This window comes from Leucopleurus acutus (assembly GCF_964270905.1).
Source record: "Leucopleurus acutus genome assembly, chromosome: 5".
Taxonomy (NCBI): Eukaryota; Metazoa; Chordata; class Mammalia; order Artiodactyla; family Delphinidae; genus Leucopleurus; species Leucopleurus acutus.
In genome coordinates, this window is record NC_139147.1 from 59,685,833 (window position 1) to 59,933,425 (window position 247,593).

Here is a 247,593-nt window from a genome sequence, read left to right on the forward strand (position 1 = left end):
CCCACAGATTAGCCTCACAAAGAGGAAATTCAAATTGGAGCTTCAAGAAAATGAAAGACGGGCATTTCATGGATCCTAAAGTTTGGGCAGAATTGTCAAAACTGCAAGTTCTTAACCTGTGAATGTCAGGTGTCGGCTGTGATGAGTCCTTCGTGTGGTTTTCTGAACTCCAATAGGCCAGACATCGGGCTGGGAGCTTGGCAGCCACCGCGAAGTTTGCCAAGGTAGTTATCGCCATGATCTTGTGTTGCACAGGGCTGCTGTGGGCAAACTCCATCTGTGCGGAGAGCCCGGGCTCCACCTCTTTGCCCATTTGGAGCTCCACCCAGGAATCCTTGATACTGGGTTTCACGGGCTGGAGATACACCTGATTGATTCTGGGCTTGGGAAAAGGGATTGAAGCAGTACCCCTTCTGCAGCAGGAAGAATAAAAGCCATGGGAACTGGGTTGTGGGAAACAGCAGGAGGAGGCGAGGAATTGAGTCTGAAGGGAAGAAATGGAGATTCCTGTCAGATTTGAGGCCCAGAGAGCTCTGACAAGCAAAGGACACATGCTGTTTATAATCTTACATGGAGTAGGCTTGATTACACCTTGAAAGCTTTGTGGCCTCTCTCCCAGGCACCTGGGTCCAATTATCCAGGGCCCCATCTACCTAGAAGAAAAACTGCATCTGACTCTCCCAGGCTGACTTCACTCTCACCAGACTCTCATCCTCTTTCTGACATGAATCGAAAGGAATGCAGGTGGTGGAGAGGACCATGGCTGTTGACATACACCCTCCAGAATCTCGTCACTGTTTCATGTGTTACAACTACCTTAAGTCTGATCATCAGCAACTTAATTCCTCTGCACAGGTTGTCTTGGTAACAGTGTCTCCACACTGAAATGCTTTTTTTCCCCAACTTTATTGAGGTGCAATTGACGTATAACAATGTTTAAGGTGTACCATGTGATGGTTTGCTATTCGTATATATGTGAAATGATTACCACAATCAGGTTAGTTAACACACTCATCACCTCACATAGGTACACTTTTTGTGTGTGGCAAGGTCTTTTAAGATCTACTTCCTTAGCAACTTTCAAATATACTACAATACAGTATTGTTAACTATAGTCACCATGCTATGTATATTAGATCCCCAGAACTTACTCCGCTTATAACTGGAAGTTTCTACCCTTTGACCATTGTTACAGTGCTCCCCACCCCACCCAGCAACCACCAAACTATTCTGTTTCTATGAATTTAGTTTTTTAGATTCTACATATAAGCGAGATCATACAGTATTTGTCTTTCTCTGACTTACTTCATTTTAGCATAATGCTTCAAGTTTCATTCAAATGGCAGGATTTCCTTCTTTTTTATGGCTGAATAATATTTTGTCATATATATAAAACAGAATATGATATATGTATATATATGTATCACATTTTCTTTATTCATTCTTCTGTCAGTGGACATGGGTTATTTCCATGTCTTGGCTATTGTAAATAATGCTGCTATGAACATGGGGGTGCAGATATATCTTTGAGATAGTAATTTCATTTCCTTTGGTTATATACCCAGGAGTGGGATTGCTGGATCATATGGTAATTCTATTTTTAATTTTTTGAGGAACCTCCATACTGTTCTCCATAGTGGCTGCACCAATTTACATTCCCACCAACAGTGCAAGAGGGTTCCCTTCGCTCCACACCCTCCCCAGCATTTAACTCTTGTCTTTTTGATGATAGCCATTCTGACAGGTGAGGTGATAGCTCATCGTAGTTTTGATTTGCATTTTCCTGATGATTAGTGATGTTGAGGACCTTTTCATGTATCTGTTGGCCGTTTGTATACCTTTTTTTGGAAAAATGTCTGTTCAGGTCCTTTGCCCATTTTTAAATAAGATTATTTGGGGTTTTTTTGCTATTGTGTTGTATGAGTACCTTATATATTTTGGATCTTAACCCTTCATCAGACATATCATTTGCAAATATTTCCTCCCATTCTGTAGGTTGCCTTTTCATTTTGTTGATAGTTTTCTTTCCTGTGCGGAAGCATTTTAGTTTGATGTAGTCCCACTTGTTTATTTTTGCTTTTGTTGCTTCTGCTTTTGGTGTCATATCCAAAAAATAATTGCTGAGATTGATGTCAAGGAACTTTTCCATATGTTTTCTTACAGGAGTTTTATGGTTTCAGGTCTTACATTTAATTCTTTTATCCATTTGTTGGTAATTTTTGTGAGTGGTGTAAAATAAGGGACCAGTTTGATGCTTTTGCATATCGATTATTTAAAGGATGTATCAGGTGACTTAAAATTATTAGGAAATGGAAAAATGGGTTGGGCAATATTCAGTGTATATTGAATTCATTCAGATCACAGGAATGGGTGCTTTGGAAAGAAAATAGAAAAAAATATGGTCTCAGATGTCTAGGAGCAACCCTTCAAAATGGGTAGGCAGAATTCATCCATGTGGAATGGATAATTAGATACTTAAACATGGAGACTAATGACAGAGGGGAGCTAGATCTCCTTTTAATAGGGTAGTTAGGGAAAGCTTCTCTGAAATGATACGTTTAAGCAAAGACCTAAAGAATGAAAAAAAAACAGGCTTATGAAGAACAGGTGGAAAAATTTTCCAGGGGGAAGAATCAGAATATGCAAAGTCCCTGAGGCTGGAAAGAGTTTGTTCAAGGAAATGAACAGAGGCCACTATGACTAAAGCTAATTTTTAAAAAACATAATGAGATACTATTAAATATAAAATTTTACATACTGTGTTTTCATGTAATATAAAAATGCATTTCCTATGTTATTACTTTTTTTCAAAAATATGGTTCTAATGACTTACAACATTCTATGCAATAAATGTAATATAATTTGCATAACCATACCTTTCAAAAAATACTGTTTCCAACTTTTTGCTTTTACAATAGTGGGAGCACGGCTTTATACATAAATATACATATATACATAAATATTTGTCTGAATTTATTTTTCATCAGGAAAAATTGCCAGGAGTGGAACAACTTAGGTAAGTAAACATTTTCAAACCAAGTTGCTCTCCAGAAAGTTGGTCTATATTACTCTTTCACCAGCAGTATATGGAGTCCATTCTAGAGTTAGTAATAATTTGAGCAGGATTTTAAATGTAAACTATTAAATAGAAATCCTTAATGTGGGAAACAATTAACTTTAAATTATTGAGAAATGTTAGTATAGAAGTTGCTTTGTAATATGTAAACCCAAAATACACAGAAGCATCAGTATAAGAGGAAAGTATTATCTCAAATCAATATGTGGCTTTGGGGAAATTGTTTATTTGGAAAAACATTAAATTATCTCCTTATCTCATACCATATACACTCCTGATGGATTAAGGAGGTAAACATTAAGAAACAGGTAAACCATAAAATAACTTTAAGAAAATGTAGGTATATATTTGTCATATAATAGGGGAGGAGAAACAAAAAGAAAGTAAAAGATTGATAGATCTAACTGCATATGGATTCAAAACTTCTATTTCAAAAGTTCTGTCAAAAAAGAAAAAAAAAAAAGTCCTGTCAACATAAATCCATCCTCTGAGAATAAAATAGGTACACTTAATAGGTTTCTTAATAGTGATAGCTAACATGCACTGAGTACTTGCCAGGCACTTGCTAAGTACTTTTTTTTTTTAAACATCTTTATTGGAGTATAATTGCTTTATAATGGTGTGTTAGTTTCTGCTTTATAACAAAGTGAATCAGCTCTACTTATACACATATCCCCATATCTCCTCCCTCTTGCATCTCCCTCCCCCCTCCCTATCCCACCCCTCTAGGTGGTCACAAAGCACCAAGCTAATACTTAATCTGCTTTTTATTACTTACTCCTTGTGAGGTGGATACTATTACGTACCATGAACCCCTGGCTACGAGGCGCTGGAGTCACCAGCAGTCAATAGTAAGCTGAGCTGAACAGGGGTGGTCTTGGTCAAGCACCTGTCAACTTGCCCAGGACACTTACTGGCCCTGAGACTCTGCTCATCTGCCCCTCACCCTCCCTTGGTAGTTGTCGCCTGCCCGTCAATGGCAGCAGAATAGCACGCTGTGATTTCATTCATTTCGAGGCCAAAGGCTGCTGTTTTGTGGACACTGGTCACCTCTGACTTTCTCCTCTACTGTCTAAGCCAACCCAGAAGAAGTCACCATAGAAATAGAAAATATTATTAGAGCTTGTATCACAGATCCAGGGATCGTCTCCACTGAGCTGAGACAGAAAATTAATATGTTTATCAAGAAAGATTACACTTGTCGGCAAAGAGTCTTTTTCAGGCTCTAAGGATAAACAGACAGAGTCGCCAGCTGCCCTCAGGGCTGGTCCCTGGGCAGGGTGTCTGCACAGGGCTGGTAGTATGTGCTCTGTCCATCTCAGCAGAAAACAGGCTGCGGACTTTATCCAACCTCCAGTCCCGCCCCAGACAGGCCCCAGCTCTCAGCCACATCTTCCTCTGTGTATTTTTATTATAAGAAGGTATTCAAGGATGATTAAGGGAGTAGAAAGAAATGATTTGTCAGAAAAGATTTAAGAGGCTAAATATGTATGATATAGCTAAACAATGACTAACACTGGCCCCCTCAGCTCTTTGGGAACTCTGTTGGCCAAGGCCTTATTTAGGCTGGCTTATGTGCCAAGGATCAGAAGATGGCTCACCCTCAGGTGCCCTTCATCCATCAGTTACCTCTTCCCCTTTTACTTATGGAAAGAGCACAGACCCAGACCTGCGTTCAAATCCTATGCTGTGTGGTCTTCAGCAAAATCCTTAACCTAAGAGTTAATCCTAAATCTCAGTGTCATTATCTGTAAAACGAGGACCTAAACTAACACAGTGGTGCCAGGACTGGTCTAAGGATAGGGGCAATAAATAGGGTTCTGAGGCTGACTCCTTCAATAACCAGTGGGCCAAGAGGACACCATCGTAAGTGATGTGTGTGGCACAGATGGTCACACAGTAGCGGTCCTATCCCTGAAGGTTTCACAGGAAATAAAAATGTCTCCATGGAGGGTGATGCCACGGCAGGTGCAGTGAGTCAAGAATTTGAAAAACCACATGGGAAACAGTGTCTACAAAGAGAGCGGAGCCTCTGGTTACCGATAAGATGTATTGACTCCCTGCAGAGGGCTAATGAGAAACAGGGCCATCAGTAAGCAGCTAAGAGCTAAATGTACAAGCCAGAAGGCTTCTTTGGAAGCTGACAAAGATGCAGCTAAGAGTAGAATGTTCAAAAAACAAATCTCATAGTTAAAGTTGAAGAGCTCCAGAGATACTTGAGTGCTCGGCAAGGCAGGGCTGCTATGCTAAAACCAGGGGCCTCGTTGGAAAATACTAGGACCCTGAATCAGCATGGGATCGATAGGACAGATGCCCCTGAAGATTTTGATTTTACAAGCACCACTTCCTTCAACTTTCAGAGTTTGCAGAGTTGGCTCCCTCCTTGTTAGTCAGAGGTAACATTTCCCCTGTGCTGGAAGATGCTGCAGAGGTCCCTTCCCCAGAGGCCACACCCCCTCAAGAGCTGCTCCCAACTCCTCTTCTGGATGACAGGCTAATAACTAGGGTTAAATCCTAGTATAAGTTGGCTGGGGAGGTGCTGAGCTTGATAAAGTACGAACGAGACAAAGCAGTTGGGCAGCCAACAAGGATGCTGCTCAGCATCTACAAAAAAAGGTCAAGAATGGAGGAGCAGGAGGCTGAGGGCAGTCGCCCTAATAAAAAGTCACGGTCTCTGACTCAGTTCCCAGACCTGAGCCTATTTTCGTATCTGGAACCCACTGAGTCATGAGATGTGACATCATAGCAAGGTTATACTATGATCATTCCCCTCATCTTTCCCCAAAGGGATCTATTTACCCCAGTGACTAGACATTGCAATGTGGGGGATAATCAAGTATTTTGAGGACTATTGGACACAGGGTCTCAGTAGACATTGATACCTAGAGACCCAAGCATCATCATGCCCCCCACCCTGTTAGAATAGGGGACTATGGGAACCAAGTAATAATGGAGTCCTGACTAAAGTCTGGCTCACAGTGGACCCATTGAGTCTGTGATACACCAAGGGGTCATTTCCCCAGTGTCCAAGTATATAATTGGAAATGATAGGCTTGCAGTTGGAGTAACCACCTCATGGGTCCTTAGCCTGCTGAGTAGAGTTGCTATAGTGGAGAAAGCCCAAATGGAAACCTCTTAAACCTCCCCTAACATCCTCCAATGCTGGGCCAAGATAGGAAATCAAAACCAATATCATATCCTGGAGAGGGAGTGTGCCAACTTTAAAGACCAAAGGACACAGAAGTGGTAGCCCCCATCATATCTTCATTTAATTTACCAGTCTGACCCCTGAAGAAACTGGATGGATCCTGAAGAATGACTGTAGACGACTGCAAGGACAACCAACTAGTAGCACTGACTGCAACTGCTGTGACAGACCTGGTATCAGTTTTAGAACAGATTAACGTGGCTGCAAGTACATGGCATGTGGCCGTTAATCTGGTGAATGCATTCTTTTCAATCCCAATGAGAAAAGAGAACCAGAAACAGTCTGCATTCATGTGAAATGAACAGCAATATTTCTTTACAATTTGCCTTAAAGCTATGTTAACTCCCCTGCATTTGTCATAATATAACCCAAAGAGATCTAGACTACCAGGCCATCCCAAAGAATATCACATCTTCCATGGACGACCACACTGATTAGGCAGGAAGAACAACAGGTGATTAGTTCACTGGAGGTCTTGTTAAAATGCATATGCTCCAGAAGATGGAAGATGAATCCTATGAAGATTCAAGGACCTACCACTTCTGGGAAGTTTTTAGGGATCCCAAAGTAAAAGACAATTTATTTTATTTTATTTTTTTACTAAGCACCCCCAGCGCAAAGGAGGAGGCTGGCCGCCTGATAGGCCTCTCTGGATTCTAGAGGCAACACATTCCACTGTTTCAGTCTATATACTGGGGGACACAAAAAGGCTGCCTGCTGTGAGTGAGACACAGCAGAAAAGGGCTCCGTAGCAGGTCCAGGCTACAGTGTAAGCAGCCCTGCCTCTTGTGCCATGTGACCCAGAAGACTCTATAGCATTGGTGGTGGGAAACCTTGCTATTATGACAGATGAGAAATTAGTTCACTATGTAACCCAACACTTCTTCTATTTTCAGTTTTTCTGTTTATTTCCATTACAGATTTAAATTATACTTTTATGCATAGTTCTGTCACCTGCAGGCTATATTTCTTGACTTCCCACTTTGAAAATAAGGATATTAGCATCCTTTTTCCATTTTTCCATATCCCAACTTCCATCCTTTTGTAACTTTTACGTTGTCAAGGTTGATAACATTTATATTCTGTTCTTCAATCATAATTAAGTTTCCATTTTTCATCTGTAGATTGACCCTAAAAGTTCAAAATCAATAAACTATGTTAACGTCATTATGGCTCTGTAATACTTATCGCAATGCCAAGTGCCTCACAATGATTATATTTCCTTACTTTCTTAGTGTTTGATTCTTCCTGGAGTTTCTATTGGCTTTTGTGAGGTACTTCCCCCTCTTTCTTATTTGCCTTTGTTACAGCTGCATTTAACAAAACCCCTTCTTTTGATACCACCCAATTGTTTTTCTGGAAGATATTTCTTCTAGACCCTTCTGCCCTCCTGCTCTGCTTTTTAATCTGCTGCACAGCTGTTGTACTGGAACTACTGGAACTGCACTGATCTAGCTTGGATCCGTTTTTTTCTGGATATATTTCTCCTCTGGCTTCCTCCCCTCCCTCCCTCACTCCCTTTTCCTCCCTTCTTCTCTCCCACTTTTCTCTCTTTCTGTATATCCTCAGATAAGATGGTTGGACAGGGTATAGAATAAGTTTAAGTAAGTTTTCTCCTAAAATGAAGACACTGTTCTCTACATTCAGTTATTTCTGTTGAGAGATCTGATGTTGGTCCTAGTCTCATTCTCTGTTTTTTTGTGTTCAGTTTTTGTTTCTTGGAAGTTTTTGGATCTTCTGTTTCACCCTGATGTTCTAAAATTTTACAACTAGGTGTCTAGGTGAGCATTTTTTTATTCACCATGCTGGGTACTCAGTGGGACCTTTAAATATGACAACTCATGTCCTTCAGTTCTGTGAAATTCTCTTATTTATTTTATAATTTTATTTCCTTCATTTCCTCTGTTTCTTATTTTGATATTTCTATTAATCAGATATAAGAACAATTGGGGTAATATTTTCTGTCTCTTTTATCTTTATACATTTTTGTCTTTTAAATTTTATTTTCTAGGAAATTTCCTTTATATTTTACTTTCCAACTGAGAAGAGAAATTTACTATTGTTTTATTTTTCAGGTAGCCATAGTTTTAAGTGCTTTTAAATAGCATCCTGTTCTTGTTTTGCTTAAGCTATTACAAATTATTGTATTCTCGGAGAGATTTGAGAAATCATTCATAAAACAAGACTTGTAGGTCCTTTTTACAGTTCTGTTTTGATTCTCTGAATTTTCTCCTACTTCCAGTCTTTTCATATGAGTTTCTCTTCATGTCTTTCCTTCATGTTATAAGATCTTTGGTTCCTCATTCATATTTAAATATAAAGCAACAGGCAGATACAGTTTGAGCTTTGTGTACACAAGTGAAGCAGATCAAAAGGGAGTATTTACTCCAGGGGTGATGGGGCAGTTGACGGTCCATTTGCTTTGAGACACCTAAAGGCCAGAGGTGCCAGCTTCCACAATAGTTCCCTTGGCTTTCTCCAAAGAGTTTGTTCTGTTTCTTTAGAGTAGACCCCCTCCTTTCTCCCATTTGGAGTTACATACCTGACTACCTGGCACTTACGCAGGCAGTTGGTGGGGTTGTGTTGAAAGTTGACTGTTAAATCTATCGAGTCTTGCCTTTTCTCCCTATATGTAGACAGCTTCCTCCCTGGCTGCAGCCGTCTCTGCATGTACATTGTCAGCCCTGTCTCCCCTGCACTGCTCCATCAGTCACTGCTCTTTCTTCTACTTTTAGTCTTCCACCAATATGTTGAAGCCTCTTGTGCCCTTTTCCATCCTGGTTAAAGAGAATTGATAACTTTTTTATTATTCCTTTAGTATTATTGGAAATATTTTGGGGAGTGAAACCATAAAGGTGTATGCTTAATCAACCACCTTGAACCCGAGATTTCTATCTTAATATTATTATTTTCTAAAGCCTCAGTTATGATTTTACTACTACCTATAACACACATCAATATAAATTAATCTCTCTCATGTTCACCTATTCTTTTATTTAACCATTTTTTTAATTGAAGTATAGTTAATTTACAATGTTGTGTTAGTTTCAGGTGTACAGCAAAGTGATTCAGTTATACGTGTGTGTATATATATATATATATATATATATTCTTCTTCAGATTCTTTTCCATTATAGGTTATTACAAGATACTGAATACAGTTCCCTGTGCTACACAGTAGGTCCTTGTTGTTGATCTATTTTATATATAGTAGTGTGTATCTGTTAGTCCCAACCTCCTAATTTATCTCTCTCCCACCCACGGCTATCTCCTGGGTAACCATAAGTTTGTTTACTATCTCTGTGAGTCTATTTCTGTTTTGTAAATAAGTTCATTTATATCATTTTTTTAGATTCTATATATGTGATATCATGTGATACTTGTCTTTCTCTGACTTACTTCACCTAGGATGATAATCTCTAGGTCCATCTATGTTGCTACAAATGACATTACTTTATTCTTGTTTATAGCTGAGTAATATTCCATTGTGTGTATATTTTATATATATATATATATATATATATATATATATATATACACATACACACCACATCGTCTTCATCCATTCATCTGTTGATGGACACTTAGGTTGCTTCCATGTCCTGGCTATTGTAAATAGTGCTGCTATGAACATTGGGGTGCATGTATCATTTCAAATTAGAGATTTCTCCAGATATGTGCCCAGGAGTGGGATTCCAGGATCATATGGTAGCTCTATTTTTAGTTTTTTAAGGAACTTCCACAGTTCCACATGGAACTGTTTTCCATAGTGGCATTCCCACCAGCATTCTAGGAGGGTTCCTTTTTCTCCACACCTCTCCAGTGTTTATTATTTGTAGACTTTTTAATGATGGCCATTCTGACTAGTGTGAGGTGATACCTCATTGTATTGATAGTTTTCATTTGCATCAGTGTTGAGCATCTTTTCATGTGCCTGTTGGCCATCTCACCTGTTCTTTCAATTCCCACTCCCACTATCCAGTTCTGACTCTCACTACATCTCACCTAGGTTATTACAATTAACTGACTAGTCCTCTAGCTTGAATCTCTACCTTCTTCCATAAACCATAGCTCAAATCATGTCAGTTTCCTGCTCAAAAACCTGTAATACTCCCTACTGACTGTAAAAGAAAACCTAACTTTGCCTAGCGTTGAAAGTTCTCAATAATCTGTCCTCTGAGCAATTTTTTTTTAATTTTTTTAACATCTTTATTGGAGTATAATTGCTTTACAATGGTATGTTAGTTTCAGCTTCACAACAAAATGAATCAGTTATATATATACATATATTCCCATATCTCTTCCCGCTTGCGTCTCCCTCCCTCCCACCCTCCCTATCCCACCCCTCCAGGCGGTCACAAAGCACCGAGCTGATCTCCCTATGCTACGCGGCTGCTTCCCACTAGCTATCTACCTTACGTTTGGTAGTGTATATATGTCCATGCCTCTTTATCGCTTTGTCACCGTTTACCCTTCCCCCTCCCCGTAGCCTCAAGTCCATTCTCTAGTAAGTCTGTGTCTTTATTCCTGTTTCACCCCTAGGTTTTTCATGACATTTTTTTTTTAATTCCATATATATGTGTTAGCATACGGTATTTGTCTTTCTCTTTCTGACTTACCTCACACTGTATGACAGACTCTAGGTCTATCCACCTCATTACAAATGAGCAATTTTATCTCTGTCATTTATCAGATTACTTCTACCTCCTAGAATGTCCCTACTTCCCATCTCTACAGCTTGAAGTCTTCTTCCCCTCCCCCCTTTATTCACACCACAGCTAATGTGCTACCTCCTTCTGGAAGACGTCATTGATTTGTTTACTCTCTCTCCATGCCTCTCCCTCAGTCCTCCAACTCTGAGGTCTCCCAGCCCACTGGCTGAGCCACTCTCAGACCATCTGTCACCAAAGGCCTGTATGGGCTTCCGAGGGCAGAGACCTGTGTCATTCATGTCTCTACAACCAAGCAGAATGGCTGGCACATAATAAGAATTCAGGGATTATTTGTTCAAGCAAAATGACTGAATTTGCTTTTCTCTTTTTTTAAGAAGTAGCCACCTTCCACGATTGCCATGCAGACCTCTTCCCACTGCATTTAGAGCTTGGCAGACAATAGTATTTGAATATTATTTGAATGATTGGATGTTATTACTACCTTGTTTTTCCTTAGGGAAACTTTAAAGCCCTGCAATTTATCACCTTAGTATCAACCAGGTAAATCTAACTTATGCTAAAATAATAATGGAAAAGGGCTAAAATTCAGACTCTCGGGACATGGTGAGCATTTGAACTGAGGTTGTTTAGAAACCCAGCCTTTATTATCTCAGAAGACCCCAACAGTCAGCCATTAGCCTGGCTGGGCCCCTGCCTACCTGGATAATGGAGCTGGAGAGACCAATAGTCAAGGGGAGAGAGGGAGAGCCAGAGACAGACAGTACCAGTGGGACAATGTTTAAATAACCAGGCTGCAGCCCTATGAAACAAGGAAGCTGATCACTGTACAGACAGCTGGTAGTGACTAATGTGGAGGTGTTTAGGAAGGCAATGGGTCTAGGGAATTGAGTAAGTCCAAGGGGACAAAACAAAAGTGGAAACATGAATAAATACTGGGAATTATTTCAATCTTTCTATTTCATCTACATGGAGTGTATCAATCATTTTTTTTTGTTAATTAGGTCAACCTGGGTAAAAGTTTGTGCTGTTTAGTAGACCAAATTCACTAGGTAATAAATCAAGTGCTGTTTCTTGTCCTACATACCCACAAACTCTCTGAGCTGGGAAAATCCTTTTTAATTGGATGTACTTGGAGGGGAAATAGAAGCAGAATGCCCTAGTATGTTTGTATGTTCATGCATACATGCATGTGCATATATGCACACCCCCTAGATACTGGATCAGACATGCTTTAAAGGTATCCTTTTTCCTATCATTCATCCTTCTCCTTATAAGCCAGAAGCAGGTTACCCAAGCTTCTTTCCTAAGATGCCTTATGGCATTCCTTCAACAATCCAGGGCTATTTGAAAGTTTGTGGCCACTCACAATTTTAACCCAGGGGGTTTTTCAGGTAAAGAGCCAGAGAATTGGGCTGTTGGGGAAAAGTCTCTTGTGTAGGGTGCCAGGATGGGAAGGAGACTTTCTAGTTCCTCTACTTTTCTCCCTTGGGTTTTCTAGGTATGATCCTGTTGTGGGCCCTGGGGACCTGGAGCCATGAAAGGGGTTAGCAAAGGTTCCCCATCAGTGTTTCTCAGGGATTCCTGACAGAGCCCATCAGAGCTGCCTTTTATCACTGCTGCACGCTTTAGTGAGTCTGTCACGGCTCTCAGACATCGTGTTCCCTGCTGGATTAATCCTGACTGCATTCAGACTCAGGATGTGGGCCACAGGGAGGGAAGGGGCAGGGGGGGAGAGAGGGAGGGGGAAGTAGGATGGGGAGAGGAGGGAAATAAGGTGGGAGAAGGAAAGGAAACTTTGAAAGTACCAAGTAAAAAACCTAGGAAGAAAAAGAAATTAATTTGCAAAATTAAGGGAAAAATATAGTTTGGACAAATTAAAGCTAAAAATCTGAAAAGAGAACAAGGGACCAAAAAAAAGGGGGTAGGCCCAAAGTCTCAGAATGTGAGGGACATTCAGTATGGGAGCAGAGAGACTCAAGCTCCAGGCTAGTTCTGTCAGAGGTGGTTTATTATTTTATTTATTTATTTATTTATTATAAATTTATTTATTTATTTAATTTTGGCTGCGTTGGGTCTTTGTTGCTGTGCGGGGGCTACTCTTCATTGTGGTGCACGGGCTTCTCATTAAAGTGGCTTCTCTTGTTGCGGAGCACAGGCTGTAGGTGCGCAGGCTTCGGTAGTTGTGGCACGTGGGCTCAGTATTTGTGGCTCGCGGGCTCTAGAGCGCAGGCTCAGTAGTTGTGGTGCACGGGCTTAGTTGACCGCGGCATGTGGGACCTTCCCGGACTGGGGCTCGAACCCGTGTCCCCTGCACTGGCAGGCGGATTCTTAACCACTGTGCCACCAGGGAAGCCTGTTTTATTTTTTTAGAAGATTATAAAGCAGACCGATCGTTCACTGATTCACTCTCTTACTTGGAGCACATCAAGTAAGGGCCGATGACGTGTGGGCTCCATGCCAGCACACACTTGGAGAAGTTCTCATATACTCAGTTCTGCCATAGCTTACTTGAAGAACTACAGAAGGAAATTCAGTACACCAGAGCCTCAGTTTTACCCTCTGTAAAATATATACGCAAATCAAACCTACTAGAAGAGCACTTAGGCATTCCCTCAGTGAAAGCAGTTTTCAAAAGAAGAGGACTGCTGGCTTGACACGTGATGAACTCCAGGTGTAAAAGTGCCTGTGCATCTTGCTGCTAGAAAGCCCCTCCTCATCTGCGCTGGCTGACACTCCAGTCTCTTCCAGTGCTATGGTTATGGTCTCTCAACTGAGAGACGAGGACAGACGTATGAGATCTCTGTCACTCTGAGTGAGCATCTTGAGGGCAGAAACTGAGCCTAATTTATTTCTATTTCCTCTCTGCACGTGAAACCTGATACTTAGTAAGTGCTCGGTTCCTTTTGTTCATTGTTGGAGAGGGATCAGGAAAGGCATCAGAGAATCCATGACTGTGAGCCAGGCCTTGTAGCATTAATGTATAGGCTGCATTTGGCATACAGAAGGTACTCAATAAAGGAAGCTTTCCTTAGTAAATCTGTGGAGAGGAAAAGAAGAGTAAGGCAGAGGGACTGAGAAATAAAACGCATGCCGAGTTCAAGGAACAGAGTTAGCACAAGTGTGGCTAGATAGGTGTCCCCCAACCTTTTGTGTTTGTAAGAAGGGCTAGAGGAGCTAGTTTTGATCTGCAGAGTCCTGAGGTCTCTACACTCAGAAATTCGGATTCAGTAGCCCTGAGGGCCAGCGAGGATATCTGCATTTTAAGCAAACGCTACCAGTTTATTTTCTTACAGGTAGTCTGCCAACCACACTTGGAGAGCACAGGCCTGGGGATGTGGGAAATGGGGGCGGTGCGAGTGTCTTGAGTGCGTGGAAAGATGAAGCTGGGGTTGGTTGAGAAGAGTCTGGACTCTGTCCAGGAGGGGAGCCCTCCAGGGCTTCTAAGCAGGGGAGTGACAGGGCCTGATCTGTGATGGAAATCAACTGTTCTTACTCAAGCTCAGGGCATTTTCTCTTTGCTTCTGCTCCATTAGGTATCATTGCTTCAAGGGCCCTGAACAAATAACGTTCCATTAAAGCTTCCAGGTTTTGTAGGACCCAGAGTTCCAGTTACCAGTGGAATGTGAAGTTCACAGGCCGTGTTCAGGCTTGCAAGGAGAGGATTAATTAGGTAAAAAGGCAGTTGCACACATAAGTGGGTGCCCACACCCCAGTCTGGCCTGGTGTTTTGGTGCACTCATTCAGGCATACAATACTCTTTTCAGTTCTAAGCACCACCTCTTGAAACAAGTTAAAAAGCGAGTTCCAAGTGAGATGCCCAAGTGCTGTGTTTTACACAGACTAATGATCAACAGCCTTCTGTTTTTATGGTCCTGGCAACCACATTGGGCTCGCACTGCTAAGGATACCATAGAGAAGAATCCCGCGTTTCACATCTGACTACATAGCTAAGTGCAGAAAATTATGTTTTAAGTTAAAAACAAAAGTGATGGGTTTACTGAAATTATTGGTTTCTAAAAATTTGTGCCTATGAGTTTTTTTTTAACATTTAAAAAATGCCATATGTTTCACTGTGTTGGGACAGTGAAATTAAAATTAACATTAGTAAAGTACCTTTTGAAAAGTACTTTCACATGTTATATCTCTATTGATTCTTAAAATAGTCTTGTGAGATAGGTATTATCATTATCGCCATTTTACAGATGAGAAAATGAAGTGTAAGTCTTACTGATTTGTTTAAATCCATACAGCTGGAAATTGTGGCTCCAGAACCCATCTCAGGTCTTCTGATTCCAAGATCCATGATTTCACAGTTGCTGCAGGAACGCTGGCAATCAGTGGGAATGCAGATATGTCAGTTATCCCCCTCACACCTCAACAGTCTCCTGTAGTTCAGCTTCACAGCTAGTTGCCTCAACATTTTGTTCATTTCAAAAATCTTTGACAGAGAGGTGAGTGAGGTCATGAAAACTATGTCTATGTTGATGGTCAACTAGATTGGAAACAAGATTGCTTTTGAGAATGAAACTATAAAGTTAACTCTGGTAGACAAGCGATATCCCAAATCACCTTATAGGTATTAATAGAATGGCTCCCAACCCTGTAAGATGTTGTGACACATCTAAGAAATTATATGGCAAGCAGAAAGGGGAGTTGGTCTTCATCCCAGAGACAAATGTGGCAAGACCCACTTGAGCTCAGCTTAGAGGAAGATGTGGCCCAGTGACTTGACCCATACAGGCCCAGTGGCATGGACCCCTTTGCTATGATAATAGATGCTTCTTAAAATTTGGACCAAAACCCCTAACACCCTTGTGTTGTTTCCATGCTCACTGAAGTAACTCTGAGATTTGACTTCCCTACTTAAGTGTCTGCGGGGTCTGAGAGATACAAGTCCCCAGGCTCTCCAGGTGAGCCCCAACCTGGGTCCTGGCCAAGCACTCACTTGCCCTTTTGAAGCATCCAGAGCAAGTCCTGGAGGTGCCGTCCATAACTCCAGAATAGGCCTTAACATTTGTGAAGGCCAGCACTTGTCCATGGCTGCTTGAATGGGCCTCCAGTTTTTAAATCAGCGACTTAAAGTGAGAAACTGATTTTTCCATTATGCTTCAAAACAAAAATTTCCCACCTCCCATCTCTGTTGAGCCATTCTGAACTTGCTGCCATTCCTACAGTGCATTTTGTTCACTCTTAGAGAACTTCAGACATGCCTTTCTCCCTTTTCTCTCTTGTCTCCATCTTGCTTTTTGCCTGCATGATCCCCACTCATTTTTTCAACTTTGTATTTAAATAACTTTACAGAAAAGTTGCAAAGACAGTACAGTGAGTTCCCTTAGATCCTTCACCCAATTTCTCTATTATTACCATCCTTAACAACCAACTTCAATAATCAAAACTAAGCAACTAACATCATTACAATACTATTAACTAAACTATGGACTGTATAGATTTCATCAGTGTTTCCACTAATGTCCTTTTTCTGCACCAGGAGTCAATCCAGGATCCCACATTGCATTCAGTTGTCATGGATCCTTGGTCTTCTTAATCTGCAACAGTTCCTTAGTCTTTTCTTGACCTTAACACTTTTGAGGAGTATTGGTCAGTTATTTTATAGACTGTCCCTCAATTTTTATTTGTCTGATGTTTTCCATTTGGGGACAAGAATACCACAGAAGTGATATGTCCTTCTCAGTGTATCATACTGGGGATGCATAACATCAAAATATCTTACCACTAGTGATGTTAACATTAATCACTTGGTGGTATCTCCTGGGTTTCTTCACAGTAAAGGCAGGTTTTTTTCATCTTTGTGACTAATAAATATATTGGGGGTGATACTTTGAGACAGTGCAAACACCTTGTTTCTCTTCAAACTTTTGCCCACTAATTTTAGCATCCATCACTCGCTCTTGGCCTGAAAAATTATTGCTGTGGTGTTCTAATAAAGATTTTCTATTTCCCTAACTGCTTCTACATTTATTATTTGGAGTTCTTCTGTAAGGAAGAGCTGCCCCTTCTACCTCATTCATTCAATTATTGATTTATATCAGTATGGATTCATGGCTATTTATTTTGATCTATGAGTTATAATCCAATACAATGACTGTTTGTTTTGTTGCTGAAATTTTTCCAGCTTTGGCTGCAGGTTGGCCACTTTGCCATTTCAACACTACCCAGCCTTTTTCGGGTACTTCCTTGCTTCTCTAGCAGCATGAGAGGCTCCTGTCTCAACTTGTATTTATCCCACCCCAGCCCTGGAATCAAACACTTTTCTAAGAATCCCTAATTCTTTAGATTGGATAATGGGATGTAAAAACCAAAACTTAGGTGGTGGGTGTGCTCACTGCTACTGGGATGTCACTGCTTCTAGGCCCTCTCAGCAGATAGAGCTAGGAAATCTATGGATGAATACTAGGAACATACTAGGTATGTATTCACATCTATATTTATTTCTGTATCTCTCTCTCTCTCTCTCTCACTATATATATATATATATAGTGAGAGAGAGAGAGAGAGATATACGTATGTGTGTGTATATACGTATATTATAGTACATATATATATATTTTTTAAACCATGAGTTCATACTGATACCTCTGACTCTCATCCAAAACCATAGATTTCATTCTAGCCTTCCCTCTTTCCTTATTTGTAACTTATTACTCTGACAGTGAAAAGCCTGACTTTCATTATCTACAGTGTATTAAAGTATTTGTTCAACCCTAGTATATACACAAAGTAGTTTCAGAATTGCTAATCTGTATCCCCATGAAAATTAAGTTTACTAACTAGAATGCAGTATTTGTGTATAGTTCTTTTTGCCATTAGTTTTACAGTATCCAGCCAAAATACTGATTTCCAAAGTAACTTAGTTTTTTTCTTCCCCACTCCATTATGGTTCTGTTATTCATTTGCAATATGGTTAGGTTCGGTTGTTATAGTTTGTATTCCATTTGGGGCTCTTCCTTCATCCTGGTTCATTTTTTTTAAATTTATATATAGTAAAATTTTCTTTGTGAAGTATAGTTCTATGAGTTTTGACAACTGCATGTTATGCATTTTAAGTTGTTTTCTATGTTCATAAAACTGACATTTTTTTTCTAGCTGTATATATCTAGGCATTTCCATTTATTTTTCAAACTGTTTTAGAACTTTATGGATTGGTCATTCCTGAGGGAGAAAAGTTTCAGCGTCTCTGTGTGTCACATCAGAAGGGCCCAAGTTGAGGAGCCAACTTGTGTCTGTAATGCAGCCACTGCTTCAAATTTGGTCAAATCATGACTTTCCATCACCTAAGGAACCCAGGTCTGCACAATCAGATTGGCTGTGCTGTCAATCTATATTGTCTCTTAAGACATCAAACAGCTGATGGGGGGAGGGTTTTTGGGACCAGGGTTGAGAGAGAAAGAAATATTACAGGCTGGCAGCTGCAGTGCTTCCTTTCTCCTCTTTTTCTTTTCCTTCCTTTCTTCAGATAACAACTACCCACTACCTACCATATTCCAGAAGTTGTGCAATGATGTTTAAGGCCCAGGACCCGGCTTCAAGAGTTTCACATCAAGTAAGGAAAATTGAAAATACACCACAGTGTGAATGGCATCCCCTGTGCTTGAGAAACATGATGGCCTGAAACAATTATTAAAATGGTGAGTAGGTGCTATGATAAGGGTAAACACCAAGTGATATGGGTCCTTGGTTAACAGGCACCTCTCACATGCTGGGGAGGTGAGGTGGGCAAGGAGGGCCAGAGGAGTTAACACTTGAGCTTAGCTTTGCAGGACAAATAGGAGTTTGGTGCAAGAGTCAGTAAAGGTACTCCAAGCAAGGGCACCACATACACAAAGACCTAGAGAAGTGAATGATCTGGAATGATCTAAGGAAGCTCTATATGGTGAGGGAGGGAATAGGGTCAGGAGTGGGAAATGGTAGGATCATATTGAGGAGATACTTGCTAGGGACCGTGTGAAAGGTTTTGTGTGCTTTGCTAAGGAGTTTGATTTCATCCTGAAAGTGGTGAGGTCACTGAACAATTTCAGGAGGAGAGACAGATGTGGCATGATCAAATTTGCCATTTCTAAATGTGTCTCCATCAGGAATGTGGAAAATGGACCAGTGATGGAGCCAGATGGGAAGTAGGGAGATTAATCAAGAGGCTTTTGCAATATGAGAAATGATGCATGTCTGGATTAGGGCACTTGCAGAAGGGACTGAATGCTGGTAATGAATTCTGGGGAGACTTTAGATGTGGCACTGCAGGAGTTAGTGACCACTGAATGAAAATAGTGAAGAAAAAGGAGGCACCAGAGATGATTCCCAAGTTCTTCTGACAGCTAGATAGATCATGGTGTTACTCACTAAGGCAGTTTGATTTCAGACTAACTTTTTTTTTTTGATTTACATCAGACAGATATAAAAAAGAGAGAGAAAGAAGCAGATTTTTTTCTGCTATATAAGTGGGGTTTTGCTAATATTACTCATATTCATTGAGGAGGAATCAAATAAGAAAGTTTCACTGCTCCATGCCATCATTCTTAGAGCCCACTGTAGAATAAAGGAGATGATTCCGTCCCAAGGGAGAGTAGAAAGTTACAGTTTCAGGAAAGTTTGAGTTTGGTGTGTTCAGGCAACTTCATGGGAAAGTGGTCAGTGTGCTTACACAGAGCCTTGTACTCAGAAGGGCCTCTTGCTTGGTTTTAATCTCTGTGGCCGCCATCTTGAAAGTCTGTCTTTGAATCTGTGTTTTGTAAATGAAGTTAGACTGGACGATGAAGCATACACTGGAGGCTTGGAGTCTCAGCTCACATGTGGTCCTGCCTCCCTCTTCCTGCCTGGGATAAGTTCTCAGCTGTGCATTCCTTTGAACCCTCGTGCCCTAGTTTCCCCCAACCTTCCCTTCCCCATACCTGCTCCTCAGTTGCCTTCTGCCCCAGGTTGGGGCCTGAGCATAAATATGGGGTGGGTTGGGGTACAGCATGTACCCACCCTGCATCTCAGAGAAGGGCAAAGCAGTGGCTGTCCCCACCCTAGGCTGGCAGGTCCACAGAATTTCAGCAGAAACCTGGACATGGGCCTCTAGCCCATCCCCTAGTGTGTCTTGTTGTAGAGATTACAACTCCTTGGGGGTCACCTTTCTGCTGTGGGTATAAAAAGGGGAGATTGACTCCCTGACTCCTGACTGGGACCCTCCCTGCATTTTCACTTTGCACTGAACTCTGCAAATAATAGAGCCTACCCCTGGGTGTGTTGACCAATGGCAGAAAATGGTGGGTGGAATTGTTCCAACTCATCATGCATCCTCCAGAAACTAGGAACTTTCTTGACCTGTCAGAGGAAGAACAAGACATTCAAGGAAGGGTCAAAGAGGGTGCAAAGCAGAGACCAGGTCAGGAATGAACCCATTGCCACAGACTTTTGGAAAAGACTCAAGCCCCTTCTTTTCGGGACCAGAAGGGCATGGTCCTGACTCTTACTGGCGGTGGCCAGACTTTTAGGGGCTGGACTGCACACACACAATAACCTACAAATCATTTTTAAAACATACAACTACTCACAAATGAGTATGCAAGTAAAAATGACAGAATCTGAATAAAGGCAATGATTGATATATCAAAGTCAGTTATTAAGATATTATTAAGATATCTTCAAGATATTGTGCTACAGTTAGGCTAGATATTGTGTTCCAGTTGGGGGAAACCTCTGTATTATTTCTTACAACCCATGTGAATCTATAATTAACTCAAAATAAAAAGTAAAAAAAATATATGCCAATTATGTGCTATCATTTCAAACGTACCATGAGCATCTAAACACAAAATACTAAATAATAGCCATCCAACTTTATATTTCAGACAAATCAGTCTTTACATGCTTTAGGCAAGAGCCTGGGTTTTGATAACTATGATTCCGCCTCAGGGGCAGTACCAGTTACTGGTATCCTTCCAACATTCCAGACTGTATAGACCCATTAGGCTTCAACTGCTATGACAGAGATACTTGATTTTATTAATTCTTCGTTCAAGTATTTATATATGGGGCACTCATTTTGGGCCAGGTATCAGGCTAAGCACTAGGGGTACAAAGATGAAGCAGGGATCGCCTTGGTGCTTGTAGATATTCCAGTCAAGAGGAGAAGTCAGATGGACCCACAGTTAACCACCACAATGCTCATGATAGATGCTGTAATAAAGGGAAGAAGAGGAGTCCTTGGAGGACAAGTGGAATTGGGGAGGGGAGGTTCAGGCAAGTTTTCCTAGAGGAGGTAATGTTAGAGGAAAATCTTAAAGAGTAAGTAGGAGTTAGGTGAACACAAAAGAGAAGAAAAGGTTTAGTCAGGGAAGACAGGAATTGGGCAGGCTGGGAAGCATGAGAAAGTGTGGTGCTTTGAGGAAGGGCAAGGGAATGCTGGAGCGCAAGATACAGGTAGGTGGGCCCTGGGCGAGCCAGGCTGGAGAGGTGGGCTGGACCAGAGCATGGAGCACTTGTCCCCTTAGACCAAGGGAGCTGGGAGCCACTCATAAACTTTAAGTAAGGCAGTGACATGACTGATCCTGTCTTCACCTCTCCTGGATAAACAAGGACAAGGCCTATGGATTTTTTTTTTTTTTTTAAGGAATAAAAGAATCAGTGGGCTGTATGATTCATTTTCTTAGTCCTTCCTTATCCCAGGCAGAGGTTCATAGGTAAGGTGCTTCTCAAATTGCTCCCATCAAGCCTCAAATGATTCCACTTCCTAGTTGATGAATCCAACCAATAGAAGGCAAAGAAGATGAATCTGGGTTCTAATCTGAGTTGGAGAGGTCGTGGGGAGGCTCATACAACATCACCAGCCCAGTATCTCTGTCTTCCTCTCAACTCCCCTTTCTTCCTCATGGCCTGTGCCCTGAGGGCTACTCCCCGAAACCCAAAGAAGTGGGGTGGGGGAGGTTAAGGTGGGGCACAGCTGGTTTTCTGTTGCTGTGACCAAAAGTCCTACTAAATCCCTGGTAACTCATGAAAGAGAAAGAAAATAATATATTGAGAGCAAAACAAGCCAGCACACTACCTGTCTCTAAGCTTGCCATGGCAGCTTTGGCATTTGACTCTGCTCTGCTCAGCCCCCAGAACATTGATTCCCCTCCGTGGAAGCATCTCATCGCTAAATACCCTTCCAGGATGTGTGAGACACTCCTTCCCTCTTAAATGGCTGACTGAACAAATTTAACGGAGGCTGTTACCCACTGAGTTCGGTATCAAAGCACTAAGGTCAAGTTCTCCTTGAGTTTTTGCTTTTATCTGGAGTCTCTCGCCTCCTGCCCTCCACTGCCATCAGCTTCACAATATCAGACAGACAGAGTCTGGGCAGCTCCAGGATCCACGTTTCTCAGCCTCACACACGAGGAGGGTAGGGGGAGAAAGAATGGAGGGAGTTGACGAATGTAGGGGTTTCATTTGGGACTAAATGGGGCCTGTGCTTGCATCAGAGGATCTTATATCATGGAAAAATGGAGTCTCTTAGAACTCAGTGTCAATAGACAGATTCCATTTGTCTGAGAATTAAGGAGTGTGCAAAATCAAGCATGCAGGGCTTCCCTGGTGGTGCAGTGGTTGAGAGTCCACCTGCCGATGCAGGGGACGCGGGTTCGTGTCCCGGTCCGGGAAGATCCCACATGCCGCGGAGCGGCTGGGCCCGTGAGCCATGGCCGCTGAGCCTGCGCATCCGGAGCCTGTGCTCCGCAACGGGAGAGGCCACAGCAGTGACAGGCCTGCGTACTGGAAAAAAAAAAAAAAAAAAATCAAGCATGCAGCATGGGTAATGGAAATGGCCTTGGATTACTCTGTTTTCCATTTCTCTGTCCTAGCTGTACCTCTGACCCAAACTTTTACTAATATAACTACCACTTATAGAGTACCCACCAAGGTACTCTATAAATACATATGTAAAATAATGGTCAAGGCATTGGAACTGACCAATCAGAATAAGTGCTAACTGTAAACAACTGGTATAGTTGCACCAGATGACCCACTAAGAATCATATACTGAGAGAGATACTTCATATATATTATTTTGAATTTTCACAGATAAAGAAAGTGGGATTCGGAGTATCCAAGCTCATACAGCTTAAGACTGGATCCAAATCCAGCTTGATCCCACAATCTTGCTTTTTTATGTCATCCTCCCCCTAGGGTACATTTGTCTGTAGGCAGCCTCAAGGGAATCTGGAGAATGACTCCTTAAAGTCAAAGAACACATGGCCAGTAGGAACACCTGAGCTGGCAGCGCTGGACGACAGAAGTCAGTCCCAGCCAGCTCAACTTGAATGCGGAGTAGATGGCATTGTACCAGGCTCACCTGTGATCCTGCCTCAACCTGCAACTTAGGGTTTAATTACACACTGTCTTGCATTGTTTACTAATTGTTGCAGGTCAATCTTATACTTTTATTCATCATTCTTCATTCAGTCATCAAATATTTTGGAGCAACTGGGCACATTCCTTCTCTGGCAGCCCTTGTGATACCAGCATGGAGAGGTAGGCCAACTCAGATAGCTAGTTAATGGCCCACTAAAGAGCAAATGAGGGCTAATTTGCCTTTTTATTTTTTTTTCTTTTTGGCTGTGCCATGCACCTCGTGGGATCTTAGTTCCCCAATCAGGGATCGAACCCATGCCTCCTGCAGTGGAAGTGCAGAGTCCTAACCGCTAGACCACCAGGGACTTCCCTAATTTTCCTAATAATAAATTAATGAATTAAGTTTTGCATTTAGTTTGAAAATGTTTTCAGATATTTCTTTAATAAATAAAAACTATATATTCAACAGCTAGAATTTGAAAGTAGGAAGTTGGATGCACAAATATTTTATTTCTAGCACCTCTGATCAAGATAAAAAGTCTTTATCCAAACATTAGCTTTGGGAATAAGAATGTATACAAAAGCCAGTTTTCTTATTATTGTTAGTACTGTGAATTTTAATATCTAGTCTTTAATCTAGATATCTTAACTCATACATCAGAACAGCATTCTTTTAAGGTATACAATCCTTGGACTCTTCTATTAATTACAGTTAGTAAGTCACCTTAGCTCTTTGAATGTATTTGGATGTCCTATTTAAAAAAACAGTCATCTGGAAGCCCACAAAAGATTCTTTAATGGCTTGACAAAATTCAAGCATCTTCTTAATATGCCTTTCTTACTCCACTAAGAAGCCTGTAACTCGTGAAACAGCTGCAGGGAAACCATAGGTTGCACTTGAAAAACCCCAGGTTTCAGAATTAGTACCACCGCTTAGTTGCTAGGGATCTTTGGCAAGTTACTTGAGTTTCCATATCTGTAAAATGGAGATAATGAAACCTACGGGAAAGGGTTGCTGTGGGGATTCGAGATCACACATACACACAGAATCCAGCACAGAGGCTGTGAGCAGTAAGTGCTCAATAAATGTTAGTTTATTTCTCAGGGGGTTGTTGGGAAGGTTAAATAAGTTCATAAATATAACTGAGCTCACATAGTAAGAAATTACTGTTCCACCCTTCCCACTTGAGCATTGTCTCCACTGTAGTGAATATTGGCAGTTGTTTTCTTTATCTGTGTAGTCATCCAAAGTGGACAATTCAATCAAGTCTCCACTTGGAGCCTTGTATCTGATGATCTCATTGTTGTGGAGATCTGAGAGATGAAAATATATATTGGAGCCACGACAGGACAGTTTTGCAACAGCAGCCAAAAGCCCTTGAAACGTTCTGTCCGTTGATCCAAAACTCCTACTCATAGGAATTCACCTTTAGGAAATAATCAGAATTATAAATAAAGATTTATGACTAGATGTTTAGTCAACTGTGATGCATGATCATAATAAAAATAGAAATAATCTAAATACATGACAATAGGAGAATGGTTGAATAAATAACAACCTCTCTGAATAGCACACAGCTGTTTAAGTTGAACTTTGGAGAAGATTTAATGACATGGGGAAAATAATCACATTTCAATGTTAAATTTAAGAAGTAGGATCAAAACCTGTGTTTACAGTGAACACAATTTTACAAAATGTGAAAGTACCAGATGAATCAGTGAAGAAACTGACCCCTAAGTTACCAAATGCATAAGAAAAAAATAAAAAATATTGAATAAAAGTATCCATTTATGCTGCCCTTTTAAACATCTTCCAGTTCTGATCAATTAAAATCATATACTCAGTGAAGATGAACTATGGATTTGTATGATGAGAAACAAAAACGAGAAGAATGACTAGAGAAAACACTCTGTTAACATTGTTACCCGTAGGTAGTGGGATTAAGGTAATTTCCTCCTTCTTTGCGCTTTTCCATATTTTCTAAATTTTCTTCAATGAACATATTTTATAATGAGGGAAACAGATTTATATTAAAACAGAGGGGAGATTATCAAGTCCCTATTTCTCTTTGCCTACGTGCTAGTAATTTTCTCAGCACAATTCTTTCCAGATATCCTTCACCACCAAGGGGCCCCCTGTCCATATGATACAAATGGAGTGTCTATAACACACTAAGGAGGGAGCATCCTCTCTTCATGTCACTCACTGCGATTCCTTCCAGTTCACTCTGCACAGTTTCGTGATATGCAACTTATATGGATCTACAATCCCTGCCCACCCACCCCCAACATAATAAACGTGACATAACAAATGTGACTTCCATACTAAATGCTGCTTTCTTGATAGAGGCCCAGATAGCCCCCAAGGAAGCAAAACACCAGAGGGACTCACCATGAACAAAGTGGAGAGTAGCAGAGAGCACCTGATCACAAGTCCACACTCTGTTTTGAGATGGCTGGGCGGTTAGAGTGGGGTAGGGATGGTAGTGATAGGGAAACTAATAAAGAGGGGAAGGGAGAATTAGGCAAGGAACTTGCTCCAGGCAAAGGGAGAGAGTTCAGAGATACAATGTCCTTACAGGGGTAATAATAAACACAATTATGTTAATACAAAGAACCATAAAAACAATAAACACACGTGAGTTGCCAACAGTGTGCTTGGCACTGCGGCAGAATCAAGCCCTCTCGGTTAGGCTGGGATCTGCATTCTGTCTGAACTCTGTGGGAAAGATGAGCAGCGCCACGAGCAGTCTGGGATGGAGGGAAGTACAGGCCATGGGGTCTTTCTCCTGGCTAAATAACGTTGGTAAGGACTTCAACCTTCTTTGTTTTCTGTTGCGCCCTGACTGGTTGACTCAGGGTATAGGGGACACCCAAAGGCCAGAATGGAGGGAATCAAGAGTCCTAGGAGAAAGTCTTTGGAAGAAGACAATGGGACGGGGTAAGAGACATCTTTGAGATGTTGATCCATGAATAGTATATAAAAGAATATAGAAGAATCAATATGAGCGTTTCATGCATAGGTTCCTCATTGGTATCCCACATTATCAGTGAGAGTGGGACTTGGAGTCATCTTTGAAAAACAGACAGCTCAATACTCTGCTGGGGGCTCTGGGGAGAGGGAGTGTTTTCACTGCAGTGGAAGGCTGGCTGGCCCATTCCCTTGGGAAATTGAGAGGTCTGTACCCAGGATGGGCCCCAGACCTGTACTCGTGAGTTGTGCCCTAGAGGAGGACGGTAAGAAGGTAGAAGCTGATATGGGCATTGAGTGGAGAGAAAAATAGGCCTTGGAGAATGTTAGGGGGAGAATGTTGGAGAGTAAGAGAAGGAAAGTGGGGAGGGAGGGAACTGGAGAAGAAAGGAGTGGAAAGAATACAAGTGCATAGTTCAAGGAAGGAGTATATAGTCTTTTTCACCTTGTTGAAAATGGATCGTCCCCTTTCTCCACTTTCCCCTGGGGACAGACCCAAGAATCCAGGCACGTGGAGCTGAACGTTCCAGATACATCAATAAAGAAACTGGCTCATGCCTGGATTTCCAAAAGCATGAGAAAAAAATAGTACAACATATTGATTAAAGGATGTTTGTGTTGCCCTTTTAAACATCTTTGGATTCAGGTTCAATTAAAATCATATACTTGGTGTAAAGTATGCATTTTTACTGATGAGAAACTGAAGAAAATAAAGTTGAGGCCCAAAAAGGTTAGGTGACTTTCTCAGAGCCACATGGTAGCTTGCTGCCTCCCAGTGCGGCTCTCCTGCCATAAAGGAGGCGGCACCTTCCTTCTCCCCACTCCCTGCCTGCCTGTCCGCTTTCAGAACGGTTCCTTCCCACTTTGGCACAAACTCCAGCGAACGCCTGCCTTAACCCTTCTGGGTCTCGGTCTCCTCAGCCTCGGTATAAGGGTGTGGACTGGATGACCCTTCACTATGTTTCATCACTTACAGATTAAGAAGGGGACCCATTTGCCACCAACTCAGTACGTGCTTGACTTCTCAATACCGTGGAAAAGTAGTTTTTAAAACGTGGCCCTGGACACACAGCATCAGCACCACCTGAGAACTTACTAAAAATGCAAATTCTCCGCCCTACCTCAGACCCTACCGAAGCCGAAACTCTGGGCGTGGAGCTCAGCAGCCTGTGTTTTAATAAGCCTGCAGGGGGTTCTGATGCAGCTCAAGTTTGAGAACCGCTACTCTAAATGCTTTTCTGCCCAACACTAAAGGGAGGGCTTAACACGCACACGCGCACAAGGACGTAACTAACTTTTCTCTGTGGCCGCTACCCCTCCCTCGCCTCCCCACCCCCCATCCTTTTCCTCGCTCTTCCATCCTGGGATGATGAATGGAGGTCAGGGCAGGGCGCTGTCAACGGAGGAGGACGCGGCGAACCCTCCCTTCCCCGACCCACCGGGTGGGTCGGTCGCGGGGAGGTAGCATTGGGGCTGTGGTTTCCTTATAAATTTCTCGACAGCCGCTGCCCCATTTTGGGGGCATTTAGGGGCGCGTTTAACAACAGAGTTTACTTTTAATGATTTATCCAATCATTTGTTTGCAGAATGAAGGAGACCATTAAGAAGGGGGGGTGTCAGAAAAAGACTTGGGGAGAAGAGACTGGGCGAAAGGAGGGAAGGATAGCGTAGCAGAGCAAGGGTCTGAGGTGAAGCTAAAGAGAAATGGGGGCTCCGGGGAGCCCGTGGGTGTGGGAGAAAGGCGGAGGACTTTGCTTTTGGTACCGGAAAGAAAGTGAAGTTTGGGGAGAGCACGGGACTAAAGCGCAACAGAAAGAAAAATGGGTATTAGGAGAAAAATTGAGTTTGGGGGTACTGTTTTTTTTTTTTTCCCCAGCTTCCTTTCCAAGACTTTCTTTGCTCCACTTTGCTCCTCCCCCTCTTCCCCGCCTCCTCTTCCCCCCTCCCCCTCCTCCTCCTCGCGCGGTAATGGGAGGCTCCTAGGCAGGAGCAAAAGAAGGAATTGTTTGCGAGTTCAGTCATCCAAAAAAGCTTCTTCCATATGGAGTGACCGGGTGCGCAGGGCGCGGCGTCCCCTGCCTTGTCCTCCCGCTGCTGCCGCCGCGGCCCCCGCTTCCTGCCGCAGGGACCCTGAGCCCCGGCCCGCCGGTGTCAGTCGCCGCGAGCGCACACGCACACTCACACTTACACACACAGGCGCACACACACTCACACTCACGCCCGCCGCAGCCGAACGCACCCGCACGCGCCCTCCCTCCCCGGCCCGCAGCTTCTCGGTCCGGGGCTCCTTTGTTGCTCCCGCGGCCGCCGCTCTCCCGTTTTGTGTGTCCCTGGGTGTCACTGTGCGGGTTGTGTGTCCGTGCGGCACCGGGCTGTGTGGCTCTCTCTGCGCCCACCGCGCCCCCGGGCCCCGGCTCACCCTTCCCAGGAGCCGGCTGCACCAGAGGTGAGTCACGTCGCTGAAGTTTGTTTTCTTTTCATAAAAAGTTGTGTTTATTTGTTGGTTTGGGGAGGGGAGGGGGCGGGAGGCGGCCGCAGGCCGGGCGATACCGAGGAAGCGCCGGCGGGTGGCTGGTGAGGACGCGCCGGCGGCGGGAGCGGGTCCCAGCGCTCGGCCCGCGGGCTCCGGCGGGGGGCTGCGGCCGAGGCGGGCGGCGGGGTGCCGGGTGGCCGCCTCCAGGCCCGGGGCCGCCGCATCTCGTTCCGTGCGGGTGCGGTCTGGACGGTCGTTCCCGGAAGCTTCCCGGTGGAGGAAGGGCCCGGACAGCCTCCCAAACTTCCCCGGAGGTTGACACCGGTCTCCGGCTCCCAGCGCGGGGCTCTGGGGAGAAACCCACAAGGGGTCGGCAAATACACAGCACCACCGCACACCCATTTGGCCTTTTAGGGGGTGAGGGTTTACCGTCTCGGAGTTTAAAAATAATAATAATAAATAAATTTTAAAAATTAAAAAAAAAAAACTAAACCCAAATGAGGGACCGAACGGACCGGGTGCAAAACAGTCCCAGAAAAGCATCCCCCGCTAGAGGGGTGGAAGGGCCGAGGCTGAAGTGAGAGTGTCCAGAGGTCCTCCTGGGGTTGTTCTCTTGGGGGTTTTTGTTGGTGTAACTGTGAGAGGTTGGGAAATGATCCTTTGGAACAGGTGGGAAGGGACTGTGGAGAAGGGCAAGGAACCCAGGAGGAATTTTCTGCTGGATTTTTGAAGGCTCTGCTTAACTTTCAGGGTGCCCAGTGTTAGTTTGCTCTTCCAGATGGTAGGAGGATTTTGAGGGCTGGGGGTGCAGGCAGACCTGGTGGAGTTTAAGGAGCCCTAGGGATTTGTTTGCTTAGTTTTGTTTTGGGTATGGGATTGCAGTGGCAGTGTTACTTGAAAGGTGGTTGTGTGCCTCCAGAGATGTGGCAGTAGAGCTAAGAATACCCAAACCACACACCAGCGATCCTAAACAGGCACTTTCTGGGCGTGGTGGGGTGTTCTGCCTCTCCCCCATCCCTTCTCAGCAAGTTCAAATGGGTTTGCATAAGTTTTTGACCCAGAGTTACCTCTTTGAATGGACTGAGTGAAAAGTATGTTGTGGTTCCAGGCCCTTGTGCCACCTCCAAGTGCCTTGTACCCAGCTCACATTGGTCACCTAGATCTTTATTACCCAGAACCTTGCAGACACTGGTCATTGAATGAATGAAATTTTCAAAATTCTTGAATGCACAAACATTTCCGATTTATTCCACAATTGGGCCCTAAGCAGGCAGCCTAGCCCTGTGATGGTTTCTCATCTCTTTGGTTACAGTCAATAAATCAATCTCCATTTTCTCAAGGGCAGCGTGACAGTATTTAAACAGTCTCCTTGGACTAAGGTGGGGACGGATGCCCCCATACATCTGTCCAACCTGTTTTCTGAACTTAAAGTGAATCTGAGGCAAGAGTTTGGCCATTTTGAGGTATGTAACAGGTTTCCCAGGAACGTTTCTGAGGTCTTATAATTGGTACTTTTTTATGGTTTCATAATTGAAATCTAGAAGGTTCCCATGGTAATCTTGAAGCACCTTGGGGTCAGTGGGACAGAGGCAGGGTGAAAACAGAAGTGGAGTTATGATTTTCCTGCAGGATGAGTTTTTGGAGCGAGTGTATGGAAAATGAAAGAAGTAAGAGTTGCCGCTTTGCTGACGTTGCCTGCCCCCAACTATTGCTTCAAGTTTGGCCCTTCAGGAGGCCGGAGGCTGTCTACACCTATGAGATCTGAGGATTGAGATGTCAGACACTGTCTCGTTCATCCTCTGTCAAGAGATCTCAGAAGAGGAACACTGCAAGAAACAGCTTCTCAGGAGAAACTGCCCAAGCCACAGCATTGGCTTTACTGAGGAGAGGAAGTTGATAGAGTCCAGGATAGTTGGTTCCTTGACCACAGTTGGGATGGGGTTGCGGTGGGATAGAGGGAACCCTGCTTAGCTGTTGATCGGTTGGCCAACTTGAATAAGAGGGTGATTTTTGTTCCTTTACATTCTTCAAATGGGTCCAGAGATTTTCCTTTCTTTGAAATGCTCTTTCAAATGTTTGGGCTCCTAGCTCTCTTCAGCAACTTATCTGTGGTTTCCATACCCTAAGAAGGAGTAGGAGATTTTACTCATGAGATAATTCAGTTGACTTCCCCAGGGATCCCCAGGGTATAAGCAAGGATGGTGAGAAGTGAACCTGGTGGTCACAATATTCCATGGGACCCTAGGGTTCTGAGTTCAGATTTCCACAAAGTCACCAGTATGGTTAACGAATAAGGGTTTTCCTTTCTGTGTCTTTTAAACAAGCGGATAGAAGCTGAAGAGGACCCAAGTGCACCAGATAATTGCTTCCAGTACTTTCTGTCCTCTGAGTAAGAAAGTATTAACCTGGCACCAGAAGATATTGTACATTGGGAGTTTGCTTTCTTTCCTCCAAACTCCAAGCCTTCTTGCTATCTGTGAAAATAAGGAGGAGGGTGGATGGAAATTGGGGAGGGAGAGAAAAGAAAGTGATTTGTTACATTTTTTAAAGTGTATTTACTTTAACATATGGAACTTATTGTCATCTCCATACTTCAATTCAGTAAAAGTTTATAGCACATCAGACCCCAGACTGGGAGCTTTTTTGTCCCAAGAAAATAAGCTTTCTTAGTCAAAGGATGGTTCTCCAAATGACCCTCCCCTCCCAATTTTTATTTTTTGCACAAGCATGTACTACTAATAAAAAAAAATGTGTTTTAAAGTTACCCACATTGCCATACTGTAACTGTTTTTGTTCATCCATGTGCATACATACTTTTCACATAGCTCCAATAAAAGTAAAGACTCTTGTAGTCAGACAGCCCTGAAGCAGCTCTACACTTTTGACCAAAGACTCGTAGGGAGCAGGTATATCCAACCACTTTGCTATTGCTGGGAACAGCCTAAATCCTGAGAATGCTCCCACGTGGAGCCTTTACATGTAATATTTTCATCATTTATGAGGCTGGATCAAATATTTGGGGCTGGAGGGTGGGATGGAAGAGGGTGTTTGTTTTTCATCTAGAAATCCATGTTTACAAAAAGCCTTCCTAAATAGGGCTCTTGCCTCCTTGGAGCCCTCAGGGTTGGAAATGGGTAGAGAAGGGGAGGTGGAATCGGGAAGTAAGACTTAAAGGATCCATCTCAAGTGGCACTGCCCTGAGGATTAGGAAACTTGGCTTGGACCCCTGGCTCTGCCTGTGGACTCCATTCACACTGACTCAATCCACTGAGCCAATTGCTCACTAAATCTCCATTACCACTGAGTTAGCTCCTTCCCCAAGCTTGCCCAGTCTCTCCTGCCTTTCCTTTTATTATTCCGCCATCCTACCATCTTTTCCATTTCTGCCACCACCATGCTTCTTCATGCCTTTGACAATTGCTGACACATGGCTGGACTCCCCACTGTCTACCCATCATCCCCCTACCCTCACGCCCCGCCAACGCCCATCGTCCATCAGTCCCATAAACTCATCCCCCAGTCTAAGCTTACAATCTAAATTTCTTAGCCCTCTCACATGTGGCTCTGTCTCATCTCATAATAATATTACCTTGATAGAACCCTTCTGCTCCAGCTGGACCCATCTATTAGCCGACCCTTGATTTTGGAAGGGATTCACTCCTTCTGCTGCCTTACCAGCCCCAGCCCCTTCCCTGTTAACCCACCTTACTTCGTATGAGGGCTGCTGATAATGTGTTCTTAACAGATATTTGGTGAATATTGGTGAAAATGGACCACTGGATGCAAAGGTAATGGTTTTGTAAGAGCAACAGACTGTTTTCAATGTAATCATTGTCCTTCATCTGTTCGGTTCATTTCTAGCAAGGGGCCAGGTAACTGGAGATTTAAGGAAGCCTGTGGTTTAGAAAAACTGCTTTTTCTCTGTTTTCTTATTTGTAAAATGGACTAATAAGGAATTACTCTGGTTTATAGCAATGTACCTTATAAAAAGCAAATACTTTCAAAGTGTTTATTTACTTTGTTTGAGACACTTTCTTTTTCCTCAGGCCCAGAACAAGCTTCCTGGAACCCGTGACCCATGACGTCTTGTCAACATTCACACCGTCTGAGGGTATCAGCAATGAAGTAGAAGAAGCAGGTGAGGTTTTCTGCCCGTAGTCTAATATCTCTAGCCTATTGGGTCAGTCATATTTTGATGTTTTATGTTTCTGCTTGAAGATAAGAGTGTTTCCCATCCTTCAGTATTGAAAGGGTCCAGTTTTGAATGGAATCTGAACTAAACAAGTTGGTTCTAGTTCAGCTCGGATACTCTTACAGTCAGAGCCTGTGGTGGCCTCTTTCCCCTGGCGTGACCACGTCACCCCCCTTTCCCTGTGGCAAATTCTGTTCAACATGTTGGTTATAAACCATTTACTGTGGATTTGGAGCCCAAGACTGCTGTGGAGAAGTCCTGCTTAGGTTTGGATGAGGAAAGCCCTGTGTTTATGTGTCTACCAATGGTATTACAGCAAATGCCTTCTCATCTGATGTACTGGGCTGTGTTTATCTCACAAAACCCAGAGGGATTCCGTGTCATACCATCTTCTGAAATAAAGTTAGGAAATAGTTTCTCTTTTCCTAATGGTGAATTTGGCCTTATCTTCAAAGAAGGCCTTTGATGTTTGGGACAGGGTTATTGGGCAGTAAGAGGAAATGGTAGGAGAAAGATCAGAGTCAATGATACACAGTCAACTTAACTTGGTTGCCAGAGAAAACGTTGAGGAAAGCCTCAACTAGTTCTCCTAGTTAGTAACGGGAAAGTACATTTATGGGTTGAATAAAAAATCATCCAAAAGGAGCTGAGCAGCAGAAAATATGGAAAAGAAATGTTTATTCTTCTCCAAAATGAGTTTGGACAGCATTGGACAAGATGAGGGTGATGACTCATTTGTAGGTTGGAGCCTACATCCTTTCAACAAGCTTTTATTCAGCGCTCACTGTGTGCTCAATATCAATACCAGAGCCCACGCCTTCCAGAATTCCATGACTGAGGGGAGGGGACATGCAGGGCACAGCAATGCAAACTCCAGTGTGAAAGTGCTTGGACTGGGTCATGAAGAAAGGCTCCTGGAAGGAGGAGAGCCTGGGAGCCTCTCAGGCTAAGTCCTAGAGGCAGCGATGGGGCTGGCAGGACTGAAACGTTCTTCTACCTCTGCCCGTATGTTGTTCATTATTTTCTCCCTGCAAACTTACTTTTCCTAAGCAGATAATAGACTGAAGTATTAAGTATTAAGACAGGAGATTTCAAGTTCAGAGTGATTTTTTTTTAATTTTAGTAAAGTTAAAAACTGGAGGGGCTTCCCTTGTGGCGCAGTGGTTGAGAGTCCACCTGCAGATGCAGGGGACACGGTTCGTGCCCCGGTCCGGGAAGATTGCACATGCCGCGGAGCGGCTGGGCCCCTGAGCCATGGCCGCTGAGCCTGCGCGTCAGGAGCCTGTGCTCCGCAACGGGAGAGGCCCGTGTACCGCAAAAAAAAAACCAAACAAACTGGAATCTCTGCATTAAATACAGAACCTCAGAAATGCGAGTCTTCGACAAGTTTCTAAAAGCAGTTACTGAATAGCTTTCAGGGGAAAAAGGAGAAATTTGTGATCTTTTCTTTCTCAGCCATGTCAGATTTTAGCTGAGAATGCTAGAAACACATGCCTGAATTCAGCTTTTCACTTTTAAATTCCATTTGCCCTTTGTTCTGCTGTCTGGGGTAGGTTTGCTTGGCTCTGAAATTATTCCCAGAGTAACAAGTGAGAAGACGTTTATTTTAGGGGCAAATAAAAGTTGCTGGGCTCTCCAGTTGCCCAGGAACCTCCTTGGCTGCTACGAGGTGGCTGTCGCACAGGATGGGAGCTACAGGTAAGGGGAGAAGGGTGTATAGAACTGGTTGGCCTTGGAGGCTGGGCTGGAATTGGACTCTCGAAGAGAGCACTCCTGCAGGTCTCCCGGCCTGCCAATATTTTTCCAGAATAGTCCCAGCCAAGTGCCTTGACTAGTCTGAACTTACCTAACATTGCAATCCCAGCAGGTCTATTAGGTATGGGTCACAGTTAATTGGAGAGGAAAATTGGGGGGTTCTGGGTTTCTTACTTTTCTGTGGAATCAGAGGCTGCTCTTAATTGCTTCACAGAGCATCTCCCCCGCCACCCCCCGACTTGGCTCTCTGCTTTTCTGCCTGATGACTGTCGTTCCACAGAGGTGTCACGGTACCTTGTCCTTTTTTACGTACTTGCGCCCGCATGAGGGATTTCATCACGCAGTCAGTCAGCACAGTACCCACTTTTGCAAGTGAGACCACGTAGAGTGACGGAAATTCACGGCTGTGTACTTGTGTCGTGATGAACGGATGTCTTGTAGTGAACAAGTTACATAAAAATCTGCTGTGTTATAGCCAAGGGTTAGAATCTAATGTCTCTTGCAATGCACAGGCCTTCCAAGCAATCACCTGCAGCCCTTTCTGGACAGCGCTGGTGGTCTGGCCATCGTGAAGGCCGCGTCGGCTCCAGGTGAAAGCCCCGCAGTCAGGTGCCTGTCGTTCTGTAGCCTTCTGTTGCAGAGATGGAGGCTGGGTCGTCAGGCCCGGCTCTCGCCTGCCTGGACAGTGGCAGCTTGCCAGCGCGTTTCACTGGGTGGTCTTCAACAATGGGAGGGGTGGGGAGCTCAGCTCTCCTCACCAAAGGGGAACAAGAAGGTTGGCAGCCAACCCCGTCACTGAAACACCACAAAGGTCCCGAGTGTGCCTGAAAAGGACAGAACAGGTTGCTGAAAGCAGTATTGTGATGGAGTTCATTTTTGTTCCCCTGATTTTACAAACCAAGCCTTACAATGTATGTGGTGATTCTCCCTCAAGAGGGTGAGCACACATGAGCAGCAGGTGCCCTCCGTCACGGACGTTCCCGTGCCCTTCCTTCCCTTACCCTCTCAGGGAATCAGCTGTGGACCTGAAGGGCGGGCCGAGAAGGCCGAGACCGGCAGATCCCAGTGCCAAAGAGGCAGCTGCACCTGCCTCCATCGTCCTTCTGATGACGGGGAGAACGAGAGCTGCCATTTAGCGAGAACTACTGTGTGCCAGGCCCTGCGCTGACCCCTGTGAGCACTGTCCCTGCAACCCCCCAGCAGTCCTGTGAAGATGGGCAGCATGATCCTATTCGGCAGATAAGAGAGCTGAAGCCTAAATAATTGCAGGGACTTGTTCTGGTCTCACAGCTGGTAAGTGGCAGCTTACCAAGATTTCATGGCAGGGCTGCTGACTCCAAAACTCGGGCTTTGAGAAAAAAAAGGTATCCAGACGATCTCCCCTCTCAGTCTCTCTAAGTAGAGCCCCCTTAGCTTGGGAGAACTGTTTCTTTTGCAACTAACAGAGTGCAAGGGGCAGGTGGCGGCCTTTATGAGACTTGCCTTAAGAGACATGAATTGAAAACTGGGGCCACAGCCGGAAGGTTTTGAGTGGTTCCACAGCAGCAGCCTGAGGGAGGCTGGGTCCTGAGGCCCAGATGATGTCTGACTTCGTAGGCAGTGCTGAAAGCTGCCTCTATCTTGGGTCTTCTCTTGGAACGTGTCTCCCGGCTTTTGCTCGCCCTGGGACATCATCTGAACTGGCTGTCTGAGTCCCTGCTCCCACTACAGGTGCCAGCTGAATCCACGTGCTCCTTGGGCCTCTGCAAGTCTGCTCAGGGTCCTCTGAGCCTCGGCAGGGGGAGGGGGGAGAAGGCGTTCTGCCCAGCAGGCGCTTTTCCTGGTCAGGAGAAGTGGTAGCTTGTGCAGAAAAATACCCTGGGGAAGGAAGTAGCAACTTCGACAGACAGGTAACTGACAGGAGATGGTACCTTCCAGGCAAATACAGGGCAGCCAGCAGAAAGAATGCTACGGGCCGTCACCTGCAGAGCAAAACCGAGCCTCCCAGCTGGCTTCAGAGAGTGGGCAGATTTGGCTGCCATGAGCATGGTGTTGCCCTCAGTTCCTTGTTTTTCTTTAACAAATGTGGAAAGCCTGAAGCCAGGATGTTCTGGCTTTGCGTGTGTGTATGGCAGGGTGGGTATAGGATACCTGGGTTTAAGATATAATTATGTGACCAACTAGTTGGGTAACCCAGAGGAAATCATGGAAACTCTCTGAGCCTCTCTTTCCCCATCCTCGCAAGCTGCCTTTTCAGGGCACTATGTGGATGCAGAGACATGGCACAAGGGAACACTTTTGATGCAGAAGGTTCCTGCCCACCTCAAAAGCCTCTGGCATCTGTGCTCACCCAAGATGAGTTGGGAGATAAGACATTTGAGGGAACTGGCCAGAGGTCAGAGTCTAGGCACAAGGGCTGCATCTGCTTCTGTGGTTGTGTTTGTTTTCTAAGAGCAGAGGCCTCAACTGAAGGCAGTTACATCCTATTGCCAGATAAGCTGCTTTTCCCTCTCTTGTGGGAAGAGACAGTGAAGGCCTCAGGGTCTGGCAGGACTTGAGAGAAGAAAAGCTCTCGTGGCAAGAGGATCCTGGTTCGCACTGTTCCTGAGAGAGGTCTGAGGAGAGTTGGGGTGACCCCATCTGAGAGAGCAGAGGTTTGGAGTGAATCTTATTAGAAAAAGGGGGAAGTGCTGGAGAAAGACGGTTGTTGCAGGAGGGAGCCATGTCTCTGGGGCCACTTCCAGGTTGGAGATGGTGTGGCATCCTGGTTAAGGGCGGGCTTTGGAACCAGACAGGCCTGGATTTGAACGTAACTTTGCCAGGTGGTAGGCGTATGACCCTGGGCTAGTCACCTCCACTCTGAAACCCTAGTTTCTTAAAGTTGTTGCAAAGAGAAAGCAAGATACTGCATATAAAGCGCACAAAATGCATTGTGAACATTCAGGAGAAGGTGGCCGTTAATAGGAAAAGAAAGGAAAGAAAAACAGACTGGAAGGAGAGTTATCGGCGGATTGGACAGCTGGAAAGAGGCGTAGGTGGAAGGCTGCACTGATGGAACCCCCCACTGGCTCAGGGAATGAGAAGATGGGGAAAGAGAGGAGTCCACAGAGGGGCAAGATTGTGCCCCAGGTGCCCCCGTAGGTACCAGTCTTTAGGCCCGGTCACTGGGAAGACAGCTCCCACCCAGCTTTCTCTTCTGCTTCTTCCCTGCTTCAGCATCTTCCATTCTGCTGGTTAGGCCCCAAACCTGAGAGTCACCTTGGACTCTGTTCTTTCTCTCATGCTCCACTTTAAGCTGGCAAATGATGTTGGCTTTATTTTTAAGATGTATTCAGAATCCTGCAACTTCCCACCATCCTTGTCTTCCAGCAGCATTTCTTACCTGGTCTATTGCAGTAGCTTCCTCAGTGTTCTCCCTGCCTCCACCCAGCCCTGACCTCCCTGCCCACAGTCTGTTCTCCATGGAGAAGTCAGCGTCAGCTTCCAGAAGAGGAGCCAGGCGAGGTCAGTTCTCTGCTCAACACTGTGCATGGTTTGCTTTCATGCAGAGAAAATGCCACACACTGTCAGTGCCCTCACCTCCCCTGTCCACTCCACAGCCTCAGTGGCCTCCTTGCTGCTCCTCTGCCTAAGCAGGACAGCCTCCCTTCCGGGGCTTCGCCCACTGCCTGGAAGGTACTTCCCCGATAGCTGCACAGCCCCTCCCTCACTTCATTCAGGTGTCTGCTTCGTGGCCACCCTCACTGGACTGTCCTTTACTAAATCACACTCCCACCGTCATTCTCTCTTCCTTCAACCTAATCTGTTCTTTCTCAATGTTACACCTCCTGACGTGTCTCTACTTGTTCATCTCATCTCATCTCATCTCATCTACTTGTTATTGCCTGCTTATCCTCTAGAAGGAGAGATCCACGGGGTCAGGGACTTCATTTTGCACCTCACCACCTCCCCAGTGCCTGGAGTAGACTCTGGGATGTAATTGGTACTCAATTTTTCTTTTTACTAGTCTACAGGTCTTTCCTGAATCTCAAAATGAGTATAATAAGAGTTTCAAACAGAATGAAATCATCACCTAAGGATTTATATAAGAAAAATGCATTCTGGGTATATGTATACGGGGGGAATGTGGGAGAGAGGGGCAGGGAATTCTAATACTATGAGGGTGTCTGTTTTAGAAAAGCCGGAAAGCAGTGTGCTAGGCCGCAGCAGAAGTAGCTCAGCTCCTCTGTCTTCCTCAAGGTGACTGACTTCAGGAATGTCCGTGGATGCGCCGTTGTGCCACTGTTCCATCTGTAAGGGGAGGGTGAGAATGGATGCCTCTCTGGCCCTCCTGCATCACTCAAGAGGAGTTTACTGAGCATAGACTTTGTGTCCAGCACTGTGCTAGGCCAGGCTGGGAGCTGCAGAGAAGCCCAGAGCATCCTCACTCCATCAAAAGTTTATAGTCTAGTTGTTCATCTGGAATTTCCTAAGTGTGCCTGGCCATCCACTGCTCCCTTCTCTTTGCACAGTTGAATGAGAGTTCTGTTGCATCTGGGACGTGAGGAACACAGGAGGAATTTGAGACTAGTTCAGTTCCCTACATATGGGGACCTGGTGGAGTCAGGCCCCGTGGTAGGCACACAGGTGACAGAAATTTTCTCTGTAATTGGAGAGTTGACAGCCTGAAATACAAGGAATAGGAGGTTTGGATGTCTGCCCAGAGAGGGATAGATCTGACTTCAAATTGCATCTCAGTCATTTCTAGCTTGGTTCTAGATTTAGAAGCTAAGGAAGAGTAAAAATAGGGGCAAATATCCCAAGAGGTCTCCTGCTGACAACAAACGTGCCTGAGAAATTACACTACCAAGATCCCCAGACCCAACACCTACAGCATCTCAGGGAGCTGGGGAATAGTCCACACCTTCTCCTCCAGGTTTTTTTTAACTTAGAAAGAAATTAATAGGCTTTTTTAAAAAGCAGTTTTAGGATTATAGAAAAAAATTAAGTGAAAATTACAGGGAGTTAACTCATACCCCTCCACCCCTACCTATTTCCCGAATTACCAACATCTTACGTTGGTGTAATGCGTTTGTTAGAATTGATGAGTCCATGTTGACACATCGTTATTAATTAAAGTCCATAGTTTACATTAAGACTTACTTTTTGCATTATACAGCCTGTGGTTTTGACAAATGCGTAATGATACACATCCACCATTACTATAGTATCAGACAGAATAATAGTTTCGCTGCCTAAAAATCCCCTGTGTTCCACCTGTTTGGCCCTCCTTCCTTCCCTCTCCCAATCCCCGGCAACCACTGCTCTTTTTACAGTGTTTGTAATTTTGTCTTTTCCAGAAGGTCATGTAGTTGGAATCATACAGTATATATAGTCTTTCCAGGTTGGCTCCTTTCACTTAGCAATCTCCTCCAGTTTTTGTTTTTGTGGGTTTTTTTTTTTTTGCGGTACGCGGGCCTCTCACTGTAGTGGCCTGTCCTGTTGCGGAGCACAGGCTCCAGACGCGCAGGCTCAGCGGCCATGGCTCACGGGCCCAGCCGCTCCGTGGCATTTGGGATCTTCCTGGACCAGGGCACGAACCCGCGTCCCCTGCATTCTCCTCTAGCTTTAAACATGGCCTTCTCCACGCCATGCCCCCTCACACCATACATCCAGCTGGGGTGCAAGGCGCTGACAACGGAGGAGCCCACAGCCAGGGCTGAGACCCACCTGCCCAGAGCCCACGGGTCTGCAGTGCTGCTCCTCTGTCGTCATCCACTGGACACGCCTGGCGCTGGTGCTACTGGAGTTCAGCCCAGGCTGGTAAACTGTCGGTTGCTGCCTGTGTTTTGGTTCCACATCTGGAAGTATCGGCTGTGCAGACCTTGTGTCACGCTCTTAAGCAGACAGACAGGAGCACCGGGCCGTTTGCCTCCCTCCTCGCTAGTTTGGTTTACTTGCTCTGGAGCTTTGGACAAGCGGCGGGGATGTGAGCCTCCCAGGCAGGCAGGGCAGGCAGCACTCCTTCACGCCGCATCCGGCGGCTGCCACAGCTCCCTCAGCCGCCGGAGTTGCTGTCTCAGCTCCAGTGGTGTCTGTGCTGAGCCCTGGGAGGCACTGAGCTTCAGGGCTTGTTTTGTGGTCATTAAGCAGGAAGACTGATCAGGCACAAAGAGAGTGAGAATGTTTTCCCTGCTAAGAAGTGCTTCTTTCTTCAGTCAGCCTCACAAACGAGGATTCCTTGGTGTGTGTGTGTGTGTGTGTGTGTGTGTGTGTGTGTGTGTGGCAGGAACCCCAGTATTCAGTGCCGTCACCAGTCATTAAACAGTGAGGCTCTCGGGGGATGAGGGATAACGATGGATTTTATAACTAGAGCAGAAGGAGGACCTCCTCCAGCCGGGCTCCAACTCTGGACCCCAGTTAGAGGAAAGGGAAGTGCGTGTGGATGGGGGTCACGTGGGCCATCTGGTTGAAGCAGGCTGAAACGTTCCAGGGCTGAGAGGAAAGGGGTGTACTAGGTGAAGAGGGTTCCGACCCTGGGGAGCAGGGACTGAGACCCCAGCTTCTGTTGCTTCTATGTGGAGTAAACGAAGAGCTGAGGCCAGCTGGCACCTCCTCACTTCCAAGGACACCAGACAGGTGCCTCAGAGTTCAGTAAAAAGGAGAAAGAAGACATGGCCTCCTTGGAAAGTCAGCTCTCAGACGGTAGAAACTCCATGCCAGTCATCTAGTCCTTACCACCTCGTCCTCTGGTTTGCTCTTTGCCTAGCCCACCCTCCCATCTGTATCCTGTTCAGGGACTTGCTGAGAGCTCTTGGGCTGCCATTCAGTGGTTCTTCTGACTTGTACCCTGTCTAAGTGGAGACTAATTGTACTTGTCCCAGGTGTGTCACCAAGACTGTGAGCACTAATGCAGTGGAGTATTGAATGCTCCTTAAACTCTTCAGAGAAGTACCGTCTACAGGCAAGCCGTCCTTGCTTTTGTTGTTAATTGTGGAATCAGGGTGGTGTGCCCTGCACCCTCTTGTCTTCCTGGGTCTCGCTCCAGCATCTGGAAGGCTGTGTCTGATGACTGACTGTCAACACATGGAAGGCCTTGGCCCTTGTCACAGTTTGCCTGCAGAGGCTAAGGATAGAGAACTGCTGAACATGGGAGGGTGAGACCCACGTTCCCTGCCAGATCCAGCCTTCACTCCTGAGTCACCTCCTCACATGCTGTCCCCCAGGAGGTCCTGTGGGAGAATCCCGGACCGGCTTCTGTAGGTGCAGCCAGGCAGTGTGTGTCGAGGAGCACGGACCACGTTTGCTAAACCAAAAGACAAATACATGATCTGACAAAGCATTTGCATGGGACTTTTTTCCCCTGATTTTGGGGGAAAAAATCTCAGAAATGCTGAGTTTATAAATACCTTGTGATGTATTAAAAAATAACCCTTTAGGGCTTCCCTGGTGGCGCAGTGGTTGAGAGTCCGCCTGCCAATGCAGGGGACATGGGTTCGTGCCCCAGTCCGGGAAGATCCCACATGCCGCGGAGTGGCTGGGCCCGTGAGCCATGGCCGCTGAGCCTGCGCGTCCGGAGCCTGTGCTCCGCAGCGGGAGAGGCCACGGCAGTGAGAGGCCCGCGTACCACACAAAAAAAATAAAAAAAAATAAAAAATAACCCTTTAGTACGAGGAATGGCATCCTTTCCAGTTGGGGGGCCATGCCAGGACCTCCCAGCGGCGTGGTCGCCTGTTAGGGCAGGTTGTGCAGGGAAACGCGGCGTGGCCTCGCCACACGTGTGAAGCTCCAGCGAGTGTTGGTGGAAGGAAGTCCCCAGGGCAGTCTGGGTTTTCTCTAGCACTTTCTCTACAGAACAATCTGTGGGAAACCAGAGCAGGGTCCCAGTTTTACCCACCACTGTCCGACTCCCCTCTTTAGAAAAAGCCTCCATGGCCGTGGAACAGGGAGGCTCCTGAACAGCTAAGTTGTACAGCTTTCAAAGTCAGGAGGTGAAGAGGACCAGCCTGCCCCGCTGTGATGGAGTGTTAGGCGGCAGAACTCATTTTCCCTGCACAAGGACACTAACCAAAGTGCTAGCGCTAACGCCCGTGGTCTAGATGGGGGAAAGGCAGTGAGGCCTTGTTTCTCTGAACCTCGGCCAAAATGAGGTGTGTTACCCTTCCCCGGGCAGGGGGTTCTGACCTGTCTCCCACCCTCTGAAAGTCACGATGCCCGCTGCAGCCAGCCTCCCTTCAGTCACTGAGCTTCCACACTGAGCTGTTTCTGGTTATCCAAAGACCCAGCCATAAACCTTGCCCAGAGCAGTGCTGTTCGTGCCTCTTCAGGCATTTTCCACGTGGCCCCAAAGACATGTTTGTAACCCTTAAAGAGTGGCCTTTCAGTTGATCAGCCAACAGATTATCGAGCACCATGCGTGCTGCCCTCAAGACACTCATAACTTAGATTCTGAATATTTCCCAGATCCAAGCAAGAGGTCATTTCACGTTGAACTGCGTTATCTACCTTCTCTCATTGGAAGAGCCCTTGGCTCACAGGAGGTGCTAGATGTCACCATTATTATCATCGTGATTATTATTACTTTGGCTTTTGAGATAAGCTGCTGATTTATAATTCCTTCCCAAGAGCCCATATTCTTGGAGAACTTGGCTATTTAAAGAGCTGTGTCACTTACGGTATGTTTGCGAATTTTATAGGTAGAGAAATGGAGGTCCAGAGAAAAGTGATGGTCTTTCACTCGGACCCTGAAGCCTGTGCACTTGGGTGGTTCTGCCATCAGGGAAAAGCCCACCAACACTGGGGACCTGTCATTGGTGAGATATGCTCAGGGTTCTGGGGAAGGCCCATCCAGGACAGGGAACCCAGAAAGGAAGCAGAGGGCATGGGGGGCAGCCAACAGGGTCCAGGTTCCCAAGCCAGAGCACCAAGGATATAGGCTTCTCAGGGCCTCCTCTGGCTGCGGCCAGCAGTACCCTTTCGGGGGTGGGGCTGCCTCTTTGTCCCAACACTAGGGAGCCTTTAAAGGTTGAAGAGAGGTGTACTGCCCTCCGTTACCAGAACCTGGGCGCTCGTGGAAACCTGCCGGACAGTGCTATTTGGCTTAACTGAGGTGACGTGGGGAGCAATGGGCGGGGGTTGGGGGGGGCGGGCGTCCTGGAAGTTGGTGCAGGACTGAGAAGGTTTGGGATGATCTTGTTCTAGTCATCCTATTGAAAAAGCAAGTTTCATTATTATTTAAAAACTCAAATACACAAAAGCAGAAAGAAGAGTATCATGAACCCCATGTACCCATCACCCAGATTCAACAATTATCAAGACAAAAGAGTTTTTTAAAATACTACTTTGGGGCTTCCCTGGTGGCGCAGTGGTTGAGAGTCCGCCTGCCGATGCAGGGGACACGGGTTCGTCCCCCGGTCTGGGAAGATCCCACATGCCGCGGAGCGGCTGGGCCCGTGAGCCATGGCCGCTGAGCCTGCGCGTCCGGAGCCTGTGCTCCGCAACGGGAGAGGCCACAGCAGTGAGAGGCCCACGTACCGCAAAAAAAAAAAAAAAAAAAACTACTTTGTTTTCATTACTCTGCTCTGTGTGCGGATAGGACAAGGATGAACGCCACAAGGGTACTTTTTCCAAAAGAAGTGTGTGATCCAGTCTTCCCATGCCCTCCTAACAGGAGCATGGAAAAGAAAGAACCCCAGCCCAGGGCCCTCGGGTTTGATTCTCAGTTGCTCCACGCTGCTCTGAGGTGTTTCTATGTGTCTCATTTACCAGATGCTGAGCATTTAGAGAAAGCTTGAACTTTATCTTCGGATCCACAGAGCTTCATATTGAATGAGTGTTCAATAGGTGTTTATTGACTTGGAAGGCAAAGGATTGTATGAGTCAGAATGAACAGGTGTAAGTGATGTGAGTACCTAGTTCACCATTTGGGGAGGAAAAGGGGCAGCTGATGGGGTTTAGAGTTGAGTAAAGGGCCATTATCTGAACTCTGGGGGATCCTGAATGGGTGAAAGTTTCGGCGTGATCGTTCTGCAATGCAGGGGCTCCTGGTTTGGCCAAGAAGGAAGAAGTCAGCAGCAAGAGATGACAGGAGAGAGCCGGGTCAGAGCTGCTCTCTGCCTGGTGCCCAGATTCAGGTGTCTGCAGACCCGGGTATGGGGGGACAGGGGTCTAAGAACAGAGGCTCCAGCTCCAGACCCATTTTTCTGGGTGGCCAGAAGCAGTCCGCAAGCCGCCTATACCACCAGGACCCGCGTGTCATTCCAAGCACTGTTTTTATTTTCATTTTGGAGTTGGCAAGGAACGGGCTCCTCCAAGTGTGAGGACCAGAGTCTGCTTCCAGCCTGTGGAGTGCTGGGCAGCTCGGCTGCTCTGTGGCCCCCTGGGCAGCGTTTGGGGTGGTATGAAATGGGTGTTGGAGGGACAGGAGGGGAGATGCTGCAAACACAGGCTCAGGTCTGACCCTGGGTGTAGCCAGCAGGGGCCTCAGGCAGGGTGTGCCAGGGCCCACACAGACCCCAGGGAAGTCTCCAGGCCCCGACTTTGATCAGCGACCTGCCCCTCCCTTCCCTGCCTGGTCTTTTTCAGTTTAAACTTCGAGCTCTGTCCTCGCGTACACGCGTGATGTGTGTGTGAGCGTTTTAATTTTTATCCTTGGCAGAAGTTAAGACACAAAATGGATTTGGAAGGAGATGAAACCAGTTTTGGTATACACTGGGTAGCGGCAGCTTCATTCCTGGAGTGGGAGGGCCGCAGGTGGGGAGGGGCTGGGCGGGACCCAAGTCTCTAAGGTTGGGGTGAGGCGCTGCTTCCACCCCGGCAGGGACCAAACTGAAAATCCACTTCTTGGGGAAGGGAAGGCCGGAAGCTAGAGGCTGAGCTGTTAACCCTTTGGGATGTCAAAAAGCCAGTTCCAGGGGAGCCAAAGCCCACTGGCACAATCTGGTGTTAAGTGGATGTGGGACCCCTGGACAGCCAACACCTGTTCTACTTCCTGGTGGTCTGTGAGGCCCTGAGACTGTTCTCAACTTGTTAAGGGAATCACTGACGGCAAGTCAGGTTTTCATGTGCAAACGCTAAAATGTGCATATGCTTGGAAAACTTCCGGTCTCCTGCTAAGCTCTCTGCCCCCAGAAGTGGTGGTGGCCCCAGCAGGGGTGACTGTGGCCCAGGGACCTGTTTACGTGTCACCTTTGCTACTCTGGAAGCCGTCTCGGCCCCCAAAGTAGGTGCTATTTGTGATGGTGGTCTCTCTTCCTTGGGTTTTTATTTCCGTGTGAAGAGGAGAAAACTAGGAATCTGAAAGTCCAGAAAATATCTGGGGATATCTGAGAGAAACGTTGAGAAAATGTTTTATTCGTTAAAGTGTATTAAGATATTCAATTTGTGGAATAAAAGAAAATAGCTTTAAAAATGGCAAGAATTTCACTAAAAATAATAGAGCAGGGAACGTCTTTATACAAAACTCGCAATTCCAACCGTGGCATCCAGCGCAACCAAGGCATCTCTGGCAGACCTTCTCTGTCAGAATGACCCACAGATCCATGGCGGAGACTCCAGGGGTTCTCAACGCTGGCTGCACATTACAGTTTCCAGGAAAGGGTTTTGGAAATGCTGATACCTGGGCCCCACTTCCACAGGCTCTAAGTGAATTTGCCTGAGGTGCTGCCCAGGCGTTGATGTGTCTTAGTGTCCCCGGATGATTGTTCCATGCAGCCAGCGTTGGGAACCTCCAGTCTTATGCTTACGTAAGAACAGAAGGAAGATGAGAGAGGTCAGATTAAGAAATGGAAGAATTTTATTGTCTCTCACTACATGCTGGTGCATATTACATGGATCCGGACTCAGAGGGCCGCGGCCGACTTGTGGATGGGATTGAGGTGCTCACTCAGGGCTGACTCCCGCTGGGGTGGGGGACTGAGCATCCTCACGAGTTGGCTACAGAGTGCATTGTGGGACCTGACGAACCAGTCCCTCCCGAAACATGGCGGCTAATGCATGACTCCAACCCAGGCTGATTTTGGTTTTTTCAGCCTTCCTCAGTTTCCTTTTTCAGTTTGTCTGCTTAAATCTACCAAGGACGCCAAGACCAGCAGGCAGGGGAAGCAGGTAGCCCTGGCTTTGAATCCTTTACTTGAGTAAGATGTTTAACCTCTCTAAGCCTCACCTGCTGCATCTGTAAACTGGAGATGACAATACTCCCTCCTTCACAGAGTTACTTAGAGGTTAGACAAGATAATACGTGCACCTCATCTCACACACAGTAACTCAGCAAATGCTCGCATACTCTATTTTATGCTAAGATGGAATATTTCTTCCAATTCTAAATATTTGCCTTAATCTCATATTACAACAAAACCTGGTGTGTTACATTCACTAAATCGGAGTGACTTTTAATTACATTTACTAATCAGTTAAGTTAGGAAATTAGTGATTTAGCAGGAAAAAAAGGCAGTCCTTAAATGTTAATATGCCCAACATGGTAATTGCAGCAAACGAAGTGCTTGGTGGTTATTTTATACAATTTACTAAACAAAGTAATTTCAGATTAGTAAAGGTTGCTAAAAGAATATTAAATGTGTTTTCATTTTTTCCAAAATACTTGTCCACATTGTGTGGACGCAACAGAATCCTGGAATTAGGGGAGGGGGTTCTTTGTAAGCTGAAGGAGTTGACTGTTGGATATAGACACAGGAAACACTTTAGATGTGATCATGGAGCAAAGAGCAACATTTTATAGCCCAAGGAGTTGTTAGGAAATGAGGCCCTGGGCCTATGGGAAGATAAAATTTCAGTGATGACATGATAATATTTGGGGATAGTTTTTTTTTTTTAATTTACCTTTTTAATTACAAAAATAACTACACACTCACTTGGAATATTTCTGAAGTGTTTAGTATAAAAAGTGCAAATTTCCTGCTCTTCACCATAACTGATGTTAACATTTAAGTGTCTCCTGACCTTATCCTATGACAATCCAAATAACTGTACACCACATATTCACATGTAATTTTTTAAAATTACAAACATGGGTTGCTGTTTTACAAGTTGTTTTTGGGATATTCTCCAGGAACCTCTTAGGCCAACATTTCCCAAAGTGTATTTGATGAAATTCTCCTCACTAATGGTACTCTGAGAAAAAAGAGTAGTGTGGTCAAGTCAGTCCAGGCCTGTGGTCAAATAAGTCCAGGCCTGTGGTTGAGTGAGTTCAGCCTTCAGTGCATACTCTACCCACCTTTTGGTGATTCACAATAATAACAGCCCATTAAAGGCTCTGAAAAGGCCTGCACTAAAGAAACCTAATTTGCTTTTCTTAACAGAGCATTTCCCTACATTCTTTTGGCCAGCACATTTTAACAACTGATAGATTTTTAGAAGGCTGTTTTAGGCATTCCTCACTCACCTCCCCTCCACCCACTCCAGCTCCTCCATCTGCAGCCTTGTGGGGTAGGCAGGAAGAAAAAAAGCTCATCTATTCATTTAATTAACAAATACTTAACTGTGCTTCTAGAGATAGATGCTGGGGCTACAGTAACGAGCAAGATAACAGGCCCTCTACCCTGGGAGGCTCCAGCACAGTGAAGGTATTAGTCACACAGGATGGGTTGCACCTGGGCCGGCAGAACATCAGCAGGGATCCTCTGCAGCTGTGGAGCCTGGGCTGAGCGGCTGGAATTATCCCTACCCCCTCTGCCCCACACCCTTCATCACGCCTCCAATTCCCCACACTTCGCTATAAATAGTGGTGCCTGACCCAGCTGGCAGGATTCCATGTGTTTGTTTTCTCTGCGTGTGCCAGCCCTGCACGGAGGCCACTGGGCTTCCCAAGTTGGGGAGGGCTGACAGGAGTTGGGGTCGGAGGCTTCCAGCAGAAGGTGGGGACAGACGGACAGACTGGCGCATGCTTCAGGTTTCCAAATTGGTATTTATTTTAAGTTTTAGATGGTTTAAAAGAGCTTTCTAAGTGAGGAAGATTGGGGGTGGGTCGGGGACTGAATGTGTATATTTGGGGGTCAGAGAGATGGAGGAAGTCGGTTTGCATGAGGTCAGATAGGAAAAAAGTAAACTGTCATGATTCTCAAGCATGCTTCCCAGCTGGAGCTGGGGAGCTGGAGCTGTTTGCTGTGTGAGCACATGTGCACACGCATGCCTGTGTGTGTGTGTGTGTGTGTGTGTGTGTGTTGTTTGTCTGTCTTAGAGGTAGTGCGTGTACATGCCCAGAGCAGGATGCCTGGAGAGCCTGGGTGGAGGCGTCTGACCCCTGAGATATTTACCTATTCTTAAACCTCTTTTGTTGAAATATTAGGGATAAATCTGTAACAGGGATCAGACTAATGAAGGTACTTCTACAAGTAACCCTAAAGGAAGTGACTCAAATTGAATAAGTTGCTGTCATTTATTGAACAACTGCTTTGAACCATTCATTGTTCAGATAATTTGCTGATGTGATCTGTTTCTCCTTCAACATGCTTGTGTGAGAGATGTTACTGTCCTGCGTCAAAGTGGCTCCTCCTAAATGTCCGGGTAAGGGTTTCGTGCTTGAAGGAAAGTCTAGGAGAGACACTGTCTGTGTCACAGTGCAGTCAGGTCAGATGCCAGCTAAAGAGAGGCAGCTTCTGACCCCGCCTTGGCCCCGACTTAGCAGTTCAGCCATTTTGCCCCATGGCTTGGCTTTTCATTTAAGTGCTTCAGATTTCCTGCCAGCGTGCAAGAGCCTGTTAAGGGTTGGGTGTGTGTGTGTGTCTGTGTGTGTCTGTGTGTTAGGGGTTGAGGTGTGAGTGTGCCCGCGAGTTGGAGTTGGGGCTGGTTTAGCCCAGCATTTGCTTGAATCGGCCCCAGGAGTGGACAGGTCAGGAAGTGGCAGCCTGACCCTCATTCACTCTGGGTCACGGAACCGGAGACCGGTTTTGAGTCCTGGGGAGGGTATGGGTATGGGCCTGGTGCCATTGGTTGCTTAGTCATCATGAGGAAGGGGCACAGAAAATGGCTGCAGGTGACAGCTTAATTGGAATTGGTGGTAATTATGTTACCTAACAGAGTAAATCAGTCTTTTCAACCTGCAAACTTCCTAAAGGCCCAGCTTCCCCTCCTAAGAAAAAGCTCCCTCTTCACTATGTGACTACAGTTCTCTCTCCTCTCTGCCATGACCTTTCACTTTTGTGTTTTGGGTTGTAATTCGTTCACTCAACGGGTGTTTGCTGAATACCTCGAACCGTGTTACACACTCAAGATGCCCCTGTAATAAGATCACCACCATTCCTGATCCCTGAGCGTTTGGTCCCGCGGTCAGGCAGACCATAAGTAATTAGCGTGACGGCGCTTCCACGGGGGAAGTGCAGGACTCCAGGGGACAAGAGCTGGTGGCCCAACTGCTGCCTGACGTAGAGTGGGTGCTGGGAGCTTGCCTAGCGAAGGGAAGCGAGTTTCCCTGGGTGCCTGCTTCTCCCCACACTCTCCCCCGTCTCCTCCTTGGCAAGCCTGCCCTCACCCACGTCATGCTCCGGCGCTGTGAAGGGAAGCCCTGTGTCCTGCTTGTCTTCTCCCCTGAATAAGAACCCCATTGGGCTCCCCAGAGGCAGGGCGATAGGGACGGAGATCTCAGACACCCATGCATCACCTTCCCCTGCTCAAGCTCTGCTTTGCATCAGAAGCAGCCCTGGGGGTTCACTGGATCCAAACTCCAAGGACCAAATAGAGTCAGGCCTGGAAGAGATCTTGGAGGTAGGTCTTTACAGCTTAGCAAACATTCACTGAGTGTCTATTATGTGTCCAGGAGAGACTTGTATATAAATAAGGTACAACACAGTGTGAGACGTGACAGTGGCAAAGCAGAGGCTTCAGCAGTCCTCATAGGCTTCCATTAGCTCTAAGCCTCTTACCTACCTTAAGTGATGTACTTTGATGACTCTCCCGGGACTCTAGTAGGAATGAATGTGGATGATGGAAAGGAGGCTTCTTTTAGAACTTGTGAAGAGGACTGAGTTAGAGGACTGACCTTCTGTGCTGAGCAGGGCCCGAGTGTACAAGTGTGAGTGTGTGTGCGTGCGCTCAAATGTATGCCACATTTCTTTTGTCCTGCCTCTGATGCCTTTGCTAGTGGTTCTGGTTCTTCGCCTGTACTTTGTAAAATCCAATCTATCTTTGATCTTTTCTTGAGGCCATGCTGCATTGGGTATAATAGAAAGATGGTGTCAAAGCGAAGGTTGACTAGGTCCCAGGTTCTTTAAGGATGGGACACTGCCTACTTTTCTCTATGTCCCCTCCACCCTCCATTCAGTGTGTGGCACCTAGTTGGTGCTAAGTGTGGTTTTGCTGGACTGACCTGAATTCTGCCCTGAGCCCACCCAGGGGCTTGTACCGCTCGTCAGGGGTTGCCAGCTGTTTCGTCTGCTCCGCTCACCGTGATCGCTAAGCAGAGCACCCTTGTCTGTCCTACTCTTCTGGCAAGGTTTGTGTTCACTCATGGCTCACTGTCCAAAATCCTTTGTCCTAAGAGATAGGACTTAAGCTGTTAAGGTCTGCCTTAAGTGCTGTTCAGGTCCTGGGACTGGTTTGCCTATGTACTGTGTTCGTGCTGTCTACCCACACTCGGATTAATTCCTTTCACACTGGACCTCTCGTCAGCTGTGTGCACCAGAAGCCTTGGAATTGAATGCTCCTGTTTCCTCTCCAGTCACTGTTAACCATTTTACTTTGTTGTTTACCTGTGTGGCTATAGCCCTGGCCATAGGCTGTAATTAGAAACAGGTAGGTGTAAAAAGAGCAGGTGGTCTGTTGTGGCTTTGTGAGCTCACCGATGTGGTCGGAGGTGAGCTCCGTACTGGGGCGGGGGGGTGGGGGGGGGTGGGTCAGAGAGGGATTGGGGGTGTGTTTTCCTTTCTATAAACACTTCTCCATAACTTCTTGTCCAGATGACCTACTGTCTGACAGGGATCTTTCCCCTTTCTCTCAAAACAAGTAGAGACACTACGGAGAAATTATCATTATCATCATCAAGAGAGTGCAGAGAGAGGGCGTAAACAGGGTGGGATGGTGGGAGAGGTTATTAGCTTAAGTGATATAAATGTTGACTCGTGTTGGGTGGAGATTGAGAGACTGGCAATTGTCTTGCCACAAACTTGGGAACACTGTAGTACCACCCAGGGATCTCCTGTCCCACTGGGCTGTTGTGAGGTTCTGTAAAACACTGTATACAATGTAGGTGTTACTGCTTTTTTTCGACAAAGAATCTTTCTTGAACTTCTGATGCATGTGTCGTAGGGCAGCAAAATCAGGCCATTGCTTAGTTGGGTACAGCTTATGAGGAGAAATGAGCAGAGAGGATAGCCCATCTGTGTGGAGTTGTTCCAATGCAACAAGTCCTTAAGTCTTAAAGGCCATTAATCTCAAAGCCCACCAGTGCCACAGTATGAAATTAGACCTGCAGTGAACGGCTTTCAGTAGAAAAGTTCCACGACACCTGTCCCCCCTCACTGCTAGGTGCCAGGCTGCCTTCACACGTAATCTCCTTAACTCTTATTAGCAGCTCAGCAAAGGGGGTATTATCATTCGCATTTTCACAGAGAGTAAACTGAGGGTCAAAGACTAAGTAATTTACCCAAAGTCACCTTCTACCAAAGGTAGAAGTGGCAGAGCTCTTATCCAAGCCCAAGGCTCATGGTATTTCAGTACCTGATCCTGCAGAGTTTCAGTGTTGTCACTTAGTAGAGAAGCTATGTCTATAATACAAATTTGAGATGAGCCCTAAAATCCTTACGTGGTAAAGCATCACGAAGTGTTTTAATAACCTCTTTCCCCATCTGTAAAGGGGACGATAACACTCCCTGGGCTGTGATGATGAAAAGTGGACCATGTGTGTCCACCCCCAGCCCTGGGCTCGGCACAGAGTAGGTGCTTTCGGCATATTTAGTGCTCTTGTCCCTACTCCCCTCCCCACGCTCTCTCTTCAGGCCTGAACTTGTCCTCTTTCTCACGTACAGCTTTCTTCCTTCTCCTCCCATCCCTCTCTGCCTGCCTTCTTCCACCCTGGCCTCAAGCTCAGGGCCATGCTGTCGCTGGCTAGATGATAGCCAATCACGGTATCATCCTAGATGAGGTTCCCTGCAGTTCAGTGGCTGCAGGAAGCCCGAAGTCTCAAGCTTATTTGGGTGTTTGTTTTGGGAGAAGAGACAAGAAGGAAAACAAAGAAGGTTCTTGAATGAAACCTCAAGCCATAGGAGAGAGGCACTGACTTCTGTCAGGCAGCTTGGCCTTCCCCAAGGGCTGCCAACTCATCTAAGGGCCATTTGGGTTTGAAAAATAAAGGCCACAGTTAGTCATTTCCCCCTAGAAAAACCCTTTGGTTCCACCACTGATAAGTGTGTCTGCATGCGTTCCTCTTATAGGCCCACGGGTCAGAGTAACATTCCTTCCCAATCCCAAATTTCTAATCCAAATAGACCCTTTAGTTCAGCAGACATTGACTTTTCTAGGTGCTAGGGTTACTGAGATGAAGTGGACGCCTCCTTGCCTTCAGGGAGTTTAGAGTCTGGGAAAAGAGGCATATTATGGACAGGCATAAATCATCGTGGAAATGTTGCAGTTGGTGTGCACAGCGCTGTGGAAAGTGGGATGAGGAATAATCACTGGAGGCATTATACAGCGACGCTGGAGGTAAGTTTCGAAGGATAAGAAAGGGAGAAGCAGAAGATGGTTCTGGGAGAAGGAAGGTGGGAAAAAGCAGCTTGCCTGGGACTTAGGGCTCGTGGGAGGAAGACAAGGGGAAGGTTGGCTGCAGCCCAGTTAATACAGAGCCTGGAAGGTTGTGTGAAGAAGTTTGAACCTTATTTGATCATACTTGTTTGGGGAGCTATCAAATGTGAGTCTATTAGCTCTTTTGCTTGTTTGTTTTTAACTGACCTCAAAAGGGGGAAAAAATCACTCCTAATTCCTTCACATTATCAAATCAGCTGCTTTTATTTGTTTCCTATTTCCTTCCAGGCCTTACCCAACTGTTTACATGCTTTTTACAAAATGCGATCTGCTTTTTTCCTTAATATCCTTTAAACGTTTTTCATGTTGCTGCTTGCTCTTTCTAATTATTACTTTTAATGGCTGTATAATAGTCCACTGATTTTTCTGCCGTAACTTAAAGCAGTGTGGTAGAGTGAAAAGAGCCACGGTTTTTTTTTTTGTTTTTTTTGTTTTTGCGGTACGCGGGCCTCTCACTGTTGTGGCCTCTCCCGTTGCGGAGCACAGGCTCCGGACGCGCAGGCTCAGCGGCCATGGCTCACGGGCCCAGCCGCTCCGCGGCATGTGGGATCTTCCCGGACCAGGGCACGAACCCGTGTCCCCTGCATCGGCAGGCGGACTCTCAACCACTGCGCCACCAGGGAAGCCCGAGCCAGGGTTTTTAGTGTCAGCCAGACCTCGTTCAAATCCTGACTCTGTGGTTTACCATCTGTGTGATCTTGGACAAAATATTGAATCACTCTGAGCTTTAATTTCCTCATTTATAAAATGGGTTGGTCGTACACCTACCTTACAGGGCCATTGTGAGAATTATATCAAATTAGGCAAATGATGGACGCTGGCCTATAGGAGGCATTGCTCAGTGAATGGTAGCTGCTCATTTGTCATCTTTACTGTCCGGTTGAGCTTGATATTCTAGAAAGAAGGTAGGTGACCTTGTGGAGGCTTATTAGTTGGGGAGAGGAGAATCAGGGAGCCAGTTTGAAGGCCCTCGACATGCACCGTCTGCTACAGTAGCCACTAACACATGTGGCTACTGAGCGCCTGAAATGTGGCTAGTCTGTGCTGGGATGTGTAGTAAATAGAAAATACACACTAGATTTAGTAGACCTAGTATAAAACAAAATATAAAACTTTATTAATGATTTTTATATCGAGTATATGTTGAAATGATAGTATTTTTTGATATATTGTGTTAAAAAAGATATTATTAAAATGATCTCCACTTGATTTTTCAGTGCGACTACTAGAAAATTTTAAATACTCTATGTGGCTTGCATTGTGTTTCTCTGGTTGCTCCTGCCAGAGTTAAAGTCCACACGACCAATCTGATACTGGGGTGGAGAATCAGAGGGAGCCAGGAGACAAGGATGAGTCCCGGGTTGGGCAGCTGAGCAGATGGTGAATCTTTACATAGTTTTAGGGAAGACCGGGCAAGAGTAGATGGGTTTGTCTGTGTTTGTAGAAGCAGGTCATTAGCGGGTGTCCTCTGAGCAGTGAAATGAAAAGCAGGTATTTGGTCTGGACCAGACAAGCTGTCCCCGCTTTCCTTCAGAGCTGCCATTCTGGCTGTCGCCACATCACACACATCCGTGGTGAGATTACCGACCAAAGTGCCCACTGCCGGGAGGGCTGGGAAGAGCTTGGCTGCCCTGCTGAGCTCCCAGAGTGCTCCAGCACTGGTTTGTACCGGAGCCCCAGGTGTTCCCACTTGCTCCTTCGTGGTCTCCCCGCAGGTCACTCCACACACTTCTCGGTAACACACGCAATATGTGGTATTACAAACACAGAAGTTGGAGGGGAAGGCTGCTCTGCAGGGATCGTAAGTGTCCAGAGTCCTTTTAGGCCCTGGTCAGCTGTGTGTCTTCACCTACTCTGGTTTGGGGTCTTCAGGCCTTTGTGGTTCCCTAATAGATGTAAATGGATATGACGCTGAGATAGACTTCTGGGTAGCATTTCAGGTACCCAAATGCTATTTTGGTTTTAGAACTAGGAATTGAAATTGTACCTGGCTCTCGAAGTATCCACTGTAGCCTTTCCTGAAGGGGTGCTGGGATATAGGGCCTTAAAATCAGGATAAAAGCAAAGAGAAATTATGAGCACTTTTATATACTCTCCTACAGTCTTGCCCTCCCCCACCCCTCCTCTCCCCTCCCCTCCCGCCCTGGGGGTTGAGCTTAGGAAACCACAGTTTCAAGATGCATTTCAGTCGGGGAAGAGCAAGGAAAGTAGAATAGAGCAAGCTTGGAGGACGAAAAGCAAACCACAGCAAGCACCAGAATCTGCCTCGGTTTGAGCAGTTTTATCTGACCTAGCCTGTCTGACACCGGCAGTGGGCGAAGCAAAAGGCCCGTGTAATAGGCGCTAGCACCACTCTGCCGGGGGCCAGAACACTGATTGTAGTTGTCAGGTGGGTAAAGAGTTTCAAGTTCTTGGTCAGCAATAGTACAACTGTAGGAGTGTGTACATGGTTCACTCCTTCAGCAACCATTTACTGAGCTCTTCCTGTGTACCAGACCGTGGGATTAAAGTTTCAACTGTAGGAGAGTATGTGAACGCTTTTATAGTTTTTCTTCGTTTTTATCTTCTGTCTTGATTTTAAACTTGTGATTTTTTTTTTTTTACAGTCACAGAACAAAAAACTATGTTTCACAACTTACAAAACTGATTATTCTTTAGGAATTCTATCATAGCTTGGTTACCAATTTTATTTTTTCTGAGAAGTTGGGAGAAATGTACTCTGTTCCCTCCCCACATCTCTCTCCTCCTTCCCTTTTTGTCCCTGGGGAAAGATCACCTGTGACCTCAGGGAGCCCTAAGTCTCCCTTCCATCATATATATGCATGACAAGGCTTCATCTGCTAGACAACCCACTCCATCAACTCAGAGAAGCCCCATATGCCCTTAGTTTGTCTGTGACAGAGCAGCCCGAGGAGAAAGAGGGCCCCAGCTTGGCAGGCCGGTGGGTCCTCTGCCCCTACAGGGATGTATTTCTAAAGTAGTTTCATCTCATTGCAAAACCTGTGACTTTTTCCATGCAACTGTGGAGAGCTAGGAATTGACCACAGGCCCGACACCTACGGGAGGTAGGTGTTGCTGGCTTGAATGCCCTTCAGTTGACTGGGGTGGGTGTTGGGGGTAGGTAGGTAGGGGTTGGGATATCTAGGCATAGCGGGCTGAATAGCTCTGAAGGCTTGTGTGCGCCAAGGCCCCGATGGACCTGCCCACCTGCCACACCGTCTCCACACGTGCACGGGCCGCGCACACCTGCGGCTCCACGTGCCCCGGCCCCTGCGTAGGTGCTGTGCTGCTCTCCCCACTCTGCTGCCCAAGAAGTTCCCACTCGTCACCTCTCCCCGCCAACTCCAAGCGCCCATCTCAGCATCACCTCACCTTCCTCACTCCTTACCCCACAGTCCTGCCTTTCTGCCAGCCCAGACTTCTCCAGATTAGAGCTCTCTAGGGACCTGGTCCTTTTAAAAATAAGAAGTAAAGAAAAGAGAGGAAAAACAGAAAGAAAGAAGCAAACAGAAGAATGAAACTGGACCGAAGAGGCAGTGGTGCCTCGAGCTATCTCACTGCATTACAATGAATATGGACTCTATTAAGCTCCGTTCTGCCTGTTAGTGTTTCCCTGGGCAACACAGCCCCCATATGGCAGGCATGCAGCAGATTAGGGGAGGCCCCTGGGCCTCATTGAAGGCCGGGGGCGTGATTGGCAGTTGAGCCTCCTCCCTACCTCCCCCTACTCCTCACACTTGACACTGCCTGTGTTTATCTAAAGCGAGGAGGGGGGGCCATTTGGAAGGTTTTTGTGCTGCTCTGAGAGAAGGGAGAGGAGAGGGGAGGGGGTTGCGGAGGAAGGCGGTAGAGGCGGGGTGGGAAGGGGCAGGGACGGGGGGAAGGCCTCATAAATATTCAAGAGGAGCGGTGAATGGGGAGAGAGAAATAAAGCAGATGGAATTCGTGTTAAAGAACAGCACAATCACCCTGTTTTGAGCCCTCCGAAGACAAAAAAAAAGAAAAGGGACTGGCCTTCTAGGAGTGTGGAAGCTGCGCTTATCCAATTAGCAGGGTTGTCAAGTTGAATTTATATGGAATGGGGTGGGGGGATTGAGAAGCGAGTGCGGAAGAAAGGAAGTGGTTTTTCTTTTCTCGCTTTTTGCCAGTTTAGCAACAAGGTTTGTGGGTTTTTTTCTCACCTTTCTCTCATTAAAGGTAGATCTAAAAAAAAAAAATCTCTTTAAGGAGATGAGGCCATTTTCAGGAAGAGGTATATATGACGAAGAAATAAGACTCCCTAGTAACTTTTTCCTCAAGTGGTGGAGGCGGGGGAGAGGATTAGATTTGTCTAGTGGGCAAATCAAGAGACCAGACCTTCTCTTTACTCGAAGGCAGAGGGGGCTTCTCTCTGGGGGGGATTCCTCCCCAGAGCTAAGATGCTGTGTCCAGACTCTTCCTTTCCCCTTGCCTGGATGGTAAAGGGGTCTACCTACCTGAGAAGAAATAAACTCTGTCCGTGTTGTTAAGCAGCTTGTTATAAATGTGGAGTTCAGTGTGAGTTAGCCCAGGTTTAGCTAATCTCCCCAGAATGCCTCTTTGCTTATATATTCCCTTCTCAAACCACCAATAGTTCCCCTCTGTCTATGGTGTTAATTTCAGACTCTTTTTCCTAGTCTTCCACGGCATGACCCAATCTCAGTTTCCTCCCTTGTCTCTTTTCATCCCTCTAGAATGGTCTCTAAGCTGGGGGCTCCAAAGGGGAAATATAAGATATTCCATTGGGGCACTGGAAGAAAATATTAGAGATTCTCTTATGGTTTATTTCTACCTACAAAAGGAATAGGAAAGAAATTCAGCTTTCCTAATATTTAATACTGGGATTGACAGTCTTTAGTCTGTATGTCGGGCAATGACGTGTTGCAACAGAGAGATCTGTGTTTCTCGGAGGGCTTGACGGTGGGGACCTCACTCGCTTGATCATTCACTCCCCAGTTTTCTTGTTCTCTGTTAAGTGGATTTATAGATTATGTTATTTAGTTTTAACTAAATTAACTCTCACAAAAGGACAAGTAGCTTAAAAAGATTGCTGCAAAGAAATTGGGTTGAAGAGTGTGCTGAGAATCCGGCACATGCAAACAGGATGAAAACAGCAGAGCTGACCCTTTTCAAGTCACATTAGGAGGTAGAAACAATAATAATGGAGTCACATCTGATGAGAAGTGAACAAATTAATTAGCATTCAAGCAGACCATTTGAAAGAGATTACATCCATATCATTAGTGATGAATCTCATCCTAGATAGACTTTCTGCCTTAAGGTATTAGCTTCATGATATTAGAAAACAATCGTGATTAACAAGTCATTAAAAAATGTGGTTTCACTTCTACCTACTCTTAAATTTTAGTTTGGCAGTATTGTGCATTTAATTTATAAATAAATATGCATGTATTAGGATATTCTGGGAGATTTGCCCAGAGTATTTTTTTCTCAGGAGAGAGCAAAATCAGAGAGGTTAGGAGACCACTTTCCAGATAAGCATCTGCTTGATGGACCACCCTCCAAACAGAACTTTCCCACCAGGTCAGTGGCACCCTCTGTAGTGCCCTCCGGCTCTTACACGTGCACATATTCTAGGAGGCCCAGTTTCAAACCCACTTATCCAGAAAAACCTTTCCTGAAGGCCTGAAATTGAAAATGCTCTCCCCCCTCTGCTCATTTTCCACTTCCCATTTGCGACTAAACGGATATCCATTAAGGTTCTAGAGTAAAGAATGCGAAAGTTGTTAGATGAGAGTAATTTCAAAACCTCAGTGGTTTTATGCAACAAAGGTTTATTTCTTCTCCTGTCATAGATTGTGCTGTCTTCCATCTCGTAGCTATGCCTTGTGAAACATGGGATGTGGCCCACTGGCAGTGGGAGGAGGGAGAAGCAGCCCCCCAATTCTCTTAACTCTCTTGGTCTGGAAGTGACCCAGAACATGTTCACTTACATGTCATTGGCCAGTACTTGTCACCTGGCCCTAAGCCAACTGCAGAGCAGGCTGGGAAGTGGGGAGCTTATGGATATTTGCCGAGCACTGGCTGACTTACGTTCCAAGCTTTTTTTTAAGCTTCTCAGGACAGGATCCATCTTCTAGTACAGTGCTTGCGTACTGTCTTCTATATGGCAGATCACAGTGATATTTTTTTCTTCCCAATAATAATAATGATAATAAAATCACAATACACACAGTCTTTTGTTTTTGGGGGGTTTTTTTCATTTTATTTTTGGCTGCGTTGGGTCTTCATTGCTGCGCGCGGGCTTTCTCTAGTTGCTGCGAGTGGGGGCTACTCTTCGTTGCAGCACACGTGCTTCCCATTGCAGTGCATGCACGGGCTCTAGGCGCGCGGGCTTCAGTAGTTGTGGCACGTGGGCTCAGTAGTTGTGGCTCATGGGCTGTAGACCACAGGCTCAGTAGTTGTGGCGTGCAGGCTTAGTTGCTCTGAGGCATATGGGATCTTCCTGGGCCAGGAATCGAACCTGTGTCCCCTGCGTTGGCAGGCGGATTCTTAACCACTGAGCCCCACCAGGGAGGTCCCCTACACATAGTTTTTTAATAGAAAACATACACAAACTTTGGATAAGGAATAGGCTAGAAATATATTTAGAGGCTGGCTAGAGCATGGCTCATACTTAAGACTATCAAACCATTGTTGTTCTCCCCTGTGTGATGTCAGAGTGTTCCAGAGATTAATCTTGAACTGTATTGCCTAATGTGGTAACCACTAGCCCTGTTGGCTAACTTAAAATTAAAAATTCCATTCCTTAGTTATATTAGCCACGCTGAAGTATTTAATTGCCACAAGTGCTAGTGGCTACCTAGCATCTTGGACAGTGCAAATATAGAACATTTTCATCATTGCAGAAAATTTTATCGAAGACATTCATGTAAAGAACAGTAAGAGATTCTTCCAGATTAGAATTCTAAATGGTAAAAGAATGAAAATGACCACACAGAAAGTTACTGTTATAGATAATGATCCAGGTGACATTTTTATGCCTAAGGAAGTAAATTCAAGAACGTTCTAAATTTAGTTCTAAAAGCAGTTTTAAGCAGTTGGTTAATATGACCCAGAAACAATCTTCTGGGAGACAGTGTCAGGGGAGTGGAAAGAGCACCGGCTAAGAGTCAGGAGACCTGACTTGTCGCCCTGGATCCCTCTTAACTGGGAGACCTGCAAATCGCTCAGCCTCTCTGCACCTTGCTTTCCTCATTTATAATACTTGTTAGGTGTTATCCAAAGCTATTAATTTTTCTGAGGTCCCTCCTGATTTAAAATGTTTCCCTTTAATTACGTCTGGGGGTAAAAACTTTTTACATTAGAAAAAAAATGCCCTTTCTTAAATCCTTCTCCTAGATCTGTCTAAACCCACATACTCAGCTGAGAATTAAATTCACTTGTTTGCCCAAGATTTCCCCCAATGTCAGTCCTCTGTGCAGAAGTACCACCCTCTTTCTTGAGGCCAGAGGGCTGCCAGCCCTCACCCTCCAGCCACTTGGCATCACCTTCGCAGGGCAAAACTTCTCTCTGCCTTGGAAAAGGCCAGTCTTACTGCACAGAATTGGGAACATGTGAAAAACATGTAACTTGGGGTCAGAAATATTCCTTTTTTCATCTAGCCAGCCCCTCTCAACCAATGGAACAAGAATTTTGTCAGATCTCATTCTTGCCACTGGAAGAATGTTTTGTTTTTTTTTTTTGCGGTACGCGGGCCTCTCACTGTTATGGCCTCTCCCGTTACGGAGCACAGGCTCCGGACACGCAGGCTCAGCGGCCATGGCTCACGGGCCCAGCCGCTCCGTGGCATGTGGGATCTTCCCAGACCGGGGCACGAACCCATGTCCCCTGCATTGGCAGGCGGACTCTCAACCACTGCGCCACCAGGGAAGCCCCTGGAAGAATGTTTTTAAGAAGGACTCTCTGTGTTACCTGCTAGATCACGTGCTCTTCTGTGTAGCTCATCTTGTTAGTGGTCATAGGACACCCACAGGGTGTGTTTGGCATTTTAGACCGTGGAGGCTTCTGTCCCAGAGAGCTGTAGTGGCCTGGGTGATCAGGGGATGAGATGTGGCCTCGGGTGCCCTTGCCTCCCTCTCGTTCCTGCCAGCCCGCCAGCCCTCTTGGGAGAAGGTGGAGCTGGCCTACTTCTGCTGATGATCAACTCTCAGTTGTTTGTAATTTTCTCTCGCAAAATAAATACTCTAAGGCTGTAATTTCTAGTGCTTGATCTCAACCTTAGACGTGTATTCTGCTGCTGTTGTTTTTGGAAAGTTTTAAAAACGTCTGCTTGGAGATTATTTCAGTGGGAACATGTATGTCAGCAGTTCAACTTCTCAGATGCATTTTCTTTTATTTTTTGTGTCCAAGTAACCCTTAAAAATAGAAAGTACCTAGGCCTCAATGAGGAATTTATGTCAAGAATTCGTTTTCCCTTCTCTCTGCTTTTTTTTTTTTTTTTTTTTTTTTTTTCCGGTACGCGGGCCTCTCACTGCTGTGGCCTCTCCCGTTGCGGAGCACAGGCTCCGGACGCGCAGGCTTAGTGGCCATGGCTTACGGGCCCAGCCACTCCGCGGCATGTGGGATCTTCCCAGACCGGGGCACGAACCCGCGTCCTCTGCATCGGCAGGCGGACTCTCAACCACTGTGCCACCAGGGAAGCCCCCTTGTCTCTGCTTTTGATTTTTTTTTCTTGATCTCTTTTTCTGAGAAAATGCAGAAAAAATAAGAAGGATCTAGACCTACCTTGCATCGCCAAGAAAATTAACAGGCCTTACTGTTGCCTTCACCCACTTTTGAAATTGTACCTTGTTCATTTCACAGTGGGACAAAGTTACACTGCAGTTAGGTACTCCAATTAAGTCCTACTTGCCTTTTTTTTATTATTAAAAAAATGTTCTCAGAAACCTGCATTTTTGGAACTATTTTTCTAGACCAAGCTCACTAGGTAACTTCCTCCAGGAAGCAGCTCAGTTTCCCCAGCTGCTAAATAAGATGCATCATAGCTACGGTGATCCCCCCGCCTCTGTATTTTTGTCACGGTTCTGCTTTGCCGTGACGGAGACCCCATGTGTCCTGCTTTGCGCTCACTGAGTGGTATCTGCTTACAACTCTGTTGTGGGAGTTCATGAGTTAACTCCTTTCTCCCTCTTTGGACACCTGCTTCCTCACTCCCTCTCCCTCCTCAGCTACATTTTTTTCTCCTTTAAAAGCGGGATGGTGGCTGGCAGCAGTAGTGGGGTCTGTTTCCATTTTGAACCTTATAAATTACCCAGGGTGCAGAAGTAACAGGAATTGTTTGGCTGGCCCTCGTTAAGCAGGAGGGGGTCTGGGCTGAATTTCCTCAGTAAAACCTTTGTCGACTTTACAACCCAAACACCTCGGTGGCCGCTCTGTGCTGGGATAAGAAACAGCCCTTCTGTCCCTTTGTCTGCTTGTCTTCTCTCTGCCTTTTACTACTTTGTATTCATTCTGTCTCCCTGCTGCCTGCTTCCTTTCCTTCCTTCTTCCTTTCTTGGGGCAGGGGTAGAGCAGGTGTGGGCAGTCTCCTCAAGGAGTTGGGGAAGAGGACCACGGCATGAGCAAGCGAGTTCCCTAAAATCCTGTAACTGGTCATTCACGCAGTGTTCCAGATAAGTACGTTATTTCATTGGGGGAAAGTAGAGAGTTAAAGGTAGTATCTGGATGATGGAGGGGACACCAAAGGCTTGCTTTTTGGTGTTTGTCTGTAACTATATTAATGAACTTAATGAACAGTGATTAAGAAACCACTGTTAAAATTCCTCATTGTTCTACCTCACCCTATTCCAACTCTGTTCGTCAAGCACCCACTTGGTGCAGAGGGCTGGTAGAAAAAAAACATGAAAAGCCTACTATTGTGGTTAAAAGCACAGAACTTTGGAATGAGCCCAACCTGGGTTTCATTCCAGGCCTACAGTTCTATGACCTCGGGCTAGTTACTTACCTTGTGGAACTCAGTTTCCTCACCTGTAAAGTGGGGATAATAGTCCCCACCATGTAGAGTTGTTCTGAAGATTAAGAGAATACCTTGTGCAAAGAGCTTAGCAAGATACCTATTGTGGTAACAGGCGTGTCCTCCCTCCCACCACGGCTACCCTCCCCTGCCATACTCACATCCTTTGCAGCTTCCCTTAACTTCACTTTGTTAATAACACGACCCTCTGATTTCCTGGATTGTCTGGAAAAGAGCAAAAGCTCTCTCTACCCCAAGAGGGAAAAACTTGTCAGGAAAAGCTTAAAATTTTTCTTTCAAACCTCTTTTAGAAAATGTCCCCTTGTTCTTCCCCAAAAGAGTGGAAGTCTTCTGATGTTGAAGACACGAGACAAAGGGAAGGATTAAAAATCAAGGGGAGGGCTTCCCTGGTGGCACAGTGGTTGAGAGTCCGCCTGCCGATGCAGGGCACGCGGGTTCATGCCCCGGTCCGGGAGGAACCCACATGCCGCGGAGCGGCTGGGCCCATGAGCCATGGCCGCTGAGCCTGCGCATCTGGAGCCTGTGCTCCGCAACGGGAGAGACCACAACAGTGAGAGGCCCGCATACCGGAAAAAAAAAAATCAAGGGGAAAGGACTCTGCCCTAGAAACCGTTCCGAACATCAGTGTGGGGCCAGGCCCTAGATCTGGTTTGGAGGGGTGCTTATTTGGCAAAGCAGTGTAGCCCTCTTAACTCTCTAAGTAGCTAGGTGAAAAGCCAGAGGAGCTTGGAGAACGGAGAGGTTTAGGGAAATCTCAAGCACTCCCTAGCACAGAGCAAGAGCCTCGAAGCCCAGCCTCAGTCCTCTGTGAAAGGAGCCATGGGTGTTGAGAGGCCCAAGACCGGCTCTTACAGCAGACCGTACAAGTAGCCAGAACTCCAGAGACTGGAGAGCGTAACACAGCTGTCAGCTGGGCAGCTTAACTACCTCCTATGACTTTTCAGTGGTGACTGTAAGTTTTTGAAAGAGTCGCTGGTTTAGATAAACTGGTCCAAAAGTGTTCGCATTTTGAGTATATGTCACCCTCCTGGAAATATACTGTTACTATTGCCGCATGTGCACGATTCAGGAATATGCATCCTCTGTCTAGATCATTGTGGTGCTGCCTTCAGTTACCTGAATCTCACTCTACTGTCTCCCTGCCTAGCAGGATGTTGGCACACCTTCCTCATTGGTCTCATGTCCTATAGGTACAGCAGTGAAAACACAGAGGCAAGATCTTGGTTTCGGCTGTGACAAAAGTGTGTGTACATTTGCCTCTTTGTGATTTCGATGAATCTTTTAAACACCGTAGCTTAAACGAGGCATAAAGAAATAACACTGTAGAAGGGGTGGAATTAAAGTTCTAGGCAGGCAATAAGAGGATGGCTGATGATAGCCGAGATATGTCATCAAGCGGCTAGAGGAGCAGTACAGTCTAGACCCCCAAGGAAATGTTCTCGGTGGAGATGCAACACAGCAAGCCGTCAAGAGTGCAGATTTTGTATTTTCTAATTTCCTTTGTGATTTCTTCTTTGATACATAAGTTATTTAGAAATGTGTTAACTCCCAACATTTGGGGCTTTCCTAGATATCTTGTTTTGTTGGTTTCTAATTTAATTCCATTGTGTTCAAGTAACATACCCTGTAAGATTTCAGTCTTTTGAAATTTTATGGCCCAATATTTGGTCTGCATTTGTGAACATCGCATATGCACTTGAAGAGAATACTGTTGTTGGCTCTAATGATTAATGAATGTCAATTAGATCAGGAAGGTTGACATTGTTATTCAGATCTTCTATATCCCTACAATTTTTCATCTAACTGTTCTATCAGTTATTACCAGGGGAGTGTAACAATTGCCACTATGATTATAAAACTGCCTAATTTCCACTTTAATTCTGTCATTTTTTTAAAATGTATTAGGCATATGCACATTTATGATTATACACTCAAGATGTGTGTGTTTCACTATGTGAAAATTTTATGTCACTAAAATTTAAAATAATCTGATTAGGACTCAGGGCCAAAAAGAATGTGTATAAAGGAGATCCTCTGAAAAAAAAAAAATGACCTGGCAGAAGACCAAGATAAAAATGAAATTGTCTATTAAAAAAAAATGTACAGATTTTGTAGAGATGGAAAATACCAGAATTTCAGCACTAGGGGATGGAGAGAAGAAGAGGGGCCTTGGCTGAGTGACTTTTGTCTGTGTTTGTGTCTGGAGTTGCAGAGGTCAGACAAGCTGAGGAGGGTTGGTAGCTTTCAGGAAATCAAAGAATGTTGACAAGGATGTAGGTGAAGAGCTGGGGTGACTCAAAACAGGAGATCTTTCATGAGCCTCTGAGACTTTAGAATTCATTCATTAGTAGCATCCCCTACCTGAGGGATGCAGCATGCATTCAGTATACTGTGACAGCACTGTGCACAGTAGTCCAAACTAGCAGCATGGTATGCCACATAGCCCTGGGCACCTAGCCTCCTGCAAGCAAATGGTAAAGATAACTGCATCCTTTCCAGCCTCTGTGCTGGCTACTCACTGCCCTGAGCCTGGGACATGGCTGCCGGTCTCCGCCTCTCCGTGTCCTGGGCTCTCCTGTCCTCGTTGCTATGGGTGCACTGGGCAAGACTCTGGCCTTCTTACCATGACATCACCTTCTAGCTCAAAGGGGCAACTTAGAAGCAGCTTATGTTAGATGAGAAATGGCATGAGAGTGTTCTTTAGTCTTCCAACAGCTGGCCAGGTCAAGACTTTGAATGTTACCACCTGTGTGATGGAAGCAGGGGCATGGGGACAAAGCCAGGCCCCATGGCTACCACAGGGGTGCCCCAGGCATTCTTACCACAGCCGTTTCTCTCTCTTTTTCGCAACAGAGTGTAGCAGGGGATTGCGGTACCTCTTTGAGTGACTCCTTTGGCTTATGGGACGTTGACACACCATGTCGCGTGGGATGATGATAACGCAGAGAGGAAAGAGGTCCGAGGTCACACTTGCTTGCCTCCTCTTGGCCATGGCTGGCTGCTTCGCAGACCTGAGTGAGTGTTTTCCTTGCCTTCTCGGTGGCCCTTCTGGGAAGAACACTTTGCCCCTAGTGTCAGAGGGAATCATCAGGCATTCTACAAGGACCCTCTAAAAAGGCCTCCTTCCTCCTGGATTTCAAAGAGCATTTCCTTCCCACCGACCTTCAGGGACACGCTCAATAATACAAGATGAGAAATGATCTCAGTAACATCATATTGGTTGTATTTTAATCATTTGAAACTTATACTAGGGAGGAGTAACGATAATGACTGAACTACCTTTTATTGAGCACTCAACTATATGGCATTACAGCAGGCAGTTTACATGCATTGTTTGTCAGCTTCCCAGCGATGCTGTGAGACAAATATTATTAGTCCCATTTTACAGATAAGAAACTGAGACCCCAAAAGGCTAAAGTTCCCTGGCTCAGAAGCAGTGGCACTGGGATTCAGACACAGCTCCTGTTCAGGTCCAAAGCCTGAGCTCTTGCCTTCACACCACACTGCCACTCCAGTCTACTTTCTGGGGAAAAGGCCAGGTTGGGGAAATGGACCCGAGGTCAGCAGAGCTCTTCAGAGAAAGGTCAACTCCTCTCTGGGTTGCTCAACTCTGAAAGGCTGCCTGGGTGCGGTGCTTCTGAGCAGGTCATGCTGTTGGTTTCTTGGGGGTGTCAGTTCATCGCTACATGCCTGTTCTTCCTCCAGACGAGGTCCCTCAGGTCACTGTCCAGCCTTCTTCCACCGTCCAGAAGCTCGGAGGAACCGTGATCTTGGGCTGCGTGGTGGAGCCCCCCTGGATGAACACCACCTGGCGCCTGAACGGGAAGGAGCTGAATGGCTCGGATGATGCCCTGGGCGTCCTCATCACCCGCGGGACCCTCGTCATCACTGCCCTCAGCAACCACACTGTGGGACGGTACCAGTGTGTGGCCCGGATGCCTGCAGGGGCTGTGGCCAGCGTGCCAGCCACCGTGACACTAGCTAGTGAGTACTGCTCCTCTGCCCCCCACCCCAATCAAACCCCCTGTCATCAGTCCCACCATAAAAGGGGCCTTGCCCGCTGACGTTTCCAATCAGAGAGTGGTGGCTGCCCAGTAATCTCCAGTGGCTGGGGACCTTTGTGCTCTCTGAGTAGAGGCAGGGTCTGGAGTGAGCGTCTAGAAAGAAGGAAACTTGACATGGTTGAACTGTTTCTGTGGGCCCCAGAGCTGGGCCACGCCGTGCCTTTCTACTTGGTCGCCCTGTGGTCTTTGATGTCATTGTGCCCCCTGCCCCCCATCCTCGCAGCAGTTGCAGTCAGAGCATGTACAGGGCCACGTGTGGTCCGAACAGAGCCCGCCCATTCCCCCTTGGCCTCCTGCCTCTCTGCGGGGCAGGCATAGTCTAAATTCCTGAAACGGAAGTCGTGGAACACAATGAAAAGGCAACTGTGGGACAGAGGGTAGAGAGGAAGAAATGAGATGACACTTTGGTTCAAGGAGGTTGCCGGGAGAAGACTTCATGCTACTCTTATATATAATTACCACTTGGGTACACTATTGTGCCCAAGCTCAGTACACACATTACCTGATTTTCTACCCATGGTACGTATGGGAAATGAGACTTGACTGGTTAAATAAACTTCCAAAGGCTTATTTTGGAAGCGCAGCCGCAACACCTGCTCTTATATGTGGAGTCTATAGCCAGGACGTTCACTTGGCCCTTGAACAATTCAGGATGAGGGTCGCCGACCCTCTGGGCACTCGAGAATTGGCATATAACTCATAAGGGGTCCTCTGCATCCGCAGGTCCAACCAACCTCGGATCATGCAGTGCCGTAGTATTTACTGTGCGGGAGAAGATCCCCAGCCACGTGGCCCCACGCAGTTCAAACCCATGTTGTTCAAGATCAACAGTATTAAGAATTACCTCCCCTTCCTGGTGGCTGAAGCCTAGGAAACGGGATCTTGTTGAGAGTTCCATGGTGTTTGGGCTTAACCTTTTAGAAGGTCTCCTGAGCTTGTTCCCTCACGACTTAGCTGTGCCTCTTTATCCCGGACAGCCCTGCTTCCATGTAACCATCGTTATCACCCTCCTGGACCACGTGGTTCCAGGAGGTTGGTGGTCCTTATGTTACGGGTCACACCTAAGGCAGCCAGCTTCTAAGATGCTCCTTAAGCGTCAGCTGCGGTCCCTGAGGTGTGAGGCGTGAGTCCTGGGGAGAAAGTGGTGAGAGAAGGGGGAGTAGAAAAGCAGGCGAGAAAAGACCCCGCCCTGCCCTCTGGTTTCCAGATCCCTAGAGGGACTTCACTCCCGTGGTAGAATAGAGACTAGAACGAGGCTGGCAACAGTATTCCTGTTTCCTGGGGAACCAGTTTAGCAGCCCTGCCCTCTTCTCAGAGGAGGCCGGAAGACAGGGTGGGTCCCTAGCTACCTCCCTAGTGGGGGAGGGCAAGCTGGGCTGCATCTTGTAGCCACTTTGCCTCTGTGGCTGCAGCAGCATTCACTGAATCTGAGTGCCAGGCCTCTGGGGAGCAGGCTTAGGGTTCGGGTTCAGTGAGGAAGGCAGGCCCTGGGCCACCTGCTGGGCCCTCCCCCCAGGTGTGCTGGTGGGCTGGGGCAGGGTGCTGGGAGAGCTGGGTCCCGAGGAGGGTGACAGGGGTCAACTCGTCATAACAAGAAGGGCTGAGGCCAGAGCTACACTTCTTACCATCATACTTCTCTCGTAGATTTTTAAATTATAATTCAATTGACTCTCTAGAAAGTTTAGAATATATGGAACATAATGTCTCCCCACCGTCCTTGTACAACCACCATCATCATTTTGGAGTATACCCTTCTGGTCTTCATCCCTACCTGTATTTTTACACTACTGAATATACAGTTTCTGTCCTTATTCGCTCCCCTTTGACATCGTATGACAAGCATTTTCCATTGGCCATATGACCGGATTTACTTTTTCTTTTTTATTGAGTATAAAATGCATCCAGTAAAGTACACAAAACACACGAATGTTAAGTGAATAGCCCAATGTGTTTTTCGCGTGTACGTACCGTGTACCCACCGCTCTGGCACGCTCCTAGTTAATCTGTCCCCCATCCCCCTCCAGAGCGGGAGCACAGTTGCTCATGGCCCTAGAACATCCCAGAGCGGCTCTACCATAGTGTCCTGAACGCTCTTCCTAGGGCTGGGCCATCAGGTCCTTGCCAGTTGTTCATTATTACAAATGAGAGGTGCCTTTTAGCAGCCTTTGTGCCTTTAGCAACGCCGCTCCTCCAGGAGGTTTGCTCACCTGCAAATGGTCAGCCCTCGTCTGTGAAGACTTGGGAGACTCCCTAACTTGGCCTGATCACAAGCCAGCCTGAACCTCTCATTGTTTGGAGAACGGGAGAGCTGGAGAGTATAAGATTTATTTTGGAGCCCTCCTTCTACTTCAAGGTGAATCTGTGTGAGGAGAGACAATTTATAGCCTTTATTTAAAAAAAAAAATCCTGGCCCCTTCTTTCTCTGGTGCTCAAAGGGATCTGCAGTTGGCAGTGAGGACAAAGGGAATGGTTTGGTTGCAACCCAAGAAGGCGCAGTGAGAGAAGAGGGGGCTTGTGCAGAAGCTGAGGCGAGTCTTGTTTGAAAACCAAGAGCTATTGGCTCGTCATTTAGGCATGAATCAGAAGAGAAATGTTGGGGCCTGACCAGAAGATGGATGGAGAAGTGCTGGAAATGGGGAGAGCGGGCTTGGAGGGTCTGTGTCCTGGGGAGAGGGAGTTGGTGGACTGGAACTACAGCCTCCCAAACTTGGAGGAGGCAGTGACGGGGTGGCGGGAAGGCGGGAGAGAGGGGTGCTGTGCTTGGGTTAATGCCATGGGGGATTTGGCCCAGACTCAGCAGCTAGATTAAGTTTCCCAGAGCACATTCCTGAGCAGAATGGGGGCTGTGTTTTGCTGGGTGGCTGGTGTGCGAGGGAGGCCGAGCGGCAGAAGGGATTATGGAAGGCACGTTCTGCATTCAGAGGCGAGGCCGCAGCGGTGTGCCGGCGCTCGCACGCACGCACGCACGCACGCACACCCACACTTGGTGTTTCAGGCTTTCTTCTCCTCTGGCCTCTCCCCAGTGCATTCAGATGTTCATCCTCAGGCAGGGTACTTGCTGTTTGGCCTCCGTGGCAGGGCGCTGCCTCCTGCATCTCGGTGAACCCCTAGAGATCACTGGGGCTTTCAGTGATGGGGCGTTCAGTGATGGGGACTTTCAGTGATGGGGGCGTTCAGTGATGGGGGCGTTCAGTGATGGGGCGTTCAGTGATGGGGTGTTCAGTGATGGGGGCGTTCAGTGATGGTGGCATTCAGTGATGGGGGCGTTCACTGATGGGGGCGTTCAGTGATGGGGGCTAAGACCTGGCTTGAGGATTCAGGGATGTGGAGGAGGCTGCTGGCAGAACTTCCCTGGTCCAGACCACTTTTACTCTGATGCCAGGGGCTGCACTTGAACTTTACCCCTGCCTGGTGACATCAGCCTGTGTTCTTCAGGTAAAATGGGACCACCTGAAGTCTCACCTGTGCACTCCCACCCTCTCCTCCAGGTGGTCCTGGCTGTGTGGAGAACTGCTTTTCTTACTCTCTGTGGAGGTGCCCTTCCCACTCTCTTCTGTGGAGATTTTTTTTCCCTTTTCACTTAAGCTTTCTTTGTGGTGAATCTCTCTTGCTGCTAATGCCTCTCTTCAGACCATGTCGTCTAATTCTTTTTGAAGTGCTTTGACTTTGCTCTCCTTTCTTACCTCTCTTCCCCTTACCTCTCTTTTCACAAGCTTCACACCCGGGCGCCACCACTTTGTGAGCCTGAACCAACAGCGGATGTTGCCCGTGGACACCGCATTCCTTGTTGCTGGACCCCGAGGCACCCTTAGCGTTGTTCTCCACACAGCACAGCACGTAATCACAGCCAGTTCAGAGCTGGCATGCAGCGTGAAAGCTGTTTCCGACCCCTTACCACTCGTCATCTACCATTCAGATAAACTCCTAATAATTCTTCATTTTTACCTTCTTTCTGTCTTTTCAGTTAATTCTCTCAGTTATCCTATAATCCCTAGGTCCTAGTCATAGTTGGAAATAAAATAAGCGGTAACTGGGTAGTAATTCTATATCTGGGGATTTTAGTCCTCAGGCTAATGTGAAGTCTTATGCTGGTGCTGGTTTAATTGACAGCCGATATGTAACCCCTCCGTAAGGTCTTTAAGCCCTAGGACCAGTCACGTACTCCTGAATTATCCTTCTCTGGCATCAGAGATCAGAGGCAAGACAGCTGACAGGAAAGGAAGGAGTTCCCCTTAGGCAGCTGTGTCCATGACTCTGTGCCTTTGAGGAAAGGTCAGAAGGGGACAGGGGCCCTTTGTTACCATAATTTAACCCATGAGTGAAATGAAGAGCCCAACTGGTATGATGGAAAAAACAAGAAACTTAAACCGAGGATCTTTTTTTTTTTTTTTTAAGTTTTAACTCTGCCACTTAAGAGTTAATGTGGCTTTGGGCAAGTCACTTGATTTCTCAGATTGCCACAACTGTGAAATGAGCACAGTAATGATTACATCATCCATCTTATGGTTTTGTTTTGTTTTGGTTTTTAGAGAATCAAATGAGAGAGTATATGATAGTAATATTTTGAGGCATTTTATGAATTCCAGGCTTTATTCACTCACCCATTTGGTCAGCACATATCCATGGAGTATCCTCTTGCAGAAGGCTCTGAGGCCGGTGCCCAAACCTATGCTGCCCAACTGCATTCTGGGAGCAGCCCTAGGATGACAGAGCCCAGGAGGGGCAAAGCTTCCGTCACAGCCAGAGCCAAAAGAGAGGACTGGCTTATCAGGAAGAGAGAGCAAACCCATTTCCTGTGAAGTTCTTAGCCTCCCCTACTCACATGTTCTCCAACCTGGGTTCCCACCTCCCTGCCACCTTTGAGAGCAGCCTGTAGTGTCACTGCATATATGTTGTCAGTGTAGCCCACAGAGCTGCCCATTTATGCTCGTGTTGGCTCACTGCTGCTTATTGTTCCAAGGAGACAGTGCTGGTTTGCTCTGGCAGGATGGGCCGAACCTGGCCCTTGGCCTTGTGAGTTCCACAAACAGAGGCCATGACTTCTTACTCAGCTCCCCAGCTCTGATTCCCATCAGACACTTCCTTAAGGTCTTCTGTGCTGTGACCCTGAATTAGAATAGGCCATTAAGGATTGCTGTCGACATTAAAAAAAAATATTTCTAGCTTCCTTTATCCTTGTTTTTATTTATTTTTTAATTAATTAATTTTTTTTTTGCGGTACGCGGGCCTCTCACTGTTGTTGCCCTCCCATTGCGGAGCACAGGCTCCAGATGTGCAGGCTCAGCGGCCATGGCTCACGGGCCCAGCCGCTCTGCGGCATGTGGGATCTTCCCGGACCGGGGCACGAACCAGTGTCCCCTGCATCGGCAGGCGGGCTCTCAACTACTGCGCCACCAGGGAAACCCTATCCTTGTTTTTAGTCAGGGTTCTCCAGAGAAGAAGAGCCACTCTCTCCCCCCACCACATATATATATAAAATGCATGTATGTATATATACACACACACATATATACACACATACATAATTATATAAACACATATAATTTTATGGAGAACATACATATGAATATATATACACACTTATATAATTATATATACACACGTAATTTTATGGAGAACATATATATAATTATACACACACACACATATGGGGAGAGAGAGAGAGAAAGATGAGTAGAGAAAGGAAAAAAGAAAGGGAGAGAAAGATTTATTTTAAAGAATTGGCTCACATGATTGTGGAGGCTGGTAAGTCCAAAATCCATAGGGCTAGCCGGCAGGCTGGAGAGTCATGAGTCCCACTAGGGAACCAGCACACCAGCCATTCTCCTGAGTTCAATATCTGGGTGTTTTGGAGATTCGTGTCCTGCGAATTGGGGAGTGTTTAGAATTTCCAACAGCACAGTAAGACCTAGTCCCTCCTGTTGAGGATCTCTTAGTCTGATGGAGAAGGTGGACTGCATTTACATGTTAGCCATAAAGCAAGTCAGTCAGACCCATGAGTTGCCTAATAGAGATATAAACAGATTTTAATGGGAGCTCAAGCGAACAGTGATTCATTTCAGTTTCAGGGGATTGAGGAAGACTCAGGGTTGAGCCTTGAAGAATGTGTGAGGGACAACCTTTCTCTCTAATTTTTTGAGTCCTCACATCCCTTTCTCAGACCTTCAACAACGAAGTTCAGCTCTCTACATCGTGTACTTAGACCTAAGCCCAGTGCAGTTTCTTGGACGGTACAGATAATTCCATAGTGAGTTCCGTCAGATCCTGAAATTAGGATGAGGTAGCAAGAGAGAGACAGTCACCCAGTGGCTGTATTTCCCTAGGAGGGGAAAGGAGTCTGCAGCTGAAAGCTGGGTCTGAAGATGCCCTGCAGGCAGAGTGTGAAGCTGCCTTTGCTGGGAGAGGCAGAGAGACAGCTCCACACGGTGGTATAGTTGGAAAAGGAGAACTAACCTGAGCTTGAAATCCAACTGCTTTATGCCGTAAGCGTTGTGTATTTTACTTTGCCAGTTGGACAAGAAAATTATTGAAAGACAGTTTAAACCTAAAAGGTACTAAGCAACTTGAGTACCTAAATAGGAGATGACTAAGGAATACCTTACAGCTTTAGGCCAAAGTCACATTAACCCTTTCTGTTTTCTAGTGGATACAGGCAGAAATTCACACCTCACAAGAATTTCCCCTGGTATTCTGGTGAAATCTTCAAATGGCTTTGGCAATGCTAATCCCAGTAGGCCTGGCACAGGTGCCCAGACAAATGTGTGGAGTTAGCTCAGGGCATCATGGCAGCAACTGCCCCAAACAGCCAGGGTTCCAGTTCTCTATTTAGCAACCGTCAATATTTACCAAAAGAGGGCTCAGTTCCAAGGTGCACCTTCTCCCAAGGACAGGCTTAGAACTCTTAACCTACCCCACTCCTCTCCTCAGTCTGTTCTTTGCACACACACCCATATGCTTAAATAAAATCCTAGGTTCATTTTCTAAGCTAAGAGAAAAGGGAAGGACCACACAGTGTGTTAAGCAGGTACAACTATAGATTCAGTGAGCCAGAACAGACTTTAAGAAGCCTTTTGCGCAGGAAGACAAGGGGAGGGATTGATTAGCTTGCTTGAAATCACTGGAACCTCTAAAGAACATGATGCAAGATGGTTCTTTTAAAATGAAAAAGAATCAGGAGAGCAAATGAGTTCCTTGGCTCTCCTTTTTTTGTGTGTGTAGAAGAGTTTACGGATTTCTACCCTGATCTTATTTTTTAGACTTGCAACCATTTTTGGAATCTGGTAATAGTCCCAGGAACTACAGAATAGTGAGTCTGTCCTGCAAATGGGACAAAATGTTCAAATCTAAATAAAGGACTATCACTTAATACTGAGGGAAAAAAAGGTAAGCAAAAGGAAAAAAAGAAACTTGCTAAGGCAGAAACAGCATGTTTTTTTCTTTAGGGAAAATTGTGCTTCATTTTTGGTGAGTGCGTTCCTTTTCTACTTAAAAACATTGAAAAGGCATCACAGAGTAAGACCCAGGCTACAGCGTGACACTTAAGCCTCCCTCTCAGCCCTACCTCCCACTCCAGAGCCAGCAACCCTGCCATTTCCTCAGCTAGTCTTGCACTGGTTTTTGGAATGGCGCTCCATCCACCTGTAACAACCTCCTTTCCGTTCTCCTCCCCAGAGAGTTCCCACCTCCCTTTGGTTAATAAATTCCTTCTCAGTTTTCAAGATTCAAGTATCTTCTCCTCTAAGAATCTTTTCTTGACCCCCTCGATCCCCCAAGTCTGGAGTGGGGTCCCCTCTTCGCGGATCCCTACCATCCCGAGTTTACTTCTCTAGGCCTCTCTTGCCACCGTCTCTTTGCCCTTCACCTCTGTGACCACCACACTGCTGCACAGCAGTGGGCCTGGCACAGGCTAGGCCTTCGGTGAATGTCTAGGGAGAGGCAGACTCCCAGATAAGATGCGTTTGAAGTCTAGAAGATCAGAAAGGGCATGCAGGAGGTGAACAAAGATTTCTTCACCAGACTATGACATAGTAAAAATTTTGAGGAAGTAAACAAGAAAGGATGAAGCAACATCTTGGGATATAAACAGGCTGAAAATACAAATAGATTCAGGAAGGGTTTAGAAAAATTGATGGACGTCAGAAGCGTGAAGCATTTTTAGAGGAAACTCTGGAACGTTTGAAGGGAGACGCCAGTGGAAGTGGCTCCACGTCCTACCAGATGCCTCACGGGACACTGTCAGAGAGGGTGGGCAGACGACATGGGTAGTCATTACTGCTTTTAGGACTACGTAGTTCCCAGGTGTGTGGAGGGGAAAGCGGGAACCACTGTGGGTCCCACGGCCTTCAGACTGTGCCCCCGCCTCTCCCACCTAGAATTCTGTTTGTAAAGGCCACGCTGAAGGGTTCACGTCCATTGTTCCTCTGAACGCCTCCGTCTTCTCTCCTCTCTCTCTTCCTGTACAGGCCGCCAGCCTGCCAAAGGCCATGCCAGGAAGCAGCTCTGGCTCTGATGAGTCTAGACCACCGGGATTCACATTAATTTTCCCATTGCTAAGTTTCTAGTTTATATTTGGTTGATCAGAGAAATATGTGTGATGTGGGTTGCTGGCAAGTCAATCTTCTTTTTCCTTCTTCTCTCTTTCCCCAGTGTATGTTTTCAAACCATTTTATTCCTTCGTCTAGTCCAAAAGAAACTCCCCAGTTCTGCTAGCCAGCCCTACTTCACAGCAGCACTGGAGTCTAATAAATCGGATGGTCTACAGACATCTTCTCTGTTCATCTGGCTGCCAGACTCAGTGGAGAAATGGCTCCCATCCTTGGTTTGTTTTCAACGATTAATAACATTTCTCATTCTCATATGTCTTTTAAAAAATATATATTTTTAATTGGTTCAAGCCAAGAAATTCCTGAAGCATTAGGCCAGTTTACTGCAAATCATTTAATGACATTGCAAACTAGGTTCTTTTTCTTTTCTCCTCCTTCTTCTCGCACCCCTCCTTTTATGCCCTCTCTCCTGTCCTCCCCACCTCCAGTCTTGACTCTGATCTTCTGCTCTCCTCCCTCTGGGCCTTTCATCTCTTCCCCAACCTCAGCTTTCTCCCACTGCTCCAATCTAGGTGCACACCCCACCTTAACTCAGAAGAAAAGGAAGAAACACAAGATTTAACAACTAATATGTTTGGCATCTGCCAGGGTTTTTCTCTCCCCCATAGAAACTGTTTTTATTTAAATAGCATGTCTTGCTTTCATCAGAAAGTGTGTGTGAGAAATTTCATGTCACGTTTCCATGGCTGTCAGGAGACAGCTTTGGAGCCAAAATTATGCAATTGAACAGGCAGAAAAAAATCCTGAAGAGAGCAAATGTATTTGTCCACTCTTCCAGCCTGCAAAGGGAGGGTTACTCCCTCCACCAACGCCCTTTCTAAGTTGCTCTGGAGATCGAGGTAACCTAACTTAGGTTGGAATGCTGGTGAAGGGACTACGCCTGGGGACACCACTCGTGCGAATTGTTGTACCCTGCCTTGTGTGTTGTATTAACTGTCTTTTCTATTAGAGTAAAGCTCGTGTGGATAGGAACTACGTCTTTATCTTCTCGGTATCTTTGCAGCTTCTGGCTGGCTGAGTGAATGAATCAGTGGTGCCTGGAGGAATGGTATCGTGCCAGGTGCCCACTGCAGAATATGCAGATTTTGCCCAGCCGTGTGGGCTGCAGTTGGGTTTGACTTCAGTGGTCTGTGTGCCGGGGCTATGGACTAGTCATAGGCTTAGTCACTACCCAGAATGCGTGGCGTCTGAGAGGCCCGCCCATCCCAACAGTAAACCCCGTCCACTCACCAGGATCACAGGCAGTCCCACCTCTAACAGGAACACCGTCAGGACCCAGCCTCCACTCCGCTTCTGCAGTCCGTCACCATGGTTTTCCACTTGTCGCGCACTTCCTTTCAGAGGCTTGACCATGGGGTCGTGCCAGGCCATGGCTCCTCAGGTGACTTGGAGATCAAGTCGTGCTGTGATTCTCTGCCCGTCCGTGAAGCAGTTCAGGGCACTGGAGAGCCCCTGCATCGCAAGAGCCCACACAGGGAGGCAAGGCCTAGGACCCTTCACCTGCTCAGACAGCGCCTCCAAGTCCATCGGTAGAGCGGTGAGCCCCGGGCGCTTGGTTCTACTTCCTCTGCACCTTTGCTGCCTTTCAGAACACGCAGGGATGGGCCGCAGGGTCAGCATGTCACTGGGGTACTCCATTAGGCAAGCTCTTTCTACGTTTTGTAACACTGGCCGTAGACGCAGCAAGCCAGCATAGGGGCAAAGTTGAGGCCTGGCGGCCAGGAGAGTTGGGGGGTAGAATGATCGGTCAGCCTAGAAACTTGCCGACGGCCACGAGGCTGCTGAGCCGCCCGGCAGCGTTGCCAAGTGAGCCCAACTCAGTCGCCTCACGATCTGGTGGATCCCATCCAGCCTCGGCAGATGCGTGCAGGCTCGTCCTGTGCTCCCTGAGAACAGGCGGGAGGGTAGGACGGGACTGACTAGGTACGAGACATGCCTGGAGGCGTTGAAAGCTGGAAGTGCTCAGGGAGATGGGGATGTTGGTAAATCCAGGCAGCCTCCACCTGAAGGCACCGTCTTACCTGACTTCTTTCTTAAACGGAAGCGAACTTTAATTTTCAGCCTAAAGGAGGAACTCGGGGAGAAGACGATCAAATAAGGAAACTCCCTGAAAGTAGAAGTTAGGTTTATTGATCACACTGGGGGCATTTTGCTGAGGCAACAGTGTACCACGTGACGGGACAGGTAGAGTCTATAAAAACTGGAGGATGAGCCTACCATCAAGATTTGACAGTTTTGTGTTATGAGAATGAACAAACATACACCGAATATTGTCATTGAATTCATAGATCTACTGAGCCTTTCATTCATAAAGGAAGGATCAGGCTAGAAGGTGGAGAGAAAGAAATTCAGAAGGGGCTCGAGGTGAAATTTGTCAGTTTGTAGTTTCGCCTATGATCCTGGTGATGGCAGCCACACCCGACACGCCTCTGAAAGTTTTCATTTTCCTCCTTTTATCCCCACAGCTAAGAAGGTAGGAGCCTGATGTACCCTGTAAATGTGGAGGAAACTCAGAGCATATTGCATGATTTGTGTCGGAACAGATCCCTGTCATCTGTGTATCCAAGGCTCCTACGGAAGTGATACATGAGAAGATATATGTTCCATTAAGAAATTGAGTGCTTAGAAGTCAAGGAACCGGGCGGGGTTCCATATGGAGCCTGAGATGTTATGGGCTTTCTCAGAAAGCACGAAGCTCTGTGACAAATAAAGAAGGTCCATAAACCCAGAGATGGCCTCAAAGACCAGGGGCTTCTGACCTGTTGAGAGCTGAGAAACAGGAGTGAGCCCCTTGGCATTTGATGAGCGCCGACACGTTAATAAAATAGTTGGAAGAATACACAAAGAGGGGATGCAGAAGAAGGGTCTGAGGGAAGGTAAGAGGATTAAAGCTGCAAAAACATTCCTCTGATGGATTTCTCAAACACACCAGCCAACAGGCAAGGGCAGGTGTCCTGTCAAACCATTTCCCCCAGGAAACCTGATGCATCGTTGTGCAGCGAGGCCTGAGGCCTGCTAACCCCATCTGTAACTGAAGGGCCTGCCCCTTATTCCCAGCGAGGCGCTCTGAGCAGCCCAGGGACCTGCCAGGAAACTGGCTTTGCAGACAAGGGGGCCTGAGAACAGGCTGCTTTCCTTCCTATGCAGCCAACGAGATCTCCCCGCATCTGCCTCTCATCTGGTGGCCGATTAGAGTGTTATTGATCACAAAGCCTCTGCCCCTGCCTGGCCTCCTTCCTGCCCAGAACTGCTAGAAAAGGGGGTGCTCCGATTTTCAGATCGTCCATCACTTCATTACTCTGCCTTTGATCCCTTTTTAGTGAAACTCAACTTTTGCTCCAGCAGCCAAATTGGGAGCATTTGTCTAGTGAAGCAACAGCTAAAGCTTAAGCTTTGGGGGGACAGGGCCAAGGACCCAACTGCTGCTTATTTGTTTTGAAGCCAGGAGGCTCGCCTGCCAGTCGGCCCTTGTGGGGCGCTGGAAGCCCAGCTGGGGTGTCCTGGGTCCTGCCCGCATGGGCTGTCGTGCACATGTAGGCATCAGAACAGAGGGGCCATGGCTGACCAGTGCCCCCGCTACTGCACACACAGCCTGCTGTCTCCAAGGCAGCAGTGGATTGTCCGAGCGTGCAGAAGGCACCAAGAGGGGCTTAAGGGGGAGTGCATAGTGTTATCCAGTGTTGGGGCAGTGAGGTGGTACATGGAGGACAGCGTGCTCCGTGCACGGATAAGACCTCAGTTACAATGGGGCAGAAGCCAAGGGCTAAGCTGGAGATGGCGTTCTGATCCCAGACTCCTTTCCGTTGCTCACATCTTTCTTGCAAAATGATCTGTTAGGCTTAAGTACATTCCTGCTTGAGGCAGATTTTCTTAGAACGAGGTAAAGAAGAAGGGTGAAGCAAAAACTCAAACTCTTGGTGGAGTCGTTTTTAGATTTATTAGAGCGTGCATGGGAGTGCTTCTCAGTGACTGACGAATTTTCCAGGTGCCCCTGAGCTCACGATCGCTCACGGCTCACTTTGTGGGGAGCGTCCTGACTCGGCAGGTAGGGCACACCCTGTGCTGAGGAGGGTTAAGACCTTTGCATTGCTGAAGTGCCTTGCTTGGGAAAGCAGATAGCAACATCCAGCTAGAACACGCTGAGCCCAGGCAGTCCACCCTCCCTTCTCTCTGGGAGAAAACACATCCGCTCTCCTGGCTGAGAGGCTCAGCCGAGACTGGGCTCCATATTCTGTGGGGCTCAGTACAAAGGGAAAGTCTTCCAAGCGCAGGGCCCGGCACAGCTGCACAGCGTGCACGCCCACCAAGCTGGCCTTGGGCACAGCCTTCCCAACTAGTCACTCAACAAGGACTAAGTGAGCATGGTGCATCCTGAAGACGGTGCAGTGAGGCTTGGGGCGGGGGCATGGAGTGCAAAATTAATAGGTTGCCCGCTAGGAATTTGCAACTTAGTTTGTGTTGGTTATCACCAACACAAAATTAAATAACGATGAGATAATTCTTTAAAAGCCCAGAAGGCCCTGCACCCACCCAAAGGAAGGAATCCATGAGAGAGCTCACCTTGACCCCCAGGACCCACTGGTTCAGCCTGGAAAGCAAACTGTGGCCGTAGAGATGAATCAGGCATTCTGTCATTGTTTTTGCCACACTACTTGGTCAACAGCATGTATTTCTTCTAGTGTATTTTTCATTTCAGTTATTCTTCAACTGATTGGTTGTTCTTTATATTTTCTAATTCTTAGTTAAAAACGTCTTGTAACTTCTTGCTCTATGCATCCATTCTTTTCCCGAGTTCTTGGATCATCTTTACGATCATTACTCAGAACTTTTTCTCTGGTAGATTGCCTATCTCCACGTCACTCAGTTGTTCTTCTGGGGTTTTACCTTGTTCCTTTATCTGGAACATATTCCTCTGTCGTGTCATTTTGTCTAAACTTCTATTTGTATTTTTATGTATGTGGAAGGTTAGTTGTGTTTCTCAGCCATGGAGAAGTGACCCTCAGTAGGGGATGTCCTGTGTATCCCAGCAGTACACTCCCCTCTCGTCACCTGGTGGCCAGGGACCAGCTGGTCCCAGGGTGGGTCCAGACCTGTGTTTTTGGACTCAGTTCCGCAGGCTATGTGACTGTTTTTCTTGCTTCTGGTGTCTGCCCCCCCGGTGGGTGAGGCTGGTCTAGAGGCTTGTGCAGGCTTCCTGGTGGGAGGTGCCAGTGCCTGCCCACTGGTGGGTAGAATTGGGTCTTGGCCATCTGGTGGGCAGGGCTGTGTCAAGGAGCGTGTTTAGAGGTGGCTGTGTGCTCAGGAAGTCTTTAAGCAGCCTGTCTGTTGATGGGTGGGACTGTGTTCCTGCCCCGTTGGTTGTTTGGCAGAGGTGTGCCGGCACTGGAGCCTGCAGGCTGTTGGCCGGGGTCAGGTCTTGGTGCTAATGGCCCAAGCAAGATGTCAGCCTTCAGATGAGTAATCCCGATACGTTCGCCGCCAGCTTTTATGTCCCAAGAAAGAGCCACAGCCACCCCCTGCATCCCCAGGAGACCCTCCAAGACCAGCAGGTAGGTCTGGCCAAGGCTCCTATGAAGTCACTGCTTTTGCCCTGGGTCCCAGTGCACACAAGGCCTTGTGTGTGTCCTCTAAGAGTGGATCTCTGTTTCCCCCAGTCCTGTGGAGCTCCTGCGATCAAGCCCCACTGACCTTCAAAGCCAAATGTTCTGGGGTCTCCTCCTCTCGATGCCAGACCCCCAAGCTGGGGAGCCTGACATGGGGCTCAGAACTCTCTCTTGTTCCCGTGGGAGAACTTCTGTGATATAATTATTCTCCAGTTTGTGGGTTGCCCACCTGGGGGTATGGAATTTGATTATATCTCGAGTGTGCCCCTACTACCATCTTGTTGTGGTTCCTTCTTTGTCTCTGGATGTAGAATATGTCTTTTTGGTAGGTTCCAGTCTTTTCTACTGATGGCTCTTCAGCAGTTAGTTGTGATTTTGGTGTGCTCGTGGGAGGAGGTGAGCTCAAGGTCTTCTACTCTGCCACCTTGTCCCGACCAACAGCATGTATTTCTTATTCCACATTTATTACACCTATTTTTCCTGTGACCCTGGAAGTGATCACTCAAGAAACATGCTATTTTCAAAATATCCAAACTTAGATAAAGGTTGGCCACACTTGGATAAGAGGTTCATGGAAAATTTGTTGTGCTAAGCCCTTGAGCTCGTACTGTAGACCCAACTCAACTATGAAATTTGAGTTCACAGGCAACATGCGTGGGCATCTTGTACCTGACTTGAGTGGCCCAGCTCCAAGATAGTCACTCATCGGCCATTCAGCATTCACTGAGCATCTCCTTGCGCCAGGCGCTGGTTAGGTTCAGAGGACACATACATGAAGAAGACTTGGTCCCTGCCCCTAAAAAGTTCACAGTCGAATATTGGAATCAAGGGGACAGTGATCCTTTCACAGAAATCAAAGGGCCTTCCTCCCCTGCTCTGGCTTGGCTTGACTAAGAACTTCTGGAAAGTTCCATCAAATGGGAAACCTCTTGACCTCCCTGAGTGCCTTGATCACCGAGCTCTCCTCTGGTGACAGCAGTTTGTTTTTGGTAATTAGCTCACGTCTTCTGTGAGAAACCTGATTCCCACCGCTCCTTTTGCCTTGTCTGGGAACCAACCGCACAGGCAGGTGGAGTCTTGCTGTGAACTGCAGTTACGCTGGGAATCAGAATGTGGTGTGGTCGGCACTGAGATGGTGCCTCCAGGGCTTTCTGAGTACCTTTATGGAGAGAGTGTCTGGGTAAATATTTTCATCCCTCTTATCGTATTCTCTATTAGTTTTATTTCCTCTCTTAAATTAAATGCAGCCACAATCCTGAACACCAACTTTGGAATGCGGTTTTGTTGCACAAATGGCCCGATTTGTTCAGCCACGGCAGTGATTTGGCTCAGAGAGTTTTGTTGTTTGGACCTTTGGATTGTTTAGGAAACATCCTGCTTTGGTTCCAGATGGATCTCCATCCTCTCCAGTTTAAATCCCAGTCTTCCTGCCACTGAGCTAAGTCAGGAGAGACTGCAGCCTGGCGTCAGGACCCTCGGCTCGCCCGCATTCCACTGCCATTAAGCCACCCTGGGGACATCCCTCTTTGCCTTAGAAAATCCTTCGGGCATCCACAGATCCCCATCCTTAGCCCTGAGGAAGAATTAGCCATGACACGACATGTAGTCGGCTCTCTGAATCTGCAGGTGGAAAATCCGAGGATACGGCAGGCCGACGGCAACTGTTGTCCAGCACAATTTTGTATAAGGGACTTGAGCATCCGCCGATTTTAGTGGGGCACCTGGAGCCAGTCCCCGAGGATACTGGGGAGGACTGCGTAGCTCCTGGGTAGCAGGAATCGGCCTTCTGGTTGTAACCACGGTTAGCAATTGAGCAGAATCTCGGGCCTTTCACTTTTCCCTGTGGATGTCTGAGGAGAAGGCGATTCTTGATTGAACTGGAAAACAGACAGAAGCATTCCCTATTGTTGTTCCTTTCAGTCTCCATGAGCTGTGCCGGGACATCTGTGCCTTGACTGTGACCCATTTCCAGCCAGGCTCGGTGGGGCCGATGGGCCTAGCCAACTTGCCCCCATGTCAGTGTAACAAAAGAGGCTGGTCTGCGTCACCCGCACCACTTCATGGAATTCTCTACACCCCGCCCCCTCAGCTTATGTACACCCAGCTGAGCTCCCCATGCAGTGACGCGGGCCACACGTTCCCTCCTGTAAACTCCTCTAGACACCAGAAGGTGGGAGGAAGGACTCAGAGCGCCCCCAGAGCACCCCCAGTGTGTGAGCTTCTTGCAGCTGTTGATTGTGACCAAAGACACTGAGGCACCACCCTGAAGCCCACCCTGAAATGTCGCACTGTCTGCCTCTCTCCTCCATCGAGGCCCAACCGGCCCCTTCCCTTCTCTCCCCAGATCTCCAGGACTTCAAGTTAGACGTGCAGCACGTCATTGAAGTGGATGAGGGGAACACGGCGGTCATCGCCTGTCACCTTCCTGAGAGCCACCCCAAAGCCCAAGTCCGATACAGCGTCAAACACGAGTGGCTGGAGGCCTCCAGAGGTGAGCCCAGCGGCCGGGGCCAGGAGGGAAGCTGGCCGTCTCTGCAGCGCTTCCCAAACCCCGGTCGCCACGCCGGCAGCCCCTCCCCGTGCTCGTCAGCTGTCTTCTGCCCTGACATTTAGCCCTGCGGGATCCTGAAGGGATTGGCCTCCGTTGTGGAGGTCCCGTGAACCTGTCGCGAGGAGTCTCTTCATCCTTTGAGGCCCTGGCAGATGCTGCTGAGCTGCTGCCATCAGATGAGGGCTGAGACTCTCCCTGTGCAAGCTCCCCGCCACCAGGCACACACAGGAGGGCTGCCTGACATACCAGACATTCCTGGAGCTGTGGGGTTCCCTGTTGGGAGACGGGGCTCTTCCCCCGCACAGCAGAGCTGGTAACGCAACCTCTCAACAGTCACAGCTTCCTGCTAAGTGGACATGACAGCTGGTCCAGCGGCGACCAAGCTTTCGTCCACAGAGTGCCAGCAGGGAGAGAAGCTCTCTCTCAAGGCCAAGTCAGCTTCTTTCCACAACTGACCTGCACCCAAGGCCAAGTAGACCCTATGGCTGGACCCGACACTTCAAAATGTGTCCCTTTTTAAATGTCCTAGAGATTTTAAAATATCTTTGTTAACTTTCTGGTTATGAAAGGGGAGTATATGTTTACTATAGAAAATACAAAAAACTTTTTTTTTAAGGGCAAAAAGCCTAATCCTGCCACTCAGAAATAACCGAAGACTGAGGAGAGTATGAATGTCTATTGTCCCTAGCAGAAGCCTGGCAGTAGCCCCTAGAGAAGGCCTGCCCATCCCACAAGAGTCAAGGGCTTTTTTCCTTTCCATCTGGCATTTGCCTTAAGCAGCTCACACCTGGGGCGGCCCAGTGACAGGCAGGTACCAGACTCAATGAGCCTAGACTGCAGGGACATCCAGATTGCCAAGGGCAGGCCACCAGGAAGCTCAAAGCTGATGACCAGCGCTTTGCCTGCCAGGAAGCTAAACACCAACCCGGTCACCAAGTGTACTGTGAGTCGCTGTGAATCTGTCTCCTGTGGAAAGAAGCTGAACTCAGCCCTGGGACCCCACCCCCATGGCACCCCTGGTCCAGAAGCAGACAGAGCCTAGCAGGCCAGCGATGCAGGGGGAAGGGCTTCAGTGGTATTCATGGAGAGGGTGGGGCTTGGGGCTTAGAATATCCCTCCCTGGCTGCAGAAATTCAACAGTGAGATGGCTCAGAGCTGTGACCATGACAGAGACTGATGGGAAATTCTAAAGTCAATTCCCTCCTTCCTGGTGGCTTGCAGGAATGATCAGCTCATCTCCCATTGTGCAGCACGGGCCTCTCAGTCCTTACAAATGGCTCTGAGGCAGCACACGTCATGCTGTTTTACAAATGAGGAAACAGGATCTGAGAGGTTAATGGACTTGCCCAGGATCACACAGTTAGTATGCGGCAGATCCAGAGCTGGCGTCCAGGTCTGGCAGATCCCAAATCCTGCCTCCTTGCCATGGCACCCAGGCCCCCTTAAAAGTTATAAAATGCTCTTCCACAGACCCATGTATGAACTTGGGATGGTGGTGGGGTGTCAGCCAGCCAGTGTGTTAGCTGGTTGGTTAGTGTCACTCCCGACACTTCCGCCCCACTAGGTGTGAGGTTTTATGGGGAGAATAGCATTTTCAGTTTGGGCGTGTTGGAGTTCAGGTATACGACTTCTGACGTGGGCCCTACCTGCCCCGATCCTTGGCGGGAGCTGCTGAGTGCAGTGTTCTGGGCCCACATTCATCCCTGTCCTCTCTTCAGATAACTACCTGATCATGCCGTCGGGGAACCTGCAGATCGTGAACGCCAGCCAGGAGGACGAGGGGATGTACAAGTGCGCTGCCTACAACCCAGTGACCCAGGAAGTGAAAACCTCGGGCACCAGTGACAGGCTGCGCGTGCGCCGTAAGGGGAGGGTCTCATTGACGGAGGGGGGCTGGGGCCGGAGGGGCATGCGGCATGTGTTGTGTTGATGCTACTGCTGCACTGCTGTCTCACTTCTTCCTCGTGATAGCTCTCTGCAGGAGGACCTTGGGGAGCCCAAGGGAATTAGTATCTTGCCCCACTTGGCATAGGTCATAAGCCCCTGAAGAGCTGTTTGATTCCAAATCCACAGTCTCCAGGCTACCGCCTGGGGCTGGGCCACCTGAGGCAGGGCGGAGGGGATCCTCTGCGCCCAGTCCTGGTCCTACACGCTGTCCTTCCTCTCCTTGCCCCTCCAGGCTCCACTGCTGAGGCTGCCCGCATCATCTACCCGCCAGAGGCCCAGACCATCGTCGTCACCAAAGGCCAGAGTCTCATCCTGGAGTGTGTGGCCGGTGGGATCCCACCCCCGAGGGTCACGTGGGCCAAGGATGGGTCCAGTGTTGCCAGCTACAACAAGACACGTTTCCTGCTGAGCAACCTCCTCATCGACACCACCAGTGACGAGGACTCCGGGACCTACCGCTGCATGGCTGACAACGGGGTTGGGGATCCCGGGGCCGCGGTCATCCTCTACAACGTCCAGGTGTTCGGTGAGTGTCTTCTGTAGTCCTTCTTCTCCTGGGCCTTCTCTTATCTGCACGGCCTCTCTAGAAGCTCAGAAGCTGAGGCTCAGACAGGGTCACGTGCCTTGTGAGAGGTCACGTGCCAAGTGAGTGATGGAGGAGAACTGAGAGAGTAGGAGGCCTTGGATCCCAGGGGCCAGGGTGTAGGGGCCCGGTAGCCCTTCCCTGTCAAGACTCTGATGGAGGAGACATGGGACCTTTTCTCTCCTCTACCAACGTCATGGGGAAGGAGGGAGCCTTGCCCAACAGCAGTCCCCTCCCCAGCCTGTCTGGGCCTGGACGGAAGGGCTCAGCCTTTCTTACCTCTGCTCTGGTTTCCTGGCAGAACCCCCCGAGGTCACCATGGAGCTGTCCCAGCTGGTCATCCCTTGGGGCCAGAGCGCCAAGCTCACCTGTGAGGTGCGAGGGAACCCCCCGCCCTCCGTGCTGTGGCTAAGGAACGCCGTGCCCCTCACCTCCAGCCAGCGCCTCCGACTGTCCCGTAGGGCCCTGCGGGTGGTCAGTGTAGGGCCCGAGGATGAAGGCGTCTACCAGTGCATGGCCGAGAATGAAGTCGGGAGCGCCCACGCTGTGGTCCAGCTGAGGACCGCCAGGCCGGGTGAGTGCAGCCCAAGGGTCTGAGATTCCAGCTGAACGTTTATAGAACCCTTTTCTCAAATGGAATCCAGCTTAAAACCCCAGTATATAAAATAAGTAAAAGTGGCTTTTAGTTGTAAGTTTAAATTTACATTGACTTCCTAATAAGTCAGAAGTGCAGATTTTCAGTAGTGCAGATGACCCATTTAAATACCGTATTTAAAAAAAAAAAAAACTTTTAAATTAGTTTGCAGAACCTGTGGTTTCCGAGAGTTCCGTGGAACCCAGCTGGACAGCCACTGGTCTAGTACAAAGGAAAGCACCTCTGTCTTTCTTAGTTTGATTCCTTTCAGTTGACATCTACATGGATTGAGCAGTTGCTATTTGCTCAGCACTGGGCTAGGCAATGAGGGGGATGCAGAGACCCTACCTTTCCTAGGGAGGAAATAAAACTTACCGAAGAATCAACTGGAGAAAAATACAGCCAGGAGTAATGCTGACTCATCTGTATCAGGAGCCGACCTCCTGCGCAGGAGGTCGGGCAGCAGAAACTAGTGTTGGCGGAGTCTGTGGATGCTTCCTGAAGGAGGAGCGACCCCTCCTGCCTCTGAGAGTCTCAGACGTATTTACATTCACAGTTCACACCTCCAGGTCCCCGCAGTGGAGCAGGGAGAGGCCCACACTGTCCCATGGTGTGGATCCCCCAGTGAAGGGGACACGTCCCCACACCCACACAGAATGTGAGAAAAAGGACGCAGGCTCCTGCACCTCAGGAGCAAATTGAGATGGTTCGCTCAGACGCACCTGGTGCAGACACAGGAAAACAAGCCGGCGGCGAGAAGCCCGGGCAGGGGCGTCCGGCTGCCTTTCCCTCCTGGCCAGGCTGGGGCACAGCCCTCTACCCCCACGGAGCCCGGCTGTGTGTCCAGTGGGCTGATGGTCACTTCACGTCCTGAGCCAGGGGCTCTTCCTGCCCTGGCAGCCCTTCCCTCTGACTTCTCCCTGTTTTCTCCATGGAGACAACAGCTCAGCAGGTGGCCAGGGGACTAGGGGCTCTTCCTTACCTTCTCCTTCCGGCTCTGTCCTCCAGGCACCACCCTGAGGCCATGGCGGGATGCTAAGCCGGCCACTGCCACACCTCCTGTGCCCCCGCCCGGACCCGGAAGCCCTGCCCAGATGCCGAAGGGCCACCCAGGGGCCCTGAGGCCGCTGGCGTCGGCGCAGCCAGCGCCCTGGCCGTGCCTGGGAGAGCAGGGGCAGGCGGCCCCCGCCGAGGCTCCTGTCATCCTCAGCTCGCCCCGCACCTCCAAGACTGACTCGTACGAGCTGGTGTGGCGGCCTCGGCACGAGGGCAGCGGCTGGGCACCGATCCTCTACTATGTGGTGAAACACCGCAAGGTATGGTGTCTGGCGTTACGCCTGCCTCTCGCTGAGGCTGGGCAGGGGCCTCCGCCCGCTGGCCATCTCCCCTTGAGCTCCTGAAGCCTGGATGAGTCGTAGCTGCTGCTGATCGTGACCTTCTGATCCCTCCGGCGTGCTTTCCCACCACCTCCCAGGAAGCTGGTTGTGAGATGGGCATCTGGGGCCCTAAGAGGCCCGGGAAGAAGCCGTGGGTGTGCTTCCAGGTCTGAGCCTCGCACACCAGCCTCTAGTCCCGAGGAGAGTTCGTAGGCTCCCTAATGACCACCCCAGTCCTCCCCTCTGCCGTTTGTTGTTGATGTTTTGTTTTGTTTTGAATCTAAGCTCTGCTGGTGCCTACCTGCAGGAACCCGGGCGTGGCAAGCTAGCTTCAGAGCCAGGAAAACAAATATCTGTGAGCAGGTGTTTTCTCTGAGGGCTACCAAATACCGCCTCAGTTCTCAGGATTCCTCCTGGCTCAGCTCTGACAAGCAGGCCTTTGAACTAAAAGTACATCGTGTTGTTCAGACCTCAGCTGTTTCTCCTTGGCAGGAGGAGGTCTGTCCAGGTGGATGTGTTGGGAGCTCTCAGGGAGGGATCCGGGGACAGAGCTGGGCCGGCCCACCTTCTTAGACACTCTGCCCTCCGAGACAGGACGCAGCCCCTGGGCTGCCACCCACCCCGACCCCCCGCAACCCCCGTTCAAGGCTGCACTCTCACCTGCTGTGACCCCTCAGGGGAGAAGGACATGAAATTCCCCTTAAGAAAATATCCTTGAAAACATTTCTGTTTATCCCAGGTGCATGCTGTTCTTTTCCTAAGGCCATTAGACAGTAGAAAGTTATTCTTAATGGATTTTTAAAATCTTATTTGATAAGTAATAGTGTATCATAAATGCCAGGTTTTATTATGCATCTCTTTAGTTGTTGCTAACAAAAGTACCATGTGCACTTGGTAGAAAATACGGAAAATATAGGAATGCGGAACGAAAAGCATTTATCAACTTGCCTCCGTCTCCAAAAAGAAACAAAACCAGCGAAACTCAGTGAAAGGTGCCGCCTGTGCAGAAGCTGTGCCCCTGCTCCGGACCCCGACAGCCCCGTTGTTCTGGTCTTCCCCTTAACACGCTCTCCGAGGAGACCTCCGTCCAGGACAGGTCCACAGAGGCACCTAAGGCAAAGCCGCCTCCTAGGTGGGGGTCGAGAGGGGGCAGTTTCTAATTAACCCTCGGCCTGCTGGCCTCTTCATAGGCAGCCAGCAAAGGGGGTGGATGAGTTTTTAACAAAAAGCCGTGTTGTTCAACCCAGGTTATGGGCAGGGCTGGTCCTAATCCTCACTTCCCCGTGTAACTGGACACCTCCATCTGCAGAGTTGGAGACAAAGATCAGGGCGGGCCAAATGCTCGTGGTCCCCAGGAGGCAGGAACCAACATGAGAGCAAGAATAATATTTTTCGGGCCAATAGGTGGCCATGAAACGGCCTCACCAAGAGGCAGGCTGGCAAAGGCCACACGAGGTGATCCGGAAACGCCAGGCTGAGGCCGCATTCACCCTCTCAGTATGCGTGACAGTGACTAATTACCGTTCCATTTCTTATTTTCATTTCTGAGCCCAGTGGAAGTGAGGCCAGCGCTAGGAGGCAGAGGGAGAAAAGGGGCACAGGGGAAGTGAGACGATGGTGCCCCGCTGGGTCTGGCTTCTGTTCGCCTCTGGCCCGTGGGGCACTTGGAGCTGTTAGGTGGACGTTGCCAAGGCACAATTATGTCTTGAAAGCAGTTTCATTCTTGAGGGACTAACGTGTCTTCGAGATCATCACACAAGAAAGGATTTTGAAAGCAAAATTCAGCATTTGGGTTGTGTTTTTTCAGCCCCTCCCCTCTTGCTGGAGACTGGGAGTCAATTCAACTCATTTTCACTCTTTCACATGCATGAAGCCAGCTTTCATTTCCTGGTGCATCTGCAGACCCTGGGCTACTGTGTTTGGGTTTCCAGCACCACTGGGGATTCTCAGTTTGTAAAAAGTTCTCCCTTTGGAACAAGTCCTGGAAGCCTGACATGAATGAGCCCAGACCATCCCTGTCCCTTGAATAGTAGGTTTTGTTCTATTTTGAAATATTCTGCTTGGGGATAAGAGCTTTTCCTACCAGCTGTTTAATTCCTTCAGCAAACCACAGCTTCAGGCCCCAGCAGGCTCGCGGAGATGTGCACAGTTAGCAGTGAAGTCTGTGTCCTGAAAGGTGGGTGGGTGAGATGAAGCAACCTCTCAGCAACGCCTGTCCGGAAGCCTGGAACTCCTTTTTTTTTTTTTTTTCTTTAAAGAGCCAGGAATTTGAAGCCATTAAAGATTAATCTCTAATGGTTACAGTTCATCCACGGCTTTTAAGTTCTAAGCAAGGCCTGAGGGCAGGAGCAGAAAAAGGAGGATGAAATCCTCACCGAGCGGAGGAAGAGGGGGCGCGGCATGTCCTTGTTGGGAACCTACTGTGTGCCAGCTTCAGCATTCGACACGTCACGTGAATCGTCGGATTTAAACTTCAGAGTAACCTGAGAGGTTTTATTTGCTTCATTTTAGAAAAGAAAAGCTTAGGGATCAGAAAGATTAGGGAACTTGCTCAGGGTTACACAGCTGGTAACCTGTGTGTGGTAAGAGACACAACCCAGATTTGAACCCAGGATTTTCTGGCTCCCAGACTTCCTTTCTAGGGTAGGTTACGATGATGAGTTTGATCTCCGGAGTCAAGTCAGGGTTTCTGTGCTCACTGGCAATGTGGTCTTAGACAAATTACTCATCTCTCTAAACCTCAGTCTCCGTGTTTGTGAGGTGGGAACAGTATTAACACCCATCTCTTGGGCTGTTGTCGTGGAGGCGTGTTCTGGTGCATACAACGTGCTTAGTCAGCACTTAGTAAGCGCTCAAAAAACATGGCCATTTCTATGATGCTGCTGCTTTTATCATCCTCATCATCAGCTCATTAGAATATAAACTAAAGGTACTGTGTTTGTTTGGTTTAATTAGATCGAGGAGAAAGAAAGTTAAATAGGAGGTTTTTACACTTGATCTTAGCCAAAAGGCCGGGAAGCGATAGGGAGGTTTTTAGAAAGAGAGAGAAGGTCTTTGGAGAAACTCTCAGCAATGTCGGCTGGGCATTTTGACCCTCCCTACAGAGTTTTGATGAGATCATTAGATGAGGGGTCAGGGAGTCCCAGCAAGGATGGATGTCCCAGAGCCAGCAGGAACGGTCTGCCTTCTGTAGGGCCACCTTTCCCCCAACCTGGCCCATTTTCCCTACCTTTCTTCTGTCCTCTTGGGCTCAGTTCTGCTTTCCTTGCAACCTACAGCCCACCTGTAGCTCCAGGCCAAGATGCCGGTCCTTATACCAGCCACCTTCTCCAGCAGGTCACAAACTCCTCTGACGACTGGACCATCTCTGGCATTCCAGCCAGCCAGCACCGCCTGACCCTCACCAGACTCGACCCTGGGAGCTTGTATGAAGTAGAGATGGCAGCCTACAACTGTGCAGGCGAAGGCCAGACGGCCATGGTCACCTTCCGAACTGGTAAGGGTCCAACGTTGCCCCCAGCTTGGGGCTTCCATGGGCCTGAGCGGTCCTACCAGGCCAGGTGGGCGTCCTGCTCACCTTGCCCCAGCTTTTCACCTTGAACTTCATCTTCCTTTCAGCTCCTGCCTCCCTCTGGTCTGCATGCCTAGGCTGAGGTCCCACCTCGTATCAGGACAGGCACCAGCTGGCCTCTGGCCTCCCTTTGCCCCTTTCACACTCGGGGGCCACGTGCAATCTCACGACTGTCGGGCAGAGCTGGAACTCAGACCACACTTCCAATGTCCTCTATTATTTCCATGGTCTTGTCAGACCCCCTGGCAGAGCTTCAGGCGGAAAGGACTGTGTGGAAAGAGAGACCTAATGCACACTCCCTCTCGTGCTGATCTCAACCCATTTCTACCCAGGACGGCGACCCAAACCTGAAATCGTGGCCAGCAAAGAGCAGCAGATCCAGAGAGATGACCCTGGAGCCAGCCCCCAGAGCAGCAGCCAGCCGGACCACGGCCGCCTGTCCCGTAAGCCCCCGGCAGCCCCGAGGGCGGGAGTGACGAGCAGTCAGAACTGGAACCAGGTCCACCGCCTCAGAAGGCTCACTGCTGCAGGTTGAATGCGGTCTTGAGTCCCGGAGTCCTTGTGACATTTTCCTGGCCTCTCCCCAGTTAACCACAGCGAGGCGATATGGATTGGAGCTTTTCAAGGGCTCCTCCCAGGACGAGAGTGACCTAGAGAGCCCTAGGGAGATCTGACGCGGCCACCAGGGCGTGAGGGCTGTGGGGTGAAGCTGGCCCCCATCAGGAACAGGCCAGGTCTAGTCACATTGCAACCATCTTCTCATCACGTCCTTTCCTCCCACTTCCTTCCTCCCTTGGGTATGGTCTCCTGCAGCCCCAGAAGCTCCAGACAGGCCCACTATCTCCATGGCCTCTGAGACCTCAGTGTATGTGACCTGGATTCCGCGTGGGAACGGCGGCTTCCCCATCCAGTCCTTCCGAGTGGAGTACAAGAAGCTGAAGAAAGTGGGGGACTGGATTCTGGCCACCAGTGCCATCCCTCCCTCCCGGCTCTCGGTGGAGATCACAGGCCTAGAGAAAGGTAGGGCCCTGGCCACTGCCCTCCCTGGTCCCCTGGAGGAGAAGGGAAGCTTTGGGGGGGTCTTCTCTCTGCTTGTCGTCCACCCACCACCAGGCTCCTGTGGCCACTCTTGGTTGTGTTACCTCAGTCCCACAAGGCCTTCCTTCTCCCTCCCTCTCTCCATAATTGGTCCCAAGCCACCTCCTGTGTGGTGCGTTCTTTTTTTTTTAAACTTTTTATTTTATATTGGAGTAGAGTTGATTAACAATGGTTTGTTAGTTTCAGGTGTACAGCACAGTTATATCCTTTTTCAGATTCTGTTCCCGTTCAGGTTACATAATATTTTTTTTAAAACTTTTTATTTTATATTGGAGTATAGCCAATTAACAATGTAGTGATAGTTTCAGGTGCACAGCAAAGTGACTCAGCCATACATATACATCTTTCCATTCTCCCTCAGACTCCCCTCCCATCCAGGCTGCCACATACCATTGAGCCGAGTTCCCTGTGCTATACAGTAGGTCCTTGTTGGTTATCCATTTTAAATACAGCAGTGTGTACACGTCAATCCCAAACTCCCTAACTATCCCTCCCCCGCCCCACCCTTCCCCCCCTTGTCAGTCTGTTTCTGTTTTGTAAGTAAGTTCATTTGTATCTTTTTTTTTTTTTTTCTTTAGATTCCACATATAAGGGATACCATATGATATTTGTCTTTCTCTGACTTAACTTCACTCAGTATGGCAATCTCTAGGTCCATCCATGTTGGGGCAAATGGCATTATTTCATTCTTTTTTATGGCTGAGTAATATTCCATTGTATATAAATAGCACATCTTCTTTATCCATTCCTCTGTCAATGGACATTTAGATTGCTTCCACATCTTGGCTATTGTAACCAGTGTTGCAGTGAACATTGGGGTGCATGTATCCTTTCGGACCATGGTTTTCTCTGGATATATGCCCAGGAGTGGGATTGCAGGATCATATGGTATAGCTCTATTTTTAGTTTTTTAAGGAACCTCCATACTGTTCTCCGTAGCAGTTATACCAATTTATATTCCCACCAACAGTGCAAGAGGGTTCCCTTTTCTCTGTGTGGCTCCTTTCTAATGAGGGTAGGAGTGCTTAAGTCCTTTGGGGCTTGCTTTTGGGGAAGGGCTGCCCAAAAGATCCCTCCAGGTCCTGAGCCTGGATGGGCTGAAGGGGAGGGAGATGGTGTCTCCCAGCCCCCAGGTTCAGTGAGTGTCTCTCCCCAGGCACCTCCTACAAGTTCCGAGTCCGGGCTCTGAACATGCTGGGGGAGAGCGAGCCCAGCGCCCCCTCCCGGCCCTATGCTGTGTCAGGCTACAGCGGCCGTGTGTACGAGAGGCCCGTGGCAGGCCCTTACATCACCTTCACCGATGCCGTCAACGAGACTACCATCATGCTCAAGTGGATGGTAAGTGGCCTGGTGCAGCCAGCAGCGGAAGACGGCGCTGAGCTCCATGTTAGGTGGGAGCTGGACGCTGCAGCCCGGGCAGGAAGGAATCACCTTTCTCCCTTGGCTCATCCTAGGCTGCTACCCCTTTAAGTGTTCCTCCACCTTCGTACCTGGGAATTGGGCCAGAGGGACTCAACCTCACAATACCCGGGAAACTTCAGACGGGACTTAAGTCTTTGAAGAAATGACCATTTGTTTCTTGTCTCCAAAAGTTAGGGACTCCTAGGCTAAATAAAATAATGAATGATCGCTACAGCACTGTCCAGAGAGCCTTGGTGAGATCATCAGAAATGTTTGTCAGGGTATCCAGTGAATTTTTTACTAATTTTTATTGGAGTATGGTTGCTTTACAACGTTGTGTTAGCCTCCACTGCACAACAAAACGAATCAGCCATACACACAAAGATATCCCCTCCCTTTTGGACTTCCCTCCCATTTAGGTTACCACACTGCATTAGGGTAGAGTTCCCTATGCTATACAATATGTTCCCATCAGTTGTCTATTTTATACATAGTATCAATAATGTATATGTGTCAGTCCCAATCTCCCAATTCCTCCCTCCCACCCCTTTCCCCCGTGGTATCCATACATTTGTTCTCTACATCTATGTCTCTATTTCTATTGAGAATCAGCCATTCTGACCAGTGTAAGGTGATACCTCATTGTAGTTTTGATTTGCATTTCCCTAATAATTAGTGATGTTGAGCATCTTTTCATGTGTTTGTTGGCCATCTGTATGTCTCCTTTGGAGAAATGTCTATTTAGGTCTTCTGCCCATTTTTGGATGGGTTGTTTGTTTTTTTGATATTGAGCTGTATGAGCTGCTTGTATATTTTGGAGATTAATCCTTTGTCAGTTGCTTCGTTTGCAAATATTTTCTCCCATTTTGAGGGTTGTCTTTTGGTCTTGTTTATGGTTTCCTTTGCTGTTCAAAAGCTTTGAAGTTTCATTAGGTCCCATTTGTTTATTTTTGTTTTTATTTCCATTTCTCTAGGAGGTGGGTCAAAAAGGATCTTGCTGTGATTTATGTCATAGAGTGTTCTGCCTATATTTTCCTCTAAGAGTTTTATAGTGTCTGGTCTTACATTTAGGTTTTTAATCCATTTTGAGTTTATTTTTGTGTATGGTGTTAGGGAATGTTCTAATTTCATTCTCTTACATGTAGCTGTCCAGTTTTCCCAGCACCGCTTATTGAAGAGGCTGTCTTTTCTCCATTGTATATTCTTACCTCCTTTGTCATAGATTAGGTGAGCATAGGTGCATGGGTTTATCTCTGGGCTTTCTGTCCCGTTCCATTGATCTATATTTCTGTTTTTGTGCCAGTACTTGAATACCGTAGCTTTGTAGTATAGTCTGAAGTCAGGGAGCCTGATTCCTCCAGCTTCACTGTTCTTAAGATTGCTTTGGCTATTCGGGGTATTTTGTGTTTCCTAACAAATTGTAACATTTTTTGTTCTAGTTCTATAAAAAATGCCACTGGTAATTTGATAGGGATTGCGCTGAATCTCTAGATTGCTTTGGGTAGTATAGTCATTTTCACAATATTCTTCCAATCCAAGAACATGGTATATCTCTCCATCTGTTTATGTCATCTTTGATTTCTTGCATCAGTGTTTTATAGTTCTCTGAGTACAGGTCTTTTGCATCCTTAGGTAGGTTTCTTCCTAGGTATTTTATTCTTTTTGTTGCAGTGGTAAATGGGATTGTTTCCTTAATTTCTCTTTCTGCCTTTGCATTATTAGTGTATAGGAATGCAAGAGATTTCTGTGTATTAATTTTGTATCCTGCAACTTTACCAAATTCATTGATTAGCTCTAGTAGTTCTCTGGTGGCATCTTTAGGATTTTCTATGTATAGTATCATGTCATCTGCAAACAGTGACCGTTTTACTTCTTCTTTTCCAATTTGGATTCTTTTATTTCTTTTTCTTCTCTGATTGCCTTGGCTAGGACTTCCAAAACTATGTTGAATAATAGTGGCGAGAGTGGACACCCTTGTCTTGTTCCTGATCTTAGAGGAAATGCTTTCAACTTTTCACCATTGAGAATAATGTTTACTGTGGGATTGTCATATATGGCCTTTATTATGTTGAGGTAGGTTCCCTCTATACCCACTTTCTGGAGAGTTTTTTTAATCATAAATCAGTACTCAATTTTGTTGAAAGCCTTTTCTGCATCTATTGAGATGATCATATGGTTTTTATTCTTTAATTATGTGGTGTAGCACACTGATTGATTTGCATATATTGGAGAATCCTTGCATCCCTGGGATAAACCCCATTTGATCATGGTGTATGATCCTTTTAATGTGCTGTCAGATTCTGTTCACTAGTATTTTGTTGAGGATTTTTGCGTCTGTGTTCATGAGTGATACTGGCCTGTAGTTTTCTTGTTTTGTGATATCTTTGTCTGATTTGGTATCAGGATGGATGATGGTAGTCTCATAGAATGAGTTTGGGAGTGTTCCATCCTCTGCAATTTTCTGGAAGAGTTTGAGAAGGATAGTTGTTAACTCTTCCTTTAAATGTCTTACGGAATTCACCTGTGAAGCTATCTGGTCCTGAACTTTTGCTTGTTGGAAGGTTTTTAATCACAGTTTCAATTTTATTACTCGTGATTGGTCTGTTCATATTTTCTGTTTCTTCTTGGTTCAGTCTTGGAAGGTTATACCTTTCTAAGAATTTGTCCATTTCATCCAGGTTGTCCATTTTATTGGCATATAGTTGCTTGTAGTACTCTCTTATGATTCTTTGTATTTCTAAGGTGTCAGTTGTAACTTCTCCTTTTCATTTCTAATTTTACTGATTTGAGTCCTCTCCCTTTTTTTCTTGATGAGTCTGGCTAAAGGTTTATCAATTTTGTTTATCTTCTCAAAGAACCAGCTTCTAGTTTTATCGATCTTTGCTATTGTTTCCTTCACTTCTTTTTCATTTATTTCTGCTCTGATCTTTATGATTTCTTTCCTTCTACTAACTTTGGGTTTTGTTTGTTCTTCTTTCTCTAGTTGCTTTTAAGTGTAAGGTTAGGTTGTTTATTTGAGATGTTTCTTGTTTCTTGAGGTAAGACTGTATTGCTATAAACTTCCCTCTTAGAACAGCTTTTGCTGCATCCCATAGATTTTGGGTCATCGCCTTTTCATTGTCATTTGTTTCTAGGTAGTTTTTGATTTCCTCTTTGATTTCTTCAGTGATCTCTTGGTTATTTAGTAGCGTATTGTTTAGCCTCCATGTGTTTGTATTTTTTACAGTTTTTTTTCTTGTAATTGATTTCTAATCTCAGAGCATTGTGGTTGGAAAAAAGATGCTGACTATGATTTCAGTTTTCTTAAATTTACTGAGGCTTGATTGGTGACCCAAGATGTGATCTATCCTGGAGAATGTTCCATGAGCACTTGAGAAGAAAGTGTATTCTGCCACTTTCGGGTGGAATGTCCTATAAATATCAGTTAAGCCCATCTTGTCTAATGTGTCATTTAAAGCTTGTGTTTCCTTATTTATTTTCATTTTGTATGATCTGTCCATTGGTGTAAGTGGAGGGTTAAAGTCCCCCACTATTATTGTGTTACTGTCGATTTCTCCTTTTATGGCTGTTAGCATTTGCCTCATGTATTCAGGTGCTCCTATGTTGGGAGCATAGGTATTTACAATTGTTATATCTTCTTCTTGGATTGATCCTTTGATCATTATGTAGTGTCCTTCCTTATCTCTTGTAGTAGTCTTTATTTTAAAGTCTATCTTGTTTGACATGAGTATTACTACTCCAGCTTTTTTGATTCCCATTTGCATGGAATATCCTTTTCCATCCCCTCACTTTCAGTCTGTATGTGTCACTAGGTCTGAAGTGGGTCTCTTGCAGACAGCATATATATAGATCTTGTTTTTGTATCCATTCGGCCAGTCTGTCTTTTGGTTGGGGCATTTAATCCATTTACATTTCAGGTAATTATAGATATGTATGTTCCTATTACCATTTTCTTAATTGTTTTGGGTTTATTCTTGTAGGTCTTTTTCTTGTGTTTCCTTCCCAGAGAAGTTCCTTTAGCATTTGTTGTAGAGCTGGTTTGGTGGTGCTGAATTCTCTTAGCTTTTGCTTGTCTGTAAAGCTTTTGATTTCTCCATCGAATCTGAATGAGATCCTTGCTGGGTAGAGTAATCTTGGTTGTAGGTTTTTCCCTTTCATCACTTTAAATATGTCCTGCCATTCCCTTCTGGCCTGCAAATTTTCTGCTGAAAAATCAGCTCATAACTTTATGGGGATTCCCTTGTAGGTTATTTGTTGCTTTTCCCTCGCTGCTTTTAATATTTTTTCTTTGTATTTAATTTTTGTTAGTTTGATTAACATGTGTCTCGGTGTGTTTCTCCTTGGGTTTATCCTGTATGGAACTCTGTGCTTCCTAGACTTGGTTGACTATTTCTTCTCCCATGTTAGGGAAGTTTTCAAATATAATCTCTTCGAATATTTTCTCGGCCCTTTCCCTTCCTCGTCTTCTTCTGGGACCCCTATAATTCGAATGTTGGTGTGTTGGATGTTGTCCCAGAGCTCTCTTAGAGTGTCCTCAATTCTTCTCATTCTTTTTTCTTTCTTCTGTTCCTTGGCAGTTATCTCCACCATTGTATCTTCCAGCTCACTTATTCGTTCTTCTGCCTTGGTTATTCTGCTGTTGATTGCTTCATATGTATTTTTCATTTCAGTTATTGTGTGGTTCATCACTGTTTCTTCTTTAGTTCTTGCAGGTCCTTGTTAAATGTTTCTTGTATTTTCCCCATTCTGTTTCCTAGATCTTGGATCATCTTTATTATCATTGCTCTGAATTCTTTTTCAGACAGCTTGCCTATTTCCTCTTCATTTATTTGGTCTTGTGGGAGTTTACCTTGCTCCTTTGTCTGCAGAGTATTTCTCTGTCGTTTCATTTTGTCTAACCTACTTTGTTTATGGTCTTCTTTCTGCAGGCTGCAGGGTCGTAGTTCTTGTTTCTGTTGACTGCCCCCTGCTGGGTGAGGTTGGTCCAGGGGCTTGTGCAGGGTTCCTGGTGGGAGTACCTGGTGCCTGTGCTCTGTTGGGTGGAGTTGAGTCTTTTCCCTCTTGATGGGCAGGGCTGCATCAGATGGTACGTTTTGGGGTGTCTATGAACTTAGTACAACTTTAGGCAGCCTGTCTACTGATGGGTGGGCCTGTGTTCCTGTCTTGCTGGTTGTTTGGTGTGAGGTGTTTGGCACTGGAGCCTGCAGGCAGTTGTGTGGGGTCGTGTCTTGGTGTTGATATGGATACCTTCAGGAACGTGCACGCCAATTAATATTCCCTGGGCCCGGGAATTCTCTGGTGTTCCAGCGTCCTGGACTTTATGTCCCCACCCTGCAGGCCCAGGCCCAACCCCTGGTCGGGGTCTCCAGTGAGTTTTAAACTCTAGGCCAGGGTAAAGTTTCCATCCCCCAGTGGTTTTGATCACACGATGATTTCTCTGCTCCATTGTCAACTTGTTTCTTCTTTCTTCCCTGTAGTATATTCCAGCAAGTAACAACAACACCCCAATCCATGGCTTTTATATCTATTACCGACCCACGGACAGTGACAATGATAGTGACTACAAGAAGGATATGGTGGAAGGTGAGAAACACGTGTGTGAGATGGTTTCCTCTGTTGGCAAGGGGCTCTAGGAGCTGGTGAAAGTGGAAAACGTGGGCTGGCCTGCCCCACATCGTTGGCTCTTTCTGGACAAACTTGGGGTCATGGAGTTCATAAACCCACACGCTTCGTTCCATGGTGATGGGACAACAGGAACATGGTGGGCACCTAGAACATTGCCTCCAGTGGGGGCCAAGCAAGCCACATGCATAATCATCACGCTGACTCTCTCTCTGTCTTTCCCAGGGGATAGATACTGGCACTCCATCAGCCACCTGCAGCCGGAGACCTCCTATGACATTAAGATGCAGTGCTTCAACGAAGGAGGGGAGAGTGAGTTCAGCAACGTGATGATCTGTGAAACCAAAGGTGATCTCTTTGGGTTCTCTGATCTCCTCTTGCTCTCCTCCCAGCAGACTAGGGCAACGTCACTGCTCTGTGTGCCATGCTGGGTATCTCTTCTCCAGAATGACTCCTTATTTTCCAAGTATCCCCAAACTTTGTCATCTTAACCCTTCTCTTCTTTTGCCTGTGCTCCATATTAAGTACGAGTGGGCTGCCATCATGACGGTTTCATGGAGCTTGGGAATTAACTCACACGTGAACTCGTGCGTTAGAACCCACTCTTAAGTTGGGAGCTTTCTATAAACGCTTTATTCCTACAGTAACATTTGGTACTCACATTGGTTAGTTTACTTAATTTAACTACAACCCCATGGGAAAAGAAAGAAACTGAGCATGAGGACATGTTATACCTTGACCAAGGTCACACAGCTGGTTAGCGGTGGAGCACACTTTGGGCCAAGTTTGTCCAACTACAAGCCCAGACTCTTTCCCTGCACTAAAACACGTTAAATATATTCATATAATAACTTGATATTTGCACATCGGTCAAGTGGATAGATATCGTTTCCATTTTGCAAATACTGAAAGGTGTATTGCAAAAAAATGTAATCAGGAGAAGATCCCAGAGGAACAGGGATAGAGCCAAGAAAACGATCCATTTTCCTGTCACGGCAACATTGTGTCTCCCGTGTGCCCTTCCTGCCCTCTTCTGTCACGTACAGTGAAGGGGCAGATGCACACACAGCCAGCATTCCCATGTCAGGGGACACGCACAGTGCCCGGGGCAAAGAACAGAGACTTCACACAGCCTTCACATTGGTCTTCTGGAAGGACTGAACCTTCAGCAGGGTGGAGGCAGTGGCCTGGGGCATAGGACAAGCCTTCACGTAGCTCCACATGGCGGGAGGATGTGGCACTGGAAGGACGAGAGAGGGCAGTGCTCAGGGAAGAGGCCACGGGCACCAGGGACCCTGTGGGCTGTGAGGTGGAGAAGGGTCGTCGTTGGATTTGTTTGTCAGGAAGGGTCACTGGTGACTATGCAGGAATGGGCTGAGGGGAGAGAACCGGGGCCGCGAAGGAAAGGTGAAGAGAAGGGGTGGGTTTGAGCCTCTTTTGTGAGGGAGCGTAGGGAGGACCAGGGACTGATAGTGTGTTGAGGCTGGGAGAGAGTGAAAGGAGTTCAGCGTAAACCTTGAGGTTTTGAACTTGAAGAACCACACAGGTGGTCGTGCCATCTATCGAAAAGGGGAAAAGCCAGCAGGGAACTCGCTTCCACAAGAAAGGAACAACGTGAGCCACTTGGAGGCGTACCTGAGTCTGATTCTTCTGAGACGTTGAAATGCAAGTGTCCCGTGAGGGAAACAGGTCTCCTGCCCAGGGAGGACCCTGGGTAAGGGTATTTGGCAGTCACTGGGATGTAGGCTGAAATCATGGGAATAGAGGGAAGAAGAAGACAGAGTGTAGTCTGAGAGGGACTAGAAGATTTCTCAGTGTCTGAGGCAAAGACAGGAAGAAAAGGGCAAGAAGAGAGAAATGTAAGCAGCAGCGGCAGAGAGGTTACGGGAAACCCAGAAGACTGTAGTATCAGAAAGTCATGGGGGAGGACGGCTGCGAAAAGGAGTTAACGATGTCAGATACATCCTGATAACAGCAAAAGCCAGATGCCGAGGTTGCCACCTCGTAAACTTTTGGACTGGCATTTCTCTAGCACTGTCAGTCCTAGTGAGCCCCGAACCCCGTCTCCCTGCTCTGCACCCCAGCTCAGACCTACGACTTCACATCTCTCAATGCACCCAGGAATAGCAAATTCACGGGGAAGTTCTTCCATTCCCAGTTCTTTCTGCTTTCAGGTACTTATTATATTTTCTTCCAGAGTTCCCCAGCTATGCTTCTAGAAAACCCCTATACCACTTCTGCCCCCAAAGACCCAGTCTGCCCCTAGTGCTTGGTCCACAAATATCTCAGGGTGTTTTTTGAAGTATAAGGCTCAGGTGTCTTCAGCGACGCCCAGTTTCACCTTAGATGTCAGTTTCACGCTGAGCTTGGACACCACACTCATCCGAAGGCCCTGTCTTACAAGTTTGACCCCGTTTCTCACACCCATGGAATCAGGATATTGTTTTCCTATTTTTCATGAAAGAAATAGAGGCTGATGTGAGTTTTGTCCCAATTAACAGCCCGGAAGTCTTCTGGTCGACTCCCACCCCCAACTCTGGCCCCGCCACAGCTACCACCCCATGAAACCATAGAGCGGCCGGTGGGCACAGGGGCCATGGTGGCCCGCTCCAGCGACCTGCCCTACCTGATCGTCGGGGTCGTCCTGGGCTCCATCGTCCTCATCATCGTTGCCTTCATCCCCTTCTGCTTGTGGAGGGCCTGGTCTAAGCAAAGTGAGTGAATGACCGTCCTCAACCCCAAGGGGAAGGAGCCTGGGGTGGGGGTGAGGGGAGGAGGGGTCTCCCAGTCCCTAAGGAGGCCTCTGCCCAGGGCAGGATCCCAGGCGCCCTGCTTCACACTCATGGGAGCTCAAGTTCCTGGTGGGTCCCCCAGAGGGCTTGGAGAGAGTCAGAGATCGCTCACAGATGGGGCCTTCCCTTCGTCTCATAGACGTTGGCAGCTAGAGAGGATGAAGTGGGAGTCGGTCTGTGTTCTCTGCATCCCTGGAGCTCAGTACTTAGCTGGCTCTGTTTTCTTGTACTGTCTCAAGCTCTGACCACGTACTCATACTTTCAGTTGACCCTGCCTCTTCCCGCCTCTCTAGGTCTGTGGCTCCCTCGAGCTTTCCCCCTAATCCTAGGTTAATCTGATTTATCCACTGATTTCTGCTTCAGACGGTAACACATCTGGTCAACTTGCTTCATTTAAATATTGTCCCTTGTGTTAACTTGCCACTTCATTCTCCCAAATCCTGGTCCTGTGTCTCCTCTCCCTACTGCAAAAAAAAAAAAAAAAAAAAAAAAAACGTCTAGATGTTAGGAAGAAGTGGGAGACAGGAAGAATTTTCCGAGAGAAAGAATATTCTCTACCCTGGCGCGATGTCAACTCCCCGCCTACCTCATTTGACCTTAAGTCCTCAGGAGTTTTCTGAGATTCACATGGGACTTTTTCAAGCTGCCCCAGGCCTCCTTGACCTAAGCGTAGCTCTATCCTTCTGTTCTTCCAGAACATACAACAGACCTGGGTTTTCCTCGAAGTGCCCTTCTGCCCTCCTCCTGCCAATACACTATGGTACCACTGGGAGGGCTCCCAGGCCACCGAGCCAATGGGCAGCCCTACCTCAGTGGCACCAGCGGACGGGCCTGTACCAATGGGGTACATGTGAACACGGCCTGCCCTGCAGCTGCCATGGGCTACCCAGGCGTGAAGCCTCAGCAGCGCCGCCCAGGGGAGCTTCAGCAGGTAACGTAGTTCTGGGAGTGTGGGCACGCAGGGACGGTTCACCATGGAGGGCGTGGCCGGGCCACCTCCTGAGGCTCCCTCCCTTCTAGCCTCTAATCCCGGGCTGCTGGGCCTGCTGAACAACGAATGGGGAAGTTACCTGGACTCTCTGACGTGACCTTCTCGTTCCTCGTTTGAGCAGCAGGATGACACTGACAGCACGCTGAGGCAGACCGTTCTTGGCAGTGGACGTGACCCCCCCAGTCACCAGATTCCCAGGTACCCAGGCCCCTCCCTGCCTTCCACCCCTGAGCCCCAGCACTCGCTCTCTCACTAGTTCCTCAAACCCAGCATGGATCACTGAGAGGTAAGCACAAGTGCTTCACTCACGATCCCCTCATCTGACAAACTGCTCCCCTGGACTCTTTTTTTTTCCCTCGGTACGCGGGCCTCTCACTGCTGTGGCCTCTCCCGTTGCGGAGCACAGGCTCAGCGGCCATGGCTCACGGGCCCAGTCGCTCCGTGGCATGTGGGATCTTCCCGGACCGGGGCACGAACCCGCGTCCCCTGCATCGGCAGGCGGACTCTCAACCATTGCGCCACCAGGGAAGCCCTCCCCTGGACTCTTAGCCTAAGGGGGTTAGTTGTTGTGTTTGCAGTTATGATGCCTTTTCTGCTCAGCAATTCCTCCCTCGCTTCTCAGGCCAGAGCAGCCCCACCCAGCTGGCTCTGCCCATAGGCCCCACGTCCTCTCATGTACTTAGGACACGCATGGAGTCACATGGAAGGAGACTAGAATTGCCTGTGGAAGCGATGGTGTGGCACCTCTTGATGTCCAAAGGGGAGCAGCCCCTGCCCCGCCTGAGCCCTGCCCAGCTCTGCTGCCCCCGACGGGAGTATCCAGGGCAGTGGGATCCAGGCCCACGCTGCCCCTGCCTCACCCCTCCGCCTGGTTTTGTGCATGCAGGGCTCCCAAGTCTAACCCGGACGAGGGCTCGCTCTTATACACGCTGCCCGATGACTCAGCTTGCCAGCTGCTCCAGCCTCAGCAGGACTGCCACCACCTCCAGGGGCAGCCAGCAGCCACGGGCCAGCCCGGCATGAGGCGTGTACCCCAGGGTCCTGGGCTGGAAGCCACGTGGGACCCTCTTTCTCACCCAGGTCAGTGCTGAGGGCAGGGCGGGCGGTTGAACAGGCTGGGGATGAGGTGAGGTATAGGCGTCCACGACCCGGGAGTGACGTGCAGGCGGGGCGAGAACAGTCCCTGAAGGCGGTGTCTGGTAAAGACCGTCCACAGCTTGAATATCCGAGATGGGGGTGCAAAGGGGAGCTGGCCACCTCCTTCCCTGCTGAAGGCCCAGCACATCTGCAGGGAGTGTCAGGTGGGTCCAACATGGCAAGCTCTGTCCTCAAAGGCTGAGAGACCGGGCACTTCTCCATTTCAGGGAGAGAAGCCCTTTTGGTCTCAGCATCTCAAGGCCACTCACCAATTCCCGCCGCCTCTCATCACACTAAGAGGCACTCTCTAATCACTCCGAAGTACCTTGCTGTGTTGGGTCTTGTCTCTTAATTAAGGAATGAGGTTGCATCCATCATTAAGCCAGGTTCTCACATTATCAGAACTCTGTGCTTCCAGAGAACTTTCCCTCCAAGGGACTCGATGCACAGCGTGCCCAGCCCACTGTCCTCCTTTGTGCCCATCTTTTTGATACCTGGTTGGGCACAGGCTGGTTCAGAGAATTAGCTGCTGTTTCTTATAGCCTCCATGGTGTGGCTTCCAGGTCACATGCAGCTCCCAGACCCTGGGAGATGAAATTCTAAGACAGGTACCTCCTAGAGCCAGACCCCAGTAGCATCTACACAGGACTCCCTCCATCGGGGGGCATGAGTTGCGAGTGAGATGCTCATGGCCAGAAAGCACAGGAGAAGGGTGTACTAGCAGCCCACACCTGGAGAGAGCAGAACTTTCTTGCACGGTTCCTGGGCTCAGCTGACGTCATCTGCCCCTGGTTATAGGGTAGATGCATGAGGGTCTCCACGCTTCCACCACTGAAATGTGCAGGTGGGACGTGGGTAAGAAGTGGCCCATACTTAGAGGGAGTATAATTGTCCTTTTTGTGGTTGTAGGTCTCTGTCCTTCCTCTAAAGCCAGTAACCAGCTCCCAGAGAGAGCCCAGAGAGAGGGTGACCCAGTACTGCTGAGCACTAGTTCCTGGTCAGTCTGGATTCTAACGTTTCCCACTTTTCTCTCCCCTCAGGGTCCCGGTGCTGCTTGGGCCTCGTACCGGTTGAAGAGGTGGCCAGTCCCGACTCCTGCCCTGCGGGGAGAGGAGACTGGTGTCCCCAGCACCCCGTGGGGGCCTACGTAGGGCAGGAACTTGGGATGCGGCTCTCCCCCAGCCCACCGGTTCACATGTCTTTTGAAATACCACCTCCTACAATTTAGGCAGAAGCTGATATCCCAGAAAGACACTATATATTGTTGTTTCTTTAAAAAAGAGAGAAAATTGGTATTTATTTTTCTATAATAGCCATATTTATATATTTATGCACTTGTAAATAAATGTATATGTTTTTATAATTCTGGAGAGACATAGGGAATCCTCCCCACTGAGGTCTGAGGTGGGAAGCAAAGAAGCCGCAACGGAACAGGAGTCAACCGGGAAAGAGCAGCACAGACTGAGGAGGCAGCCCGTCCCTTAGACCCTCCGCCGCTGCCTGGGCCCCTGCAGAAGGCCCACAGAGAAGCCCGTGGAAGGAGGACTCCTAGGCACACTGTCCACAGTGACTGCAAGAGAAGGGCCAGGGCCGTGCGATCAGAGGCTGCAGCCACCCGTGACGGTGGCTGGATCTGGTGCTAAAGGAAACGTTTTCCCAAGATGCCCGTGAGACTAGACTAAGATGTGTATAGTACTGTAAGCATTAACAAACCTTCCAGAATCAATAATCTGTGGCAACATATCTCTGTAAAAATAAACACTGTAATGTCTAAATAAATGTTTAGTCTTCCCTGTAACCTACAGCTTAGTCATGTATGAGTCAGCATTCTCTTTAGATGTTAGGATTCAGTCTGAGTATTTGAAGAAACATCCACTTGTGATGTTTTCAGATCCATCGAGGAGAAGTCTGGAAAAGGTAGCAAATGTTTCTAATTTTGTCTTTTTAAATATTGACTCTCAGTTGTGTTTTCATTAATGCAGATGCGTGGTAACTGTTTAGTCCAAGAGGGACACAGTGTACAGTGGGCGAGGAGAAGCAGATTCACCGTTCTCTGACTGGACTTGAGGTAAAGCTATGGTCAGATCGGAAGGAATGAGGCTCATCTTTTCTATACAGGTGTGTGTTGAAGACTAAGTATTTTCTCCAAAATGCCATTTAGTGAAGTGCTGTGCTACAGGTGAACATATGGTGCCTCGTAAAATTCACTTCCCTTCTTTCCAAAGAAACAGCAACGTGGCCAGGGGAGTTGACTCACTAGTTGTTTAAAATCAACATTTACTCACTGCCGTCCAACCACAGGATCAACCTTTGTCCGGGCAAGTGGAAGTAGATGGAGGCTGAAGCTTTTTGCTGAGACCCTACCACACTTTAACTGTTTTCAGGAGGGAAAGGTACCTTTTAGATTTCAGTTGAGTTGAGTTACAGATGAAATCCACTTGAAACAGTTAATCCTCTTCCGGGTCATCAATGGCAGACCCTAGCTTCACACTCCAGTCACAAATTGAATAGTCCTAAGAAAGCCCCAGGAGGTGACTGATGGTCTAGGGCAAGTGCGCCCTCTGCTGGCCAGAAGAGATTCCTGCATCCTTTCTCTGTCCAGCAGCTAAATTGGAACATGGTTTTCAGAAAAGCAGTATTTTAAAAATATTTCAAGAAATGAAATGAAGGACTGTAGGAATACGGAAATGATAGGAAAGGAGACGTAGAGCAGGGAAGAGAAGAGATAAGATATTGTGACTTCAGACACAATCTAGCATCAAGGGCCTAGAGGTCACTTCCAGGAGGGACAGATCTTACCTCTCAGATCTGGGCTATAACTCAACTTCTAGCCCATTGGCTTTTGAAAACAAGAAAACTCCCCTGTTTTCTTAATGCTTGATGATCCCAGTGGTTGTCAAGGTGAGTTTTGGTGAAGCTTATGGAAGTGGTATGGTTCCAGTGCTGTGCAGAAAGCAGTTTTATGTGACAGCAGTGCTTTTAGCTCTCAAAAAAAAAAAAAAAAAAAAAAAGCCTGGGAATGAAAAAGCACTTCTAAGGCAGGTTAAATGAGATAAATGTGCATATTTACTTTAGCCAATTGCAGGAGAGGAGGAAAAGGTTAGGCATCAGGCCTTTAAATTTTAGCCTAGAAAAGGAAACAGCTTAGATACTCAGTTTCATCGCATCTTGCATTTCTTTAGATTCAGGTTAATTATTATAGTGCCTTTTAAAAATCTGATTCAGTCAGCAGAGGCTATATAAATTAATCAAAAGGAAGAGTAAGACCTAGTTGGGCAGGAGCTGGTGGTGGTGTGGAGTTCAGCTCATGGCTCAGGACAGCCACACAGGACAGGCTGAGTCGGCAGGAATGAGAAACTCCTTTTCCTGTGAAGTTCTGACAGAGGGGCTGGACTCTACAGTTTTTCTTTCAATGTTGAGATTTGATGATACTATGGACGAGGGTTCAGAATAGCCAAGGGACATTAACAGTTGATCCACAAGTAAGGCAGATTTTTGGCCTCTTTCAAAGGCGAGGCTGCCTTCTCTAAGGGCACAGCAGGAGGCAGAGCACAGTTAGATCAGGAGACTAGGACAGCTTTCCATCCACCCCCAGCCAGGGCTGCACCCTGGTGCTCTCCTGCTTGCTATTAAACCTCCCGGAGACTCAGTTGCTATAGATTCAAGACTAAGCCTGGGATCAATGAAATGAAACGAAAGCTAATTCAAAATAAAAATGAATTAACTGTATTGTCAAATCCCAAACGTGCTGTATGAATACCTAATATTGTAAACTTTAGTGATTTTGTCTAGTTCAGTTTGGGAAAAAGTAATAATCCTGACTGGTTTTACTCGTCCATAGACTAAATTCATTCTTGCTGCAATTAGAATCTCAGGATTCAAAATGCGAAGAAGCCTCAGAGCTTATCCAGATCTCTCATTTGTCTGACAATGAGGCCCAGGAAAATAATGTAATTTTTACCCTAGCTCTCACCACAACAAGGGGATAGTGTCTCCTCCGGGACCACCCACTGTATCGAGGCGGCCGCTCAAGGGCGTAGCCAGCCAGTTACGTAAGTTTGGTGGTAGCCCTTCCTGCTGCAGCCAAGCTTCAGATGGACGCGGCCCCAGCTCACAGCTTGACTACAACCTCGTAAGAGACCCGAGCTGGAAACACCCAGCTAAGTAGCTCCCAGCTTCCTGACCCTCAGAAACTGGGTGAGATAATGTTGTTTTAAGCTATGTTTGGGGGTGATTTTTTATGCAGGAATAACTAAGTAGGTAAAACACTCAGAACTGTGACTAGCACATTTTTTTTGAAATGCTTGAAGGGCACACATAGTTAAGGGTGTACACACATAGTTTAGTGTGTACAGCAGAGAATGTGGTAAAGGGTGCTCTCCAGTAGAAAAGCTGCTGCATCAGAGCTCTGTGGTGATGGGCACAAACAGTGAGCTATTTGGACCTCTCAAATAGGAGTATGAAAGGATCTTAGAGACACAAGAGGCCAAGTGGCCCCCTGTAATATATATATATATTCCAACATACAAAAAACCCCAAGTCCTGTCTATAATTTTGGGGGGCAGATCAGCAGGCTAGACAGGTTACGAAAACTTGACCTTGCTGAGGTCACTTTCTACATTGGTGCAACATTGCCGCCTTTCCCTTTCCTTTTCGGTAACCAATTCATATTCTGGGATGGCCTCAAGGGAGTAGCTCATTAAAATGCACCCACAGAGCACGGAATTTAAAGTGCTATGTTCTGTTACTAACAGAAATCCAAATATCAGTGAAATCATTCTGAGATGAATTCCACTGACTACTTACCCCCAAACCAAAAGAATACTCCCAAATTACTTTAAATGTTGTATACAATCAAAAGTGATTATGAGAGTTGATCTCTCAGTGATGGGATCTATTTCATTACTTCCTGATCTATATCAAAACCAGCAAATGACTCGAGTAGAAACAAAGAAAATGGCACAGGACATGAGAAACTATAGGAAGTGCTTAGAATACTGGTAGAGTTGCAGACACCTTCAGAGAAGAGCCTCCTTCTCAACCATTTTGCAAAACACACTTCTGTGCTCCACCCAGAGCTAAGGAGGTTGCTAAAACTATGGGTGATTCAGGAAGCTGTTTATTTTTTTTGCTTTATGCCAGTCTAAAGCAAACCGCTCTGCTCTTTCTGTCTGCATTGCCTGAATCCCGACCCCTCAAATAACTGCTTTATGACGTTAACAATGTCAAAATTCTAAATTGCATTTTTCTCAGATATTGTTGGCAAAATAGTTTTTGTTCTCTTGTGTCCTCTCAGAGAATACCTGATAACATCAAAGTTTATTTTCCAAGGATCCAACGACCAAGAAAAGGAAGTTTTCTCATGGTTTGCTGAATGATCGATTTTCTTGCTAATAGCTAAGAATTCAGATAACCAAAAAACAAATTTCCTAAAACAGGATATATTACCGATGGTTTCTGGCGATTTAAGGTAACAGCCTCCTAAGACTTCATATTTGACCCAGTTGGTTGCAAACACATCTGCATTGGTTCAGTTCAATAATAAGTAGCTGTTGGGTGCTGTAGTCAGTTTTAAGATAAGCAGTTGGGGGGAAATTATTAAAACTACATGACTGGATGTGGTTGTAGACTTTCAGATAAGTTCACTTTAAAACAGTAGGATTGTTGCAGGCGACAAGGAAACAGAACATCTGTTGAATGAAGTGTCAGAAATCTTGGCTGGATTTGAGAAAAAAGCAAACTTAAGGCCCACGGGCTTCATTCATTCTCTTGTGGAGAGTGAATGGGGGGGAGAACAAGGCCACCTTTCTTACGCAAAAGAGCAACCTCTTCCTTTAAGGCCATAATCCTTTCGGCCTGGACTTGGATCAATTCAGTGACCTTCTCTCTTGCCACAATATCTGCTTTCCGGGGGCCCTGGAAGGCATTGCCCTGTTGAGAGAAAACACCTCCCTGCTTTAAGCACCATTTGGACTATGGAAACACCCCTGTCTTAATTCGTCTTTTAGGTGTGCCTGACTTAAAAGAGCCACCGCTCCTGATTTTAAGAAGCCTTCAAGTCCTCCACTGAAATCCTACCATTGGAAAGGTGTCCCTTTGAGCTAATAAGGCAACTCTTAAAATGCAAATCCCCTTTAGAAGGTAACTCATGAAGCTAGCTATCAGTCACTCATACCCTACAGGGCTCATCGCTGCAATTCTAAAAGGCCAGATACCTCCTTTTCCTATACAGCCCATATCTTGTTTTCCAAAAAAAGAAATCTTTATTCCCTCATCCGATTTCTTCCCCTGCCCAGCCAATTCCTGCTCATGTTTCAGACATCAGTTTTAGGGAGGATTTCTTCACCCCATGGGCTGGGTTAGGGTTCCTGTTCTACGTTCTGTCAAATCATCCATCACTCATCATTGTAGTTATTAGACTGAACCATTTGAAATTTGTGACACGTGACCATTTTTTAGCCTAAAAAGTAGCAGTTTCCTATGGTTTGACCTAAGTGCTTGTTTGATATCTTTCTTGCTAGATCCTGTGCCTTAGAAATAGAGCCCAATATGCCTGGATCTCACCACTCTACCCAGCATCCGCCCTAGAACTTGTTACATAAGTAGACGCTCAATAAATCTGAATGTGCATTAAAGGAAGGGACATAACACCTAGTTATCTTCTCCGTGCCAGGTGCTTTATGTCTGCGACCTCACGTGATCCTCACAACTCAGAACCAGGTGGTGTTATTCCAATTTTAAAGATACAGAAACTGACAGGTTTATGAACTGGCCCAAGTCACTATAATATTAAGGACTGGAAGCAGGATGAGAACCAGGTTACCTGAAGCCAAAAGCCCATGATTTGTCTGTTACCCCACTTACTATGGCAGCCCTGCCTCATAAGTAGGGGTTGTCATTACCCAGTACCTTCTTTTTTTTTTTTTTTTTGCGGTACGCGGGCCTCTCACCGTGTGGCCTCTCCCGTTGCGGAGCACAGGCTCCGGACGCGCAGGCTCAGCGGCCATGGCTCACGGGCCCAGCCGCTCCGCGGCATGTGGGATTCTTCCCGGACCGGGGCACGAACCCGTGTCCCCTGCATCGGCGGGCGGACTCTCAACCACTGCGCCACCAGGGAAGCCCCCAGTACCTTCTTGCCTCTTCTCCCTTGCCCACCTTCACTTCAGGGGCTGTGAAAACTAAACACTAACCTTAGCCACTTTCTTTTCCAGCTGGGAGTGGCTAAGTAGATGTAGCAGAAAACATTTGCTTTCTTAATGAAAGGGACACAAGAGTCTGGCATTTGGGCAGCAACCACAGAGCTGGGGCAGCTGTCTGTGACTCTGAAGGAAACTTCAGCCACTGAGAGAGTCACAGAGATACTGGCCCTGACATCACAGCCCCACTAAACTAAAACCCCTCAGTCATCTCCTGCAGACTTCTTGTTAAGTGAGGAAAAGCACCCCTATTTGTTTAAGCTACTCTTCAAAAGTGGGGCTTTTGGTTACTTGTAGCTAAATGCACGGCCCCTCATGCGCAGTCAGTCCAGACGGTCACTCTGAAGTCACCTTAGCTTTTCCCTCATTCTCTTTACCATATCCAAACAAATTTTGGCTCTTCTTACTTTGAAATGTCTTTGACTGTTGGTTTTTTGTCCTTGCCATCTTCATCCCAATCCATGCCTAGATTGTTGTAAGAGTAATAGCTATGGAGTCAGACAGCCCCCAGTTTAAAAACAAACTTCCCGTTCACTGCAGCTCTATTTACAATAGCAGGGACGTGGAAGCAACCTAAGTGTCCATCAGCAGATGAATGGATAAAGATGATGTGGCACATTTATACAATGGCATATTACTCAGCCATAAAAAGGAACGAAACAGTTATTTGTAGTGAGGTCAGTGGACCTAGAGTCTGTCATACAGAGTGAAGTAAGTCAGAAAGAGAAAAACAAATACCATATGCTAACACATATATATGGAATCTAAAAGAAAAAATGGTTCTGAAGAACCTAGGGGCAGGACAGGAATAAAGACGCAGACGTAGAAAATGGACTTGAGGACACGGGGAGGGGGAAGGGTAAGCTGGGACGAAGTGAGAGAGTGGCATGGACATATATACACTACCAAATGTAAAATAGATAGCTAGTGGGAAGCAGCCGCATAGCACAGGGAGATCAGCTCGGTGCTTTGTGACCACCTAGAGGGGTGGGAGGGAGATGCAAGAGGGAGGGGATATGGGGATATATGTATACGTATAGCTGATTCACTTTGTTATACACAGAAACTAACACACCATTGTAAAGCAATTATACTCCAATAAAGATGTTAAAAAAAAGAAACTTCCCCACGTATTAGCTCTGAGAGCATGAGCACGTTACTTCACCACTCTGAGCTTTGGAAAGTGGTATTTTGAACATTCAATGAGACAGCCAATGGAAAGAGACCATACATGTAAAGCTATATATATATAAAGATATACTATGTAAAGAGACCTACACAATTAATTCCCTTTCCCAGTCAACTGATCTGCCTCCAAACTCTTTCCTCTCCAAGGTATCTGGACGTTCAAAGCACATCAAGTCAACAGATGTTTACTCCCTGACGACTCTGTGAAGAGTCTGTCTAGGCATCACCGCTCTTGAATACTGCTGTGACCCTTCATTCAATAATTCTTTAGTGGCTAAAGGGCCTTTGATAGTCAGATTCTAGGCTTCCTCTCTATTTTAGTTGTAAACCTCCCAGAGCCTCTTATTCATTCTTTCTTTTGGACTTCTGCTTAGACCAGTGACTCTTCAGCTCTAGCATGCAGCTGAATCACCCGGAAGGCTTGTTCTAGATTGCTGGACCCCTCCCCCCACAGCCTCTGATTCTGTAGATCTGGGGGAACCGCACTTTGAGAACCCCTGGCTTAGAACATTTCCTGGGCGCGTAAAGAAAACCAAGAGAAAAAAAAAAAAAACAGCATTTTTGCAGGTACTATTAAAAGATTATAGCACATAGTTCAGAATATGCCATATGTGTTATGTCCCTAGAAGGCAAGGCTTAAATAGGGTGAAACTTTATAAATAAGTATTATCCACCACATGCTGTATTAAGTACTACTAGGTTAGCCTCAATAAATATTATATAAAAGCAAGTTGAAAGCCCTAAAAAGTAACAAGTGTTTTAATAAGTAACATGTGGCCTCCCATAATTCAGGAGGCCCCCTTTAGGTCAAAGGAAGTAAACCTGTATTGGAAATGGATGTTTGACACCAAATTCAGGGAGCATGTTGATGTCATTATTTATACCTAAGTAACCTTACCTCTCCAAGGGCCAAGGCAAATCCCTTAATTAGTACTTGTATGAATTCATACAGTAAAGCTAGTCCCTCAGGCTCATTTTAATATAGACGGTATCAACTCTGTCCTCAGGGACCCAAGTGGGCCAGAAACGTCCAAGATCAAGGTTTGTTTAAAAGCCAGCACTTGATAGTCCCTTTATAGAACATCCCCAATTCTGACAAAAGGTCTGAAGAAAAGGAACATACCTGTTGGTTCTGTAGAATATTCAACTGAGAATCAAGTTTCTTCTTTTCAGTACATAAATCATTCATCTGATGAAGTTTTTTGGTGTGTTCTTTTGTCTTCATCATCAATTCCCGTCGCATTTGAGCAATCTTTTCCTACCGGGGCAGAAAGATGCAAAATGGATTAAGTGAATGAGGAAGCAGAGAAAAATGAATGATTTGATCAAAACCACCAGGCAAATGGAGTGATGTGCACATAGAAAAATACAATAAGCCACTAATATCAGAAGCAAGTGCACCGGGTCTGGTTTGATTAAAGAAGAATGTAAGCAGGATGAAAGTAGGTAAAAATAAGATAGGCATCACTCCATTGTTGAGCAATGACATTAGGGTGCCTACTGAGTGATGGTATTCATTCATTAAAAGGGAGAATGATCCTTTAAGCAGGAAATGTTCCTGTATTGCTTTTTCCCCAGTCTTGGCCCAGGATCCTCAAGGTGTCCCGCTTGAATGGCCATACATGTGCCAGTGGCTTTCCTTTGTTCTCCTACTACTCCAACAAATTATTTTAGATAGCACATATTATCTCCAGCACTACCCTGATAGGGACCATCCCACTGACACGAACACTGAAGTAATTTGTTTCTTCACGGTACAGTGGAAAATCTTCGATGAGACAAGATAGCACTAGGAGGGACTTCCCTGGTGGTCCAGTGGTAAAGAATCCGCCTTCCAGTGCAGGGGACACAGGTTCAATCCCACATGCCATGGGGCAACTAAGCCCACGCACCACAACAATTGAGTTTGCGCGCATCAACTAGAGCCCACGCACAGCAAACTACAGAGCCCACGTGCCCTGGAGCCCGGCGTGCCACAACTAGAGAGAGAGAAAACCCTCACGCCACAACTAGAGAGAAACCCGAGCAGACCTTGCGCCGTCACAAAAAAATCCCGCATGCCTCAACAAAGACCCCGTGTGCTGCAACTAAGACCTGAGGCAGCCAAAAAACAAATAAGGAAAATAAATAAATATTAAAAAAAAAAAAGATTAGCGCTAGGAACCTCTCCTCCTTCCCTATCTACTGTGAAGACAGAAAACTGGAGAAGCCATAATTATTTTTGGGCTTATAAAATCTCTGTAAAAGTTCCTGTCTCTGAATCAGGCTGTCACTGGGGTACTGCCTCATCTGATGGCTCCGGGAACAGTGTAGGCATTTAATACCTTCTAAGACCCTACCAGCTAAATAGTAGATACTTTGTTATAAAATGTATTACTCAGAGATGTTTTTCTAATTTCCAGAATGGAAATAGCATCAAAAGCTATTTAGAATAATACAATTAGGTCCTCAGAGTATAGCAGTTCATGTCTAACACTATTAGAACGTTTATACATTAATGCAGACCTCAGAGTAGAATCTCTCTGTAATCTTTCATGCCATTTTGCCATCATATTTACATGAATCCTGGATCCCAGACCCAATGCTAGTGCTTTCATCCCAAGATAGACCAGTGGCTCAACGAAGTGAATGGTAAGAAAGCCGAGACAGGCTTAAGATCATGAAGGAACCAAGTGGGGCTCACACACGTGCCTCCAGGTGTACAGATGCTTCGTAGGAACCACTGAAAGCTCACCAGGAGTTCTTGCCTCCACCCAGTGGATCACCTGCCCTCTCATCCTAACCTCCCACATCTTCATTTCCTTTGCGTTTGATAGCTCCTTTCGAAGTTTCTTGATCTTCAGTTCTTCAAGTGTTGTATTCACAGAAAGTGTCTGAAGGGCTTCTAGGTTGACCACACGGCCAAACTTGCTGACCATTAGTTGATTGACTGTTTCTTCCATTTCTAAAAGAAGACAGTCACTGTCAGGTTGTTCACCAGATCCCACTGTTATTAAATGAATAATACCAATACCACTACCATTCTGAGGAACAGCTTTTGCAGGAAGATGATAAGAGATTTTACGTTACCAGTTGGGTTTTCCTCTGTGACTTTTCACCTACTACTTTCCTCACTTAGAATGCCCATTGCTCTCTTGTCTTTTCATCTACTTCAAATTCCTGTGTCAAAGGGACTCATCTTTCCCAACTGGCTACACCTTCTGATCTGCCCCTCCTCAGATTATTCATGGGCCCAAATGGGATTATGAAGCCTTCAGTCTTTAATTTTTTATTACTGATCTCTATAACATCTGGTGTTGAGAATAGAACAGTCACTGAACAGAAGTTTCCATCTTATTCCAAGTAAAAATATTAAAATCCTTGCAGTGGTTCACAAGGTCCTACCTGTCCTGCCCTGCCCCTATTATCTCTCCCACCTCCTTTCCCACACCTCTCTCCTCATTCACTCCAGACATCTTTTTCTCAACCTTCTCAAACATTCCAGGCTCACGTGGATATTCTCGTATGGAATTGTCTGGAATTCTCTTCCCGAATAGCCACATGACTCACTCCACACAGCCCATTTTCTGAAAACAAGTTGTGAGACTGGTGAAAGACTCATTTCCAAAACACCCATTTCTGAAGGTGTAACCAAATGTAATTTGTCCCCTAACCAGGGAGAACCACATCTTAGTAAGTATATCACCTTTCCAGGGAGCTCTTCCCTGGCTTCCTAGGGACCTCAGCACTCTTTCCCAGTCCCTTTCTAATTTTTTCTTCTTAACAATCCTCTCCATCTAACATGCAATATGTTTTACTTTTGTTTACTGTGTTTCCTCAACATGTGAACACTGGAAAACCTGGAGAAAATTCCATTTGTGGAGTCTGAGCTCCCCAAGAAAGTGTAATCTTGTAACAAGATTTTCTCAGTCACCAGAGTCCCCTAAGTGAAGTCTGAAGGCCCTAAGGTGTAACAAGATGATGCAATTCTGTTACAGTACAGGAATTTGTATTCAGGTATAATCGTTATGGCTGAATGATAATGGTATAATCAGCATGGCTGCCATTTTGCACAATCCAGGGAGGGTTATTCATTTCTATTCTACGTGAGTGGCGCCCCATGGACTTGTGTCATGCAGTGGCCATGATAATCAGTGATGCAAATGAAATGACTGGATTATTGGCACATGTGTGGCTAGCCTGTGGCTGCCTGCTTGGCCTCCCTCAGTAAGAACCTTGACTTGCCCCAGCTAGCCCCATATAACAGGGTCCCCTCTCCCAAGGCAGCCTCATGTACTAGGACATGGACTCTGGTCCTCGCCACTGTGGAACCAGCCTAACAACACCCTTCTCCTGACTCAGGCCAGCTAGTGTTCCCTGGGCACATAAAGGCTTCTGGAACACTCCCCATCCTCTGTCCCCATGGCTGCAAGCTGTGCTCTCCTTGAAAAGGAGAGAACTTACCTCCCCAGCCCATGTTCTAGACTCTCCTCTTCTTCCCCATTGGGTCTAGGGATGGAGGCAGGCAACAGTGAGTGACTGTGGTGTTTCTCATCACTGGTAAGCATTTGTTCTTTGAGATACAGTAAAGGAACCACTCCTAGCTTCACCTTCTGAATTAGGAGATCAGTCTTTAACCAGACTCACAACTTGCTTTCAGAAAATGGACTGGGGGTAGGAGAAGAACTCAAAGTCACTGAATAAAACTTGAACCACATGGGACTTTTTTTTTTTTAATTTCAACTAACATTCCAGAAATGTGAATACTTCATTTTATCTTCACACATTTTTCCAAACTGTGAGGTTACTCAGAAGGAAATAAGCTTCTTTCCTCATTTTCATACTAGTTTGTTCCTTGGTTTGACAAATAGTATTTCCAAATATAAACAACATTCACAGGCTACAGAAGCCAAAGGAATGTGAAGTACGTGAGAAACATTGGGGCCTCAAGGTTTATACCTGAGAAAACTCTATGTCTCAAATAAGTGTTATTCAAACATAGAGTCCTAACATGTATTTTAAAATTTTATAATCCAGCCACCCATGAGGGTAGAACCATCATCACTCATTGGAAACTGACCTCTACAAATCCAAGCCACTTGGATTGACTGACGGCTATATTCTTCCCATTATTTTTCTTTTTCAAATTTTCTTTTAAAAACTATTATTCAATTGTGGTAAAATACACATAACAAAATGTACCATTTTAATCTTTAAAGTGTACAGGTCTGTGGCATTAAGGTAGATGCTATTATAGTATTGGTAATATTATTATTAAAGTTGGAATACTTCATCACTTACACATATGTTCCATATATCAAATATTCAAAAGGTATTTTAAGAGAATTGTCTTTACTCCATACATCTTATACTGTACACCTCAATTCCATCTGAATTAAGAATGTAAATGTGAGGAACACTAATAGAAGAAACGATAGAAAAATATCTTTGTGACCTCAAAATAGGAAAGGATTTCTTAAGACACACACACACACACACACAGTGAACAAACTATAAATAGATTGATAAAATTAATTATATTGAGATTTTTAAATGTCTGTATCCCAAAAAGATACACTAAATAAAGTAAAAAGGCGAGACACATATTAGAAAAGATTCGAAGTGAATGTGATGGACAAAGAAAGACATAAAATATAGGAAAAAACTCCCTACAATCAATAAAATAAAAAAAAACAAGTAAAAAACTGGGCAAAGTGTATGACAGGCAAGAAAAGGAAACACAAATAAACAGCAAATAAGCTATGTGAAGACATTCAACCTCAAGGACTTCAGGAAACAGTGAAATACAATTTTAACATCTACGAGGTTGGCAGAAATATGAAAGTCTAGCAGTATTAAGTGTTGATTAGACTATGGAGCCCAGGAAATTCTCACACTGCCAAGGGCGAGAAAAGGGTACAGCCACTTTGGAGGGCAACTTGACAATACCCAGGAGAGCGGAAAATGCACACACCCCCCTCTCACCCAGAGCCCCCAGTCCTGGGGACTCGCCTCCTTCCACACATGCACAGGGAGACATGTACAAGAAGGTTCACTGTAACACTGCCTGTAATCATGAAAAATTACAAGTACCCTAAATATCCATCCACAGGAGACTGAAGAAAAACTCTTATAGTCCTACAATGGAATATTGTAGTACCAGTTAAAATGAGTAATTATCTGTAGCAATACGGATTACTCTCAAAAACTGGTTTAATAAAGTGAACTGCAAAATGATAGGAATAATATTATATTACAGTTAAAAACATACAAAGGCACTTTGTATACTGTGTGTGGATACATCCATATGTATACAGACATGCCTGGTGGTTGATTCTGGGGAAGAAGAGAGCAGAACAGTATTATAAGGAGAAGGGCCTTCAGTTGTATCTTCAATGCTTATTTCTTAAGCTTGCTAGTGGGTACAGGGGCTATTGCTGTATTATTCTATAATTTATTATACATAAAACCTTTAAAAATTGCAAGAAACTGTTTCTGTGACAAAATATTTATCCTTTTAAACCAGGAGAATGACCTTTTGATAGAATCAGGAGAGAGAGTAAGTGGGAAGACGGGAAGGTGTTATTTCCTCTCAGTGGTTCCGATCTGTGATGACCTACTGTTTTCAAAGTTGGAGATGGTCACTTGACAGTTCCCTCTCTAATCAATAAATATTACTAAATAAGCCACGGGCTTAATACTCACTCTGTATAGTTTTGGCCATCTCTCTCTTTTCTCGGATGAGCTGTTTACGCCGTTCCCGGCAATCTTTGTTAAGTTTTTGCTGCTGGGAATTTTCCTCGTGGAGCTGGACAATTCGTTCTTGCAGTCGTCCCAAGGAGTGGTTCGAAAAGACCAAAGTTCCAGAAAGATCACTAGGTATTTCTCCGAATACCACATACTCTATCTACAAAAGCAAAACAAAACAAATCAAAATAGACAAAGACCAAGGTAAACTGAAGGTCATGGAAAGCATAAGGGAAACACTTCTTTCTCTGTCCCTTGTCACCACTGAGTAAGGTAAAAGCAGGAAGCCACTTTCAAATAGAAGTCACATTATGTCCCTCTGGGACAGCACTTCTTTCCAAAAAGACCATGCTTGATATCTACTGCATAAGGATGGAACGGACATTTCAGGGTTGGCATATTAGGCAAATTGCTACAGATCGCTAATCCTGTTTGGGTCAGGTTAAACAAGATGTATGTAAGGCTGATCTTAGGTTTTTCTTCTAACATACAGCTTTCTCTATTTACGTGACAAAACATGTACTTCGCTGATATGATCTCTGCATTTTAATGTAAGTTGCAGTTTGAGCAGGATATAGAGATGAACAAAGAGGGAAAAAAGAGAAAGAATATTTTCCTTTTATCTTAACCTCCCTCATTAACAAGTAGAGATTAAGTGAAGCTACTTCTTGCATCATTAGTTCATGTCTACTTAAAGATGGTGTGAAAAGTGACATGTGCCCAAGAGCCAATATTTCAACCTCCAAGCCATTCCCTTAAGTCCTAGGCTTCTCATTTCTTCAGACTTGAAATGATTCAACTTTCAAAGTGATAATGGACCACAGGGAAATATACATGTTTTCATATTATGCTTTTATAACAATCTCAGAAGGGGTAAGAAAAGTTGGGGTGTCATTCTACAGGTAGATTTCTCACAAGGACTGCACTTCTGCCCCCTAGTGGCCCATGAATTTTTCTCTGGAAAAGCCTGAGTGTCATACGGCTTTCCTGCTCAGACAGGGTGGGGCAACCTCTCAGACCCGTCACCTGGTGGAGCTTGAGAGGAATCACAACCAGCAGCTCATTCAACCGCTGCTGCTTCTCACGCTGATAAGCCTCCAGGGCCTCCTCGGCCATATTCAGATTAGTTGCCACAATCTTGACCTGTGGAAAGCCCCATGTGTGAGATGTTGAAAAGATTCACTGAATATATACCCGAGGTGGTAAGTGAAGCCTTTCTGGGAGGAAGCAAAAGCATGAGCTGGATCTGCTTTGTTGGACTGTGATTAAATGGACGATCCCAGTCTGCAGCCCAGCAATATATATTATTCTCTTCCTGCTAAGTCATGATCCACACCACTTTTTCAATTGTTCTAATGACCCCAGAGTTGTATAGGTTTTGTTAATGAAAACTCAGAAGACTTGTCCCCATCTCCCTTTTGTTTTCTGCAGTAAAAGCATCCCTCAGGGCTTCCCTGGTGCAGTGCCCGGGTCCGGGAAGATCCCACATGCCGCAGAGTGGCTGGGCCCGTGAGCCATGGCTGCTAAGCCTGCGCTCCGCAACGGGAGAGGCCACAACAGTGAGAGGCCCGCGTACCGCAAAAAAAAAAAAAAAAAGCATCTCTCAGCCTGGAATGTCTTTGTCTGGATGGTTCAAATCTCATTTGGTCATAATGACATCAATAAACTAGAGAAAAAAGCCCTTTAAAGTAATGAAACTACTAACTACAGTATTTCTAAAGCACATAGCTTCATCTCCTAAAATACTAGAAAGTTTTCCAAATCATTTCCTTGTTCAAGAGGAGAAGCAATCTATCAAAAATATTTCTGAATATGAGTCAAGTGATGCTGCTCTAGGAAAGAGTACTTAAGAGGGAAACTGAGCAGATACAGCAGAAAAATCACTATAATTGTACCAGAAGTTTAGCTTAGTGGCCTCCCACATGGAATGCATACACCCCAGACTTTCAAAGTCATCTACTGGGGTCCGGAAAGAAGTTTCAATTTCTATTTACTTTTATCTTATTCTTGTTAATTTCTGTTTTTGCAAATGTTTCCTAATACATAAAATATATTAGTATAATAGTTCATGTATATAATTTATAAATAAATATACATTTATTGTGGGAATATGTGCTCCACAATTTTTTTACTTATAGAAGTATGTAATCAAAAAAGTTTGGAGGCCAATGATTTAGATAAAGAAAGTCCCAGTCATTAAAAGAGCAATGGCCCCTCAACCACAACTGTAAATGGATATAACATGGGAAATGTCTGTTCTCTTACAAGAAGTCCTAACTCATGCCATTGCTATAAAATAGCAATATTATAGCTGCAAGGAGATGTAGCTTGTTGGGAGAGGATGAACAGACCTGAGAAGGGCAGACCAACATACTTTTTTGGACAATGTATCATATTCCTTTCTGAGGTTATCGATCACTTTCTTTTCTTCAACTAAGGCCTCTTCAATGTCCAGCCTTTTCTCTCGAAGTTGAAGGGCCAGTTCAAAGAGACCCTTATCACAATCTGAAAAGACAGTCAAAACAGCAAAGCAGCCCCATTTGTTAGGGAATGTAGTAATACAATAAGTGTGGACTTTGGAGCTTCAGAATTATTAATGTCCATCTACTCCAGCAAGGTTCCATCATACTTAGGGCTCCAGGTAGAAATTATTCTGGGTAGAAATTCTTAATGGTATTAATAATCATGATAGTGGTTATGATACTAGTATTGATGTTCTGAGCAGTGCTCTGAGCCAGGCTCGGTGCTGGGTCCTTTATGTACCTTATCTCATTCAAGGCTCACAGGCTCACAGGCTCTACCTGCAAGGTAGAGACTGTTGTTCCCATTTTATAGGTTGCGACCACCCGACCACCGTAAGCCTCAGAGAGGTCACACAGCTGATATGTGACAGAATGGGATTCAAGTACAGTACCTCTGTATTAATTTCCACTATATCACACTGACAGCCACATTTATCCACTGAGTAATTGATAAAGAATGTGAAAATATAATGGATCACTACAATGGAATTTAGGAACCATAGCTCCATCCCAAGTTCTACCACTAAACTAACTGTGAGCCTTTGTTCAAGCCGTTTAATCCTGCTATAAGATAACAAGTTGCACTACAAGATTTTCTAGCTTTCTTCCACTCACAAATATGATTTTAAGGAGATTCTTATTTTCAAAATCAAAACAAGATTTAAACTTTATTTGACTTTAAAATTTGATTTATAATTGATAGGAAATACCTAGGAAAATAATTTCAGATCAAGAAGAAACAGTTTTCCTACTGAGCCATTCATGTATTGAGCCTGTAAGAATATTGGTCTGGACTATAAGAATATTGGACTGTAAGAATATTTCAGACTGGTTTCACCAAGCATCTCCAGGAAATGGAAAAATTGCCCTTACAAAACGGGTTTGAAATATGAAAACTGAATGGTTTGGCAAAAAGGAAAAGCTTTATAAAAATATAGTTAAATATATATTTTTATATATAAATCTTCTGTTTCTCTATAAAATGAAACTTTCTGCATAATTTATGACTCTGAATCAACTAGAGATTGTCTGCAGATTATTTAATTGGGTACTTATAAATAGCTGCCTCAAGAAACAGAAAAGTAATTGTCCAGAGAGCCCCAAAGAGTATCCATTAGACTATACTTCATACATATTAAGCCATCCTTTCCTTAAATATCATTAGGAGACAATCGAGAAACCAATAAAAGGGAATTTTTGGTATTATCAATCCATAGTCACACGGAACAGAGAATGCATGGTTTTATCCCACTTACTTGTTGGGCAGATAGAATCATCAAAAACCTCATCTTCAGATCCAGACTCATCCTCATCACTCTCCAAGCTGGATTCTTCTTCACTTGATTCATCACTTTCTTCATCTTCATCTAAGGAGAGAGGGAAACATTGTTAATAAGCAGAGAAGTTCCTGTGTTAAGACTTTAAAAATAAATCATTTTTCAATGAGTTAGTTACTAGGGAAACAACAGGTAAATAAGGAAATTATTCAGTATTTTTAGAAGAATTTTAAATGGTTACGGATACAGAGACCACAAACTCAAATGCCTGCAGAAGGTTGTGCAATTAATTTCAATGCATTGAGTCAGAGAGGCTGCCAAGCTGCTTATGCTGTGACCCACCTAACACACACTTGGTTATACAGTCCACAATTCCTAAACCACAGTGCTCTGAAAACAGAGAAGGTTTTTCATAACTTCTCTGAACCGAAGTAATACCATTTATAATCTTCACTTAACCTACTTAGTGTGAATATTCATGTCTTGCTGCAGAAGTATTATGACGTTTGATTTAGAGATTCTGCACCAAACCCTGCTGGGGGTGTTAGTTGACAAAGACTCTCGCCTTTAACCAAACTTGAGTCAGACTCCTCTGAGTCCTCTGACTAGTGCTTGACTTTGAACTAAATGGGCTCTGTCCTGGGCCCATTTGGTTCAGTTTTAGCAAGAGTCCTGCTGAGTAATTCCCCACCCTTGATAGCTGGTCGAATTCCTTATTCCCTACCCTCAATATCTTATCACTCTGGCCTGCCTTCAACAGAAACCCTGTTAGGTCAGTTTAGCAAAGAATTACCCTACCTCTTAGTAATTTTCTATCAACTAACCCTGACCATGCTCCTTGGCTATAAATCTCCACTTGCCTTGTTGTATTCAGAGTTGAGCTGATCTCTCCCCTACTACAAAATTCCATTATAGTGATCCCCCTGAATAAAGTCTGCCTTATTCTTAACAAGTGTCATGAATGATTTTTTCCTTTAACAATGTCATATTTAATATATTTTATAAAATTTTTTGAATACTAAAGTACATCTGCTCCCAAGAGTTTTGGATAAGGAATTGTAGACCTCCCCCACTCAACTCTAACCCCATTTTCTTTTAAAACACCTTGAGCCCATGTGGCAATTTCTATTATATGGAACATCAAAAAACAGAGATAAGAAGTGGACCTTATACTCACTAGAATATTTGTTAAATTAAAATGTCTCAGAACTTTCCTGGTGGCACAGTGGTTAAGAATCCGCCTGCCAATACATGGGACATGTGTTCGAGCCCTGGTCCAGGATGGTCCCACGTGCCGCGGAGCAACTAAGCCTGTGCGCCACAATTACTGAGACTGCACTGTAGAGCCCACGAGCCACAACTACTGAAGCCCGCATGCCTAGAGCCCGTGCTCCGCAACAAGAGAAGCCACCGCAATTAGAAACCCACACACCGCAACAAAGAGTAGCCCTCACTCACCACAACTAGAGAAAACCTGCACCCAGCAACAAAGACCCAACGCAGCCAAAAATAAATAAATAAATTAATTCATTTAATTTAATTAAAATGTCTCTTAAAATGACTACAAGTGATCTGTACCACCTTATGGAATAAATCAGCAAAGTTTAAAATTAGGCTTTAAAATTCTTACATAGATTTCTGTTTTCAAGAAAATGAAGCAGATCTATTTCCCCTATTCCTCCCACTAAATACAGCCCAAACCCCTGGACATTATATGTAAAACAAACACAAGAAGACTCTGAGAAGTGGGGAGAAGGCAGCAGACCTACTAATGCACTTTGAACCCTGAGGAACAACACTGTGGTGAGTTCCTTGGGCCTTTTTTTTTTGCCCTGTATCTCAGAGGTGGAGAAGACTAAGAAACCTGAAACACCAACAGGTGCAGATAAAGAAAGGCCCAACCAGAACCTGCTCTCTCTAGCCAAATGACCTCACCATGCTGTCAGTAGAGATTCTGTGGGGAGCTGGGACTCCCATCTGCACACAACAATAGTAAGGAGATCTCCCTTCCCTTGGGTTAAAAAAAAGGCTGAGTACCTCCACCTGGCAGTAAGGAGGATGCACCCACTCCTTCCTCTGGCAGTGTTAGAGAAAGCCAAGTAAACCAGAAGATTTAAATAAGATACAGAATCTCATACATAATATGAACGTCTCCAGCTCTCAACTGAAAGTCAGGCATCATACCAAGAACCAAGAATATCTCCAACTGAATGAGAAAAGACAACCAATAAATGTTAACACTAAGATGACAGAAATGTTAGAATTATCTGACAAAGTACTTTAAACAGGCAAGATAAAAATGCTTCAATGAGCAAATATGAACACACTTGAAGCAAATGAAAAAATGCAATGCCTCAAAGAAATAGTCTCAGCCTATTTATTTATATAAAGAAGAACTAAATGGAAATTTTAGAACTGAAAAATACAATAATTAGAATAGAAACTAATGGATGGGTTCAACAGCAGAATGGAGGGGACAGAGAAATGAATCAGTGAACTTGAAGAAAGAACAGTAGAAAGTAGCCAGTTTGAACAACAGAGAGAAAACAAACTGGAAAAACAAACAGAATCCAAACCCCAGAGCCTCAGGGGCCTATGGGACCATAATGAAAGGTCTAACATTCATGCCATCAGAGTCACATGAAGGAGTGAGGAAAAGAGGGAGTCTTCAAAAGGACTTGAAGAAATAATGGCTGAAAACTTCTCAAATTTGGCAAAGGACATAAACCTACGGATAAGTTGAATGAATTCCAAAGAGGATAAATCCAAAGAAAAAATCTACACTAAGACTCATCACAGTCAAACTTCTGAAAACTAAAGAGAAAAAAATCTTGAAGGCAAACAGAGAAAAGGGGATAAGCAATTTGAATATCAGAGGGTTTCTCATCAGAAACTATGGAGACCAGAAGGAATTGGCACAATATTTTTCAAATGCTGAAAGAAAAGAAATGCCAACCTACAATCCTATACCCAGTGAAAATGTCTTTCAGAAAAAGAGGAGAAATCAAGACATACTCAGATTATAGGAAAATTTAAGAAATTGCCACTAGTATACCTGCCCTAAAAGAATGGATAAAAGAAATTCTTTACACAGAAGGAAAATTATTTTTTAAAACAGGAAACTTGGAGCAGAAACATGGATAAATACAATAGGCTTTCCTCCTCCAAGTGTTTAAATTATGTTTGATAATTGAAGCAAAAATTATAACATTATCTGATATGGTTCTAGATGTATGTAGAGGAAATATTTAAGACAAGCATATTATAAATAGGGAAGATAAAGAGATGTAAAGGTAGACGAGGATTCTATACTTGACTTAAACTGGTAAAATGATGACACTGGTGGACTGGGACAAATTATGTATATATATCAATAATATATAGAGCAACCACTAAAAAAAGTATACAAAGAGATACATTGAAAAGTGCTAGAGAAAATTAAAATGGAATTCTAAAAAAAATGTTCAAGTAACCCACAGGAAGGTAGGAAAAAGAACAAACACAGAAAACAGAGAATAAGAACAAATAAAAAATAAAATGGCAGACTTAAGCCCTAATATATCAAATGTAAGTGGTTCAATATACCAATTAGAAGACAGAGTGGATGAAAAACATTATTTGACCATATGCTGTCTATCAGAAATTCATTTCTAATATAATTATATAGTCAAGTTGAAATTAAAAGGAGGGGAAAGGCATATTATGCAACTATTAATCAAAGCAAAGCAAGACTGGCTATACTAATATAAGATAAATAGACTTCAGAGCAAAGAAAATTACCCAAGACAGAAAAAGACCTTATATAATGATAAAAGTGTCAATCCATCAAGAAGACATAGCAATATTAAATGTGTATTCATAAAACAACAGAGCTGCAAAATATGTGAAGCAAAAACTGACAAAAATGAAAGGAGAAATAGACAAATCCATGATTATATTTGGAGACTTCAACACCCCCTCCCTCAACATTTGATGCAAAAACTATACAGAAAATCAGCAAGGATACAGAAGACCTGAACAGTATCATCAATCAGTAGAATCTAACTAACAGTAATAAAACACTTCACACAAAACAGCACAATATACATTCTTTGCAAGTGCCCACAGAACATACACCAAGATTGACCGTATGTCAGACCATAAAACAAATCTCAGCAAATATAAAAGAACTGAAATCATACAAAGTGTGTTCTCTGACCACAATGGAATCAAACTAGAACTCAATAACAGAAAGATAACAGGAAAATCTCAAAACACTTGGACCTACACAACACACTTGTATATAATCGATGGGACCCAGAAGTCACAATGTAAATTTTAAAACTACATTGACCTGAATGGAAATGAAAATGCACTTGAAAATTTGTGGAATACAGCTAAAGCAGTGCTGAGAGAGAAATTATAGTACTAAACAAAAAAGAGGAAAAATTCTCAAGTCAATGATTTAAGCTCCCACCTCAAAACCTAAAAACAGGAGTACAAAGTAAACCCAAAGCAAGCTGAAGGAAGCTAATAGTAAAGATAATAACAGAAATCAATAAAATTGAAAGCAGAAAAATAATAGAGAAAATCACTTATACAAAGAGCTGATTTGTTCTCAAAAAGATCAACTGAATTGACAAACCTCTAGCAAGACTGAAAAAAAACCAGGAAGATAAGAAACAACTTACCAATATCGAGAATGCAACAGGTGATATTACTACAGTCGCTGCAGATATTAAAAGGATAACAAGGAAATACAATGAACATCTCTATGTACATAAATTTGCTAACTTAGGTGAAATAGACCAATTCCACAAAAAATACAAATTACTACAACTCACCCAATATAAAATAGATAATTTGAATAGTTCTGTAACTATTAAGAACATTGAAATTCTAATTTTAAAACTACCTTGAAGATATCCATTGGCCCAAATAGTTTCACTGGAGAACTTTACCAAACATTTATAAAGAATTGCCATAAATTCTTTACAATATCTTCCAGAAAAATCAAAAAGGAGAGAAGACTTCCCAATTCACATTCTGAAGCTATTATTCTCCTGATACTAAAACCAGATATAGTACAAAAACAGTACAATGATCCTCATGAATATAGACATAAAATTTCTTAACAAAATATTAGCAAGTAGAATTCAGCAATATATAAAAAGAATTTTACATCACACCAAGGGAGATTTATTTCAGAAATGCTAGTCTGATCTGGTAATCAGTAATCAGCCAATATAATCCACCATCTTAACGGGCTAAAGAAAAAAAAATCACATAATTGTCAATACAGTAAAGCATCTGATAAAAATTCAACACCCATTCGTGATAAAAATTCATGAAAAATAGGGAGAGAGGAGAACTTCCTGAACTTGATAAAGACTATGAAACACAGGTGTTTCTTAATGGTACAGGTAGCAGACTTAATGGTGAAAGATTGAATGCTTTCCCCCTAAAATTGGACTAAGGCAAGGATATCAGCTCTGAGCACTCTATTTCAAGACAGTACTGGATGTTCTAACCAGTGCAATAAGGCAATAAAAGGTAATTGGCATACCGACCAGAAATAAATAAAACTGGCCCTTTTTACAGATAGAAATTCCCAAGGAATCAATCAAAAACCCCTAAAACTAATAAGCAAGGTTATAAGATATAAGATAAACATCTAAAAAGCAATTATATTTCTATATACTAGTATGAATATGTGGACACCAAGATTAAAAGCAATATACCTTTTAAAATTACTCAAAAAAAAGGGAAATACTTTGGTGTAAATCTAACAAAACATGAACTTGAATTGTATGTTGAAAACACAATGCTGATGACAAATCAAAGCTTTACATAAATACATACTATGTTCATGCATTGGAAGACTCAACACAGTAAAGATGCAAATTCTCCCCAGATTGATATAGAAGTTTAACACAATTGCTATCAAAATTCCAACAAGATTTTTTGTAGGTTGAGAAAAAAAAATTCTAAAATATGGAAATATATTAAGAGCTGGAATAGCTAAAACAATTTTGAAAAAGAATAATAAACTGGGAGAAATTAGTCTACCCGATTTCAGAACTCAATAGCTACTACAATCAAGACTATAGTATTGGTGGAGAGATAGCCACATAAATCAATAGAAGAGAATAGAAAACCCAGATATAGAACCACACAAATAGGCCCAAATGATTTTTGACAAAGATCAAAAGCAATTCAATGGAAGAGAGACAGCCTTTTCAACAAATGGTGCTAGAACAATTGGAGATTCCTAGGAGAAAAGAAAACATTGACCAAAGTCTCACATCTTATACAAAAATTAACTCCAAATGGATCACGGACTTAAATGTAAAATGATAAAACTTTTAGAAAAAAATAGGAGAAAATCTTTAGGACCTAGGGCTAGGCAAAGAGTTCTAGACTTGACACCATAACAAGATCCAAAAAGGGAAAAACTCAAGATATACAAACAGCTCATACAACTCAACAACAAAAAATAACCCAATCAAAAATTGGGCAGAAGACCTAAATAGACATTTCTCCAAAGAAGAAATACAATAGGCACATGAAAAGATGCTCAACATCACTAATTATTAGAGAAATGCAAATCAAAACTACAATGAGGTATCACCTCATACCAGTCAGAATGGCCATCATTAAAACTATATAAATAACAAATGCTGGAGAGGGTGTGGAGAAAAAGGAACTCTCCTACACTCTTGGTGAGAATGTAAGTTGGTACAGCCACTATGGGAATAGTATGGAGGTTCCTCAGAAAACTAAAAATAGAATTACCATATGATCCGGCAATCCCACTCCTGGGCATATATTCAGACAAAACTCTAATCCAGAAAGATACATGCACCCCTATGTTCATAGCAGCACTATTCACAATAGCCAAGACATGGAAACAACCTAAATGTCCATCAACAGATGAATGGAATAAGGAGATGTGGTACATATATACAATGGAATACTACTCAGCCATAAAAAAGAACAAAATAATGCCATCTGCAGCAACATGGATGCAACTAGAGATGATCATACTAAGTGAACTCAGAAAGAGAAAGACAAATACCATATGCTATCACTTACATGTGGAATATAAAATATGACACAAATGAACATACCTACAAAACAGAAACAGACTCACAGACATAGAGAACAGCCTTGTAGTTGCCAAGAGGGAGGGGGATGGGGGCAAGATGGAGTGGGAGGTTGGGGTTAGCAGATGTAAGCTATTTTATATGGAACGGATAAACAACAAGGTCCTACTGTATAGCACAGGGAATGATATTCAGTATCCTATGATAAACCATAATGGAAAAGAATATTAAAAAAGTGTATATATGTGTATAACTGAGTCACTTAGCTGTACAGCAGAAATTAACACAACATTGTAAATCAATTATACTTCAATTTAAAAGAAGAAAAAAAATTTTAAGGGAAAAACTGACAAATTGGACACTGACAAAATTCAAAACTGTTGCTCTGCAAACTCTGTTAAGGGAATGAAAAGACAAGCTATAGACCAGGAGAAAATATTTGCAAACCACATATCTGACAAAGGACTAGTAGGTGTAATATGTAAAGAACTCTCAAAACTCAACAGTACCAAAGCAAACAATCCTATTCAAACATGGGCAAAAGACATGAAGAGACATTTTACCAAAGATACACAGGTGGCAAATAAACATATGAAAAGATGTGCTTGTTAAATTAAACTATCCTATGATATCTTATACCAGATACACACACACACACACACACACACACACACACACAATCCAGATGGTTAGAGACCTAAAGGTTTATATGCTCTCATCTGTAACCCCATAGTGCCTCTACATTGTCTATGTTGTAGTGAAATAAAAGGGTGTACTATTTCCCTTAGTTATTTCTCTATTTCATGCTAATGAGAAAAAAATAGGATCATACGTAAAAAGAAATACAAACCAGCATCTCCTTCAACCTTCTTTTTCTTCACCCGCTTAATCCTCTTCTTTAGTACCTTCATGAGAAAGTTAGCAAATTTATTGTTTTCTCCAAGGGCTGCTTGGAAACCAGCATAGAGTGCCTTTTCTTGGTCCTGGATCTTGGCGACTTCATTCTTTTTCTCTTCCATCTCTTTAAGAGTTTCATTTATTTTCCACTAAACAAACAAAAAATAAGAACAAATGATCAATATTTCTGATAAACCAGGTTCAGAGAACAATGTACATTACAATGTAAGGTTACAGCCTACAAACATTTTTTAAGCTTCTTAATAGAAGTTTACATTTCTGATGTTTCTGAATGCAGAGTCATTCATTTATTTGATTAAAATTTTATAATTCTTTTGTAAAAATCAGTTAAGTTCAGAATCAGATAAGATCGATTCTTTGACGTTTAACTTCCTCAAGAAATTAAATTAGGTAAATTGAAATTTTTACTGATATGTGGATATCAGCTAGTATTCTTCCATGTCTGGTCTCAGAAAAGTTTTTTCATATCAATACAAGATAACAAACAAAAAGGCACATCTGCTCTTAGTGAAACTGATATACCTAAAAACTGACATCACTATTGAGTATGTATTATCTAATACAATCCTTCTTCTTTTAAGACAAAGATAGATGGTCTAATTAATCTCTTTAAATTTAACATGTATGTAACAAATAAACTTAATTTCATGTGCTATTCAATTATTTATTACTCTAAAACTGGCTATAATATTTAAGAAATTTACCAGCTTCTTTCCCAAGTATGTTCATTCATAAGGATAATATATAATCAAAACTCAACTTCACATGATAGCTACTGACAACAAAAACAGACTTTTAATTAGGTAAACTAAACATAAGGGTCACTTTTGAAAAATTTATTCTCCTACCTTACAAAATATCAGATCAAATTCATTAAAAAGTATGATTCACTTCTCCCTGAGCATGGCTACCAAAAACAGAGCAAACAGGAATAACGGGGAAAAGGAGGAGGAAGAGAAGACAAGAAAGAGATGTGGACTAGAACAAGTGGGGAAATTAAGTTGAGAAGAAGAAAGAAAAGAAGAATCAAGTCCCCTCCATAACTAAGGCTGTAGCCAGCTAGCACCCACTCATACTTGCATGTCCTGTTCCTCTTTGTCTAATGAATTAACACGCTCTTGAAGTATGTTCTCCTGTTTCTCAAAATTCTTCAGGAGAAGCATTTCTTGAAATAATGTGACATGGTGCAGGTCAGATAATTTCATCTGAGTATCTAGTTTCAGTTTCCGATGTCTCAGGAGACGGAGTTCTGCATCAAAAGTGACAATCAGTTCTTTGATCTGAGGTGGAAGAAGATTTGAGGGTATGTTAGAAGTTTAAAACAGGTACATGCATTTTTAAAACTATCCAACAATACTGATTTGTTTGGGTAAAAGTATTTTCTTATTATGCCCTTACTATGGATGGAAAATTACAAGGGTGGGTGGGTGGGGCACATGGGTGTGTATACAGTCTCATAATTTAATTTATGTACATTTAATACCATTGATGAACTGGTTTATTAAGTGGTAGGTATTCTGTAACTGCAGTCCTTCGAGCTGTTTCTTCACCATTGATTAAGCCATTGATTAGGAATGTCCTTGGGGCTTCCCTGGTGGCGCACTGGTTGGGAGTCCGCCTGCCGATGCAGGGGACACGGGTTCGTGCCCCGGTCCGGGAAGATCCAACATGCCGCGGAGCAGCTGGGCCCATGAGCTATGGCCATTGAGCCTGCGCGTCCGGAGCCTATGCTCCGCAAAGGGAGAGGCCACAACAGTGAGAGGCCCGTGTACCACCAAAAAAAAAAAAAAAAAAAAAGAATGTCCTTCTTGCTGGTTTAAATCAGAGACTGTGAGCTCTTTGTGGGTAGTATTGTGTCTGTCTCCACTCTATCCCCATGGTATCTCTACACTGCCCTTCACACAGTAAGTACTAAAATAATATTTTCCTCACCTTCTTATTTTGAAAAGTTTCAAATCTACAGAACAGTAAATATTTTTAAACAGATAAATATAATTGTGGAGCCACAAGAAACCTGTACAATCTTCTTGGTTTATTTACAGATGAAGAAATTGAGACTAAAAGTGACTTCCCTGAGATCAAATTTGTTACAGAGCTTGGATAAGAACCCAAATATCGGGCTTCCTTGGTGGCGCAGTGGTTGAGAATCTGCCTGCCAATGCAGGGGACATGGGTTCGAGCCCTGGTCTGGGAAGATCCCACATGCCGCGGAGCAACTAGGCCCGTGAGCCACAACTACTGAGCCTGCGCTTCTGGAGCCTGTGCTCTGCAACAAGAGAGGCCGCGATAGTGAGTGGCCCCCACTTGCCGCAACTAGAGAAAGCCCTCGCACAGAAATGAAGACCCAACATAGACAAAAGTTAAAATAAAAAAAAAATAAAAAAATAAAAAAAGAACCCAAACATCTCATGTCCTGGTCTAGACTTTATTCCACTGCAATTTCAAATGATTTTAAATCCTCAGTTTTACTTTGATTTTGACACAGCGTCTCCCTTGCCCCATCCAAAAGGAGATGAAGAGATCAACAGAGAGCACAAAGAGCTGATTCTCCCAATGAAACTAGTATACCAGGAAAAAGACAAACCATTCCATGTTTTTCATTAGGCTGTACTTGAATGGGGAGCCTCGACTATCAAATGCCTATAATGAGTGAGGGCTCAGCCTGGGGCTGAGAAGGAGGAAGATATCTGTGGGTTTGGGTCTGTGAAACTGCTGGAGAATTTCAGAGAGCTAAAAAGCAAAAACAAAAAACACAACAAACCAAGGAGAAGAAAAATTAAACTTTTAATGTATGACTGTAGACTAAGTGGGTTCCACTTTAATGCTTGTTCAACAAATTTGAATTATTTTTAAATTTCTTTGGAGGAAGCACTATGTTTTCTTCAGTGCAACACCATTCTGCAACTATACCACATAGGTGTCCAAGGTTGTAAGGGTTATGCCTGTTTTATTCTCACTACCCCTCATAGCCTGTAAGCTGTATAGGATAGAGAATGTGTATGACTTGACAATTGTTTCATCCCTACTACCTAGCTAGCACTGTTTCTGCACATAGAATGTCCAATAAATATTTGTTAAATTAATAGTTAAAATTAAATCAATTAAAACTTTTTACTGAATATCTACTATATGTCTGGCATTGTCCTAGACACTTCAGGGGAATCCTAGAGTTGTATCTAATGAAACAGAGACTAAAAAAAAAATAGAAAAAAATCAATGAAACTAAAGCTGGTTCTTTGAAAAGACAAACAAAATTGATAAACCTTTATCCAAACTCACAAAGAAAAAAGGCAGAGGACCCAAATGAATAAAATCAGAAATGAAAAAGGGAAGTTAAAACTGACACCACAGAAATACAAAATGTCATAGGAGACTACTACTAACAGCTATATAACAACAAAATGGACAACCCAGAAGAAATGGACAAATTCTTAGAAATGTACAATCTCCCAAAACGAAACCAGGAAGAAATAGAAAATTGAACAGACCAATTACCAGTACTGAAATTGAATCAGTGATTTTAAAAACTCCCAACAAACAAAAGTCCAGGACCAGAGAGCTTCACAGATGAATTCTACCAAACATTTAGAGAAGTGTTAACAGCTATCCTTCTAAAACTATTCCCAAAAAATTGCAGAGGAAGGAACACTTCCAAACTCATCTATGAGTCCAGTATCACCCTGATACCAAAACCAGGCAAAGATATCACACAAAAAAAAAAGAACATCACAGGCCAATGTCACTGATGAACATACATGCAAAAGTCCTTAACAAAATATTAGCAAACTGATTCCAGCAATACATTAAATAATCATACAGTATGATCAAGTGCGATTTATTCCAAGGATGCAAGGATAATTCAATATCCACAAATCAATGTGATACACCACATTAACAACTTGAAAAATAAAAAACATATGATTATCTCAATAGATGCAGAAAAACTTTTGACAGAATTCAACATCCATTTACAATAAAAACTCTCCAGAAAGTGAGCATAGAGGGAACATACCTCAACATAATAAAGGCCATATATGTCAAACCCATAGCTAACACATTATTGACTGGGGGATCTTTGCAGAAACTAATGCCTGTGGCCATAATATGCCTCTGGTCAAAAATGTGTTAAAGGTGAAAAGCTAAAAGCATTTCCTCTAAGATCAGGAAGAGGACAAGGATGCCCACTCTTGCCACTTTTATTTAACATAGTATTGGAAGTCCTACCCACAGCAATCAGACAAGAAAAAGAAATAAAAGGAATCCAAATTGGAAAAGAAGAAGCAAAACTGTCCTTGTTTGCAGATGACATGATACTATGCATAGAAAATCCTAAAGACACCACCAGAAAACTACTAGAGCTCATCAATGAATTTAGTAAAGTTGCAGGTTACAAAATTAATATACAGAAATCTGTTTCATTTCTATACACTAACAAGGAACTAGCAGAAAGAGAAATTAAGGAAACAATCCCATTTACCATCACATCAAAAAGAATAAAATACCTAGAAATAAATCTACCTAGGGAGGTAAAAGACCTATACTCGGAAAACTATAAGAAACTGATAAAAGAAATTGAAGATCACACAAACAGATGGGAAGACATACTGTGTTCTTGGATTGGAAGAATCAATATTGTTAAAATTACCATACTACCTAAGGCAATCTATAGATTCAATGCAATCCCTATCAAAATACCAATAGCATTTTTCACAGAACTAGAACAAAAAAATTTTTGTCTGAAAACACAAAAGACCTCAAATAGCCAAAATAATCTCAAGTAAGAAAAGTGGAGCTGGAGGAATTATGATCCTTGACTTCAAGACCATACTACAAAGCTACAATGATCAAAACAGTATGATACTGGCACAAAAACAGACACATCAATCAGTGAAACAGAATAGAGAGCCCAGAAATAAACTCATGCACCTATGGTCAATTAATCTATGACAAAGGAGGCAAAAATACACAATGGAGAAAAGACAGCCCCTTTAATAAGTGGTTCTGGGAAAACAGGACAGCTACATGTAAAAGAATAAACTTAGAACATCCTCTAACACCATATACAAAAATAAACTCAAAATGGATTAAAGACCTAAATTTAAGGCTGGGAAACCATAAAATTCCTGGAGGAAAACATAAGCAGAACATTCTTTGACATAAATCATAGCAATTTTTTTTTGGATCTGTCTCCTAAAGCAAACAAAAGCAAAAATAAACAAATGGGACCTAATTAAACTTAAAAGTTTTCAGACAGCAAAGGGAACCATCAACAAAATGAAAAGACAATCTACTAAATGGAAGAAAATATTGGCAAGTGATATGACGGACAAGGGGTTAATATCCAACATATATAAACAGCTCATACAATTCAACATCAACAAACAAACAAACAATCTGATTAAAAAATGGGCAGAAGACCTGAATAGACATTTTTCCAAAGAAGAAACGCAGGTGGCCAAAAGGAACATGAAAAGATGCTCAACATAGCCAATCATTAGGGAAATGCAAATCAAAACCACAATGAGATAATCACCTCACACCTGTCAGAATGGCTATCATTAAAACACACACACACAAATAAAAAATTTTGGCAAGAATGTGGAGAAAAGGGAACACTCACACACTGTTGTTGGGAATGTAAATTGGTGTAGCTCTGTGGAAAACAGTAGGGAGGCTTCTCAAAAAACTGAAAATAGAACTACCTTATGACCCAGCAATTCCACTCCTGGGTATATATCCAAAAAAACCAAAAACACTAATTCAAAAAGATATGTGCACCCCAATGTTCATAGCAGCATTATTTACAAGATATTGTGAAGATATGGAAGCAACCTAGGTGTCCATCAACAGATGAATGGAAAAATATGTGGTATATATATACAATGGAATATTACTCAGCCATAAAAAAGAATGAAAATTTGCCATTTGCAACAACATGGATGGACCTGGGGGATATTTTGGGTAGTGAAGTAAGTCATCCAGGTTAAGACAAATATTATATGTTAGCAGTTATATGTGGAATCTAAAAAAAAATAAAACTAGTGAATATAACGAAAAGCAAGAGACTCACAGATATAGAGAACAAACTAGTGGTTACCAGTGGGAAGAGGGAAGGAGGGAGGAACAATATAAGGGTAGGGGATTAACAGGTACAAACTATTATGTATAAAATAAGCTGCAATGAACTAACACACCACTGTAAAGCAATTATACTCCAATAAAGATGTTAAAAAAAATAAGCTACAATGATATATTGTACAACACAGCATATTTTATAATAACTACAAATGGAGTATAACCTTTAAAAATTGTAGATCACTATATTATACACGTGTAACTTGTAATATTGTACATCAACTATACTTCAATTAAAAATTGTATAATTTGTAAGACAAAACTAACACATATAAAACAGCAAGAAAAATAAGTACAAAACCTAAGATGCTGATTATAAGTGCAAATGGAGTTTAGAAGAAAGGAGAGTATGTAGTGTGGGCAGAAGATTCTGGAGAGGGTTTGGAAGTGAGCTGAGTTTTGAATGACGACAACTTTGGAAGAAGTCATTGTAGGTAGAAGGAAATAGCAAAGAAAAAAGCACAGATATGAAACTCAGAAGTGGGGTGGTAAGTATGGAGAAACAGAAAGAGTGAGAAAACAGCGCTGGAAGAAGTAGAGATAATGGGTGAAGAATAAGTTTGGGGAGTAATAGGTGCTGCTTTCAGACACACTGAGGAAGGGGACTCTATACGGCTGGCAGGAGGGAACTTCCATCCAGGAAAGGACCTTTTCCTTCCATATTCAGAGCACCTCCTGCACACAACTGGCCCCAGCCTGGTCCTGATTTTCTTACAAATAAAAATATTTGCCATTCCAGCTCCAGAACAATTCTGAAGCTAGTCATTACCGTGAACACTCTCACTAAAGGGGCAAATCACACATTAGAGAAAGAGCAGGGGGTGAAAAGCAGAGGGTGCCCCATTTTCACCGGAAGGTTTTTAGTTATGCTCCATCCATCATCTGAAGGCTGCTTTATCACTTCTCCTTTACCATGACTTCAGTTAGATACCAATTAACATGGATTTGCCCTTAATTCTTAGCTTTCCAAAAAGAAAAAAGTTGAAAAGCTCCAAAGTTCTGAGCAGAACACAATGATTTTCAGAAGACCAGGGATGGGGAGAAAGCCAAGCCATCAGTGAGTTGTGGGCTGGTCAGGGTTTGGGGAAGATTAAGGTAGAGAAATTAAAAATAATTTTAATTATTTTTAATTAAATTATAATTCAATTTTAATTATCCTGCTCTTCTCTCCTTCAGCTTTAAATAAGCAGTCTCATTTCTTACCCTGTTGATCAAATACTGTTGCATGTACAAGTGTTTAATCTCATCCCTCTTCATAATCTCCAGCTCCACTTCAGTTGGATCTGTTCTTTCAAATTCCATGAACTTTGGAATATCTAGATTGAATACTGTTGCTTTTGATGATCTAGACAATGAATCACTTGTTGTCAAATCCCCATCCTTTCCAGAAGAGAGTCTGAGGAAGCTTCCAGCTGAGCCTGCAGACGCTGCCTTTTCCACTCGAGGGGCCGTTTCAGCCTGATTTTTCATCTGCTGCCGCTTAAAAGCTAGGAGGGTTTCCTCATCATACTGAAATCTCTTTTCTGGAACTTCTTCTGGGTATATCTGAGGGATTTGGGGAATGGGGATGTGCTTGGATACGTGAAGAGTCGACTGAATGTTCTTCAGTTCTTGCACCAGGCACTGTATTTCCTCGATGACAGCCACTTTAAGGTCTCGAAGAGAGACAATGCACTTGTTCATGTGCATTTTCTTTGCATAGGCCTGATAAAAAGAACAGGAAGAAAGCAAAAAATGACAACCTGCTCACAAAGGGCAGCTTGAAATACAATTTGCTTTTGTCCCTTGACTGGAATGCCTAGCAAAAATTCAAGATAAAAATGTATCTGATCATTCCTGTTCGCTACTAAGTTATTTTCTCTAGTTTTTAGGCTTTTCCCCATTTCACCTCTCCATAAGGGGAAGACGGTCTGGATGTGACCTCTGGTGTCCCCCAGCTGGCTTCTAGGGCTGAGTTCCCCCATCCTCCTTCCACCACTCAATGGAAGTCCTTCCTGAGCCCTGTACTCAGCCAGATCCCAGGGAAAGGAAGGCCATTCTTTGGTCAGGAGCACACAGTAACCGTCCTTCCCTGATGAAAACTCAAATCCTATTGGCTTAGACTCACTTAGGGTTGCCCACCTCGGGCCACTTTAGCCTGTTGTCATTCTGTATTTTGGCCACATTCTTTCTGTTACTCCTTGTGCAGGCAAGGTCACGATCCTGAATTCCAGTACCACGTCACACTGAGAGGTTCCTGGACTCTTCCTTGGTTCCTTCTCCACTCATCCGAGCCCAGCTATGCCCCTGCCTCCAGTCACAGGTGCCAAACAGGCCCACTGCTCCCTCACTGCCAGCTCTCTCCCCAGGCTGTGTTTCCTAAATGCCCTGACCAGAGCCTCCAGTCACATGCAACCCTGCTCCTGGTATGCAGTTAGGCAACTAGATGGCCCAAAGGCTGTTAAGAGTAACTTTGCATAAATATACAGGTTAAGAAAAATAAAAGATCGAAAGGCTTTTCTTCAAGTCGTCTTACAAAACTTACCTGTATATTTACTATCTACTGTAACAAAATAGAGGAGATGTTTTACATACTTAAGAACAAATCTTTGAAGCATTAGGGTTTAAACTCAAAATCCAGCCCTTGGGTGAGTGAGGGACGACTTCTGAAGTACCTGGAGGACCGAGAATTAAGTGGAGAACAAACCCAAACCAGCCTGGTGGCTGTAAGGCCTACCTCTTTTAGGAGCCCAATTTACATACCAAGCCTCTCTTTCTAATTTTCCAAATACCACACACCTAAACATTAGCCATGGATGGGGGAGGTGGGGGAGGAGGCGGTGGTGGTGGGGAAATGTATAATACACAACTTCTAAAATGCTTGATACTTTTCAGTGACTTTGAACTTAACCATGATAAGAATGACTGTTTATTGACTTTGACCATTACTTTAACCCTATGAAGAAGACTAGACATGTCTTGTATTACTGTTGTTCATTGGTAGTAATACCTTTTTTTTTTTTAAACAGACAATACAACTGAGGCTTAGGGAGAATTACATGACTAGCCAAGTTCATATAACTATTAAGTGGCAGAGATTGGAACGGAACTCTGATCTTCTGACCGGTAGAATTGTGTGCTCTGCATTATTTAATGCTGTCATTTTAATAAAATAGATTTCAGTGCAATGCAGTTCCATTCAAGACATCACACCTGTCCATCACCTCTACCTGGACTATGAAATTTCAGGTGGGATGACTGGCAAATTGTGATCAAAAGAACATTTGTCTATGACAATGGATGAAACATGATAGTTGAAACAAGAATTGCCTTAGACAAACAGATAGAAAAACAATCCAAACGGTCACTAATAAAATGTTCAAAATGTCCATTTGATCAGAAAGTTATAGGTATGAGCTATGAAAATTGACGTGTGGCTATGAATCGCCATACCAGGATCTCTGGAGTGCTGGCATGTACAGCATCTTTAGTGAAACAGAAAAAGACACTCCTTCCTCAAGACACTTTACACTTCCATTTGTCAGAAAATTATAAAATATTCAAACATGCTCTATCTGTGGTATGATTGGCACTCTTTTCAATGTGATGCCTTGAAATGGGCAACCTGCACAGCCATACTAGGTGGCCATATACAAAATTCTCCTCAAAATGGTAACTCAGATGCCTTCTGAGCCTCTAAGTGTGAAAAGTCACTTGTCAATTCAAAGCAAGGAATTACTATGACAGGGAGAGGAAACTTTAGGATGAAAACAGGTATGAGAAATCAGGATGATTAGAAGCAGTTTGGGGAAATGCAGAGAGAATCAAAAAGGAATATATTAACTGCTCAGTATTGTGTCACCTACAAAAGTTTGGAAGTCCTTCAAACAAAGGCTAAATACAGTGGTCTATTTTCCTAAGTCTTGGTGGTCCACAGCAGCCAAAAACAATAGCCAACAAGGATGTGTTTGAATTTCAGAGATTCAAAGTTCATAAAATATAATGCTTTCACTCATGAAACTGGTATTGAACCAAGTAATTAATTTGAAGGCTGGTACTGCCATGTTAACTAAATAGTCATGAATAAATCTCTTATCTTTGGGACTCAATTTCCTCATTTGTAAAAAGGGGCATTATTCTAGATAATCATGAAGCCCTTTTCCAATTCTAAATTTCTATGACTATATATCTTTATGGACCAGCTAACAAAATGGGTGGTTTCAGCAGAATTCAATTAAAAAATCCAGGGTGTGTGTGCCTCATTGTCATGAAAGCTACGGGTAAGTACCATAGAGTCGAGGTGTCCCAGTTCCTCTTCCTTCTTGGCAGCATTTACTCTCATGTGTTCAGGTATCTTATAGTCTGGGGCTGTCTTCAAATTGAAGTCTCCCATATACAACTGGGCCTCTTTGATGGCTTGAACATCTTTGGGATCTTCATAGTCATCACCAGGTTTACTGTTGTACCTATCAGAAAAACAGAAAACTCAGCCATAAACGTGACAATAAACTCTAATTCGTCTACTTTAGGCATATAATCAAATTTAATCATGAAGCAAAAGCATAATTCTGAGTCTGTGGTGCTGCCTTTTCCTATAGAGCCCAAGATTTTTTTTTATGTTAATGGCTATTTTTAAAGCACCTCAAGCAAAATAATAAGTAATAAATAAAAACTAATCAACTAGATGGTGCTGAAATAATCTGAATCATTCTTAGGCTTTGGTTAACTTCAAAGTAATTTAGACCAACACTGTTATTTATTCCCTCAACAGAAATTACGCTTTGGATACAGGTTTGTTGTTTTTTGTTTAATCACTAAAATGTTAAAGTTTTTAAAAAACATAAATGACTGTCATAAAGTTTGTCATAACATTTTCAAAAAAAGGCATGTGATTCAAAATGATAGCACGAGTATATATGTATTTACCTCCCTCTCTTTTCCCACATTCCATGGAAATGGCACTGTGGGGTGTCAAAGGAAGTAAATCACTAGGAAAGCTGAGAATGGGATAGAAAACCATGAGCAAACTAGTGATAGAGATACATTTCTAGAAGACAGAAAGAAGATGAAGTTGTATTAATGGATAAACCAGACCAATGAAAACTCTAGTCCCAGATACCCGCAGGAAAATGCTATAAAAAGAATTGGATTGGGTCTTCTTGATAGAGTTCCTAGGAGGTTCCAAGCAAAGATGGAGCAGGTATGGAGCAGGGAATGGAATGCTAGACATTATTTGGTAAAATTAATTAGAGGATTGAAAAGGAATGCCTGAACCAGTTGCGCCCTCCCAGCTTTCCCACCTACACACATGCAAGGCAGTAGCAACCTTATACATAAACTAAAACTGAAGTACTAATCTCTATAGAAACTGACCTCTCTGCTTGGGAAATACTAAGGTAGCTATGTTATGGGTTGGCCCCCCCCGGAGGGGATCTTCATTGGGAGACCCTAACCTACCTAATTCTTTAAAGTGAAGCCTGTCTGTCAATATGAGCATATAGCTTCAGTCAGCCCTTTAGGGGAAAGCAAACATGCGTATAGCAAAGGAAACACACGCCATCTAATGTATTAACTGACAATTGTTCATTTGTGTATAACAGCACTAAAAGGAAAGATTAATATTTTTAATGAAAGGAAAGGAAAGAAAGGAAAGGAAGGAAAGGAAGAAACAAAATATTTCTGCTCTTGCCATGTGAGAGAAACACAGCCCATAATTATTCTCATGCTACAAATAACTAGAATTGAACAAAAATATATAAAACAACTATATTCAGACATTGAATGATAAGCAGCACAGGACTGTAATTCCTGAGAAAAGTGAAACAAAATAAGTAATCCTTACTGTCTCCTAGTTTCTGCATGGAGGAAATTACCATACTATGGAGTAGGGTTGGAATCCCAGAAATCAGATTCCACAGAGGCCAGAATGGCTAGAATTTTGTGGTAAAGACTATCAGAGCTACACAAAGAAATCTATAGAGGGCTCTCTTGAGTTTTTGGCTGAGTATTAATTTGTACACTTGTAATGTGAAACACCATGAAGGTGAACAAATTCAGTAGACATTCAGAAGACATTCAGTAGAAACCCCAAAAGAGTCATGCCTTCAAAGTAGGAGAAACAGAAGATTTAGACAATATTATCAATCACCTTGTCCTCATTGACACATATGGAACAGTACACCCAAGAATACAAGAATACACACTCTTTTTCAAGCACACATTGAACTTTAACTAAGAGACTATATGCAGGCCTATACAATTTCCAATAAATTTAAAAGAATTTAAATCACACAGACTATTTTCTATGACCACAAAAAATTAAATTAGAAATCAAACAGAAAGATATTTTTTAAACCTCAAAATATTTGGAAACTAAACAGCTATTTTAAAATAAATCACAAGTCAAGGAAGAAATCACAAGGGATACTAGAAAATATTTTGGACTGAAGAATAATGAAAATATATCAAAACTAGTGGAATGCAGCACAGGGCTTAGAGGGAAAATTTTACTTTAAATACTTACATTAGAAGAAAAGTATAAAATCAAAGTTTACACCTTAAACTTAAACCTCAACAAGAAAGAAAAGAGTTAATTAAACCCAATAAAACTAGAATGAAGGAAATGATATAGAACAGAAATCAATGACATAGAAATCAGAATCAGACAAACAATATATTTTTTTTAATCTATAACCAAAAGCTAGTTGCTTAAAAAAATTAATAAAATTGATAAACCTCTTGCTGGAATGATCAAGAAAGAGAGAAGATACAAATTAACTATGTCAAAAATAGAAGAGGACAACACAACAGATACTACAGAAATTAAAATAATAATAAGGGAATAGTATTGTATGAACTATATTATGCCAATAAATCTGATGAAATGCACAAATTCCTTGAAAGACACAAATTACCAAAACTGATCCAAGAAGAAATGGAAGATCTGAATAGCACTGTAATAATTTAAAGTTTGAGTTTATAATTTATAATCTTCCTTCAAAGAATACTCCAGGTCCAGATGGCTTTACTGATAAATATTATCAAATATTTAAGGAAGAAATAATACCAAGCCTAAACAAAGTCTTTTAGAAAATAGAAAAGAAAAACTTCAACTCTTTTTATGAAACCACTGTTATCCTGATAACAACCCAGAGAAGACATTGCATAAAAATAAAACTAGAGAACAATATTCTTCATTAATAAAATATAAAAGTCCTTAACAAATTACTAGCAAATGAAATACAGCAAAATATTTTTTGAAAATATCAAAAGTCTATTTTATTTTTCTGTTTCATTGAGATATAATTGACATACAATATTGTATTAGTTTAAGGTATACAACATAATGATTTGATATGTGTATATACTGCAAAACATTTACCACAATAAATTTAGTTAACATCTATCACCACACACTGTTACAATTTTTTCCTTATGCTGAGAATTATTAAGATTGACTGTCTCAGCTCAAATACACAAAACAGTATTGTTAACAGTCGCCATGCGGTAAGTTACATTCCCAGAACTAATTTCTTATAACTGCAAGTTTGTATTTTTGACCACTTTTACCCATTTCTCCCATCCCCACCTAACACCTCTTGCCTCTAGCAACCACCAATCTGTTCTGTTTCAATAAGGTCAGATTTTTTTAGATTCCACATACAAGTGAGATCATATAGTATTTATCTTTCTCTGTCAAACTTGTTTCACTTAGTATAATGCCCTCAAGGTCCATTTGTGTTGTCACAAATGGACTGCTTTCTTTTTTTATAGCTGAATGATATTCTGTTGTACAGTATACATGTGCCACAACTTTTTAAAATCCATTCATCCATCAGTGGAGATTTAGGTTGTTTTCCTGTCTTGGCTATTACAAATACAATGAATATGGGGGTACAGATATCTCTGAGATAATGATTTTATCTCCCTTGTATGTATAACCAGGAGTGGAATTGCTGGATTATATGGTAGTTCTATTTTTAATTTTTTGAGGAATCCCCACACTGTTTTCCATAGTGGCTACACCAACTTATGTTCCCACCAACAGTGCACAAGGATTCTCTTTTCTCCACATCCTCACCAACACTTGTTATCTCTTGTCCTTTGGATGACAGACATTCTAACAGGTGTGAAATGGTATTTCATTGTGGGTTTGATTCGCATTTCCCTGATGATTAGTGATGCTGAACACTTTCACATACCTGTTGGCCATCTGTATGCCTTCTTTGGAAAAATGTCTATTCAGTTCCTCTGTCCATTTTTTTTTATTTTATTTGCTATTGAGTTGTATGAGTTCTTTATACATTTTGGATATTAACTCCTTATCAGATATATGATTGCAAATATTTTCTCCCATTCCATGAGTTGCCTTTTCATTTTGTTGATGGTTCCCTTTGATGTACAGAAGCTTTTTAGTTTAATGTAGTACGGTTATTTACTTTTTGTTTTTATCGCCTTTGTTTTTGATGTTAAATCCAAAAAAAATCATTGCAAGGCTGATGTCATGGAGCTTACCACCTATTTTTTTCTAGAGTTTTATGGTTTCAGGTCTTACATTCAAGTCTTTAATCCATTTTAAGTTTATTTTTTTGTATGGTGTGAGATAGTGGTCCAGTTTTCCCAACCCCATTTATTGAAGAGACTCTCTTTCCTCATTGCATATTCTTGGCTCCTTTGTCATAAACTGACCATATATGCAAGGGTTTATTTCTGAGCTATCTATTCTATTTTATTAGCCTATATATCTCTTCTTATGCCAGCACCATACTATTTTGATTGCTACAGCTTTGTAATATAGTTTTGAAATCAGGGAGTGTGATACTTCCAGCTTTGATCTTCTTTCTCAAGATTGCTTTGGTTTTTCGGGGTCTTTGGTTGTTCTGTACAATATTTAGTATTTTTTTCCATTTCTGTGGAAAATGCTATTGGCATTTTGATAGGGGTTGCACTGAATCTGTAGATTGCTTTACATACTATGGATATTTTAACAATACTATGTCTTCTAGTCCATAAGCACAGAATGTCTTTCCATTTATTTGTGTCTTCTTTAATTTCTGTCTCACTGTTCTTATACTCTTTGGTGTACAGATATTTTACCCTCCTTGGTTAAATTTATTCCTTAGTATTTTATTCTTTTTGATGCAGTTGTAAATTTGATTTCTTTCTTAATTTCTCTTTCTGATAGTTCATAATTGGTGTATAGGAATGCAACTGATTTTTGTGTATTGATTTTGTATCCTGCAACTTTATTGAATTTGTTTATTAGTTCTAATGGTATTTTGGTGGAATCTTTAAGATTTTCTTTATATAATATGACATCTGCAAACAGAAATGGCTTTACTTCTTCCTTTGGATGCCTTTTATTTCTTTTCTTGCCTAACTACTCTGGCTAGAATTTTCATTCTTATGTTGAATAGAAATAACAATAGTGAGTATCCTTGTCTTGTTCCTGACCTTAGAGGGAAAGCTTTCAGCTCTTCACCACTGAGTATAATGTTAGCTGTGGGCTTGTCATATATGGCCTTTATTATGTTGAGTTATGTTCCTGCTATATCCAGTGTGCTGTGAGTTTTTATTATGAATGGACGTTGAACTTGGTCAATGCTTTTTCTGCAGCTATTGAAATATGATTTTTATCTTTTGTTAATGTGATATGTCACACTGATTTGTGGATGTTCAATCATCCTTGCATCCTTAGAATAAATCCCACTTGATCATGGTATATTATCCCTTTAATATGTTGTTGAATACAGTTTACTAAATTTGTTGAGGATTTTTGCATCTATGTTCATCAGGGATACTGATGCAAAGAAGGGTATGTGTGTGTGACAGAGAGAAAGGGAGACGGAAGCAAAGCGAGCAAGACAGAGTGAGCCAGACAGTAAAAAGAGCTAGTAAGCTTTTGAATCTCCACAGATTAAATTTCCACTGATGCCTGAGCTTGGTGGAGCAGCTCACAGATGACTGAGTAACTACTGTCTAAAGTAAAGCTCATAGAAGAAGCAGAATTCAGTAGCTTCTCCTAAGGCAACACCAGGTTTAGGATTCTGGTCCAAGGTGGTGACATATGAGGTTCCTGAACTCACCATCTCCTACAGACACACCAAATCTACAGCTATTCATGGTATAATTACCTCTGAAAGAAGTTCAGAAACTAGCTGAATGATTCCCACACGTTGGTGAATGAAAAAATACACATATTGCAATGGATCTTGGCACACTCTCAGCCATTGGGGGTCATTAAGAACAAAGATGCCTTGGATAATCACAAAGGTCTAAGAGACAATGAAGATCTCAGGCCAGGCTGAAAGATAAGGCTCATCTCCCATGAGACCAGATGACTGTACTACTGTAAACTACTGTAAAGAATCTGAAAAAAAGTTACTACACCAAGTAGGCTTAGCAACATCATCAGATTAAAGATAAATATGAGAAAAATCAATTGAGAGGAGTTCCACTTCCAGGAAATGGAATAGACCCACATTTTTCTATTTTTTCCAGCAAGCAGAAAATAAAAACCCTGGACATTATATATAAAACAAACATAAGAAGATTCTGAAAGGTGAAAAGGAGGTAGGCCACATAAAACCTTGGGACCCAAGGAAGTATATGATGGCAAGTTCTCTGGGTTTTATTTTTGCCTTGTATATCTCAGACTTGGAGCTAAAGAAAACAGTAACTCATGTCATATGATCTGTCAATCCCACTCCTGGACATATATTTGGACAAAATATAATTCAAAAAGGTACATGCACCTCTCTGTTCATAGCAGCACTATTCACAATAGCCAAGACATGGAAACAACCTAAATGTCCATTGACAGATTAATAGATAAAAGACGATGTGGTACACATACGCAATGGAATACTACCCAGCCATAAAAAGAATGAAATAATGCCATTTGCAGCAACATGGGTGGACTTAGAGATTATCATACTAAGTGAAGTTAAGTCAGAAAGAGAAAGACAAATACCATAAGGTATCCCTTAGAAGTGGAATCTAGAATATGACACAAATGAATCTATCTATGAAACAGAAACATACTCACAGACAAAGAGAACAGACTTGTGGTTGTCAAAAGGGAAGGGGCATTGGGGAGGGATGAATAGGGAGTTTGGGGTTAGCAGATGCAAACTATTATATATAGAATGGATAAACAACAAGGTCCTACTTGATAGCACAGGGAACTATATTCAGTATCTGATGGTGATAAACCATAATGTCTCACAATATAAAAAAGAATGTATATATATGTATAACTGAATCACTTTGCTATACAGCAGAAATCAACACAACATTGTAAGTCAACTATGCTTCAATTAAAAAAAGAAAAAAAACAGTAACTCAGAAACACCAGTGTGTTTAGACAACAAAAGCCCAACAAAATCCTGCTCTCTCTAGCTAAAGCATCAAGAAAAGAACAGAATGGCGAGAGAAAAAACTTGTAAACACTAAACTCTCTACTCCAGCCAATACCACAGAAAAAAAAATGTGGTGCTACTTCCACCCATGCCAGCAAAGGCCAAGTGGGGAATCTAAATGTCCTCCATCACCAGGCTTTAACAAGGCAACACAACCCCAACAGAGTGGTGTTAGAGAAAGTGAGTCCTGGGAACCGGGACTTTCATCACCAGTGTGTGGAACAAACCTCCCTACCACAGTGTCAGTGGAGACCCCAAAGAGAATCTGGACTTCCACTCCTGCCTAGCAGTAACAAGGTGATCTACCCCTCCCCCTCCCTGCTGCAGTTGTGTGTGAGGAGCCCTAGTGGAGAGTAATGATTTTCACCATGCTCCACAGTAACAGTGGAAGTCAACTGGAGAGCAAAGTGGTATTAGTGGGAGCCTAGTGGAATCTGGAGCACCAACTTTTGACCAGCGAGTAGCCTCTTCCTTCCTAAGGTGTCAACTGGAGAAGAATGGGTAACCTGGACTTCTATACTCATAATAAGATGGCACTCCTTATCCTGCTGAAATCAGAGAAAGCCAGCTAAAACAGAATGTATAAATAACATCCAGAGTCTCATAATACCCCAAATGTCCAGATTTCAATAAAAAATAATCTGACATACCAAGAATCAGGATGACCTCAACTTGAATGAGAAAAGACAATTACCAGATACCAAACCCAAGATGACAGAGATGTTAGAATAATCTGACAAGTTTTCAAAGCAGCCATCATAAAGTTCTTCAAAAAATCATTAGGAATATGCTTGAAACAAGTGAAAAAATAGAAAGTCTCATAAATAAATGTAGGATAACAAAGAACCAAACAGAATCTTTAAAAGAACTGAAAAACATAATAACCAAAAAAAACCCAAAAACTTAATAGATGGGCTCAAAATCAAAATGGAGGAGACAGAGGAAAGAATCAATTAACTTGAAGATACAATAGAAATTACCCAATCTGAATAGCAGAAAGAAAAGATACTAGAAACAAACAAACAACAACAGAAAGCAGAGTCTCAGGGATCTAATATTGGTCTCATTGGAGTCCCAGAAGGAAAGGAAAAAAAAGGACAGGTCTTCAAAATAACTATAAGAAATAATGGCTGAAAACCCTCCCAAATTTGGCGAGAGACACAGTATACAGATTCAAGAAGTTTAATAAATACCAAAAAAAAAAAAATCAAAGACATACCAAGATACATCAAACTTCTGAAAACTAAAAGAAAATATATTGAGAGCAGCAAGAGAAAAATAACACCTTATATTTATGGGGAAAACAATTTGAATGTCAGCAGATTGATCATAAGAAACCATGGAGGCCAGCAGGAATTTTTCATGTTCTGAAAAAAAGAACGATAAACACAGAATTCTATGTACAGTAAGAATATCCTTCAGAAATAAAGGGGAAATCAATCCATTCTTAGATCAAATAAAACTAAGAGAATTTGTTACCAGCCTACCTACTCTAAAAGAATGGCTAGAGGAAGCTCTCTGAACAGAAATAAAATGATAGAAGGAATCTTGGAACCTCAAGAAGGAAGAAATTATGATGTTAATAGTAAAAATATGGGCAAATACACTTTTCTTCTACTATTGTCTAATTTATATTTGATGACTGAAGAAAAAACTAACTGTCTGATGTGGTTCTAAAATGTACATAGAAGAAATATTTATACAATTATACTACAAACAAGGGAAATGAGGAAGGGTAGGTAAAGGGACATAAAGGCAGGTAAGGTTTCTATACTTCAGTCAAGCTGATAAAATGTCAACACTAGCAGACTGTGATTAGTCATGTATTCATAATGTAATACCTAGAGCAAACACTAAAAAGCTACACAAAATGATGCACTCAAAAACATTACAGATTAATCGTATTGGAACCCAAAAATATTCAAGTAACCACAGGAAAGCAAGAAAAAGAAGAAAAATGAAAAATAGAGAATAGAAAGCAAAATATAAAATAGCAGATATAAGCCCTAAACATCGATAATTACATTTAGTGTAAATGGTCTAAATACACCCAGTGAAGAACTGAGATTGACAGAGTGGATTTAAAAACATAAGCCAACTATATGCTGTCAAAAACACACTAAAGTCAAATGTAGCTATATAAGAAGATTGAAATAAAAGAATGAAAAGTTACACCATCAGTACTGAATGCTTCTCCCCTAAGATCAGGAACAAGTTGTGGACACCAGCTCTCCTTATGCTATTTTGACATGTTACTGGCAGTCTTAGCCAGTGCAGTAGGAAAGGAAAAGAAAAGAAGAGGCAAACAGATTGGATAAGAAGAATTAAAACTGTCTCTACTCACAGATTACATGACTGTCTACACAGAAAATCCCAAGGAACCTACAAAAATATTCTCAAAACTAATGACAGTTCAGCAAGGTTACAGAATACCAGATAAACCTACAAAATACAATTTTATTTCTATACCATGAACACATAGGTATCAAAATTAAAAACAATACCATTTACAATTGACCCCAAAAGTGAAATATCTGTGTGTAAATCTGACAAGATATATATAGGACTTTTATATTAAAAACAACAAAACACTGATGAAATCAAAGGAGATCTAAGTAAATGTAGAGTCATACCGTGTCCACGGCTTAGAAGACAACATAATAAATACATCAATTCTCCCCAAACTGATATACAGGATTAAAATAATTCCTAAAGAATTTCAGCAAGATTTTTGGGGGGTAAATATATGATTTATATTGAAAGGTAAAATAACTAAAATGGCTAAAATAATTTTGAAAAGAAGAATAAGATGAAAGGAATCAGTTTACCCAATTTCAAGACTTACTACATAGCTACAGTAATCTACAGACACTACGATATTGGCAAAGGGATAGACATATAGATTAATGGAACAGAAAGCAAACCCAGAAATAGACCCACACAAATATGCCTAAATAATTTTTGACAAAGGTGCAAAAGCAATTCAATGTAGGAAAGAGAGCCTTTTCAACAAGTAGTGTTAGAGCAATTAGTCATCCACAGGCAAAAAAAAAGAGATGAAATTACATCTAAATCCCACATTTTACACATCTTACACAAAAATGAACACCAAAATGGATCACAGACTTAAATGTAAATGTAAAACTATAAAACCTTTAGAAGAAAAATAGGAGAAAATCTTTGGGACCTATGGCTAGGCAGAGTTCTTAGACCTGATACCAGAAACAGGATTCATAGGAAAAAAAGATTAATAAATTATCTTCAACCTAATTAAAAACTTATGCTCTGAAAAAGATCCTGTTAAGGGAATAAACAGACAAGCCACAGACTAGGAGAAAATATTTGCAAATAAAATATCCAACACAGTACTCATGTCTAGAATATACAAAGAACTCTCAAAAGTTAACAGTACAAGATAAACACTGTTATCTGAACATGAGCAAAAGACATGAAGAAATATTTAACCAAAGATATAAAGGTGGAAAACAAATAAATGAAAAGATGTGCTTGTTAAAGAAAAGTACCTTTAGAGACCTATAGATGAAGACCCAAACTATAGGATGTTAGAAGAACGTACAGGAGTAATAACTTCTGAATGTTGGGATAGAAAAGAATTTCTTAATTCTTAAAAATCACTGAATATATTAGCAAAATGAAATTCGTAGACCTGAAACTCAAGGGTCACTGAAGGTCCACCACACTATCACCACCCTGAAAGATCCACCTAACCTGACTTTAATATCTCTATCGGTTTCTACTTATTTTAGTTCTTTATTTAAATACCAGCTTCAATAAATGTAAAGATTTTAAAAGATATTTTGAGACTCATTAAAACAAAAGATTTCAGGTAAAAAAAACTTACATTTCCTCCCATTCTTTTTTTCGCTGCTGAATTTTCAGTTGGGCCCTTTCAGCCTTTAATATAAGTTTCCTTGTTTTCTCAATTTGACTTTCCACCATAATTTCACTTAGGGTTTTAGGCCGAAATTTCTTCCCTTTTTCTATGATTGATTCTTCTGGCACACTAATACTCCCACCTGTAAAGAGAGTCAACATTTTTTTTCAATCTTTTTGAAACATAAAAATAAAACTTTCAAATATTGTTTTTAACCTGCCACATTTTAAAAATCCAAGAATATAATGAATCTGTAGTATATATTATAATCTGCAGTATATATTAAGCAACTACCATGATTTAAATCCCATAAGTTATTTTAGAATACCAAAATGAAGAGATCTAAATCACAATTTTTGCTCCTCCGAACCTTATTAAAAAGTTGGTGAGATAACAATTAGAGAACAAAATAATGAATAACAGACCACTGACAGATATTGAGAAGCAGGGAAAGAGTGTCTGTAACATGATGATGGGGAAAGGGAAAAGCAAGTGAGTCCTACTTGACATGTATAATTTGAGGTGACATATACCAACTGCAGTGGTCTGTAACCAATCAAAAAACTGGTCAGAAACACACAAATCTAGAATTTAAAAATTATGGGCTTTATCACAGACACATGAAAAAATGCTCAACATCACTAGTCATCAGGGAAATGCAAATCAAAACCACAATGAGATATCACCTCACACCTGTCAGAATTGCTGTTATCAAAAAGACGACAAATAACAAGTGTTGGTGAGGAGATAGAGAAAAGGAAACCTTTGGGCACTGCTGGTAGGAATGTAAATTAGTGCAGCCACTATAGAAAACAGTATGGGGGTTCCTCAAAAATTAAAAATAGAACTACCATATGACCCAGGAATTCCACTTCCGGATATTTTTCCAAAGGGAAAAAACCCCACTACTTCAAAAAATGTATGTGCCCCTATGTTCACTGCAGCATTATTTACAATAGCCAAGATACGGAAGCAACCTAAGTGTCCATCGATAGCTGAACAGATAAAGAAGATGTGGTATACATATATATATATATTATACACACACACAATGGAATATTACTCAGCCATAAAAAAAATAAAATCTTGCCATTTGTGACAACATGGATGACCTAGAGGGCATTAGACTGCAATAAGTCAGACAAAGAAAAATACTGCATGATTTCTCTTATATGTGGAATCTAAAAAAACAAAACAAATGAACAAACATAATAAAACAGAAACAGACTCATAGATACAGAAAACTAACAGCTGGTTGCCAGAGGGGAGGGGGTGGGGGGATGAAATAGGTGAGGGAGATTAAGAGGTACAAACTTCCAGTTACAAAATAAATGAGTCGGGGGATGAAATGTACAGCATAGGAAACACAGTCAGTAACGTAGTAATAATTTTGTATGGTAACAGATGATAACTAGACTTATCATGGTGATCATTCTGTAATGTATAGAAATATGGAATCACTATGTTGCATACCTAGAACTAACAGTTTTGTAGGTCAATTAAACTTCTATAACAATTAATTAATTAAAATAATTGATTTTATCAGTTATAAGTATCTACTGGGGGAATTACTCTATGTTCAAGTTGCATAGAGATATACTTTGGATATACACAAAAAAAGTTAAATAATATGGATGGTCATATAGTTATAAGCTACCACTTCATTTCATATTTCAAATATATGGCACCATGGTAAAATAATAGTTTAATGTGGCCTGAGTGGCCACAGAAAGGCTTTATAGTAAAAGTGTAATTTGTATATATAAAATAGATAACCAACAAGGTCCTACTGTAGAGCACAGGGAACTATACTCAATATTTTGTAATAACCAATAAGGGAAAAGAATCTGATAAGGAATATAACAATCACTGTGCTGTACACCTGAAACTAACACAACATTGTAAATCAACTATACTTCAATTAAAAAATTAAAAGTATAATTTGATCTGGATCCCCAAGGACTGGGGAGAATTCAGAGAGGAGAGGAGTGAATTGGTCACTCCATCAGGAACCTGGATGTGGAAGTTTCAGACATAATTAGGAAGCAACAAGCAGGACAATAAGCTAAACATGCCAATCACGCAGTATGAGAATGCGCTATTGGAAATAAATTAGGGATATTGTGGAAGGATTAAATATGGGGATAATGGTTTCAAATTTTATCCTAGAGGCAGAAAGAAGCCATTAAAGGTTTCTCAGTGAAGAGAGTGAACCAGTATTAAGGTCAGTACTGTATCCTGGGCACTAGTCTAGATCTGGCCAGGCTACAGTGACCTTTATCCTTGACTGGGCTCTGCAAGCCATTCCCAGAATTCCTGTCTTCCTCCTACTCACCTGCAGTCATCCTGCAGGCAGTCACAAGAGGCAGGGCGCAGGGATTAGAGGCACTATTTTCACATCTGTGTTCTCAGCTCATCACTGTTTAAAGCATATGCTCTTGGAAAAGTGTGAAATGCTGTGTTCTAGCCCTACCCTCTGGGATGGGGCCCAGGAATCTGGGAACAAACACTGCCTAGGAAAACTAGCATCTGGGGAAATCCTAGATTTAAGAACAGCTGGACATGGGAAGTAAGAAATCCGCAGCACCAGGTGCTCTCATCCACTCTCAGTCCCATGACTGGGAGTCAAATGTTCTCCTCACAAAAAGATAATTCAACTTTGAAGTTTTAATAAATAGGGACTTAAGAGCCTTCTTGTCATTTAGGTTACCTGTATCTCTCTGACTGTCCTTTCTTCCAGTTCCTTCTTTTTCAAACCTCTCAAATTTGCTCGCTCTTCTCTCTGATTGACTTGGCCGTTTGGATTTGGAGTATTTAGAGGACTTCACAAGCCTATAGGAGGATATCTTGTGTTCACTTTGTATGGCATGAACCACAATAGTATCGCTTTCCAACGAATCACGAAATCTGAAGGGAAAAAAAATTATTTGCAATCATCACCAGTTTAATCATGCTGCATGATTATTACATAATAAAATAAGATCACAATGTACTATGCTGATAAATGATACCACTATATCACACTGGATCCAAAATTCAACCATGCTTATACCAACCCAACAAGGATGTAGTGGAATTTGAATAGGACTTGATTAAAGAGCAAGTCGAATTTTCTTCTTAATGAAAATACTAAACATCTCATTATAAACAGTATAATACCATTGTTTTGATAGTATGAAGAGTCAAAAATTTTCAGACAGACTACAGTTTAAAGGTAAATGGATTATATCAAACTGAGGAAATGTAATTCATCTTCCTATCTATTATCTCATTTATTATATATAATATTTCATATATTACATACATGATAGATAACAGGTGGTGATACATGTATGTACATATTACCCTATTTGTCTCTATAAAAAACATTAAGCTCAGGAGTCTGTACTACTCTCCAGTTCAGCTTTCTCTTATAGCTCACAGACATCTATCTTTTAAAAGTTCTTCGTCAATTTAATTGTTGTTATTTTTGGCTGGTTCACAATTATTTCCTCATCTTTTTATGTCTAAGTTGATTTATAGATTCAATGTAATTCCAATCAAAATCCTAGGTTTTGTCATGAAAGTTGACAAACTTATTCTGTGCAAAGGACCTAAGCAATATTGAAGGTGAAGAACAATCCAGAGGGTTCATAATATCAGATGTCAAGAATAATTAAGGTCTTGTGACACTAGCGCAAAAACAGACAGACCAATGGAATAAAATGAAGAGTTTAGAAACAGACCCACATATATGTGGTTACCGGATTTTTGACAAAACCATCACTACAATCTAGTAAGGAAAGGATGGTCTTTTCAGCGAATGACAGTGGGACAATTGGATATCCATATAGAAACAAAAGACACTTGATCTCTATCTTACACCACCCACAAAAATTACCCAAGATAGATAATGGCAAAACAGTAGAGCTTCTAGAAGAAAACGGAGAATTATTCATGAATTGGGAATAGGCAAAGATTCCTTAACTACAACACAAAAGCACTAACCATAAAAAGTTAGTGAAAATATTGATAAATTGCAAAGGAAAACACTGATAAACTAAACTTTATTAAAATGAAAAATTTCTGTTCAAAAAGACACTATAATGAGGATGAAAAGACAAGCCTCAGAGTAGGGCAAGATATTTTACATGCATGCATACACACACAGAGATATGTCATATATACATGTGTCATGTGTATGACGAGACTCATCCAGAATATATAACTCCCACAACCCAATTTTTAAATGAACAAAAGACTTGAGCAAACCCCTAACAAAAGAGAATATAAAAATAACCAGTAAGTATAGGAAAAGTGACTGAAAATCGTCACTCATCTGGAAAATGCCAATTTAAATCACACTGAGACACTACTACAGAATAGCTGAAATTTAAAGAGCTGACAATGCCCAGTGATGGCAAGCATGAGTGTTATGGGTTGAATTGTGTCTCCCCAAAAGAATATGAAGTCCTAACCCCCCAGGTACCTCAAAATATGACCTTATCTGGAAATAAGGTCTTAACAGAGGTAATCAAGTTAAAATGAGATCATTAGGGTGGATCCTAATCCAACATGACTGATGTCCTCATAAAAGGAGAAAAGTTGGACAAGCACAGAGGCAATATTATACGAAGAAACACAGAGAGAACACCATGTGAAGACAGAAAATTTAGAGTGATGCATCTACAAGCTAAGAAACACCAAAGATTGCTGGCCAAGCCACCAGAAGCTCAGAAAAAGGCATGGAACAGATTCTCCCTCCCAGCTCTCAAAAGAAACCAATTTAGTCAACACTTCGATTTTGGACTTCCGGTCTCCAGAATTATCAGATAATAAACGTCTGTTATTGTAAGCCAGCCTGTCTGTGGTACTTTGTTATGGAAGCCCTAGAAAATGAATACAATGGGAATCAATTGGAATTCTCATACATTGATGATCAGAGTATAAATAAATTGAGCCATTTTGGAGAACTGTTTGTCAGTGTCTAATAAAGCTAAACATGCTTAGAACCTATGGTCTAGCAGTTCCACTCCTGATTATATAGAAAACAGAAATAAGTGCTTATGTCCACCAAAAGACATGCACAAGAATGTCAGCATTATTCATCGAAGCCAAAAAATAGGAACAACTCAAATATCAGCAGTTAAATGGATTAATAAATTGTGGTATAACCATTTAATAGAATATTACAAAGCAATGAAAATGAATGAAGTACTGCTACCTGCATCAACATGGGTAATCTTAGGCATGATACTGAATAAAGAAGCCAGATACAAAAGCGTTCATACTGCAGCTTTCCATGTATATGAAGTTCACAGACACAACTAATCTATGGTGATAAACATTCATCTTTGGAGAGTAAATATTTATCAGGAGGAGGCCACGAGGGAAATTTCTGGAGTGTTATAAAAGTTCTTTTATTTTTTTAACTTTTTTGAATTTTATTTCTTTTTTTGGCTGTGTTGGGTCTTCGTTGCTGTGCTTGGGCTTTCTCTAGTTGTGGCGAGCGGGGGCTACTCTTCATTGCCGTGCACAGTCTTCTCATTGTGGGCTGCAGCTCGTGAGCTCTAGAGTGTAGGCTCAGTAGTTGTGGCATGCAGGCTCAGTAGTTGTGGCGCACAGGCTTAGTTGCTCCATGGCATGTGTGATTTTCCTGGACCAGGGCTTGAATCCGTGTCCCCTGCATTGGCAGGTGGATTCTTAACCACTGTGCCACCAGGGAAGCCCCCTTGGCTCTATTTTAATTTTCTAATATATACATGCTCACATGTTAATTAGTTATAAAATGAATAGTTTGTTAAAAACCGAAAGTAAATATGTATGACATAATTTGGTTTGCAAAAAATTTTGCAGACTTAAACTAGGAAGGAGTGAGCTCAGGAAGTCAGTAGCACTGACAAGAGGATTCCTTGAGATTTTAGGAGTTAGTAGGTACTTCAGGAGACCTCTTAATCTGACCACTTCAATAAAGCCACTGGAAACTACTTTCTTCAAATATATGCTCTCAAACATCTTAACTTGCAAGAAATATGCATCCTACCTATTCTGTAGCTTCCTTAGGCCAAGTTGGTGTTTCTCTTTTTCCCAAGCTAATTCCTTTTCCACTCGTTGAATTTTATTAGCTGTTTTCCTGTCAATCTCAGCACGAATTTTGGAATCTAGATCAAAATCCTGCAGATAAGTAGATTTGTTCATCAAAATGAGTACCTTTATCGATAGACTTTATCAATCCTATTTCATACATAAGTACAGATTTTTAAGGTTTGTCCTCAATTTTATGCTACATCATAACTGTCTTCTAAGTATCATAAACTCTCTCATTCTAGAAAAAAACAACATACTTTTGATTTTACTGTCACAAAATATGGAGAAAAGTTCCCAGAAATAATTAACAATGATGAAAATACAGTTACATATTAAAAGATTTTTCCCACAATATAAACAATGAATGCTAACAGAATATTTGGAGAGTTTAAACAGTTTTTTTAAAAAAAAAAAAAAAGGAACTCTCTCCACCCCAGAATAACTACTATTACATAACCAGCTGGGCATGGGGTAAAAGTTCATGGCACTTGATCATTAGCTGATCCTTCCTTCCCATGTGACTCCCCACCTAGGAAAGACAGTAATGTCTTTGGTGTCTTCCGGATATAACCAAGTTCTGGTTGAATATCCCTCACCAAAGGGGCCATTTTCCCCATAAGGATACTTAGGGGCCTCGTGTTTCTTTCCTTCACTCCTGGAAAAATATCAGGGCCTTCATTCACACTGAATTGAAAGTAATTATTCTTTCCAGGTGTGTTGGTGCTTTAAATAATGGTGTATGTAAAATGCTTAGCCACAAAACTTACCTCAGTTGTTCTTTATTTTGAATTATGTAACCATATTCTGCAAGTGTCAACACTTTTCTTAGTAAAATAACAAACATCTTTTAACCATTATAAGTTGGTCTTTTAACCAATATAATGAATTAATCATTATGATTTCACCACAGTTTTTTTTTTAATATGAAATTGGCTAAGTGCTTCTGGAATTACAGGACTGGGTAACCCATGGGTATAGTCAGGATAATAAATTCTGAGTTTTTATTTGATTAGGCTCTTGACAGTAATTCCATTTAAGATAATGTAAAAAAAATTAGGAAAAAAAGTTATCACTAGGAGGTAAATGGGGCTTTGCAACAAGTCACAGAAGAAAAAAATTTAATACAATATTGGCTTAAACAATTTGGTGATTGTCCCCATAGCTACAACTATACTAAGTCATCTTTTAGAAACTTTGTGGATGAACCAGGTACTATCTTTTCAATAGAGTTGATGAATTATGGAACAGGAACCACAGAGAATCAAATTATATAGTATGTACCTATCCAACGGTTAAATATCTTGGCTAGGTATGGTGATAACCAGATTCAAACTTATATCTTATTACCAAAAAAATGTGAAGTAGCTAAATCCAGAAATAAACTTTGTGTAAAGAGGCTCATCTACATCCATACCAAGTTGCATGACAAGTTCCACAGTAGTTTAGTTGCTGCCAACACACTGACAAACCAGACAAGGGAAATTTAAAGATGGTTTTAAGTGTTCCTACTTGTTGGCAAAATAGCAGCCTCAATTCAGAAATAGCATATGTTAAAATTAAAATCAAATTTATTTTAGGCTTACTGTCCGTTTAAACTGCATATGTTTTGGTAATTCTTCATTCATCTGTAGTAGTTTCTGTAATTGATTCCTTAAAGCTTTGATTCGTTCTCTCTTCTCAGCCTTGACTTCTTCCCCTTCTTTCATTAACTTGTCATGTTCTCTTTTTCTTCTGGCATTCTCAATACTGAAAACAGAAATTTTAAAAGGTAACAGGTTAAAGATAGAGAAACAGCAGAGAAAATTGGTATTTAATAATTTGGAAATTCATTTAACTTGGTCAGCTTTGGTAAAATGTTGGTGTGTTTTGCAAAAGCCCAGTCCTATTAGGTATTGATCGAAAATTCCCATACCTGTAGGCTTTAGGATCTTCAATATCTTCTGGAATTGGCTCTGTTTCTATTCCAACCTGTAGGAAAAGGAGTAAAAGCTTAGCTCCTTTAAATTGCATATTTACCTTAAAATATCTAATAAGTAGTAAATTGAAGGGTTTTCTCTGCTAATTTCTAACAACTGTAGGCCTGGAAAGTATTGTCACAAAAAATAAACTAGGGAAAAAAACTTATTTGTTTCTACTTCATTTAAAGAGGTATGTAGAAAAAGAAAATCACATGTATGCAAAATGTTAATATCACCATATTCCCCTCCAAAATACGAATTAGTAATATTCATGTGTTACTAACAAAAAATACACCAAAAAAATGCTCTAGATCATTTATTTTAAAGTACTGTTTTTTTAGCATATTCCTTTCATACATGCTTTGATTCCCACCACAATACCTCATGTGTATACAAGGAAAAAGTTACATTTTTTAAATTTTAAGTGTTTCACTTGATCTTATCACAGATATTCAGTGAGAAATACACAGAATATAATCCCTCTCCTTGAGAAAGATATGAAATCAGAAATATGACTCTCCCTTTAGAAAGGAAATCAGTTTAAATTAAGTACTATGAAGTAAATCACTTAGAAGTACTTTGTTTATTCAGGTGCTGTGCTGAAAAATGTCTTAGGCTGTTAAAGAAGAGGATTTATAACCCAGTGAATGAAACAAAAAGTCCTAGTTTGCTAGCTAACCAGTTCTTAAGTAAAACTGAACTTATTTTCTATTCTCTTCATAGCACATAGGTCTCTGTTTCGCTATCATTTGTTGTAAAGAAATAAAGATTCTCTTTTGATCAAGTTGTTTTATTACAGTACTAGTCTTTATACACATAAAATATAAATCTACATTTATATAAGACAAGGTTTATGATTTTCATAAAGTGAAGTCATAAAACATGACCAATGTAAGAGACAAGTGATGGCTAATATATTTCAGTTACTATTAATCACTTAGGATACAACTTGACTGAACTCTGTTCTTTTATTGCTCAGAGTTAAGCCCCTTGCTTCTCCAATATCAGTTATGATTTCCAGGATTTGATACTGATATCAGCCAACTCGCTCCTGACCTCAGCTGTTTACAATAAATTTGAGTTAAACAACGGTGCTTCCAAAGAGTTCCAAAACACCTGCCAATTGTTCTCAATCGTGACTGCACTCTAGAACCACGGGGGCTGGGGGGAGGGGTGACTTTTATAAAATACAGACGGTCCCTTACTTACAATGGTCAACTTGACGACTTTGCATTTGGTAGAAAGCATACTTCAAGTTTGGAATTTTGACCTTTTCCTGGCTAGGGACATGTGGTAGATCCTCTCTCGTGATGCTGGGCAGCTGCTGCAGCCACAGCTCCCAGGCAGCCACATGATCATGAGGGTCAACAACCGGTACCCACATAACCATTCTGTTTCTCACTTTGAATACAGTATTCAACAAATTATGAGATAGTCAATACTTTATTATAAAATAGGCTTTGTGGTAGATGATTTTGCCCAACTGTAGGCTAATGCAAGTGTTCTGAGCACGTTTAAGGTAGGCTAGGCTAAGCTGTGGTGTTTGGTAGGTTAGGTGTATTAAATGCATTTTCAACTTATGGTATTTTCAACTTCTGATGGGTTTATCAGGGCACAATCCCATCGTATCTCATGTTGAAGAATGTCTGTACTGATGCCTGGGCCTCACTTTCCGAGATTCTGATTTAACTGCTCAGGCATGTATAGTTTTAAGAGCTCCCCTGTGATTCTAAAATATGGTAAGAACCTCAGACCTATGCAGAGCTTAGTTTTTAATTTTGTTTATTCAATTCTTTCTGATTTTGCCTTCTAAAACGCAGAGGCTGCTTCAGTGACTTCAGACATATTTATTGCAGTCATAAATAAAAGGAGACCATTATACAAATGTGGAATGGATTTTTTCTATCCCATATGGGTTGCCATAGAGAGTTGGCACTAAGTAGAAAGATATTTTCTTCTTGTTCATACACTTTCCCTTCTGGAAAATTCCTCTCCCTTAGCTTGACCTCATTAGACAGCAGTTCATTCTCCAAATTTTGCTGCTATTAATAGAAATGAAAATTTACCTGTTCAAATCTTCCCTACATTCTTTGCATATTCTTTTGAAGCAGGCTACGTGTTAAATAGGAAGCCAATGTGTTCACAGGAATTTTAACTTTGGTCTAATACAATCCCTTATTCTTTAGAAGCAATTCTAACAGTCATTAATCATTTTATCCAAAGGAACCATTTTTTTATTGAAGTATAATTGTTTTACAATGTTGTGTTAGTTTCTGCTGTACAACAAAGTAAATCAGCTATATGTATACATATATTCCCTCCCTCTTGGACCTCCCTCCGACCCTTCCCCCCATCCCACCCATCTAGGTCATTACGGAGCACGGAGCTGAGCTCCCTGTGCTATACAGCAGGTTCCCACTAGCTATCTATTTTACACATGGTAGCGTATATATGTCAATCCTAATCTCCCATTTCATCCCACCCTCCCCTTCCCCCTCTGTGTGCACATGTCTGTTCTCTACATCCTTGTCTCTATTCCTGCCCTGGAAATAGGTTCATCTGCACCATTTTTCTAGATTCCACATATATGTGTTAATATATGATATTTTTCTTTTTCTGGCTTACTTCACTCTGTATGACAGACTCTAGGTCCATCCACATCTCTACAAATGACCCAATTTCATTCCTTTTTATGGCTGAGTAATACTCCATTGTATATATGTACCACATCTTCTTTATCCATTTATCTGTTGTTGGACATTTAGGTTATTTCCATGTCCTGGATATTGTAAATAGTGTTGCAATGAACATTGGGGTACATGTGTTCTTTTGAATTATGTTTTTCTCAGGGTATATGTCCAGTAGTGGGATTTCTGGGTCATATGGTAGTTCTATTTTTAGTTTTTTAAGGAACATCCATACTGTTCTCCATAGTGACTGTATCAATTTACATTCCCACCAACAGTGCACGAGGGTTCCCTTTTCTCCACACCCTCTCCAGCATTTATTGTTTGTAGATTTTTGACAATAGCCATTCTGACTGGTGTGAGGTAATACCTCATTGTAGTTTTGATTTGCATTTCTCTAATAATTAGTGATGTTGAGCAGCTTTTCATGTGTTTCTTGGCCACCTCTATGTCTTCTTTGGAGAAATGTCTATTTAAGTCTTCTGCCCGTTTTTTGATTTTTTTTTTTTTTTTGATATTGAGCTCCATGAGTTGTTTGTATATTTTGGAGATTAATCCTTTGTCCGTTGCTTTATTTGCAAATATTTCCTCCCATTCTGAGAGCTTTCTTTTCATCTTGTTTATGGTTTCCTTTGCTGTGCAAAAGCTTTTAAGTTTCATTAGGTCCCATTTATTTTTGTTTTTATTTTCATTACTCTAGGAGTTGGGTCAAAAAAGATCTTGCTATGGTTTATGTCAGAGTGTTTTTTTCTGTTTTCCTCTAAGAGTTTTATAGTGTCCAGTCTTAAATTTAGGTCTTTAATCCATTTTGAGTTTATTTTCATGTATGATGTTAGGGAGTGTTCTCATTTCATTCTTTTACATGTAGCTGTCTAGTTTTCCCAGCACCACTTATTGAAGAGGCTCTCTTTTCTCCATTGTATATTCTTGCCTCCTTTGTCATAGATTAGGTGACCATAGGGGTGTGGGTTTATCTCTGGGCTTTCTATCCTGGACCATTGATCTATATTTCTGTTTTTGTGCCAGTACCATACTGTCTTGATTACTGTAGCTTTATAGTATAGTCTGAAGTCAGGGAGTCTGATTCCTCCAGCTCTAATTTACTTTCTCAAGATTGCTTTGGCTATTTGGGGTCTTGTGTTTCCACACAAACTGTAAAATTTTTTGTTCTAATTCTATGAAGAATGCCATTGGTAATTTGATAGGGATTGCACTGAACCTGTAGATTGCTTTGGGTAGTATAGTCATTTTCACAATGTTGATTCTTCCAATCCAAAAACATGGTATATTTCTCCATCTGTTTGTGTCATCTTTGATTTCTTTCATTAGTGTTTTATAGTTCTCTGAGTACAAGTCTTTTGCTTCCTTAGGTAGGTTTATTCCTAGGTATTTTATTCTTTCTGTTGCGATAGTAAATGGGATTGCTTCCTTAATTTCTCTTTCTGATCTTTCACTGTTAGTGTATAGGAATGCAAGAGACTTCTGTGAATTTTGTATCCTGCACCTTTACCAAATTCACTGATTAGCTCTAGTAGTTTTCTGGTGCTGTCTTTAGGATTTTCTATGTATAGTATCATGCCATCTACAAACAGCAACAGTTTTAATTCTTTTCCAATTTGTATTACTTTTATTTCTTTTTCTTCTCTGACTGGCCTTGGCTAGGATTTCCAAAACTATGTTGAATAAGAGTGGTGAGAATGGACATCCTTGTCTTATTCCTGATCTTAGAGGAAATGCTTTCAGTTTTTCACCATTGAGAATGATGTTTGCAATGGGTTTATTCATATATGGCCTTTTTATGTTGAGGTAGGTTCCCTCTATGCCCACTTTCTGGAGGGTTTTTATCATAAATAGGTGTTGAATTTTGTCAAAAGCTTTTTCTGCATCTATTGAGATGATCATATGGTTTTTATTCTTTAATTTGTTAACATGAATATTAACATTGATTGATTTGCATATATTGAAGAATCCTTGCATTCCTGGGATAAATCCCCCGTGATCATGGTGTTGATACTTTAATGTGTTGTTGGATTCTGTTTGCTAGTATTTTGTTGAGGATTTTTGCATCTATGTTCATCAGTGATACTGGTCTGTAATTTTCTTTTTTTTGATACCTTGTCTGGTTTTGGTATCAGGATGATGGTGGCCTTGTAGAACGAGTTTGGGAGTGTTCCTCCCTCTGCAATTTTTTGGAAGAGTTTGAGAAGGATAGGTGTTAGCACTTCTCTCCAAAGGAACCATTTTTATAATAGAAAATTTAGGTCTTGTGATAGGGCAAAGGGATATAATTTGGGGATTCAAACCCTCAATCTTCATTACAAAGCCAATAATTTACCTGAATCTTTGATAAAACTCTCACATTCTAATACTAAAGATAATAATATTTTTACAACCCCTTTCAAAGGTACAAATTATGGTATATATCCCACATATGCCTCCTCAATAAGCAAATGAATAAATAGAACGCAAAATATATCAGAAAAAAGTTGGGCATCTTGAAAACAAAAATACTTTGTGAAAGTGATGGAGACAGAAAAATTGGCAGTCTTTTTAATAGAGGGACTTCTACACCTTTAGTAATAAGGTGAATTCAACATCTTTCATATTTGATAACAGAGGCACCAGAAAGGCAAAATTATAATACTGGTAGGAAGATTAGACTGCAAGGTATTTGCATCTAAATAGTTTCATTTTTAAAGAATATGAGCATTTTAACATCACAATATTAAAATAAAGTTATTATTATTAGTCAGTTACATACCCTGGGAGATGGCACCTTGGCTTTCATGACCTTCTTTAACTCAAATTCAGAAAAAATGTTGAAAACAAAGATATTACTGTCTGCTCCAGCAGTCACCAAGAAACGGTCATCAAAGCTAGTGGAGATGGCATTAATGCATCCATAATTATTGTCATGCATGCTGAAATGCCAGTAGTCCTCCATATTGGTCAATGAAGGATCATTCTTATTTAGGATATAGACTCGAACTGCTCCATTTTGCATTCCACAAAACATCATTTCTTGGTTAATGCTATGAAACAAAAGGAAAGTAAATCGTTCTTCATATTAATCTGAAAATGTTTAATTTTAAGTTAATTGAAAAATGACTAAAGTTTTAAAAACAAAGATGTTATGGAGTAAGTTGTGTCCCCACGAAATTCATATGCTGAAGCCCTAACAAACTATGGCAGCTCTAGCAAGCTAATACAAAAGAATAGAAGGAGAAAAAGACAATTTGAAATTTGGAGCTATTATATTTGGTCTTCAAAAGAATGACCAGGATATATGCTTAATTCTTAATTATTAAAGGACTAATGATTCAATTAGTGATCTTTCCAGAATCACTGTAACCCAGAACTTCCGTTATCTGACTGTGCAGTAGCATCCTCCTAAGTAACAGAAAGAAAATCCATACAACTGAACTGTGTGACAAATTCTGACAGAATATTTGATAGAAGGAATTTAAGTAGTTTCAGGAGTAGCTTAGATTCTACTTTAGTCATTTGATTTATTTAACTAAACATTGTTTGAGTACTCCTCCATTTGGACAGATCTTTAAAATTGACAATATTAATGATGGACAAAAACAGACAGTAATGGGATATAGTTTTTTTTAAAGCTTTCTGAAATTCTGGTCACCTGAAAGTGATAGCTGTGATGGGATTATCCTCTGTATCCTCAAGAAGACGGAAATCAAAAGGTTCATCTTTCTTTTCTGTGATATCACTGCTTTTGTCATATGGGGGAAACTCACAGTGATATAGAAAACCAGAATCATAGCCACCCTGGAAAAGAGATAGATAACATACAAGGTAGTACCTGAATATAAGAAACCTATGACCACATGAGGAGTTTTTGATTATTTCAAATTTTAACACATAAAATAGGTGTCTTAAAACATATACTTTTGTATGATTTCTATAGTTACAGATGGAGATGCTTTATAAAACCTATTATTCATTTATATGCAACTACATAATTATAAAAATAAAACACCTTACAATGATTTGTTCCTACTTAAAAGACAATACAAGAGGGACTTCCCTGGTGGTCCAGTGGTTAAGAATCCACCTCCCAATGCAGGGGACGTGGGTTCAATCCCTTGTTGGGGAACTAGGATCCACATGCCACGGGGCAACTAAGCACGTGCACCTCAACTAGAGAGCCCATGCACCCACAACTACAGAGCCCATGCACTCTGGAGCCCACGCACTGCAACTACTGAGCTCGTGTGCCTCAAGGAAGAGCCCATGCACTGCAATGAAAGATCCCACGTGCTGCAACAAAGATCCAACACAGCCAAAATAAATAAGTAAAAATAAATATTAAAAAAAAAGACAATACATGAGAGATATCATTTCTTTTTTTTTTTTTTTTTTTTGCGGTACGTGGGCCTCTCACTGTTGTGGCCTCTCCCATTGCGGAGCACAGACTCCGGACGTGCAGACTAAGCGGCCATGGCTCACGGGCCCAGCCGCTCCGCAGCATGTGGGATCTTTCCGGACCAGGGCACGAACCCGTGTCCCCTGCATCGGCAGGCGGACTCTCAAACACTGCGCCACCAGGGAAGCCCAAGAGATATCATTTCTATCTACATACTGAATTCCATTTTATTTTAAGGATTATTCGGCATAAGCAGTATTTAACAATAGAGTTTTGTAGATCATGGTTTTCAGAGATTTCCAGTCCAGGAGATTTTTTTTCTCCCTAAGGCAACTGCCAGTTCTGAAAGTGGCAGCTGAGAGGTTAAGAAATTGAGCGGAGCAATCTGTAGTGTCATGGGCTTAGGGAAAGGCAAAGAATTCCCAGGGTCCTCCAAGAAGAAGGAGCCATTGTAAACACACCTTCCACTGGGCTTTCCATTGCAACCCTGGAGCACTATATCCCACACATATGGATAAACCAGAAATAGACTGGACCTCGTAGGAAGTAAAACCTAATTTCAAGTCATCTCAATCACTGACTGGATGAAACTGATCTAGGATTTTTAGTTGCTTTCCAGAACTAAAAATAAATTTCAGGAGACAACAGCAATATACAGAAACTCAAGCTGATGCTACAGTTTTTGACAGACAAGATCCAGCGTTCAATTATAAAAAAAAAAAAAAACTAGGTATACTAACAAAGAAAAGTCTTGATTGAAAATCAAAAGAAAAAACAGACCAAAGAAACAAAAGTACAAGAAATAGTGATAGAGGTGTTTTCAAAATGGACTTCAAAATAACTCTGATTAATATATTTAAGGCCTTTGAAGGCAATATAGAAAGAAGTCAACTAGGGTCTATAAAAAAGTAGATAATGGAAAAAATAAAAATTCTAGAACTGAAAAATAAAATGACAAAAATTAGAATTCAATAGATTGGTTTAAAAGCAACTAGACACAGCTAAAACTAGAGTTATGAAGCTGGAACAGAATCAGAAAAAATAGAGTAAGGCAGGAGAGAGAAAATATAGATGTAAAATTTTTTAAAAAGGAGTGTAAGATCTCCATGGGACATAATGATAATGATTAATATACACAAAATTAGAATCCCACAAGAAGAGACTAAAAAGATGGACCAGAAGCAGTACTGTGGTTGATAAATGTCTGAGAATTTTCTAAAAACTGAATACAAATGTATTGAAGTACAAGAAATGCAATGACCCACAAGGAAGATATATGAAGAATTTACACCTTTTAACATTACACCATAAAACTCCCAGAAGAGAGCATAAGCAAAACATTCTCTGACATAAATCATACCAATGTTTTCTTAGGTCAGTCTCCCAAGGTGACAGAAATAAAAACAAAAATAAACAAATGGGACCTAATCAAACTTACAAGCTTTTGCACAGCAAAGGAAACCATAAAAAAAAAAAAGACAACCTATGGAATGGGAGAAAATATTTGCAAATGATGTGACAGACAAGGGCTTAATCTCCAAAATATACAAACAGCTCATACAACTCAACAACAAAAAAACAAACAACCCAATCAAAAAATGGGCAGAAGACCTAAATAGACATTTCTCCAAAGAAGACATACAGATGGCTAGCAGGCACATAAAAAGATGCTCAACATCACTAATTACTAGAGAAATGCAAATCAAAACTACAATGAGGTATCACCTCACACCTGTCAGAATGGCCATCATTAAAAGTCTACGAATAACAAATGCTAGAGAGGGTGTGGAGAAAAGGGAACCCTCCTACACTGTTGGTGGAAATGTAAGTTGGGGCAGCCACTATGGAAAACAGTATGGAGGTTGCTCAGAAAACTAAAAATATAATTACCATACGATCCAGCAATCCCACTCCTGGGCATACACACAGACAATACTATAATTCAAAAGATACATGCACCCCTATGTTCATAGCAGCACTATTCACAATAGCCCAAACATGGAAACAACCTAAATGTCCACTGACAGATGAATGGATAAAGAAGATGTGGTACATATATACAGTGGAATACTACTCGGCCATAAAAAAGAATGAAATAATGCCATTTACAGCAACATGGATGAAACTAGAGATTATCATACTAACTGAAGTCAAAAAAAAGAAAGACAAATACCATAGGATATCACTTATATGTGGAATCTAAAATATGGCACAAATGAACCTAGCTACAAAACAGAAACAGACTCAGACACAGAGTTCAGACTTGTAGTTGCCAAGGGGGAGGAGGGTGGGAGAGGGAAGAACTGGGAGTGTGGGATTAGCAGATGTAAACTATTATATACAGGATGGATAAACAACAAGGTCCTACTGTATAGCACAGGGAACTATATTCAATATCCTGTGATAAACCATAATGGAAAAGAATATGAAAAAAAAAGTCTGCATGTATATAACTGAGTCACGTTGCTGTACAACAGAGACTGGCACAACACTGTAAATCAACTGTACTTCAATAAAAAAAAAAGAAGTTACACCTTTTAACACAAAATCTTCAAAGCAACAAGAGAAAAAAAGATGCATAGGTAACAAAAAATAACAATAAAAAGATGTACATAGGGCTTCCCTGGTAGCGCAGTGGTTAAGAATCCACCTGCCAATGCAGGGGACACAGGTTTGATCCCTGGTCCGGGAAGATCCCACATGCCGTGGAGCAACAGAGCAACTAAGCTCGTGCACCACAACTACTGAGCCTGTGCTCTAGAGCCCGCAAGCCACAACTACTGAGCCTGCATGCCACAACTACTGAAGCCCGCACACCTAGAGGATATGCTCTGCAACAGAGAAGCTACCACAATGAGAAGCCTGCGCACTGCAACGAAGAGTAGCCCCCGCACAGCTACAAAAACCCAATGTAGCCAAAAATAAATTAAAAAAAAAAGATATAGATGGCAGAATGGAAGACAAAAGATGATAAGATATCAAAGTTTTAAAAAGAAAATATACAGAAGAACTAAAAGTTTTAAAGGCAAAATAGGCGCAAGGCAAAAAAAAAAAACCCAAACTTATATATACATATATATGTGTGTGTGTGTGTGTATGTGTGTATATATATATATATATATATATATATATATATATATATATATATATATAATGTGACAATGAGGTGAGGGGGAGGATACACAACACTAAAGTGCCCTAAGATCTTTTTTCTCTAGAGCTAGTAAAAGAATAAATTTGTATCAAATTATATTAAATTAAGGATATATACTATGACCTTTAGCATCACCACTAAAAACAAAATAGTAAAAAAAAAAAAAGTATAACTAATAACCTAATAGAGGAGGAAAATTGGGGGGGGAAACTACTACTAGAATTGGTGTGATAAACAGAAATAATAAGATGGTAGATTTAATCTAAAATATATTAGCCATTACATTAAATATAAAAGGACACAGTGTTCTATTAAAATAAAGATTTTACTACAGGATTAAAAAGAAAAGCCTAGCCATGTGCTGCTTACAAAAGACATACTTTGAAATAAGAATATCAAAGGTAAAGGCAAGAAAAGAATCATTAACAACTCTCAGAGTTTTGGCTTAGTAACTGGATGGATGGTTGTCCCATTTACTGAGATGGAGATGGAGCAGGTTTGCACAGGGCAAGTGTGATTTAAAAGTTATATTTTGGGGATTTCCCTGGTGGTACAGTGGGTAAGACTCTGTGCTCCCAATTCAGGGGGCCCAGGTTCGATCCCTGGTTGGGGAACTAGATCCTGCATGCATGCCACAACTAAGAAGTCCACATACTGCAACTAAGAAGTCCGCACACCACAACTAAGAAGTCCACATGCCGCAACTACAGATCCCACGTGATGCAACTAAAGATCCCACATGCCGCAACTAAAGATTCCACGTGCCGTGACTAAAACCCAGAGCAGCCAAAATAAAAATAAATATTAAAAAAAAAAGTTATATTTTGGACATGTCCATTTTGAGGTGCCAAGTAGTGATGTCAAGTTGGACATACAAGTCCGAATATGAGAGGACAGGTCAAGACTAGAGATAAAAATGAAATTTATTGGCATATATTTGATATTTAAAATCTTGGGACCAGATAAAATCATCTAGCAAGAAAGAGGGCACCCAAGACCACATCCTAGAGTACTTCAAAGTTCAAAGCTAGTTCAACATATAAGAAGCCAGCAAAAGAGTCTAAAAAGGAGTGGCCAGCAGATGGTGGTGTCATGGAAGCCAAAAAAGAAAATGCTTTAAGAAGAATGGAGGGTTAACTTTATCAAATGTTTCTGAGAGGTCAAATGGACAGAGAAGTGACCACTGAGCTTGGCAGTAGGAAAATCTTTGATGACTTGAAGTGGTGGAGCTAGAAACCTGACTGGAATGTGTTAAAAACCAAATAGGATGTGAAGAAATGAAGCCAGTGACTACAGACAATTCTTTCAAGTTTTCCTATAAAGGAGAAGTGGATGAGAAGAAAAGAGATGTGAAAGAAAAAAATCAAGTACTAGGAGCATGTTTATGTGCTGACGATAAGAAATGAGTAAACAGAGAGAGGTTGAAGATACAGGAGACCAGCCAGTTTATTTCAGGAGTAAAATCTTTGAGAAAGTGAGAGGGGATGGGATCAAGAGGCCATTTGGAATAGTGTCCTTGGAAAGTTGCAGGGGACCATTCACTGATTGTTAACAGTAGCAGACAAACTTGTATGGATCTCCATAGGACATTAGATCTCATTAAGACAAGATAAGGAAATTCCATCTGATTGTTTTTATTTCATTTTCTCAGTGAAATGTGAGATGGGAATTCCTTGGCAGTCCAGTGGTTAGGACTCTGTGCTTTCACTGCCGGGGCCTGGGTTCAATCCCTGGTCAGGGAACTAAGATCCTGTAAGCCACTCAGTGGGGAAAAGAAAAAAAAGAAAAAAAGGAAAAGGAAAAAGAAAAGAAATGTGAGATAAAGTTATCATTAGAAGTTGAGGGAAGGTACAAAATGATTGATGGGAGAAGAATTAAAGCGATAGTTTGGAAAGTGGGAAAGTGAACATGGCTGGGCAGTAGAACCAGCCTGCACTGTGAGTACTGATTTGAGAACTGTGGTCGTGCCTTCAAAATGAGACTGGTTTTCTGCAGCATCTGCTTGGATGCAGGCACAGAGTTGGCAAATAGTTGAGTCAAGCAGGGTTAGTGTCACTTCTTCTGAACTATGCCTTGACCTTGTATGCTGGTGTAGTTTAATGGTTAAGAGTGTGGACTCTAGACCCAGACTGCCTGAGTCCAGATCCTGGTTCCACCCCTCATTAATTATACAACCTCAGATAAGTTACCTAACCTCTCCACTCCTTGGTTTCTTCTTATGTAAAATGCAAATTATGAAGAGTGCTTATTTTATAGGGTGGTCACTTAGAATGGTGACTGGTATATAATAAGCAGGTTTCCAGATTTAGCAAATAAAAATACAGAATGAATGTTAACTAAACTTATTGTGGTAATCATTTCATGATACATGCAAGTCAAATCATTATGCTATATACCTTAAATTATACAAAGCTGCCTGTCAATTATATCTCAGTAAAACCAGGAAAAAAGTTTTTAAATGCAGGATGCACAGTTAATTTGAATTTCAGATAAACAACAAATATGTTTTTAGTATAAGTATGTCCCATGTAATACTTATCTGGCACCCCTAAAGGTAAGCATTAAATATGTTTGTCAGGGCTTCCCTGGTGGCGCAGTGGTTGAGAGTCCGCCTGCCGATGCAGGGGACACGGGTTCATGCCCCGGTCCAGGAAGATCCCACATGCCACGGAGTGGCTGGGGCCGTAAGCCATGGCCACAAGCCATAGCCGCTGAGCATGCACGTCTGGAGCCTGTGCTCCGCAACGGGAGAGGCCACAACAGTGAGAGGCCCGCGTACCGCAAAAAAAGAAAAAAAAAAGTTTGTCAAATAATTAATAATTCTTGCATATGTTTCAAGGACACTAGAACTCTATCATATTACTGTACAGTTGTTTCTGTGCTTCTCTCCCTCATGATATGAGGGAACTTTCAGAAGGCAGGATCATGTCTTAATTATTCCTTTACCCCATGAACCCCACACAACAGTAGCCATCGATAATTGTTTCATGAAGCACAGAAGATAAAAGGTCAAGGCACTAATACATGGAATCCTAAGGTGCCTCCATCACTACTTCCTATCCTTCTTGCTGCTTGTCTCCTTAGAAGTTGCCATCAAAGGTATATTTCTAAGAAATGTTGAAGAGGAATGGAGTTAACTCTCATCACTCCTTATAGCAACAGTACTCAGCTAGGCAGTCTTCTGGCCTGGCCAAAGATCTGATACCAATTATGAATTAGAGATAATAATTGACATAAAAGTATATGTGAAAAAAAAAAGTATATGTGAAAGAGTATTTTTTTGGTGAATGGAATTGAAATTTGTGACAAATTCATAATGAAGGAAATCTTGTTTGCAATAGATAAATAAAATATTTTATAAGGGTAGAAAATATATAGGGGATGTAACTGTCACATTATTGTAACATTTGCAGGTACTTGTCTCGCATTTTTCTCTTCTTCCTTATTAGCCAAGTCCCAATTTCACTCAGGGTGGCAATGTGACCATCTAAAAACAGTCAGCTTCCCAGACTTCCATGCAGCCACACAGCATAGTTGTAGATAATGAAAGGTAAGCAAAAGTCTAGTGGACTGTGCTGCCATCATATTCAAAATTTTAAAATGATAAACACAGCTGGAAAACCCCTTAGCCCTTTGCCCTTCTACCTTTAATTCTCCTCCCCTTTGACCTTCTGAAATGTGTGATTGTCATAGATAACAGATACAATAAGTAGACTTATAAAACATATTAAGATGATATAAAAACAAACACATTCATTCATCAAAATTCACACCTTCGGTAGTAGTTAATAGCTGAAGTCTTACCATAGAGTAAGGAAGTAAGAAAGTGATGGAAAATAATACCTATAATTAGATTAGGGTTGAGATAAAAATTTATTACATTATTACTTACCAAAGAAACCCAGAACTTCCCTGGCCCAGAGTAAAATCCACAGAGGATGTGACAGGGGGTTAAAGGAATAAAGATTTCGGGTAATGGTTCCTCCTCCTCCTCCTCCTCTTCCTCCTGGAGTTCCTTTTCTCCATCTTCTCCCATCTCTGCTTCTAGGCTTTTCCTCCTTTCTTCCTTTTCCTTCTCCTTCAACTCCTTTTGTTTCTTTCTCTTTGCGATTTCTATTAATCTCTTGTGCAAAAGAGATATTGAGATAAAAAAACTGTAATTCATTCATTCATTCACACTATTATTAAAGAAAGTAGGAGGAAGACAGAGTCCTAGAAAAATTTACAGCTCTAATGTAACAAATAATGTCATTTAAAGATTATTATCAAGTTGGGAATATATTTTTATTGTTAAAATTTTCAAATCTTTGGAATGACTTTCTTCATAACTCCTATTGATCCTGGTTTTACAGAAATTATTTTGCCTTTTTTTTCCTAATAGAGAAGTTAAATATAGCTTCTCTCAGAGCCTATCACTGTCAATCCATGAATTTGGTGGATTGACATAGTCCACGGGGGAAGCTGGCTCTATCTTTAGCGGTACAGTGATTTAGGCCCTCAGCCTCTATCAACTGGCTATTGCAAAAGCCCCCTAGCACTGGCATCCCTACCTCCCATCTTTTACCTCTTTATTCCATTTACCTCTTAGAATTAAGTTCCAAATTTATATGATCTCATCACATCAATCGTCTCCTCAAAAATTCAAAATGGATTCCAATGGCCCCAAAATTAAATTAAAACATCTTGGCTAACATTTAAGGGGTTCCATGTGGTGGTCACAGACTCCTGTCACACCCCTCCACAAATTGCATCCCTCTGCTTCATGGTCCATTCTTCATTTCTCGAAAACTCCAAAACTCTTGCAACTCTGCCTTCCCTCAGGATGTTCTCCCAGCTTTTATTGCCTTCCTCCTCATTTTCAACCTGTCAAAATCCTTCCCATTCTTTAAATACTAAATATCACCTCCATGAAGTCATCCTTGACCTCCTCTCACCCCTCTATCAGAATCATATATTCTTTCCTCTGCGTGCCCCTAAAATTCTTTTCTTTGCACTGTGATTTTAATATCTACTCATTACCACCTTCTAATACAATAAGCTGCTTTCTACCAAATAAGCTCCTTAAAGTAAAAGTCTATGTCTTATTCTTCTTCTTCGTATTTTCCCAGCACTTAACACAGGATATTTTATATTCTAAGAAAGAAAAAAAATTAGAAGACAATGCTTCAAGGGTATTTCATACCAGAATCTTAGATTTGATACTTGAGAAATGGAAACATTTTATACACATGTCTTTGATTTCATAGGAAACTACATCATGGTCCTCCTCCTCCTCCTTTATAGTTGGAAATGGAGCTTCAAGAACATAGTCATTCTCACAAATAATCAGTAAAGTACTTTCAGGCTAAAAACAAAATTAAAACATATCATTTACATTTAGGCAAATTTTTAGAAGCACAGTTCATAAAGATTTTAAACCAGGGAAACTATAATTGCTATGTATATTAGCCATTTTTAAAAGATACTTATTACCAGTAATAACCACAGTGAGGAACTTAGTCAATCTTATTAATCACCATACACAATTATTAGTACAATTATATCATTAATTAATGAGTTAAGTGTTAAAATTAGATTTAGATTCATTTCCCTTATAGATGCCATATTTTCTGAGCCAAAATTTGGTTGTGAAATGTTATCCCAAACAGCAGAATATTAAAATTAGGACTGCCAAGGAAAATCTGCAGTATGTGAATGGCATATACAACCTCAGCCTCCTTTGACTGATCATCCTCTCTCTGCCTGAGTTCATTTAATGTGGATGTCCCCAAGATTTTTGTTCACTTCCCTCTTCTTTCTCTCCATAAACATGCCCTGGGAAATCTTATAGCCAATCAAGGCTTCATTACCACTCACAAGCAATTAGACTGCAGATTAATCTCTCTAGTCCAGTCCAAAATCATGTATTTAACCATGTGTGGGAAATCCCCATCTTGATAGTCTACAGAAACATTATTCAAAATGTTTATTTGAAATGTTTATTCATTCAGTTATTCTATTCTATACTTATTATATACCTATTATGTGTTCAGAATTTTGTAGAGGGCTAGAGGCAAAATTATAACAAGAAAAATAGGGATTGTCTCTGCCATCATGAAGCTTACCTCCAATGGGAGAGCCTGTCATTTAACAAATCATATAAATAAATGTAAATTATAACTGCAATAAGTGTTGCAGAGATACCACAAGAGTAAGGAGATTGTACAAGGCTTCCTGAGAAGGTGGTACCTAAGTCTCAAGGTGAAGGATGAGTAGAAGATATTTTTATAATGACTTAGGGGAGGGTTTGAGGGAGCATGCTATGTAAAGGACACACCATGTGCAAATATCATGTGGCACATTTGGGCTTTTAAGAAAGTTGTGGCCTTGGTGGTATCACCTAGGTGAAGAGAACAGAGTGAGAAGAGAGACTGGGACACAGCCTCGGGGAAACAACACTCAATGGCTGAGTAAGGGAGACTGAGAAGGAGTGACAAGATGTAAGAGAAGGAACAAGGAGAGCATAATGTCCCCCAAATCAAACAAAGATGGTATTTCAAAGAGGAAGTGAGGCTCAACAAGGTCAATTGAGGCTAAGAGGGCAAGAAGATAAGAACTAAAACTGTTAAATGGATACCACCGGTATCTTTAGAGGAGCTGATTTGGTGGAATTATGAGACACAAGAAACTCGTAAGAATGTGTAAAGGACGGAGTAGGTGTAAGGAAATGCAGTTCGTGGGAATAAACAATCCCCTTAAGAAAATTGGGAGGAGAAACATGGAGCAGTGACTGGAGGAGAACATGAAGTCAAGGAATTTATTTTTTATACATGAGAGTTTTGAATATATTTAAATACTGATGGAAATAATCCATTTAACAAGTAAGGTTAAATTTATATGACAGAAAAGAGAAAATAAATGTGTGAAATGTTGAAAAAAGTGGGAGTAGAATCCAAAGGTCACAAGGGAGAATTGGCCTCAAGTAGGAAGGCACACAGCACCTCTATTGTAAAAAAAAAAAAAAAAAAAAAAAGGGAAGAGGAGCAGGTACATGAAGAGGTAACAGGATTTTACGTTTGGTAGGGGGAAGTTAAAGGAGTTCCTGGCAGAGGGCTCCTACTCTATGAAATAAGTGATGCTGAGAATGAGAGTAAGCGAACTAGTGGGAGGCTTGAAGCTTTGAGGAGAGGAGAAGTTTTTAAGTGTTCATTGTGGGTGAAAGAGAATTGATAAGAACAATGTCATAGGATTGCTAAGCCATACCATGAATTGTGTTGAGGCCATTTGAGTCACTAAATTATGGAGAAGCTAATCTTCTCTGATGTATGACTACCTCCAGCTGCCCTTGGTAATCACTGTAGGCAAATACAAATCAGTTGGGGGCATTCAGGGATGGATTTTTGCCAGAAGTGTATGAAAAAAAGAGAAGGGAGCTCAAGGCATTGGAAGAGTGCTATTAAACCCTACTGAAAAGAATCATTACGTTTAAGCCGGATATAGGGGAACTTAAGACAAGAGTGGACTAATGAGTGAGGAAAAGCAAATGGTGAATGAACAAGGGGTGCCTGTGACTTCAGAGAACAAGTAGAGCAGAAGTAGCTAAGTTAACAGGCTGGATAGAAGAGAGGTTGAGGTTAGAATGTGAGATATCGGAATAGTAGACTTTTAAAGTTGAGTTCTTACAAGACGTTGTAGTCTGAATCATGTCCCTCCAAATTCTTATGCAGAAGTCCTAACCCCCAGTACCTCAGAATGTGACTGTATTTGGAGATGGGGCCTTTAAGCAGGTAATTATGTTACAATACAGTTGTTAGGGTGGGTCCTAATCCAATAGGACTGGTGTCCTTATAAGAAGGGGAGATTAGGACACAGAGGGAAAATCATGTGAGGACACAGTGAGAAGGTGGCCATCTGCAAGGCAAGGAGAGAGGTCTCAGAAGAAATCAAACCTGTCAGCACCTTGATCTTAAACTTCTAGCCTAAAGAACTGTGAGAAAATAAATCCCTGTTCTTTAAGCCACCCAGACTGTGGTATTTTGTTATGGAGGTCCTAGTAAACTAATAAACTGTGGTAATAGTGCCCAGTGGGTGGCTGTGAACGTGTATGGATAAACTGTAAAGGTCATGGGAAATGAAGAGGTCAAGAAGCTCAGAGGCTGATGTGATTTGATTGACTAGGCACATGGTGTTAATATCATTCAGTATAATTATTTACACTTCGGATAAAGAGAAAGATAACCATATTCTCAAAATTTTAATAAAGGGGCAGGCTTGACCAGGTGGTCAGATGATAACGGCAATATAAAAAGATAGAAGGTGATATAGCCAAGTTACAAGAGCCTCAGAGGAGCTGTGTTTGTATTTTATGAGTCAAGTCATAAAAGTAATAAATATTGTCACAAATGAAATAAAAGTTAACTATTACACTTCTCTCCCTGACCCCAAACATATATAATGAATGCTAAAAAGTTGGTGTATCCTTTCACACTTTTCTCCTCAGAATAGAATTTTTTTGGGTACAGAAAAGGGTATTCATTTATTCATTCAGTGAAGATATGGTCAATCCATATCCATGAAGATAAAATAACCAGACACATTAGAAATAAGACATCAAAAGTGAGAGTCAACAAAACAAATACCAAAAAAATCCATAAAGACTTCAGATGTTGAAATTAACAGACTCAGTCCAAAAAACAATTATGCTTACTATATGTAAAGGAATATAGAAGTATCCACAGGAAGCAAAAAATACATAAAACTAACAACACAAATATGACAAACAACCAAATAAAACTTCAAGAACTAAAAATTACAGAAGTTGAAAATAAGATCACAAAGGATGGCTTTAACACCAGATAACTGAAGAGATTACTAGTCAGTAGAAAATACGAGAAGAAATCTGTAAAATACAGCCTGGAGAGATTTTTTTAAGCTAGAAAATACAGAAGATCTGTCATTTATACGACAGAAAAAACCAGTGTGAAATTTTGGAAAAAGTAGGAGTAGAGACAGAGAAAGTTAAACAAAATGAGAGGACAGAGGAATTTGTTACAAACAAAAGAACAAGGGAAAAAACCCTTAAAAAAAAAACGATTAATGAAACAGAAACAATTTACCAGATAAAGAGCTCAAAGCATTAGTAATACATATGCTAACTGAATTTGAAAAAAGAATAGATGAACACGTGAGAATTTTAACAAAAACTAGAAAAATATTAAAAATAATCAGAGCTGAAGAATACAGTAACAAATGAAAAACACACTAGAAGGAATTAGAGCAAACTAAGTGATACAGAAGAAAGCATAAGTGATCTTGAAGGTAGAATAATGGAAATCACCCAATCAGAATAGCAAAAAGAAAAAAAAAATTTTAAATGAGGATAGTTTAAGGGACCTCTGGGACACCATCAAGCATACTAACATTCCCATTATAGAGATCCAAGAAGGAGAAGAGAGAGAGAGAAAGGGGTTGATAATCTATTTGATGAAATTATGGCTGAAAACTTCCCAAACCTGCAGAAGGAAATAGATATCCAGGTACAGGAAGCACAGAGATTCCCAAACAGGATAAACCACAAGTGAAGAAACTAAAAGAACACAGAAGAACTACAAAAACAGCCAGAAAACAAGTAACAAAATAGCAATAAGTACATGCCTATAAATAACTACTTTAAATGTCAATGGACCAAATACTTCAACAAAGAATTATGGGTGGCTCATTGGGTCTTTTAAAAAAAGACCCATCCATATGCTGCTTACAAAAGACTGACTTCAAAGCTAAAGACACACAGAGACTGAAAATGAGGGGACGGAAAAATATATTTCATGCAAATGGAAATGACAAGAAAGCTGGGGTAGCAATACTCATATAGGACAAAGCAGACCTTAAAACAAATTTTACACAAAAGACAAAGAAGGGCACTATGCAGTGATTAAGGGATCAATACAGGAAGAGAATATAACATTCATTAACATATATGCATCTGGGACTTCCCTGGTGGTCCAGCAGCTTAGGCTCTGCACTCCCAATGTAGGAGACCCAGGTTCAATCCCTGGTCAGAGAACCAGATCCCACATGCCACAGTGAAGTTCCTGCAGGCCACAACTAAAGATCCTGCATGCTGCAACTAAGACCCAGCACAGCCAAATAAATAAATAAATATTTTTTAAATGTTTCTAAAAAACATATGCACCTAATATAGGAGCACCTAAACATATAAGGCAAATATTAACAGACATGAAGGAAAAAATTGACAATAATACAATAATAGTAGGGGAACTTTAACACCCCACTAATGTCACTGGACAGATCATCCAGACAGAAAATCAATAAGGAAGTGGTGGTTTTTAATGACACATTAGACCAGTTGGACTTAATAGATAAATATAGAACATTCCATCCCCAAACCACAGAATACATATTATTGTCAAGTGCACATGGCACTTTCTCTAGGACAGAACACATGCTAGGCCACAAAACAAGTCTCAACAAATTTAATAGAACAGAAATGATATCAAGCACTTTTTCCAACAACATGGTATGAAATTAGAAATCAATTACACGAAGAAAATTGGCAAAAACACAAATATGTGGGGTCTAAACAACATGCTACTGAAAAACCAAAGGGCCAATGAATAAATCAAAGAGGAAATCAGCAAATATCATGAGACAAATGGAAATAAAAACACAACTTTCCAAAAGCTATGGACACAGCAAAAGCAGTTCTAAGATGAAGTTTATAGTGATGCACGCCTATTTCAAGAAACAAGAAAAATATCAAATAACCTAACCGACCACCTAAAGGAATTACAAAAAGAAAACAAAGCCAAAAGAAATCAGCAGAAGAAAGGAAATAAAGATCAGAGAGGAAATAGAGACCCAAAAAAACAGAAAACAGCAATGAAATCAAGAGCTGTTTTTTTTTTTAACAAAACATGAACAAAATTGATTATCTTTTAGCCAGGATCATTTAGAAGAAAAGAGAGAGGACCCAAGTAAACAAAATAATAAATGAGAGAGGAGAAATCAGAACTGACATCACAGAGAAACAAAAAAATCACAACAGAATACTGTGAAAGGTTATATGCTAACAAATTGGATGACCTAGAAGAAATGGATAAATTTCTAGAAACATACAATCTACATAGACTGAATCAGAAAGAAATATACAATTTGAACAGACCAATCATTAGTAGTGAAATTGAATTAGTAATCAAAAAACTCCCAGCAAACAAGTCTATGACTTCACAAGGGAATTCTACCAAATATATAAAAAGATCTAATACCTATCCTTCTCAAACTGTTCCAAAAAATTGAACACTTCCAAATTCATTCTATGAGGCCACCATTACCCTGATACCAAAACCAAATACACTACAAAAAAAAGAAAATTACAGGTCAATAGCAAAAATCCTCAACAAAATATTAGAAAACAAAATTCAGCAATATGTAGAAAAGATCATATATAAAAACGATCATACAGCATGATCAAGTGGGATTTATTCCAGAGATGCAAGGATGGTTCAATATCCACAAAACTCAATATGATACAGCACGTTAAAAAAATGAATGGTAAAAATCACGTTATCTCCACCAGGAAGCCTGCACAACCCACTGAACCAACTTTAGCCACTGGGGACAGACACCAAAAACAACGGGTACTATGAATCTGCAGCCTGCAAAAAGGAGACCCCAAACACAGTAAGATAAGCAAAATGAGAAGACAGAAAAACACACTGCAGATGAAGGAGCAAGATAAAAACCCACCAGACCTAACAAATGAAGAGGAAATAGGCAGTCTACCTGAAAAAGAATTCAGAATGATAGTAAAGATGATCCAAAATCTTGGAAATAGAATAGACAAAATGCAAGAAACATTTAACAAGGACCTAGAAGAGCTAAAGATGAAACAAGCAATGATGAACAACACAATAAATGAAATTAAAAATACCCTAGATGGGATCAATAGCAGAATAACTGAGGCAGAAGAATGGATAAGTGACCTGGAAGATAAAATAGTGGAAATAACTACTGCAGAGCAGAATAAAGAAAAAAGAATGAAAAGAACTGAGGACAGTCTCAGAGACCCCTGGGACAACATTAAACGCACCAACATTCGAATTATAGGGGATCCAGAAGAAGAAGAGAAAAAGAAAGGGACTGAGAAAATATTTGAAGAGATTATAGTTGAAAAATTCCCTAATATGGGAAAGGAAATAGTTAATCAAGTCCAGGAAGCACAGAGAGTCCCATACAGGATAAATCCAAGGAGAAATATGCCAAGACACATATTAATCAAACTGTCAAAAATTAAATACAAAGAAAGCATATTAATAGCAGCAAGGGAAAAACAACAAATAACACACAAGGGAATCCCCATAAGGTTAACAGCTGATCTTTCAGCAGAAACTCTGCAAGCCAGAAGGGACTGGCAGGACATATTTAAAGTGATGAAAGAGAAAAACTTGCAACCAAGATTACTCTACCCAGCAAGGATCTCATTCAGATTTGACGGAGAAATTAAAACCTTTACAGACAAGCAAAAGCTGAGAGAGTTCAGCACCACCAAACCAGCTTCACAACAAATGCTAAAGGAACTTCTCTAGGCAAGAAACACAAGAGAAGGAAAAGACCTACAATAACGAACCCAAAACAATTTAGAAAATGGGAATAGGAACATACATATCGATAATTACCTTAAATGTAAATGGACTAACTGCTCCCACCAAAATACACAGATTGGCTGAATGGATACAAAAACAAGACCCATATATATGCTGTCTACAAGAGACCCATTTCAGACCTAGAGACACATACAGACTGAAAGTAAGGGGACGGAAAAAGATATTCCATGCAAATGGAAACCAAAAGAAAGCTGGAGTAGCAATTCTCATATCAGACAAAATAGACTTTAAAATAAACACTATTAGAAGAGAACAAAGAAGGACACTACATAATGATCAAGGGATCAATCCAAGAAGAAGATATAACAATTGTAAATATTTATGCACCCAACATAGGAGCATCTCAATATACAAGGCAAATACTAACAGCCATAAAAGGGGAAAGCGACAGTAACACATTCATAGTAGGGGACTTTAACACCCCACTTTCACCAATGGACAGATCATCCAAAATGAAAATAAATAAGGAAACACAAGCTTTAAATGATACATTAAACAAGATGGACTTAATTGATATTTACAGGACATTCCATCCAAAAACAACAGAATACACATTTTTCTCAAGTGCTCATGGAACATTCTCCAGGATAGATCATATCTTGAGTCACAAATCAAGCCCTGGTAAATTTAAGAAAACTGAAATTGTACCAAGTATCTTTTCTGACCACAACGCTATGAGACTAGATATCAATTACAGGAAAAGATCTGTAAAAAATACAAACACATGGAGGCTAAACAATACACTACTTAATAACGAAGTGATCACTAAGAAATCAAAGAGGAAATCAAAAAATACCTAGAAACAAATGACAATGGAGACACGACGACCCAAAACCTATGGGATGCAGCAAAAGCAGTTCTAAGAGGGAAGTTTATAGCAATACAATCCCACCTTAAGAAACAACCTAACCTTGCACCTAAAGCAATTAGAAAAAGAAGAACAAAAAAACCCCAAAGTTAGCAGAAGGAAAGAACTCATAAAGATCAGATCAGAATAAAATGAAAAAGAAATGAAAGAAATGATAGCAAAGATCAACAAAACTAAAAGCTGGTTCTTTGAGAAGATAAACAAAATTGATAAACCATTAGCCAGACTCAACAAGAAAAAAAGGGAGAAGACTCAAATCAATAGAATTAGAAATGAAAAAGGGAAGTAACAAGTGACACTGCAGAAATAACAAAAGATCATGAGAGATTACTACAAGCAACTCTATGCCAATAAAATGGACAACCTGGAAGAAATGGACAAATTCTTAGAAATTCATAACCTGCCGAGACTGAATCAGGAAGAAATAGAAAATATGAACAGACCAATCACAAGCACTGAAATCGAAACTGTGATTAAAAATCTTCCAACAAACAAAAGCCCAGGACCAGATGGCTTCACAGGCTAATTCTATCAAACATTTACAGAAGAGCTAACACCTATCCTTCTCAAACTCTTCCAAAATATCGCAGAGGGAGGAACACTCCCAAACTCATTCTACGAGGCCAGCATCACCCTGATACCAAAACCAGGCAAGGATGTCACAAAGAAAGAAAACTACAGGCCAATATCACTGATGAACATAGATGCAAAAACCCTCAACAAAATACTAGCAAACAGAATCCAACAGCACATTAAAAGGATCATACACCATGATCAAGTAGGGTATATTCCAGGAATGCAAGGATTCTTCAATATACGCAAATCTATCAATGTGATAAACCATATTAACAAATTGAAGGAGAAAAACCATATGATCATCTCAATAGATGCAGAGAAAGCTTTTGACAAAATTCAACACCCATTTATGATAAAAATCCTACAGAAAGTAGGCATAGAGGGAATTTTTCTCAACATAATAAAGGCCATATGTGACCAACCCACAGCCAACATCATCCTCAATGGTGAAAATCTGAAACCATTTCCACTAAGATCAGGAACAAGACAAGGTTGCCCACTCTCACCACTCTTATTCAACATAGTTTTGGAAGTTTTAGCCACAGCAATCAGAGAAGAAAAGGAAATAAAAGGAATCCAAATCGGTAAAGAAGAAGTAAAGCTGTCACTGTTTGCAGATGACATGATACTATACATAGAGATTCCTAAAGATGCTACCAGAAAACTACTAGAGCTAATCAATGAATTTGGTAAAGTAGCAGGATACAAAATTAATGCACAGAGGTCTCTGGCATTCCTATACACTAATGAGGAAAAATCTGAAAGTGAAAACAAGAAAACACTCGCATTTACTACTGCAACAAAAAGAATAAAATATCTAGGAATAAACCTACCTAAGGATACAAAAGACCTGTATGCAGAAAATTATAAGACACTGATGAAAGAAATTAAAGATGATACAAATAGATGGAGAGATATACCATGTTCTTGGATAGGAAGAATTAACATTGTGAAAAAGACTCTACTACCCAAAGTAATCTACAGATTCAATGCAATCCCTATCAAACTACCACTGGCATTTTTCACAGAACTAGAACAAAAAGTTTCACAATTTGTATGGAAACACAAAAGACCCCGAAAAGCTAAAGCAATCTTGAGAACGAAGAACGGAGCTGGAGGAATCAGGCTATACTACAAAGCTACAGTAATCAAGACAGTATGGTACTGGCACAAAAACAGAAAGATAGATCAATGGAACAAGATAGAAAGCCCAGAGATAAACCCACACACATATGGTCACCTTATCTTTGATAAAGGAGGCAGGAATGTACAGTGGAGAAAGGACAGCCTCTTCAATAAGTGGTGCTGGGAAAACTGGACAGGTACATGTAAAAGTATGAGATTAGATCACTCCCTAACACCATACACAAAAATAAGCTCAAAATGGATTAAAGACCTAAATGTAAGGCCAGAAACTATCAAACTCTTAGAGGAAAACATAGGCAGAACACTCTATGACATAAATCACAGATTCTTTTTGACCCATCTCTTAGAGAAATGGAAATAAAAACATAAATAAGCAAATGGGACCTAATGAAACTTCAAAGCTTTTACACAGCAAAGGAAACCATAAACAAGACCAAAAGACAACCCTCAGAATGGGAGAAAATATTTGCAAATGAAGCAACTGACAAAGGATTAATCTCCAAAATTTATAAGCAGCTCATGCAGCTCAATAACAAAAAAACAAACAACCCAATCCAAAAATGGGCAGAAGACCTAAATAGACATTTCTCCAAAGAAGATATACAGACTTCCAACAAACACATGAAAGAATGCTCAACACCATTAATCATTAGAGAAATGCAAATCAAAACTACAATGAGATATCATCTCACACCAGTGAGAATGGCCATCATCAAAAAATCTAGAAACAATAAATGCTGGAGAGGGTGTGGAGAAAAGGGAACATTCAGGCTTCCCTGGTGGCGCAGTGGTTGAGAGTCCTCCTGCCGATGCAGGGGACACAGGTTCGTGCCCCAGTCCGGGAAGATCCCACATGCCGCGGACTGGTTGGGCCCATGAGCCATGGCCGCTGAGCCCGCACGTCCGGAGCCTGTGCTCCACAACGCGAGAGGCCACAACAATGAGAGGCACGCGTACCGCAAAAAAAAAAAAAAAAAAAAGGGGAGCACTCTTGCACTGCTGCTGGGAATGTGAATTAGTACAGCCACTATGGAGAACAGTATGGAGGTTCCTTAAAAAACTACAAATAGAACTACCATATGACCCAGCAATCCCACTACTCCGCATATACCCTGAGAAAACCATAATTCAAAAAGAGTCATGGATGAAAATGTTCATTGCATCTCTATTTACAATAGCTCGGAGATGGAATCAACCTAAGTGTCCATCATCGGATGAATGGATAAAGAAGATGTGGCACATATATACAATGGAATATTACTCAGCCATAAAAAGAAATGAAATTGAGCTATTTGTAATGAAGTGGGTGGACCTAGAGTCTGTTATACAGAGTGAAGTAAGTCAGAAAGAGAAAGACAAATACCGTATGCTAACACATATATATGGAATTTAAGGGAAAAAAATGTCATGAAGAACCTAGGGGTAAGACGGGAATAAAGACACAGACCTACTAGAGAACGGACTTGAGGATATGGGCAGGGGGAAGGGTAAGCTGTGACAAAGCGAGAGAGTGGCATGGACATATATACACTACCAAACATAAAATAGATAGCTAGTGGGAAGCAGCCGCATAGCACAGGGAGATCAGCTCAGTGCTTTGTGACCACCTAGAGGGGTGGGATAGGGAGGCTCGGAGGGAGGGAGATGCAAGAGGGAAGAGATATGGGGACATATGTATATGTATGACTGATTCACTTTGTTATAAAGCAGAAACATACTATTGTAAAGCAATTATACTCCAATAAAGATGTTAAAAAAATCACATTATCATCTCAATAGATGCAGAAAAAGCATTTCACGAATTTCAACATTCATGATAAAAAAAAACAACTTATCAATGTTGGCCTTGAGGGAACATACCTCAACAGAAAAAGGGCCGTTTATGACAAACGCAGAGCTATCATCATACTCAATAGTGAAGAACTGAAAGCTTTTCCTATAAAATCGGGAAAAAGACAAGGATGCCCACTCTCACCAATTCTATTAATATTTTTAACATAGTATTGGAAGGCCTGGCAACAGCAATCAAATAAGAAAAATAAGACAAACTGGAAGGGTAGAAGTAAAACTCACTTTTTACAGATGACATGATACTATATATAGAAAAATCTTAAAGTCTGTATTAGAATAAAGTTGCAAAATACAAGATTAATATACAGTCATACACTGTACACATGGTATCAACTACCATCATGCATGATAAACCCACTGGAGAGTTGCTGTTTTACATCCCTTAACCAGGACACCCATGATAAAGGTCAGGACCCAAGGGTCAACATAGTTGGAGATACTTCTGGTAGTCATCTTAGCACTAGATGCCCTGGCCAACAACTAGTTCATCAATATTTTTATAAAATCTTGAGCCATTAGCAATTGTCTGTCTTCTTGATACAGCCAATGGTAGCAACAACATTCCTTATCCAAGGAATATCTTCACTCATAGATACCCAAAAATATAAATCAAGGTCACGTGGCTCTACATGGCTTCATCAGCTTATTCCCTTCAAGCATCCAGACATTGGAAATAATGTTAGAGAAACAATTTATTGGAATTTTCAATCAACCTTTCTTTACTTGATGTTAGAATATTTTTCCCCTGTAGAGGAGGAAAGAGTTTCTTTCTCCTGAGGTCTTCTGGGGTTTCTATTAGTCTAGAACCACATTATTCCAATTTTCATATTTGAAGATTTCCAAATCACTTGGGTGATCCAACACAGGGCCATAAGTGTGCATTTTAGAGCTATTTAACTTATGGTTCATCTTTATCTTAGTACATAGTTTTGGGGGATATAAGCTTTAGTTAGTGGTTGCCAAGGAGGAGAGGGAGATGGATGGAGGGAGAGTTAGAAAAAAATAGTGAATTAGAATGGATCCTTTAGCTGGTTCCTTGTTTAAACCTTAAAAGAAAAAAAAAAAAAGCTTAAGTTAGTGAAGGTTTGTCATAATTTCTTCCTTTGCTATGCCCTCATCTTGAACATGAGTCTCCATAGACTAAGGAGGACATCAAAAAGATAGCCAATTTTTGGGCTTCCCTGGTGGTGCAGTGGTTGAGAGAGTCCGTCTGCCGATGCAGGGGACACGGGTTCGTGCCCCGGTCCGCAAGGGTCCCACATGCCGCGGAGCCGCTGAGCCTGCGCGCCCGGAGCCTGTGCTCTGCAACGGGAGAGGCTACAACAATGAGAGGCCCACGTACCGCAAAAAAAAAAAAAAAAAAGATAGCCAATTTTTGAGGCTCTGTTTTTTTTCTTTCTTTCCTTTTTTTCCTTTTGATCAGAATATGCCTGCCCTCTTAGCAGAATCAGTTTTCGGTACTTGAAGTTTTCCCAGTGTTTGTGCTACATCTCACACCACCAATAAGATGCCTTGGTTATTCTGTCAAACCTTTTATTTATCCTCATGAAAAGGTTGAATTGAGCCACCTAGTACTCCATGAGCTAATGCAGACCCTTACCCAATTGTATGTTCTATGCACACATTCTTAAGTAATCTTATTCAAGTGGAAGATGTTGGGTTATTTTTTGTGATAAAATGACAAAATCATCGTTGTAATTGTAATAACTCAACCAGATATTTTTCATCCATCATGTGTATCACAGTAAGTCACTCTCATCACATTGTTAATTCTAAAATACCTGAAAATTCAATTTCATTATATTTCTCTATCCTTCATGAAGGTCTGTATCCTTGATGACTGAATGTAGTTTATGTTTTAGAGATGAAAGATGTAAGAGAGGCACTGTTTTGCAGTTTCTATTCTTCCTGTCTTCAATCTGTCTTACAAAATTCCTTCATGAAAAGCTGTATGTCAACAACCAGTAAATTTATTTAAATTTTGAAGACTGATATTTATGTACAGTATGCATATATGTATACAGAAACATGACATATATATTATGTATATACACATATATGCATATATACATATATATGCATGCCATGCCATTTTTGCTAGGTAACTAGAAAACTTCAGAATCATCTAAAGAGAAAATGCTGTGGTTTTCTTACATATACATTTATTTATAGACTTCATCCCCAAAATGAATCAAAGCAGCAGAATATATGCCCTATAGGAATAAGGGGCTTTAATACTTCTCTACCACATTTTATAGATTTCCTTTTCTAATCAAGTGAAATTCTATAAAAGGAAACTCATTTTCTTTTGTATTACACCTTGATTAATCTTTTTATTTACAACGTGACTAGATAAATCAAGAGGATATTTTATGAAGGTCATCTAAATTCCACTAAACAAATTAATTGACAAGGGTTGGCTAGGTATTTGTGAAGTACTACGAAGAACTCCACTGTTATTGTTAAGACCTAGACATTTACTCCTTATTAAATTAACAGATTCAATTGACAAATCATAGTTAATGTAATAGTCACCCACTGGTTATACTCTGTAATCACTCTATATGACAAAGTTACTAACATTGGAAAAACTACCAATAAGAACTAGCTAAATCAAAGCCCCTTCATTGTGGAGAGCATTTTTTTCAAATTTTCAAGTACTGCACTCAAAAATACATTTATTAAGCTTTTATCACTTGAGTAATATTGCATTTTGGGGATGAACTGAAGTGTATCATTTCAATTTTCCAATTTGATAATTAGTAAACATACTCTCCCCATGATGAAAAATACTGAATATTTTAATTCTCATAACTTTAAGAATATAGCAACTATTAATCTTGTCATTCTTTTTGATTCATTAATCTCTCTCAAAACTTGAAAAAATCAGTCTATCCTTGTCTTATTCAAGAAATGATACAAGTTGGATGCTAATATTGAAAGGTTAGATAATGTATCCCAAATATTTTAGATACTAACAACATATCCTAAATGATCTTCAGTAAAATACACTTCCTGGGCTTCCCTGGTGGCGCAGTGGTTGAGAGTCCGCCTGCCGATGCAGGGGACATGGGTTCGTGCCCCGGTCCGGGAAGATCCCACGTGCCGCGGAGCAGCTGGGCCCGTGAGCCATGGCCGCTGAGCCTGCGCGTCCGGAGCCTGTGCTCCGCAAAGGGAGAGACCACAACAGTGAGAGGCCCGCATATCGCAAAAAAAAAAAAAAAATACACTTCCTGAAATCAAATATTTTTAGGGAATAACTGCTTGCCACTTACTATGGACTAAATATTTGGGTTCCTCCAAAATCCATATGTTGAAACCCTATGTGGGGGTGGGGGCTTTGGGAGGTAATTAGATTTAGATGAAGTTCTTAGGGTGGAGCCCCCATTATGGGGCTAGTACTTTTGTAAGATGAAGAGACCAGAGCTCGCTCTCTCTCCATGTGAGGAATCAGCAAGAAGGCAGTGATCTGGAAAGCAGGTAGAAGGCCCTCACTATGAATCTGACCATGCTGGCATCTGAGCATGCTGACCATGAGGCTGATCTCAGACTTCCAGCCTCCAGAACAGTGAGAAATAAATGTTTGTTGTTTAAGGCACCTAGTATATGGTATTCTGTTATAGCAGAATGCCAGACTGATAAAATATTCATTTATAAACATCTTATTCAAGGTTAATTTGCAAACTTTTGCTCCTGATCGTCTGATGCTTTAGTTCTTGATTACCTAGAATCTATTTCACATGTATGAACATATCAATCACCCCAAAGTATGCTTAAGCGGAGTGAATGTTTGCAAATATCAAATGACATTTTCTAAGAATTTAGGCATATACTAGGATATGACAACAAATTTGATAAAAAGTTTGTTTCTGTGGTTGTCCTTGCAAATGTTGAAATTGAAGCAATTGTAAAAATAAATAAACTTTACAATAAACAGAAATAAAAAAGGCAAAAAAAAGATTAATATACAGAAATTTGTTGCTTTTCTATATACTAATAATGAACTACCAAAAAGAAAAAGTAAGAAAACAGTCCTTTTTAAAACCACATGAAAAAGAATAAAATACCTAGGAAAAAACTTAACCAAGGAGGTAGGAGATCTATACTTTGAAAACTATAAGATACTATGAAGTTGAAGATACAAAGAAATGGAAAAATACCCCATGTTCATGAATTGGAAGAATTAATATTGTTAAAATGACCATACTACCTAAGGCAATCTACAGATTTAATGCAATGCCCATTAAAATACTGATGGCATTTTTCACAGAAATAAAACAAATAATCCTAAAATTTATATGGAACTATAAAAGACACTGAATAGCCAAAGCAATCTTGAAAAAAAAGAACAAAGCTAGAGATATCACATGCCATGATTTCGGACTATACTACAAAGCTACAGTAATCAAAACAGTATGGTACTGGCATAAAAACAGACAAATAGATCAATGGAACAGAATAGAGAGTCAAGAAATAAACCACACACTTATGGGAAAAATTAATCTACAACAAGAGGCAAGAATATACAATAGGGAAAGTAGTCCCTTCAATAAATGATGCTGGGAAAACTGGACAGCTATATGTTAGAGAATGAAACTAGAACATTTTCTCACACCATATACAAAAAATAAACACAAAACGGATTATAGAGCTAAATGTAAGACCAGAAACCATTACACTCCTAGAAGAACACATAGGCAGAACACTCTTTGACCAAAACCATACAATATTTTTTTGGATCTGTTCCCTAAAACAAAGGAAACAAAAGCAAAAATAAACAAATGGGACCTAATTAAACTTAATCTTTTGCACAGCAAAATAAACTTAATCTTTTGCACAGCAAAATAAACCACTGACAAAAAGACAACCTACTAAACAAGAGAAAATATTGGCAAATGACATGACCCATAAGGGGTTAATATCCAAAATATATAAACAGCTCATACAACTCGATATCCAAACAAACAATTTTAAAAATGGTCAGAAGACCTGAATAGACATTTTTTTAAAAGAAGACATACAGATGGTCAACAGGCATATGAAAACATGCTCAACATCACTAACCATCAGGGAATTGCAAATCAAAGCCCACAATGAGATATCATCCCACAACTGCCAGAATGGCTATCAACCCAAAGACCATAATTAATAAGTGTTGGGGAGGATGTGGAGAAAAGGGAACCCTGGTACACTGTCAGTGGGAATGTAAATTGATGAAGCTACTGTAAAAAACAGTATGGAGGTTACTAAAAAAGCTAAAAATATTACTACCATATGATCTGGCAATTCTACTTCTGGGTATATATCCCCAACAAAACAAAACCCAAAAACACTAATTTGAAAAGATACATGCACCCCAATGTTCATAGCAGCATTATTTACAACAGCTAAGACATGGAAACAATCTAACTGTCCATCAGCAAATGAATGGATAAAGAATATGTGGTTACTCAGCCATAAAAAAGAATGAAATTTTGCATTTGCAACAACATGGATGGACCTGAACGGTATCATGCTTAGTGAAATAAGTCAGACAAAGACAAATACTGTATGTTATCACTTATATGTGGAATCTAAAAAATGAAACAAACTAGTGAATATAACAAAACAGAAACAGACTCACAGATATAGAGAACAAACTAGTGGTTACCAGTGGAGATGGAGGACAAGGTACAGGTAGGGGATTAAGAGGTACAAACTACTATGTATAAAATAAACAAGCCACATGAATATTTTGTACAGCATAGGGAATATAGCCAATATTTTATAATCAATTCAAGTGGAGTATAATCTATAAAAATACTGAATCACTATATTGTACACCTGAAACTAATATTGTAAATCAACTATACTTCAATAAAAATAAAGATTAAATAATAAAAATAAAGGATTTCCCTGTGGTGCAGTGGTCAAGAATTTCCCTGCCAATGTAGGGGACACAGGTTCAATCCCTGGTCCAGGAAGATCCCACATGTCGCAGAGAACTAAGCCTGTGTGCCACAACTACTGAGCCTGCGCTCTAGAGCCCATGAGCCACAACTACTAAAGCCTGTGCACCCTACAGCCCACACGCTGCAACTACTAAGCCCATGCACCACAACTACTGAAACCCATGAACTCTAGGGTCCATGTGCTGCAACTACTGAGCCCGCGTGCCTAGAGCCCATGCTCCACAACAAGAGAAGCCACTGCAATGAGAAGCCTGTGCACCACAACAAAGAGTAGCCCCCACTCACCGCAACTAGAGAAACCCTGTGCACAGCAACGAAGACCCAATACAGCCCAAAAAAAAAAAAAAAAGATTAAAAATAAATAAACAATAAAATATCAATACTTTTTAATAGTCCCTAGGTCAAGGAAATCAAAATGAAACTGAGAAAATATTTTCAACTGGATGATAATAAAAATACTACATTATCAAAACTTGTGGGATACATTAAAGCCTACAGCTTTATAAGGTACACATAAAGATACATATAAAGAAGAATAATAAAATATAAATATCCGTTTCATGAAATTAGAAAACAAGAAAATAAACCTTAAGACAGTAAATGTAGGATTGTAATAAAAGAATATAACTTAATAAAATAAAAAACAAAATAAAATCAATAAAGTGAAAATTCCTTGAAAACACTAATTGACAAACATCTAGGAAGATTAAGCAAGAGGAAGGGAAAAAAATGACCAGTATAAAAAACTGAAAAGGAAACATCATTACAGATCCTGTGACATTAAGAATATTATGAAAATTACAGACAAAAAATTTGAAAATTCAAAGGAAATAAACAAGTTCCCTAGGGGGGAAAAATGTACTTACCAAAATTAAATCAAGAAGAATACATCTGATTGGAACCACAAGAGACCCTGAATAGCCAAAGCAATCTTGAGAAAGAAGTCAAAGCTGGAGGCATCATACTACCTGATTTCAAACTATACTGCAAAGCTATAGTAATTAAAACAATATGGTATTGGCATAAAAACAGTCACAGAGATCAATGGAACAGAATAGAGAACCCAAAAATAAATCCACGTATATATGGTAAATTAACTTATGACAAAGGAGCCAAGACTACACAAGGGGGTTAAGACAGTCTCTTCAATAAATTGTGCTGGGAAAGCTGGACAGCCACAGGCAAAAGGATGAAACTGGACTACTATCTTATACCATGCACAAAAATTAACTCAAAACAAATTAAAGACTTGAACGTAAGACCTGAAACCATAAAACTCCTTACAGAAAACATAGGCAGTAAGTTCCTTGACCTTGTCATTGGTCTTTGTGGTGAGTTTTTGGATCTGACACCAAAAGCAAAGGCAACAAAAGCAAAAACAAAAATAAAACAAAGTGAGACTACACCAAACTAAAAAAGCTTTTGCACAGCAAAGAACTCAACAAAATGAAAGGCAACCTTATGAATAAGCAAAAATATTTGCAAATAATCTATCTGAAAAGGGATTAATATCCAAAATACATAAAGAACTCATACAACTCATTAGCAAAAAAAAAGCACAAAGAATCCAATTATAAAGGGGGCAGAAGATCTGAACAGACATTTTTCCAAAGAAGACATAGAGACAGACAACAAGTACATGAAGATATGCTCAACATCACTAATCATCAGGGAACTGCAAATCAAAACCACAATGAGATATCACCTCACACCTGTTAGAATAGCTATTATCAAAAAGACAAGAAATGTTGGCTAAGATGTAGAGAAAAGGGAACCCTTGTGCACTGTTGGTGAGAACATAAATCAGTACAGCCACTATGGAAAACATTGTGGAGATTCTTCAAAAACTTAAAAATAGAACTAGCACATGATCCAGCAATCCCACTTCAGGGTATTTATCTGAGATGAAAACATTAACTGGAAAAGATACATGCACCCTCAAGTTTATCACAATATTCTTTACAATAGCCAAGATATGGAAACTATGTGTTCATTGAAGGGTGAATGGATAAAGAAAATATTCCATTGTGATTATATGTACACAATGGAATATTATTCAGCCATAAAAAAGAATGAAATCTTATCATTTGCAACAATATGGATGGACCTTGAGGACATTATGCTAAGTGAAATAAGTCAGGAAAAGAAAGACAAATATTGCACGATATCAATTGTATGTGGAATCTTTAAAAAAGAAAAAAACATTAGGCACAGAAAACAGACTGGTGGTTGCCAGAGGCAGGGGTTGGGTAATGATAAAGTGGAGGGGTTCAAAATGTACAAATTTCCAGTGATAAAATAAGTCATGGGAATGTAATGTACAGCATGATGACTATAGTTAATAATACTGTACTGCATATTTGAATGTTCCTCAGAGTAGATCTCAAAAGTTCTCATGTATGGTAACAGATGTTAACTAGACTTATTGTGGTGATCAGTTCTCAATGTATACAACTATCAAATCATGTCGCATATCTGAGACTTATTTATGTCAATTATACTTTAAAATTTAAAAAAAAGAATTATAATCATTAAAGGCATTGAATTAATTTTTTTTAAATCACCTCAAAAAAAAAAAAAAACCCTATGCTCTGATGGCTCTACTACCAAGTCTGCCAAAAACTCAAAATTCTAATACATTACAAATTCTTCAAGAGAGAGAGAATAGTTTACAACTCATCTTAGGAGATGAAAAAAACCTTAATAACAAACTTGATGATGAACTATGAAGACAGAAAATATTATCCAAATCTTTTTTATAAACATAGATGAAAAACACTAATGTTAGCAAACTGAATTCAATGACACATGAAAACTTTGCTAAACCGGCTAGTTCAAGACAACACAGAGAAACCAGTACAGCCACAGCTCTAAGAGCCAAGATAGCAGGAGAAGGGAAGCTAGGCGAGGTGAGCTGGGCATTCTCTGCACCTCTTTCTCCTAAGGGCATTGGTCAACTTACTGCATGAGACCTAGAAGCCAAACAGAATGCAGTGTTCTAGAGCTTTAGGCATTCTCTCAGAGATGAATAGACACAAGCTGAAGTTCAAAGTGACAAGAAAGTTAGGACCTGATGGCACATGATACCAGAGAAAAGGGAAATGCAGAAAAGGGAGCCTGACATTCTGCTGGGCCTTTGCCTTTAAAACATTTGCACAACCCTAAGCTGCATGAGAACAGGAGTTGCTCATTTCATCCAAAAAGTCACATTATTGTTTACTTACTTTCATTTTTGAAAGATACCACCACTGGGTATAAAATTGTGGGTTGGAAGTTATAGAACTATAAACTGCTAAAAGAAGACATCTACTGAAGAAATTCAATTCATTATTAAAAATCCTCCTACAAACAACAAATCAGGTCCAGAGAATAGAAAAGACCTTTTTTTTAAAAAAAAAAAAAAAAAAGAGGACAGAAATACCTTGATTCCAAACCTGGCAAGGACATTACAAAAGGGGGAAATTATCACTGTTATGAATGTAGATGCAAAAATCCTTAATAAAATATTAGTAAACTGTGTGTGTGTTAAAATATAGTGAGTTGATGTGTGCTAGGATGACAAGAAGGAGGTCATTTTAGGCAGAGAAGATCAAGTTCAAAGCTTAATGCATGAAACAAAGAGGAACAAGACAACATAGAGGAAGAGACAGATTTAACAGGTGTTTAGGGTGCATAACCAATGGGGGGGCTTGGTGAACCACCAAAGCAGGGTGGTTAGAGGTAGGGAAGAGATGGCTCTAAAGATTTTCTGGTTTAGGTAACGGGGAGAATGGTGTTCTCAGAAAAATGCAGGAGGAAAAACAACATGTCTTAGAAAAACTCTAATGAATTTCATTTAGACACATCAAAATCACCCCCAGAAATTCGGAAGATCACCAAGTTCAGTCAATTCTACCTATCTCTTATCCACACAGTCTTTCACACTTTGGTCACATCTTCTCTGGAACACAGCTGTCCAATAGATCTACCTGCCTCTCATTTGGCTCCCTTGTAACTTCTCCACACTGCTGCCTAAGTGATCATGGTAGTGACCACTGCAGATGGAATGGTTCTGTGTGTGATGCAGCTTTATTGGAAACCAAAATAATGAGCAGAAGCTTAATGCATTCAGGAAGGTAGGAGGTCTGACCAGTGAGCTGGTAGGGGCTAACAGCTATTGCTATTTGGACAACTGAAGTGTGCAGTATCAGTTATACATGTTAATTTACTTTTTTCCCTCAGCTTCATTGTAATATAACTGACATAACATTGTGTAAGTTTAAGGTGCATAACGTGATGATTTGGCGCATGTATATATTGTGAGATGAGAGTAACTTACTTTAGTAATTCCCAAATAATACTAGAAATATAAGTGTTAATTGGCACCACTGACTGAAATGACTTTTGAATTGTTTTTTTGTTTTGGGGGGGTGTCTTTTCTGCCTTAATTTTTGTTTTAGTTTCTTATTTTGAAGTAACTATTAATTCATAGGAAGCTGCAAAGATAGTACAAAGAGGTTTATACCTTTTGCCCAGTTTCTCCCACTGGTTACTTCTGCAACAATATCAAAACTAGGAAATCAACATTAATATAGAATGTGTGTATAGTTCTGTGTCATTTTATCACATGTGCAGATTCATGCAACCACCCACAATCAAAACATAAACTATCCCACCACTACAAAGATCTCCCTCAAGCTGCCCCTTATAGTCACACCCACCCCCTTCCCACCCATCATTCCCAACCCCTGAAAAATGCTGGGTTTTTTAAAACTTTGTTATATAGGGAAATGATTGAAGGATGCACAAAATATTATATGTTGTGATACAATAGCTCATGCTTTAACACAGAGCATCCTTTGCAGCTCTCTTTCCTTCGCCTACACAACTTGCACTCTCCTCCTCTCAACTAACTCACATCACGTGTTAACTTCTCCCTTTCTTGATATTCCCTTTCTTGATATACATGCTCTATATTCACAGCACGTATTGTCTATACCACTGATATCACTGATAATTTAGTCACCCATTCCCTTGTGAAATCTTAAATAATTCTATCACAGATCAATATAACTTCTTAAACATGTGTATTTATTTTTCTCCTTCAGAAGATACTGTTATATACTGCTTATTGAATCCATTGCCAGGGCCTAGCAAAGATGAAAACAATGAGTATTTGTTAATTAAAAAATATTTTTTTCTAGGTACTACTATATTTTTATAGCCATTTTCTTTAGAAGAGCTTAAAATAGATTAAAGATGTTACCCCCCACCTCCAAAATCCTGACAGTACCTCTACGCAGTTCATCAGCATTATTATTATGCTGGAACCCTAGTACAAATACCTGGTTTAGACATTCAATCAATATTCAGGTGACTGAAGTATCCTATGCTCAAAATTAGGGAAATTAGGGGCATTAAATAAGATTAGTAATCAATACTGAATCCCCAATTGTTATTAGAAAAGAGGCAATGGAAGATTAGAAGAGAAAATGGAGCTGGAATGGGAGCAGAAGGGAAGTAAAGAGATTAAACATGAGGACAAGTACACTCAACACATTCTGACATGTTGTGTTTTGGGCTGAAGTCTCCATTGTTGAAGCAAAGTCTGATACAATAATTAGATTATGGAAGAAGGAAGAGGTAATGGGAAGGGCTTGAAGCTCCTGAGTAACGCTCCACTAGTAAAGCTGAGCAGCTTCCCTGGCCCCTCACAGCAGGACCCAGGAGTGGAGCTAATAATTCCACCCACTATTGTCTATCTACCAGATCACTTCACTACGTAGTAACTGAGATTTAAACACGAAGACAAATAACTACTTACATGAGAGGCTGTAGACCAGGTTAACTGGCAAACAGGTCCAGGAGTAGTAATATAACCGATTGGCTTATAACCCCTTTCCACTTCAAAGAAGAAGACAGTTTGATCTTTACTCTAAGAAAAAGAGAGATACCGAAATATATATTATTATGAAACATATTGCATACAGTACAAAGAAGCATTTAACAGCTATATTACACCCACTGTATACGTATACCTACAATGATCATATTTCCCCAGGTTATTCTGGGAACATTCTTGTTTCAAATATTTGCTTCATTTTCCCCATGAGAACACTTGACAAACCATGTTTTCTTGTATGTGTTTCTGAAAAGATGCTCACCATACCTGTATATAAGATTCACAAAAAATTCCACAATGCATACGCTCACCTATTTATGCATAAAGCATTTACATGTTTATTCTCTTCATTTAGGCCAATTCCACATAAGAACATACCTAGGTTATAAAACGTTCATTATACATAAAACATGTTGCATGATTCCCAGTTGAACATTTCTGTTCATTTAAAATAAGCAGTACAACTCAATTTGTAAGAATATTTTTAAATGTCATGCACAGACTATACTGAAAGAATCTGAATACAAAGAAAACAAATTAGGGATATATTCTCAGAAAGGAATATAAGCAAATAAGGCATCATTAAGTAGGAAGACTAACAAGGCAGGGTTAACCAGGAAAATTCAATAGGAAACACAAGGAAATCTACTACTTACCCCTGTGGCTAGAACTTCTCCATCACGATCATAAGCTAAAGCAGTGACAGGAGAAGTATGAGGTTTGAAAACCTGTTTCAAACAAATATCTGCATCTGAAACTCTCTTCCGTCCCACAAAACTTGTGAGCCCTTCTGGATCATAAAGTTCAAGAATTCGAACAACGCCATCTTCAAATCCTGCAATAATCTGTGCTCCACTGTTGCTTACCTTGGACAAAAAAGAAACGCAAGGTTTCTGAAATTAGTTGATTAAGAAAGCTGTACTACATAACAGATTTCTGTATTTTATTTAGACTTAAATTATTTAACTAAATAATTACCTAAAATAAATGCTAATCAATAATTCCTTATACTACTTTCTGGTAACCTCCATCTCTTCTATGACAGTTCCTTACCACTGCAGACCATGAGACAGGTAAACAGTGACAATCCAAGCATTCAATGAGCAAAAGCTGGTGGAGCGTCTGTCTACTATGTGCCAGGCACCCATCACCAGCAACCCAAGTGTGAGCATAAACAGTCTCAACCCCTGTTTTTACAAATGTATGGTCGAGTGGGAGGACAGACATTAATCAACCACACAAATGAATATGGAATTATGAACTGAAATAGGTAAAAGGAAATAAACATTCTGAGAGCACACAGCAAAGAAAGCTGACCTAGTCTGAAGCTTAGAGGAGAAGTCTGGGCCAGAGAGATAAATCGAGCAATGTCTTAATGTACTAAATCTGCTATCTCAGAAGGCATTCAGGAGAAGGGCAAGAGCCTTGGTATTCTTTAGAGCAGACTGATCATCCCTGAAGCCAGGCAATTATGAAAACCTTGGGAATAAGAAAACTATATTCCATTCAATTCCAACTGAATGTTTATGCAAACATTTACTAAGTGTCTAAATGTACCAGTAACTGTAGAGGCACTGGAAGTACAAAGATGAATAAGATATGGTGTCGCCATGAAGAACAAACAGTCTGGTGGGAAAGACAGTCCATAAAGCAAGTCATCTTAGTACACTGTGATAAGGGCTATAAAAGAGGTATATACACAGTCCTTAAACAAAAACCGCAAAGGAAGAAGTACGCAGCTCTACTTGAAGGTGGGGTCCTGTAGGGCTATGCAGAGGAGATGATATCTGACCTGGGCTAAATTGTAAACAATGATGTGCAGTTTTCCAGAAAGGCAAGAGGGTATGAAGAAGGGGCAATTCAAGCATAATGTCCATATGATCATTACTTGGATATAAGGCTAAAAAAGAAAACATTCTATGGACATTGCCCAAGCATCTGAAAAAATGATTCAATTACATAGGCTGTATTTTAAAGAATTTAGGTAAGAGTGTAAATAGATTAGGATTAAGAGTGATCCGTGTTTGGTAATCTAAATACTCTGTCATTTCTACTTAATCCAGCCTCATCATTGTTCTGCTTCTATTCCCTGGCCTGAGTTCTCCTTCTGGTCTTGATCCCATCATGAAATTCCCCTCCATTCCAGCCACCTCCACATCTACTTTGGGCCTGGAACATTTTCTCTTTGACTTCAACCCAAAACAATAAGGATAAAATGTTCCCCAAATATTCCCATGACACTTTAAAAACTTGGCTGCCAATTTTTTGCCATGCCTCTCATGGAGAGCTGGGGTTTAAGTCCCTCCCTCCTTGAATCTGGGAGGGGGGGGCTTGTGACTGCTTCACCCAACTGAGTATGGTACAAGTGACATTATGTGACTTCCGAGGCCAGGTCATAAAAGGACAGCACCTTCTGCCTTATTTGCTGGAACACTGTATCTTGGAGCCCTGAGCTGCCATAAAGAAGTGTGTGACTGCCCTGAGGCCACCATGCTGTGATAATGACCTCTCCATGTGGCATGGGCTTCAGGAAAGCACTGCTGTTGACATCCCAGCTTAGCTTAACCTTCAACCCAGGTGCCAGACCTGTAACAAAGAAGCCTTCAGATGACTCTAGGCCCCAACCATTCAAATCTCCCCTACTGAGGCCCCAGATACTGTGAAGCAGAGATAATCCATCCTTGTTGTCACCTGTCCGAATTCCCAAACCAGAGACTGAGCAAAATAAGATGATTGCCGTTTTATGCCACTACATTTGGGGTAGTTTATTACACAGCAATAGACAACTAGAACAATGATCTCTAAGTTTTTCCATAGCTCTTATCATTATCTAACATATCACATAAATTTATTTATTTTGTTTTTTGTCTGTCTCTGCCTCCTGTCTCCCACTCTAGTGGGAGATTCATGAGGGCAAATATTTTTTTTCTTTTTGTTCATTGCTATATTCCCAGAATCAGGACTGGCACGTTGCAGACATGCTGGAAATATAAAGAATGAATGAATCAGAGTCAGGCAAAGGACAGATACACAAAGTTCTGTCAGGTAATTACTTTTTTTTTTTTTTTGCGATACGCGGGTCTCTCACTGTTCTGGCCTCTCCCGTTGCGGAGCACAGGCTCCGGACGCACAAGCTCAGCGGCCATGGCTCATGGGCCCAGCCGCTCCGCGGCATGTGGGATCTTCCCGGACCGGGACACGAACCCGTGTCCCCTGCATCGGCAGGTGGACTCCCAACCACTGCGCCACCAGGGAAGCCCATCAGGTAATTACTTTTTAACATGGAACTATTTCTAAACTTTAGGTGGCATAACAATAGATTTTCATTAAAACAGAACCAAAACCACAATAGCAAAGTCATGATATGATTTCTATCACGTTCTGAGTGAACTAAAATTTTTGTTCTTCTCTAAAATCCAGAGTCATAAAATATCTGTGTTTCTAAGAAATAGCACTAATATACCATAGTTACAAATAGATTCTAGTAGAAATTCATTATAACAATAAGCTTACCCGTCGTGGTACCCAAGCAAGGGCAGTACCTCCTTGTTTGAATTTCATCTGAACCAAAGGAGTTTTGCTAGCAAAATCATAGAGTCTAACAGAGCCTACAGAAAGACAGTTTTAAAAGAAACATTTATATATATATATAAATATCTTTAATAACTTTAGCTCACTTCACATTTAAGCACTAAACAAGAAACATCATAAAAATTAAATCAACTGATAATCTAATGGCCTTTCTTTAGTTAAAACTTTACATGTATACCCTCAATCAGGTAATTTATAAACATGAATAATGTTTATATGCCATTATATATATATATATATATATATATATATATATATATGCTATGCCATTTTATATAAGGGACTTGAGCATCTGTGGATTTTGGTATGAGTGGAGTCCTGGAACAAATCCCTACACAGATACCAAGTGACGACTGTAGTAAAGAAACAACTGATGACTGACTGGTGGATCAATTTCACCTTGCACAGTCCACATAGATTCACTGTAAGTCAAGAAGGAAGAAAAGAGATGGAAAGAAAAGGAAAAGCATGAATGTGGATAACACCAAGATGAATGGTATTTTCACGAGTAACTTATTGATGTGTCTTTATTTTAATCTCTCGCAATAACCATGGTTGCCGTATTTTGGGCCCTTTCCCCTCTCCTGAAACTCACCTCACTTGCATCAAGAAGCTTCCCTTTTGGAAAAATTCTCAAATACTTTAATCAAACACATTAAAAAATGAATTGAAAACAAAACACAAAGGTCCAGATATGAGTTCCTACTTACAGTCCAAGGCAGTAGTGGCCATGAGATAAGTTAGAGGAGACACGGCCAAGGCTTCAATGGCCCCAGAATGGAAGGAGAAAAGGCATTCTGGATCTTGGGTCTGATAACAAAAAAAAGATCCTATTAGAGCTCAAAGATAGGCAAAAAGATCCTATTAGAGCTCAAAGATAGGTTAACACAGAACTAAGGCCAAGTTTAAAGAAATGCAATTAGAACCCTGTATCATGTGTGACTTTATCTGAACAGAAATAAGAAAAGGCATAGTAAGATAGAAAGGGAGCTGAAGTTTGGAATTAGGAGAGACAGATGATGCAGTTGATGGCTGTGTGATTTGGTACAAGTCACTTCAAATGCCGGTTTCCATTTCTTCATCAGTAAAATGAGATGATGGCAACTGCCTGTCTACAAAACAGAGTAGTTGTGAGGATTATATGAGATAATATACATTAAAATGCCATATGTTTATGAAAACTGTAAAGCACTGTATAATGTTAGACACTGTCATTGCCACTTTTCTTGTAAATTCTGTTATGAGATAGATCCTTTTTTATGTAAAGTCATAACGAGAGAAAGAGACAGAGACAGTATGAATTCTTTGGATATGTTGAGCAAGTTTTTGATGACAACAATGATCAAATATGGAAAAAGTATCTTTTAAAGAATAACAACAAAGGTCTTTACTATGAGAATTAGAAAAAAAGAAAAACAGGCAACTTACAATATTTGAAAAGCTAAGGTCAAGCTTCCATATGGCTCCATTGGAATCCTAAAAAATTAAATACCTAATAATATTTTGTTCATCGTTTTGGACTTTTATCAAATTAAAGGAATTTTTTTTATGATTTAGTTAAAGGACAAAACATACCAAAAACTTACATATATTTTAAAGTGTGATTGAAATTAAACAATAGCAACTTTCATGCATCTTAGAACACAATGACACAATAAATGAAGCAATCTCATAAAACTTATAGTCAATTTAACATAATAAAAATGCTAATTTGTTTTCTGTGTATAAAATACAAGTCAATTAAATATCAAAATTTATGGAACTCTTCATTGTAGTATCAACAGTAGTCTTAATAGTACAATGGATTTACAGTGACCATAAATTATACTACTATTTTAATTTTATGTCCAAATAATTTTTTTTTTTTTTTTTTGCGGTATGCGGGCCTCTCACTGTTGCGGCCTCTCCCATTGCGGAGCACAGGCTCCGGACGTGCAGGCCCAGCGGCCATGGCTCACGGGTCCAGCCGCTCCGCAGCACATGGGATCCTCCCGGACCGGGGCACGAACCCGTGTCCCCTGCATCGGCAGGCAGACTCTCAACCACTGCGCCACCAGGGAAGCCCCAGATAACTTTTTTTAATGTATTTTTTTAAAGTCTTTATTGAATTTGTTACAGTATTGCTTCTGTTTTATGTTTTGGTTTTTTGGCCATGAGGTATGTGGTATCTTAGCTCCCCGACCAGGGATCAAACCTGCACCCCCTGCATTGGAAGGCAAAGTCTTAACCACTGGACCGCCAGGGAAGTCCCAATGTCCAGATAACTTTACAGAGCAAAGAGAGAAGAGTGCATCTTACCTGAGACAACCAAAAGTTATTTCCAATTTCATTCATTTTTATCATAGAGAAGAGTCTGACATTCTTGTCTACTTGAAGTTCATTAATGGGCTCTATCTCTAACAATCCAGTCTCGTCTATAGTATCAGCAGTGTCTATTGTCTCAAAATCCCATATCTTAAAAAATAAGAAAATACTTTAATCAATCAGCAGTTTCTGAATGTATATTTTATAAGCCAGAAAAGGCCCCATTTTTTTTCAAAAGTCATTTCTTCTTCTTTCAGGAAAATAATGAGTAGCTATAAATTAAAACACCCGACAAAATCTAACCCTGGGATTTTGCTCTGAAATGGGAATAATGAATTATTATAATTTCCTTTGTATTTATGGAGATTAGTGAGAAAATACAGACCTGAATAAGAATTCTAATTTGCCCAAAGTAAACTTTATTTCAAGGTTTCTGTCAGGCCTTACTGCATATATAGCGGCCGCAAGGAATAAATCGTTCAGTCATACACTGAGACATCATGACGAGCTTCGTCTTACATTAGATTCGTGAGCTCCTGGAGAGGGGACACAGACCTTCTTGCTTAATGATTCAAGCACTATCTTCATTATAAGCAGAGAAAAATGGATGTAGGTAATGTCTTCATGAGATAATGTTTCTCTTCCTTATCATAGATTTAGACTGTACTATTCAGATAAAGATTGTTGTTCTTGCAATAGGAGACCAGAATAGTACTAGGGAAGGATGAGGGAGCACAGTTTCACTTTATGTGGTGAAGAGACTCGGAAGGACTTCCTCTGTGAAGTGCCAAAGCCCAGCCTGGATGGTTCTGTAGCCACATCCTGCTACGTCATCCTAGACTCAACAACTCAGACTCTGGGAGGATTGGTGGTGTCCCACAGAGTAGCATTGTGGAGGAGAGTCCCAGATCCTAGGGTCAGACTAACTCCTGGGAGTTGGAGTAGGTTTTTCCTAGAGGGTGAGAAGTAGAGATTTACAACATAGAGGACTGAAGAGATAAGGGCAGACTTTGAAAGGGGAAGCAAATTAGTGATGTCCATGAAGGGATCTTCTGTGAAGTATTTAACTTCTCTTCTCTTGAGGTTCTCCTCCACTTGGTATTTTGACGTATTTGGGGGTGACATATGCCTTGGAAGGATACTGAATATGTTGTATGACATAATAAAGGACAAAAGATTCTCAGAGCAATGAGTAAAATAGAACAAAATTAAATTTAACATGACTCAAAAAGCCAATGGTAAGAGGAAAAACTGTGGAAGACATGTCTCTAATATATTGTGTGAGCCATACATAAGCTCAGTAAGTATCAGAGTAACCATACTAGTAAAAAAAAAAATAATACAGTCTTACTTCTGATAATACTACTTCCTAAAGAATGTCCAGAGAATACTCCCTTTTATGAATATTTTCTTATGAGAGGCCCCAGTAGAAATACATACTGTGGGGACCACAAGGCAAATCAGAAGACTGCAGGTTTGCCAGCAACAGCAGGGTACCTACACATGGGTAGGTGGGAGAAGAGGTGTGACAACAGCCAGAAGGATGGAGATGCAGAAGCAATGTCCCAGCTTAGCCCACACTACGGGCAGGACAGTGTCCACAGGGGAGGACAAGCGAGTTCACTAGTGCACAGAGCACCAGGAAGGGAGCATCCACAGGCAAACCCTATCAGCTCACCTTTGTATTTCTAATTGGTAAACTCAATAAAAAAATATCTAACAAATGTTTGGCCTCGTTGTCCCTAGAAAATGACCCATTCATACCAGGCATTTTGGAAGGACATCTGAGTCCACTGTTAATACTGTGCTAACATGGGACGAGGGGAAGATGGCGTAAGAATAAGACACGGAGATCACCTTCCTCCCCACAGATACACCAGAAATACATCTACACGTGGAACAACTCCTACAGAACACCTACTGAACGCTGGCAGAAGACCTCAGACCTCCCAAAAGGCAAGAAACTCCCCACGTACCTGGGTAGGGCAAAAGAAAAAAAGAATAAACGGAGACAAAAGAATAGGGACAGGACCTGCACCAGTGGGAGGCAGCTGTGAATGAGGAAAAGTTTCCACACACTAGGAAGCCCCTTCGCGGGCAGAGACTGCGGGCGGCGGAGGTGGGGAGCTTCGGAGCCACGGAGGAGAGCACAGCAACAGGGGTGCGGAGGGCAAAGCGGGGAGATTCCCGCACAGAGGATCGGTGCCGACCGGCACTGACCAGCCCGAGAGGCTTGTCTGCTCACCCGCCGGGGCGGGCGGAGCTGCGCGCTGAGGCTCAGGCTTTGGTCGGAGCGCAGGGAGAGGACTGGGGTTGGCAGCGTGAACACAGCCTGAAGAGGTTAGTGCACCACGGCTAGCCGGGAGAGAGTCCGGGAAAGGTCTGGAGCTGCTGAAGAGGCAAGAGACTTTTTCTTCCCTCATTGTTTCCTGGTGCGTGAGGAGAGGGGATTAAGAGCGCTGCTTAAAGGAGCTCCAGAGACGGGCGCGAGCCGCGGCTAAAAGCGCAGACCCCAGAGACGGGCAGGAGACACTAAGGCTGCTGCTGCCGCCACCAAGAAACCTGTCTGCGAGCACAGGTCACTATCCACACCCCCTTCCGGGGAGCCTGTGCAGCCCGCCACTGCCAGGGTCCCGGGATCCAGGGACAACTCCCCCGGGAGAACGCACGGCGCACCTCAGGCTGGTGCAACGTCACGCCGGCCTCTGCCACCGCAGGCTCGCCCGACACTCTGTACCCCTCCCTCCCCCAGGCCTGAGTGAGCCAGAGCCCCCGAAGCAGCTGCTCCTTTAACCCCGTCCTGTCTGAGCGAAGAAAAGACGCCCTCCTGCGACCTACACACAGAGGGGGGGCCAAATCCAAAGCTGAGCCCCGGGAGCTGTGAGAACAAAGAAGAGAAAGGGAAATCTCTCCCAGCAGCCTCAGAAGCAGCGAATTAAAGCTCCACAATCAACTTGATATACCCAGCATCTGTGGAATACCTGAATAGACAACGAATCATCTGAAATTGAGGAGGTGGACTTTGAGAGCAAGATTTATGATTTTTTCCCCTTTTCCTCTTTTTGTGAGTGTGTATGTGTATGCTTCTGTATGAGATTTTGTCTGTATAGCTTTGCTTCCACCATTTGTCCTAAGGTTCTATCCGTCCGTTTTTTTTTAAATTCTTTTTCTTAATAATTATTTTTTAATTTAATAACTTTATTACATTTTACTTTATTTTATTTTACTTTACCTTCTTTCTTTTCCTTCCTTCCCTCCTTCCTTCCTTCCTCCCACCATCCCTCCCTCCCTCCTTTCTTTCCTTCTTTCCTTTCTTCCTTCCTTCCTTTCTTTCTTTCTTCCTACTTCTACTAATTCTTTCTCTCTAATTTTTCTCCCTTTTATTTTGAGCCGTGTGGATGAAAGGCTCTTGGTGCTGCAGCCAGGAGTCAGTGCTGTGCCTCTGAGGTGGGACAGCCAACTTCAGGACACTGGTCAACAAGAGACCTCCCAGCTCCACATAATATCAAACGGCAAAAATCTCCCAGAGATCTCCATCTCAACGCCAGCACCCAGCTTCACTCAACGACCAGCAAGCTACAGTGCTGGACACCCTATGCCAGCAAAACAAGAACACAATCCCACCCATAAGCAGAGGGGCTGCCTAAAATCATAATAAGTCCACAACACCCCAAAACACACCACCAGACGTGGACCTGCCCACCAGAGAGACAAGATCCAGCCTCATCAACCAGAACACAGGCACTAGTTTGTTCCACCAGGAAGCCTAGACAACCCACTGAACTAACCTTAGCCACTGGGGACAGACACCAAAAACAACGGGAGCTACGAACCTGCAGCCTGCAAAAAGGAGACCCCAAACACAGTAAGATAAGCAAAATGAGAAGACAGAAAAACACACTGCAGATGAAGGAGCAAGATAAAAACCCACCAGACCTAACAAATGAAGAGGAAATAGGCAGTCTACCTGAAAAAGAAGTCAGAATAATGATAGTAAAGATGATCCAAAATCGTGGAATAGAATAGACAAAATGCAAGAAACATTTAACAAGGACCTAGAAGAACTAAAGATGAAACAAACAACGATGAACAACACAATAAATGAAATGAAAAATTATCTAGATGGGATCAATACCAGAAAAACTGAGGCAGAAGAACGGATAAGTGACCTGGAAGATAAAATAGTGGAAATAACTACTGCAGAGTAGAAAAAAGAAAAAAGAATGAAAAGAACTGAGGACAGTCTCAGAGACCTCTGGGACAACATTAAACGCACCAACATTCGAATTATAGGGGTTCCAGAAGAAGAAGAGAAAAAGAAAGGGACTGAGAAAATATTTGAAGAGATTGTAGTTGAAAACTTCCCTAATATGGGAAAGGAAATAGTTAATTAAGTCCAGGAAGCACAGAGAGTCCCATACAGGATAAATCCAAGGAGAAATATACCAAGACACATATTAATCAAACTGTCAAAAATTAAATACAAAGAAAGCATATTAAAAGCAGCAAGGGAAAAATAACACACAAGGGAATCACCATAAGGTTAACAGCTGATCTTTCAGCAGAAACTCTGCAAGCCAGAAGGGACTGGCAGGACATATTTAAAGTGATGAAGGAGAAAAACCTGCAACCAAAATTACTCTACCCAGCAAGGATCTCATTCAGATTTGATGGAGAAATTAAAACCTTTACAGACAAGCAAAAGCTGAGAGAGTTCAGCACCACCAAACCAGCTTCACAACAAATGCTAAAGGAACTTCTCTAGGCAAGAAACACAAGAGAAGGAAAAGACCTACAATAACGAACCCAAAACAATTTAGAAAATGAGAATAGGAACATACATATCGATAATTACCTTAAATGTAAATGGACTAAATGCTCCCATCAAAAGACATAGATTGGCTGAATGGATACAAAAACAAGACCCATATATATGCTGTCTACAAGAGACCCAATTCAGACCTAGAGACACATACAGACTGAAAGTAAAGGGATGGAAAAAGATATTCCATGCAAATGGAAACCAAAAGAAAGCTGGAGTAGCAATTCTCATATCAGACAAAATAGATTTTAAAATAAAGACTATTATAAGAGACAAAGAAGGACACTACATAATGATCAAGGGATCAATCCAAGAAGAAGATATAACAATTGTAAATATTTATGCACCCAACATAGGAGCACCTCAATACATAAGGCAAATACTAACAGCCATAAAAGGGGAAAGCGACAGTAACACATTCAAAGTAGGGGACTTTAACACCCCACTTTCACCAATGGACAGATCATCCAAAATGAAAATAAATAGGAAACACAAGCTTTAAGTAATACATTAAACAAGATGGACTTAATTGATATTTATAGGACACTCCATCCAAAAACAACAGAATACACATTTTTCTCAAGTGCTCATGGAACATTCTCCAGGATAGATCATATCTTGGGTCACAAATCAAGCCTTGGTAAATTTAAGAAAAATGAAATTGTATCAAGTATCTTTTCTGACCACAACGCTATGAGACTAGATATCAATTACAGGAAAAGATCTGTAAAAAATACAAACACATGGAGGCTAAACAATACACTACTTAATAACGAAGTAATCACTGAAGAAATCAAAGAGGAAATCAAAAAATACCTAGAAACAAATGACAATGGAGACACGACGACCCAAAACCTATGGGATGCAGCAAAAGCAGTTCTAAGAGGGAAGTTTATAGCAATACAAGCCCACCTTAACAAACAGGAAACGTCTCGAATAAACAACCTAACCTTGCACCTAAACCAATTAGAGAAAGAAAAACAAAAAAATCCCAAAGTTAGCAGAAGGAAAGAAATCATAAAGATCAGGGCAGAAATAAATGAAATAGAAACAAAGAAAACAATTACAAAGATCAATAAAACTAAAAGCTGGTTCTTTCAGAAGATAAACAAAATAGATAAACCATTAGCCAGACTCAACAAGAAAAAAAGGGAGAAGACTCAAATCAATAGAAATAGAAATGAAAAAGGAGAAGTAACAACAGACACTGCAGAAATACAAAAGATCATGAGAGATTACTACAAGCAACTCTATGCCAATAAAATGGACAACCTGGAAGAAATGGACAAATTCTTAGAAATGCATAACCTGCCGAGACTGAATCAGGAAGAAATAGAAAATATGAACAGACCAATCACAAGCACTGAAATTGAAACTGTGATTAACACTCTTGCAACAAACAAAAGCCCAGGACCAGATGGCTTCACAAGCAAATTCTATCAAACATTTAAGAAGAGTTAACACCTATCCTTCTCAAACTCTTCCAAAATATAGCAGAGGGAGGAACACTCCCAAATTCATTCTACAAGGCCACCATCACCCTGATACCAAATCCAGACAAGGATGTCACAAAGAAAGAAAACTACAGGCCAATATCACTGATGAACATAGATGCAAAAACCCTCAACAAAATACTAGCAAACAGAATCCAACAGCACATTAAAAGGATCATACACCATGATCAAGTGGGGTTTATTCCAGGAATGCAAGGATTCTTCAGTATACACAAATCTATCAATGTGATAAACCATATTAACAAAGTGAAGGAGAAAAACCATATGATCATCTCAATAGATGCAGAGAAAGCTTTCGACAAAATTCAACACCCATTTATGATAAAAACTCTGCAGAAAGTAGGCATAGAGGGAACTTTCCTCAACATAATAAAGGCCATATATGACAAACCACAGCCAACATCATCCTCAATGGTGAAAAACTGAAAGCATTTCCACTAAGATCAGGAACAAGACAAGGTTGCCCACTCTCCACACTCTTATGCAGCATAGTTTTGGAAATTTGAGCCACAGCAATCAGAGAAGAAAAGGAAATAAAAGGAATCCAAATCAGAAAAGAAGAAGTAAAGCTGTCACTGTTTGCAGATGACATGATACTATACATAGAGAATCCTAAAGATGCTACCAGAAAACTACTAGAGCTAATCAATGAATTTGGTAAAGTAGCAGGATACAATTTAATGCACAGAGGTCTCTGGCATTCCTATACACTAATGATGAAAAATCTGACAGTGAAATCAAGAAAACACTCGCATTTACCACTGCAACAAAAAGAATAAAATATCTAGGAATAAACCTACCTAAGGATACAAAAGACCTGTATGCAGAAAATATAAGACACTGATGAAAGATATTAAAGATGATACAAATAGATGGAGAGATATACCATGTTCTTGGATTGGAAGAATCAGCATCGTGAAAATGACTCTACTACCCAAAGCAACCTACAGATTCAATGCAATCCCTATCAAACTACCACTGGCATTTTTCACAGAACTAGAACAAAAAATTTCACAATTTGTATGGAAACACAAAAGACCCCGAATAGCCAAAGCAATCTTGAGAACGAAAAATGGAGCTGCAGGAATCAGGCTCCCTGACTTCAGACTATACTACAAAGCTACAGTAATCAAGACAGTATGGTACTGGCACAAAAACAGAAAGATAGATCAATGGAACAGGATAGAAAGCCCAGAGATAAACCCACACACATATGGTCACCTTATCTTTGATAAAGGAGGCAGCAATGTACAGTGGAGAAAGGACAGCCTCTTCAATAAGTGGTACTGGGAAAACTGGACAGGTACATGTAAAAGTATGAGATTAGATCACTCCCTAACACCATACACAAAAATAAGCTCAAAATGGATTAAAGACCTAAATGTAAGGCCAGAAACTATCAAACTCTTAGAGGAAAACATAGGCAGAACACTCTATGACATAAATCACAGCAAGATCCTTTCTGACCCACCTCATAGAGAAATGGAAATAAAAACAAAAATAAACAAATGGGACCTAATGAAACTTAAAAGCTTTTGCACAGCAAAGGAAACCATAAACAAGACCAAAAGACAACCCTCAGAATGGGAGAAAATATTTGTAAATGAAGCAACTGACAAAGGATTAATCTCCAAAATTTACAAGCAGCTCATGCAGCTCAATAACAAAAAAACAAACAACCCAATCCAAAAATGGGCAGAAGACCTCAATAGACATTTCTCCAAAGAAGATATACAGACTGCCAACAAACACATGAAAGAATGCGCAACATCATTAATCATTAGAGAAATGCAAATCAAAACTACAATGAGATATCATCTCACACCAGTCAGAATGGCCATCATCAAAAAATCTAGAAACAATAAATGCTGGAGAGGGTGTGGAGAAAAGGGAACACTCTTGCACTGCTGGTGGGACTGTGAATTGGTACAGCCACTATGGAGAACAGTATGGAGGTTCCTTAAAAAACTAAAAATAGAACTACCATATGACCCAGCAATCTCACTACTGGGCATATACCCTGAGAAAACCATAATTCAAAAAGAGTCATGTACCAAAATGTTCATTGCAGCTCTATTTTCAATAGCTCAGAGATGGAAACAACCTAAGTGCCCATCATCGGATGAATAGATAAAGAAGATGTGGCACATATATACAATGGAATATTACTCAGCCATAAAATGAAATGAAATTGAGCTATTTGTAATGAGGTGGATAGACCTAGAGTCTGTCATACAGAGTGAAGGAAGTCAGAAAGAGAAAGACAAATACCATATGCTAACACATATATATGGAATTTAAGACAAGAAATGTCATGAAGAACCTGGGGTTAAGACAGGAAAAAGACACAGACCTACTAGAGAATGGACTTGAGGATATGGGCAGGGGGAAGGGTGAACTGTGACAAAGCGAGAGAGAGGCATGGACATATATACACTACCAAATGTAAGGTAGATAGCTAGTGGGAAGCAGCCGCATATCACAGGGAGATCAGCTTGGTACTTTGTGACCGCCTGGAGGGGTGGGATAGGGAGGGTGGGAGGGAGGGAGACGCAAGAGGGAAGAGATATGGGAACATATGTATATGTATAACTGATTCACGTTGTTATAAAGCAGAAACTAACACACCATTGTAAAGCAATTATACCCCAATAAAGATGTTTAAAAAATACATAAAATAAAAACAAATTGATATCTAAAGAAAAAAAATATTGTGCTAACATGGATATTCATTTTCCGAAGCTACTATTGATATATCAACAGAATTAAAATAACAAAAGGTCCCCTCAGAAAACTTCAGTGCCAAGATGTAAATGAATTTTGACTAGAATTTAAATATTTACCACAAGAGAAGCATTATTTAAAATGAGGTGGCCCTAGGAGTAAATGACCACTGATCTCCTTCATCAAGTGACCTTAGTGAGAAATAAAAATCTGATAAAACCCACAGGGTGATCTGCAAGGTTTTGATGTGGGCGCTACTGTCCAAGTGTAAAGAAAACTTACCCTAACACATCCATCTGACCCGATGGTGATGACTTCACCCTCGTCCAGCATTATCTGGTTAATGGGACCCTGGTGACAAGTCTTGCCTGCAGCTCGACTCAGCTCGACTTTGATGTGGCCACCTTCCCAAAGCAGCATGTTGCCCCATTCTGATCCTGAGAGCACCTGGCAGGTGTGCGGAAAGGAAAGAACGTGCATGAAGACAGACAAACGTGTATATATGCTTCAAAGAGCTGGTGAGACTTGTTTCTAAAGATTTTTCTTGGTTATGAAAGTAAAAATTTTTTTAATTTTTAAAATAATAAAATACAGCTATGAAAATTCACTACCCCAGAAACAACCACTTGTCACATTTTGACATATTTGCTCCTAGCGTTATATATAGTTTTACCTCATTGTGTATGTTGGTTAATTTTTCAAACATATCGGCAGTAGATTTCTTTGTACATCTCTTAAGGACACAACCCAGGAGTGGAATTACCAGGTCAAAATTTAGAGACATGTTTAAAGTCCTTGATAGATGAAATTCTACTTTTTAAGAGTGATAATATCAAATGTTATGTTTGATAATTGTGAGGTCAGTACTGAACTCAGCAAATTATAGCAGAATATAATTCAATTTCAAATAAGGATGATCATCTAGAACCACTTCACATTAATGCTCTTAATCCAGCACTTCCCAAAGTATGTACCACCAAACACTAGTTCTTAAGATGTTTAACTAATAAGTAATACTAATTGAGGATTGACTCCATGCCAAGCAGTGCTTGAGCACTTAACATATGTTGTTATTTAATCCTAAAAACCATATGAACTAGGTACATTTACCAAGGATACCATGTGCTGTTGTACAGGTTGGGTACTTTATTTTCCCAGAAGAGACAGCTTTTCTCATTTGCACAAAGGAACCATCTGGGCTGATGATGGAAGTCCTGACTATTACTCTCCCCATTTTATAAAGTAAAAAAACTGAAGCACAGAACAGTTAAGTACGTTCCCCAAAATTACTCAGAGGAGTCAGGGTTCTAAACCACGCGCTGTGGTTCAAAACCTCCCATTCCAACTAATGCTGCCTCAAAAGACATATGCTAGGAAAAACAAAGTCAAACAAGTTTCTTTTCTCTAGGACCCCTTGGAAGCGTTTTTTTCTTTTTTTAAAAATTAATTAATTAATTAATTTTTGGTTGTGTTGGGTCCCCGTTTCTGTGCGAGGGGCTTTCTCCGGTTGTGGCAAGCGGGGGCCATTCTTCATCGAGGTGCGCGGGCCTCTCACTATCGCGGCCTCTCTTGTTGCGGAGCACAGGCTCCAGACACGCAGGCTCAGCAGTTGTGGCTCACGGGCCCAGTCGCTCCGTGGCACGTGGGATCCTCCCAGACCAGGGCTCGTACCCGTGTCCCCTGCATTAGCAGGCAGACTCTCAACCACTGCGCCACCAGGGAAGCCCCCCTTGGAAGCTTTCATACAGAAGTGTTCACTGGAAATCACCATGAGAAATTTCTAGCTGCAAAGGAATTTGACCAGCAAAGTCTTTTCATAGAGTTTCTGTGCAAAAGAATGTTGCAGGCGATGCCCTTTGGGGAACTCTGATAATTCTTGCCTGCCTGCTCGAGGACTCTGCAGCCCCATTTTCCTCTCACCTAGGGGAACTTATGACCTGACTCAGTCTTTTCTACTTCTCCAGTCTACCTATGCTTATCTATTCTACCCATTTTACCTATTAAGCCTCAGCCCACTTGTCTTTACTTAGACTTCTTTTTTTCTGTCCAGTAACTAAAACCACCAAAAGTCACCAAAGCCTATAAGTCATTTCTTTCTGAAATGTCACTCATGTCTAGCTTCCCTCTTCCATTTGTCCTGAGTAGAGTCCAGACTCTCATTTTCTCTTCCTACATAAAAGCAGTATCTTCCTTCTGAGCTCATCTCCTTGACTCCACATTTCCCTTCTAATATGCTTGGCATTTGTGGCCAAATTTATATATAACTTCTTTCATTTGCAGCTCTACTCTTCCAGAACCTAATAGTTCCGCCTGGCTGTTCCAGTCCTCATACACTAGGGCCCCACCATACTTCTCAATCTCATTTCCCACTCCTTCCCAACATGAGTACTCCAATTAATCCTCTAAATATGTAATATTTACTCCTAACTCTAAATATTTCCTTTTGTGGCTCTTTCATTTAAAATGGGTTCTTTTCTCCCCTACCTCTACACAAACTCTTCTGAACCTTTTTCAGATATATCTCATACCATGTTTTTAATGATCTTCAGCTTAATTCTTACAGAATTTGAAGCTGGAATGATTTATTATCATCTTATAGGTTTGGATATATAATTTATAATTTAGCCAGCACCCAAGCCTTTTTATTTCCTACCATATACCATGATTTCAAATTAAGAATATTCCACTAGGCAATGACTAGACCATTTGGTTCCTCAGAGTAATATTTGTATGTTGGCATTTTCTTATAACTGAGATGACCACAAATAATACTATATAACTCGTCCTAATAGGAAGCCTTATACAATATTAATGGAGAACTGATCCTATAGGCAATATGTCTATAAATTTTATAAGAAGAAGAAGAAACTAACAGATTAAAATTGCAGTGTTGTAGATGTCACTATACAGTGGCTCAATCTTCCTGAACAATAATTTGGTAATAAAAGCAAAAGCCACAAGACTGTATATAACCTTTGACCCAGTAAGTCTTCTTGGAGGATCATGGCAAAGAAGAGAGAAGGGAAAGATAAACACTATAAACATTGCAACTCCATGACATAGTTAAAAGTGACCAGTACTATGTGAATATATGAAAATGCTCACATACTTTATATGTGTATATAATATTTAGTAAAGACAAAATGATATGTACATGTGGGTTATGACAATTTCACAGAATTAAAATTGATAATCTGAAAAGGTAAAATTAAAAGCTCATTATATTTGCAATTATAGTATCTGTTATTGCCAATACTGGCAGTGCTTTTTAGACTGCTTTCATATATATATATCACTTCACTTCATTTCAATAATTTCATTATTGTAGAATAGTAGCTGTACTCACCTTCCCATCTGGGAGCTCCATGTAACCTTCTATATCATTAGTGGCTGTTTTGCCAAATCGACCCAATGAACCCTGAAGCTTGAGGCCAGTGAATGTTAGAGCCATTTCCCAGAACCTGCCAACAAATAAGAGCCTGAATGTACCTCAAATTTTATTAATTTTAATATCACCCAAACACTTACATATTTCATAGTCACATATTATTTCATTTATCCATTCATTCAATTAAAATGTATTAAGTATCAACTACCTGTCAGGCAAAGTTCTAGGCAATATGAATTCGGCATCGAGCAAAATAGTCCAAAAAGAAAAAATTCCATGCCTTTGCAGATCTTACATTTTAGAGTTGTGTTTTCCTATGCAATAGCCACACGTTTGACTATTTTAATTTAGACTTAAAGTAATTAACATTAAATAAAATTTAAACATCAGTGTTTCATTCAGACTGACCAGTTTCAAGTATTCAATAGCTACATGTGGCTACTGTCTACTAGATTGGCCAGCACAGAACACTCCCACCCTAGCAGAAAGTTCTACTGCATAGTAACACTTTAGAGGATATAAAAGTTTTCCAAAAGTTCTAATTTACTTGTTGTGTAACTTTGAGTGATTTTCTTGATCACATTGTACTTTCATTCGCTCATGTGTAAACTGAGAATATTATTTGCACCAACCTCATGAAATTGTTGAAAAACTCTTTTAGAACAGTGCCTAGCACATAAAGTCAATAAATGTTAAGTTACTAATATTTTCTTATTCATAATCTAAACAAATGAATAGTCAGAATGATGAAAAACCATGTAGAAAAATGAAAGAATCTGGCCTACCAACTGGATGTAGAATAGATAATGGACAGTATCAACAAGCCAATAATATAAAGCCAAGAGCCTAAATGACCAACACCCTTCTCCAAGGCTGTTGTAGGTCCCCTGATCATGTTTCCATTTCCTATTTCTTTTACAGCACACCACACATGAAATTGTTCAAGGTCTATCTTTCCCCAAAGACATAGTACATAGAAAATATGCACTCTAGTAAACAATGGAAAAATTAGAATTTTTTAACCTATAGCCAGCAGAGAGTTAGTTGACAATTCCAAGATTTAAAAATCTGTTCAGTTATTCTATATTTCAAAAGGACCAGACTTAAATTGTAATGAAAAGAATTTAAGATAGATTAAAAAACCTTTCTCATAAAGAGACACTGGGAATCAAGTTAAGGGCAGCTCAAGAGTAGTGCTAGAAGGTTGTTAAATAAAGGACAAAATCAATTCCATCCTGAACAAAGAACAAAGGGTATAATATAGTGGAAAACACCCAGAGACCTGAGATCAAGAGTAGGCTCTGTTACCATTTAGTATTGAGGGTCCTGCATCAGGAATGGTTCTGTTATAATTCTTATTCTACAAGTGAAGACTGAGTTCAGAGACATCAAGATGACTTATCCATCTCACAGTATCACTACAACACATTGAACAGTGGATATGAAAGTTCAATATGAACTTGGACACAGCACGCCAATGTTACTAAGACATTATACAAACTCTCTTAGGAAGTGAAGCCTACAAGAAGGCAGCAAGCAAAATTCAAAAGCCCTTCTTTTATCTATGCTGTTTTCAGTAATAAAACCTCCATACTCAACTAGAAAAGCTGCACTACAGTTAGTTTTTTAAATAACACATTTAAAAATTATCCTAATGTTAACAACATCAGCAAAAATGTCTCCAGCTGGTCAATCCTCTTAGAAAAGACCCTAACAATAAATGACTAGCACCTGCATCAGTCACGCAACCTACTTGATGTGGCCGGATCCCGATGTAGTAAGCTGCTCGTCATCTTCAGGATTGAAAGTAACCTTGAACACTTCCTGGGAAAAAGCTTTTGTCCTCAGTAGGGGCTGCTCTTCTTTCCAATTCCAGATTGTCAGTGTGTAGTCAGGGCTGCCACCAACAGAGGCCAGCAAGGTACCATCGCAGTTAAAGTCTACATATGCATAGGCCAGATCAGTCCCATCTGAAAGGATGAAAAGATGAATGCAAGTCTAATGAACACGGACAGCACTTACTTTTCAAAAGTGTATTATTTAAATTAGAAAACGGAGAGAGGGCTTCCCTGGTGGCGCAGTGGTTGAGAGTCCGCCTGCCGATGCAGGGAGCGCAGGTTCGTGCCCCGGTCCGGGAAGATCCCACGTGCCACGGAGCAAAAGGCCCGTGAGCCATGGCCACTGGGCCTGCGCGTCTGGAGCCTCTGCTCTGCGGCGGGAGAGGCCACGGCAGTGAGAGGCCCGTGTACCACAAATAAATAAATAAATAAAATTTTAAAAAGAGAGAGAGAGCACCCTTAGTGGTGTGCATTGGTGGAAGAATGCCAAGACTCCCCTAAAGAAACAGTTCCAAAATCACTCATCACCCTTGGCTGTAGAATGAACTACATGATATGGGGGGAGGGGGGAGGGTGAAGAAATCTTAATCACACTTTGCATGAGAAAAACACTTTGAGAATACATTCTACTTTATGAAGCGGGGAAGGGTGACACAAAAGCATATTAGACGGCAGAGAGAAATCAATTTAAAATCTGTCACTGAAAATTTCACGAAATAAAAATTGATGACTTCAGGTTTCTGGTTATGCGTGTGAGGAGCTAAGAAATCACCATTCCATCCTAACAACAAGTAAAAAGCTGAACAGACTGAAAAATCAACAGCTCTTCTTGGATCTATACGAGAAGAAAGGAACCAGGGCAAACCTCTGCCCCCAAGAATGGAGAGACCACCAGGTAAATACAGGGATTTGCAACTCACCAGAGCAGAGGTTTCCAAGCAGCAACAGCCAGAACAGCTCAAGGAACCACTGCTGGTGAAGTAAAACATGAACTCTAACTGACGAATTGCTGGAGGCTCAGTGTGGACAAGTCTGAGAATTAAAAACTCCAGGGGGACCCAGTCATAAGGTGGCCCCAACAATATTGTGAGATTTACCTCCAGGAGTTGACCAGATTCCTAAAGTAAAAACGTCTAGAAAAATCCCCCCAGGCTTCCAACAGAAGGAGGGGAAAAGGAACCATTTTGAAATACCCGAGAGCCTCTGTTCTTCTTAATAAGGTCTGCCCTCAGGGGAAACTAATTAACCAGAGCCTGAGGGCTGGAATGTTATCAGAGCTTAACTGACCTGGAGAAGGAAATATCCAACCCAACCCACTCTAGCCATCCTGTCCTACCTAAGAGGGGAGAAAAATGCTGAGAAACATTTGTGAAGTTCACAGTCCAGAGGCAAAGGCTCACCAAAAAACTGAGACCTAATCCCAGGACTAGAGAATGCTTCCCCTGCCCCACACCTTACCACCAGGTGACTAAAGTCCTATTTAAGGCAGTTCTTTTTACCCAGTACATCATGTCTGGCTACCCAGAAAAAATTACAAGGCATACCAAAAAGCAAAAAAAGACAGTTTGAAGACACAAAGCATGCAGCACAACCAGACATGGCATAGATGTTGGAATTGTCATATTGGGAATTTAAAACAACTATAATTAATATGCTAAGGGCTCTAACAGATAAAGTAGACAACATATAAGAGCAGATAGGCAATGTCAGCAGAGATGGAAATCCTAAGGAAAGAACCAAAAAGAAATGCTAGAGATAAAAAAAAAAAACACTGTAACAGAAATGAAGAATGCTTTTGATGGGCTCATTACTAGATTGGACACAGCTGAGGAAAGACTCTTAGCTACAGGATATCTCAATAGACTCTTCAAAAACCAAAAAGCAAAGAGAACAAAGACTGATAAAAACAGAACAGAATATCCAAGGGCTGTGGGACAAATACAAAAGGTGTAATGTATGTGTGGTGGGAATACCAGAAGAAGAAAGAGAAACATAAGAAATATTTAAACCAATAATGACTGAGAAATTTCCCAAATTAATGTCACACACCAAACCATGGATCCAGGAAGCTCAGAGATCACCAACCAGGATAAATGCCCAGAAACACTACAGAAAATGAAAGATAAAGAAAAAAAATACTGGGGAAAAAAGAAAAAGAGGGGGGACAAAAATCTTACCTAAAAAACACTAACCTAGAATTCTGCGCCCTGAAAAATTATCCTTCAAAGGTGACAGATAGGGCTTCCCCGGTGGTTGAGAGTCCGCCTGCCGATGCAGGGACGAGGGTTCGTGCCGCGGAGCGGAGCGGCTGGGCCCGTGAGCCATGGCCGCTGAGCCTGCGCATCCGGAGCCTGTGCTCCGCAACGGGAGAGGCCGCAACGGGAGAGGCCACAACAGTGAGAGGCCCGCGTACCGCAAAAAAAAAAAAAAAAAAAAAAAAAGGTGACAGATAAAGACTTTCTCAGACCAACAAACACTGAGGGAATCTGTTGCCAGGAGACCTGCCTTGCAAGAAATGTTAAAAGAAGTTCTTTAGAAAGAAGGAAAATAATATGGGTCAGAAACTTGGATCTACATAAAGGAAGAGAAGCAAAGGAGTAAATGAAAGCAAAATAAAACTTTTATTTTTCTTATTCTTGATTGATGTAACAGATAACTGTTCAAAATAAAAGCAATAATGTATTTGATTATGTATGCTTATGTCTGTGTGTGTGTGTGTGTTATGTAAGTGAAATGAATGCTTATATATAAGCTTATATGTAACTGAAATGAATGACAGCAACTAAAATGCCCCCTAATAGGTGAACGGATACATAAGATGTAGTACATCCAGACAATGGAATATTATTCAGCACTAAAAAGAAATGGACTATCAAGCCATTAAAAGACAAGGAGGAAGCTTAAATGCATATTACTAAGTGAAAGAAGCCAATCTGAGAAGGCTACATACTGTATAATTCCAACTCTATGACATTTTGGAAAAGGCAAAACTATGGAGACAATAAAAGATCAGTAGTTGCCAGAGAGGGTAGGGCAGTTATGAATAGACAGAGCACAGATGATATTTAGGACAGGCTTTGGGAAAACTCCTATTCAGAATACTGAATGATGTTATAATGATGGATATTTGTCTAAATGAATACATAACACCACAAGTGAACCCTAAGGGAAACTACGGACTTTGGGTAATTGTGACTGTTAACATCGACTCATCCTTGGTAAAAAATGTACCATTCTGATGAGTTATGTTGATAATGAGTAGGCTAAGCATGGGTGAGGGGAGAGGGTATGTGAGAATCTCTGAAACTTCCTCTCAATTTTATTGTAAACCTAAAAACTGCTCTGAAAAATAAAATCTTTTTTTAAAATTGACTACTGAAATTAATTATATGGAAAACAGAATTGTAAGATAGTTGTGATGGTAATTTTATGTGTCAGCTTGGTTGGGCTATAGTACCCAGTTATTCAATTAAACACTAATCTAGATGTTGCTGTGAAGATAGTTTGTAGATGCGGTCAACATCTATAATCAGTTAAGATTATCCTTGGTAACCTGGGTGGGCCTCATCCCATCAGCTGAAAGCACTTAAAGCAGAACTAAGGTTTTCCTGAGGAAGCAGAAGTTCTGCCCTTAGATGTAGAATCAATTCCTTCCCAAGAATTTCCAGCCTGCTAGCCTGCCCTACAAACTTCAGCTTTGCCAGCCCTCGTAATTACATAAGCCAGTTCCTTCAAATAAATCTCTCATCTATCTCCCACCAGCTGTGTTGCTCTGGAGGACCCCGACTGCTACAATAATGTTACATCTTCAAAATGTTGTTAACCTTAAACGTGAGATATTTTAAAGATTCTACTAGACTCACCTTGAAGTATTCTGTAGGGCCTCAAAGAAGGATATTCATAAATGATAATCTTGGGGAAAACTCCTTTTTCTGCTACTGTGAAGTAAGTTTTTTGGGGGTGAACCTATAAAAGATAAAACCTCACTAAAGCACCGAAAGGGAGATTATCATATAAATCACTCAGTTAATACAGTATTTAGCATCTGTTACTTTATAATTTGTTTATTAGGATCCATTCTAACAGAAAACTCAAAACTCGGCATCTAATAAATACTTGACAATGGATATAATTTAAACTGAAACTAGAAGAATACTCATTTTAAGTTTTACTTTCATTAAGAGAGTCATGTCTTAACTCTACAATTTTTTTTAATTGCCATCAGAAGAGCTAGAACAGCGGTTCCCAGTCTTTAGCAGGCATCAGAATCACAGGCAGGGCTTATTAAAGCACAGATTGCAAGCTTTAACACTAGAGTTTCTGATTCAGTAAATTGGGGCTGGGACCTGATATTCTGCATTTACATTTCTAACAATTTCCCAGGTGATGCTGGTGATGCAGAATCTGGGGACCACTCTTTGAGAACAACTAAGTTAGATGAATTGCTTACCCTGCGTTTGGTGTTTTGCTTTATTTTTAATGGAAAGCTAGAACAAGCAAGACATCTACTTACACTCAACACATAAATTCACCCTGTCTTTTCTGGAAGAGAGCTTATATCCCCCAAACCACATTTCTCATGGCTTTCTCATAGCCTCACAAGAGCATTTCTCATCCACAAATGGATAACTATTTCAGAAAAATTGAAGTGACATGGGCAGTAGAGGAAGGTCTCTGTCACTGTCTGGGCACCAGCAGCCCCAGCACACACGGAGAAGAGCCCCACCGACACACAAGCGCTCAGGGTCCAGGAGGGTGAGGTTTAGGGTTAGCATTCTTGTTCACACTACACCCCTAACTACTGACCTCAAACCAAATTATCGTGCCACAAAATAGAAAAACGGACATTTCAAAACTATCGTTGGCCACAAAGTGATAGAAAAATGAGCAGGCTAGATATTGCTCAGTCCTCTGCAGATGTGGGGGGACCTCAGGGCTCATGGTACTTTGAGATGGTCTCGACCGACTTCCTCCACAGAGCCTTCATGTCGGGCCTGTGAATATTTGCAACAGCTAGTGCCACCGTAGCATGTACCTGTGTATATATACCTAGCTTTTTGGTTTTGCCTCTTTTTTTCTTTTAATTGGCCGTGCACACGACTTGCGATTTCTTAATTCCCCGACCAGGGATTGAACCCGCGCCCCCTGCAGTGGAAGCGCGGAGTTCTAACCACTGAACCACCAGGGAATTCCCAGAGAGGGGCCTTTTAAAATGAGCACAAGTTGATTTAGTATGCTTTTATGCTGAGGATGCCTAAGGAAGTAAAGGCTGAAGATACAAGAAAGAAAACGACTGATGGAGACAGACACCTGAGGAGGAATGAAGAGACAGACTCGAAATCACACACAGATCTTTTTGTCAACTGCTTGAAACTACCGTATGTACAATTTATGCTTCATTTCCTAATGTTAAGCTCTTTTATCTGGCACTTAGCTTTAGTTATTATGTGAATTATCATTTGTGTTATTCATTTCAGTATTTTTGCAGAATAGCAACATAGCATTTACTGCTGAAAACCTGCATGACTATGGGAAAGTCACTCAACCTCTATTAGCCCCAGTTTCCTTATCTGCAAAATGAGATGATAATATTATTAATATAATATTATAATATTGCATGGAGCTAATGTCAGTGAACGTAGTGGTTGTCATCGTGAATTGAAAATGCCTTAGAATAAGACTGCTGTGCATCTCATGGAATCCCTCCTCACAGCCTGGCTGGTCCACAGAACAAACACATGGATGGATTTTTGTTTTCTAAGTTACTAAAGGCATACCCCAATGACACCAATTCCCCTGCCACTGCTACTTCGCAGGTAGGTCTGTTCCTTGGTTTTCAAATTCAGAAGGATCAGCTGGTTCCCAGCTACGTACAACACCATATTGCTGTCCAGAAGTTGTAGGTTGGCCCGCTTTCTGCAGTCATAACCAAAGGAATGTCTGAGGGAAAGTTGCAAAGGAAAACCAGTGAAACAACATAACCATCCTAGAGAGGGGAAAAGTAACGAAATGAATATATTTTTAAAACCCATACCCTTAGTTAGATAAAGATCCAGGGTTGAAGTAGTTGAATTTTATGCTGAAACTTAGAGTTATTTACTGTATTACTAATGTAATCTTGTTTTTAAATTAGGTGAAAATTCTCATACTCTGATTCAGTCTTTTAGTTTTCCTAGGAAAACCCTGAAAGCACATTAATTTTGTTTGCAATAAAAAATAAACTTTCTATTTGGGTACTATAGAGAGTAAAGTAGTCCCCTAAATAATTTCATTTTCCTCTCTCCTGCTAAAACTAAATCACATTATAATGTGGGAGAAAGTCTGTCTTTGCCATCTTTGTACTCCCAAAGCCTGTCCAGTTTGTTGACTGAACATAGTAAAAGGATCATGTAGGCCTCTTCCTTGATGCTGAAAGACAAGATGTTTAAAATTCTGACATGTTTGTGAAATTCTGACACACCAGTGACAATGTGACTACTGTAATAAATTCACATAAATATAATTGAAATTTAATCATATGAAAATTATAAAAATTGACTAAATAATACATAATATATAAGTATATAAAATAAATAGGCTAACATTTCCTTTCCAAGATCATTAGTATGTACGGGTGTGCAGATGAGTATATACGTGTGTGTGCGTTTATGCTATAGAGTAAAACTGCATTAATTCAAAAGAGATTTAAAAAACTGAGCTATAAAACATTTTTTAAGTGTACTTTGTTATTACGTTCAAGCTCAAATTAATATAACCCAAGATATAAGTGTAATAATTAAATGAGATCAACTATTAAAAAATTATAGTTTGGCAAAGAAATATATTATGTGGTGTATCTTAAGTAGATATATTCTTATTTTCCAAGAATTCATTGCTGAACACAAAAGTTGAAGGATCACTGGAGCAATCCTTATTTCTTGAGCCCTTGTTTTTGTTTTGTTTTTTCAGTCTGATTTTAGACGATTCCCCTTATTTGTAAGGAAATATTTTCAGAGAAAGAAATTATACAAAACTTTTAACAAGAACAATATGTCGAATGTAAAAAAGGAAGAGCAAATTTTAATTAACGCAATTTGAATTGTGAAGAATATATAAATTATAACTAACTACAAGTAACTATACCTATCTCACTGCCTCATAGTTAAATTGAAAAAAGAGAGAGAGAACATTTCAGGGCATTTGTACAAGAAAAAGGAATTTTATAAATTTAAAAGACATTAACGCCTAAAATTGAATCTTATATAGAAATGCAAATGAATATGTGATCCAAGATCTAGATGAAGCTATTCTGCCCTCATGGAGAATACCTGGGGCCGCCTCACAAATAAAGAGTAGGGTCTACAGCCCCTTATCTTTACAGAGCCTGGTATGGGGCAGGAAGTTTTGCCTTCCCTCTCCCTAAACTACTGTTCTCACCTTTCCTTCTTCCTTCTCTCCTTTCCCTTTTCCCAGGTGCCAGTGTAATACTCTAAAGGGCTAGAAGAATGTCTAACTATGAGGGTAGAAGCGGGCTACCATCCCTTCACTAACTTGGATGACAGCAGGGAATCGGAGACATGATCATTTATCTAATATTATCATCTGTAATTTCAGGGGGAAACTCCCTCTTACTTGCTGCTGTTTTGATTGAAGGCCCTTTCAAATGCAGAAATGGGTTAGATTGTAGCTTGCCAAACACTTTCCCTCTAAATCAATCACAACCTGCTTGAGGGCAGAGACTGCTTCTCATTCATCTGTTTCCTGGAATGCCTACCACAGAGTCATGAGCCTATTCGGTTGAATGAATGAATAACTAGAGTCTGATCTTTCCCTTTAAACCCCAGAGGACAAGGCAGTCCCTAAGCAGAGCTCTGAAAATGTTAAAATGTATTCTGACGTACCTTCATCTCCCTTCTGTTTTATCTCATCCTCCCTTTTGGCACCTATTCTTCACTTCCTATCAGAGGCCCAGGGCCTTCGCTGTTTGTCCATGTCCATCTAGAACCTCCACTTTAAAGTGGTGTTTAAACACTGTCTTAAGTGCTGTTTAGTGTCTTCTATAAATTATGCTGTGGTTTAGGTGATATTTTATAAATTATACTTTCTTGATTGATTTAGAAGACACACATGTTAAAACTGAAGTAGATGAAGAATTAAAAGGGTATATGGGGATACATGAGAGCAGACTTCTTACAGCTTCTCACAAGAAATAGAGATTATATTTTTTCATCTCTAGAGAGTAGGACTAAGTCTAACGCAGGACATTCCAGAAAGGCAGATTGTAATTCAAGGCCTGGAGGAGCTCTCTAATAATGTAAGCTATTCAAAAATGGGATAAGCTGCTTTGTGATTGCCCTGGTTTTGAAAGTGTTCAAGTCCACAGCTTATACAGCCACTCCTCCTGCATGAGTAGAAAGGATTCATGCACTGAGCCAAACGTCAAGATCGCTCTGACTCCCTTATTTACAGGCTAGGCATATCTCTCTAATACAGAGATCCTTGTATTCAGAAGCACCAAATCCCCAGTGTTGAGAGCTGGGAGAAGGCAGCACAATCAAAATTACCCGAGAAGCTTTTTCAGAGTACATATATACCCAAGCCCCTCTCCACGTGGAAATAATGCAGTAGGTCCAGGAAGCTATCAGAGCACGTGCATTTCAGGAAAAGCTTCTAGGTGACTAATAAACCACTTCATTTGAAAAAGATCGACTAGAAGGCCAACTGCATAACTTTTATCAGTAACCTGTCCAAAGGCCACAAAGGAAAAAAAAAGGCCCTCAAGAGAGAAAACTCCAGGTTACGAATTTCAGGGTGAATTAGTTTTAGTTACACCTGGGATCGAAATAAAGTTAGAAGATATAATAACAATAACATGTTCTATTTTTACATAAAAAGCAAAACTGAGTCAGGAAGTACACTGCCCTTCCCCTCTCAGCACCCCTTTTATAAGGGGCCAGTCAGTGTCTGGGCCATGCGGTCATAACCACTGCCCTTCTGAGGGTAGGCGTGCTAAATTGCTAACCAAGGGCCTTAATGGAAATTGTCTCCTAACTAGCACCTCACAAACCTAACATCATAAAGTGATGGCAAACCCTAAATCCCCTTGTTAATCATCCCACTTTTACTTTTCTTCACAGAATTTTATTCTTCTATTAACATGGGTTATATTGTGCCCACTTCCTCAGGGCTGTCTTCTCTGTAGCTCATCTGGTAAATAATGCGAAAGCAGTAATGCCTGACAATGGCCATGTCAGCGTTTCAAGCAGGGAGATCAATGATTTTAACTTAACAGGCATTGAAAAAGGGGTGCCAATCTGGTAGAGATAAATGGGGATAAGAGGCCTCCTGGTCTCCTTCACATCACATCTCCTGAAAGGACAGCCAGAAAAGCATTATATCTCTTTATGGTTATTTGGCATCTAACAAAAGCTTAGTTTAAATTAAGATCAAGCATATCTATCTTAAGCTTCTTAGAATTACCTAAGATAGGGGTTGGCAAACTGTTTTTGTAAAGGGCCAGGTAGTAAATATTTTAGGCTTTGTGAGCCAGATGATTTCTGTTGTAACTACTTAAATCTGCCCTTGTAGTGTGATGGCAGTCATAGACTTCATGTAAATGAATGAGCATTGCTGTGTTCCAATAAAACTTTATTTAGGGAAAAAGGCCAGAGGCCAGATTTGGTCCATGGGCTGCAGTTTGCCAACCCCTGACCTAAAAAGCTGAAATTCCAAGATTATACATATGTAACTGGAGTGGATACACAAGTGTAAGAAGATCCAGCGGTATGTCTGAATCCGGAGTCACAAAAGGCATCGAAGCCAGCTCCATATAATCGTAGAAGAAGCTTTCTGATATTTTCTTCTTAACTTCCTCCTCTGCCTCTTCTGCATCTGGGACAGGAGTTTCCACGTACTGAGAGTCTAAAAAATTAAAAATATTTTAACTAAGAAGAGTGTCTGGTCAGTCCTAAAATCGTATTTCATGAAGACAGGAGGAATGTACGTAGCCCATAATACTCTAGCAGTAACTACTACTTCTGGCCTGGACATAGGATGCCACCCACAAGTGAGCATGGAAGCAGAGGCAACGCGCCTGTGTGCATTGGGGTGAACGCCTAGCCCTGCATGGTTCCGGCAGTCTCAAAGAACAGCGCACGGTCAGTTCTAAGGGAGAGTTAGTCTCACTAATGTGGGATAGATCACTCCTTAGACAATCCCACTCCCCAGAAAAACCCAGTATGAGAGTATGTGATACTCAGAATACACAACTCCAGAGCTGCTAAAGCACCCTATCAGGATATGTTTGATGCCCTTTCTTTTATCACCTCCACACTTCCTGCAACCATTTCTTTTATGGATTTACAGCTGTTCAGTTAAAACAGTGACAAGTACTAATAGAAAACCAGTAATACTTACTTCCAATGCTTTCCACATAATCATCTTGAGATGAACTTGAACTTCCTTCCAAATGTTCCACATAGGATTCATCATCCCCTAAATATGATTCTTCCCCTTCAGTAAATGTTTCACCTGTGGTATCTTCAACAGATTTGTAATCCTCTTTCATAGCGGCTATACAAAATAATTTGTTTTAATAATTTCTAAATTTGAATTAAATAATTTCTAAATTTGAATTAAACATTGTCTTAAACATTAAATAATTTCTAAATTTGAATTAAACATTTCTTATTTCCAAAGTACCTAATACTTCCAATTCATTTGTGCTCTAAACTGAATGAATTTTAAACTCAAAAATTGCTACAAAAATCATTTTATTTGGTCACTCTTGCAGCTTTACAAAAAATTTTTAAAGCTTTTCCTGTGAGTAAATCTCCACTTTCACTTCATTTGCAGTCTATTTCCTACCACTGCACACTTACAAGAAAGTAAAGGATAAAGAAAAAAAGATTGGCTAGTATGTTGCTATCATTTTTTCAATTCAATTTCACTTGAACAACATGTTATTTATAAGGACCTTTTATGTCAAAGATAACGCATATTCAAGAATAAACTCCTCTGGGTATGACTATGTCTGAATGATATCCTAGGAATACATCAGACTATTTGCTTCAGGACAAGCTAGAAGAGAAAAAGAATTGGAATGGGAGTAGAATAGATCTAGGTATAAGCCAACATTCAGATCAAGTCCAAACATGGCTATGGTTCACATATACCATGTCCAGCAGGTGAAAGGGCTGGATGAACTTTCAGAATAGTAAGGCAGAAATGGTAAGTATGTCAGAAACAGAGTAGAACCACCTAGTCGGTCTATCTGAGATGAGGCTAAAAGAAGAGCAACAAGGCCCAAGACTAACTTGAATGAGGTGAGAAAGCTGGGCCAATCCAATTAGCAGAATAAGAGGACAGGGTTCTGTAGGATTCATGCATTTGGATGGAAAGAAAATAATCCTCGACACCTAAATGGGGCCCACTTCTTGAACTCCCCTAGGGGAGAGCCCTGGGTAAATACTCTCCAGTAATACCATTTAACAGATTTCTTAGCTCTTTCTTGTGACTGTTGCAATCAAACACTATATCCCCATCTCAAGATTGGGATATTATCTGCTGGCCTGCCTCTCTCTGGGAACAGAGTTCAAGCTGCCATTAGATGAGTTCAGGCTGCCAGCTAGGATGAGGGAATCACTGATAAAGGAATCAGAAGTGAATACAAATGAAGGGGAGTAAATCATTTTTCTAAAAATGAATATTCTGAGCCTGGTTGAAGGGTTGTGCCACTGAAAGGAAAAGTGGAGTTTGGAAAAAAACGAATTTAACAGGAAGTAGACACATTAAATCAGACTGGCAAAGCAGCAGATCTTAGCAACTTGGTGACAACAAAGATTTCTATACTTTTTATAATCCCAAGATAGACAGGTGGAAGGATTATGATTTGATGTACAAATCAGCATTTGTCTTTCTATTCTTGGAAATAATCTAAAATCAACATTGAAAATGAAAGCCAAAATTACAAATGTCATTTTTTGTAGAACTAGAAGCTGCTAAAACCTCAAATCAGAAATGGATGGCAGGGCTGGCTGGTGGAAGGGCTGGCAAAATTAGTGGACACTGAACAAGGATGGGTGCAGGAGGAAGCAAAGGGAGGTAACCAAGGCAAGGAGACACCATAGCCACAGATCTCAAAAAGAGCCAGATGAAAGTTTGTTTTATGACCAAGGAATTTTACAAATTAATTAATTAATTATTTTGGCTGCACCAGGTCTTAATTGTGGCAATCTTAATTAAGATCTTCGTTGCGGCATGTTTAGCTGCAGCATGCGGGATCTTCAGTTGCGGCATGTGGGCTCTTAGTTGCAACACGGAGACTCAGTTGTGGCACGCGGACTTCTTAGTTTTGGCGTGCATGTGAGATCTAGTTCCCCAACCAGGGATCAAACCCAGGCCCCCTGCATTGGGAGCACCCACTGGACCACCAAGGAAGTCCCTGACCCAGGATTTTATAGGTGAGTTTCCTCCGCTTTTTCTTCTCTCTAGCCAATAGAAATATGAAGCTGTGGTGCCTCTCCTCACCAGCTGCCACAGAGGCAGGCTGCCTCCTGCAAATACAGCTTGCCTCTCTGGTCCTTGTTTACCTCCACCTCCTTTGTGAGATTGGGAACACAATGAGGAAGTCTGCAAATGATGTGACTGTGCACATAGAACATCCATAAGGACTCCCTATAATTATTACAATTTTTAAAAGAGTTTTGCATCGTTACTACATACAAAAACAACATACAAAAATTAATAATTGGGACTTCCATTTTGGCCATGATGAAGTAACCATGATGGAGTACCAGACTGTTCTCCTACTACAATTCTGGAATTATTTAGTTTTCCCTTTAATTCTATTTTTCTTCATGTATTGTGATGCTCTGTTATTAGATGCATACATATTTATGATAGTTATGTCTTCCTAATGTATTGCTCCTTTTATCATCATGAAATGTACTTCTTTGTCACAGATAGTACTCTTTGTCTTGAAATCTATTTTATCTGATATTAATATAGTCACTCCAGCCTTCAAATGCTTACTGTATGCCTACTATATCTTTTTCCATCAATTTACTTTTAACCTATTTGTATCATAATACTTAACGTGTGTCTCATATATCATATAGTGGGTTCTTGCTTTTATTATCCATTCTGATAATCTGTACCTTTTTACAAGACTTGTTAGTCCATTAATATTTAATATAATTATTGGTATAGTTGGATTTTGATCTAACATTTAATTATTTATTTTCTGTTTGTGCACTTCCCACTCTTCCATTTTCCCTCTATTTCTTCTTTCCTATTTTCTGTTAGACCATTTATTGTTATTCTTCTAGATTATTTATTCTTTAAAATTCCATTTTAATTTCTGTTAGCTTTTTAACTACTTTTCTTTGTTTGCTTTTTAAATAATTGCTTCAGAGATTATAATATTTATCCTTTACTTCTCACAGTCTACTTAGTTAATATTATAGTAATACACATCTTTCATCAACTGATGGAACAACCAGTCAAAAACTCCATAAGATATGATGATCTGAAAAACACTATCAAACATCCCCACCTGATATTTAAAAAACACTACACCTACACATTCAAAGGCACATGGGCCATTTACCAAGAGAGATCACTTGCTGGAACATAAGACAAGTTTTAATAGCTTTTAAAAGATTGAAATAATACAAAATATGCATCTTCTCTGATTACAACAGTAGTAAATTAAATTACAGAAGACATTTGGCAATTAAAAAACACACTTAAAAATAATGTATGGGTCAAGGAGAAATTAATAAAGAAATTATAAAATATTTCAAAGTAAATGATAATTAAAATATAACACCAAAATGTGTGGGATACAGCTAAGACAATGCTTAGAGGGAAATTTATAGCTTTTAGTACATATATAAGAAAACTCAGAAATCAATGACCTAACATTCTGCCTCAAGAAACTAGAAAAAGAAAAGCAAAAAACCCCAAAACTCAGAGTAAGTAGAAGAAAGGAAATAAAAATAATAAATAATAAAAATAAAATAATAAAAAAATAATTAATAGAATTAGTGTAAATAATAAAAATGAAAGCAAGACTCAATGAAATAAAAAGGCAACAAAACAATAGAAAAATTATCAAAGCCAAAATCTTATTCTTTGAAAAGATCGACAAAATGGATGCACTCCTAGCTAGGCCAATCAAGAAATAAAAGAGAGACAATACAAATCTTCAGTATCAGGAATTAAAATAGATCCTACAGAGTTATGTCAACAAATTTTACAATTTAGAAGAAATGTATAACTTCTATGAAAGATACAAAGTTACAAAACTTAATAAAGAAGAAAGAGACAACCCTCTATTTATTAAGGGAATTGACTTCACAGTTAAAATTTTTTCCACTAAGAAAATTACAGGCCCAGATACTTCATTGGTGAGTTCCAGCAAACATTTAAGGAAGAGATAATACTAATTCTACACAAAATATTTCTGAAAATAGAAGAGACCAAAATACTTCCCAGTTTACTATATGAAGTCAGCAATAATTTAGTCCTTTGATAAGAATCAGAAACCAATGTCTTGGTAACTAAAGTCCTTCACCCTTGTGAAAAATGCTGCATGGTCTGGCTGGTACATTTGGTCTAAATCTCTTAATAGGACTCTGTTACAGCAGAAACTCCTTGTTGGGTATGGGGAAGAGTCTACCTTAATCTCCGTACTTAGGTAGAAAACCAGGAAATTGATTCACTCTGCATGAGAATTCCAAAGGGTAAGATGTTGCTTAGATATTTTAGAAAGACTGAGAACAAGGTAAGGGCTCCAGGAAAAAAAATTCAGCTATCAGGTATGTAGCTGAACCAGGACAGAGACCTCTTCTCACAGCACCAAGGTAGAAGGTTTCAGAGTGTCAGCAGACTATTTCACGTTATCATTTGAGATCCTAAAACCCATGATTTATGAACTAATTTACGAGCTGAGGACAGGGCCAGGCCAGATTTGATAAGACCTGCCCTTAAGAAGGTCTGACATTAAAAAGGGAGGTTCAGGCAGTGCTGGACAAAGGGACATTATCATTAAATCCATCCATCCAGAGCGGGAGAGGAGCAGAGGGTGTTGGTCCCACCCACTCGGGCCCTGGAAGCCTGCTGGGCTCCCACATGGTGTCCCCTGCCCTCTGAGACTACAGGCGGGAGGCAGGCCTGGGCTCCTCTGTTCCGTTGAGCCTAAGCCCCAACCCCCCACACCTCCCAGGGCCTTTTCCAGCCCTGTGGGTCCTAAGCATAGGCCTTGCCCACTGCCCAAACCCTACCCCTGCTTAGGCTCTGCCCTCCACAGCCAAGGCCTTTTCCACCTTTTTTTTTTTTCTCCTCCTCTTTCTTATTATTGTGGTTCTTTTTTACTTTCTGGTTGTTGGTTCATCTATATTTTTATTTTTATATTCTTTCTAACATATCTGTTAGTTTCCTAGTCTAATTTTATTTTTTACTTGTTATTGTTCTCCATTTTTTTTTTGCTGCCCCACACGCAGCTTGTGGGATCTTGGTTCACAAGCCAGGGTTAGGGCTGAAGTTCCTGCAGTGGGATCTCGGAATCTGAACCACTGGACTAACAGAGAACCTCAGACACCACAGGGAATACTCATCAGAGTGAGGTTTCCCAGAGGTCCTCATCTTGGCACCAAGACCCAGCTCTAAGCAACAGCTTATAAGCTCCAGTGTTGGAAGCCTAAGGCCAAACAACCAGTAAGGCAGGAACACAATCCCACTCATTAAAAAAAAAAAAAAAATGAGATGGCAAAAAACATGTCACAGATAAAGGAGCAAGGTAAAATCCTATAAGAACAAATAAATGAAGAGGAAAAAGGCAACCTACCTGAGAAAGAATTCAGAGTAATGACAGTAAAGATGATCCAGAATCTCAGAAATAGAATGGAGGCATGGATTGAGAAAATACAAGAAATGTTTAACAAAGATCTAGAAGAACTAAAGAACAAACAAACAGAGATGAACAACACAATAACTGAAATGAAAAATACACTAGAAGGAATCAATAACAAAATAACTGGGGCAGAAGAATGAATAAGTGAACTGGAAGACAGAATGGTGGAAATAACTGCCAAGGAGCAGAATAAAGGTAAAAGAATGAAAAGAAAATCTCAGAGACCTCTGAGACAACACTAAATGCATCAACATTCAAATTACAGGGGTCCCAGAAGAAGAAGAGAAAAAGATAGGGTGTGAGAAAATATTTGAAGAGATTATAGTGGAAAACTTCCCTAACATAGGAAAGGAAATAGTCACCCAAGTTCAGGAAGCACAGAGAGTCCTATACAGGGTTAACCCTAGGAGAAACACACTAAGACACACATCAATCAGACTAACAAAAATTAAATTCAGAGAAAAAATATTAAAAGCAGCAAGGGAAAAACAAAAAATAACATACAAAGGAATCCCCACAAGGTTATCAGCTGATTTTTCAGCAGAAACTCTGCAGGCCAGAAGGGAGAGGCAGGATATACTTAAAGTGATGAAAGAGAAAAACCTACAACGAAGATTACTCTACCCAGCAAGGATCTCATTCAGATTCGACAGAGAAATCAAAAGCTTTTCAGAAAAGCAAAAGCTAAGAGAATTCAGCACCAACAAACCAGCTTTACAGCAAATGCTAAAGAAACTTCTCTAGGTGGGAAACACAAGAGAAGAAAAAGACCCACAAAAACGAACCCAAAACAATTAAGAAAATGGTAATACGAAAATACATATCGATAATAACCTTGAATGTAAATGGATTAAATGTCCTAACCAAAAGACACAGACTGGCTGAATGGATACAAAAACAAGACCCATATATATGCTGTCTACAAGAGACCCACTTCAGACCTAGAGACACATACAGACTGAAAGTGAAGGGATGGAAAAAGATGTTCCATGCAAATCAAAAGAAAGCTGGAGTAGCAATACTCGTATCAGATAAAACAGACTTTAAAATAAAGACTAACAGAGACCTTATCTCTGTTACAAGAGATAAGGAAGGACACTACATAATGATCAAGGGATCAATCCAAGAAAAAGATATAACAATTAGAAATGTTTATGCATCCAACATAGGAGCACCTCAATACATAAGGCAAATGATAATAACCATGAAAGGGGAAATTGACGGTAACATAATAATAGTAGGGGACTTTAACACCCCACTTACACCAATGGACAGATCATCCAAACAGAAAAGAAATAAGGAAACAGAAGCTTTAAATGACACAATAGACCAGATAGATTTAACTGATATTTATAGAACATTCCACCCAAAAGTGGCAGAATACACTTTCTTCTTAAGTGCACACAGAACATTCTCCAGGATAGATCACATCTTAGGTCACAAATCAAGCCTCGGAAAATTTAAGAAAATTGAAATCATATCAAGCATCTTTTCTGACTACAACGCTATGAGACTGGAAATCAGATACAGGAAAAAACTGAAAAAAACCACAAATACATGGAGGCTAAATAGTGTGCTACTAGATAAGCAAGAGATCACTGAAGAAATCAAAGAAGAAATAAAAAAAATACATAAAAACAAATAACAAAAACATGACGACCCAAAACCTATGGGGCACAGCAAAAGCAGTTCTAAAAGGGAAGTTTACAGCAATTCAATCTCACCTCAGGAAACAAGAAAAATCTCAAATAAACAATCTAACCCTACTCCTAAAGCAGCTAGAGGAAGAAGAATAAAGAAACCCCAAAGTCAGTAGAAGGAGAGAAGTCATAAAAATCAGAGCAGAAATAAATGAAATAGAAATGAAGAAAACAATAGCAAAGATCAATAAAACTGAAAGCTGGTTCTTTGAGAAGATAAACAAAATTGATATACCCTTAGCCAGACTCATCAAGAAAAAAAGGGAGAGGACACAAATCAATAAAATTAGAAATGAAAAAGGAGAAATCACAACTGACACCACAGAAATACAAAGGATTATAAGAGACTACTGCAAACAACTATATGCCAATAAAATGGACAACCATGAAAAAATGGACAAATTCTTGGAAAGGTACAATTTTCCAAGACTGAACCGGGAAAAATTAGAAAATATAAACAGACCTATCACAAGGAATGAAATTGAAACTGTAATTAAAAATCTTCCAACAAACAAAAGTTCAGGACCAGATGGCTTTACAGGTGAATTCTATCAAACATTTAGAGAAGGAGAAAATGGACTTGAGGACATGGGGAGGGGGAGGGGGAAGCTGGGGCAAAGTGAGAGTAGCAGTGACATATATACACTACCAAATGTAAAATAGATAGCTAGTGGGAAGCAGCAGCATAGCACAGGGAGATCAACTTGGGGCTTTGTGAGGACCTAGAGGGGTGGGATAGGGAGGGTGGGAGGGAAAGATGCAAGAGGGAGGGGATATGGGGATATATGTATGCATATGGCTGATTCACTTTGTTGTACAACAGAAACCAACACAGTATTGTGAAGCAATTATACGCCAATAAAGACCTATAAAACAAAATTTGAAAAAAAAAAGAAAAAACTAAATCATCCAGGAAAATACTGCAAAGCACTAGAAACTAAAAAGTAGACAATCCTGTGTCAGAAACATAGGGAGTGGAAAAAAGTGGAAACGGAAAAACAAACGAGAAGCAAACTAAAGTGTTTCAGGAGAGTGATATAATCATATTTTTTGGAAAGATAACTCTAATGGTGGTATGGACAGGAAGACTTAAGCAGAAATCCTTGTTGTAAGAGTCCAAGCAAGAGGAGATAGACCTCTAAAATAAAATACGATACGGAGAAATCATGGATTTACCAGACAGCCCTCAGATAAATTGAAAGAATTTAATGTACATTTTGTAAATGAATTGATTTCCCCAGGACCTGCTCTCCTCTAGGTGAATAGTAAAAATTAGATTCTGAAACTATATTTAGGATTAGAACTAAAAATGTCAATATTCCACTAAGCCACCTAACACCACGATGCCCAGACAGAAAGAGCCAGTCATCTTTTAAAAATCCTATTACAAAATTCTTCACTTTCCCTTCTATCTGCAATTTATGATATCCTTCCACATATGTTATCCAATTTAATCCTCAAACAGCTCACAACGATCACTTTACGGGTGAGAAAATTGAGGCTCAGAAAGGTGAAATAATTTATCCAAGATCAAGCATCTCTAAGTGGAAGACCCAGGACTCAAAACTTAAGTCCAGCTCTCTTTCCACTGCACTGTATTAGAGAAGCTCATTAAAGACCTTGTAGACCCTACAGGAAGGAGCCAGACCAGATGTGAAGATGGGTCATTATCAACATAGAGATGATAGTAACTTCTGTGTTCCAGGACTAGAGATAAAATGATTAAAACACAGAATCTGCTCTTAAAGAACTTAGAGTTTAGTAAGGGAATTAAACAAGTCAACCTTTCTGTCGTATAAACTTAGATATGCACTCTTTAAAAATTATTTTACTCCAATTTAATAATCAAGACCCTAAGTGTATATTATAATCTTTACTCACGTTCTGATGCAGATCTAGAAGAATGAGACTGCCTTCCATCACTCTTTGATCTCTCTGATTTCCCCCCATCAGTATCCTGATCATCTGGTTCCTTCATTTTCTCTGTAAGCACAAAATTGAGACAGAGACAGGGATAGAGCTGTAAAATAGAAATCATTAACAGATTATTTTCCCCCTAAACAAATCCCATGAGCACCAAACACCATGTGTGTTGACAATCTGTGTGTTTGCAAGGTATCAGAAATGACTTCACCAGCTGGAGGGCATGACCATCATCAGAGACCTCCGTAGAATGGCAAAATATAGTCAGATATTCCCTTCCTCCAGGCAAACTCGTCATCATGGTGCCCTCTGGTTTTCCAGAAGTCCACAGTGAAACACCACCCAAGCCTATCTTTCCTCTAAATGCTCCACATTAAAATTAACCCTTTGCCATCCTTCTTTTGGTTCATCCCCTCCTCTTCCCCCTCCCATCATCAAAGTCCCCTGGTGTTACTAATCAATTTCAATTTTTAAATATTTGTTGAGGATAACTTCTATGTATCAAATCTTATGTTAGGCACTAAGTTGTAGTACTGAACTAGAAAGATACGATCCTTAACTCAGTGGAGCTTTTTTAGAAATATAGGTATTAAACAGGTAATTAAAATATAATGAGTGCTACAAAAGAATAGGGTGCTGTGGGCACATACAGCAAGAAGATTAAACTATGTCTGGGGTTAAGGAAGAGGCATTTGAGACACAGGTCATGAGTAGACGTTGGCCAGGCATAAAATGGGAAAGATTATTGGCAGAGGGAGCTTCTAAGAGAGGCTTGTGTCTGTGAAGGCCTGAGAGCAGTCTATTGGCTAGAGCAGGAGAGTGAAATGGACATTGATGGGGAAGCGGGTAGCAGATCATCAAATTGTCTCTAAGCTTTGCTAAGGAGTTTAGAACTTATTTCTATGGTAATTGAAAGCCATTGAAGGTTTTTAAGGAGGGGAGTGACACGAGAGGTTTTCTCTGTCCTCTCTCTATGGCAGCTCTTGTAGATGAGAACATCTACTATGTCTTCCTTCTAAGTCTTCATTTCTCCGCACTAAACATCCCGTGTTTCCTCAACATTCTTCTATGGCACAGCTGGCAGGTAGACTAGTGGTTCTATTTGGATGAGATTTGTGGTTAGATTCAGGTTTGAATCCCAGTTTTGCCACAGAACTAGCTAATTACTTTACATCAATTCCTCAATTGTAAAATGGAAGTGAAGAAAAAACTATGTATAAGGCTGCTATGCGAATTAACTGAACTAGTGCATTATTATAACTTCCTGGTCTCTCAAGAAAGACTACTATGCCCAAAGCAGCCAGGATCTACACTACACGATCAGTGCATGAGAGTGCAGGATGACAACTACCCACCTTCATCTGGACATTAGGGTTTATACCATCTGTTTCCTTGCACTGACACCATGATACCCTCTCTTGATTTTTGTGTTTGTTTTTATTTTTTTAGAATTAAAGGATTGAGAAGTTGTATTGTAACCTGATGAGGCTTTGATGTCAGAGAGACTTGTTTGGCCAAGAAAAAAGGTTTACTTGGCCAAGGGCCAAGCCCCTAGCATCCCTTAACCTGTCAGTCCTTTTATATGTACAATGGGGAAGATAAGGTTGTCTGGCAGAGTTATTGTAAGTATTAAATGAGATCTTTTATACCCACAGTTCTCAACTCTGGCTGTACTTTAGAATCACTCGGAAAACTTTTTACAATGTACCATTTTCGGGGTCTCATTCCCTATATAATTCTTTTGTGGAGCCAAAGAATAAGAACCAGAGTTAAGGACCATGGGTTTATATCAAACTCTTCGTAGGTATTGGAAAATGGTAGTTTTACTATAATTACTACACATTCTCTTTAATACAGCTAGGGCTCAATAAATATGATCACAGAATCTTGAGAGTTGAAAGAGGGTTAATTTGGTCCAATCCTCCCATCCAATATAAATCACACATCTACAACTCAAGCCCAGGCTAAGAGTATTGGCTAGAACAACACTGACTGGGCTCAAAGCCTGGCTTTTCCTCTTCCTATTATAGTTGTGAGGTATTAAACAAGTATTTAACCTCTCTGTGCCTTCTCATCTGTAAAGTGCAGTACCTACTTCACAAGGTGGTTCTGAGATCTCAATGAGTTAATACAGTAAAGCTTTCAAAGAACAGTGCCTTGCACTCAGTAGGTAAAATAGTTGAAGGGATGAATGTTTTAATTCCTGAATAAAGGAACAAATGAAGGAACACACCAAGAGACAGTCAGCTTTAATTTAAACATTTCAGGTAAGAGGGTGAGCACATTCTGTTAATGTTCTCAGCTCTAGTTCTTAGGAAGTTCATTTTATATTATATGAAATCTTCCTCCCTGCAACTTGGATCTATTTGGCCCTATTCTTCTGGGGACACACAGAATAAGTTTTCCTGTTTACTATAGCCATTCAAATAATTAGCCAGTTAACTTTCTTACCCAGATCCTCTCTTTTCCCAAATAAAGCATCCCAATTCTTTCAACTATTTCTCACTAACATGTTTTCAACTCCTTTCAGCATCTGGATAGCTCAAAAACTTAATTCCCAATCCATCATATATCCCTCCCAATTTTGTATGTCCTTTGAAGGATCTGGACACTTTCCAGAAGATATGAACCATCACTTTATCCGTTGGGGACATTATATTCTTTCAAGGCAGCCTAATATTACATTATCTTGCCAGGGTCTGGGGGGTGGGCAGGTTCCTCATATACTGACTCGTAATAATCCATTTGTAACCAGCTGGAATGACTAAACCTTATTTCTGTATACCTAACCATGTCCTATCTTATACAACTGAACTAGCTAGGTTTGGAAGTCTATTTGCAGAACTACCTTAAATCTATTTTCATTAGACTCAGGCTTATTGGTCCAGCCTATGGTTAATTCTGTTAACCAACTCATTAGGTAGACTGTGAAGTTTTGAGTCAACCCTGAGGAAGTGTAAAGAAAAAAGAAAATTATAGTACACAGTGTTGCAGACTGTGTGTTGCTAGAAGGAGGTTGGCTGGAAGCCGGACAGAGGGCTCCCCAAGATGACATTACTCAAGATTCATTCCTTAGATTCCAGGGTCGGTCCCCACTCTCACAAACTCAAACACTCCATCTCAGCCGTGTGCCAGACTGGTCACGTTGAGATTCATAGAGATTCCTGTATAAAAACAGACACTCAGTTTTTACTTTACAGTGTGAAATACAACTGTGAAGAGAATAACAGCTCGTGTTTTTTTAATGTCTACCATGTGTCGAGCACAGTTCTGAGGATTCTACACATATTGTTTCATATATTTCTCAAAACTCTATGAGTTAGGTGCATTTTACAGATGAGATAGCAGAGCAGTTACTATTTGAATCCTTCCCTCTCACCCAACTCATGCAATTGACTTCCAAGTCCTGTTGCCCAGTGTCCAGTTATTAAGCCTTTTGAATTCATCCTCTCCCTTCTAGTCCCACTGTCCCCATCCTAGTTCTGGTCCTCACACTGTCTCACCTCTACCATTACCACAGCCTCATTCTCTCCCTTCTCTGGTCCCTTTGTACACTGTCTCTTATATTCCTAAAACACAGCTTTTAATGTGCCACTCTTCTTGTTTAAAACCTTTAATGGCTCCTCATTGCCACAGAAGAAGAACTCATATTCCTTGGTGTGGCACAGAGGTCCTTCTTCTTAGGGTCTGTAATTCATCTCTTGTCACCTTCCCCTTTCCTGGATCCTCCTCAGCCCCTCCTCCTTCTCAAAAGTTTTAGTCAGTAACCACCTTGGACAACTCACAGTTGGCCGGGCATGCTGAGTACTTGTATGCTACTATATCTACTTGTATGCAACAAGGATTTATTGTGCACCTACCGTGTCTTGCATGTGCTACACACTTACTTGACCTGCATTATCCTATTTAATTGTAACAGGAACCCCATGAAGTAAGCACTACCACCTTCCCTACTTAGATGAGGAATCTAAAGTGCAGAAGGTCAACTTGCCAAGTGTCACACTTAACAGGTCTGGGTGGCTTGTTGACCCCAGAACCCAGGCACTTTCCCACCGAGTCCCTGTTCCTGGCTCAGCCCGGTCCAACTCGGACTCCTGCCATCGTCTGTCTTCCTCCCCAGCTGGATCATGAGCTCCTTGCAGGCAGGAACAGCGTCCACGTTGTATCTACAGTGTGTTGCCCCATGCCTGCGAATGCTATCAATTCAAATGTTTGTCGAACTGATCCATAGAAAGGAGAAGGAATGTGTCTCAGCAAAGCCCGGAGAACCCTAGTTCAGCCTAAGAGAAGTCCAAACGGGGTCGACTGATCCCGGATTCGCCAACAGATTTGAGGAGGGAGGTTGTGGGAACTGCCAGGCTGCTGGGGTCAAAACTTACCTAAGGCACCAACCTCCGCCGCGCGTTCCCAGTCACGGCGTCTGCCCCAGGTCTCCGTTTACTGCGGTTACCACGGCAACGCCATCCCGCCTGCCGGGTGGGCGGAGACGGGCGGGCCGAGAGGCGCATGCGCCGCCCTAAGGCCGCTTTCTGGGAAATGCCAAGGCGGTTGCAGGGGTACCCTTGATCTCGCTTGCCCTCTGGCCCGGCTATTTCGTGGCCCATGACTCAGGATCAAGGCCAAACAGAAAGCCCGGCATTCTACCAGCTTATTATCCCCGTTTAATTTTTATATCTAGTTTATATTATTATTATCCTAAGGATGATACATTGATGACTTCGAAGCTATGCCCAATAATACAAAATGACTCAAAGGTGCCCTGATCACACACCGTCATCAGCAAAAATACGTCGCGGGGCGATTTTTGTTTTATTTATTTATTTTACTTTATGTTATCTCTGTTGACTTTAAGGGTAAGTATTTTATGTTGTGGGCTCCTTGGTCACAGGACTCCAGGTGCACAAAATATAGGCCTAGCTTGACAGATTTTTTCGGTTTAGCAGTTTGCTCTCCAAATGCTCTGTGGCACAGCCAGCAATCATTATTAATTATTTTAAAGTACCTAACTAATGTTACTGGTTACAAAACATTGCTTTTAAATGGCTACAGCCTCGCAATAATATGACAAAGAATTTTGTATCCAGAATATGTAAAGAACTCTTGTAATTCAATAACCAAAAAACTAACCACCTAGGACTTTGAATACCTCACCACATCAGATGTATGAGCAGTCAATAAACACATGGAAAGATGCATAACAGTAGGTCCCAGGGAGATGCACACCACAATTCACGCGTTCCATATCTACTGGGATGGGTAAAAGTTTTAAAACTGCCAGCACCAAATGTGGAAGGATGTGGAGCAAATGGAACTCTCATATAATGCTGTTGAAAATGTAAAGTAGCACAACCACTTTGGAAAAACCTTTGGCAATTTCTTTAAAAGTTAAACATTTACCAAGCGATTCCATGTCCAAGGTATTTTCCCAAGAGAATAAAAAATTTCCATCCATACAAAGCCTTATGTGTGAATGTTCATAGCAGCCATATTCACAATAGCAAAAAACTGGAAACCACCCAAATGGTCACTGACAGGTGAATGGATAAATATCTGTACAACAGAATACTACTCAGAAGTAAAAAGGAAGAAACGGATGCACACAACATGGATGAATCTCAGGATGAGTGAAAGTAGACAGGCACAAGATATTACAGTGTGTGTGATTTCATTTATATAAAATGCAAACAAATCTATGATGACCAAAAGCAGATCAGTGGTTCCCTAGAGCTGCAGTAAAGGGAGAGATGCACTGCAAAGAGACAGGAGGAATCTTCTGGAGATGATAGAAATGGTCTTAATTGTGGTGATAGTTCTGTCTGTATATACAACTGCCAAAGTCCATGAATTGTTCTCTTTAAATGGATGTATGGATGTATTTTGTTGTATATAAATTATTTCTCAATAAAGTTGGTAAGAAAAAAGTGGCTGTATTATATTTTGTGTTTATTGATTTCTGTAATGTTACACAAGGATTTTCCAAAAACTTTGTACCATGCATTTATTGGTACAATAAATGTTGAAATGTTCTCTTTAGTCAAGTATTCTCGAGGATTAAAAAACAAGACCATTATCGCGGCTGTTAATTATTAAATAGTATATCCAGGGTGTCAAAAAGTCAGAAAACATAGGATAAACTTACTTTTTTTCTTTTTTTTTTTGCGGTACGCGGGCCTCTCACTGTTGTGGCCTCTCCCATTGCGGAGCACAGGCTCCAGACGCGCAGGCCCAGCAGCCATGGCTCACGGGCCCAGCCGCTCCGCGGCATGTGGGATCTTCCCGGACCGGGGCATGAACTTGTGTCCTCTGCATCGGCAGGCGGACTCTCAACCACTGCGCCACCAGGGAAGCCCAGGATAAACTTACTTTTAAACAGTATGTTAGTTATTTTCAAATAATATGCTCAACATGTTTTATTTCAACCTCCAAACATCTTTAAAGTTAAAGCACTGGATCCAGTTATTAATTTGAGAAAAACACAAATTCACTACAGAATGTCTTTAAAAATCCAGAAGTACAGAGGGAATAGTGTATTTATTTCTACACCAAAAAGCTGGCAGTCATTACTGAATGCTTGTGAGTCAGGTGCTGTTCTTAGCATATTTACACCTATTTACCTCACTTAATTCTCACAACCCTGTAAGAAAGGTATTATCTTTGACTTTCAAATGGGAAAAATGAGATTCATCTGCCCAAGGGACACAGCCCAAGGAACACAGATGACATATGAATCCAAGCTTTCTGATGGCAACACTTGCACCCGTAGCCGCTATGCTATATTAGTTATTTCTTTTAAGTTAGTAGAAGTCCAATAATTGTTTTTAAAAAGAGCTTCAAGTCCTGGCTTTACTTCTTATAAGCACTCTGACATTGGGTAGCTTATTCGACCTCTAGAGCTCAATTTCCTCATCTGTAAGGGGGGTGGGTGGCATTTAAACACGTCTAACTCATAGGTTGACTGTGAGATTTAAATGCAATAACGGGCTACTGTGGCTTAGCACGGC

General features: G+C 41.8%; 2 protein-coding genes across 5 annotated transcripts; one reads left to right on the forward strand and one right to left on the reverse strand.

Annotated features, from left to right (window-relative positions):
- Positions 1 to 66,313: 66,313 nt before the first annotated feature.
- Positions 66,314 to 106,596, forward strand: BOC (BOC cell adhesion associated, oncogene regulated; the record flags this gene model as incomplete). Of its 4 annotated transcripts, none has more annotated exons than XM_082840205.1 (18): positions 66,314 to 66,410; positions 67,101 to 67,379; positions 84,010 to 84,156; positions 85,935 to 86,078; positions 86,396 to 86,689; positions 87,048 to 87,320; positions 88,389 to 88,696; positions 92,090 to 92,252; positions 92,660 to 92,770; positions 93,141 to 93,347; positions 94,582 to 94,763; positions 100,304 to 100,409; positions 100,674 to 100,796; positions 102,950 to 103,162; positions 103,936 to 104,171; positions 104,353 to 104,429; positions 105,118 to 105,311; positions 106,409 to 106,596. In XM_082840205.1, the coding sequence occupies 18 exons, from the start codon at positions 66,314 to 66,316 to the stop codon at positions 106,594 to 106,596; spliced, it is 3,342 nt and encodes a 1,113-aa protein (XP_082696331.1). The 4 variants fall into 4 exon arrangements, with proteins under 4 accessions (XP_082696331.1, XP_082696332.1, XP_082696333.1 ...); XM_082840206.1 differs by having other exon boundaries at positions 104,356 to 104,429; XM_082840207.1 differs by having other exon boundaries at positions 92,093 to 92,252.
- Positions 106,597 to 111,125: 4,529 nt separating this feature from the next.
- On the reverse strand, positions 111,126 to 240,653 carry CFAP44 (cilia and flagella associated protein 44; the record flags this gene model as incomplete). The annotated part of the gene is made up of 34 exons (XM_082839952.1): positions 240,551 to 240,653; positions 231,470 to 231,625; positions 230,815 to 230,974; positions 226,852 to 227,014; positions 224,938 to 225,040; positions 220,990 to 221,206; positions 219,195 to 219,309; positions 216,131 to 216,295; positions 206,783 to 206,938; positions 205,913 to 205,960; positions 205,195 to 205,294; positions 204,396 to 204,501; positions 201,550 to 201,748; positions 200,816 to 200,926; positions 177,141 to 177,302; positions 175,851 to 176,081; positions 168,061 to 168,206; positions 167,182 to 167,452; positions 161,688 to 161,743; positions 161,359 to 161,521; positions 159,732 to 159,862; positions 156,420 to 156,616; positions 153,677 to 153,851; positions 142,683 to 142,860; positions 139,619 to 140,119; positions 133,357 to 133,560; positions 132,213 to 132,408; positions 124,257 to 124,367; positions 122,853 to 122,983; positions 121,505 to 121,621; positions 120,437 to 120,638; positions 116,536 to 116,696; positions 114,876 to 115,010; positions 111,126 to 111,299 (listed from the first exon to the last, which is right to left on the reverse strand). The coding sequence occupies exons 1-34, from the start codon at positions 240,645 to 240,647 to the stop codon at positions 111,126 to 111,128; spliced, it is 5,538 nt and encodes a 1,845-aa protein (XP_082696078.1). The 5' UTR covers positions 240,648 to 240,653.
- Between the last annotated feature and the right edge of the window lie 6,940 nt (positions 240,654 to 247,593).